General features: G+C 46.0%; 4 protein-coding genes across 7 annotated transcripts; 1 reads left to right on the top strand and 3 right to left on the bottom strand.

Annotated features, from left to right (window-relative positions):
• Nucleotides 1-15,304: 15,304 nt before the first annotated feature.
• Nucleotides 15,305-85,109, bottom strand: BLNK (B cell linker). The gene is made up of 17 exons (XM_055119474.1): nucleotides 84,906-85,109; nucleotides 60,521-60,586; nucleotides 56,132-56,181; nucleotides 49,616-49,656; nucleotides 46,787-46,943; nucleotides 45,797-45,960; nucleotides 39,287-39,368; nucleotides 38,104-38,175; nucleotides 34,069-34,141; nucleotides 33,851-33,878; nucleotides 33,084-33,120; nucleotides 30,401-30,485; nucleotides 29,509-29,540; nucleotides 23,859-23,935; nucleotides 22,787-22,870; nucleotides 19,578-19,733; nucleotides 15,305-15,633 (listed from the first exon to the last, which is right to left on the bottom strand). The coding sequence occupies exons 1-17, from the start codon at nucleotides 84,950-84,952 to the stop codon at nucleotides 15,514-15,516; spliced, it is 1,371 nt and encodes a 456-aa protein (XP_054975449.1). The 5' UTR covers nucleotides 84,953-85,109; the 3' UTR covers nucleotides 15,305-15,513.
• Nucleotides 85,110-120,553: 35,444 nt separating this feature from the next.
• Nucleotides 120,554-155,267, top strand: DNTT (DNA nucleotidylexotransferase). Its single transcript, XM_004616379.2, has 11 exons — nucleotides 120,554-120,756; nucleotides 133,050-133,224; nucleotides 134,274-134,402; nucleotides 136,215-136,385; nucleotides 137,790-137,861; nucleotides 139,452-139,575; nucleotides 145,686-145,818; nucleotides 147,020-147,128; nucleotides 151,896-152,141; nucleotides 153,312-153,395; nucleotides 155,181-155,267. The coding sequence occupies exons 1-11, from the start codon at nucleotides 120,554-120,556 to the stop codon at nucleotides 155,265-155,267; spliced, it is 1,533 nt and encodes a 510-aa protein (XP_004616436.2).
• Nucleotides 155,268-159,408: 4,141 nt separating this feature from the next.
• On the bottom strand, nucleotides 159,409-174,697 carry OPALIN (oligodendrocytic myelin paranodal and inner loop protein). Of its 4 annotated transcripts, XM_055119484.1 has the most exons (8): nucleotides 174,322-174,663; nucleotides 174,036-174,153; nucleotides 168,888-168,923; nucleotides 166,380-166,539; nucleotides 165,259-165,294; nucleotides 163,396-163,530; nucleotides 161,924-161,980; nucleotides 159,409-161,277 (listed from the first exon to the last, which is right to left on the bottom strand). In XM_055119484.1, exons 4-8 carry the CDS (start codon nucleotides 166,431-166,433, stop codon nucleotides 161,104-161,106), a joined length of 456 nt encoding a protein of 151 aa, XP_054975459.1. In that variant the 5' UTR covers nucleotides 166,434-166,539; nucleotides 168,888-168,923; nucleotides 174,036-174,153; nucleotides 174,322-174,663; the 3' UTR covers nucleotides 159,409-161,103. The 4 variants fall into 4 exon arrangements, with proteins under 4 accessions (XP_054975459.1, XP_054975460.1, XP_012789932.1 ...); XM_055119485.1 differs by lacking the exon at nucleotides 166,380-166,539 and having other exon boundaries at nucleotides 174,322-174,697; XM_012934478.2 differs by lacking the exon at nucleotides 174,036-174,153 and having other exon boundaries at nucleotides 174,322-174,664.
• A 2,822-nt stretch (nucleotides 174,698-177,519) lies between these two features.
• On the bottom strand, nucleotides 177,520-284,874 carry TLL2 (tolloid like 2). The gene is made up of 21 exons (XM_055118656.1): nucleotides 284,835-284,874; nucleotides 280,292-280,408; nucleotides 249,645-249,722; nucleotides 233,632-233,787; nucleotides 230,525-230,642; nucleotides 226,397-226,575; nucleotides 225,365-225,470; nucleotides 220,072-220,196; nucleotides 217,083-217,198; nucleotides 210,994-211,096; nucleotides 203,228-203,344; nucleotides 202,335-202,480; nucleotides 201,645-201,840; nucleotides 194,989-195,114; nucleotides 193,164-193,324; nucleotides 192,502-192,682; nucleotides 190,761-190,886; nucleotides 189,100-189,227; nucleotides 185,467-185,680; nucleotides 183,348-183,598; nucleotides 177,520-179,113 (listed from the first exon to the last, which is right to left on the bottom strand). The coding sequence occupies exons 1-21, from the start codon at nucleotides 284,872-284,874 to the stop codon at nucleotides 178,979-178,981; spliced, it is 2,919 nt and encodes a 972-aa protein (XP_054974631.1). The 3' UTR covers nucleotides 177,520-178,978.
• Between the last annotated feature and the right edge of the window lie 3,484 nt (nucleotides 284,875-288,358).

The raw sequence follows: 288,358 nt of genomic DNA, 5'->3' as shown, positions 1-288,358 counted from the left end.
TTTCCCGTAATACATTAGTACTCAAATCATTCCCCAGCCTTCTCTCCCTAAACAACTGTTGTTTTCTTCAATTGTCATTTCAGACTTTGTGTGTGTGTGCTGTACCTACTGAGTTACATCCCTCACCTCTGTCACTGTCACTGTCACTGTCATCCTGTTGCTCATCAAGTTGCTCTAACGGGCACCAGTCAGGTCTCCATCGTGAGACTTGTTACTGTTTTTGGTATATTGAATATGCCACGGGTGGCTTGCCAGGCCCTGCTGTGTGGGCGAGATGATAACTCTTGGCAGCTTGCCCGGCTTTCCGAGAGGGGCGGAGGAATTGAACCCGGATCGGCTGCGTGCAAGGCAAACGCCCTACCGCTGTGCTATCGCTCCAGCCCCCCTCACCTCTAAAATACTTTTTTTTTCACCATTATTTTAAGGGGGAGGGTGTCTTAACTAGCAGTACTTGGGTTACTTCTGGCTCTGCATCCAGTAATGCAGAGCATCCAATAATGCAGAGCCAGGGGGTTACTCCTGCCAGTCTGGGGACTATAAGATGCTGGGGTTTTGCTCACTGTACCATCACTTACGTCCCTCTAAAATACTGTTTTAATGTTTTCACCGTTGACCCTAGGTAGCAACCATCAACTAAACAAAACTGAAAAACTGAAAAAGCAAAAAAAAATTCTTTCAGGGGATGCTGTACCTAGTGGTGGTAAGGATTGATCCAGGGTCTGCTTTATTAAAGAAGCACCTTAACTCCTTTGCTCTCTTCTAGCCCCATTATAGTTCTCTGAATGAGGTCTGTTCTGCTTGTTCTATTACTAGGAATGGAAACTTGCTTTCTAGGTTACTGTTAGCATCAAATAGAACTAAAAGGTTAAAAATTCCAGATTGGGAATTAAGACCCTGCTACTATTAAAAGTTGTACTGATGGTTCAACAGTACAGCTCTTTGTCAGAAAGTTTGACAAAAGTTAACAGTATCCAGATGGGAATGAAAAAATACCTGTATTTAGATGATATGTTCTTATGTGTGGAAATCTTAAGATCCACCAAAGAATGAAATCAACACAGGTGCAGAAATTAAGAATAGGGAAAAAATTAGCTATATTCCTCTAAATTGAATATCAGTTTTAAATGAAACATTTCATTTGCAGCTGCATGTAAAGGAAGGAAATCAGGAATCAGTAAAAAATACGATTCCTGGGGTTGGAGACAAAAGTACAGTGCGCAGGGCGCTTGCATTTGCATGCAGTCAACCTGGGCTCAATCCCCAATTCCTGATATGGTCAGAGCTTTGCAAGGTGTAAGCCAGGTGTAAGCTCAGCACCAGTACATGTTTCTAGCCAAAACAAGAAAACGACTGAATATAAAAGTTACTGTTGAAAGAATGGCCGAGGTAAATAGCAACATATCCTGGTCATGGATCAGAAGACTAATGTTAAGATAGCATTTTTGCCCAAACTGACTCACAGATAATGCAGTTCATGTCAAAATTCAGTTACCTCCACCAGAAATTGGCAACTTTACTCTCGACATAGAAATGTAAGAAATCCAAAAATAGTCAAAAAATTTAAGAACAGAGTTGGAAGATTTATGTTTTGCCATTTCAATATGTGCCAAAAATTGAATATGACAGCTCAAAGGGTGGGAGTGTATGCCTTGCTTGCACAGGACCCGAAGTTTAGTGACTAAACTTCGTACTCCGTAGTCTCTTCAACCAGTTACGTCCCTGGTGAAATCCAAGCATTACAGGGTGTATTACCCCCCCCCTTTTTTGCAGTGCCTGGCATACAGACATAGATGACCAGAATAGGACTGAGCCCAGAAATTTTTTTTTTTTTTGCTTTTTGGGTCACATCCAGCGATGCTCAGGGGTCACTCCTGGCTCTGCACTCAGGAATTACTTCTGGCAGTGCTCAGGGGACCATATGGGATGCTGGGAATTGAACCCGGATCGTCCGTGTGCAAGGCAAATGCCCTACTCGCTGTGCTATTACTCCAGCCCAGAAATCCATGTATTTTATTAAAGAAATTTTTTTTTACTTAAGAAAATTTATCAGAGGGAAAATGTTCTAATTCTGAGATAAATGAATGTCCATGTTCAATGCATTTGAATACATCACACAAAAATGAACTCACAGTGGATCAGGAACCTAAATGTTAAAAGATAACCTATAAAAATATGGCAAGAAACATCTTTGTGATCATGGTTAGAGAAAAATTTTATTAGTGTTTGACAAATTATACCTGGAAACCGAGTAATAAAAAGTTTGATTAAAAAATTTGTCAAAATATTACATGTGGTAATGCACATTCCTGTAGGAGCAGAAATACAGCCTTAACATGCTACATTAAGAAAAAAAATTTTCAGAAGTACCAGCCTTACACTGGCATGTTTCTTCTAAAAAAAAGAGAAAGTGTTCAAAGAAATATGAAGAATATTCTCCAAAGAAGAGATACAAACATCTATTAATATGAGAAGATGCCAACAACTTAGAAAACAGGGATTAGGGAGAATTATGGCACATACCTTGCATCAGTTAGATGCCAGTTCAGCACCACATGGTCCCCAAAGCATTGCTGGGTGTGGCTCTGGGGGCCCCCTAAGCACTGCCAAATGTGGCTCTTAGAAGCTTTCTGAGAACTCTAGGGTAACTCCGGTAATATCCAGCACTGCACAGGCCTAGCACTGAAGCACTGGCTTATTGACTTGGAAAATTGACAAGTGGCCCCTGGATTTCCTGAGCACTGCTGGGGAGATCCCTTCTTCCCCAAAGAGCAAAAGCCATAATGAATATTACTTTTACATCCTTATAGGTATTTTAATTCACAGAATGTAAAATGATCCAGTCCTTTTGGGAAATAGTTTTTTCTCGGACTCAAATACTGTATTTCAGCTATTAGATATGTCCAAATGAAATGAGAACACTCACTAAAAACCGAATACATTTGTAGCAGTATTATTCATAGTATTCAAAAAATGGGAACAATCCTAATGCCTCTCAACTGATGAATGGATAAAGGATGGTTTATTCGTAAAATACTGTATTCAGCATTCAAATGCAATACTGGTGCATACTACAGGCAATATGAATAAACCTCAAAATTCTAACTGGAAGAAACCAATCGTAACAAACTACATATTGTATGGTTCTTTTCACAGTGTCGAGTGCAAGTCAAATTTTGACTAGAATGTTTAGAATTTTGTGTTCTTTGAAATTAGAATGTGTTAAACTTAGGTTGTGATAATTGTACAGCTCAGAATATTAAAGTATATCCATATTGATTGCCATGTTTTTCCTAAAAGGATGCCATGCTCTGCTAATCATATTTGCAATTATGAATCAAGCCCCTTGGAGTAGCACCCTGATCTTGCCAACTTAAAATAATAGACCCCTTGGCTTCCGATAATAATGTGCTCGCATGTGCACGCATATGCAGTGTTTGTGAGCATTTGTCCTGGCTTGCAGAACTAAGTTTCACTAATGAACTTAATGATGCTATTCTTTTTTTTTTTTTTTTTTTTTTAGCCTTTTGGGTATCATCTGGCGATGCTCAGGAGTTACTCCTGGCTTTGCACTCAGGAATCACTCCTGGCGGTGCTCAGGGGACCATATGGGATGCTGGGAATTGAACACGAGTCAGCTGCGTACAAGGCAAATGCCCTACCCTCTGTGCTATCGCTCCAGCCCTGATGATGCTAGTCTTATCAGTGCATTTCTGTTGGACTTGGTGAACACATTTGGCCTCTAAACTCAATTCCTTGTGTTTTTTGCTGTCACTTTATATCTACTCTAACATCCTTACTTCCCTGTCCTCCACTAACTGTTGAAATTTAGGCATTCCAGTCTCAATAAGTGAAGGTAATAACTTTCTCTAGTCTTTTGTGAGACATCCAGTGAGTTTGCTCCATTTCCTAGGGTCCTTGCCCAGATGTTAAATTTGTTTTACCGAGAGGTGACTCTATATCGATAAATTCTTCCTTTTCCACTCCAATGTTCTATTCCCAAACATTCTCAAAATCTAGTCAGTCCTGTGGAACTATCTCAGTTCCTGACAGTGTTCTTTAAATTCTCAAGATTTGTTCTTTTCTTCCTAGACAAACCTAGAACATCTATAGCTCTTTTATGCTGCTAGTTTCTGATCTGGCAGCTAGGACAATAGGTGTGGGTCAGATCTTGATAGGACTTTCTGTTGCTTTGCAGAAGAGAGGCTTCTATAGTGTCCTTCAATCAGGCAGCATGCTAGTTTTTATAATTTAGATAGCATGGTTACAATAATGTTAGCTTTCTTAGTTTTGACTAACAAAGTTATTGCTCCTTTACTGCACCACAGTGACTAAGACTCTACACCACTTTTGCTGTCACCCCTATTCTGTTTCTCCCTCCATTTCCCTCACTGCTTGGTAATACCAGTTTTGCAATAGACAACTCATTCAAAATAGTCTATTCCCTTATTTTTTTCTCTAGATGTCACTGTCACTCTGTTGCTCATTGATTTGCTCGAGCGGGCACCAGTAACGTCTCCATTGTGAGACTTGTTACTGGTTTTGGCAGATCGTATACGTCATAGATAGCTTGCCAGGCTCTGCCGTGTGGGCAAGATACTCTTGGTAGCTTGCCGGGCTCTCCAGTCCTGTGGTATTAGACATTTTCATTGTTTTCATAGCCTGACACTGGACTTAAGACTGCAGTGAACATAAGTGTGCATATAAAACATCAAATTAATTTTTTTCATTCTTGGAATAGACACAAGTAGGAATGCTGGGTTATGAAAAAGCTCTGTTCTTAGATTTTTAAGGAAGTCTCCATGTTTTCCATAAGGCTGAATCAGACAACATTCCTTTTTTTTTTTTTCTTTTTGGGTCACATCTGGCAACGCCCAGGGGTTACTGCTGGCTCTGCACTCAGGAGTCACCCCTTGAGGTGCTCAGAGGACCATATGGGATGCTGGGAATCGAATCCGGGTCGGTCGCGTGCAAGGCAAACGCCCTACCCGCTGTACTATTGCTCCAGCCCCGACAGCATTCCTTCTAATGGTAAAAGAGGATTCTTTTTTTTCACCACATTCCTGCTGACATGGGTTGTATCTAGTCTTTGATATTACACCGTTCTCAGTGGTATGAGATGACATCTCATTGTCATTTTGATAAGCATTTCCTGATAACAAGTTAACACTTTTTTTTTTTAATTTGTTTTGCTTTTGGGCCATATCCAGCGATGTTCCAGGGTTACTTCTGACTCTGTACTCAGGAATTACTCCTGGCAGTGCTCGGGGGACCATATTGGATGCAGGGCATCTAACTGGGGTCAGATGCATGAAGACCCTATCTGCTCTGCTATTGCCGCCGCTCTACGTTAACACTTTTTCATGTGTCCCTATATCTTCTGCGAAGTGTCTGTGTATCACCTCTCTCCACTTTTTGTTGGGGTTATTGGCTTGTTTTGTTGTTGAGTTTTATGACTACTTTATATGCCCATTATCTGATATATGATATGCAAATATTTTCTCACATCCAGTAAGGTGTCTCAATTTTAGCCTATGTTTCTTTTGCCATAGTATACTCTTAATGAGAGGGTGCATCTCTGAACCATCTTAAGGGTTCAGAGAAGCCTTGGGAGTAATGATGGGTGGTATTCACCACCATTCACCAAGAATTCGTTAGTGCTCATTACCAGATATACTTTATCCTGTCAGGATCTCAGGCTTTCTGAACTAGGACCCTGACATTGGCATAAACAGTCCTTAGTTAACAGGCATAACAGACCTTTGAAAATTAAATTATCTTTTCTGCTCAGAAATTCCTAAGTCCTGAGTTTGGTCGTTAGCATTTTCTTCTCTCCTGCTTCAGGGATAAGCAATTGGGTCATCACTCTGAACCAGGGATGATCCATGCCTTACATACTCCCAGGCTGTAGTCTTTATTGACAGCTGGGTGGTGAGTATTCCGCTCCATTGGCCCCATCTTACTGCCTACTTTTTTTTTTTTTTTTGACTACTCATAGCTACTCTTCTGGATTTTCTGGGAGGAAAATACTGAGATAGAATTCGGAGTACAAAATTAGTCTTATTGGAAAGTAATGCCTGGGAAAAATAAAAAGGGAAATACTGGGGATGTACTTCAGCATGAGAGCACCTGCCCTGAAGGTGTGAAGGCCTCGGTTCATTCCTCAGCACCACAAAGCAGTAACAATAACAGGGAAAGAAGGATTATAGGGGAAATGCAAAATGAAAAAGGCTTTAGGCCACAATACATACATATTACTGGTGAAAGAAATGCGTTGGTAAGTAGAAGGAGGTTTGAATATAGAATATCAGATTATCATGAGATACTGGTAAAAGTCAACCAACCAATGAATGCTTCAGGTCAGTTAGAAGAATTCGTATTAGGCACAAATGCCCATTTGGAGGGCTGTCTAGGAATGGCACAGACTTGGTTTGGAACCCAAAGCAAATTATCATGGCTCTTAGCTAATTGGTTCAATTTTACAAAAGTATACCAAAGGTTTTTTTTGATGCAAGATTGAATCAGTCCACCTTCATGACTGTCAAACATGGATGGAGTAACATCAAGCAGTGCAATATTCATGTAACTGGAGTCCAAAAGGGAGAAGAGAGAGGACAGAGAAGATATTTCGGACCACAAAAATAGTAGAATGGGATTAAGGTGCTTGCTTTTTATGTGGTCTGACACCAGATTGTCTTTCACTGGGTACAGTCATGGAGACCCCAACTCCCTAGCATTGTGGTTGCTCCTGGGCCACTTGCATACTACTTGGGAAGCAAAAACAAAAGAGAAGATATTTGAATGAATAATGATTGAATATTTTCCTTCTGTATCACTGTATGTCATCCCATTGTTCATCGATTTGCTCAAGTGGGCACCAGTAATATCTCCATCGTGAGACTTGTTACCGTTTTTGGCATATTGAATACGCCACGGGTAGCTTGCCAGGCTCTGCTGTGTGGGCAAAATACTCTCAGTAGCTTGCCAGGCTCTCCGAGAGAGATGAAGAAATTGAACCCGGGCCGGCCGCTTCCAAGGTGAATGCCCTACCCACTGTGCTGAAATCTATAAATCCAAATATTAAAATAAACGCAGCATGAATCCCAAACAAGAAAAGTGCAGAGACACTTTATGCACATTGTAATAATCACAAATTATAAATGATTTAACAGGAGCCAGAAAAGCACACTTTATCTACTGATAATTATTATAGACTTGTCACTGCAATATCATCAGATCATACAAAAGACAGAATATCAGATTTTGTAAGGGAAAGCATCATACTAGATTTTTTGAGAGCTGGGAGGACCACACCTGGTGGTACTCAGGGTTTACTTCTGGCTCTGTACTCAGGCATCATTGCTGGTGGATTTGGGGGATGATATAGGGTGCTGGGGGTTGAACCCAGGGTGGCTGCCTGCAAGGCAAGCACCTTTTCCATTGCAGACTTTTTAGCAAAATTATCTTTCAAAAATGCACATGACACCACAGAGATGGGCACACATCAGTCAATCAATCAATCAATCAAAACAAGGACAATCAATAAAAACAAGGACACACTGCTAGTGCAGTGTGAGGAGAAAAGGACTCTCATTTATTGCTGGTGGGAATGCCAACTGATCAAGCCTTTTCAGAAAACAACATGGACATTCCTCAAAAACTAGAAATTGAGCTCCCATTTGACCCAGAAATACTTATGAGGATGTACTCTGTGGGCCCAAAAACACACTATAGAAACACCATCTGCACTCTTATGTTCATTGCAGCACTAGTCACAGTAGCCAGAATCTGGAATCAGCTAAAGAGCCCAAGAATACATGACTGGATAAAGAAACATGGCACATCTACAAAATGGAATACTATGCAGCTTTCAGGAAAAATGAAATTATTACGTTTTCCTATAAATGGATGGGCATGGAGAGTACCATGCTTAGTGAAATGAGTCAGAAGAAGAGGGACAGTTGCACAATAACTGCATTCATTTGTGGCATATAAAAAAATAGAAGACTAATATTCAAGGCCAGGGAAAACAGGGGACAGGGGCTAGGAGGACTGGTTAGTGGTTGGAATCTGCCACAAGTGTGTTGGGGGGGGGGGACAGAGGATAGGTAAGATTAGAGAAGACACCAGTATAACAATAATAGTTGGAAACGATCAAGTTGGACAAGAACTGAGTGTTAAAAGTAGGTAACTAAAAGTAGGTAACATTTCAGTATCTGTATTGCAAACCACAATGCCTAAAGAGGGGGAGGAGGGGGGAAGAGTAGATGATGGGAGGGAAACTGGAGCAACTGGTGCTAGGAGATGTACACTGGGATGGGTGCTGGGTGTTGTAACACTGTAGGACTGAAATCTAATCATGAGCAGCTTTGTAAGGGTCTGTCTCACAGTGATTCAATTAAAAAAATCTATTTAAAACTAAAATTCATCTATGTAGAAGCTGAGGATAATTTAAAAGAATGCAGTTAAAACAATTTAAATTAGAGAAATCTAAGGTAATTTATCAACAGAACCAAACTATCTTATGGGGCTGGAGCGAAAGCACAGCGGGTAGGGCATTTGCCTTGCACATGGCTGACCCAGGTTCGATTCCCCGCATCCCATAAGATCCCCCAAGTACTGCCAGGAGTAATTCCTGAGTGCAAAGCTAGAAGTAACCCTGAGCATCGTCTGGTGTGATACAAAAAGACAAAAAAAAAAAAAAGAAGAAGAAGAAGAAGAAAAAAGAACTGAACTATCTTAAATGTTAAGAGAAATTCAAATGGAAATAAAATGATACCAGATGGGTATTTGATTTATATAAGGAACTAGGAACACTGGAAATTGTGATTGAATAAATACAGAAGGCATTCTTTCCTTTTTTGTTGAATTTATTTTAAGTGGAATTGAATACTTAAAGCAAAACAAAAACATACAGACTTCATAACATAAAAAACAGTGTATGATAATAGCACAAAGGGTAGAAAGGGATAAACAGAAGTATACTGTCATTTTGAAGATAGACTTATATGTAAAATAATTGTAAGCCCTGGCTAGAATATAGCAATCATTAAAAAAAACAAAGAAATATAGCTAGTAAATTAAGAGGGAATATTAGTTTAAAAAACAATAAGAATAACAAAAAACCAACCCAACCCAAAAAAAGGCAGGAAAAAGGGGGGGGGGGGAAGGTGTGATCGCATTTTAAAAAAATAGGTACTTGGGGCTAGAGTGATAGTACAGAGAGTAGGGTATTTGTCTTGCACGAAGCCCGACCTGGGTTTAATCCCTGGCATCCCATATGGTCCCCCAAGTACCATCAGGAGTAATTCCTGTTCCAGGAGGAACCCCTGAGCATTGCTGGGTGTGATCCAAAAAGCAAAACACAAAAACAAAAACAAAACAAAAAAACAAAAGATATGTACGTAATTCAGCCAAACCAGTTAGGTTAAATATCACTAGATTAAACACATCCACTGGGGGGAAAAACATATTGTTAGAGAAAATTAAAATAGGCAGACTTCACAACATGAGGACAGTGGAAGATTCCATAACTTTGTACATCAAAACTATGCTTGATTTGACACTATTATAACCATGTTACTCACACTACAACAAAAATAGAAAAAAGTTTTAAAAGGTGGCCTTCAGAACAACAACAACAAAATAATACTAGAGCAATAGTTAATAAAATAGTTAATAAAATTAATAAAATAGTTAATAAAACTAGAGTAATAGTTCTTTTTTTTTTTTTTTTGCTTTTTGGGTCACACCCAGCAATGCACAGGGGTCATTCCTGGCTCATGCACTCAGGAATTACCCTTGGCAGTGCTCAGGGGACCATATGGGATGCTGGGATTCGAACCTGGGTTGGCCACGTGCAAGACAAACGCCCTACCCACTGTGCTATCACTCCAGCCCCTAGAGTCATAGTTCTTAATGACAAAATGTAACAATACTCAATATCTATGCACATAACTTTAAAGCTGCAAAATAATATGAAGTAAAACAGTTAGTTGCAAAGATAAATCCACAGTCACTAATAGATATTTCCACATGCCTCTCCGTAATTAACAGAACAATGAGGAAAAGAAATCACAAAATGGATAACAGGCTCATTGACTAGAGCGCTGTGGGGTTTTTTTTTTCTTTTTGAGTCACACCCAGCGATGCTCAGGGGTTACTCCTGACTCTGCACTCAGGAATTACTCCTGGCGGTGCTCAGGGGACCATATGGGATGCTGGGAATTGAACCCGGGTCAACCACGTGCAAGGCAAGCACCCTACCCGCTGTGCTATTGCTCCAGCCCCAGCGCTGTGTTCTTGAGGCTGCAGTTCAGTTCTTTGCTTGTTGGTGCTGCCAAGTACATCTCTGTCAATTCCGCTTTCTCTGATCTTGTGTCAGTAGCACCGTGGCATGGTGTGTGCCAGCACTGCGACTAAAGGGCCCTGAGCGCTGATAATCATCTCAACTGAAAAGATACGTGAAGCACTGTGACCATGAGTGTGACAACCCTCACCCCTCTGCCCCCAGGCAAGAGGCATATGTGCAAGCAACACAACTAAAGGAATATAAGTCTTGGGGGAAGCAGTGTGGTTGAGTGTGCAAGCACCGCAAATTTCAGTGTGGCCCTTGGCAAGCACCACAACTAATCACTGAAACCAAGTGTTTTGTTTAAACTCTGATCACACAGCAAGAGAGTCTGATGCCCCCCAGCCTGGCTGTCTTCCCCGAGGCCCCTCGGAGAGGGTGGGTTTCAGTTTTCTGCCCTGAGCAGAGCTTCCATGGCCGAAGACCTCCAGAGCCTGGACACAGCCATGCTTAAGGCCCCTTAAGGCCCTTCTCCACACATTTGGACGAGCCTCACGCATGAAGGAACTGTCAGAGAAACCGGGTTTGTGTGGGAGCTGGGGCTGAGACCTCCAAGCCTGCTCAGATCTGGACTGGGCCTCTTCTGTCCAGATTCCCCATTTTCCAGTAGCTAGGTGGTCACACCCAGGGACTGCCCCCAGCGCTGTGTAATCCGACCAATGACCAACATCTAGAGACTATAAAACCAAGCTTCCAAAAGCGACATCTTATAACCTAGTTCTCCCTCTGGAAGAACCTGGCAAGCTACCGAGAGTTTCCTGCCCACATGGGAGAGCCTCACAAACTCCCCATAGCATATTCATATGCCCAAACCAGTAACAATGATGGGTCTCATTCCCCTGACCCTGAAAGAACCTTCAATGCGGCACTATTGGAAAGGACGAATAAAGAGAGGCTTCTAAAATCTCAGGGCCAGGATGAATGGAGACGTTACTGAGAAGGCTCGAAAAAATCGATGATCAATGGGATGATGATGATGACATCACAGGGGGGGAAAGGTGTGTGTGTGTCTCTCTTTCTCTCCCTTTCTTCCTTCCCCTCTGTGTGTGTGTGTGTGTGTGTGTGTGTGTGTGTACACAGAAAGAGAAATCAGTAAGGACACTTACAGCAATGATACAACTCAATAATTAAATGACATGCCTAGATTATTAAAGATATTTTTTCATACACATAGTCATACACTGGATCATCATTATTTTCTTTTAAAAAAGCCTTTATGTAAACACTGATTTACAGAGTTCTTTATAGTACAGTTGTTTCAAGCATTGAATGTTTAACACTAATCTTGCCATTAATGTGACCTTCCCTTCACTATGGCTAGTTTCCTACCCAACCCCCAACCCCACACTCTTAGCAGGCACAAAATAATTTATGTTGCTTTTTAAAATTTAGGTTTGGGCCACACCCAGTGATGCTCAGGGGTTACTTCTGGCACTGTGCTCAGTGTTTACTCCTGACAGTGTTGGGGGACTATGTAGGATTCAGGGATCGAACCCCGATTGGCTGCATGCAAGACAAATGCCCTACCCATTGCACTGTCTCTACAGCTCCATATTTTATAATGTTCATTACAGCAAAGTGGCTAATGGAATTATCAAAAAATACTCGGTAAAATTTATGAAAATTGTTATATCAGAATGGAGTCATTTAAAGCCATTGTCTGGGGGGGCGGTTATGAAACTGTTTGTTGCTAGTTGAACCTTCTGTGTTGTTTTGTTTACTGAGCTTAGTTGGTTTCTATGCTACTTTCCCATCAAACTTGGTGTGCTCCTATAGGGCTTTCAGTACTGTGGAATTTGGAGGTGTCATACGACCTTGTGCTCCAGGATCTGTAGAACGGGGCTGATGAGTCTCAGTGCCTTGGCTTGCCTCTCTTTCAAGATTAGTAGTGAGGCCCTGTAGCTAGGCCACTGTTTACATGGTAGCTGTGGGTGGGTGTGGTTTTGGGGGCTTCTAACAATACTGGTGATTGGGGGAGGCTGCCCAACCCCGCTCTGAGAAGATTCAAGAGTTCTCAGCCTGAAAACCTGTGTACCTGGAATTTTCGTGGGCCTGGCATCTCTTCAGAGATTAGTTATGAAGCAGTGAAGTCTGGCCATTTGCATGGTGGTAGCTATGGAGTGTGGATGCAGTGACAGGGGCTTTGGCACGGCAGAGACAGCCTGCTCCCCTCCCAGAGATGCCCCAGAGTTTTCAGCCTGAAGACCTGTCTACCTGTGAGTTTTAGTGACTTGGGTTGCATATCTGCTGAGATTAGTCATGAATCTGTGGTAATGGGTCATGGTTTACATGGCGGCAGCTGTGGGATGACTGGATCATTACAATTTCCAATAAACTTTAAAAAATTGTTCATGGACAGGTAGATAGCACAGCAGGTAGGGCACTTGCTTTGCATTTAGCGGACCTAGGTTTCATCCTTAGCACCACATATGGTCTCCTAAGCATTGCCAGAAGTGATCTATCATGTCTGTAAGTCAGGAGTAAGTCGTGAGCACTGCTGGGAGTGCCTCCCCCCTCCAATACTGATCCATGCAGTTTATCTCTTTGATTACAATGGAATTCAGTTAGAGATCAGTAAGATGGTGGGGCTGGAGAGATAGTACAGTGGGTAGGGCACTTACCTTGTATGTCGCTGATCTGGTTCAATCCCTGGAATCCCTTATAGTCCCCCTGAGCAACACCAGGAGTAATCCTGAATGTAGAGCCAGGAGTATTAAACTCTGAGTATTGCTGAGTGTGGTCCCAAAGTAAAAGTAAATTAAAAAAATAAATCATGAGAATGGGCGGGAATCTTGGGACATTGATGGAGGAAATTTTTATGCTTGTGGTTGGGGTTGGTATATGTGTGAAACTCTGTTATGGAAAACTTTGTAAATTATGGTGCCTTAATTAATAAATTGAATTCAAAAGATCAGTATTGAAAAAACTTTGAAAGTCGCTAGACATTTGGAACTTAAACAGCACCTTCATGCTTAACTAGTGAGTTAAGAAATTGTAAGGGAAATTTGAAAATAATTTGAACTAAATGAAAATGAGAAAACTATTGAAATCTTTGGAATGTTCTAAAGCTATGCTCTCAGAAGGAAAATTTCAGCTTAAATATCTATATTAGAAATTAAAGTTTTAATCTCAATTATATAAGCTATTTTAAGACACATGTAAAGAAGAACAAATTAAACCCAAAATGGAAAGAAATAATGCATAGAGATAGTACAACTTGCCTTACACTCAACCTGATTTTATTGTCAGAAATATTTAGATTCCAGTAGTTTCCTAGGCTTTCCATAATAAATTTCTACCAATTTTGGGTGACTGAAAAAATGAAATTTATTGGTGTCCAGTTCTGGAGGCTAGATATGTGAAACCAGCATAGACATGTTCCCTCTGAAACTTCTAGAGAAATCCTTCCTTGCCTCTTCCTAGCTTCACGTGGTTTACTGGCAATCTTGAGTATCTGAGGATATGTCTCTCGTAGGGCCTTCACTTCAATCCTCCATCTTCACCTGTGTACCCATCAGGGCTTTGTTTTCCTTTGGGGACTCATTTACAGTTTTCAGGGCTTCTGGTTCTGTGCACAGGAATCACTCCTGGAAGTGCTGGGCTACAGAGAGAACCATATGCAATGTGGGGGAATCTAACGTGGACCAGCCACATACAAAACAGGTGCGTTACCCCAGATTCTTTCTCTCTGGCACCTCCCTTGAGGATGTATTAATATAGTCCTTTTCAAATTTTGACTGCATCCAAATTTCTCTTTTTCATAAGGACTGCCCAGTCCTATTGGATTAAGTCTCATTCTGGTAATCTCATTTTACCTGAATTACATTTTAAAAGACCTAATAAAGTCACATTTTAAGGTACTAGGATTTATGACTTCACACATCTCTAGGAAGAACACAGTCCAACACATATGTAGTAGTCATGAAAGTAAATGACCTTTAAAATAATAACCACCTTTATAACTGAGTCTGTGAGTTGCCCTGGAAGCATTAACTAGCATTTCAAAATCCTTTTAGAGATTGCTATCTTATTCAGTTATCAAATGTATTCATCAATTATTAGACATATTAGTAAGCTGCTTTATTATTTCAATGCTGTCAAAAGTACACAGGATAATGTGAGGCTTTGCTGTGATAAAATAGAATATGCTTCTGGGATCATCTAAGACCTTGGGTGTGCTTATGTTTACTGGTATCTCTTATTCCTGTGTTTATAAAGATCTGCCCTTGTTCTGTTGGACTTTTTCCTAGACTTTAAGTCTATCTTTGCTCTCAGTGCAATTTTATTTATTTAATTAATCAATCAGTTTTGGGTTTTCAATCCCATCATGTGGTGCTCAAAACTTACTCCTGCTCTGTGCTCAGGGATTACTCTTGGAGAGCTGGGGGTATCATCTGGAGTGCTGGGGATTGAATCTGGTTGGCTGCATGCAATGCAAGTGTCTTACCAAATATACTATTGCTGCAGCCTCCATCAGTCCTATTTTAACCTTTATAGAGTTGAGGGTTAATTTAATAGACATGCAAGTCAAAGAAGGTATTATTATATTTAATGAGCAAGGATAACAACATAATCTTGATCAAGAACTTCTAGAATTTTTTTTACCTGTGTACATCTCCTGTGGCTGAGGTATACACACACACATACACACGTGCGTGCACACACACACAAGGAACTATTACACCTTAAATGTGTTTAAAAATATACATATTGCCTATATTTGATCATCTGCACATTTATTTTTTAACCAAGATATTAAATTAAGTGTTGGCAGTAGACGCCCTAGCTACATTAGTGTACACACCACCATTGAGATGACCTAGATTTTTATCAGCTTTGTTTTATCCAAAGTATTCTTTTATTTTGAAAATTTGAGTGTTATTACATGACTGAAAGTACTTTACACATTTCTTTTAAATAAAGACATTTATTTAGACAATATTAGTAGCATATTAATGCAGCCTCACTAGGTATTAACAGTTCATCAAGTTAGGCAATCAAATAAGTTCATGAGGGTTTCTTGTAATAAATGGATGACTACATCAATAGCTGCTTCCATCTTCTATTTATTACTGGATGATCCGTAATCCAAAATATGAAGCTTTGTACTTTTTTCCTCAAAAGTATAAACTTGGTGCAAAAGTCTGAAGCAATGATGTTAAAAATTATGAAACTTTAACCGCATATTTCAATCTTGTAGAATCTTTTGTGTTATTTTGACTGTCTATAAGAACCAAAGGACTATGTTGATGATTCTTGATAATTTCAGCAACACTTCCAAAGTACTAGATCAAAAAAATAATTATACATTATCATTATGTTAACTTTGAGCTCCTCTCTTCCCACAAATTTTGTGGGAAAATTGACAAATTTTCTCAAGTTTGTTAGCTACCAGATCCCAGTGACATTCACCCATTCATAAATACAGTGATTTTGGTGGGCTGGAGAGATAGTACAGTAGTAAGGCATTTGTCTTGCATATGGCTGTCTGGAGTTCAATCCCCAGCACCCCATACGATTCCTCAAGTGCCACCAGGAATCATTCCTCACTGAAGAGCCAGGAGTAAGCCCTGACTATTGTCAAGTGTGCTCCCCAAACCAAATAATAAAAATAACAATGTCATGAATTTGAGATACCAATACATGAATAAAACACAATTTGATAGCTCAAAATCTACGGTCAGTAAAATAAAACATATATCAGAATTAGAGTATTCAACACTGTATCTACGCAGAGTCAAAACAGCTACATACATAGAGGCTACAGCTCTAGTACTGTAGTAGAGCTTTTGTCTTGCATGCAGCCAACCCGGTTTGATCCCTGGTGCTCCATTATGGTTTCCTGAGCACTGCCAGCAGTGATCCCTAATACAGACGCAAAAGTAAGCCCTGCGCAGTAATGGTGTGGTCCCCCCAAAACCTAAAAACTAAAACAAAAAATCCAGCTGCATAAAATGTGGATTTGCTAATTGGTTAACTCTTTCTATTCAAATATACTCCAAAAACAAAGAAACAGACTTTACAGAGTTGTTTCAAAGACTTTTCCTGTTTGACATCATGAAACCAAAAATCTCATTTTCTATGCAGATTTTCGTTGTCCAGAAGACATGATTTTTTTTTCTTTTTGGTTCACACCCAGCAATGCACAGGGGTTACTCCTGGTTCATGCCTCAGGAATCACTCCTGGCGGTGCTCGAGGGACCATATGGATGCTAGGAATCGAACCTGGGTCGGCTGCAATAAGGCAAACACCTTACCCGCTGTGCTATTGCTCCAGTTCTCAGACACGATCTTTTGATTATAATTTAAGTAAAAGTTTTAATGGACTCTGTTAGTATTTTTAGATGTCATTATAATAATACACTACTTTATTTACAATCATAGTTAAGCTATGTTGGAAATGTGGTGAATCTCTGATCTATTTATTCTGAAGTAGAGATGAAGGTTCTTGGGGCAAAGAGAAATACCTCCTACTTACCAGTGTTTCAGAGTGGGACAAGAAGTTTAGAGGCATTCTAGGGACCCAAGATTCACAGAGGTTTTTCAGAACCTCTGATTAGGACAGCTCCCTTAGCCACCCCTTTTAACCTCTGAGAGCAGAACTCAACCTCTTTGGGGGCTTTTGACACTATTTATCACAGTCGTTCTAACTTTCTCTTCCATTCCCTAACGTGAATTACTGTAGAGAAATATTTATTTAAATAGTTAAAATAAACATTAGTTTGTTTTATTTAGGCTCTGTGTATTAAAATACTGTTTTCCACACCCAGCACCAGAGTGTCAGTGTGAGAATGATTTATTTGAAAGATTTCTAAAGATGAGTTTCAGTGAGAATGAAAATTTTTACAAGTTGGTGAAAAAAGCATACAGTTCTGTTAAAGTTTAATTGGTACGTTAAATGGTAATGCTATCCATGTTTTGAAACCCAAGTTTGGTATTGCTCAGTGGGTTTTAGATGCAGTTTTACTTTTTTTTTTTTTTGAAGTTTTATGTTTTTAATTGGGACTTAATTTAAAGTAAAATAAACCCCAAACCATAAAACTTTTAGGGAACTCTCTATTGTATTAGGCCAAAAAAGCTCTATTGTATTTGGATATGAGTTTTTCAATATGAGTCCAAATGCAAAGGTAATGAAGACAAAAATAGAAATGAAGGCTACATTAAACTGAAATAATTATGTTCATCAATGGACACATTAAACAGTGAATTAAAAAATGGTAAAGATTCGAATAGACATTTATCCAAGGATATCCAAACACTGTATAAAAATTTGTTCAGCATCACCAAGAGATGAAATTCATATTAAAACTAAAGCGAGAGTAAAGTTACAGCAATTTGGGTGGTTCCTAGTAAAAAATAAGTGGAAAGTAAGGGATGTGGAAAAGTTGGACTCTGTGCACTGTGGGTGGGACTGCAAAATGATGCAATCCCGATGGGAAAACTGGTAGGGGAGTTTCTCAAAAGAGTTAAAACTGCCACGTGACCCAGCTATCCCCCTTCTGGATATTTACTCAGAAGAATTAAAAGCTGGATCTAGAGATATTTGAACCTCCTGTTCATTAGCAGCATTATTCACAATAGCCAAGACGTGGAAACATCTCAACATCTCAATGAATGAGAAGCAGAATGTGTATACAGGCAGTGAAATATTATGCAACCTCAAAGGGAAAGAAAACTTGGTTAAATATTATAGCTTTAATGAACCTTGAGAACTTTAGGCTAGTGAATGAAATAAGCCAATTGCAAAAATACTCCATTTATATGAGATATCTATAGTAGTCAAATTTATAGAAATAGATTTTATGGTTGTTGCCAGGAGTAGGGGGAAAGATGTCCAAGAAGAGTTCAGTGGGTAAAGTGTTTTAGATATGTAGGATGAAAATTTCTGGGCATATGTTTCATAACATTGTATCTATGCTTAATTCTACTGAACTGTACACTTAAATGGTTAGTATGCTAAATCTTATATGCACTTTAAAAAATAGTCATTGATATAATACCTTTTAATTAGTGGCTTTATAAAATGCTATTCAATGATTCAATCAACAATTCAATTCATTTAATAAATATCAAATATCTATTGATGACATCTTATTGTGTATGTTTCTGGAAATACAAAATGAAACAAGACAGTCTCCAGCTTCATCTACTAGAGACACACACTTTCAAACAATTTAGAAGGCTTTTAAGAAGTGCTAGGTTTGAAACAGAGAAAATTATTTCTGCAAAATTCCTGAAAATAAGTATTTCTTAATCTACATTTTTATGCTATTTTCTTTACTTAGATTGTTCTTTCCACTTTCTCCTTTTTGTCTCCATCCAATGTACATCCTTACTCAAATTTATTTATTTAGAATAGTTTTTTTATGAATCACCATGATATAGTTACTCAAATTTAACTAATAATTCAAGTCCCGAACAAATACTAACACCTTCTGGCCATCCATTGATTATTCCTGTTTATATTTCAAGGTTCACTTTCAAGCTGACTGAAGAAAGCATTAAGTTTAGTCCAAATCCAAGAGAAGTTGATTTTTATGATTAGTTGTTACTCAAGACCCATGTTTAAAAAAAATTTCCTTTCTGGGGCTGGAGAGATAGCACAGCGGGTAGGGTGTTTGCCTTGCACGCGGCCGATCCAGGTTTGATTCTCAGCATCCCATATGATCCCCTGAGCACCGCCAGAAGTAATTCCTGAGTGAAAAGCCAGGAGTAACCCCTGTGCATCACCAGGTGTGACCCAAAAAGCAAAAAAAAAAAAAAATTTTTTTCTATGGACTTTAGTTTTTTCTGTTACAGTCTAATGTTTCAACTCAAATTTCTTTTTCTCTCTGGATCCTTCTCTGGTCATCTACCTTAACATTTGAGTTGAGATCCTAGTTTTTGCCTTAGAAGCTCTGGGAACTGACCATTATTCTTATAGAAACTTTACTTAACACTTCAACCTTTATTTCTCTGTCTTTCAGACTAAAACCTGTAGTCCGATTGACTCCACAAAGGACAAAAATGTAGTTTTTACATCTTCTAATTTTTGTCCTTTATATTCCATATACAAACACCATTGGAGTATAGTATTTAATCTTGTATTCTGTTTTTGACTTGTCTGTAAGATTTGGACCGAATACTGCCATATCCTTTCCCATAATTTTAGCAACATAATACATATTCTGATGCCACTAGGTATATCAGTATACAGTTAGAAAGTTGAATTAAAAGATAAATTACTGACCTCTTCACCATTCTTCTTTCTGCCCAAAGCATACTGTTTTGTTGCTTCAATAAATCTCACAGGGATATTATATACTCGCTTATTAAAGAATACAACTAGTGTATATGGCTGCTTAGAATCATGGCCAGAGCTTTTCCGGATAAGAAAAGATCCATCCTGTTTAATGAAAGAAAAACATAAATTTATACAGGTTAGAAACTACCTTATAAAAATCCTTAGGTCAGAGCTAATTACTTAAATACATAATTTTTCATATTAGTTGGAGTTCACTATTCTATTTTCTTTTTTTTTTTTTGCTTTTTGGGTCACACCTGGCGATGCACAGGGGTTACTCCTGGCTCTACACTCAGGAATTACCCCTGGCTGTGCTCAGGGGACCATATAGGATGCTGGGATTCGAACCCGGGTCGGCCGCATGTAAGGCAAACGCCCTACCCGCTGTGCTATCTCTCCAGCCCCTCACTATTCTATTTTCAAAGAAAATATTTTAAGTAAAAATAGACAAATAGAAAATCTTAAATGACATCAAAGCTAACTTTCCGATGCACAAATTAGGATGTTTATAGGATTTAAAAATGTATAAAGGGATAAATTAAAGTTAATCCTTGAGTACACTCTTCGATGAGTACCTGTGTCCACAGTTGCCTGTGAATTTTTTTTTTTTTTTGCTTTTTGGGTCACACCCGGCGATGCACAGGGGTTACTCATGGTTCCTACACTCAGGAATTACTCCTGGCGGTGCTCAGGGGACCATAGGGGATGCTGGGATTCGAACCCGGGTCGGCCGTGTGCAAGGCAAACGCCCTACCCATTGTGCTATTGATCCAGCCCCTGCCTGTGAATTTTTAAAAATCAAATTTTAACAAAATGTAACTGAAAAATATCAGGAATTGGAAATAAAAACATTTTATTCAGCTGATGGAAATCCTGTCCCCCCCAAACATATTGAAGCAGAAAAAACTAATATAACAGGCCTGAGATATGGAGATATGGTTTAAGGGTAGAGTACTTTCCTTGTATATGTGAAGCTCTGGGTTTGATTCCTGGCCCAACATGGCATCCTAAGCTTTGCCAGGAGTAAACTTTGAACATTAAATTAGGAGTAGCTCTTAAGCACCCTAAAACCAAACCAAATAAACAAAACAAAAAGGAAAAGGAAAAAAAAACTAAAACAAAAACAATCCAAATTTACGGACTTTATAAAAAATACTATAGAATCAGATATTTAAAAATTATGAACAAAGAGCTGAACAAAAATCAGGAAGAAGGAGTCAGAGTTGATAAAACTCAGTAAAGAAACTGAAGAGAAAAACAAGCTTATCTCAGAAATGAAAAAATGATGCGATTCTCCCCAGAAGGCAATATCCTCAAATATAGATTTGCTACATGACTGAAAGAAGGTCTAGAAACAACCAAGACAGGGGGAAAAAAGATTTTTCAACAGTATGGTAGGACTAGAGACATAGAAGTTGGGGTGAAAGAAAAACCAAAAAAGAAAATAAAGCCCGTACAAATTGTAATTTGAATCCTTGGTGGGAGGGTCATGAAACAGAACTACTCTTTAAGATACAATATCAAGATCAGTGAGTAGCTCAATGGGCTGGAGCCCATGCTGTGCACGCAGAAGGCTGGGCTTTGATCCTCAGCACAACAGCTTCTCCCAAGCACCAGCAGATTGCTTGGTGACACCCGAACACCCAGGGGTCCTGATTCCTGAACACCCTTGGTTATGGTGGTGATGGGGGACTCTTGTAAGAAAGTCTATTGGAAATAAAAAAAACTCATAATATTTTAGACTATATATATATTTATACACACAGAGATACATACCTTACCGGTATGTGGTTTTTTAAAACAGGTTATTATTTTTAGACTATGTGTATAAATAGCCAAAAAATATATGTAACATGGAAAAATATATGTAACATATTATTTTTAGGCTCTATTTTTTCACGTTGCATATATATATTTTTAGCTATTTTTTTACATAGCCTAAAATGATGCCCTGTTTAAGAAAACTACATTCTGGCAAGGTGATTGGATTTTCCAATGGAAGACCCTTTGGAGTAGCACCACACGCTGGACCCACCCAAGTATTGAGCCATCAGGTCTGCATAGAAGTCAGGTATTGCTAGAAGTGGTCCCCCCCGCCCAAGAAATTCTGCAAAGGAATTAAGCTAAAATATAAAATCATATATAAAAGTAGCATCATGTTTTTCAAAAGCATTATAGAGAAAAAAAAAAACCAAAAGGGAGGGACTAGAGCACAGTGGGTAGGGCGTTTGCCTTGCACGCGGCCGACTCGGGTTCAATTCCCAGCATCCCATATGGTCTTCCGAGCACCGCCAGGAGTAATTCCTGAGCATCGCCAGGTGTGACCCAAAAAGCAAAAAGCAAAAAAAAAAAAAAAAAAAGGCATTATAGAGAATAAGGAGATTCAGTAGAACAACACTTTTACAAAGAAACTTACACTCAGGATTTTATAGCCAGTAAAGAGACCCTCCAAAGCTATATGAGAAAGCAATTTAGAATATGCAAAATCTCAGAGAATAATGTTAGTACAGAGAATCTTCCTGAGAATCTTCTACAGGTGAACATCAAATAAAAGAGATAATTGAGGAAGTCAGCAAATAGACTAATAGAGACATTTAAACATGTAATTGTGGAGCTGGGTGTAAGACAAGGGTGGCAAAGAACTGTATGTACATGTTATATATTTTGAGAAAATAGGGTTCATGTAAAAAACCAAGACCAAAACTGAAAAACCAACCCCCTCCCCCCCAAGAGACAAGAAAGAAAGTGAAGAGAAGCGCTTTAATTCTTGAATTGTCTAAATTATCCCTAGTTTTCCTACAGTACAGGCTTGGACTCTCAAAAAATTTACATCTCTGAATTTCTGCTATCTTTACCTAAATTATTTATCCTAAAAGTAACCTGTTCTAGCCTGGGTGGGTCTCATATAGCACCAAGCTTTACAGAAATATCCCTCCCTGGAAAGTTTTTCTCTCTCATTTTTCAGAGAGCAGTGAAACCTTACAGAGCAGAAGGGACAGAGAAATGAGATGGAAGAAAAAGAGGAAGATGCTTGAAAGAAACACAGGGTGGGAATAAACTAATTGTCTCTGTATTCGTAATTACTGAACTGATCAGGAGGAGCACAGTACTTTTATAGGCTGAGGTCAGAATATTGTAATAAAAATTGATCAGACCTTGTTGGATCGGTGTAATGCCTCTTCTGCAGATTTTCGATCACAGGCACCAGCATACCAGGGCTTACAGTGAACATCGGCTTCCTGTAAAATAGAGGGCATTGTTACACATGAGATGCTATTTCAGTAATACTGCAACTTCTGTGCTCTAGGGACTGCATCTGGTTCTGCATTGCCAACACAGATCTAAATATATTTAAACCAACAATCTAAAAATGAGCCTTATATTTTCTTCCATCAACTATGAGGATTATGTAATTAATCGACCTTTCCCCCCATTTGGTCATAAGTGACCAATTTGGCATTTATATCCTGCTAGATTTCTGAACCATTTATTGTTTCTCTTAAATTAAATTATAATCTCTTCCACTATAATCTCTCTCTTTTTTTTCTTTATGGGGGTGTTTTATAATTTCCAAAGTGTTCCCTTTACAAATATTTGACTTCTGTAACTATTTTGAAGGCAGGGAGGCTATGTTGTCCTCATCTCTTTTACATTTGAAAAATTTTAGAGAGACTTGCCCAACAATGCAGTTTTTTCTCTGTCTTTAAAAAAAATGCTATTTCATGTGGTTTAGTATCACAGATCTATTCTGAGAAAATCACAGAGTATAAAAAGACTATGTCAGGGGCTGGAGCGATAGCACAGCGGGTAGGGCATTTGCCTTGCACGCAGTCGACCCAGGTTCAATTCCTAGCATCCCATATGGTCCCCTGAGCGCTGCCAGGAGTAATGCCTGAGTGCAAAGCCAGGAGTAACCCCTGTGCATCGCCAGGTGTGACCCAAAAAGAAAAAAAAAAGACTATGTCAGAGGAAGAATAATACAACAATTCACTTCTTTGGTATTTTGGGGGAGGGGAAGCAAGTTGTTTTTCAGGATATCTAGAATGCAAGTTACAATAAATAAATGAAGCAAGGTCTTATTCATTGGAGAAAAACTGTATTCCATACCCATTAGTGAATGACTTAACTTATAAGACAGCCTGTTCTCAAGCATTGTTCCAAACTCTCTCTTATCTGAACTTTCTCAGGAGTTTACTTAAGAGTTAACAGTGCGAGTTTATTTCATACCTGTTCCGACAAAGTAAAATTAGGTGAAAAATTGGCTAATGGGCCATCCACTGTTGAACTTCCCGCATCTGAAAATCCTGAAAGGAGATTTGAAAAATCAAACAATCCTTACTATATCTTGATCAGTTACTTTGCCTCAACCCTAACACACACACACACACACACACACACACACACACACACCAGTCCTTAAGAGCAATGAATATCAAAGCATAATATGAGGACCCTGAGAATCCCAAGGGTTTTTTTTCCAACATGCTAAAATAAATTGAATTTAGAAGTTGATGAGAGGCTCCCAACTATTTCCTGTCAGTTAAGAAATATTAAAATATATTAAAAAAAAACCCAACAACACAGCAGCTTGGATGATGGTTCAGAGGGCTGGATCTGGGATGATGGTTCAGAGGGCTGGAGTATATATCTTGCAAGATACTGCATGGTTCTCTGACCACCACTGGGGGTTCCTGGTGGCTCCTTGTACCACTAGACCCGAGTAGCATATACTGCGAAATCCAAACATTGAACCTTCAGCCCTGAACCACTGGGCTAGGAATGACTAAGAGGACTCCCTGAGCACTACTTGGGAATTCCACACCACGAAAAAATGCCATTTCCCTCACCAAATTGTTTTTGTTTCAGAAGCAGTATTTTTCAGAAAGAATATTGTATTTATGAAAATATAAAGTGAATTCAGTATTTTAATAAATATTATTTGCTCTTCATTTTAATTAATATGATGCTAATAGAAAGAAGCTCACAAACTAAAGTTCTCTAAGTCTACAATGATTTTAAGAGGGTTAAAGGACTGGAGAAATAGTACAAGTGTAAGGTGCTTACCTTGTACCTAGCCAACCCAGATTTGATCCGTGGCTCCACTGTGCTCCCCCCACCCCCACTCCACTAAGCACTACCAGGAGTGAGCACAGAATCAGGAGTAAGCCTTGAGCACTGACGGGTGTATCCCCCCAGATGAACAAACCCAAGAGTGTTAAAATAGCCTCAAGACAAAAACATTTGAGAATTGCTGTGTTAAGGCATAAATTCTCTCAAAGAGTAAAAATGTGGAGACACACAAGAGAATACTTTGCTACATCCATCCATCCATCTCTATCCAGGAGTTGAAATTATCACGGCGTGACAAAAGCAGTAAAGACAAAGGTGATTATACATACACTGTAAGGTGAAATCATTATTATGGAGAAAACTAAGTAGAGATGGGACTTGGGAGTTAGCCTCAGACAATATGTTTAGAAAGGCTGCCCAGAGAAGGTCTCATGTGACAGTTGGGTTAGACCTGCCAGTAGAGAGAGAGGGAGGAGGTATGTGGGTATCTCATAGAAGAAAGTGCAAGAGAGAAGGAACAATGAATACAGGGCCTGGTACATTTGAAAGGACTGTTGTGCCTAAAATTTAGTGGAAAAAAAAAAAGGGAGGCTAGGAACGAATTTGGACAGGAAGTAAAGAATGGACCCAACTTGTACAACATGGCCTAAGATTTAATAGGATGTGGGGAACTTGCTGAGCTTTGAACTGCCTGTCTTTTAACAAGGCCACTCTGGAGTTTGGGTTGGAAATAGAATAGGTAAAAACAGAGAAAGGAAACCAGTTTGAAGCTCTTGCTAACCAGGCAGGAGAGGATATGGGCTTGGAACAGGTGGAAGTTATGGAATGACTGGATTCAGATTTTATTTGAAAGTGTGACTGTGAGGTGTGTTAAGAGAGCACACAAAGGGAAAAGGGTGACTCTGATCAGGCTTCGACCAGCGCAACCAGTCATTAAGGGGGAAAACCTGCAGGAGAAACAGATTTAGATGAAAGCAGCCAGTATTCAAAGGAGACAGATGCTGTGTAAGGAAGAAGGAACAATGGGAGCAGTGAGGGCTTGGCAGGCCAAGGGAGGCTGGGCGTGAATGAAGGCAGGACTCTTTTGGTTCGCTGGGAAGGCTGGACAGTCCTTTGGGGTGAGGGCAACAAAAGAGGCTGGTGGTCAAGTTTGCTCAAGGCACATCTGGTGGTTTCCAAAGTTTAAGGTTGATACTTTCTGCATCATGGATGCCAGTCCTATTCTGTTTTCCATCGCTTAACTCTTTGTCCTCATATCTGCCCTCATGAGAGGAGCTGTTAGGTCCCAGATGACAGATGAGGCCTTTCCCACTGATCCACGTAAAGGAGCAACCCTATGTCCTGTTACTGTCAGGGCCCCACTTCCTGTTGTCCCCTACTTTATTATTTTTAATAGCACTCCTGCATTAGCATATCAGATGCTGGGAATCTGTTCCAGGTTGGCCACATGCATGGAAAATGCCTTACCCAATATACTATTGCTCCAGTATTTGTGGTTTTGATACACACAGTGACTACACCATCACCACTGCCAAAGACCTTCCACCACTATCCTTATATATCACTTTATCTAAAGCATTTTTCTCGTCTCCTCTAGAAGAATTGGCATTTCATCAGGGTATGAATCATTTGTCTCAGTTTCTGCTTTAGCCTCGGTTTATCACAAGGGGGATGTCAACTGAAAGAATGACTTGGGTTGAAAGATATAGAAGTATAAAAAAACTTTGCATAGTGAAAATTAAATTTCTGTGACCAAACCATTTTCATGTTGTGTTTATGACTTCTAAAGAAAGTATATTCAGAGTGTGCCTTGAATGTAATAAAGTCCTGGAGTCAGTCCCTAACACCACCACCACCATCCCACATATATTTTAAAGAAAAAAAACATTTTAAGAAGTCAAAACAAAAATTATAGCAGTGTGTTTGATTTATGATTAATAAAGTAATTAAACCTAAAAATGGATTTGTTTAGAGTAAATGCTCATTTTAACATAGCGTCTATTCTCTTTTGGGGTGGGAGGGGGCACATTTGGCTGTGGTCAGTGCCTACTCCTGGCTCTATAGGCTCAGAGATTACTTCTGGTGGTACTCAGGAGGTTATATGTGTTGCCAGGAATTGAACCAGTTTTAAAGGTTAAGCACTTTAACCTCTGTATTTTTTCTCTGGTTAGTTGTATTATTTTGATTAAACTGTAGCACTGCGCTGTTGTCCACTGTTCATCGATTTGCTCAAGTGGGCACCAGTAACGTCTCCATTGTGAGACTTGTTGTTACTGTTTTTGGCATATTGAATATGCCACGGGTAGCTTGCCAGGCTCTGCCATGCGGGCGGGATACTCTTGGTAGCCGGGCTCTCTGAGAGGGGTGGAGGAATTGACTCTGGGTCGGCCATGTGCAAAGTAAATGCCCTACCCTCTGTGCTATTGCTCCAGTCCATTTTGATTAAAAAATGAAATAAATGGGGGCTGGAGCAATAGCACAGCGGGTAGGGCGTTTGCCTTGCACGCAGCTGACCCGGGTTTGATTCCCAGCATCCCATATGGTCCCCTGAGCACCGCCAGGAGTGATTCCTGAGTGCAGAGCCAGGAGTAACCCCTGTGCATTGCCAGGTGTGACCCAAAAAGCAAAAAATAAATAAATAAATAAATAAAATAAATAAATGATAAACCAGAAAAAGAGCTCAATGAGCTGTTAGGGGCACATGCTTTGCATTCAGGAGAACGAATTCTATCACTGGCACCCAGTGCTGCTCGGAGTGACCTTCATGCTGGAAGTAGACCTCAAGCACTATCAGATGTGGTCTAAAACCAAAACAAATGACAACAACAACAAGAAGAATAAATGAATCAAAGATAATGTGTATATACCAGTAAAATATCAATAATACTAATTTTGTTCCCCACAAATCTATGTGCTTTTCAAAACAACTCTAAAAGAATAAGTGTTCTGAGGCCCAGTTAACAGATAAGGAAAAGAGCTAGAGGGTCCTAAGATGCTTCAGCTGGAAGTAGGTGTTGTGTTAGAAATATGTGGTTCACATGAGTTTGAATCTGCTGAAAAACCCAGGTATGCGGGACGAGTGACTGAAATCTCCAGGTTCCTAGAGTCGGGAATAGGCCTCCCCCTCCCCTGTCTCTCTGTGCTTCCAATTTCCTGCCACTGATGCCCATGAACTGCCTCTGGATGCCAATTAAACGCATTAACACCCCCTCTGGCTGCTTCTTAAGTTCCTTAATGGTCTTGATCCCAGACACACAAATGAATCTTGGAACCCAGCAGCTTTTGGCAGAAAAGCATCTGGACTTTGCATTAGGCTATCTGCGCTGAGTCACCCCAGGTGGGAAAAGGTGTTGTCTCTCTGCCTATTCCCCCTGGTGACCCAGTGGCCACCATCTTCTAGAGCCCATTGGACAGTCAGGTACAGGTCAGCAGTGATGAGATACACGGGGTCTCTCAGGATGAGGTGGAGCTGCTCCTTCTCCTCCCCTGCCCTGACAAGGCCCCGGGACACTGCCTACGATTGGCTCTTCTCGCTGCTTCTTAAGCTCCTTAATGGTCATGATCCCAGAGACACACAAATAAATCTTGGAACCCGGTGGCTTTTGGCAGAAATCTCTCCAGACTTAATTATTAAAATTTCAGAATTACAAGATCGCACAGCCGCTACTGTGGCCACACGACATCATATGCTATGCATAATCAGCAATAGAAAACAAATTGTCTAATGTTGCCTTTTCAGCAGGTCTGAGCATTGGGGGAAAATTCCAAATAATAATGGTAGGACTGGTGTCGAAATATTGAATGTAATCAAAGTAGAGAAAGAGTAATATGGAAATTATCTGCCACATACGTAGTGGAGAGGGGTTGGGATGAGAGGTATACTGGGGATTTTGGTGGTGGAAAATGTGCACTAGTGAAGGGACAGGTGTTTGATCATTGTGTGACTGAGACTTAAACCCGAACGCTTTGTAACTGTTCTCTCAGTGATTCAATAAATAAATTTATTTAAAAAAATGCATTAACGGCCATGATCCAGATGCACAAATGAATCTTAGAAGAAAGCAACATACTACAGAGATGCCTCTGGATCGACAAATCACCACCATCCAGTTGAAAAAAATTTTTTAACTTCAAGTCTAGTACCCTCTGAAAAAAATTTAGAAGTTCACGAGTATGCAGTCATTTTTGCTACTGCATGACATCTCATACAGTTATTCCACTGATATACCAAGAGTAGTACAGCACATTTGATAGGGTGTAAGGCTGAAGACAACCAATCTTGATTTTTAAAAGTAACATATATATGTATATGTATAATGTGTATATATATATAATATATGTATTAGCACACAAGACTCAAACTCTAACAACATGTTAATGATCTCTGATACAGGAGGGATGAATGGAGACGTTACTGGTGCCCACTCGAGCAAATCGAAGATCAACAGGATGACAAGTGACAAGTGATACAAGTGAATTGCTCCAAGATGAGATACAACAATTTTCACACACTTTCCTCTAAGGAAACCTTTCTGATCATTTTCAGTCAATTATTCATAACCACATAAAATAAATGACTTAGCATTTGCCTTTTGGGCAGACTTGAGTGGTGGTGGTGAAACTTGAATAATGGTGGTGGGAAGGTGTAATTGTGGTGGGATTGGTGTTGGAATATTGAATGTAATCAATTACTATGAACAACTCCTTGAAGATGGAAAAAAAAAAAAAAGGAACTGTGTGGCTCAAGGCATGGAGATACTGCTGTAGCGGGTGCTGCTATTGCTTTCCATGAATTCATTGTACTTACTTGGCAGAGGGATGGGCTTCTGAGGGATGTGCCTGAAAGGAAAAATTTCAGATTAGTTAATGGGCAAAGTGTAAGAGCTATAAGTTTGACTTTTTGGTATAGGAAAGATGCTCTGAACAGCCTCAGCACAAGAATTTATACAAATGGCCTATAAAAACTTCTTTTAAAAAATAAAAGAACGTCTAAAAATAGGCAGGCACCGAAATCTGCAAGATAAATAAAATTATTCTTTTATTTGTTCTGCAAATAGAAGAGCCTTGAGGAAAGTGTTAGACTTAAGTCCAATAGGTAAGAACCTGAATGTTAGGTTTCTGTGCTTCTAATCAGTTCCTTTCAAAGTTGCTACCTACTTCACCCCCTTTCAATGTAATTGCCAAGCAATGACATCTCAGATCTCTCCCAAGCACATTGCTGCTTTTCAGTATAGTAAGTCAGGTGTTAATGCCTGCTGCAACAAGAGGAAACTGATTTCTAATTTTTTTTGGTTTGCAATGCTGGGGATCAGAACTAGGACCTCACACATGTCAAGCAAGTGCTATACCAATGAGCTATACTGCCAGTTCCAGCAACAACTAAAATGCCTCCCTCCCTCCCTCCCTCCCTCCCTCCCTCCCTCCCTCCCTCCCTCCCTCCCTCCTTCCTTCCTTCCTTCCTTCCTTCCTTCCTTCCTTCCTTCCTTCCTTCCTTCCTTCCTTCCTTCCTTCCTTCCTCCTTCCCTCCCTCCCTTCTCTCTGTCTCTGTCTCTCTCTTCCCTGGCTCTGCACTCAGGGGACCAATGGGGTGCTGGGAATGGAACCTGCAAGGCAAACTTCTCACAAACTGTACTATTGCTCCGTGCTCCAACCCCCCCCCCCCCACCTCGCAACTTATTTCTAAAGGAACGGATTCTTACTTCTGGAAACGAGGAAATACAGGTGACTGTGCAGCTTCTTGTCTGTGACTGGACCCTCTGTGGCGTTCGGCAGGTATAGGTTTTTCTGATTGAGAAAATTGTCATTAGGTTTAGATTTAAATGTCTGCCTCCATGCCTGAACTTGGCAACATCAATCTGATTTGGTCAGAGGTCTCTCCAGGAAAATGTTTTTACCTGGATGTTATGGATTTGTTTTTTTTTTTTTTTTTTTTTTTTGCTTTTTGGGTCACACCCAGCGCTGCTCAGGGGTTACTCCTGGCTTTGCACTCAGGAATCACTCCTGGTGGTGCTTGGGGGACCATATGGGATGCCGGGGATAGAACCCGGGTCGGCCGCGTGCAAGGCAAACGCCCTACCGGCTGTGCTATCGCTCCGGCCCCTGTTATGGATTTGTTACACTTGTGATCCTTCTGGAGACGTGTTTGTGTTATGAAGAGTGTGGTCCCCACCCAGCAGTGCTACAGGCACCACAGCCAGACTCTTCACCCATCCCTAGGCAATGGAGTAGCCATTCCACTCAGGTGGTCCGGACTTTTCTTTCTTTCTTTCTTTTTTTTTTTTTTTTTTGCTTTTGGGTCACACCCAGCAATGCACAGTGGTTACTCCTGGCTCTGCACTCAGGAATTCCTCCTGGCGGTGCTCAGGGACTATATGGGATGCTGGGAATCGAACCCAGGTCAGCCGCGTGCAAGGCAAACACCCTACCTGCTGTACTATCGCTCCAGCCCCTGGTCCTGACTTTTAAGGTAGGAATGGATGAGCAAGTTTTAATCTGCCTTGCTTTCTCTGTGTACTCCAGACAGGTGCTGACATTATGGTGTGTCTTCATAAGTCATAATAACTGGCAGAAGGAATTGCTTACTTATAGAATATAAAATGTCAGAGTTTGTGGATTATCTGAGTATATAAGAGGGTTTTTTTAAAGTTAGTTAAGCAAATTCCAGGTTATCCATATAACTACATTGATCTCACTTGCATTTCACTGTGTTCTTCTGGGTAAGAGAGGAAGGTGTAGCATTATGATCAGTACACAGGGAAATGGCATAACATAGTATATTTATGTTGAAAATATCATGAACTTCACTGCTGGTAAATGGATGTGCTTACAAATCATTATTATGCCTTATTCTCCCTATTGGTCAAGACCATATTAAAATCTGCATATGCCCAGGACTATGTCTCCTGAATGGAAGAAAGTTTGAGAACGACTGATTCTGTATTATAGGAATAAATAATGAATGAGAGTAGCAAAGAACTGAAAGTTAAATAGAATAATACAGATTTTAGAGTATTTTTCAGTGTAGTGACAGGTAGAGTGCTGTTTTTCAAGTTTGTGCCAGATTACGGTGAGCTGCCACATAAGTTGTTTTGTCCTCTACTGTTTGATAATTCCAGAAGGAGACCCAATGGACATGCACACCTGATGAGATTTGACTGCACCAGGCCTGGCCCTGCTCTCCTGCAGGCCCCCTTCCACAGCCAGACATGGCTCCTCACCTGCTTCAGGGTTGGACAACATCACCCCTTCTCTTGAAATGTGCAACAAAAGGGACAGTATGCCACCCCCCTGTGCTGGGAGCCCTTTGGCAGTGAGAGCACTTGAATCTCAAGGGGCAGGTCATGTACCTTTTCTCTGCTGGTTTTGGTGGGCTGGGGTGGGGCATGGGGGAGGCACTCCCAAAGCCACGAAATTGCACAGAATTTAACTTACTTTCTACAATGACTCCATGGAAAGCATGATAGTCCTCCCTGCTCAACAAGCATAAAGGATTCTCCGGCAAGCGTGTTAAAGAACAGGCAGGACAAAGCGAGACAGAAAGAAAAGAATACTTCAGAAATAGCCTGGGAAGAAAGATGTGGGAGATGAATATGGAAAATCTAATGGAGCAAGGAAAGCAGACAGGTGAGTTGTAGTGCACATTCAGAAAGCGTCTGTCATCTGAGGGACCAGGACATTGTGTGCCAAGGTGCCTGGACTAACTACAGAATTTGCTTAACTAACTTCTCAAAAAAGAGCCGGTATGGAGGAGAATGCTCACTGAGTTTTCAGCATTGGTTGCCTTCAAGTGTGGCATTAGTGCAAGACTGTAATTCCTACTAGTGTATTTAAGTATTGAGATGAATCGGTGTTTTTAAAATTTCTTCTGGCTCCCCCACCCTCAGTACTTTTCATATACAAACATATTTTAAATATGAACAAATGTCCTAACAAAGAATATTGGTGGAAATAGAGGGTTGCTAAAATAGGAAAACATTTGAATATGTACTAAGAAGGCAGACATTTGAACTCTGAAAAAAAATGTTTTGCAAACCTAGCAAAAGAACTTAAACCAATAAACAAGAGTTTTAGAAATTCCATTACCTTAATGAAACTGTCAGTTCTAAGATATGTGAATGACTTTCAATTAGTCTTCAGACCTATGTAAAGCCACGGCAAGTCTGTCTACATGTAGGTTGGTCTGGGACACCACTGGCAAGCTCAGATCCTGACCAGCTGGCTTCTTATGACTCATTGCAAAATCAAAGTTATTTTGTTTTTAAAACTCATTTTTGTATTTACAACTCCCTCATAAACAATGAAATTCATTTAGAAATTAGTGTATGTAAAATCATTTTAATGGCCTTTAGAGGACATTCATCCTTCAAAATTACAAAGATTTACCTTCACAGAAACTTGATGCATTCTGTTGTGAGGTAACCTAGTTAAAAAAAATAGAGAGGGGTCAGGAATATTTATTATAGTGGACTGTGGAAATAAAAGTCAAAGCAGATTCATATCTATTCTTTCTATCGTAAGAACAAACATTAAGACACATGTCCTTGGCCTAACTTTTGACTTAAGGGGTGACAGACAGAAATGTCTCGTGGAAGGAGAAGCAGGTTTTCTTGGCATGGGGACCTCCCTGCTCCATCACCAGGGTTGACGGATAGCATGATGGGGTATCTGGCAACTGGCCTTGTTCTCAGTGGCTAAGTGATTCTACACATTAGGTTATAGAGTAGGTGTCAGCTCAGGGCAGGCTTCCTGAAACAACCTACTGCTCCACATTCTGGCCCAGATCTGAGCTTAGTCAAGCTTTAAGTATGTGAAACACAGGTGTCAGGCAGTAGCCTCTAGGCTAGGGTGAGCAGCAGACGCAGGAGGAGGCAGATGATATTTTAGGGGACAGGGAGCCTGAACAGCCTGTGATATGCTGGTCAGGCTCAAGTAAGCCGCTGGGGTGAAGTGAGGACAATCTCATGTGGCAGCACTTTCTCTGGCTAATCGAGGACCCCGTCCTCCTCCTGGACGTCTGGGGAACAACTCCAGAAGCTAGGACCAATTGCAGTGTCTACCTTACCTGGAAGCTTCTCCAACTCTCCATAAGTGGGAAGAATAAGCAGGGTGGGAAATAATAAGAGGCATGCTTAAGAGCAAAATTAACTTACTATCTTCAAGGGTACAGCTGGCTTTTTCCTGAGGGGTGAAAAGAAATGAGCTTTATTAAAAAATAGCAGAGTGGATCCAACCACTGTTCATTTCTCCCTCAAATTTGAAAACAAAAACCCAAGAGTGTGTAGGAAATCCATCCTGAAAGGGCGGGGAAGGAAGCTAGATTTAGTGGAGTGGAGTGGGGCTCATCTACTCAGCTCTCTCGGGTACTCACCCGGCCCTGGGCAGAGGGGATGGTGCCACAGGGGAAGAGGATGACTTCCCGTCCCAGGTCCCGCTGTTTCGGCCTGCACACACATAGGCTAAAGTTAGTCTCTGGATGCTGAGCCTGGGCTCTGGTCGCCGTGAGGCTGGTCTTTCTGGAAGGCTGAGAGATACATCTTCGAGGGTTACTTTCAGTTAGGCAGACATGGGTGGGTATTGAAGCGATTGGGGATAACTTGTAGACAAATGTGGTGAAATGTTTTTCAAATATTTCATTCACAATCTCAACTCGGGTGTAAATTAGGGACTCCATCTTCACAGTTCTTAAATGACCTCCTTTCTCCATGGGACAAGTCCACAGGCTCTGATTCTCTGGGCTGTGAGACCACTCCCCCCTCCTGTCCTACCAGGGTCACTCCGAGTGGGAGTTGAGAGCTCACAATTGCATCTGTGTCCCTGCCCCCTAAGTGCTAAGGACAGAGTCACGGACCCATCACTCCTGCATACCACCAGCAACTACTATTTCATAAGCACCTTTAATACCACTCACACACCTGATTCACCTTCAGAGACTACTCAGTTGTTCATCTTTGAGTCAGGAGGGCTTTTGTACCCATTATACAAAGGGACAAAGCCAGACAAATGGCAAGCTACTCTCCAACTCTCATCTCCTGGAGTCAGGAGGAACCAGAGGGTCTGTCCATAGCAGCCAATTTCCCCACTCCCTCCCAGTCATGATGAGGGAGGAAGAGGAGGGCCAGGCAGAGCTTCACTGCTGGGAGACACCTGCCTGCCTGCTGGTGCAAGGCTGGAGCTCAGCCAGCTCTTCTCAGCGTCCCTAGGCTGCCCCCTCTCAGGCGTGGACATTTGTCTCAGTCAGACATAAAAGTTACTGAACTAAAATGAACTCAGTAAGTAACCTATTACATTTCGAAGTCTACAATTTCTGATGAATTTAAAGGGGATCCTCTCTCTATAAATACAGACTAGACTGCTCTCGCTGTGCATTGTTCTATTTTTTGAGACAGAATATTCTGGGAAACCTGCTCTGTGGAGAGCACGGGGAGGGCTGGGAGTTTAGAAGAAGTGAAGGCAGTGAGGAGACAGACCTCTGCCCTCGGAAATTATTTACTTTTTACAAAATTAATTAATTTTTAAAATTGAGTCAGAGTGAGATACACAGTTACAAAGTTGTTCATGATTGGATTGCAGTCATCTAATGTTCCAGCATCTGTCCCTTGATCCCTTCACCAGTGTACATTTCCCACTAACAATAGCCCCAGTTTCCTTCCCACTTCCCCCTCCCCACCCTGCCTCAGTGGCAGACACCTCTCTCCCCCCCCCTCTCTCTCCCCCCACCAAAGTTCATTCTTAGTTCGTTCTTATGTACTTTTGTACTTAGCTAGAGAGGGCCCTCGGCTCCCCGAAAGCACCCTGCTCTATTTCTCCAGAGTTCTAATACAGATTTCCCTGACCTGAGTGCTGACTTGGTGGTATTGATTCCACCCAGCAGCCCTCCCAGGCACTGAAAGAAATGCCCCACCTATGTATCCCCATTCGTGCTGTCTTTAATGATATGAAGGCATTTGGCAATGGCAGAAGTTTTTTTTTTAAATGATAGTAAATCACATAAAAGAATTTCTGTATGGCAAAAGAAACACAGGCTTATACTAAAATACAGCTAACTGAATGGGAGAAAATGCATTCAATATTAGATAAAGGATTGATATCCAGGATATATAAAGTACTCACAAGATTAACAACAATAACAACAAAATCCAAAAACCTTATCAAAAAATGGGTAGACCTGCCATAGTGGCAGTGTGGGGTCGGGGGAGACGGGACTGGGGAGGGTGGGAGGGATGCTGGGTTTACTGGTGGTAGAGAATGGGCACTGGTGAAGGGATGGGTTCTCGAACTTTGTATGGGGGAAACATGAACACAAAAATGTATAAATCTGTAACTGTACCCTCACGGTGACTCACTAATTAAAAATAAATAAATTATAAAAAAATGGGTAGAGGGAATGATGAACAAGAACCTCTCTGAGGAAGACCAATGGATGACCAAGAGGCACATGAAAATGTTAATTATCACTCATTATTAGGGAAATACAAATCAAGATGATAATGAGATATCATCTCACACCAGTAAGAACGGCACATTTCAAAAACACTGGGAGCAATCTGTGTTGGTGGGGTTGTGGTGCAAAGGAAGTCTCATCCACTGTTGATGGGAATGTTGTCTGGTTCAATCTTCACTGAGACAGTATAGATATTTCTAGGAAATTGCCTAGAAAACTATGAACTGAGCTGCCATACAACCCAGCAATTCCACTTATGGATCTCAACTTCCAAGACAAAAATAATTTATTATAAAGGACATATACTAATGTTATCCATTAGTGTAATAGCTAAAATATGTAACCAATCTAGCTTTACAATGATACATGTGTGGAAATGTGGCATACATACACACATTCATCATGAAAATGTGGTATACACACACACTGGAATGGTAAGGAACAATGAAACCATGCAATTCCCTGCAACCTGAATAGAACTGGTAGAGATCATGTGACTGAAGGAAGCCAAAAGGACAAACACAGGATAACCTCACTTATCTGTGGTATATAGAATAACTGGATAAGGGAATGGGATATATTAAAAGGAAAATGCTTACATGATCCTTGGCCCTTGAGAATAGGGAGAAGGACAGAGAAGGGAAGAAACTGAGGAGGGAAGTAAGAAGAGGAAGATGGGAAGTAACAAAGGACAGAGATCAAGGCAACTTGGATACATGGGTGGATGTGGAGAAGTATATCTAAATATCCAAACTACAGAGTAAGCAACACTGAAAACAAGAGATCCAAATTTCTACAACCCAGCTTAAAAATGTGCTTTTCAACATAATGGAAAAATTGATCAACACAATTGAATTGGTGGTGGGGGGGGCGATTGAGAGGGAGAGATGTTGGGGAACTTGGGGGAGGGAGGGGATACACTGGTGATGGGTGTGGTGTTGGAATTGTGTACATAAGAATAATTATTTATAGCATTATAAACCACAGAATCTCAATGAAAAACAGTGTGCCTGCCAAGGTGGCAGCTGCAGTGGGAGGCGGCCAGCAAGCTACCGAGAGTATCTCGCCCGCATGGCAGAGCCTGGCAAGCTACCCGTAGTGTATTTGATATGCCAAAAACAGTAACGACAAGTCTAACAATGGAGATGTTACTGGTGCCCGCTCAAGCAAATCGATGAGTAACGGGATGACAGTGACAGAGTGATCCTGGGAACACTGGTGTTCGGAAGTTGACACTGGTCATGGGTTTGATGCTGGGACACTGTATGTCTAAAAATAAACTATTAATAACTTTGTAAACCATGGTGCTTTGGTAAAATAAAAATTAAACAACAAAACTGGCAGCTGGAGAGCAGTAAAGCTCTTGCATATGGTCAATCTGGCATGATCCTGAAACTCCACATCCCTGTCCTCCCCCACCAGCCAAGTAATGCCAGGGGTCACTCCTGAGCAAGAGCTAGAAATAGCACCCAAATACCAGTGGGGGTTTCCCCTAAACCTCCAGAAATTGAAAATAAATACATAAATAAAACTGGCATCCAACAACATACGAGTCACATGAGTGAGGGCTGTGTCTCCTTCTCTTGGTTCTCTCTGCCTTGCTGTGCCCCAAATCCTTAGCGTTCCCTTATAGTAAAGTCTTTAGTGGCTTCAGAGTGCATGTCCTTTTGGTCAAATTCATTCTTCATGGAAGGCTAGAACTTGTCTTTGGGTTCTGGGAGGGATTCTTGCATGTGGTCAGTATACGGATGTTACCATATTAAAAATTGGAAAGATGTTATTGTTAATATTAGAACTGAGTTGCTTATCTTATTCAGAATTGGTTTAAAAAACAAGTCTCTAAATATAATAATTTTACAGTAAGAAACAAAGACTTGAAACACCAAATGTCTCTCTCTCTGCCTCTGTCTCTGTCTCTCTCAGACACACACACACACACACACACACACACACACACACTACCTGAAGTTGCCACTGGAGGGGAAAGTGGTTTTGCAGAGTTGTTTGGCTTGGTTGATCGGTTCACCATGGGAGCTGAAACACACAAATATATACATATTTTGTATATACATACATATATACACAGAGAGAATGATTATAGGGGCAATCTGTTAAGACATTCACATTTATGGGAAAATGTATGATGGAAATTATGAGTCATATTTTCCTTTAGGTCATCCATTGTTTGCAGCTTGGAGAATGGGAAATATTTATTAAATATGTAAGTCTCCTCAGAAGAAAAGGTTTTTACGAGATTATTTTTGTTTGTTTCTGTTTTGGGGCCACATTCAGTGATGCCCAGGGGTTACTCCTGTCTCTGCACTCAAGAATTATTCCTGGGAGTGCATGGGGGATCATGTGGGATGCCTGGATTAAACCCAGGTTGGCTGTGCACAAGGCAGATTTCTTAGGTTTCTTATCTGCTGCACTATCTCTCCAGCCCCTGTCACTGTCACTGTCATCCCGTTGCTCGTTGATTTGCTCAAGTCTCCATTGTGAAACTTGTTGCTACTGTTTTTGGCATATCGAATACACCATGGGTAGCTTGCCAGGCTCTGCTGTGTGGGAGAGATACTCTAGGTAGCTTGCTGGGCTCTCTGAGAGGGGCGAAGGAATGAACCTGGGTCGGCTTCGTGCAAGTCAAATGCCCTACCCACTGTGCTATCACTCCAGCCCCTTCAATCATTTTCTTAAGATAAAAACAGTTCTCTTAACCATTGTGCCCATATAATATTTGGTGAGTACCAGGTTTTATGAATTCTCCATATATACATATATATATATAGAGAGAAAGATAGATAGGTAGATAGAGAGATAATGATTATAGGGGCAGTCTATTAAGACACTCACATTTATGGAAAAATGTATGATGGACCTCAAGTGAGGTCAGCTGAAATTACTGAGGCAATTGCTTTCATAATTTGAGAGGGGAGTGTAAAACCATGGAAGAGGGAGAAAAAAGTAGTGTAAAGACTCTGAAACAGAGATGAGTCTCTCTAGGATGCCCCACGAGCCAAATAAATGTTGGAACCAGAGGAGAGATGCCTGGGCACCATTGTTTCTGCACTGTAGCCCACCCACACACATCGCTCAGGCGGCCTGGGTAACTCCACCTACTGCTACAGGGTTTTAGGTGCAAACTTGCCTTTTTCAGAAGGGAGTGAAGTGCTTTCTGTGGGGTGAATATAGTTTTCATCTTCATCTTCCACAGGGACCACATAATCAGCCTGAAAGAGAGACAGAAATGATGGAGGATAATGCTCTGTATTTATGTTTTACTAGGAAAAGAACCTAACTAAAATACCTTGAGATACATAACTCATATTGTTAAACTCCTTGATGTAAATTGTATCACTTAGTAGTTTTTAGTAGATTCAAAGAGTTCTATGACCAGAAGCACAATATGATAGAACATCTCTATCACCCCAAAAAGGAATCTACATTCATTGTCTCTCCCTATTCACTCCCTCCTATGATTTAGTCAGCCATTAATATGCTTTCTCCCTTGAAATTTTGTCTATTTGTACATATATAAAATGGAATATTATTCCTGGAAATACTTGGGGGAACCACATAGGGTGCTGGGCATTGAATCCTGGTTGGTCGCATGCAAGGTTGCATGCAACCCTATACATTGCATTAACACTATGGCCCTCTAAGTAATCTTTAAAATTTTTTTTCTTTATCTTAGCATGGTTTCAAGATTCAACTTGTTATTTTGTCTATTACTACTTCACTCCTTTTATTGCCAAACAATAGTCCATTACTGAGACACAGTCATGCGTCACTTAATGATGTCAACAACGGATCACATAGACCATAGTGATCTCAGTAAGCTATTCCATACACATTTCTCAGACAGTATACTGGTCATGAAGTGACTTGTGACTGTAGACTACATTTTATTTGGCCAATCATCAGTAGGGAGAGACTTGGGTTATTTCCCCTTGGGCATATTGTGATTTTGAGTATACATGGACAAGTCTCTGAGTAGATATACAGTTTCCTTGGGAACATCCCTAGTGGTGGCATAAAGACTTCTTTCTTCTGGGAATCTTATAGATTTAATTATTATATTTAGGTATAAAATCCAGTTTTAGTTAATTTAAAAAAATTTATTGAATCACCGTGAGATAGTTACAAGCTTTCATGTTTGGGTTACAATCTCACAATGATCAAACACCCATCCCTCCACCAGTGCACATTCCCCACCACCAATATCCCGGGTATACCCCCCCTTTCCCACCCTCCCCCTGCCTCTAAGGCAGATAATATTCCCCATACTCTCTCTCTACTTTTGGGCATTATAGCTTGCAACACAGACACTGAGAGGTCATCATGTTTGGCCCATTATCTACTTTTGGCATGCATCTCCCATCCCAACTGGTTCCTCCAGCCATCATTTTCTTAGTGATCCCTTCTCTATTCCATCTGCCTTCTCCTCTCCGCTCATGAGGCAGTCTTCCAGCTATGGGGCAATCTCCCTGGCCCTTGTATCTACTGTCCTTGGGTGTCAGCCTTACGTGATATTATTTTACACTCCACAAATGAGTGCAGTCCCTCTATGTCTGTCCCTCTCTTTCTGACTCATTTCAGTTAGCATGATACTCTCCATGTTTATCCACTTATAAGCAAATTTCATGACTTCATCTCTCCTAATAGTTTTAATTTTTTAATCTGATGTGTGGTAAGGGTCCAGTTTTATTATTTTGCATGTGGATAATTATTCTAACAGCATTTGTTTTAAAAACGTTTATCTACAAGAAGATGAGTAACTATGTAACAAATTAATCAATAAAAATTTTATAAAAATAAAACCTTTTTTTCCCTCCTTTGTCTTACACTTTCATCAATAACTGATAACAGAATATTAGTATTGGCAGTCATCAAGAATGCCTGCCTAGATACAGGGGGAATAGAAATGCCATGTTCCTCCTTCCCTGTAAAATTTCCTAGTGCTACTTCTTTACTTCAGAGTATTTTTATTCTGAATTTTCTTTTTTCATTTCTGTATTCTATAGTACTCTGTATTCTATAGTACAGTAGAAGAGAGTTTATCTGCAAGGTCTAGAATTTGAGCAGTATAGAGAAATTTCTGGAACTCCCAGGTTCAAACCATAGACCTGCCTGGATCCTTCTCGATGCATGTGACTACACCAGGCATTGGACTTGAGAATTCAGGCTTGCAAAGCAGGTATTCTAAGCCACTGTACTAGTTTGCCAGGTCCCAGAGCTAAATTTTTGTATGTGTTCATATCTTTTTTTCTTTCTTTTCCTATCTAATGTTTCTGCCAGATCTCAGCGCTGACCTCTTTTTCCTTCTTGAACCTTTTTTTATCTCGACTGTCCATCTGCCTCCTCCAGATTTTACTCCCACGGGCTCAGGCCGGGCTGAGCCACTTCTGCAAGGCTGTTGTCAGCAAATGTGTCCCTGGCCCACTGGGGTTCACTCTCAGTTATTCACAGAAGCAGCGAGCTTTAAATAATTCACAGTATTCATTTATATTCTGTGTCCGAATATATTTATATCTTCCTATGGATGGGCCAAATGCTTTAAGATTTCAGAGTGAGACCCTAACAGCTGGTCTCCCGGTTCTGACCCCTGCTAAGCTCCTTCCTGTCAGCCCTATTCTCACCCTACCAGCACCATCTTTCAGGTGTACGACAGACTGAGAACCTCAGAACTAAACTTGCTCTCGGACAAGGCACTTTCCTGGAGCAGTGAAGAGGAGCGCAATGCTTACAGGATGCTTACAGGATGCAGGGAACAGTCCTGGGGATGGCAGAGAAAGGGACTGAGCTAGTGGGTGGCTTCAGACTCAGCAGCTTTGGGGACATGGCTGGCCCAGAATAGCCAGGCTTTCTGTTTTCAGGGGAAACTTAAAAGCTTAATTTTGTAAAGGATTTAGAATATGGTAGAAAGGAATCCAACATATATGACACATGGAATATCTGTATTTGAGGCACTGTTCTTAGCAATGTATATATATATGTATATATATTAACTTATATATAAATTTTATTTTATTAAATTCTTTAACCCAAAAGAGACGAAAAACTGGGGCTTAGAGAGGTCATTTGGCTTGTTCTCTTCCCATAACTAATAAGGACCAAAAAAGAAATGTAGGTCCTTATGCTGCCTCGATTTCATTTTTAATCTTTTAAATTGAGAGATCATAGTTTTCAAGAAAAGTGAAATATGATTTCACACTTGTAGAGATGCTACTCCCATTTCCCCACCTCTGTGTCAGGATCTTTCCATCACTACCCAAGGTCTCTCCACTCCTAGAGCCTCCTCAGTTCCCAGCTCTGTTGATCATATCTCTGGATTTGATTAGACAATTCTAATCCCTTTGTTTCTTTACACTCTGCATATGAAGGAGATCATCTGGTGTTTGTCTTTTACTTTCTGATATGCTTCACTCAGCATGACATCCTCCAATTCCATCCAAGTTGCCCCAAACTACAAACCTAAATCTATTCTCATAGCTGATTTTAGTATTCCATTGTGCATATCTACCAGTTTCTGTTGTTGCTCATCTGTTGTTGAGCATTTGCATTATTTCCAGGTCTTGGCTGTTGTAAACAATGCTATCATGAACATAGGCATATGTATGTTCAATGTTAAATAAAAGCATTAATTTAAAAAATGTTTGAATTAATGCTTTTGTATTCCTGGGGTAGATACCCAGGAATGGAATTGGTAGGTTACATGTAAGCTCTACTTATTTAGAGTTTTTTTTTGTCTTCAAACCTTTTTCCAAAGAGACTGAACCAGATAACCAATCCACCAGCAGTGAATGAAGGCTCCCTTTTCACCAAATTCCTGTTACTATTTATTGTTTCTGGACTTTTTAAAATATAGACTATTCTCACTGGTGTGAAGTCATGTTTCATACTTGACTTGAGTTCCCTGATAATCTGTGATGAGAACACTTCTCCCCCCATATACCTGTTGGCCATCTTCGTGTCTGATCACCTTCTCTTCCCAATTTTTTGAGTTTTTTTTTAAATTGTTGTGGTTGTTGCTGTATTTGTTTTTCTTTATGTATCTTGAGTATTAACCCTATATTTGCTGTATGAAGTGTGAACACACTCTTCCTGTCAGTGGAGTGTCTTTGTATTTTAGGTTTCATTTCTTTCACAGTCAGTGCTTTCTAGTTTGATGTAGTCCCATTTGCTTATTTCTGCTTTTGTTTTCTTTGCCAGGGGAGTTGTATCATTGAAGATTTCTCTGAAATCAAGATCTTAGATGGTCCTGTCCATGTGTGCCTCTATATATTTAATAGAGGTAGGCCCAATATCAAGGTCTTTTGATAGAGGTCACATTTCATTTGTCAATAACTTTGGATAAGCCATTTTAATGATATTGATTCTTCCTAGTGATGGTAATAATAAATATTATCAATAAATATTTCTATTTTCTTCCTTGTTTCTATTTTCTTGTGTCTTTTTAAAATTACTCTTAAAAATGATTTAAAATTTTCATCAAACGTGTCTTTCATCTCCTTTGCTAGATTGATTCCTAGACACCTGCCTTTTTTGAAAATAATTTTCAAAGGGTTGGGGTGTGGCTGATATGAACCCAGAGCCTAGTCTCAGACGGTCTGTAGATAGCATTCTGGAGATTGGGGGACAGGAGAGGTATGGGGGCTTCTCTATAGGCTGTGCAGGGTCATCCAACACATGGGATAGTTTAAAAGTTTATTTTCCTTTTACATATAAGAATACAACAGGTTCTGTGCATTAATTTTGTAGCCTGCTACTTTATTGTAGAGATTTGTTTATTCTAATTTGAATTTTTAAATTTCTATGTCATAGGAATACAAAAAAAAACCTGACCTACAGGTTTTTATCTGTATTTATCTATAAATAGTGATAGTTTGACTTATTCTTTACCAATTTGAATTTATTTAATTTCTCTTTCTTATATAAAATCAGAGGCTGGGTCTTTTATTACCATGTTGAATAGTAGTAGTAGAAATGGACATCCTTGTCGTGTGCCTGATCTTACATGAAAGGCTTTCAGTTTTTCCCCTATTAAGTATGACATGAGCTGTGTGTTCTACTTTATTTTAAATATCTCTCTTTTTTTTTTTTTTTTTGCTTTTTGGGTCACACCCAGCGATGCTCAGGGGTTACTCCTGGCTCTGCACTCAGGAATTACTCCTGGCGGTGCTTGGGGGACCATATGGGATGCCGGGGATCGAACCCGGGTCGGCTGCGTGCAAGGCAAACGCCCTACCCGCTGTGCTATCACTCCGGCCCCTAAATATCTCTCTTATTTCCTGCTAGGCTACAAATCATGTTAAGGTTGAAAGGAAGATCATTTTACATGTTCAGAAGCTAGAGGTTTTATCATCTACAGGCATTATGAATAAATTGAGAACTGCATTAAAATTGGTGATGGCAAAGAGATGTCGTTGCTATTTTATTTATTTTCTATGGTATCACTGTATCACTGTGTCACTGTCATCCCATTGCTCATTGATTTGCTCGAGCAGGCAACAGTAACATCTCCATTGTGAGACTTGTTGTTACTGTTTCTGGCATATCAAATACTCCACGGGTAGCTTGACAGGCTCTGCCATGCAGGCGAGATACTCTTGGTAGCTTGCCGGGCTCTCTGAGAGGGGCGGAGGAATTTACCTTGCACGTGGCCAACCTGGGTTTGATTTTCTATGATAATAATAAATTATACATAAATGTTTCTATTTTCTTTTTTGTTTGTTTCTATTTTCTTGTGTCTTAAAAAACATCTCAGATGGTTATATTCATAAGATTTTTTAGGGGCTGTACTTGGCAGTGCTAGGGGACTGTATGCAGCACAGGGTCGCAGCCATAGCTGCATACACAGCTGAAAGCAAATGCCGCAACCTGTACTTTTTCTCTGCCCCCACCAATAGGGTTGTGGGTTTTTTTTATTTTTGTATTTTAAATAATGGCTAAGTTTAAAAGTCTGCTTTCTTCTTAATTGAAAATGCAAATTTTGGGGAGAGTCATAACATTTAAGACAGTATCAGTTATTCCTACACAGTCTGAATGAGTTTACCTGTTCATTTTCAAACAGGAGCAATTCCATAGAGCACAAGACTCGGGAATAGATTCTGACAAGGGAAGGAGTGGGGGGTGGCTGATATGAACCCAGAGCCTGGTCTCAAGACAGTCTGCAGGTTGCATTCTGGAGATTGGCAGACAGAAGAGAGGTGGGGATGGCCGGGCAGGGGAGCTTCTCTATAGGCTGTGCAGGGTCATCCAATAGACTGGGAATCCCAAAGTGCCACTATATCTCAGAGGAGCAGAGAGGAAAGGTGGCGGAGGCAAGAAATTGAGGCCGGACAGGGAAGAGAAGCAGAAGAGCACAAAGACAGGGGTATGTACTTTAAAGAAGCAGGAGAAAGTTCACAGGAAACCAGGGGAAGAGAAAGAGGGATGAGAAGAAGCCACTGACCCAGTTTTGATATTATAGAATTCGATTCTGGTAAATGAAAATGCTTGAAAATGGCACTCAGAGGAACCACATCCTTTCAGCATGACAGTGTGGGGTGAGGGGTGCAGAGAAGGGCAAGGTGGTTAGCGCTGGCCGAGAGCAGGAACCCCCTCGCCGCTGCAGTGAGCTCCCACTCCATCTGGGAGGTCTCCGGGACAGACTTACCTCATCCTCAAGGAGCTCTTTGGGTTTGGGTGGGACTTGGGGCTTCTTCAGAGGTGCTGGGGCCGGCAGTGTGGACGGCAGCCTGGCTTTGGCCAAAGGCCAGCTGGGCTGACTGGGCAGGCTCTTGCTGAAGGGCGGAGACTGCCTCTGACTTGATCGATTGTCTTGAAAGGCACAGTAACAACAAGGCATAAGGTGAAAGGCTCTCTGAGTCTTCCCTGGACCAATGTCTAGGGAGTATAAAATCACCCACATCTACGAGGAGGCTGCCAAAGATTCATTGAGGGGTATTCCTGAAAGGGGCACAGTGATGGGTCTGGCACAAAATGTCAAGTGTCCGCTGACTTATGTGATTAAAACCAGAATGTGCTTCCCAGGGAAGGCACTCAGCTAGGACAGTGAGTGGTCCCGAATAGAGGACCTCAGCCATATTAGGGGCACCCCAGAGAGTGCTCTGGGACACCCCTTTCCCATGGGTTCACTTTGCTGTGGGACGCCTTCAGGGCCCTGATGTTCAATGCTGCTTATGCTCCTTGGGTGGCTGCTACAGATGCCACAGTCCAGGCCCCCCCACAGCAGACCTACAAATCTGAGCTTCTTGCAAGACCCTGCGACGGTGGGTTTTTAAGGCTTCCTGACCATTCTGAGACTCTCAGGCAGTGGTTCTCACTGGGACCTGATTTCTGAGGTCACTATGTCCTGGAGACATCACAGATCCTGCATGCAGGAAGCCCAGAGAGATGCAGCCACTGGCAAGGCTGGAGGCTGCGGTGGGTCACACTGGGCCAGTGGCTGCAATTTCTGACTTTTTCATCAGCTTGGAAGGATCCTGCCCCTACTCACTGGACCTGCCTGCCCGCTCCGGTGAGCGGCTCTCGGGGCTGGTAAGCAGGAGGTGGACAGCGGCGCAGAGGTGGGGTATGCCTCCTACCCTGCAGCCCTGGCCTCCCCCCACTTCCTGCTGCCCATGGGGCTCGAGGATGGCCTCACCTACATACTCGCCCCTGGTGAAGGGCAGGGCGGGGTGAACTGTCCGGGTCTCCTGCTCGGCAGGTGGCGGCTCGTAGCTGTCATCCCCCGGCTCCTCGGCCGGTAACACGTACATCTCCGAGTCCGAGTGCTCGTCTGGGTTTTCATAATCACTGTCCTGCAAGATAGACACCGTGCTCAGGGCCTGCAAGGCTTTCGTCCTGGTGACAGAGCTGCGCCCCCAAAGGCAGGATAGGAAATGAGGCTCGGAGGGGCAGTCCCTAGGGCCAGGCAGGGCTCAGAGACACTGCCTCTCCCTGCCTCACCCTGGTGCCTGTCACCGGAAGCCTGGACACTGGTGAAAAGCCCCGAGGAGGCTGAACCTCTGCATGTCACTGAGAAGAGCAGGAGGTAAATTAGATTTTTAAGAGGTAGGAAAAGAGGTGGGGGAGAGAGCTCAGTGGGCTGGAATCCAAGCTCTGCAGGCAGGAGGCGCTGGCTTGATTTCTGGCACCACGTTGTCCCACAAACCACCCCTGAGCTCTAAGCCCAAGGTCTGCCATCTGCTTCCGAAGCTGCCAGTGATAGTTCTCAGGCAGGGAGCTTGAGAGGGGGAGAGGGAGTGAGAAGAGGTGCAGGCCAGAAGGGAGTCTGTGCAGGCCAGTGGCTTGGCTTCCCAAGGCCAGTCTCGTCCAGAAGAGGACTCCGGCTGGTGGACATAGAGCCAAGCTGGACCCGCCTCACCTTGCCAAGTAGTGAGCTTTAATTGCTATGGAGAAAGTCAAGAAACAGTGGGCGCCTTGGCACGTAGGCCTGACTTGGGCACCCCACTCGTTTCAGCTTTCTTTGGAAAGAGGTGGGGCTTCCTAGACTAGTTATCTGAAAGTTCCTTCCCAAAAGCTGTTCAAGACCCCAGACTGAAATGGCCAAGGTGGCAGTACCTGGCCTCTTAAAAGGACAAAGGCAAGGGCCTACAGAAGTGCTGTGTGGAGATTGTTCAGGTCCACGGGGACATCTCATCAATCCAATAATAGATTCTGTCAGTGTTTTGTAGTAGTAGTAGTAGTAGTAGTAGTATTTGCAGCTTCATGCACGTGCTCTATTATTGAACTGTGTCCCTGGCCCAAGACCTGGAGGTGGAGGCCTTGTGGCCGCGCACGCGCGCGTGCACGCGCGCGTGTGTGTGTGTGTGTGTGTGTGTGTGTGTGTGTGTGTGAAGGTAGTTTTCATTGAATGAAATTTAGACAGAGGTGAGGGAAGAGAGAGAGATACATGTTCAAGAGAGACCGTGGGCTTTTCCAGAGTGGGAAAAGCAGAGAGAGAGAGAGAGAGAGAGAGAGAGAGAGAGAGAGAGAGAGAGAGAGAGAGAGAGAGAGAGAGAGAGAGAGAGAGAGAGAGAGAGAGAGACGTGTTCAAGGGAGAATACAGGCTTGGATGAGCAAGTAAGACCTGGGGGTTGTAGCTGTAGCTCATGCAATGGGAATCCACAGAGGTAAACATAATCATCAATGTGGGCGCACTCAGTCCCCTGTGCCAGCACCTAATGTCGGTTGTTTCCCTTTGGCATTCAGTCTTCCCCACCTCTCCAGGCTGTTTTCCCCTTGTGCTTTCCTAGTCCTGTTGCGTGCTCTCTAGCCAGCCAAGACTTAGTTGTCTTGGTGTGACTCTGACTGAGGCCCAATTTTCCTTTGCTTCTCCTGTGGCCAGTGTGGGCAGCCAGCAGGGGGCGCAGCTGCAATGCTTCTGAGGGTTCAAGGGCTTCGGGACTCTGGGAGGAAGAACCTCTCTGCTCAGACACCTGCCTAGAGGGCTCTAGTTTTAAAAGTGTATGTATTTCTTTTTTTTTTAATGCACTTGAACAAAAATGCACCTGATTTTACAGGAGAAGAACTCCTATCTCCTGTTACTCTGCATGGACTCCGGCTGGTGGATATAGGGCCAAGCTGGGCTCAGACTCAGTTCTGGGCACTGAACTTAGTTAGCTCTGGATTCTCATTCTGTGGGACCGCTGAGTAACAGTGCAGATGGGCAAATCCTCATCACTCTCTTGGCCTCAGTTTCCTTATCTGTAAAACCAGTGTGTGGTTCTGCCTTCTTAGATCCCTTCCAGATACAAAACACAGGCTGGATCTGATACATGTGTGAACTGATTAATTCAGTGAGGGAAAGCTTTGAGGAATCTCTAGTCCCCACAAGATGCAGCCCAAGAGAGAAGAGGCTTTGGGGGATGGTGTGAGGGGCCTGCAGACAGCAGAGGTTGCAGGCTAAAGACATTAGTTAATTCTGACACACTTCCTTTGTCACTAGGCCCGGGACCCTCTCTCTCTGTGGCCTCCAAGACTCTGTTAAGGTCCCAAAGGTCACAGCAAGCACCTTGGAATTTTTAAAACCCAGTTCTAAGATGGGAGAACCATGTTTGACCTTCTGAGATGGCAGGTTCCTGACTCTCTCCTTGCATGTGGTTTTCTTCTGTCGTGTTCAAGACGTAGCACCACAGCCAGGCCAGAGCCTGCAGCCCAGGGCCGCCTGAGGTGGCGGACATTCCATTTTGACTTGCCCGTTTGCTAAGGTTTCCAGGGTGGGGGCATTTCCATAGCATAGCAAGCGGAAGTGTGCAGGCGAGCACTGTCCACTCTGGCACTGAGCGGGGCGGCAGGAATGCATCTCACAGGACCCTGTGAGTGTTGCCGGGGTGAGCGCAGATGACTCAGCCACAGCCCTCTGTGAGGTGCAGCTACCCCCCGTGTGTTGTTTAGAAACAAGAGCATGAAAAGACCTTTCGGTGGGGGGCAGGCGGGGGGGAGGCGGCAGTGGAGATGCATCCCCCAGGCCCCAGGAGTGAACACTTACAAAGTCGTCTGACCACTGCTCCTCTTCATCAGCTGGGCTCTCTGAAACACGTAGGAAGCAGAACACAGGAGCGTCAGTCAGCTGGCCGGTGCGCCCTGCCCACGAGCACCCCCACCCCTGCCTGCCCTCCCCGCGGGTCTCGTCTGCTTGACCTTGTTTGTACAGTCTCCTCATGCTCATTCACTCTGACTCCTCTTGGGGGCTGCGTGTGGAGCTGGGTCGAACCCTGGGCCTCACACTTGCAGAGCAAGGGTTCTACTGCTGAGCTTCATCCTTGACCCCTGAAGTCCTCTTTAAATTTATTTATTTAGTTATTTATTTTTGGGGGGTGGGGTCATATGGGGTGCTGAAGATTGAATAGATCTGCTGGGTGTGAGGTAAGCATCCAACCCACTATACTACTACTTTGCCCCCCTCCATTTTTTTTTTGTTTGTTTTTGGCTTTTGGGTCACACCTGGTGATGCTCAGGGGTTACTCCTGGCTCTGCACTCAGGAATTACTCCCGGAAGTACTTGGGGGACCATATGGGGATGCTGGGAATTGAACCCGGGTCAGCTGCGTGCAAGGCAAACACCCTTCCCGCTGTGCTATCGATCCAGCCCCACCCTCTTTTTTTTTTTTTTTTAAAGAGAAAACCAAAATTTGGTTTTCGAAGTGTAAGAAATTCCACTGTGGCAGAGAAGTGGTGCTTTTGACTCATGCCTATCTTTCCGGGTGGCTAAGTTCCCATGTAATTGGATCAGGTGGCTGGACCTGTAGGAGCTGAGATGATGTCGGGGCGACCTTGTTGGAGAATGACCTTCCTGTTGTATCTGTTCCTGGTCTGGGCTTTCTGCTCCATTTATTGTGCTATAATCCCATACCACACAATACAAGGACTCCTCCCCTGGCCTGGCCTGGGATTTGGGGATCACGTGGACCTACATACCTGTGAGCACCACACCTGTGGCAGTAAGACACGTGAGAATGGCTCTAATAGCTCCACCTCGGCGTCTGCCCCAGCTCAACACACCAGGGGTTTCAACGTGGACTCCCGGCTCAGTCTGCCTTGCTCACATCCCTGACTGCCCTTCCCTAACAGTGTGGCCTCGGGCAAGTCAGTGAACTGCCAGTTTTCTCATCACTGAAGTAGACTCGGTTAGCACTACCAATGTCAGAGAGGTTTCCAGAGCACAAAAAGGAAATAATGCATGGAAAGTGCTTAGAAGACCCAACAGGGAGTCGGGGTCAAGAAAGCCCAATGAATAATAGTTGTTACTATTATGAATCTACTTCCTTTTTTTTGTGGTGCCAGGTTCAAACCCAGGTCCTCACATATGCAAGTCAGGTGCTCTACCACTGAATTTAACTTTCTTCTCAATGATACAAAGGTTTTTTCAAAGGATAGAAATTCTGAAATTCTGAAGCAGGTCATGGAAGCTGCCAAGCACTCAGATTTGAGCACTCAGTCCAAATGTGCACATATATGTGAGGCTCAGTCTGGCTGTGGTGACCGTGCTTGGGACACTGAGCCCTGCCCATCTCTGCCCTGACAGAGCTGACAAGGAAATGTGGGTCCCCTGAGGCAAGACCGCAGTGGCTTGAGGAAGGAAGACAGAAGCAAAGGCCAGCTGTGATGATAGTCTGGGGGGCCAGTAAGTGGGAGGGCGGGACCAGAAAACAGAAGTATGGAAGCTGCAGGGAAGGCAGTGAGGGCACCCCCAAGGGTGTATGGGAGAGGAAGAAGAGGAGACAGCGTGGGGGTCATAAGGTTGAAGCCCAGATACTGCTGCCAGGCAGAGAGGATCTGAGACTAAATAGTCTCACATTGTTCCTGTGTCTGTCTGCAGAGCCAGCCCTTCCCACATCGGGGTTGGGCACACTGAAAGAGGGAAGAGTCCAGGCTCATTCATCCCTTGGCTGTGTGAGCTTACGAGGTCATTTTTGCCTCTCTTTGGGAAGTGGGGGGAGGGGCGACCCACACCCAACAGTACTCAGGGGTTATTACCTCTACTAGGTCAGTGTCATCCAAGCCAACCGGCTCTCCCTGATGACAGGTCTTGGGGAAACCATGTACTATGGGAAGTTCCTCTTTCAGGTCTTTCCTAAGCTTTAAAATGCCTTTGAGCCATTTAAGTTGCATTCCTCTGTCCTTAGCTCCCGGGAGCAGGATGGGTGAGATACGGCTCTTCCCACTCTCCCACATCAGCTAGACTCACCAGTTAGAGAATAAATAGGAGACAGAAAAGCCGATTGCTGACTCTTAGTTCTCCAAGAATTCCTTCCTTTGCCCTGAGTTGTTGTTCCTTATCCCTTGCCCCTTGCTCTGACCCCCTCCTCCCCTCACCTTGCAAGGTATCTGTGGTAGGAGAAGGGGGAGTACCTGGCTTCTGCACTCAGGAATTACTGAGGGTACAGGAGAGAGGCCTTGTCCAGTTCCACCTCGCACTGGTGGAGCTGTGATCCAGAGACTCTGGGGACACCAGTACTCATCTCTTCTGGTCCCCTCTCAAGTTAGGCTTTAGGATCCAACTATGAAAAGGCGGGTTCTAGAGGTACAATCAGAGGCTCTGGGGAATTCAAACCAATAAGAAATTTCCCCTGAAAAGTCTGATTATCTCCGCTGATTAAAGGGAGATGTGTGGTGGGGAGCCTGGGGCAAGCAATCTTAGAGTGCTGTTTTTCAGGCAGGTTACTAAATATTCCTGAGATGTATTTTCCTCCTTACCTCATCTTCAAGGATGAGGTTTCTCTAAAGCCACATTAGCGAAAGATGCAATGGATGTGTCTATGAAGAGTTTAATACGGAGTAAAATACCAAAGCAGAAAAGAACAGGGTAATATCTATTTTTGGGGAGAAGTTTCCTTCCCACAAGGATGCCAGCTGCTGGGGGCAATGTATCCTGCTCAGTGGACCACAAGGTCCCTGTGGCCTTGAGTTCCTCCCCAGAGATAGAGCTATGAGGCTCACCAGTTTGTTGTCCCTTAAAATAGCAGGCTCCCTGCTTCATGAGCGGAGGGGAGAAGGCAGATGGAATAGAGAAGGGATCACTAAGAAAATGATGGCAGGAGGAATCCATCGGGATGGGAGATGTGTGCCGAAAGTAGATAATGGACCAAACATGATGACTCTCAGTCTGTGTTGCAAGCCATAATGCCCAAAAGTAGAGAGAGAGTATTGGGAATATTGTCTGCCATGGAGGCAGGGGGAGGGTGGGAAGGGGGGGTATACCGGGGATATTGGTGGTGGGGAATGTGCACTGGTGGAGGGATGGGTGTTTGATCATTGTGTGATTGTAACCCAAACATGAAAGCTTGTAACTATCTCATGGTGATTCAATTAAAAAAAAAAAAAAAAGCAGGCTCCACTGGGCCACTGGGCATCTGCAGGAAGTCCAGGCCTCTGTCCTCTGCACTAAGTGGATGGGGACTGTGTCACCCTTTTACACACTTCTTTTCATCCTTCACTCTTTGAAGGTCAGAGTCATCCAAGCCAACCAGCTGTTCCTGATGACAGGTCTTGGGGAAACCATTTGCTATGGAAACTAGGAAGGGACCTAATTCCAGCCTCTGGGGAACTCAGGTGGGGCAGTTTCACGAGCTTTGTGTGGATGAAGTCTCTAGGCCTCCAGGAGTATATGACTAATCTCCCAGGCTTGGGACCTCTGGCCAAGATCTTCCACTTCCCCAAAGTCCTGGGATCAGGAGACACTATCAGGACTGATGTTCAAGACCTGGGCTTCGCACAGCACTGAGCCCTCCCCCACCAAGGCTCCAGGGTAGCCCTCTCCTGGACCACAAGTGGGCAGGGGAGGAGAATGGTAAGGAAGGTGACTCACTGCAGGTGGTGGTGGTGATTTTGCCAAAAGGAACTTTTCTGGGGTTGGGCATAAAAGCAGGGAAGGCGAGGGTCTGTTAGACCAGTGAGGCAATAGGGAATTTCTATTTGGAACGTCAGTGACTTTCTGTCCCTTCAGAAGCAGAGAGGAGGGAGACGGTGGTTTACAGGCGGAGTTCCTGGATTTTATATGCAGTCCAACCTCCCAGACCTGTTGTTAAAATGCAAATTCAGACCCAGGAGTTGTAGGACGGGACAGAGATTCTGCCTTTCTGACGATGCTGATATTGTCCGGTTAGGAATCACACTTGGAGTGGCAGTGGCTTAGAAACCCAGCTGGGTTCTCTCTGGGTTCCCAGAGAGATTTAGTTCAAATAACCTGACCCAGATTAAGTACAAAAACAAAACAAAACTGATACAAACAAAACAAAACTGATATGGTGCTTCAGATAAAAGAGCAGACATCTGAGGTCAAGAACGAGGAAACTTCTAAACCATTTGGGAGACTGGAGATGCAACCACCTGAGGCCAGAGAAGGCTAAGAGAGGTGTGTTGTATCACTGAACCCAGGCTTCCAAGGATTCAGTTTCTGAGCAGGTACAGAATGTCAACCTTGGCAGGAATCTCTAATCTTCCTGCTAAGTCCATTTGAGATATAGATGGGAAGAGGAAAGTGAATCGTCCAGTTGTCCAGGGCGTTAATAGTAGCCAGATACTGAAGAACTGAGCTCAATAGTTTGCAGTTTCTGATACTGCAGCTACTGATACTGTATCTGAGCTCAGTAGTTTGCAGTTTCCATTTGTTAGTGAGGTAGAACCATGAGATATTTGAACCAAAGGGTGACATTTTGAGGATCACCCTTGGTAGTGGTTGAGAGGAACCACATGGATTTAGGAACTCAGAAGATGACTAATTTTGGACACACAAAAGATAATGAGGTCCTGAGCTGTAGCAGCATGGGGAACAAAAAAATATTTGAGACATATAAGATATGGAATTAGTAGGATTCAAACTTTTGTTTTGTTTTACTAGAAGATGAGAGAAAAAGAGGAATCAAGGATGAGCCCAGGGTGCATGGGTTATGAAAAGGATGAAGGAATGATGAACGCTACCTGTCTTTTATCTGAGTTCAAAACCAGACAGAATATGGGGCTGAAGAAATAGGACAGTGGGCAGGGCCCTTGCCTTGCATGCAGCTGGCCTGGGTTCAATCACCAGCATCCCATATGGTCCCTGAGAACTGCCAAGAGTGATTCCTATTCCTAAGTGATTCCTGGAGTAACCCTTGAGCCAGGAGTAGTCCCTGATTTTGGTATGCACCCCAAACCAAAATCAAAATTAAAAAAAAACAAAGAGAAAAGGGAGGGGACAGTTAAGTCTGAGGGAAGCACAAGATGTCAGTTGTCCTGCAATCAGATCAACTGTAGCATATATAAAGTTTCTAAGAATTGCCATTGAGTGTCTAAACTTTGTGTCTAATATCTTTAGTTCTGGTTTATTTAATTTTTTTTGGTTTTGGGGACACACCAAGCAGTACTCATGGTTTACTACTGGCTCTGTGCTCAGGGATCACTTCTGGTGACCATATATAGTGCCAGAGATGGAACCCAGGTCAGCTGTATACAAGGCAAGTGTCTTACCTGCTGTGTTATTGCTCCAACTTAGTTCCAGTTTATTAAACCAGACAACAAACTCAAAGTGACAAATGTTCCTGTTCATTCCCCTGAACCCTTAAGAAACCTCCTCCAAAAGACCTTCCCGGACTATCATCACCCAATGGTGATGCTATGGCACCACACCTGCCATTTTCCTTCTCAATAGTTGTTATGGCAGGTCATTTATTTACATGTTGTTTTCAATTATTATATAATTGTTCACTCATAATTTAAGATTAGGAACTATATTTGTTCCCTATTTCATAGTAACTTCAGGGACTATATTTGTTCCCCACTTCATAGCTAGCAAAAAATGTAGCAGATGTAGCACATAGAATACACTCTTTTGAAAGTGTTGAATAAATAAAAAAATATGTGAAACAACTCAAGTACCTGGGAATATTTATTCTAGAGAAACAGTCATCCAAACAACCCAGTTTCTTTTAAGGCACTGTGGTTTCCCAAACTGTTACTTGTAGGATTTCATGCGTAAAACATTCCAGCACCACACCTTCTACTAGAGTGTCCACTTCCCCCGCACCATTATCTCAGTGTCCCCCTTCCTCAGTCCTCCCCCTACTTCCTACTTCCTACATCAAGTTTCCTACTGAAGATCATTTTAAATTTCAGTTGTCTTGGGCACTGGTTATTCCCCTAATATGATTTTTTTATATACCACATATGAGAGAGATCATTCTGCACAGAAGAGCTCTTTCCCCGTCTGTTAATATTTAAGGATTTTTACTGTGTGGCTATTAGCACTATATTTCTGCCTAAGATCTTATATACCTCCAACATGAGGAAGGTGCACTAAATGCTCTATAATGACAGATGGATGGATAAACTAATAGATGGATGGGTGAGAGGATGGACTGAGCATTTAGTCCTTACTCTAGTCAAATACCTAACAAATTGAGTCATTCTAAGATTTAGGATGAGCACTTTTTGTTTTCAAGTGAGTAGACATATTTTCCCTTCCAGTAAGTAAATAGAGTCGTTAGATTAGTTAACAGGTAGTTGAAGTATTTTAAAGTACTCTTACCTGAGGCATAATCCCTCTGAGGAACACTTGGAGGTGCTTTAACTTTCAGCCTGTAGATAACCATTAGACAAAGGATCAGTGTATTGGACAAGTGTGCCAAGGCCCATAGTATAAGCAAATATAAAGATAACAGGTAACTAAAAGAATAATAGCTCCCTTGGGCTCCATCACATTGAAAAACTTGTGTTGTCCCTGCAGTGAAGTCATTTATCAGAACTATCCCACCTCATCTCATCTCTCCAGTGGACAATGTGGTTGTAATCTGAAGAGGGGAAGCTAGGACATGATAGAGTTTTCAGAATGTGAGGAGAATAATAAATAGTTTAAAATACTAGGAAGCAACAGATGTAGAGTTTCGATGAGGAGAAATTTTGATTAGTTTACAGGAAGACTAAAAAGGATAAACTATTTAAATAAATTATGCCCCAAACAGTAGCAAGTCTCACAATGGAGATGTTACTGGTGCCCGCTCGAGCAAATCGATGAGCAATGGGATGGCAGTGATACAGTGATAATATGTGCTCTGAAAAAAATGAATTATAATGAGTATGTTAGTTGGAGATTGGACTGAAATCATTTTTGCACATTAAAAAATGCCAACTGATAGTATGTGTTTCAAACCTCAAAACTGTGATATTTAGCTAATTTAGAAACCAATGATTTCAAGCATTTTCGATACATTATTATCTTAATGTACATATCAGATGTGCTGAAGCTATAACCCTTCTTTACTCATTCAATGAAGAAAATTCAAATTAAGTTTTAAATAGTATTCTAATTTTATAGGTTTGAATAATATTCTATTTCCATTGTTTGAAATGGGTAAAGTTTGATACATCATAATTTACATTAAGTTACTAATTTTATTTTTGATTGTGTTTATGAAAATTCAAATAGATATATAAATAAAAACTACAATCAGAATCCTTTATTGCCTTAAAAATTACATCCTTTTATGGAAGTAGTATGAAAGAAAAGCATTGTATACAAAAAATATTTTATTTCTTAAGAAAAATATAAGCAGAGATTCATGTTTAATTATAAAAATCTTTATGAACCTGAATTGAATTTAAAAAAATAACAAAACTTGTATTTGCATTGAAATTCTGCTTTTTATTTTTTTTAAATAGCATATCTCTTAATTTCTTTTAGGCTTTATAGCAAGTCAGCAGGGTATACTGGAAAGATACTATTAGTCTTGTAGTTAGATCCAGAAAAGAGACTGCCCAAGGTGGTTTAGGGAAGAAAAACAAAACAAAATGGGTCTGGTTCCAGGTCTGTTCATGGAACAATAAAACTTCAAGAAATACAAGTGAATCATTACCCACCATTATTATAACTTTATAGAGGAAAAGAAAAGGTATTTCACCTCCTCCAAATGTATGAAAGCTATGATCTCAGAATAAAGATGATTCTCAAGAAAGCTCTGTTGGTCACTGAATACTGACCAGGAATGAAAAGTGTGGTTTGGGCTTCATCTGACAGCCGGCAGCTGCCACACCAACCCCCGGCACGTCAAGGCCCTTATTTTCACATTTGACTATGGACCAGTGACAAGTCTGTCATGGTTTTGTATTAGGAAACTGGTGTGTTCGACCGTGCTTCCTCTTTCAAAGTAGCACCTGTTGTCGTGCTAAGAGTGAGAACTTGACTGCAGTTTACTCACAACTCGGGGCACGGACTTCACCCTGGTATTGACTACAGCGGACACATTTTTCCAAGCTCAGGAGAAACAAAGCTTGTTTGCTTTGGGAAACAATGGGAGGAATGAATTAGAAACTACTGGGGAAAAAAAAAAGAAACTACCGGAAAGATTTATGTTTCAGGGCTGACTGACTGTGGAAAAGAGAGACATTTTACAGAGAGACTTATTATTATTTAGAAAATGATTCTATTGTAAAACTAGCAACTGTGTGGTAATTAATCTGGAGTTGTTACTGACATTGGCTATCAGAGTTCTCTTTTCAATGAGATTCTGCATGTATAAGACATCATAAATAATCATCTCCTAATCATAAGACAAAACACGAAGATCTGATTTTTCTTCTCTATGAGAAGACTATTGTCCCGCAAGATCATTTAAACAGTTTTATGATAGTTATTTATGTATCTTAGGACTCATTTATATTTTAGAGTCTTAAATAGAGATTCTACTATTTTCTGACTCATTTAATTTTATTTTATTGTAGTGGGGGCACACCTGACTGTGCTTAGGGTTCACTTCTGGCTCTGTACTCAAAGATCATTCCTGGCAGACTTGGGGGACCATATGTGGTAGTAGGGATTCAAGCTGGGTTGGCCAGGCGCAAGGCAAGTGCCCTACCCACTGTTCTATCACTTTGGCTCCTCAGTTTTTAGTCTTAGGAAAGTAATTTTTTACTTTTGACCAAACGGAATAAAAAAATTCTGTTTTAAAGACAAAGGGACTTTATACACTGTTCAAACTTTATATACTATTCATAATAGAAAATTTGTGGGAAGCAATTCAGTAATAATCAAAATTTTAAGAGCACAGCTTTTTTCATTTCAGGAATTTAGCTTTCTGATATTTTCAAAGTTTATAAAAGATGCTCAACAAAGTATCACTTGTGACAGCTGACTTAAAAGGAATGACCATAAAATTTTTGCCAAATTTTGCTTTAAAATTTTACCAGTTTTTTGGGAGGGATGCTGGGACCATTGGTGGTGGAATGATGGGTACTCGAACATTGTATGACTGAAACGTAATCATGAAAGTTTGTAAGTCTGTAACTGTATCTCATGGTGATTCATTTTTAAAAATGAGAAAAAAATTACCAGTTTAAATTCACATCACTCCTTTAAAAAATATACATAAGGAGCTGGACTGATAGTACAGCAGGTAGGGCACCTGACTTGCATGCAGCCAATCTGGGTTCAATCCCTGGTACACCATATGGTCCCCTGACCTGGTTCTGCACTCAGAGATAACCAAGAATAAGCCCTGAGCACTGCAAAATGTGACCCCCAAGCCAAAAAAAAATTAAAAATAAAATAAAAAATGTTCATCAGACTCAGAGAAAAAGTACAAAGGTTAAGATGCTTGCCTTGCAGATGGTTGATTCTGGTTCTATCCCCAGGACCACATATGATCCCCCTAGCACCTCCAGGAGTTATCCCGGAGTGCAGAGGAAGGAGTAAGCCTTGGATGTGGCAAAAAAAAAAAAAAAGTACCAAAAAGTGCATCAATAGAAAGCTAGTGGGGGCTGGAGTGATAGCACAGCGGGTAGGGTGTTTGCCTTGCACGCAGCTGACCCGGGTTCAAATCCCAGCATCCCATATGGTCCCCTTAGTACCGCCAGGGGTGATTCCTGAGTGCATGAGCCAGGACTGACCCCTGTGCATTGCTGGGTGTGACCCAAAAAGCAAAAAAAAAATAGTTAAGTAAAGCATATTACATCTAGAGTAGGCTATTAATCAGCTATTCAGAAAGAAATGCATTCATTTCTACACACTAACAAAGAAATATGATTATGGTATTTTATGATGTAAAAACAATCAACAAAGGAAGTTGGCAGGATGAAATATAATGAAAATGCTTTTTATGCGCAGATATGTACTACATCTGTGTCAATGCATGTATGTGAATAAACATACATATGCATGTAGATATATATTCCTAACTCAACACATTGTCTGTTTCTGAGAGTGGGTTGGGTATGAGGAAGTAGAAGATTTTGACTCTTTATAATTCTGAACACTTTTGTTTCTCTGGTGATTTTGTATTACTTTCATTCAAATAAAAAAAGAACTTCAACAAAAAATTAACAAATGACCATTTCCCTTTTCTTGGCTTAGATTTTGAGCTACAGATGATTAATTTCCATTCTTCTTTATAAAGAATGAAAGGAAGCAAGAAAGAAAGGAAGGAAGAAAGAAAAAGCTTCAGAGGTTTTGAATATGTATAGTTCTAGCTCTCCCTCTCCAAGTGCCAACCAGAAACAGCAATTCGAGAATTGAATATGTAGAGATATGTAGAGATAAAAATAAGGAAAACAATGTGATGTCTAAAAAAGCTGGGTTGTGTTCATAACTTTACTTTTAGATTTCTCTAAGTGCACCCTTAGCTAAATGGTTGTAGGAGTTCATTTTCCTGTTTTGACCTTTGCTGAGCACCTGGAATGTCAGAGTTCACATCTTCTGCTGATGGGAGTTGGGGGAAGCAAGAAGACCCCTTCACCCACTCACTGAGCTTCCTGAATGAGGATCTGACCACCACAGATCCTAAGCACAAGAAAGAGCCACATGCTTAAGAGGTCATCCTTATTCTCTCTAGGAACGGAGTTTGTTTTATGAAGGAATGGACATAGGCTGACATAGATGCTATTTGTATAAATAAATGCTTATCTAGTGCTCTGGAATCTAACTTACTTTTTAATTTTGTTCATTATTCCACCTTCATTGTTCTTAATATCATGGACCATCTTTTGAAGCTGCCTGCAAGGAAAAAAATAGACAAAATATTAATTGTGAGGTTATTTTTTAAAAGAGGCTTCTTGAACATACGAATCATGTTGTGTTTAATTAACTTGACCATCTGTTACCTTAACAAGGGCAAAAGGTGACAGATTCTATAAGGAATGTGGTCATTGGGCAATATCCCCTTCCCAGAAATATCTAAAGAATTCTTATTCCTGGATGTATTCTGATAAGTCATGTAAGGCATAAATCTCTCATCACTTATTGTTCTTAAAGCATACAGCTGGCAATAATCAGCTACCCCAAAAGACATTGTATATGTGGAAATCAGGCCCAAGATTGTTTTTTTGTTAACTTTACTAGGTAGAATCTGGAAAAGTGATTATTTACAATTGGGCATGTGTAAAAGTCATAAGGAAAATGATTAGTGAATCTGATTGCATCAATATTTGAGACTTATATAGAACAACAAATATACACAGCATCAAAAGATAAATGACAGACTGGAAGAAATATTCATAACAAATAATGATAATGATTACATGTTTTGATTTATGAAGAAATCTTACAATTCAGTTTTTAAAAGATTAATGAAATTCAAAGAAAACTGAGCAATAGCTGTTAACAATAGTGGTTAACAAAAATGAAATAAAAATAATGGTCAACAGACCAATGCAAGATTTTTAATATAGTATTGAAGGAAATCTAACTTGGAAGAAAGATACATTATGCTGAGCAACAAGCAAAACTCAACTGCGCTAATACCTAAGGCTGATGAGGGTAATAAATTACATCATCAGATGTTATATGGGGTGAAAAACTGTTACAATCAATATCTGTCAGAATTTAAAACTTCCATGCCCTTTAGCCCTGAAATTCTACTGTTAGGTATTTACCTTATGAATGAATATATTCATATAAAAACACTATTTAGTGCATGTAACTATATTTACTGTAATAATATGTATAATAATCCTCTCTGCAGACTCCCTAAGAAAACAGGAAACAATCTAAATGACCATCAGTCATTAAAAGGGAACTAGTTGAATAAACTTGATAGGGTCATAAATAGGGTCATTATAGAGCAGAGAGAGAGAGAGAAAGAGAGAGAGAGAGAGAGAGAGAGGAGAGAGGTGTGTATTGTTGATATAAAATAGAGGAGGAGAATGGGAAAAAGAGAAGCTAGGGAATTTAGAATAGTTTAAGTAAGATGATGGGACATGCTCCTTGGGCCTGGATGGGGTGGAGGAGAGGGACAAGAGATGTAACTTTCATAACTTCTTTAAGGCTGCATTGTGGAATTATCTATATAGCCGGGGGTAGGAGGGGTGTCCACTAAGGAGGCCACATTCAGAAGTTGGGATGGGTAAGTGCCAAGTCTTAATCTGCAAAACAAAGAAAATGAGACCGTTTTTCTATTCCCCACTTAGAGAGGCTGAGCATGGTGATTCCATGCCTGTGTTAGGGCTCAGGACAGCACCAGACTCAGCATCAGAGAGGCCAAATGAGGGAGAAGGAGAACCAAACCGAAGAGTTTGTTTAGGCCCATGAGAAGCTCACAGAGCACTCCTAAGCCGACCCAGCACTCCAGCCGACTGGAGCATTTTATAATGTGCTCACATATAACCTCTTCCTGAGGACTTACAAAGACTCCAAGATAGAGTAACAGAGGAAAGCAAAGACAAGCCATCTAGGAATTGGGAGAAAGAGACACAGAAAGATTAAAAAGGATGATGGGGGATCAGTGATTGAGCTTCTTCTCCTGGATGTGAAACTGTGAGTTCAGTCCCCAGCATTGGCCCCTGTGACTTACAGCAGCCCAACCAAGATATGTGATCACCTGTGCACGGCAGCCAGATCAGGGGTGTGGCTACAGTGCATGGCCCCCCAGAAGCACTGCAATCAACGGTGGAGCACCACAACCAAATGAGTGAGCCCTGGAATCAACCCTGTTATTGCAACAAGAGCAGCAAACAGAAGGTAAGGGGAGAAAGAGAAATGGATTGTTTGGGAGGAAGTGCGGTCATTTCAAAGGAGAGCAGTAAATGGCTGTACACGGACTGTGTCTGAAAAGAGTGTCTTTAACCCAAGTTAATATTTAACCAGGTTGAAGGGCAAAAATATCTGAAGTGAAGAACCCTGCCTGAAGTTTGCCCAGAGTGAGACACAGGCGGAACCCAAGGCAGCCGGGCACTGGTTTGTAGGAGCAACTTGGCTGCTGGTGCAGATAAACAGATGTAAATTCTCATGGAAGAACTTGATGTTCTCTGCTTGGTATTTGCTGCTTCTTGGCATTTTCTAATTACTTTTATTACATGTCACTACAGTGATGCAGCCACACAGTTGTAGTCACGACTGGGAATTTGTTGCATGAATGAATGATTAATAAATTATTGCATCATTTTATAAACAACCTGCCTCATGTGTACAATTTTTCTCTTTGCCCTGCATCTCATTTCCACAAATGAGTGATGCCCACAGTCTGCCCGGCCACAACTGTTTAGCTGGGGAGGACCAGTGTCCCTCCAAGGAAAAGGGGGAAGTGCTATGGGCTCAGTATGTTGTCCTTCCCACACAATAACCTCGCTACCTCGCCCCTGGGGCCTCCACTGTGGAGCCCTTCTCCTCTCTCCCACTCTCAGCAGCTGCTCCAGCAAAGGAACGTGCGCTCGGCTGGGCCCGGAGCGCTTACTCCCAACCCAAATGTCTACTGTTGAGCTGGCAGGAGCTGTGGGAGGTGACAACAGGGAAGGCCACTCACAGCTTCACTCTGCCAGGACTGGGAGAAAGCTGCTAGGAACGCAGATAAGGAAGGATTCTGCAACCAGCCTTGTTCACAGGACAAATCAAATGAGTATTGAACAGATTTAATTTTTTATTTTTAAATTTTTTTATTAGTGAATCACCACGAGATGCAATTACATATTCACAAACGTTCGTGCTTGCTGTTCACTCATACAATGATTGAGTACCCCTCCTTCCACCAGTGCCCATTGTTCACCACCAATGGTCCCAGCATCCCTCCCACCACCCTCACCCCATCCCCTCCATCCCACCTCACCTCTGTGGCAGGGCATTCCCTTTTGCTCTCTCTCCCCTTTTAGGTGTTGTGGTTTGCTATAGAGGTATTAAGAGGCCATCATGAGTATGGAACAGATTTTACATATGTTTATATTTCATTTTAAGTCAGTATGGCATTTGACATTTTTAGATGGTGAACAGGACATGTGATTGTCATAACTTCATTATCAATGGTGTAAAACAACCCTACTACATATATATAGCACAGTAGCACTGTCGCACTGTCGTCCTGTTGTTCATTGATTTGCTCGAGTGGGCACCAGTAACGTCTCCATCGTGAGACTTGTTACTGTTTTTTGCTTATCGAATACACTATGGGTAGCTCTGCTGTGCAGGTGGGATACTCGGTAGCTTGCAGGGATCTCTGAGAGGGACGGAGGAATCAAACCCAATTCGGCCGCGTGCAAGGCAAATGCCCTACCTGCTGTGCTATCGCTCCAGCCCACAATTGAAAATGACATTAAAAAATTACTAGCTGCTAGCCCTTGTGTCAGAGAATTAGTTTCAGGGGCTAAAGCCCTGGCCTTGCATGCTACTAATCCTGCTTCCACCTCCAGGACTGTGTGTGGTTCCCCAAACATTGCCAGCAGTGATCCATGAGCACAGATTCAGGAGTAGCTTGGAGCACTGCTGGGTGTGACCACAAAACCCATAAAAAAAAATCCTGGGCCCTAAACCAATACAGGTCACGATATCATGAAATCCCGTTGATCGTCAAATTTCTCGGGCGGTCTCAGTAACCTCTCCATTCGTCCTAGCCCTGAGATTTTAGAAGTCTCTCTCTACTTGGCCTTCCCAATGATACCGCATTGGAGGCTCTTTCAGGGCCAGGGGAATGAGATCCAGCTTGTTACTGGCTTTGGCATATGGATACACCATGGGAAGCTTGCAAGGCTCTCCCATGTGGGCAGGAAACTCTCAGTAGCTTGCCAGTTTCTCCCAGAGGGAGAAGTACGTTATAAGGTTATTGGTTTATAGGTTTTTTTTTTTTTTTATAACCTATAAACCAATACAATGGAATAAAAATACCAAGTGGGGATTGGACCTAGGGCCTCGTGTATGCAAATCATGTGCTCTGCCTAATGACTTTTTCAAAATGATCACAGTAGATTTATTTACTTCTAGGCCATAAAGAACCAAGAATAAGGTTTTCCTGCCTCCTATTGCTCCTATTGCTCAAAGCATCTTGAATGTCAAATCATTTTGTGTTTCTTTGTGTTTGTTTTTTGAGGGGTGTGTATGTGTGTGTGGGGGGATGTGTGTGTGTGTGTGTGTGTGTGTGTGTGTGTGCCACCTGGCTCTGCTCAGAGCTTACTCCTGTCTCTGTGCTCAGGAGTCACTCCTGGCTGCTTGCTCAAGGACCTTGTGCCATGCTGGTGATCAAATTTGGATCAGCGACACTCCACAGAAGCATCTTTGTTCTGTCTCTCTGGACCCGTAAATAATAGATTTTACTCTTCCCTCCATAGTGGGATGTCAAAGGCTTGTCCAGTCTCTCCCCTGACAGGGACTATACACAAGCAGGAATGTTTGTCAACTGTGTGATGTTCTGCTTTCAAACAGGAGAAAAGATAAGAGTAACTTCACTATGGGTGTCTATGATGCAAGTTTTAACCTTTACCTGTGCTCACATCGATACAGGCCCGAGATAGAGCTCCTCTGCCTGCCTGCCTTTCCCAGCTGCTTGGCATCGGGGCAGAACTCTGACCCCAAACTCTGAACACGAACCGCCCAGCCCTCTTCAGTAAGTGGCTTCTGAGCTGAAGTTAAGAGCTTCCATCAATGGGAAAACTACACATCTTCTTGGAAGAAAAAATAAGACCAGAGGGGGTGGAGGGTAGAGCGGGTAGGGCACTTGCCTTGTATGCAGCTGACATGGGTTCAATCTCCGGCACCACTTATGGTTCCCTGAACCCGGCCAGAGTGATTTCTGACTGCAGAGCCAGAAGTAACCCTTGAACACTGCTGGGTGTGGCCCTAACCTCCCACCCCACCCTGCCCTCCAAAAGAAAAGTTAAACTAGAAAAACAAATCTGACTCCCTACACTAGAATCACTTGTAAAGCTCTGAATAAGCTTCATTCCAGATAGACCATTGGTTCTTCTTCTTTTTATTATTTTTTTTTTATTTTGGGTGCTCAGGGGTTACTCTTGGTCTTGCACTCAGGAATTAGTCCTGGCGGTGCTCAGGAGACCACATGGGATGCTGGGGATTGAACCCGGGTCAGCTGCGTGCAAGGGAAACACCCTACCCGCTGTGCTATCGCTCCAGCCCCCAGACCATTGGTTCTTGAAGACATTCAAGGTGGTCCAGGCTGAGACCCACTGGCAGAATTATCAGGATGGAGAATTCCCTGAGGGGAGAGCCACTGGCTAAGGGAGTCTGGAGAGGAGAGGAACCAACAGATGTGCTCACTTCCCTTCAGAAAGGTGTCTGCGGGCTGGGTGGTGCCCCAAGGTAGAGTAAGTCCAGACAGGCTGATAGCAGCCAAGCTGTGCCGAGCCGGGGGCCCTCTGAAGGCAGCGGCATGTGGATAGCAAGAGTAATTCAAAAAAAGTCATATTTTAAGCAATTTCTTTCCAGTGGTTTTTATTACATGCAATAGATGGCTTAAAAGATGGCATCATCTGCAAGAAGTGTATTTTTTTTTTTTTTTTTTTTGCTTTTTGGGTCACACCTGGCGATGCACAGGGGTTACTCCTGGCTCTGCACTCAGGAACCACCCCTGGCCGTGCTCAGGGGACCATATGGGATGCTGGGATTTGAACCCGGGTCGGCCGTGTGCAAGGCAAACGCCCTACCTGCTGTGCTATCTCTCCAGCCCCAAGAAGTGTATTTTTTAAAGCTTAGTAGAAAAAAAAAAAACTGAAAGGATCAGAAAATCCTGCTTTCTAGTTTTTGTTCCTGAAGTATACTCAGAGGACCAGAACAAGGCAGGTTTCTTTCTCACTTCTGTCTTACCAGGGAAGATGCAATGCCAAGAAAATGATAATAATAGAAACTCCACTTCAATCTAAGCTAAGGAATGGGTTATAGTAGCTCTCAAATTAAAGTAACTGTGTAGATGGAAATAGCGGGTAAACCCTCCTCCGTGGCACCTCTTTGCCTGAGCCCATTTCTGGTTGTTTGAGCCACTCTGGCGCTGTGGGGCTGGCCGCCTCATCTCATGGTCTAGAGCCAACGTAGCCCTCAGGCCAGGAACATTCTTCATCCAGCAGCACATCTCTGCAATTCATTCTGTGAAGGTCTAGAAGAGTCCTTTCACCTAAAGTTCTAACCTTCAGTCATCACTGAGGTCAAGAACCCCAGGAGTATCTACTAAGCCAGACTGACTTCTCTGGGCTGAGTCCAGTCTCACCCTAAGCTCCTAGAACCCTCAAGTGATTTCTGGTTGGTCATTCGCTTTGTTGGTTATCCTGAGAATATCTGCGCTCTCCTTAACACTGACTGGGATCCCAAACTTACATGTTTCTAAGGTCAATCTAGAGCAGAAATCTTGCTAATATTTACCCTGGTAACTAGAGAAGCAAAGAATTCATTTTGTCTTACTACTCTGTGCCCTGAATAAAGTTTTAAAAATGTGACTATCATCACTTGGCCTGCTGATTCTTTTTTCTTGGTGGGGGGATGGCATTGTTGGGACCCAAACTGGGATCCTGCCATGCATCCTAACCCCATGTTATATTCCAGATCCATTCTTGAATTTTGTTATGTTTTGTTGGGGGGTGGGATGGGGTGGGAAGGGGCACAACTGGTGGTGCTTAGGACATACTCCTGGCTCTGCGTTGAGGGATTGCTTCTTCCTGGGTTGGCCATGTACAAGGCTAGTGCCTAATCTCTCTGGCCTCCTCCCAGGCCCATTGGTTAGCAGAATTTCTGTTTTATTTTCAGATATTTAAAGGCTCTCATATTATTGACTTGGGATTTCACTTTTACTAGTATGCTTTCTCTTTTCCAACCACATTCAGACCTTTGGATAAGAAAAAGAAGAAAGTAGACTTTATCATTGGTGTTCTTTGACCTTTATACTTGAAACTTCTGAACTTACTTGGACTCTCTGAGTCACCAACTTCCTTCAATTATATCTATTCATCCCAGTCAAATCTATCCACCCTTTAGCTACAGCCTTTGTGATCACACAGGCAGTGGGCTATTCCAATTGCTTCCTCCTTTGTCTCCCCTTTCCCACATTCATTTTTCCAAATTGCTCCTTTTACCACTTCTCTTGCTCTTGAATAGTCTTGACATCTCCCTGCTTCTTGCAGAGTAAGTACAAACTCATAGCTTGGCATTCAAGTGCCTTTACTACCCGGGCCCAACTAAACAATTTTTTTTTTCTTTTTGGCTCACACCTGGCAATGCACAGGGTTCACTTCTGGCTCTGCATTCAGGAATTACCCCTGGCGGTGCTCAGGAGACCATATGGGATGCTGGGAATCAAACCTGGGTCAGCTGCGTGCAAGGCAAATGCCCTACCCACTGTGCTATCGCTCCAGCCTCCCAACTAAACATTTTGATTTTACTTTTTAATCTTAAGTTTTTTGGTTTTGGGCTACATCCACAGCAGTGCTCACAGGCTTACTCCTGGCTCTGAGCTCAGGGATTACTCCAGGTGGTGCTTGAGAAGCACATGGGATACCAGGAATAGAACCAGGATCTGCCACATTCGAAGCAAATGCCCTATCTACTGTACCATTGCTACGCCCCACACCTAAACATTTTAGATATAATAATCTCACTGCTATGACCCTACAACTGTACAAACTTCACCCCTGAAATTCTGTGATCAGCTCAAGTCTCTCCATCTCCCTTCCAGTTTATTTCTTGGGCATTAGAAGGGAGGCAACTACAAGGGAAACTACTGGATCGAGAGTCCAAAGGAAGAAACTCTGTTCTCATCCCTGGTGCTTCCTGTGCAAATTGGAGCAATTTTATCCATTACTCAGTTCCCCAATTTCTCCTATAAAATGAGATTACTGAATTACATGGACACTCAGGTCTTTTGTTGTTCTAAATGTTATTTCTATGTATTCAGAATTTGCAACACTTCAGGCAGTGCTACGAATTGGTTATTTATCTCCAGTGTTAAATAGAAACTTAATAATTTTTTTCCTTTTAGGTCACATCCATTGATGCTTGGGAGTTACTTCGTGGCTTTGCATTTGGGAATTACTCCTGGTGGTGCTGGGGACCATATGGGATGCCAGGGATTGAACCCCGTTGGTTGCCTTGAAGGCAAATCCCCTACGTGCTCCAGCCCCAAAACTTTAAAATATCATGATGGTCACATCAAAAAAGAACAACCAGTTGTGTAATGCAGGGAGAAAGGAATTCTCATTCATTCCTGGTAGGAATGTCAACTCGTCCAGTTTTTCTGGAAAAAATAAGGACAGCCTTAAAAGACCTAGAACTTGAGTTTTCATTTCACCCAGCAACTCCACTTCTTGGCATATATCCCGTGGGTCCTAAAATAGAATGGAGAAAAGACATTGGCACCACTGTGTTCCTTAGAGCACTATCCATAATAGCTCAAATCTAGAAGAAACCCAAGTGTCCACCGAATAGCTGACTGAATAAATAAATTATGGCATACATACACTATGGAATATTACTTGGCCATATGAAAAGATAAAGTCATATTTGCTGCTACATAGAGAGGGACCTGGAAATATCATGCTTAGTTAAGTCAGAGGGAGAGACACACAGAATGATCTCTCTCATATGTGGGATATAAAGAAACATAATGGTACAATAATAAATACCCAGATAATGGAAACAAAGAACAAGATAACTGGTGGGAAACATGCCACTTGAGGGGGCTTAAGAAATAGGACAGGAGGGCTGGAGTGATAGCACAGCGAGTAGGGTGTTTGCCTTGCACGCGGCTGACCCGAGTTCAAATCCCAGCATCCCATATGGTCCCCTGAGCACCGCCAGGGGTGATTCCTGAATGCATGAGCCAGGAGTGACCCCTGTGCATTGCTGGGTGTGACCCAAAAAGCAAACAAAAAAAAAAAAAGAAGAAATAGGACAGGGAGGGGGCAACATCTACGGTGGAGGGAAGCATTCAGCTGGGAGGAGGAGGTGGAGCTGAAAGCTGATAAAATATTTATGAAACCCTATAAGCACATAGTGCAAAACTACATATATAAAATGAGTCTCATGTAGAAGCAAACTGGTGGGTGGAAGGCAAATGGGGTTGGTTGGAGGCCTTGGTGGAAGGAAGTAGATATTAGTAGAGGGATCAGTATTGAAACATTGTATGCCTGAAATCCAATCATGAGTAGTTTTGTAATCTCACGGTGACTAAATAAAAACTGTTTTTAAAAAATTGTGGTGGTGGTATTGAGGGAGCCACATTTATGTGCTTTGGGGGTCTACAGGATGCTGAGGATTGAACCTGCAGTGTCTCACCTGAAAAGCATGTGATCTATCATTCAAGCTACATTCCTGACCCTAGACAAAGGGCAGCTTTTGAACTATTATTTGGTTCAACTAACATCTTTTGTATCTTATATCTTAAATTTTTATTTTCCCAAACTAAAAACAGTTTGTAATTTTTTTCAGTTTGCAAAGAACTATGTGCTCAATTTTTTAAAACACACGTGCTACAGACAGTTGGAGGAGAAAGGATCAGAGAACTGGGAGCCTGTGGTCAGGAGGGACTGAGCGGCCCCAAGAGTAAGAAATAGCAGCTAGGGAGTGGGACCAGCAAGTGCAAAGGCTCAGAGGTGAGTTGTCTGAAATGTTTGGAGTCCAACGAAGAGCTGAACATGGCAATGATGCGGGTTGCGGGAGTGAGGGAGGCAGTCAAAGGTGAGAATGGTGGTGATAGGACATCAAGGGTCTAATTAGTCAGGCCTACCAGATGGGGTTTAAGGGCAGCCAGAAGCCCTCGGAGGCCTCTGTACTCAGAGGGGTTTTGGGGTTTGAGAGGAAGAATTGCCGAGGGTCATGGAGACATTAGGGCCCAAGACCAGCAGGAAGACAATTCTCCTGCTCTCGCTCCCAAACCGCGGAGTAAAAGCTGTGGTGGGTGGGGTGTCATTATGGCCTCCGCTGCGTAGAAGGAAGACATGATGGCACCCAGGCAAGAGCTCTCAGAATATGTCCTAAAGGGGGCTGTTCTGCCAAGCTGGGGCCTGCAGTGCTGCTCCTGTCTTCGTTAGAAGGTCAGTATTTTCTAGCAGGCATGTTCCTGCCTTCGTGCTGATGTAAAAAATATTATCGGGGGCCAGAGAGATGGGTCAGCACGTGCTCCCTTGCAGCACTCCTGGAGCATCACCGGAAGTACCCCCCAATAAAAGAAAACAAAAGAAAATTTCATGAAATTTATAAAAATGGCATATCTTGATTACTGATTTTATTTGTTGGTGGGCTACACCCAGCGATGCTCAGGGCTTACGATGTTTCCCGGTGTTTTCCTGGGCTCAGGCATCTCAGCGTGTTTGGGGGACCTGAGTTCAGGGATGTGCTCAAGAATGTGTCTGGGGAACCATATGTGCTGTTGGGGATAATGGATCCAGGGATTAACTGCATGGCAGGCAAGTGTGTAAGCCCCATACAGTACTCTGACCCTGAGCTTTGCTGATTTTGGGTAGCTCTGTTTTAAAAACTGTGTTAAAACTTGCTCTATAATTGCCTTATTTATTCTACAGGAACTCATTGAGTGCACATTGGGTAAGGCAGATGCAACAAACAGTCTATAGGGACCAAAACCCTGCCCGCTGGTCATGCAGGACGCAAGTTCTCTTGGGCCATCACATCTGTAGCACTGTAGCACTGTTGTCCTGTTGTTCATCGATTTGGCCGAGTGGGCATCAATAATGTCTCCGTTGTGAGACTTGTTGTTACTGTTTTTGACATATTGAATACGCCACGGGTAGCTTGCCAGGCTCTGCCTTGCAGGTGGGATAGTCTCAGTAGCTTGCTGGGCTCTCCAAGAGGGACAGAGGAATCAAACTCGGGTCGACCGTGTGCAAGACAAATGCCCTACCAGCTGTACTATCCCTCCAGTCCAGGTCATCACATCACATCAAATGACAAAAACCTTTTGACCTCTGTGAGGCCCACAGGTAAGATAGAGATGCAACTGGAGGGATTTTTTGATTCACACAAAAGGTTTTCCTTTTGGATAACTTAGTTCAAGCTGAAGTTTCGGGCTCCCATCTTGAAACCTGCGTCTGCTGCTAAGTGACTGTTCTATTACTGGCACACAACGAACTGGTCCCATCACTGGTTTCCCTTCTCTGCCCCTTTCCACAGCCTCCTCTAGTCCTTTTCCCCAGCTTCCACTTCCTCCAGCCCGGCCCCTCTGTGGCACTGCTGCTATTATATTTAGATTTGCAGATTCAGCCACCAAACTGCTTCCTTCTAGACAGTAATTCCCCCAACGGAGCTGGCACAGAAGTTCTGACAGTCCCTTCTGTGGTGTGATAACTTGAGGGAACCTCACACAGCTGAGCTGACACCCAAATCCAGTCGGAGATGCAGAGACAGACATCCAGAGGGCCTGGGTGGTGGGTCCCAACCACACGGCTTTGAAATCTCAACTCCTAATTTTGTCTGCCATTAAGTTACTCATGGAAATTTGGCAGTGAGAGAGTCTTTAGGAATATGCCAACCTCCTCTTACATAAACGGGAGATACTAAATTCCAGGGAAATGTTGTGATTACTCAGAGGTTAATTACTAGGATTCTCCCAGATCCTCCCATCATTCTTTCCCTCCACACATGGTTCAAGTGTCCTGCCAGAGGATCAATGTTTCCTAGGAAGAAATGGAAAATTCCATGTTTTTGTGCCATAGCTTATATCCAAACACAGTAAGCCACACCAGTGATCAGACTCACATCACCAGAGGCAAGCAATGCCAGTGACCAGGCTTCACTGAGCGCATATTATGTGCTAAGTACAGATGCATGCATCATCTAATTTAACCTTTGCAGCTTTATGAGGCAGGTCTTATTATTAATCCCTATTTTTAATTGTTATCAATAAAATTTGCATAAAATGTATCATATTGATGACTTTTATGCATTCTCTTAGCTGTATACTAACACCACATTGTATATTCACATTGCTGTGAATTTTTATTTTATTTTATTTTATTTTATTTTGCCTTTTTGGGTCACATCCGGCAATGCACAGGGATCACTCTTGGCTCTGCAATCAGGACTACCCCTGGCAGTGCTCAGGGAACCATATGGGATGCTGGAAATCGAACCTGGTTCGGCCATGTGCAAGGCAAATGCCCTACCCGCTGTGATATTGCTCCAGTCTCACTGAATTTTTATAGGTGAGAAATTTTCTCCTCAGGGAAGCTCAATAATTTCCTCCAAGTCTCACAAATGATAGAACTGGGATTCACATGTGGCTGGCTGGTTCCAGAGCCTGGGTTCTTAACCAATGCTGGTGGCATGTTGTTGACTGGTTTCAGTCTGGTCCCTCACAAGGAAGAAGCCAGCTTCTCCCGGGGCCTCTTTGCCCTATCCTCTCTGTTCCTGGAGGAGATGTCCAGTCCCCCTCCCAGCATGCCCTGGGTGGTCCCCAGGGTCAGCCTTATGCTAGAGGGGAGTTTGGGCTTCTGGGTCTGTTTGAGTCCCCAGGAAGGGCAGAGAGAGAGAGAGAGAGAGAAGCAAGAGATGACAGGAAGAGGCGGGCGGAGGGAGGGTAATATACTCAGGCAGCCAGATGGAATGTGCTAGAGTTCCCTGGGGTCCCTGTGGTTTCAGAATAGAGGGGTTCAGTCCTGTCTCAGGAGACCAACCCAGTACACCCTTACTCTACCCACCCCACTGGAGTGGAGGCAGTGTGACCGCAAGCATCCACCTCATGGTCTGGGCTGTTCCTTACAAACCTCCTCACCCCAGAGAAAGTGGCTGCCAGTTTCCCTGCCCAGATCTGCCAATATTATGCGGCAGCCTTTGGCAGACCTTGAACTGCTGATCTGGCATATAAGCAGACAGAAATTGGGCTGACGTGGCACAGCCAGGAGTAGGATGGATGATCCTGCTCAAACACTGGATGCTTAAGAAACAAAACAACAAAATAAGAGGCCCTTGCAGGCAGCCAACCCGGATTTGATCCCCGGGACCTGGTAGGATTCCCTGAGTCCCTCCAGGAGTGACCCCTGATCCCTGAGCACAGAGGCAGGAGTCAACCCTCAGCACAGCCAGGTGTGGCCCAGCCTCCAACCCTCAACTGAAGCAAAACCATTACTGCGGCACTTTACCCTGTAAGAGGCTGTTAGGTGAGGTGAGACAGAGGAGAGGACAGGCGAACCCTGCCCCCAGGGGGCTCCAAGTGTGTGCTTATACTGTCACGGATCTCTTCGGGTCACAAGGACACACTTTCCTTCCAGCCTGGAGCAGAGCTTGCTCGTGTTCTTCCACACATGAAGGCGTCACCAGTGAGGGAAACTTCCTATGTAAGGAGGGCAGGTTGTAAGAGCGGGCCACGACATTGCAGGGTCAAAGGCAGGTCCTGTCACTATGGTGAACATGGGCTCGCAGGCTCACAAGAGCCCAGAGTTCGTGCCACCAGGTCCCGAGACGGCGCTTGGTTCTGCCGGGTCTGCGTCTGTGTGGTGGGTCTGGCTGTTTTGCTGCTTTGCTGCTGTTTTGCTCTGTTGTTCATGGCTGTTCCTCTCCTGGCGTGCACATCCTTCCTAGCTAAGGAGTCTCAAATAATAAGACATTCTGACTAGATTTCAGAAAATTCTGAAAATGTCATCCTATAGAATTTAGGAAATGAATGTCCTTTAGGAATATGAGCCTATTCTTTCAAGAAGTAGAAAATCATGAGTCTTGGTGGTATCCATTACAGCACCCGAATTATCTGGTCTGCTCCTTCTACAGCAAAAAAATCAAACATGTTTTCAAGGACTAAAGGATGATTTGGGGGAATTTATATGTTGAAAAACAATGAACTCAGTTAAATTCGAGTCAGTTTTTGGCTGTGGGCACATGTTCTGTGTTCAGGAGGCCCAGGTTCAGTTCCTGGAACTACAGGTTCCCTGAGTATTAGGGGGAGTGACCCCAACCACTGAGTCAGAGGAACCTCTGAGCCCCACTAGATGCGGCCTAAAAACAAAGAAAAAATCATATTACTCTGAGCTAAAAGAAAAATTGGGAATGGATATATTAAGAGTGTAGGGAGTATAGGCCTTGAAAAGAAGGGAATCATTGTAATTCTTAAAAAAAAAAATTGTTTTAATGGGGTTGGAGCCTACAGTGGGTAGGCCGTTTGCCTTGCAGGAGGCTGACCCTGGTTCGATTCCCAGCATCCCGTATGGTCCTTTGAGCACCACCAGGAGTAATTCCTGAGTGCATGAACCAGGAGTAACCCCTGAGCATCGCCAGGTATGACCCAAAAAGAAAAAAAAAATTGTTTTAAATGTGTATATAACACATTGAAAATTTTAAAACAGTATCTAATTCAAATGTTACAAAAGTATATTAATAATTAATACTGCTATTTTATGATATATGGAAATTTTATTTTCAATATTTTATCGTGATAAAATATACACAATGTAAAATCTGTCATTTCAGCCACTTCAGAGTGTGTAAGTCAGCAGCATTTAGTACATTCACAGGTCTGTGCAACCTCTGTTTCCTAAAGGAAGTCTGACAACCATAAAGTAGTCATTATCGACTTTAAAGCAGGTTCTCTGCCCCCATCTGTTTTTGAAGTATCTAGACAGCTAGTTTTTATTTTAATTGTCCATGTAAGGGGTTGTTTCAGCATTCACCAGATAGACCTGACTCAATCCTCTGGGACCAGCTAAGCAACTGTGATGATCTCTGCATGTGGAGAAAATTTGAAGTAAAAGGACTTTATTATTGCAAAAAATAAGGACTTGGAACAGGTTGTAAGGAGTTTTTAAAGGCACAATAGTCATCAATCTGGAGGCCATAGTTTTCTAATGATCTGGTGTGACGACTGCCATTTTGGGGGAAAGTTTATTTCTCCTATTTATATTTCACTGTATTGTAGTTACGTGCACTAAAATAAAATGACCTTTTCTCTCCTGTCTAGTATTGGGTATGGACATTTACATGATTTGTATGGTTAAGCAATTATTCCTTATCAGGCGGCTTTTTACACTTTGATGTTTATGTAACACATTTAAAAAATTTTAAACAATATCTAATTCAAATGGCATGTTACAAAATTACATTTAAAAATTGAACCAAGTTCTACCATATTGAATCATGTTCTACCATAAACAACAGCTGGGTGGGGAGGAAAGTTCTTTATACCTCTGAACTCAGCTGTTTGAGTTCAGAAGCCTTGATTGTAAACATTCTCCTCAGTGCCTCCACTGAGAGTCCTTTGACCTTTCCTTCCTTCTTATCAGTACTTTTGGGAACAAAGACCCATTCTTTGAGCTGCAACTGTTGTTTGAGCCACCTCTGAGTGGGAGGTGAGAGAGCTCAGTTCTCGAACCTCCTGTCTAGACTGTGAAAAGAAAAAAAAGAAATTCCTGACTTGGTATTAGTGACACACTTATGGTCTGGGTTTATGGTTCCTGGTGATGCAAAGCCCTGACCCAGAGTTGGATGTCACTGCCTTCACTTATGTCATCCTTTTCTAGAGAGAGGCATGACAATCTGAGGCATGACAGGAGGCCCAATTTAGGAGGGCTGTTGGGAACAAGGACAACTCACTTATTTTCTAGAGCCCTTACTTTACATTTAACACGTTTTGCTCAACACCCTTATTCTCTGATGCACATTGTTGGTACAGGTTGTTCCCTATGACAGTGTCAAGACAGAAAGGAAGTAGGTGGCCTTCACAAAGACCACAAGCCAGTACCTGCAGTCCCATTTCTGCTTGATTCTGAAGCTCATCTTGGCAATTTATCAGAAACCTTTCTGGGGCATTTCTGCACATTGGTTCTGTAGGCTTACATCTAAGACCAACATCAGACAGACATCTAAGACCAACATTGCTCTCTATAATTATAACTCACTCTCAGATCATGTGAACTGCTGTGGGAGCATTCTTTGAAAAATACATGTCAGGAGGAAGATACCAAACATGTCTTGGTGAACATGGAATTCAAATTTGGGTCTAGAAGCATGTAGCAGCCTGAAGTACTGACAGCATGCATCTGAGAGCCTCACTGGGCTTTCTGACTAATAAATTAGTTTTAAAAAATTCTCTAGAAAAAAAAATACAGGCCACAGTATAAACTAGAATACTTCATGATACTGGGTGAAGTAAAAGAAAGGCATGACCTATTCTTTCTTCCTCTCAGGCAAACTTGGAGGTTAATTCTAATCTGATTCTGTGGGTGTGAATATAACCAGATAACACATTTCTCTGGGCCTCAGCTTCCCTATGGAGTAATAAAGGGGCAGGGAGATGATTTTTTAGGTACTTACCAAGACCTGGGGTGAAGGGAGACATTGCCACAATTGTCTAAGTCCCTACATATTGTGGGTCAAGGAGGCTTTGGTCATGGTGGCACACGGAAGCAGTGACCAGCCTTGTTACATGGTTTCTGGGACCCAGTGTCAAAATGCAGGGCCCCTTGCTCAAAATGATTAAGGATGTGAAGACATTGCTACAAGACATTAAGATAAGTGAGAGGCTTCCTGAGCCTATGACTGTGTGTGCCCGAATGTCCATATACCCAAGAAACTCAATGCCCCCACTATGTGTTTCCTGCTTTTCAGGGTAGGATGAGGCAGGAATGGGGTGCCAGCTAGCCCTCTGGGAGGCGGGACACCTCAGGAACAATGAGATCCTTTTCCAAGAAAGTGACCAGCAAAGAACTGTGGCTAGGTAGAGACACACGATAGGTCTCTACAGCGCTCTGGCCTTAGCTTTTGAAACTGGTGCTGACACAACCTCGTAGGCGTCATGCTTTAAAATGGCCCAGAGAACAGTGGAGCGGGGAAACCTGCACGCTGATTGACGCCCTCTTAGGAACGGTGCCCTGGGACTGGCAGGAGGAACCGAGCCTGGTGGCAGGAGGCCTTTGAGGGAGACAACTCCTCCTCCCTCTGAGAAACAAGGTGCAGGCGTGGGAAGGCACATTTGCTCACTGATGGGTGGTGAACTGGGGATGGGGAAATGTGAGCCCCAAACAAGGCTCAGCCCACAGGGAGACTCTCTGTGAGAAGTTTCCGCTGCAGTCAGACAATCAGGCTGTTCCCTGCGAGGTGCCAGCACAGCCTTCGGCTCAGCGGTACCTAGAGTCAGCAAACCAGGGTCTCTCATCAAGGCTCCCAGCTTCCCTGATCCAGAGGCGGGGGCAGGGTGTGTGTGTGTGTGTGTGTGTGTGTGTGTGTGTGTGTGTGTGTGTGTGTGTGTGTTGCAACTCCACCCAATCAGAAAGTGGGGAGCATTTCTGGAGCAACTCCATTTCCTGACCTCCCAGTCAAATGCATGGTTTCGAGTAACCCAGCAAGAGGGAAGAATGAGAAAAATGAAAGCCACCCCCAAAGTTTAGACATCAACAGTCAGGAGAGCAACTAGATGGAAGCAGAGTCACTTAAAGAAGCAGGACAGACGGTCCAGTGAGATTTATGGGGCATGATGTGATGGAATCCCAAAGCAGGAAACAAAATGTATCCCACAAATCAGTCATCACAGTCTCTGCTCATTGTCCTGTGTAGACAGTCTGGCAGGGTCAGTGGACCTGCCCCATGCCATCCTGCAGCGTTCCACCTCAGCTCACCTAGCTCCTAATGCACATAAGGGAGTCTGGCAAACTCTTCTGAGATCTGGCCAGGATTGAGATAACAAGAGTTATTTTGAAGGGGTGCAAGAAGAGAAAGAGAGGATTGCTTTATAATAGAACTGGAATTGTCTTTAAAAACAACAGTTGAAACACCAGTTCCAAAAGCAGAGCGCACAGCCACAGCAAGACAGAGGAAGACTGCCATAGGAACTCTCCTGCCTGACAGATTACTCCAAATCTGTGTCTCATCAACCCTGCTACAGAATCTCCCGACATCTGTGAGAAAACTAAAGGACAGACACACACCTCAGCTCCCTGCTGCTCCTTAGCTACCTTCATGATATCTCCATGACCTCAGGTCAGCACATTCTACCTCAGGACAAACACAATATGTCCATCGCTGCCCAAAATTTGGCTACTAGATCAGACCCATAAGTCCTTGAACTTCCTAATATCTGTTTCACCATTTAATTCACTTTTCACCCCGATTTTGAGTTTCCACTGAAGACTCATTCTGTCTTCTTAAAGGGGTAGAGAAGAAAGATTGTTGCAAGATGATCTTGCATGTGAACATACAAGGGCCTGCCCTCATTTGCTTATCTAGAAAAGATAAAGAACACAATATCTTCAGCAAGCTTGTAGCCTAGAGGCTCAAATTTACTTCAACACTAATATGGGCGGGAAGAGGCAGAATGTTGGGTCACACTCACCAGTCTTAGGGCTTATACTGGGCTCTGTGCTCAGGAGTCACTCTTGGCAGTGTTTGGGGACATGTATGGTGCCAGGAATCAAACCAAGGTTGGCCCTGTGCAAGGCAAGTGCCTTTACCCCTATATTATCTCTCTGACCCTTATCACTAAATTTTAAGAAAATAAACAATTCGTTGAAATATAGGCCCATCCTATGTATCTCTCAAATCCTTCCTCTTGACCTACTTCATTCAAATCATCCCAAATAAAAGACAATTAGCCTTCTTAGCCATGGCCACATCAACTGTTGATATATATCAGATATTTCAAATGTTGAATACATAATACTGCTCTAAGACCATTCCAAGAAATGTGTACCTCCTCTTCTGGAGAGAATTCATATCGCTTGACCTGAACCAGGTTTCTAAACATCAGCACTACTGACACTTTGGGTCCGATAATTCTCTGCAGTGAGGACTGTCCTGTACAGAGAAGCTGTCTCCCTGGCTTCTCCCAGTAACGCTCCTTCCCACAACTATGACAAACAAATGTCTCAGGAGAACAAAAATGGCCTTTTTCTCTTTCAAAGCAAAAATGCTCGTCCAGCTGGGTTGTGGGGTAACAGGAAAAGGATATGTCTTTAGTGTTCTTTAAAACAGCCAAGAAAACCCATCCAGGATTTAAATTTATCTCTACACACCGCTATTTAATTTATCTCTTCTTTCTCTCTTTTTCCTTCTTTTTCTTTCTTTCTTCCTTTCTTTCTTTCTTTCTTTCTTTCTTTCTTTCTTTCTTTCTTTCTTTCTTTCTTTCTTTCTTTCTTTCTTTCTTTCTTTCTTTCTTTCTTTCTTTCTTTCTTTCTTTCTTTCTTTCTTTCTCTCTTTCTTTTTTTTCTTTTATTTTTGTTTTTGTGGACCACACCTGCCTACCTATGCTCAGGGCTTACTTCTGGCTCTGTATTTAGAAATCACTCCTGGGGGCCTCAGGAGACCACACGTGGTGCTGAGGATAGAACTTGGGTCAGCCACGGGCAAAGCAAGCACCTTACTTGCTGTACTATCACTATGGCCCCCTCCTTGTTTTTCTTAACAAGTCTAGGTTCCTATGCTTGCATGGCATTGCATGAGGGCAATAACGATCCTCTTTGAAAGTGAACCATACTAACACATTTTCCATGGAACAAAGGAGGTTTGTCATCCATGGGGAAAACCAAGAGATGATCTGTCAATGTTTGCCTGAGTGTGTATACTAGCCCTGACTCTTCCCATCTAGGGAAGGCTAGAATATAATTGTGGTTCAGTTCTTGGAAACCCTGTTAATGGTGTCACAGCCCATTTGGGGATGGGCTAGATGAAGAAGGAGGCATTGTTCGGCCATGGTGCCCAGAGGATTACTGGCTCAGTGTGCTTAGCTGATGATCTGGAAGGTTGCACACGCTAAACAGCTAAATGTCTAATAACATGGCTTTTGTGAGTTTGCCCATAGGAGAAAGAACCTTTGGCCTGGCTACTCTGTCCACCAGGGATGACCAGCATGGCTCAGTGGAGCGTGATCTACATTGGTATAATGTGGGTTTGGGAGACAGGGTGAAGAGAAGGGAAGGCAATACCTCTGGAAAGGTCAGGTACTTTAATCATTAGATCTGTGCCTCTTTTTTGTTCTCCCTTGTCAGCACCGGCCTCTGACCTCAGCGGGAGAATGACAGTGCAGCTACCTGGAGACACGTGTGTACTGAGAGAGTCTCACACCATCATGAGCCCCGCAGCTTTCTGCTCTGCTTGTCAATCCATTAAAAGGGGTTGGGCCAATTACTGTGAGTCAGAGGGAAAACTGAAATGAAGTCATGGGTGTTGTGTTTATTTTTCATTAAATGTAACTTTATTTATTTACTAACCATGTGACAAATATCATTCTGACACTAATCGCCCTGTGGCCTTGCTTGGTTTTCATAAACCTATGAGGAAAGCTTTGCCAGTTTGGACAGATGAGGAACCTTGAATCTTAGAGGGCTGGTAATTGGTTTTTTTTTTTTTTTTTTCTTTTTGGGTCACACCCAGCAATGCACAGGGGTCACTCCTGGCTCATGCACTCAGGAATCACCCCTGGCGGTGCTCAGGGGACCATATGGGATGCTGGGATTTGAACCCGTGTCGGCCACATGCAAGGCAAACGCCCTACCCGCTGTGCTATCACTCCAGCCCCGAGGGCTGGTAATTGGAATCCAGCTTCTTTGGGCTTCAGTTGCATTTTTTCTTCTAACCATACCTCCTTGCCTTTCACTCATCTGTATTCTACCTAGAAACATTCTCTGACCCATGCTTAGAGAAGTGTAAGTAGTATGAGTTTGAAAATATTTGAAAAGCTCTTGGTCTCAAATATGTTGGTAATTCAACCAGGAAAAGCTTCTCAAGGATCATGGGAGAAATTGGTGGTCTCAGAGGCTGTAACATATGTCAATCAATCATGGTTTCTTGCATAAGGGATGCACTATGAGAGCAGAGAGGGTCTTAGGGAATGGTGTGGTCCCAACGCTTTGTTTTGCAGATTTGAATACTGAAGACACAAGGGAGATAAAGAGCTATCCAGGAGGGTATTGTAGAAAAGGAAAGAAGAGGGGATATATTGAATCATAACAAGGGGTATGGAAAGAGTGAGTCAGACTTAAGGTCCATGGTAGTAGTAGAAGGTGAAAAGATATTTGTTTCTGAAGAACTGAACTGGGACAGTCAAGCAACTGGAAAATATACATGAGGACATCAAAACCTGACGAGATGCCATGTCCCAGAATCTTTCCAATAAGATCTTTGAGTGGAAATCCTGGCAAGAAGATCCAGACACCCATGGCAGGACTATGCCATGCCCAACAATTTAATTAGGAACTCAGACAAAGGTAGTGAAGATCTATGGTCCATATAAAGCTAAGGAACACAGGCATGAAAAACAACAGACAAAATAGTCAAAATATCCAAAACTAGCATGAAATTTATCAAGGATCTGTGAATTTATGGTTTGTATTTGGAATTACATGCCTACAGAATGAAAAATCATCGTATTACTGTTAATGACTCTTCCTTTAAAATCTAATAATGATCATATACAGGGGTCACTATGTGTCAGTTGCTTACTGAAGCCTTCCAATAATTGTCTCTGTCTAAAGAGCTGAAGAACAAGGACCAGGGAGACTAGATCAAATTGCCTAGAGGCTGGAGCAATAGCACAGTGGGTAGGGCATTTGCCTTGCACGCGGCCGACCTGGGTTCGATTCCCAGCATCCCATATGGTCCCCCGAGCACCACCAGGAGTAATTCCTGAGTGCATAAGCCAGGAGTAACCCCTGTGCATCACTGGATGTGACCCAAAAAGCAAACAAAAAAACTAACTAATAAATCAACTTGCCTAATGTTCTACATGCTCTAATGTGACTAAAAAATACCAATAAAATAAGAACTGGGAAGACCTGACTTGTCCACACCGGTGTCATAGATCTTTCCCATTTGTAAAAATAAGTCAGTATGAGTTTCTGGGTGCTACAAAGGAAGAAGTGTGGGAGGTTATTAAAAATCTAAAATTTCTCTTCCAAGTTAGCTTCATTCTGTTGTTTGCTCTCCTCCCCTTCTAGGTCATGCCCTCTGTTTCCAGTACATTTCAGTCCCGGGAATATACTCACTAGATCAAGGGCAACCTATTTAGCTATCTCACCTTAAATTCACTAGTTTCCTGGGTAAGGATGTGAGCAAATTCTTATGTGAATTTTGATAAGTGCGAAAGTATAATCATATACTTCTCTTACATATCAGCTGACACCCAAAATTACACAACCAACTGAATTGGTATGAGCCTGTCGGGACAGAGTACAAAACACAAGACTAAGTGTTTTATCTATCTATTTCTTACCATTCTACCTCATCACAGAAAGGAATTAAGTTGGCATCCCAGGTCTATTGTGTTCACAGTTTTGTCTCTTTGAAAGTTCCACATCAACAATGTACATTTTATAAAACAGGCTAATTCTGTCAAGACAACTGCGTAACTAACTGGGAAAAATTTATTATTTCTGCCTAAGCAGATGAATGTAATATATGGTTATCTACAATATAATTTTGGTTTGCTACCCTGTAATTTATGTTGTATATTGCCTACCAACAACTCTATAATCAAGCTGATTTTGTCCCAGAGGGAGGGGCCATAAAATGATTCCATTTCTATTGCCTTTCTTTACTTAAATTCCCATCAAGATTTCTTAAAAGAGGTTCAAAGTTTAATGTAGCTCAAGGTTATGGAATTTCTCTGAAAAGAACATCTTAAGTCTCACATTCATTTGAGAAAAGCTTTGATATTTAAGCCTTGTTAGTTTCTTTGTCACATTTCTCCCCTTCTCCCTTCTACTTCCTTCTCATTGTACCCCACGCCCAGGCTTACAAGCTTACAACACTAGGTGCCTGAGTTACTTATCTGCCCTCTCCCTACTGAGTATCCCTGCCTCCAGGTTCCTTCCCCCTCCAATTCTTCCTGCTGATTTCCCAGAAGCTTCCGGCTTAACTCTTTAAAGGTTTAAAGTCAGCTCTGATTTCTGTGTTTGGAAGCCTCCCTTACTCTCCTTTGTGATCTGATCTCACTCTATACATCCGACTTTATCAGCATCTTCTGGTTTCATGTGTCTTCTTCTACAGCCCTGCTGGGCATAAAGCTCTCCTCTTACTCCCACGAAAGGCCAGTACTCAAGCTCAGCATCTGGTGTCAGTGTCAGTATTTCGCCCCTCCTGGCACAAAACACAAAATACTCCAATTCTCCGATTACTTTTGTTTCACTCTTCTCTTAAGCTCTTCAAGTACTATGTCTGTGAAACATCCTCTAGCTACAGCTCCCCTTCCTGGACTTATTCATTAACTACTTCCATCGATTGCCTTCCCGTGAAGATATAACAACCAGAGATCAATGGAAAAAACAAACACCATCCTGTCCCCTGTGGGTGCAGATAGTAAAAACAACATGCCCTAGAAGTGGCTGCTCGTGCCTCAAGCTGCCTCCACTTTCCAGATCAATAGTTCATTTCAAAGGGGCGTTAGCCAAGTTCCTATCAGGTGCAGGTTGACATTCTGAGGACTGCTGTCCCTCTGCCAATTCCACACTAATTTCTTTTACAATGCATATTAAAATCTTTAGTTTTCCAGCTCCGGGGATAACTTCTTTGTTACACATGTCACATGCCTCCTTGAAACTTAAAGTTTAAATAGAAGTCAGACTATAAAACACTCCTTCAGCATTATGTCTCCAAACCCAAAAAGCCACACTTCCATTACTATGACTTCTCAGGGCCAAAATTTTGGAGCTTATCCTTTTCATAGCTCAGAGCAATTTTCTGTTTTTATCCTTTGGGTCACTTCTGCTTGAATTTTCATTGATAATTATCACATTGATAAAAGGACATTTGGAAAACCATCTAATTTGCCCAAAACACTTGTGATAATTGCCACCACACAACAGAGACACAATAAAATTTCAATGAAAACACATGCTTATGGCTATCCTTGAAATTAAATAGCCATATACAAGGAAATGGTGGAGGATTAAGATTTATTGTGTTGAGACTCTGAACGTTAAACTTTGGTAAGATATAAAATTAATTTTTCTTCTGTAAGACCTTTACATTTGAACCTACCATCGGCAGAGCAGTCAGCATAAACCCATTTGTGCACACGTTTCTTTAAGAGCAGTTCACTTCCCTGTAACAATTTCCACCCACTCCCTTTGAACTAGCGAAGTATTCCAGGATTTCAGTATCTCTGAGATGCAGTTAAGATCACCGTTTTAGCTGTTGTTTAAAAAAAGAGAGAAGAAAAAGGAGAAGTATCAGAGGAGGAAAATCTTACCTCAGCTTCTGACTGGCAGGGACAGTTATTTTATTAAGCTTGTCCATTCTTTTGGGTAATTATAAGAGCCACAGAGAATCTCCGGGTGGTAATGTCAGCAGGCGCTGCCCGTCCTGGGAAGCAGCATGGTGAGCCTTTGATCCCAGGAGTCCTGAGCGCTCGGGTCTGATTTCTGAGAGCAGGCTGCTAGCAAAACTCCCTGCAGTGGGGAGAAGAAGTAAAACTTGCTGGAGCACATAGTCAAGTTTCATGTTTCTACATAGTCATGTGATCTGGGTAGCCAGCCAGCTGGGCTGATGACTCCACGTTGGGTAAACTTTAATCAAGAAACCTATTGGACATGCAAATTTCTTTCCAGCTTTCTTTTATAACCTGGTTTATAACCAGGTCAGGACATACTTGTAAACCGTCACGCCTTCCTGTCTTCCCCACACTGCTCTTGTTTATAGTGGTGCCATATTCTCCCCAGCATCTTCCTGGGCTCAGGAAAAGCAGAACAACCAATTCCATGGCAAGGTCTCTTTGGAACTTTCTGCTCATTTGCACAAAATCATGGATAAGCTTTTCCACAAGAACCGTGATTTGAAAAGGCATTGTTGTATTATTTCCTCCCTTCTCAACCCAAATATCCCCCAGTAAATGTCAGGGTTCTAGTGCCATGGTGCAAACCACCAAGTTGCTCAGAAAGTGTTCTTTTCCTGAAGATCTATCTAAAGGGATGGTGGCCAAAGAGACAGCACAGAGGTTAAGGCACTTCCCTTACAGACAGCCAACTCCTGTTCAATCCTGGCACTGCCTGGGCACCTCTCCTGGGGTCCTTAGAAATGATGCTGAGCACAGAGCCCTGAGTAAGTCTTGATACAGTTTAATGAGGTTCCAAGATAAATAAATAAATAAATATTAAAGTGGCAAAAATCATCACTCCTAGGCCAGGTCATTTTGCGGTAGACACAGGCGGGCGGTGTGGGGAAGTAGAGATGACAGTCATCAGAAGGCCCGGACTCTACTGCATTAGTAGACAGGAGTTATGCTGAGAGCCAGGCTTCCACCAGAAAACCAGCACATGACCCCCAAGTCAGATAAAAACAAATCCTACAACCTCCCGGCAGTGCCATTCTGACGGCAGGCTACGCAGAAGCCTCCACCCAAGTACAGCGCTACCTTCCCTCCTCCCTCTGTTCCTCTTGCCCTCACTGTCATTCTCACCAGACTGAGCAACAGGGCAGACACGAGAGCAGTGGGAGGTATCCCCAGCACAGTCATGGGTGTGTTGGGGTAAACATGTGGGTGAGAGCTGGACAGGATCAGTACCCACAGAGGCGTGGACTGAACCCACCCAGAGAGACCCCATCCTTCTTTTTACCCATTCTCTAGGCTTATGATTTGTCTGGCTCGTAGAAAGCAGGAGGCAGCTTAGGAAGAGGAAGGAGGAAAAGGAGACCATCAGCTTCTTTTATTCCTGGACAGGCAACCCTGTGGCCTGCAGAAGTGTCTGTTCATCTTCATAAAGGAAAGTGCACGTTTGCTCTGTTTATAGGGTCCTCCCCTGAGTCTGAAGAGTACAAAGAACCACAGAGAGGGATGCTGGTTAATGACCTGTTAGAGACCCCAGGTCAGGCTGAAGACAGAGAGGGAGGAAGGGGAAGAGATCAAAGGAGAGGAGCTGGAGGAGGGGAGGGGACAAGGAGTAGAACTAGAGCTGGGCAGAGGAGAGGAAGAAAGAGGGAGGGGAGAGGTAGCTGCAGCGAAGACAGCGGGGGAAGTGGTAGGTGGCTTTCTCCCTCCAGTGCCTCTGTACAAACGGAGGTTCTGTTTTTTCTTCAGGTAGATCCTGATTATTCACAGCCAGGCACAGCCTCTGAATTTCTGGTTTGACCAGATGTTCAGGAGCAGAGATCTTAGCACCACTGAAGGGTATTACTTGGCCAGTTCAGCAAGAGATCCAAAGGTCTTCCTGGTCAAGGTCAAGATGTGTCTTTCCCTCCAATCTCCAGCCTCCCCAAAGGCAGTTCTTTCCTCATGTTCCTAACACAAAGAAAACAGCAAAAGACTGAAGGTAATAGCTCAGGTAATGCCATCTGGAAGCCTAAGCTTTGCAGCAGAATAAAAATTATCCGTTTGTTCCCTCTTCCTGGTTGTAAAGTGACCCATCCACCCCTTGGCTTTTCTCTCCAAACAACCACTCTGGTTAGCACCTGGCTGATAACTTCTTATTTCCCCAGAGAAAAAGCCCAAGAGCAAGAGTTACACTTCTGCTTTTTCTTTTTACAGCCACTTGTCTTTCTTCTTTTTACTGTATTTTGTCTGACAAGATGAAAATGAGTGTTCGATTTTCCAGACCGGACATTTAGCCCATGTGATATATATCAAGAAACATGTGCGCCACGATGCTCCTGGCTGCCACTGGCCTTCGACTGTCACTGGCTTCCCAAGAAGGTCAAAGTGAGCATGGAGACTAGAGCCCCCCTCTCCCCGGAATCCCAGATCATGCCTTGTACAAAGAAGGAGACCATAATACATGGAGATCAAAGCTTCCATAATACATTGAAATCAAGCTACCAAGGAAAAACACTCAGGTTCAAGCTACTTGCAGGGAGGATGTGGAAATTAATCAACCATGAACTAATAGAGGAAAGATGAATAATGCCAGTAATGAGGAAATATTGGAACTCCCACACTGAAAAAATAAAAGTGGGGACTGGAGAGATTGTTCAGTTGATAGAGTGCTTACCTTGCTTACAGCCAACCTGGGTTTGAACCCTGGCACTGCATATGGTCCCCTAAGGACCCCTAGGAGTAGTGATTCCTGGCACGGGGGAAGGAGTAATCCCTGAGCACAGCCAGTTGAGGTCTAAAAGCCTTCCACCCAAAGATACACACACACACACACACACACACACACACACACACACACACACAGAGAGAGAGAGAGAGAGAGAGAGAGAGAGAGAGGTATATATTTAAGTGGATATAATAATTACTTTGAAAACAGTTTGTTATTGTATAATACACTTGATAACATATATATCTATGACCCAGTATGGGCATAGACAAAACAGCACTAAATTTTAACCATGTCACCAAGGTCATGGGTAAGAATTTTTATTGAAGTCAATTCTAATAGAAAAAGAAACACTGAAACTAAGCTAATTATTTGCCCTTCAGTAGATAGGAGAATTATTGTGATAAGTTGATTCAAGTGAATTCTATTCAATAAATCTAAAATGAGTGCAATAAAGGCAAGTCAAGATTATACAACATGGCTAAAGATGCATGAAACTGAATTTATCATTAAGGACACATACGGTAAAACTAAAAATGATGAATAAAAAATCCAGGAGAGAGGAATTAGAGGAAAGAGACACATAGACTTAAAAAGCCTGAAGCACTCCATTTATTTTTGAAGAGAGGGACCCCCCAGTCATTGCTCAGGCAGACCAGACACCATTCTCAGCACTACTTAGTCAGCCCACAGATGTTTGAGAAGCCACTTGATGCCAGAGATCAAACTCAGGGCATCCTGCAAGCTGCACATGCATTCCTGCCCTTTGAGCTATTTCTTCAGCCCAGTGCTCCATTTCTTATATTGAGTGACAGATATACAGGTATCTCTATAGTTATTAAATAGTTACTAGATTAATAAGAACTGATCTAGAATTTGGGAGCACAGTCAGGGCTCTTTAAGTCCCAGTTAGTTAGCTCTAGAAGAAGATAAGGTCTGAAAATAAAAACATAGATTATGGTGAAGCATATAAAAGCTTGAGGATGTATCCCACCCATCCCTACTTTCTTTTAGTTTTTTTCTCTTATAGTTCTGGGTGACAGCAAAAAGCCCCATGCTTACTGAATGCGTGCCTGTGCTATGATGGTATGCATTTCTCATGCACAGAAAAGGGAATATTCATACACTGACTAAAAGACCAGCCAAGAGACCACAGCTCCTCCACCGCAGGAGAGATAATGGTTCAGCATAGCTCTTGCACCAAGGCATCATTTTAACCATTTCCTAGAAACCAAAGGGTGAGTCCTTTAGCTTCCCGACCTCAACTTCTTTAGAGGAGAAGAAAAGGGGTTTCAAGGAGACCCCAACTTCCTCCTAACTTCGAATCTAGACAACTAGTGGAAATGCTCCCTGCTTTCAAAAGAGAACTCTGCCTATATTAGACTGACTCCCAACAGTGTGTGTGTGTGTGTGTGTGTGTGTGTGTGTGTATGTTATTGTGTGTGTGTGTCGGGGAAGAGGGGGAGAGGGGAATGTTGGTGACTGTGGCAGTTTAAAGAATCTTGAAAATTGTCCAAGTGCTCATTAAAACTGGGAGGTCAGCCATGACTCACCTGCTCTCTGCTCGGCCCACCACCTACAGATGGCTTTGACCGTGCCACTTTAGGCAGACTGCCAAAGGAAGATGGCCAGGTGCAGTATTGGTACCACGCAGTTAAGATGTATGGTTCAGCTTCATGGCAAACCTGGGAGGAGGTGGTACTGTCATTCCTGTCATTCTCATGATAAGAGATGACGTCCAAACCTCAGAAATGTGCTGATTTACCCAAGGCCATTCTGTCTTCCTGACCCCTACACCAGAACCCTTAAACCCCAAACCTTAACTGTTTTCTGGACCCCTTTTGGGGGTAGAGGTGGGGTGACAGGGTGTGCCCTGAAGGACAGTGGTCCTGGCCTACTGTTTGGAATCATTGGTCAGGCTCAAGACTATACTTATTGGTGACAGTTAAATGCCAAGAAGGAACAAGATTTGGGAGAAAGCTAAGAAGTCTCAGTAAATCTGTGGAGGAAAATAATAGAAGCAGCCAGGGAAAGGCAGAGAGAAAAGGAAGTGGAGCAGAAACTGGTAGCTTTGGTTTGTTCCACTTTGATCGAGAGGTTGTGGGGGTGGTGTGGAGAGGAGAGGGAAGAAAAAAGAAAATACATCTGAGACTCAAGCAAGTGTGCAAAGGCTCCTTTAAGCCCAAGGCTTCACTTTCTATGAGACAAATCAGTTCTCTATTTCATATTTTTAGTAAATTCAGTATCAAATTAGCCTGGAATATAGCACATGTCTTCTTAGACTAGCTCAGAAGAAAACAGCCTTTACTCACAGTATAGGTCCAAGGCCTGGTTGGCAAGAGCATTATGACAGCCTATTGTTTTGTTTTGTTTTGGGAGGGTCACAGCTGGCAGTGCTCAGGGCTTCCTCCTGAGGGGCCTCTGGGAATGATCTCTGGTGCCAGGGATCAAACCTAGACTTGCCAAGTGCAAGGCAAATGCCCCACCTGCTGTACTATCACTCTGGTCCTGTGACAGCCTATTGTTGAGACAAACAAATTCTGCCTCTATGTCTTCTCTGTGTCTTCCTTTGTTTTTCGCCCCCTCCTTGCACCTGCCAACAGGAACATCCTCTGCAATGGCTCCATCTTCACCCTTCACCCACTCCACCCCGCACCCAGGTGTCCACATAGCCTCCAGATACCTCTCGGTAATTTCATCTCCCACCTCTACTGCCATTCCAGACCCTGTGCCCTCCTGCTGTCTTTCTCCAAGGAAAACAGAGACTTTTCCTTTTTTCTGGAACCAATTGTAGATGTCATTCATGCCCTCTGAGACTGACTGTGTCTCACCATGCCAATCCATCTCTTTTTTTTTTTCCTCACCACTTCCCAGCAGACAACCATTCCCTTGGTCAGACTGGTACTTACACATCTTTCTCTCCTCACCATATATGTGTGTGTGTGTGTGTGTGTGTGTGTGTGTGTGTGTGTGTATTCTAGAAGATTGAGAAAGTTTATATACACACATACACCATATGCAAGATTAAACACAAACACTGGAAGGATAAGTAAGAAGCTAACAACAACAACAACAAAGCTAAAAACAACAACAAAAAGAAAGCAGAAGGGACCTGAAAATAGAGTTAAAGTAATAGGGACATACAACAATAGCACTTCTGAGAATATACCTCTAGGGCGGAAAAACACACAGCAGAAATGACATCTGTGTTTTTATGTTCACTGTATCACTGTTCACAATAGCCAGAATCTGGAAACTACCCAAGGACTCGAGAACAGACAACTGGTTCAAGAAGCTATGGCACATCTATACAATTGAATACTACACAGCCATTAGAAAAAATAAAGTCATGAAATTAACCTATAAATGGATGGACATGGACAGTATCATGCTGAGTGAGATGTTAGAAAGAGAGGGACAGACATAGAATAACTGCGCTCATTTTGGGGATATAAGAAATATAGTCTGAGACTAACACCTCAGAACAGTAGAAACGAAGAGTAGAAACAGGAGGATTGTTCCACGGTTGAAAGTCTGCCTTCAAGGATTGGGGAGAGGGCAGTTGGGATGGAGAAGGGACCATTATGACAATGATGGTTGGAAGGATCACTCTGGAGGGGAGATGTGTTCTGAAAGTGAGTAAAGGACCAAACATGATGGCCTCTCAGTATCTGTATTAGAAAAAATATGCCCAAAATGAGAGAGAGAGACAGAGAGACAGAGAGACAGAGACAAAGACAGAGACAGAGTAGAAAAGTGCCTGCCATAGAGGCAGGCTGGTGAGGGACATGGGGGATATTGGCAGTGGGAAATGTACACGGGTGGAGTGATGACTGCTGGAACATTGTATGACTGAAATCTGATCATGAAAACTTTGTAACTGTATCTCACGATGGTTCAATACAAATAAATAATAATAACAAAATAATTTTTAAAATAAATCAATAGGGATATTGATAATATTCTCTGATCTAACTTCTAATAAACTTTAAATTCAGTCATGTTTGACAAATCCTCAAGTCAAAACAAAAGCAAAATATGTTTATGTTATAAGGCAAACTTTAAGAATAAAAAACAAGCAAAAACAAATGATCATAAATGATAACATATATCAATGAAGATAATTATTTTGGCTTTAAACACTATCTCATACACACTTAGTGGCAGAAATCCCAAGAATGAAAACAATGACAATGGAATCTCAAATGCCACTTCCTAGTTTTAGTTTTAGAAAATCTCCTTTTCAGCGGGTAGGGGTAGAGCGTTTGCCTTGCATGTGGCCAACCCAGGTTTGATTCCTCTGTCCCTCTCGGAGAGCCCGGCAAGCTACCGAGAGTATCCTGCCCACATGGCAGAGCCTGGCAAGCTACCCATGGCGTATTCGATATGCCAAAAACAGTAACAAGTCTCACAATGAAGATGTTACTGGTGCCTGCTCTAGTAATTCGATGAACAACGGGACAACAGTGCTACAGTAAAATTTGTTTAAGTAATTTTCGGCCTGCCGCCGAGATGTGTGTGATCCCGGGGGCTGCTCGTGTGTGGCCTCTTTGCAGCTGCACGAGCATGACTCCAGAGGCCAGCTAAACTACTTTTGGTATGGGCAGCTCCTTGCAGAATGTCTCCAGACTGAGAACTAAGCCACGGCCCCATGCCAGGAGGGGAAAGGTATTTCTCCCTCTTGCCTCTTCCTTGCCGGGGGTGAAGGGCGTGGAGACCACCATATTATGATGACCACAGATGAGAGTTACAAGCTTGCAATGATCCAATATCTGGGAGAAATCTCCCTGTACTTAGTTGCTAAAGTACAGAAATCCAAATCCACGTGACCTCATATTTCTTCAGGTCTGACTCTAGTGGGGAACTCCTAACAATAATAGTGAGGTTTTTGTTGAAATATTGAATGTAACCAAAGTAAAGAGAAAGTAAAGGGAAATTTATCAGTTACGGGGGAAGGGGAGTGGGATGGGAGGTCTACTGGGTTTTTTTTTTTTTTTGGTGGTAGAATATGGGCACTGGTGAAGGGATGGTTGTTTCAGCATTGTATAACTGAGACTTAAGCCTGAAAGCATTGTAATTTTCCACATGGTGATTCAATAAAATAGAATTTTTATTAAAAAAATTTCTTTAAGTAATTTTCATATGTTGTAGATAAAGCTAACGAATATGTTAAAGCTAACAAATATGTTAATAGAAGGAATAAAAACTTTAATTGAAAAAATATTTTAAACCAGAGAAGAAAAAACACTAGCAAAATAAAATTTAATTGTAACTATCTATCTGCACTCATGATTTTCTCATATTAATTATTGGAAGAACCTAGAAGCAATGTCATTCCAGATTTTGGTATATATTGTGCCTAAAAGAGCATTCTTTCCAGAGTTTAAATGTATAAAAACGTGCACAATCATAATTGTTTAGGGGGAAAAAAACAGATTTTCCACTAAAAAGAGATAAAGGCTACTCTAGATAAGGGTTAAATAGAGGTCTGGGGCATAGAAAATAGAAAATAAACTTGAAACAGATTGTTTCAGAAAGATCTTAAAGTATGGGCTGAATGTGGGGATTTCCAACAGAAACAGAACAGCTCTGTCAAGGGGACAATTGGTCATCAAAGAGAGTAAATACTGTAAATACTGGTTCATAACAGGGCTTGGGGACTATCCTGGCTCTGTGCTTAGGAGTGATCCCTGGTTTTGCTCCGGGGACAATATGTGGTGCTGGGAAAGGGTTGACAGTATGCAAGACAAACACCTTACCTCTGTCACTGTGTCCCCAGTTCCTAAAAAACATAATTTACCTTAAGACATTGGACAAATAAAAATGTGTTGATCTACAAGGAAAGAATTTAGAACAAAACCACAAACAATTGGCAGTAATTATTCCATCAACTCCTCAAATAACAAGGAATTTAGAATTCCCCCTACTTTAAGAAAGAATTAAAAACCCTCTTAATTTTCTAAGAATGCTAGTTAATAAATATAGGATGAATGTCAGAATAAGAAAACCACGATTTCAATCCCCCAAAATTACTGAGGCAAAAAATCATCTACTAATACTCACTTATGATGTAGTATTGGAGATAGGATAGACTGAAGGAATCAAAGGCTTACGCCTGGGGCTATTGGTTAATTAGAAAGCCTGCCTGTAAAGAAATGAAATCTGGCTGTCACCACTTTCATAAACATTTAAAGCCATCATAATCTTTATTTCTTCCTGATGTGAACAAAGTCATTTAGCCTATCAAATATTCTTGTTACAATTTAAGTCTAAGCAGCATTAAGATCTAACTTTCTTGATTTGCATATATAAGATGCATATATAAGGATGAATTGCATTGCATATATAGGATGAATCTAAACTAAGGCATTGTGAGTGAAAAGAGATCCACAGCAATAATTGTGCCAGGGATGCACGTATAAACAGGCAGGACATTCTTAGACAAACTGGAGTGTGAGGTCCTATTGAATTTAGAGCAAATAAAGTGGGTAAATTAACAAGTTGAGAAACACTAAGAGAAAACAGCAAATTCAACCACTGAATGTCCTTTCTTTTAAAAAAGTGGGGCCAGTGAAGATGTTCAATATTGATTCAGATTCTTGAATCAATAACAAACTACTTGGCTATTAAACTCAAATAGCATGCCGGTTCAAAGAAACCAGATTTAATGGCAAAACAAAGTATCCCCCCAACACCAAAGTGCCAATAACTCTCCACGAATGTCTCTCTGTCACCTCTAATCTGATCATCCTCCCTCTTCCACTCCCTTTTGTTAATCATTTTTCACTACTAACATTATGTTAATCATTTTTCATGATAACATTCTGTTAATCATTTTTGATAATCCAAGATCAAGGTTTATCATTGTTCAATACTGTCTATTCCCTTCTTTTGGGTCTCTCTCTATTCCACAGATGAGTGAGATCTTCTGGAATTTGTCCCTCTCCCTCTGACTTATTTCATTTAATATTATATTCTTCAGTTCCATGCATGTTGCAGTGAACTGCATAATTTCATCTTTTCTTACAGCTGCACAGAACTCCATTGTTATATATACCACAACGTCATCCATTCCTAGTTCATTGGTTTGCTATGTATCAGGATTCTTAAAATGTTAATCTGCTCAAAAGGACACTATAAAATTTTATACATTTCCCTAAATTTAGGCATATTTATAATAGTACAGAATAAGAAATTATACACTTAACAATAATTAACTTTGTAAATTATAATGGACTGAAGCGAGAGCACAGCAGGTAGGGTGTTTGCCTTGCATGTGGCCAACCTGGGTTCGATTCCTCCGTCCCTCTTGGAGAGCCCGGCAGGCTACTGAGAGTATCCCGCCCATACAGCAGAGCCTGGCAAGCTACCCGTGACGTATTCAATATGCCAAAAACAGTAACAAGAAGTCTCACAATGGAGACATTACTGGTGCCCGCTTGAGCAAATTGATGAACAATGGGACGACAGTGCTACAGTAAATTATAATATGTTCATAAAATATGATACTCTGTAGTCTCAAAAATAGTATTTTCAAGTTATCTATAATGATAGGGAAAAATCATAAAAACTTATTGACCAAAGAAAATAGTGGGACCTAAAACTATTATATATAATTATGCTATTATATAGCATAATTCAGGTTTTTTTGTTTGTTTGTTGTGTGGTGTCAAAGACTGAATACAGGGCCTCACACATGTAAGACAACTATTTACCACTGATTCCATTTTTATTATTTCACACACAGACAAGGAAATAGAATGATAGACTAAGAGTGATTACCTCTGGGGTGATTATCACACTCATTTTAAATTTTATTTATTATAATCTAGTTTTGTTTGTTTTGGTTTTGGGATCACTCCTATGGTTATTAGGGGACGATATACAGTGCTGGGGATTCAACCTGGGTCAACTGTGTACAAGGCAAACACCCGCTGCACTATTTCTTCAGCTCTTTTTCTTTTCCATATCAACTTGTCAAATATTTCTAATTATACCATGGATCTTTATTTTTGGTGGGGGCACATCTGGTGTTAGTCAGGGCTTACTCTTGGCTCTACATGCACAGATCACTTTTGGTGGGCTTGGGAGACCCTATGGGACGCCGCAGATAGAAGCCAGGTCAGTTGTGTGCAAGGCAAGTGCCCTACTTGCTGTACTATGGCTCTGCTCTCTGGATCTTTCATTGCTTCAAAAATTCAGGCAAAAATGTAAAAAGATAATTGATTTATGAGTAAATTATTACCTTGTGCTAGTTTCTTTGTGTTGCCATAACAAATTATCATAAAATTGGTACCTTTGAATCACAAATTTATTCTTGCAATTCTAGAGGACAAAGTTAAAAATAAAGGTGTGAGCAGGGTCGGGCCACCCTTTTAAGTCTCTTTAAGGAGCAGCCTTCTTTCCCTTTTCTAGCTCCTTACAACTTTAGGGACTTATTTATTTAATTATAAACCAATTTACCTTGGCTTATAATTTAAAAAAACTCAATCTCTGCATCTGTCTTCACATGGCCTTCACTTTTTCACTTCTTCTTTTCCCTCTTCTATGTCTGTTGTAACACTTGTCTATTATAACCACTTGAGTTGAGGGTCTACTGTTAATCCAGGATGAACTCAGGCCCTTAACTTAATATCATCTGCAAAGACCTTTTCCTGGAAAAAGTTCACAAGTTCCAAGGAGTAATGCATAGATACAGACATAGATATTGGCAACTTTTGGGGAGTAGCCAATCATTCTACTACATAGCTCAAGTCAGTCTTACCTGACTTATGAATGCCAGGTAAATATTTTAGGATGTTTAATTTAGGGTATTTTTTCATTATAGGCAACAGAAATCTAGAAAAAATGGAGGCAATTGCTGATTTATTCAACTTTCCTGGCTTGAATGGCTACAGAATTCAGGACCCAAACACTATAGATAGTACTGTTTTTTATCACTGTCTAAGGCTCTTGATTGATTTGTCTGAAGGTGACCAGATGGTTCATTTGGATTGCTGCATAAAACTCATACCAGTTCTTGTGAAGACTGCTACATTTTCTGAGATTTTTGAGCCAATTAAAAAAATTATTTAATCACTGTGAGATACTTACAAGCTTTCATGTTTGGGTTACAATCACACAATGACCAAACACCCATCCCTCCACCAGTGCACAATCTCCACCACCAATATCCCCGGTATACCCCAACTTTCCCACCCTCCCCCTGCTTCCATGGCAGACAATATATCCCATATTCTTTCTCTATTTTGGGGCATTATGACTTGTAACACAGACACTGAGAGGTTATGTTTGGCCCATTATCTACTTTCGGCACACATCTCCCATCCCAACTGATTCCTCCAGCCATCATTTTCTTAGTGATCCCTTCTCTATTCCAGCTGCCTTCTCCCTCTGCTCATGAGGCAGGCTTTCAGCTATGGGGCAATCCTTCTGGCCCTTGTATCTACTGTCCTTGGGTGTCAGCCTTATGTGGTGTTATTCTATACTCCACAAATGAGTGCAGTCCTTCTATGTCTGTCCCTCTCTTTCTGACTCATTTCACTTAGCATGATACTCTCCATGTCTATCCATTTATGAAAAAATTTCATGACTTAATCCTTCATCTATCCTAAAAGCTGCAGAGTATTCCATTGTGTAGATGTACCAAAGTTTCTTTAACCAGTCATCTGTTCTCAGGCACTTGGGTTGTTTCTAGATTTTGGATTTTGTGAACAGTGCTGCAATGAAGATATAGGTACAGATGTCATTTCTACTGTGTTTTTTTGCATCCTCAGGATATATTCCCAGAAGTGGTATTATGAGGTCATATGGAAGCTCAATTTCTAGTTTTTGAAGGACTGTCCATATTGTTTTCCAGAAAGGCTGGACCAGTCGGCATTCCCACCAAGAGTGAAAGAGCATCCCTTTTCCCCTACATCCACACCAGCACTGATTGCTTTTGTTCTTTTGAATGTGTGCCAGCCTCTGTGGTATGAGATGATATCTCATTGTTGTTTTGATTTGCATCTCCCTGATGACAAGCGATGTGGCCCAAAGCACTTTACAAATTTAATGCTGTCCCTATCAGGATACCCATGACATTTTTCACAGAAATAGACAAAACACTCCTGAAAATCATTTGGAACAATAAATTCCCACAAATAGCTAAAGCAATCCTTGCAAAAAAGAAGTGGGTGGCATCACCTTCCCCAACTTCAAACTCCACTACAAAGCAGTAATAATTAAAACAGCATGGTATTCGGCTAGAAACAGACTTGCAGACCAATGAAACAGAGTTGACTATCCTGTCACAGACCCCCAAATATATGGCCAATTAATCTTTGACAAAGGAGCAAGAAATGTGAAGTGGAACAAGAAAAGCCTCTTCAACAAGTGGTGCTGGGAAATTGGATAACTACATGCAAAAAAATGAACTCTGACCTCTGTCTAATGCTAGGTACAAAAGTTCAGATCAAAGTGGATTAAAGACCTCAATATCAGACATGCATCTATAAGGTACATAGAGGAAAATGTAGCCAGAACTCTCCATGACATTGAAGCTAAAAGCATCTTTAAGGATAAAACAGCACTGACTGTGCAAGTGGAAGCAAACATAAACAAATGGGACTACATCAAACTAAGAAGCTTCTGCACTTCAAAAGAAACAGTGACCAAAATACAGAAAAAAACCCACAGAATGGGAAAGAATATTTACCCAATACCCATCTGATAAGGGATTAATATCCAGGATATACAAGACACTAGTAGAATTGTATAAGGAAAAAACCTCCAACCCCATCAAAAAATGGGGAGAAGAAATGAACAGAAGTTTCCTCAAAAAAGAAATACAGCATTGTATAACTGAGATTTAAACCTGAAAACTTTGTAACTTTCCACATGGTGACTCAATAAAAAAATAAATAAATAAATAAAAAGAAATACAAATGGCCAAAAGGCACATGAGCCAATTTTTAGCATAGCCATTATATGAAAAAAATAAGTCATAAGCCTACGGTTAAATATATCTAAAACAAACATGGTTAGTTTCACCTCTGCCTAGTTATTTATTTATTATTATTATTATTATTATTTTGCTTTTTGGGTCACACCCGGCAGTGCACAGGGATTATTTCTGGCTTTGCACTTAGGAATTACTCCTGGGATGCCAGGAATCAAACCCCGGTCGGCCTTGTGCAAGGCAAATGTCCTACCCACTGTACTATCGCTCCAGCCCCTGCCTAGTTATTTTGCTACATTTTGCTCTATGTTCCTGAGATTATTTACACCTATTGAACCCAATGTCTGTAGTGCAAAGATTGTATAATGATATGCCACCACACATATCTCCCCAGCCTCATGTTTAGTGATATCATATTGGGAATGTGAAATCTCCACGGTGGAAGTATTTACACCAAAGAAACAGGAAAATACCTTAATTATAGCCACTTTAGTTCAGTTTTTGATTGTTGAGTCCTAGTTCTCAGGGCTTATTCATGATTCTGCACTCAAGGATCACTTCCAATGAAACTTAGGGTACCAGGCATGATGCAGGGATTCACACCGGGTTGAGGACATGCAAGGCAAGTGCCTTACCTTTTGTACCATCTTTCTAGCCCTGCTTTGGCTTTTAAAGAATCACTTATTAAACGTTTACCAACTCACCACCACTTTGGCCTCCTCTACATCACAGCTTCTCAGATTCAGGTACAAGAAGCTGACAGTACCTTCTAAAGAGTGAGAGTCACTCTAAATAAATATTTTGCTCACATCTCCATCTCTGATTAAATACCAAGGTTAGTGGAAAATAATTCCCTGTATTTCATCCTTGACCTTAGTTTTGATTCATTTTTTAGTATAGGGGTCACATCCAGTGCTGCTTGGGGGGCAAAACCTATAGTAACCAGGATGGAACTCAGGGTCTTGCAAGTATGTTCTGTACCATTTTAGCCATCTGTCTCTCTGATGCTATGCCCACCCTTGACCATTTATTGGGGATTATGTCTACATGGTCTCTCTCTTGGAGAATGCAGCAAGCTACCAAGAGCATCTTGCCCTCATGGCAGAGCCTGACAAGCTCCCCGTGATGTATTTGATATGTCAAAAACAGTAACAATGATGGGTCTCATTCCCCTGACCCTGAAAGAGCCTCCAATCCGGCACCGCTGGGAAGGATGAGTAAAGAGAGCCAGCTAAAATCTCAGGGCAAGGATGAATGGAAACGTTACTGGCACCCGCTCTAGCAAATCGATGAACAATGGGATGACAGTGATATGGTGATACAGTGATGCCTACATGAAAATCAAGGCTATTACTAGATAAAGGAAGAATGACTACTGGAGAAATTTCAAATAAAGTCCTAATAGCTTGTAAAGCAATTACATAATAGACCCAGTTTAAGCTAACCCCCCTCAGGGCATTCTTCCTTCTTCCTTTTATCTTGCACAAGAGAAAGTGTTTCTGGTAAATAGAGGGGGAGGCCCTGGACCAGGACCACTTCCCCCAGTTGCAAATCTTCCCCTTTGGTGGTATGTCTTCACTCTCTCCTCCAAGTTCTATTTTTCTTTTTTTTACTATTGACTTCCAGCCTAGATAAAGGGAATGCACATTTCTCTATTATGTAGAGAAAGATTTTAAAGGAATTGAAATCATATTTTCCCTATGTGGGAAACAAATAATTACAAAATGATGTGGCATATACTTTCATAGCCATATCTAGAAGTTGTGCTAAGAGCTAGCAGGGGAGGTTTAGGAAAAGCAGAGAGCTCCCCAGAGGACTGAACCGAACTTTGCACACACATAGGAAGTTCCCCATGTGGTAAAAGCAGCTCTAAGAAGACATTCCAAGTAGGCAATATAAGCTTTAGTACAATGAGGACTTTCCATTCCAAGTCGATAATATAAGTTTCAGTATAAGCTTCAGTTATTCTCTTTTATTCCACAATTTTAGACATCTTGGGAAATTTCCCCTCCTTCCCCTTGTAGGCCCAATGCAGAAATCAAAGTTGGGAGTCACAACAGAGCACTGTGTATAGTATAGTACCCTTCTAAAAGGGAATGAAGAACACCCAGGTATTCACCTGAACATGCAAAGAGCCTGGGTCACTGAAATGCCCACAAGTACCTGTGCAAACTCTAGCCTGGACCACAACTTCTGATGAAATTCACTCCTCTTCAAACTTAAGGATTCAAAACAAACACTTTTTTTGTTAGCTTTTCTCTTTGGTTCCAATATTGTATTGCCAGACACTTTTTCTATTTTCATCCCCAGAACAAATATTTTTGAGTCTTTTGAGTCTGGGGACCAAAGCACCATTAATAGTAGTAGTTTTGCTGCATTCTTTCAAGAAGTTCCAACCAATCAACTTACAAATAAATTATTAAGTCCAACTGCTTTTAAGCAACGAGTTTCCTGTAATGCTTCGCACACTTCAGTACTTCAGTGCTAAAGGTTGCTCTGTGTGTGTGTGTGTGTGTGTGTGTGTGTGTGTGTGTGTGTGTGTGTGCTCGAGTTCACAAGTAGAATTCTAAATATAGAAGTGCTGCCAGGTGTTAAATTCTCAGACTGGCCAAGTGTAACCTTTTTTTCTTAAAGCAACAGAATAATTTCTTTGCTTAACATATGTACCTTTATGAGAAAATGAGGTAAAAAAAATGGCTGGGGCAAATAAATAAAATAGAAATGCTGAAAATCTAGAAAGGATATGTATTTTCCCAGTAGAAGAAAATAAGCTATTTTTTTTTTGACAATTAATACAGACTATGGCAAAAAAGTCAAGTACCTCCTTGCTCAGGGAGAAAGAAAAGATCAAACCATCAGACAGATCACCAGGAGGGTGTGATCTGCTGCAAAGCAGACCCAGACACACAGAAATGCACAAAGCACATCAGAGGGGGGTACACAGCCTTTGTGGATGGCAAGTCAAAGCATCGGATAAAGCATATCAGAGGGGGTGGCCTGTGAATTGTTTGCATAGCAAAAGAAGACCAATGGGTTCAATAGTCATTCACTGTACTCTCACCCTCGATTTCTCTCTGCTTACCCTTTACTGCTCTTTATTTAGTCCCTTTATTTCTCTCTCACTTCCTCCAACTAGAGGGGATGACATGCTGTGGTTAGCATTAATGGTCCTGGACCAGAGACATTAATTCAACTATAGCTATTCCCCCCTTTCATAATCATTAACTCAGTGCTAATGATGCAAGATTAATACCTTGTGCACAGATTGTTATGATTAAGCATTTTCTTTCTTTCTTTCTTTCTTTCTTTCTTTCTTTCTTTCTTTCTTTCTTTCTTTCTTTCTTTCTTTCTTTCTTTCTTTCTTTCTTTCTTTCTCTCTTTCTCTCTCTCTCTCTTTCTTTCTTTCTTTCTTTGTTTCTTTCTTTCTTTCTTTCTTTCTTTCTTTCTTTCTTTCTTTCTTTCTTTCTTTCTTTCTTTCTTTCTTTCTTTCTTTCTTTCTTTCTTTCTTTCTTTCTTTCTTTCTTTCTTTTCCTTTTTTCTTTTTGCGTCACACCCAGCAATGCTCAGGGTTTACTCCTGGCTCTGCACTCAGGAATCACTTCTGGAGGAGCTTGGAGGACCATATGGGATGCTGGGAATTGAATCCAGGTCGGCCTCTTCCAAGGCAAATGCCCTACCTGCTGTACTATTGCTCCAGCCCCAAGATTAAGCATTTTCCCTCATAAGCACTAGAGGGTGATTTTTTTTAACAAATTTTATTTACCAAACTTTTTCACAGATCACATGAACTTGATAAACATTGGGTTCATTCTATTATTCTTTGGTGGATGTTGGGCTCCCAATCAATGCTAAGTGGGCCCAAAGGCCCACTGATTCTCAGTCAGAGAAGCTAAGAAAGAGTTCAATATAAAGGCCTACTTGGAGATGTGATGCTGTTAGACTTCTGAAGTTCCAGGGCCACCAGGCCACCCCTGAGTGGCACTTAGGCATCTCCAGAGCTCCAAGTGCAAGTGTGGAGCTGTGCAGAGGGACTATGGGTGCTCCTGTTCTCTCTCCCTGGCCCTACTTATTTTTATCTTCTTATCTTCTTGTATAGTGTCTGGGCCACATGTATGTGAAGCACATGCTTACTTGCTTACTCCCTCACAATCATTTCCCAGGCCTTGAGTACAATTTTCTACATACCTGAATGGTATTTATTTTTTTAGGGGCTTGGGGCCACACCCAGTGGTGCAGAGGCCTTGCACTCAGAAGAGACCCTGTATGGTGCCATATGTGAAGATGGAGATTCAAACGGGTCAGCAGGATACAGGGCAAGCACCTGAAGCCCTATACTAGCTCTCTTGCCTTCCCCCCCCCACCCAATGGCAGGCATTTGAAAAAACAAAGTACTAATAATTATCAAAGTAAACTGCTTTCGTGCCTTTTTGAATAAAGTCCAGTAATGAGCAGGATTGGCCAACTATTTTTGTGGAATCCAGTGCAAAATGAAATGACCTCTTTCATAAAAAAGTATTAAATTATGAAGGACTTCGAAATAACTACCAGGAGCATGAAAGCGAGTGTGTGGCTTTTCTGGATGGCAATCCCAGGGCGATTGCACAGACTCGTGCCCTAGGGCAGGTCTTGCTGCTGGGACTTTAGTCATGAGATTCACACACAGCCGTAGCACCAAGCTCTAGGCTTGGATAAAAAAAAAAAAAAAAGCCCCTGAATTCATATGGAAAATGTAATAATGTGATCTCAAAAAGTGCAAACATCCCGTGGTGGTTTCCAATATACTTCTTGAAAATTCACTTGTTTATAACAACTGACTTAGAACAAACACTGTGATTCGTTACAGCACCTGGGCCAACTGATGAATGGAGTATTTTGGGTGATTGTTTTCAAAATTTGAGAACCCAAGTAAATTTACTCAGAAAGTGCTCAACGTGGAAAGAACTTTGAAGCGAACTCTCCCTTGGGTTGGGAAACATTTGTAGAAAGTCTCTGGAAGGGCTCTGTCTGTGCTGGGAGCCACGATCAGCCTGAGCCATCAAATCAAGTTTATAGCCGAGCACATTTTGCAGAACAAACTTGTTTGGCTCCAACATGTCAAAGTCCAGTCATGTTTCTCTTCCTTGCTTCCTGTGGCTGCACCCAGAAAGCAGGTTCCATTTTTTCCCCATTCATCTCATGGACTAACCCTCCCCAAAACCTCACCAACCTTCACCCCACTCCCATCTCTGAAGTCCCTACCTACATCCACCCTTTCCGCCTCTCAGACATTCTCCCTACCCGCTGTGATAACAGAGTCACTGTTTCATGTCCTTGCTGGAAAACTGGACAGGATGTCAGCTTCCAGAAGCTCCAACATGGGGAGGGACTTGGCTATGCAGGTGGGGAAGGTTCACTATCCCTCTGTCAGTTGCACCAGCCCTAGCACGTTGGCTCACGGGCTCATTCAACTTCATTTCCCGGCAGCACTCACAGCCGCACTCACAACACCAACACTTTCCCTCGGGAGTCCACTCCAGTCCCTCCTAGTCCCACCTGAGCATGAGTGATGCCTGCAGGAGTCTTGCTACTGCAGAGATGGCAGAGTTAAGTGGAACCGCAGACCCTTTTTTATACTACCACAAACTTTTGGCAATCAATTAAATTACAGAACACAAATTTTACGGTTTTCTTTTCTTTGGTGTTTTTTTTGGGGGGTGGGAGGGGTGGGAGTGGGAGATGGGGTTTAGGGAGAGGGCCACACCAGGTGGTGGCCAGGGTTTACTCCTGTCTCTGCACTCAGGGCTCATTTCTGGCAGTGCCCAGCAGATGGGATGTGGTGCCAGGGATCGAAACCAGATTGACTGCATGCAATACAAAGCAAGCACTCCTGCCTGCTGCGCTATTTCTCTGGTTCTAGTTGGGTTATTTTCTAGGGAATAACTGTCTCTACAAGATTGTAAATAAGCTCACTCTTCCTCTGGTTTCCCTTGTTGTCTATCCTTCCCTCCTCTCCCATCAATCTCACAGAAATTTACCTCCCTGTCTCTCAGCTAAAGGGACAGATAAACAAAACCCAGGATGTCCAGAACACTCTCCAGCAAGGAAGAAGAATCATCTCCAAGTAGTGGTAAGAATTTTGATAGAATTCATAAATTGAAAAAATTGGGGCTTCTGTGGCTATGTCAACTGGCAGCAATGCTGTATGCCAACATGTAGAAATTCAAATAATAACTGACATACAAAATTTCCTTTATACTTTACTATTTTTTTAGATATAGATTTATAGACTTGAACCTCACAGTAGACTCTGACAAGATGCTATTATTAGGCCCATTTTACAGAAGAGAGAACCGAGTCACTGAACAGTTCAGTGACTGGTCCACAATGAGTCAATAGGAGAAGTGAAGTTGGGCTTTCTGACCTGCGAGCCTTGTTCTCTCCATTCGCCCCCACAACTGTTGATGGAACTATGTTTTCAGATCAATGCACATGTATTTCTTCTTTTTCCAAATGACCAGAGACAACAGAGAGAGATAGAGAGAGAGAGTCAAGAGCCTAAAGTTCTGAGCTTGAACATCCTCCTGCAGCCAAATTTAGAAGTCACTGACCTTCTTTCAAAATTCTAAGTAGGTTTCAAATCAGGAAAGAAATATGGATTATTTAATAACAGAATCTAGGGCAACTTGGAAGCTACATGGAGAAATATAAACTTGGATCCAACACCTCATTGTGTACACACAAAAAAATCATAGATTCTAAGTGGGTTAAAGATATAAACATGGAAATAAAATCCAAGGGGGGAATTTTTTTAAAAATAAAAGATGAGATCTTTCTTTAAGTATGGCCCAGACATAGAAGCCATAAAAGATTAGATGGGTATATTTGACTGCATACAACAATCTGTATATTTAAAAAGCACTTCCATTTAGTAAGTTAAATAAGAACAAATTGGGACAAGTAGGCACTCCCAGGAAATTAAATGTGTACATGAGTGCTTAATCCCACTTCCTGTAAACGTGCCTGGAAGAGGTAAGAGCATAAAAAAAACCACTTACTGAATTGAAGGGCTTGGCAAGGCAGGCAAAAGAGGTCAATTACATGGTGAGGGATTAAATTAGACTTTCAGTGATAAGCATAATGTACTGTAGTCTGAGGCTCATTTATCATGATGCACATCTCAATCTTAGCTAATTTATTGTGCAATGCTACTTCAACAGAAAAATCATGATAAAAATAATGAATAACATATAAAATATTGCCTGAACAACAGAAATTTGGGGCAAGTATTTATAATAATATTTATGTAGGAAAAGGGCAGTTCTGAAATTTATAAGAAGATTGAAAATAAACCTGCCACATATTCTAGAAAAAAAATAAACAAAAGAGCTACATGAGAATTTACAGAAATAAGTACAGACCTAAATGGATGAGAAGATGTATAAATCACTCACAGACAAGGAAATGAATTCAAAATGCACACTGAGACACCCTTTGCCCCATCAAACTGGCAAGACTGCAGTATTTATTATACATCGGGGATGAAGTGTTCGAGGAAATGGGTCCATTCTTTCTCCCTTGTGACTGATTCGTGTGTGAATCGGTACATCCTTGGTGGAGAACAATTTGAAAGTAGGTAACAAATATAAAAGTGCAAAATGCACACCGAGGAATTAAGCCAATTACCTCTCATCAACAGCAGTCATGAAATTTAGATTTGGCTCTAAACCCCACACTCTTGCAAGGTGACAGGGCTGGAGGACAACTCTGCCAGACTAGCCTCTACTGACGTGCTAGACAAATAATGAAGTCCCATTTGTACAAGCAACACTGTAACTTCCACAATAAACTGGAAGGAGAATGCTTATTATTCCAGCTAAATGTAGAAAATGATTGGCTCAGAGAAGTTAAGTTTCTTGCCCAAAGGCCACACAGCTCCAAAGTGACAGAACCAGTTTCTTTTCCTGCAGCACTGATGCCTCCAGAGATTGCCTCTGTCCAATAGATGCTGACAGCCAGAACCTCAAAATGTCTGTAGGAGGAGGAACCCGGTGTTAGACAAAGCTGATGATTCTCAAAATTTGATGGATGAATCGTGTTACCCTGAGCTGGTCTTTGCAGATGGGAGGAGGCTTCTCACACAAAGAAAAAAAATAGCAAAGCAGAAAATGTGTGTCAGGGTTAAGCAGAAGAGTATTAAAATCTTCGGATACAAAGCTGTCTATTCAGAATTGCTCGCTCCATATCTCCAACAGGACCCTACGAATCACAGACCCTTTAAGATAGAAAATACTGACATCACCTGGTGACAATTGGAACTTCCCATGCAAGAGGATGCAAAACTGCTGGAAGTACCGCTCTGCCATGAGGTGAATTCACCAAACAAGTGCAGGAATTCCCAGGCGAATCGACTGGTCCATGGCTCTACTAAGGGGATTCATTTGGCAGCATTTCTCACGTGGGTGAGTCAGGATTTGCCCTCCAGCTGGTGTATCCCTCTTCTGCCAGCATTCTGGGCCATGCCCAGTGCTGCCCACTGCTGGCCTGTACATCTTAGTTCTTCTCTGCACTACAGAGTGCAGGCGTGTATGCCTACACAGACACATGCAAAAAAATTTACAAGCTCCTGCGTCAGGGCACAAAGGCACTCACCTGACATGTACTGAGGAAACACGGACTTGGATGGGAAGAAGCAATATGAAATAAATTTGTTAAACATCTGTCAAGGGGGCAGGCTGCAAGGGTGGGAGGGAACCTGGGGATATTGGTGGAGGGAAGGGGATACTGATGGTAGGACTGGTGGTGGAACATTTTACGCTTGAAACAACTTTATTATGAGCAACTTTGCTGACAAACATACTTTTTTAAAATTGGATCACTGTGAGATACAGTTACAAAGCATGCTTGAGTTTCAGTCATATAATGATTGAACACTCATCCCTCCACCAGTGTACATTTTCCACCCAGAGTATACTCACCCTTTCCAACCCTCTATGGCAGACACTTTCCTCCATACTCTCTCTCTCTCTCTCTCTCACTCTCTCTCTCTCTCCTTTTGGGCATTATGGTTTGCAATACAGATACTGAGAGGCTATGACATTTGGTCCTTTATCTACTTTCAGCACACATATTCCATCCTGAACGATTCCTCCATCATTGACTTAGTGATCCCTTCCCTATTCCAGCTGCCTTCTTCCCCAGCTCTTGAGACAGGTTTCCAACTCTACAGCCATAATTAAAAAAAATCTCACAAACTTGGTTATTTTGTCTGTAGATGAGCTGTTTTTGCTTTTAGCTAGAATGTGGGAAAAGGCGTCACTGAATCTCAGCTGGTCATTTCAGTGCAATCCAATCATGTGAACTGTCCCATTAGGTAGTACACTTTCTGCTGGAATAATTTCTGGAGATGCAACACTGCAGATGGTAGGTTGGTGTATGGAAAAAGCTGAAAACTACAGTATTAAGGAATACTGTACCCAAAGAGACCCATGTAGCAGAGCTGAAGCTGGCAGTGGGAGTTTGTGGGGGAAAGTTTTTATCCAGTGCCCTGCTTGATGCCACAAGCCAGATGGCATTGGGGGGTGGAGGTGTGGAGTGTTTACAAGTGTGAGTTGTCCAGAATATTGAGTGGAAACCATAGTCATTTCATTTAGCAAATTCAGATATCCAAAAGGATTAGGGAAGCCATCTCTGCCTTTATATCCTTCTAGAGAAAGGACAAAGTGCAGTTAACATGGGACTGTGGAGAAGCTCTAAACCATCAGTTTCTCAATCTTAGTAGCACAGGGAACAATTGAAAACATGTAAAAAAAAAAGAGGCTCAATCCTAGCATCTGTCTGAAATTTAGATTCTACTTGTCTTGATTAAATTTGATCCCTGACATTTAGACATTCAGGTAGCTCTGATAATGTAGCCAACACTGTGAAAAAACAGTAGAGAAAATACCTTTATGTAATACTATATGATACAATAAGAAAACTGAGTTTTGCTTGTGCTTTTGCTTTTGTTTTTTGACCCAGAGGTATAGAGTGAAGTCAAGTGTTGACACCCTGTTTCAGTGTTTATAGGACTTTGGAAGGTATTTTAGCTCATGAGGATGGGGACCTAAAAGTAGTATCAGTGTCTTTATAAGAACAGACCCTAGGAGAGTATCATTCTCTTACTCTCAGAAATGGAAAGAAGATGGCTATCTATAAACCAATAAGAGAACTCTCCCAGCGACCAAATGAAGTGGCACCTTGATCTTGGGCTTCTCTCTCTGGAACAATGAAAGATGAATTTATGATCCTGTGGTATTTTGTTAAAACAAGTCAAACTGACCAGGACACACAATGAGCCCCAGGAGACCCTAACGTAGAGAACTAAGTGACCTTTCTTCTCAGAAATTTGGATTATTCTCCCCCTTACCTCCCCTTTGCCTTCTAAGCTACAAACTTCTTCCTTCAAAATAATTTCTGAGCTTGATTCTAGAGAGATAGTAGTGTCAGAAGGGCATTTGCCTTGTATACAGTCCTCTGTGCAATATCAGGAGTGATTCCTGGGTGCAGAGCCATGAGTGACCCCTGAGCATTGCTGTGTGTGTCTCCAAAACAAACAAAAATCCCCAAATTTCTGGTTTCTCTGCAGCCTTTTTCTAGAAAGCTCAGGCTTACCAGTAGCACGGAGGCTGACTTCCTTTTTACCCCCTGAATTGAATCACATGAGATACACAGTTACAAAGCTGTTACGGTTGGATTTCAGTCATACAGTGTTCAGCTCCCACATACAGTGTACATTTCCCACCATCAATGTACCCAGTTTCCCTCCCGCCACCCTCCTCCTCAGCCTGTTGTCTGGCAGGCTCTCGCTCACTTGCTCACTTTCGCTCTCTCTTTCTCATTTTGGACATTATGATCTGCAGTGCAGATAACTGAGAGGTTATCGTGTTTGTTCCTTTACCTATTTTCCTCATGCATTTCTTATCCAATTATCATCTCCAATTATCTATGAGGTTGACTTCCTTGAGACAAGGTTACCTGCTATCTCATAAAACTCGCAAAGGGAGCCAGGCCTTTTTGACCCCCCATAGCATCTTATTAATTCAAGTAAAAGAGCCTTCATAACTATCATCAAACTATTCCGTATATAGCATAAGCTAAACCACTGTTTTCACAATTCAAAATCATTGAATATAAACATTTTTGAGATTTTTTATCATAACAATTTTTTTAATTTATCTGTTGAAAGTGAGTGACTACTCTCTTCCCTCCAAATTATTCTTTGAGAAACACACATTAACTATATATTCCTCAGAGTTGCTGCACCAAGAGTTGGGTGTCATATCTCAGCTTTTGGTATGCAAACAGTTTGAGATATGCAAACTGTGATTGCATACCTCAGTTCTAAGCAGTTGAACCCCTTTTCCCTCCCAGGTGGAGATAAAAAACCTCTGATTATCTGGAAGAAAATAAGAAGGGGTTCTGATTGTATCTGCAGGAAAGCCAACTTTAGAGAAACGATCTAGCTAGAACACTTGTGGTCCCGAGCATCCTGTTCTGTGACCTGAGAATGTGTTGTCCATAGGTAGAAATAAAAAAGGTGTCTCGATGGAGGCAGAATTAATATTCTAAAGCCCATATTTAGGGATTGTCACTTAATACAAGATTCAAAGAGGTCAAGGATGATCTCCCTGCCCCTCAGAAGCTTAAAACCTAGTGCAAGGACCAGTCATGTCAGTCACATTCACACAAGGAGCAACGGGGCAGATGCCGTTTAGCAAGGTCAGGACCAAAGGTGTGTTCTTAAGACCAGTTCCCAGAAACTAGCTCTGTTCACCATCTTGGTACGGTGAACACTGGGAATGCCCTTGAGACCAGCATCCCTGGGGCAGCGATGGAGGGAGGCCTGGGTGGGGAGAACAACTGATCCATAGTGGACTCGCAACACCTGCTGCACCAACACCCACGAGGTGCTTAAGAGTTGTCACTCCATAAAACAAGTTGGCCTGGCCTGCCTAGCCCCATACTCTCTCAACGATCCATGCAACCTTAGCCCAGGTGGTTCCTTTTGGCTTTGAGCCAGCCCTCCTCGCTCACTCCCCACAGTGAGCGGAAATGAAAGCCTGTGTTTCGGGGGGGTAGGGGGCGGCTGGAGCCTGCACAGCTCAGCTTTAGCAGCTCAGCAGCGGGATCCTGGGGGGACCTCTGTGATGGAAGTTTAGAACAAGAAGAAATAAAAGGCCCCACTCTCAGGGATGAGGGAATTTGAAGTATATTATCAGCAGCCACCTCTGCTTGCTCTTCCTTTCCATTGGGACCCAAGACCATCTCAGACCCCTAGAGGTAACAGTATAATAATGACATCACACCATACCCGAGCTCCCACCGTGTCCTGAGAAGCAACGCAAACGTTCTCTGAACCACAGACATCAAACGCCTCGTAGGTTTGGTGTAGTGCTACAAACATTCTTTATATGTCAATATGAATGCTAGAAATATACCCAGTATACTTAATTTTTAAATTTTTTAAATTTTTTTGCTTTTTGGGTCACACCCGGCGATACACAGGGGTCACTCCTGGCTCATGCACTCAGGAATCACCCCTGGCGGTGCTCAGGGAACCATATGGGATGCTGGGATTCGAACCCGGGTCGGCCGCTTGCAAGGCAAACGCCCTACCTACTGTGCTATCGCTCCAGCCCCTACCTGGTATACTTTAAACTCTGGTTTTGAACCTGCTGTCACCCAAGCCATTGTCTAAAGACTGTGGATGTCGCTCAGACCTGTTTGTGCTTTGCCACTTGTCCTATTGCCCCCAGCCTCCATTCCTGCTCCAGTACTTCCTTCAGGTCTGAGCTCAGCGAGGTGCTCTGATTATCTCAGCTACAGCTGCTGGCCCGGCTCTTGCCTATCCCCTTTCTCTCCCTCCAGACAACTTACCACCCTCCTGCCTCTCTAATTTATTATTACTTTTATTTGTTATCTGTCTGCCTCAAGTAGAGTGCACAACCCTTGAGGGTGCAAGCCCTCTGTGGTGCTCATAGTACATCAAGCAGGGCCTGGAACACAGGCAACCGTAACTATTTGTCAATGAATGGCCTCTAGCCATAGGCCTCCCTCCAATCCTTCCTTGGCGGGATGCTAATCTCCCAAGTCATGGCTTTGGATTTCTGCACCACCGAGATGTCCCTCTTCTAGACTATTGTATGCACCACTCACTGCTAGACAGACTTGCTCCTGCTGTGTCCTGCGTGGAGGTTCTTCATGGCATCCCAGCACAACTTTGGCTTTCAGTGCTCTCAGAGGTCTGGTGCAAACCCACCTGCAGCCATCCTTCATCTGCCCAAATTCTACCCATCTCCCCTGGCTCTGGACAGCCTCCTGCCCCTCTGAGCATTGTCCATGCTTCTTCCCCTCTCCTCTGGATTTCTCCTGTCAATTGTAAGATGGGCAGGTAAATGCCCTCTGTTGTCTATGAAGAACAAGTGTCTGTAGAGTTGGTAAAGCTCTCTGCAAAGCCCGGCATCTTGACAGACGACCGGGGCATCGAAACACCGCATGTTTAGCCTGTTTCTTGTGACATAAATTCCATGTCTCCTGAAGGTAGGAGCTAAAGAATCAAGGCAAATCCCTCACATTACCACTAGTGAAGTTCCAGTGACCCAGATCACAGTGGTGTGTTGGAGCCAGCTGGTTCCCGCTCACAAGAATGAAGATGGAATGAACTGGAACTTTCAAGTCCATCATTAATCATGCTCAGGCTGCCTGTGCCTACCTGATGCCTTTGCTTATTTCCTATTTGTAATCTAGAGGGGACGGAGATGTTTCTGGTTTCCTGATAGACACCGTCAAGCAGGAAGGGAATTTTAAAAGGATCTAGGGATAGAGGTGATGGAACAGCTTGAGGAATAAGGAAGAACGTTCTGTAAGACTATGTGTAAGTTGAATGGAGAGAACTGAGATGTAGATAAAGGTTTGGAAATTGCCTGGTAGGGCCGTGCTGGAAGATCTGTCCCCAAGCGCTCGGGACATGGTTGACCTTGAGTGCCTCCAACCAATGGTGGCAGCAACTTCATCAGGATCTGTCCCTGACTCTGCTCAGATTCTTGTCAGCTGTCCCAGCTCATCTTTGATAACCACACGTCTAGATGATAGGTCTTTTATTGCTTCCTTTGTTTCTCCAAGATTCACCTCATTCTTTACTACCTGGTTACACCATTTTTTAAACATTCAGCCTTTGCTCTCGCACTTTTAACAGCCCCCCCAATCCTTTGAACACAGCACCCCACTGTCCTATTCAAACTCTTCTTATGAGCAAACACCTGGACTCTGTTACCTCCATGCCCCACTTACCCACCATCTTCTGCACAGCTGTACTCTAACAATTATCTTTTCAAAACATAGGTAAGATTGTTTATTAAAAAAATTGTCTTCCCAAGGAAAGTAGATACAAGGGCCAGGGGGATTGCCCCATAGCTGGAGCGGAGAGGAGAAGGCAGATGGAATAGAGAAGGGATCACTAAGAAAACGATGGCTGGAGGAACCAGTTGGGATGGGAGATGCATGCCAAAAGTAGATGATGGGCCAAACATGATGACCTCTCAGTGTCTGTGTTGCAAGTCATAATGCCCAAAAGAAGAGAGAGAGAGTATGGGGAATATTGTCTGCCATAGAGGCAGGGGAGGGTGGGAAAGCGGGGGTTTGCCCGGGATATTGGTGGTGGGAATGTGCACTGGTAGAGGGATGGGTGTTTGATCACTGTGAGATTGTTAAACCAAACGTGAAAGCTTGTAACTACCTCACAGTGATTCAATAAAATTTAAAAAATGTCTTTAGGGCCAGGAATATTTCTCCATAGTTGGAAGCCTGTCTCATGAGCTGGGGGAGAAGATAGCTGGAATACAGAAGGGACCACTAAGTCAATAACGGTTGGAGGAATCGTTCGGGATTGGAGATGTGTGTTGAGAGTAGATAAAGGACCAAGCGTGATAGCCTCTCAGTATCTATATTACAAACCATAATACACAAGAGTAGAGAAAGAGAGAGTATAGGGGAAATTGTCTGCCATAGAGGTGGAGGGGGTGTGTGTGGAAAGGGGGTCTGGATACTGCGGACATTGGTGGTAGAGAATGTGCACTGGTGGAGAGATGGGTGTTCGATCATTGTATGACTGAAACTCAAACATGAAAGCTTTGTAACTGTATCTCATGGTGATTCAATAAAAAAATTGTCTTTGGGGCTGGAGAAGTAACATAGAGGAGTAGGAGCTTTGCTTTGCACACGATTAACTTAGGTGGCCATCCTGGCACCACATACAGTCCTCGGAACACTGCCAGGAGTGACTCTGAACAAGAGCCAAAAATAAGCCTTGAGCACAGTGAAGATTGTGCACCAAAGGACAAACAACAACACCAACCCCCACCCCCGAAATCAACAACAACAAAAACACCTAAATGAAATAATAAAACACATTTAACAATTTAAAAGAATTATGTTTTTATACGTGTATCAGGTTCTTTTCCCCTTAAATTTTTGAAGTAACACTGCATTCTACCAGTATGTGAGTTTCAGGTACGTCATTGTAAATCAAATGAATTTTCTTGGAAAGACTGGAAGTCATGAATAGGCTTCTGTTTCCATCCATATCCTTGTTCTTGCCATCATTTCTCACCCTGTGAACCAAAGTGACAACTCCAAAAGGAGTTCTTGTGTACTTCTTAGTGTCAAGGAGCTGCAGCTACAGATTGCTCCTAATGGCACGAAGCACATTCTCTGAGATTTCTGTCACGCGAGAGAATCTACAGGTTCTCTTGGGAGGCGCTTCTCAGCCCCAGAACACAGCGGCTGCCAAGAAACAAACACAGCTGTGCAGGCAGCAGAGGAAGCTGGTGCTGGGTGAAAACCAAACCAAAACAGAACTCCGCCCGCACCCGGAGGATGGCACGGTTCCCAGATCCGCAGCTTGAACGGAGGAGATGAGACCAGATATTTGATATAAAAAAAAAAGAAAGAAAGAAAAAGAAAACTGCCGGAAGCAGAAGTTTTCTTTCTCAAACTGACTTCTCCTAATGCTCATAAACAGAACGGGAGGATGCCAGGGGTAAAAAATAGTGCTGAGTGGTAGGAAAGACCTCTCTTCCCAGCCTCTCCCCAGCCAGGGGAACCTTACACCCCTTCCCTTCACTCCTGCCCTATACACTAGCATTCAGATAACAATCGGGCCGATGCCAAGTTTAACTCAAAATGGAAACAGGTCAATGTCAGATGAAGAAGAGCAGCAATGGTGCAGGGCTTGACAGAAGTGCTTTTCGCTCTCTCATAGCTGGCCTCACCCCTACCAGGGGCATTCTGTGTCTACAGACAAGGAGGGTGGGGGGAAATGAGAGGGAGAGGTGGTCTCTCCCTGCTGGTGGGTCCAGCAGGTTTGTTCATGTTCTCTTGGTTGTCACTTACAGGGCAAAAAAGTCATCATCGTGATTGCTGCTTTGCTTAACAGAAGCAAGAGTCCCCAGGTTAAGGAACTTGACCCAGATCCTGCACCTGTGACTGTGTGAGGGGAGGCTAGCAAGTGGTTAGCGGGTTCTGTGCATGTGTAGCTGACAACACTTGCAGTTGTGTTCAGCAAGGTAATCTGAGTGTTCACAAAGCAAACAAATATAGACAAATTTGGAACGGACACACTGGGTTACACTTTTGCAGGCTTTAGCATTCAGACACACATGATATAAAGTCCAGCTTCCTGCTACTTAATTCACGATAAAACTCTGTGTTTTGCCTGGCACACATCAGAAGCTGTGCTGGGAATCATTTTAGGGACACTTCCAGGCACATGGAGATCCCAAGAATGCTCTTGAGTGGCCCTGACACGCTTTTGGAAGTGTCCAGGGAAAGCCAAAAAGTTAATGGAAGTGCTCTGGGAGACATTTGTCAAGTGTGTGGGTCTCTGGGAAGGAATGAGAACTGTTATAATAACAATGAATATTTCTGAGCACTGGTTGACTGCCAGCATTCTGAATACTTATTTAGTACTCATCAATACCTCAAGATAAAAAACCACTATTACCCTTATTGAACAGATAAGGGAATAAAAGCAGGAGAGATATTGAAACTTGCCTAAGGTCACACAGCGCACAGATATCTGGGGATGGAAATCAGGTCCCTGGCTCCCTAACAATGGAATTATAGTGACTCAGATTGAGAGACATTTAGTCATGAACTTGTAAGGTAGAAAGGGGAATCAGGGCAGAAAGTTCATAGTATAATGATCCAAATTGCAAAAAAAGAGCATAATAATAATAATAATAATAATAATAATCACTGTCATCCCGTTGCTCATCAATTTGTTCGAGCGGGCACCAGTAATGTCTCTCATTGAGAGACTTATTGTTACTGTTTTTGGCATATACAATATGCACGGATAGCTTGCCAGGCTCTGCCACGTGGGCTCGATACTCTCGGTAGCTTGCCGGGCTCTCCGAGAGGGGCAGGGGAATAGAACTTGTGTTGACCGCATGAATGGCGAATGCCCAACCGCTGTGCTATCGCTCCAGCCCCAATAATAATAATAATAATAATAATAATAATAATAATAATAATAATAAAGGGCCAGGGAGCTAGTAGAGTGGGTAAGGTAGTTGCCTTGAACATGGCTGGTCTCAATTTAATTCTGGCGCCATTAGTACCACCCTAAACACAGGAGCAAACCCTGCACACAGAACCAGGAGTAAGCCCCGAGGACCACAGGGTTTGGCTTCACAACCAAACAATGAAAACTAGTAATATCAACTTACCTTTGACTTCCAGTTTATTCTACAGCACTTGTTGGTGCCTCTGTACTTTTGTGATGTGTGAGTATGACCTGTGGCCCTGTTAGGTGTGACTGTGGCCCACGGCCATTAGGTGTGACTATGGCCCATGGCTGTTAGGTGTGACTATGGCCCATGGCCGTTAGGTGTGACTATGGCCCATGGCCGTTAGGTGTGACTATGGCCCATGGCCGTTAGGTGTGACTATGACCCATGGCCGTTAGGTGTGACTATGGCCCATGGCCGTTAGGTGTGACTATGGCCCATGGCCGTTAGGTGTGACTATGGCCCATGGCCGTTAGGTGTGACTATGGCCCATGGCCGTTAGGTGTGACTATGGCCCATGGCCGTTAGGTGTGACTATGACCCATGGCCGTTAGGTGTGACTATGGCCCATGGCCGTTAGGTGTGACTATGGCCCATGGCCGTTAGGTGTGACTATGGCCCATGGCCATTAGGTGTGACTATGGCCCATGGCCGTTAGGTGTGACTATGGCCCATGGCCGTTAGGTGTGACTATGGCCCATGGCCGTTAGGTGTGACTATGGCCCATGGCCGTTAGGTGTGACTATGGCCCATGGCCGTTAGGTGTGACTATGGCCCATGGCCGTTAGGTGTGACTATGGCCCATGGCCGTTAGGTGTGACTATGGCCCATGGCCGTTAGGTGTGACTATGGCCCATGGCCGTTAGGTGTGACTATGGCCCATGGCCGTTAGGTGTGACTATGGCCCATGGCCGTTAGGTGTGACTATGACCCATGGCTGTTAGGTGTGACTATGGTCCATGGCTGTTAGGTGTTATGGACCATGGCCCAGCAGAACTATAATCTAACAGCGGCAGACACAGAGGGCTTCAGTCTCAGAATGCTGTCCACTAATGGGCAAGAAGGCATGAAGGCCGAGCTGTAAAGAGATCTCACCCCAATTTGGGACAGCATTTGGGCACTTTATGAAGACCATCCCCCTCCATCTGCTGCTGAAAAAGAGGGCCAGCTGACTTCGGGATTTTTAAGAGGGCCCAGCTCCCGTTTGACCCCAGGGTAATCCCGACATTTTGGAATTCTGAGAAGGCCCGAGGATGACCTGGCCACTGTCCAACGTGGGCTGTGTCCAGAAACTCCTTGTCCAGGAAGTTTCCACAGTCACCAGCCAGCACTTAGCCTGATTCTGGGGAGATTTTTTTTCCCCTCAGGAAAATCCCAGCAGAGCAGTTCAGAGCTCTGAGAAGGTCATGCTCCTGGTGCATGTTGGAACCTCGAAAGGGAACGATGAAGCTCCATCTCATTGTGCAAAAGCAAAACTCACTAAGACCCTGAAAGTAGCAACAAGCAGAGGGAAGCCGCGCAGGGTCTCTCTAGCGCCCCCTCCTGGCAGTCGATAAAGTGCTCCTGGCAGCACTTAGCACAGCCCAGCCCCAACCTCATGGATCAGATCCTAGACAGACATGGAGGGAAAATACCGTAGTAGTCATCTGGTATCCTCACATTCACATTTCTGTTGGTAACCTTCTCAACACAGGCAATTCAAGGAAATTTGGTGGAAACTTTGGTTAATACAATATCGGGATGACTTCATAGACTTATGAAACATTGCTATGATTCTGATTGAACTGAGCTCCTGCTAAAAGCAAAACATTTAAATTCCCACCTACTGATACTTCTCTAAAGTGCTTCCTCCCCACCAGGCACTGTGCTTGGCAGCTTCCAAGACTTGTCTCCAGCAGTTCTCATTTTTCAGATGGGGCATCTCAGGCTTGGAGAAGTAAATGGAGATGATTTTATTTGATGTCAAGGGGTCAGCTCTCTTTCTCTGTCTTTTTATGGGGAGCTGAAGGAGGGTAATGCCCGGTGGTTCTCAGGTGCTACTCCCGTACAAAGCATGCGCTCAACTCTTGAGCTATTTCTCTGGCCCCCACAGTGCAGGTTTTCTGGGCCTCATCTCATCCCTTTACTATTTAGGTGCCACACTGGCTTCTGCGCTTGCCATGCATGCATCACCCTGGAATTGAACTCAACAACCCTAGACATTTTATTTTTTTTAATAGAACCACCGTGAGAAAAGTTACAAAACTTTCAGGTTTAAGTTTCAGTCATACAATGATCAAACACCCATCCCTTCACCAGTGCACATGTTCCACCACCAAGAACCCCAGCATACCTCCCATCCCACCCCCACCCTGCCTGTGTGGCTGATGGTTTTCACTTTGCTCTCTTCTTTACTTTGATTACATTCAATGTTTTGACATAAAACTCACTATTATTATTTGGAATTTCCCCCCAACAATCAGGACTGCCGAAAAGGCATAATTTGATAATGTTTTCTATTGCTGATAATGAACAGCACGTGACATTTTCCCTAGACATTTTCCAGAATCTTTTACCTATGTCATATAGCAGGACTACTAGGTAGTCAAGAATGCAATCATACTTAAAGCAACTGCAAGCCAAACCATGTGGGCCACCTCATCCTTCACGGCTGCAGGTTTTGATTTTGAGCACAGAACAACAGCAAAGCTGTGTTAAAGGTCCTTCCCAGGTGCCTGAATCCCTGCTGCAACCTTTCGATAAAGTTGGTCAGACTCTGCTTGAATACTTTTAGCATCTTTTTAGTTGTTGTTTTGGAGCCACACCCAGCGGTGCTCAGGGCTTACTCCTGGCTCTATTCTCCTGTGGTGCCTGGGATCAGACATGGATAAACTGTCTGCAAGGTAAGTGCCCTGCTCACTGTATTTCCAGACCCGCCTCACTCTGCTTTTTTAAGGATTCTAATTAATAAAAAGTTCTTACTTGTGGAGACCTAAAATCAATTAAGTTCAAGTTCCCTTCAAGTTCCATCTGAAAATATTTGTATCTTTCTTCAGCCACAGTCAGAGGCAGTTGCAACAGCAAACATTACTGGGGTGGTCATGAGAAGCAATGTGCTTTTAGAAATAACAGAAGTCTCTAGTGATATGGGAGAGGAGATGAGGAGAACTCAGAATTGACACTGGGACAAAGTCCTGGCTAAATCACTTCCTACTTACACCATGAGTTATCTTATCTCTGTGACCTGAGCAAGTGTTTTGCAGAATGGGTTGCTAGCACCCACCAGACTGCAGTGCCATAAGGATTCAGTAAGGCTGTGGGGATTTGTCACAAGGTAAATGTTCAGGAAATAAGGACTATGTAGTGTATTGATGAGAGACACTAATTTTATTTTGCACATTGAGTCACAAATATGTCTTTTTTTTTTAACTTTTGGGCCACACCCAGCAATGCCTAGGAGTTACTCCTGGCTTTGCACTCGGGAATTACTCCTTGTGGTGCTTGGGGGACCATATGGGATACTGGGAATTGAACCCGGGTTGGCTGTGTGCAAGGCAAACGCCCTACCCACTGTGCTATCGCTCCAGCCCCAATATGTCTTTTTAAAGGGAATAATTTTCATCTAAAAATGATCTCATCCTCCCCCCAAAAGATGGATTTTGAGGTTACATGACGGACTATTCTCCAGGCAGTCTTGGTCTATTGAAGAAACTAAGCTGTAAAGCCTGTGGAACCCAAAGACCTGAGTTCAAGATTTGGCTCTGCCCCTGATTCTGTTATTCTGAGTCAAAGGTCTGAGTCTTACTTTTCTTGGGTATAAAATGCACCAGCATAGCTAGAAGGTTCACTAGGAATACTATGGAGCAATATAGGCAACAGATTAGAGCACAGAGTCGCATGGATACATCTGAAAAATAGTTTTGAGTGAGAAGAGCATAAGAGTGAGGAGATAATGAGAAACACAGCAATGGCATTTATGTAAGATCAAAGCAACCACACAACTTATAACATCCCGGCATACTACAGAAATGTAACGTATCGTAAAAGAGGAGGAGAAGGCAGGGGAGTTGGGGGGTTAAAAAGTGATCAAAACTAAAGACAAAAGGGGACTCAAACTTATAATCAATAATGCTATCACTGATAGATTATGCAAAAGAGAGCAAGAGTTAACTACCTGATGCTATGTTGGAGCAAAGAATGGAACAGAGATTAAAAAAAAAAATCCCCATTTGCTCTTCAGCAGGAAGTCTGGCTCTAGTCTCAGACTCTGCCCCAGGAGCTGACATCAGAGCTCTTTATAAAGGAGGGGCAGGTCCCCCTAACTTCCAGAGGCCACAGCCAGAACCAGCAGCAACCTCTTCCCATGGACCCACTGTGCATGGCCCACCCAGGCCCTCGGAAGAAGCAGCCCAGAAAGATGAAACCCTCCATGGCCTCCCGACCTTATGACATCAAGTTTCGAGATTTGGTCCTCTTCATTTTGGAGAAGAAAATGGGAGCCACACGGAGAACCTTCCTCATGGAGCTGGCTCGGAGGAAAGGGTTCCAGGTGGAAGATGAGCTCAGGTAGGACTTCACTCATGCCACTGTTCGAGCAAGCAGGGCTTTTGCCAACAACTTGTTTGGAAATGAAGGAATTGTGTTTTCTTCCACATACAGAAGAGATAATGTTCTCGTGGGGGGCGGGAAGAATGAGTTTGAAATCAAAGAATAAAAAATAATTTGGGGGGGATTTGGGGGCACACCTGGCGATTACTCAGGGGTTACTCTTAGTCTGCACTCAGGAATCATCACTCCTGGCCATGCTCAGAGGACCATATGGGGTGCTAGGAACAAACCCAGGTTGGCTGCTTTAAAGCATCCAACTCATTGTACTATTTCTCCAGCTACTCAAAAAACAAATTTGCTAAGTAGAGACTAGATGCCACTATATTGGAACTCATTGGAATAAAAACCTAAGATAAAAAGGTTTTTCAGTTTAGTTTTTTTTTAACATTTCCCTCTTATGGTTATGAGGTATCTAGGGAGGATAGTCAAACCTGGTTGGAAGATTGAATGCTGAAACCATCTAATTTTGTTTGTGACTAATTTGAATGCTACTGAGTTTAAGCAAGACACTGTAGAGTGTGTGGTTTGCTTGCCTGGCTCTGAAGCTAAAGCTGAGGTGATCAATGTTTCTGTGGCTGATTGACTGCAGCGGACTCCACATGGGCACCTCGACCCTTTTCCGAAGAGCATCCTGGGTATGGTTTGTTGGGAGAGAGAAACTAGGTAAAGAATCAGGGATATCTCTGTCTGGGGGTGACAGAAACACAACTGACAAAAAGGAGGTCTGGGTCCTGATAGACAATAGTTGAAGCAACCACATGAACCCCTCTGCCTGTTAAGTCACACACCGGGAAGTGGATCTTCTGTTACTTAAGCTCTTGACCTACACATACTCATTCACATTCAACGTATGGAAGAAACAACTAAATAAAACCAAGAAACAAATGGTGTTAGACCTTGACATAAAGAAAAGTTCTGGGTGTGTGTGTGTAGTGTAGGGGGCTTGCAGTGAATAATGATGATGTATGAGATTGATTATTCCAGGAGAAATGGAACGCTGCTTTTCTTAAAAAGAAAAACCATAAGGATTCTATGTGAAAATAAATTTTTAATTTAGAACATCTTTACTGGGGAGTCAGAGAGAGAGCTCAGCTGGCTGGAGTGCACACTTGGCATACGGGAGACCTGGCTTTGATACCAAGCCCTCATGACTCCTCAGCATCTCTGAAACTGACTCCAGCATCACACAGGGGTAGCGGCCAAGCACTGCTGGGTATGGCCCCAACCCCAACCCCCTGCAAGAGTTTTGCTATTTAAAAATAAAACTGAGAAGCACCTCCTATTGGAAATAAAAGCATTTCAAATTGCTAAAGACATATGGTAAATCAGTACAGTCATCTTCACAACAGCCACACAACTCCCATGGAAAGGCATTGCCTCAGAAACAGGTTTCTCTTTTGCTAAAATACTCCATTTGGAAAGGATCAGATTTCCCACAGTCTCTCTCCCATATGATTTCTTTTTACACATTCTCTACAATCTCTTTCTCCCACCCTCCATCTTTAAAAAAAAAATGACAAAACCCTTCGATCTCATTTGGGTTGCTAATGATATTGGGGGCTTCACATCCTCTCTTGTAAGCTAAAATTTTGTCTGCCTAATCTTACAGAATTATATAAAGCAATAAGGGAGTTGGGAGGGGCAAAGATAGCAAAAGCTTTAGCAAGTATGAAACTACCTTCTTTGGTAGAAAACGTTGGCAGGGGCCAGGCAGAAAGGTGAGAGTCAGATGATTAAGATGCCACTTACGTAGGAGCTCTTTGTTGAAAAGTCCACACTTCCCGAAAGGGCTAATGGCTGAGTTGTAGGCACAGCTCTGAATAGGCACATGGTGGCCGAGACGGGGAGATAACGGAAGATGTTTCTTTATTTTGGCTGGAGCACCAAAGAGGCAGCTCTGTGCCCCAGATGCCCGCTGCCAGGAACCAAGGCCAGCTGCTCAGGCTGCAGAGGAAACTGGTGCCTGGTGAGCCAACTGCTGTGTTCATTGATAGTGGCCAAGTTCCCAGGCTGGCAGCTCAGAAGTCACATTAAACACAAAAGGGTTCTATGGCACAAAAATAAACCACAGGAAGTAGAAGTGCTAGCCTTTAAACAGAATTTCTGTACATAGACAGATAGACTTTAATTGGAAAGGATGGCAGAGAAGAGAGTGGAGGAAACCTCCAGATAGAAATCTAGGGGGCCTCAGTTTCTGGCTCTGAACTTTCCAAGCCAGGTGGTCCAGGGAAAGACCCTTCTTTGTCCCTTCTGACCTTGATTTCCCGATAAGTGAGTGGTCTTGTCTATATGGGGCATGAGCCCAGTGAGATGCTGGATTGGCAATGTGTATTGAGAAATTCAAACAGGTACAAGTATGTAGAGTGTGATCCTGTTCTTGCTATTTGTTTGGATCCACTGACCTTCACAAGCAAGCTCCAAGGAGAGGCTTCTCCCTCACAATGTTAACTAACCCCAGGGATATAGACAAATTGGAAAAGACAGGAAGGAAACTTATCAAATATTCTAAATGGGTATGGGGAAGCAGTACAGAAGGATTATAACTACTTTTGCTTTCTGTGTTTCCCCAATAAGCAGATATATTTTAAAATCAAAATAAAGAGAACCGGTTTTTAAAAGAGAGGATGCTTTTTGACACCAAAGTTTATACCTTATAATATAGAGATTCAAAGAAAGAAGAGTTAAGAGGAAACATTGCTCTGAGACCAGGCAATAGTCTCCATTGTTTCTATCTTATTCTTTGGCCGAGGAGGATTAAAATGTGAGTGAAAACCCCAAGTCCTGCTGTGCTGGCCCATATACACAGCTGAGAAGGGGTATATCTGTGGGAACTTTCTGAAGAACCATCTCCTTCCCTAGCATATGCACACAGGGCCTTTAGATATATATTTAAATCCCTCTTCATTAATATTTATGTTATATTGAATGTGCCATATGAAACTGGTTCTTAAAATATAAATCAGACTTCTCAAATCCTTAGCATATTTGTGAAAAGGACACTGAAATTTGCCCCAAAATCAGCATCCTAAATTTTTTTTTTTTTGCTTTTTGGGTCACACCTGGCTCTGTACAGGGGTAACTCCTGGCTCTGCACTCAGAAATTACTCCTGGCGGCGCTTGGGGGACCATACGGGATGCTGGAATCGGAACCCGGGTCGGCTGTGTGCAAGGCAAACACTCTTCCCTCTCTGCTATTTGCTCCAGCCCCCAGCATCCTAAATTTTAGAGCAACTTTATAATCTTTTTTTTTTTTTGCTTTTTGGGTCACACCCTGCGATGCTCAGGGGTTCCTCCTGGCTCTGCACTCAGGGATTACTCCTGGTGGTTCTTGGGGGGATGCTGAGGGTCGAACCCAGGTTGACACTGCATGCAAGGCAAATGCCCTACCCCCTATACTATCGCTCCAGCCCAACAACTTTATAATCTTTAAGTCACCTAAGATGAGCTAGAGAGGATAATAATGTAGTGCTTGTCATCTTCTTCCATCCTGGGTTGCAGGATTGGAGCTGCTTTACAACTTTACCTATCACCAGCTCCCCTCTCTTCTATGAGCATAAGCCAAGAGAAGATGTAAGTCATGACTGAGTCTTGGGGACCAGAGAGATGGGACAGTGGGTAGGGTGTTTGCTTTGCATGTGGCCAATCCTGGCACCACAGATAGTCTTCCAAGCCCCTCTACGAGTGGAACCTGAGTGCAGAGCACACACCTGAGCACAGCCACGTGTGTGCTGCACAAACAGTCTCTGTATCTTGATCTAAATCATTGACTTAAAGAAGAAAGGCATGTAGATAGGAGGGGTGAGTTTCCAAGACTTACACCACCCAACAGTTTAAAATGTGCACATTCAATTCACTTGCTACAGTAGTAGAAATACACTAGTTGATAGTATTGCCTTGCCTAGAGCATGTATCATTTGTTTACAGGGGTACTACTGGAAGCATTGTTCCACTGGTACCATTGGAAAACATTGTCTTCAATGAAAGTAACATTACGGCATCACAAATGAAGAGTTTTGTTTGTACCATTCTGCATATTTGTCAGGTTCTATACACAACAAAATTGAAGATTGAGTTCTGCAAGCATGGACTTTACAAATGGATTGAGATGGCAGGAATTGTACCCTTGCTCTCAGCTAGAATTTTAAGATGCCATAATATATTTTCCAAGTATGTGATGGTCCTTTTTTTTTCAACTAACATTTTCTTATCTGATCATTTTCTTTCAGCATTTTTGGGTTGATCTGACTTAATTTTATCTAACTCTCCTGCCCCTACTTTTTATGCATTCACTATGTGATATTTGAAATATGTGTTCTACCTCTCTCCTGATCCCAAAATGATTATTTCCGAAGCCTCAGGAAATCTTATGGTAGTCACTAGAATATTGATAATGGCTCTTTCTTTGACCTGATGCTCACATAATGTTTAGCGTCTTAAGAGCACATCTTTAGAATTCCCCTAGCACAGTCTACCCTGTCCACTATCCACTGAAGAAGATTCCTCAGTAAAATCATGTAATTTGTTGCAACATGGATGTAACTGGAGAACATGTTAAGGGGAGTGAGTCAAACGTAGGACAAATACCAGATGATTTAATTTATCTGTAGCGTATAGAATAATAGGACAAGGGAATGTAAGATATCAAAGGAGGAATGCCTAGACTGCCCTTGACACTAGATTATAGATTCACCGTCACTGTATCACTGTCATCCTGTTGTTCATTGATTTGCTCGAGCAGGCACCAGTAATGTCTCCATTTCGAGACTTGTTTTTACTGTTTTTAGCATATCGAATATACCACGGGTATCTTTCCAGGCTCTGCTGTGTGGGTGAGATACTCTCAGTAGTTTGCCAGGCTCTTCTAGAGGGGCGAAGGAATCAAACCTGGGTGGGCCGCGTGCAAGGCAAATGCCCTACCACTGTGCTATCACTCCAGCCCAGATTATAGATTACAGATAAAGAAAGGGAAGGAGATCTAGCGGAGGGTAAGAAAAGGCAGAGGGAGGAATGGGGTAGGGTCATCAGTGATATAGAAGTGTAGTGTATGAATATCTAAACTACAGAGCCAACAACACTGAAAGCAGGAGAACCAACTACAACAACCAAACAAAAATGTGTCTATCAAGGAGATAGACTTTGGGGTGGGAAAGAACCTGGGGACAGTGGAAGAAGGAGTTGACACTGGTTGTAAAATTGATGCTGGTGCCGAAAGCAGATAATGGACCAAACATGATGATCTCTCAGTGTCTGTGTTGCAAGATATAATGCCCAAAAGTAGAGAGAGAGTATGGGGAATATTGTTTGCCTTAGAGGCAGGGGGAGGTGGGAAAGGGGGTGTATACCTGGGATATTGGTGGTGGGGAATGTGCACTGGTGGAGGGATGGGTGTTTGATCATTGTGAGATTGTAACCCAAACATGAAAGCTTGTAACTATCTCACAGTGATTCAATAAAATTTAAAAAATTCAAAAAAAATTGGTGCTGGAACATAGATTTTCTGAAATTCAGCTATGAGTAATTTTGTAAATCACAATGTCTAGAGTAGTTAGAACTGATAAGTCTCATTTCTTTTTGGATACTTTACTATTTTGACTTCAACAATGTTCCATCCTTTCAAATTTGTGGTATCTTAAAATATTAAAAGTCAGTGTTACAGAGGTGGGGTGGGGTGGGGTGGGGTGGGGGGATGGGATTGGGGGGTGGGAGGGATACTGGGTTCATTGTTGGTGGAGAATGGACACTGGTGGAGGGATGGGCTCCCTAACACTGCATGAGGGGAAAACAAGCACTAAATGTTTGAATCTGTAACTGTACCCTCACTGTGACTCATTAATTAAAAAATTAAAAAAATAAAAGTCAGTGTTAAAAAATAAAACATGAGATGAAAAAAGTTTCTTACTCTAGTACATAATGTTAAATGGGCTCATTTCCAGGCCCCTTCCAGGCCATTGTCACTATTTTCTCATTAGGTCTTTTTCTCCCAACCTTGGATGACTTCTCCCTACACCTCAGTGCTTCTAAGACAGAAGCCCCAGAGGTGGTCTACCGAACCTGTGGGTATGATTCCTGCTCAGGTCCTGATACCCCACAGGTCTCCCCACAGGTCTCCCACCTGACTGTGCTCTTCTCTCGAATCCAGTTACCCATTTCCCTGACTCCACATGGGCAGGATCATGGGATACACCCACACCCCAGCCCTGGTACTTTGATGATTCTCTTAAAACATAGTACACTTTGGGAATTGCTCAAAGAATGATTTATCTCATGAATATGAAACTAGCCAAATAAATGTGAGATTGACAAGAGTATTGTTGGTAATCAAGTATTTTTTACCAAGTACCAATATCACTTTTGCAATCAACAAAACAGCTAAGACCTTTTTTTATAAATTCAAGAGCATGCAACATAAATTATGGTCATGCTCTGGCCCAAATTACTTTAAGACTATGTCAAAGTCTGTGAGCTTTACTGAAAATGTTCATAATTCCATCTAAGAGAAAGCCAAAAGTTAAGGCAAGATCCTGTCAGTCTTAAATGTATTAGGGCTGGAAATAGAAACTTGTTCTACTCGTTTTAATATGAGTGAGATAAAACTGAGTTACACTTCTTGAATTTTTTAGTTTCAGGTAGTCCGAAAAAAATCAGTAGCTAAGGGAAATTGGCAGGAGGGTTTTTATTTTAAAATAGTAAACAGCTCTATAGTTTACTATAAATAATTATTAAATGCCATTAGTGGTAGGGCGTTTGCCTTGCATGCCACTGACCCGGGTTCAATTCCTCTGTCCCTCTCAGAGGGCCCCACGAGCTACCGAGAGTATCTCGCCCGCACTGCAGAGCCTACCCATGGTGTATTCAATATGCCAAAAACAGTAACAAGTCTCACAATGGAGATGTTACTGGTGCCCACTCGAGCAAATCAATGAACAAGGGGACAACAGTGCGACAGTGCTACAGTGCTATTTACAAAGAATCAAGAATGACTTCCTCAGGGATAGAAAATTCTTTTGAAAAAGTTTAAAACTTACAAAGAAAATTCTTTTAAAAAATATATGTATTTTTAAATGTGGGGCTTTGGGGCCACACCCAGCAGTGCTCAGGGACTATTTCTTCTCAGGAGTGACCTCTGGCAATGCTTGAGAGACCATATGTGGTGCTGGGGATTTGAACCCGAGTCAGCTGCACATTAGGCAAGCACCTTACCTCCCATACTATCCTTCTGGCCCAGAAAGACCTTTTAACGGTGGATGAAACCCATGAGGGCCCAAGAAGTCAGAAGTGGGTCAAGTTGTCTTAAATAAAGAAGGATGACTTCCTCTTATCCTCCTGGAGAGTTTTTTCTCACTAGACTAAAAAACAGGATCAAGCAGAAACAGAAAGCCAGGAAGGGCTGGATTCTGGTATCAGAGAGGAAGATCAATAGTGAGATCTGAGAGTGGGTTCCATAACTCTGGGCTTTCTGCAAGCCTCATTCATGGGTCTTAGATTACCTTCTATCATATTTTATTATTGTCAATGTCTTTCTTTTAATTATACCTGAGCTGAATTATGAAATAGACATTTAGCCTTGTCTAGGAAATTCTATCCATAAAGCTTAAATGCTTAATTAAAAATTATAAAGAAGTACATATTCTACTCTGTGCACCTGAAAGTGCAAAGAAATGTGACTGGGGGGACATCTGCTGAGACCAAGGTCCGGTATGGGGCAGTTCAAGAGGACCCCTCCCTGTAGCAGTTTCTCTAAGTGAAGTTCCTGAGCTGGACTGGACTTAAAGTCGCACTCTTGGAGTCGGGGGTGGGGAGAGTCTGTTTTTTCTTCCTCTGCATTGGGGTGTGGGGCTCATGCTTGCCTCAGCCAAGAGGGTAGAAGAGAAGTGAATTTTGCAGCTGAGTGATGAAAGGTCTTAGGTTCAGGGGCTCTCTGGGCGCCACAGTCCCCTCTGGGAGAGTTTTTTTTTTTATTAGAGAATCACTGTGATATACAGTTACAAACTTATGAACTTTCGTATTTGCATTTCACTCAGAGTGATTGTTTACCCATCCCTCCACCATTGCCCATTCACCTCCACCAACCAACGATCCCAGTATCCCTCTCCCCACCACCACCCTACTCCCCACCACCCCACCCTGCCTCTGCGGCAGGGCATTCCCTTTTGTTCTCTCTCCTTTTGGGTGTTGTAGTTTGCAATAGAGGTATTGAGTGACCTTCATGGTTGGTCTATAGTCTACTTTCAGTTCGCATCTTCCAGCCCGAATGGGTCCTGCCTCTGGGAGAATTTTTACTGGCAGGGAGCTGCAGCTGAGCCCAACCCCCCAGCTTCCTCACCAAGATGCTGGATTGGAGTCCCGGGGAGGTCAGCACCTCCATCATGGAGCACTGTAGGGAACAGAGGTTCACCAAGTCAGGTTGCCTAAATTTCTGGTCCTCATTGTTTCAGATACAGTAAAGCTGTTAATGTTGTAAAGCCATTGCATCTTGCAATAGTTGTTCTGCACTCAAAGAAAAGTAGAACAGATTATGTCAGAATTACCAAGGGAACTTGTCATCAGTGATGTTCCTGGCTCTGGGTGAGTTTAGAAGTTTAAACCCACATTTTCCTTGACAAGATATGTAATCTTTCATCCATAAACATTCTCACATTAACTCTAGATGACATGCGCATGGTTCTTTAAGCAGTTGGGATTTCAGACCACCCCAGACAGTCCTGGGGGAATCATAGGTTATGTGAGCAGAGATGAGAATGAATGGTGAGGGGCCTAAATCTGGGAGCTGAGCCCTTCTCCTCAACATTTCCTTCTTTCTCTGAGATGTGAATGGAACCCTGTTTATTACAATATCAGTAATAAATATTGTGTAATTATTAAGTTTTTTTCTGAAGGAAAAAATACATATGGACAAATATATCTGAGGTAATCCTAGGAATCCTATTGTTGCTGCTTTAAAGTTGCCAATTAAACAAATTTTCAAGAATTCTACTATAAATGAGTTTTGGATTCTTTTTTTTTTTTTTTGCTTTTTTTGGGGGGGCATCATACCCGGCAATGCACAGGGGTCACTCCTGGCTCTGCACTCAGGAATTACCCCTGACGGTGCTCAGGGGACCGTATAGGATGCTGGGAATACAACCCGGGTCAGCCGTGTGCAAGGCAAACACCCTACCCGCTGTGCTATCGCTCCAGCCCCGACTTTTGGATTCTTATGAGATGCAAGTTCTCTCTTATCCTTCAGTCCTTATGAAATGTGGGTTGCTTGGGACTTATTTCCATACACTGTGTCATCTAGGGGTGCCACCTCTGATTTCCAGCATCCACCTCCCTCTCAGCACTGGACTCTGATCCCAGCTCTCAACCAGATTACTTTATGGAATCTCCTGTCATTCTTCAAATTTGTCTGGAGCAAACTTGCATTCTGGCCCCTCAGCCTAAAAAAAGAGGCACAACTTCATTAGAGAGGCATAACTTCCCAAATCTGGATTTCTATTCAAAGTGCTATTACTTTTCTGTGACAGAGAGGGAGCTCCCCTCGTTTCCTATAAAAATAGGTGAACTAATGCCATACCAGCTGCATGCTTGTCCTCTCTGGCTTCCTTTATAATGTTATAGAGACCCGCTATCTGGGTTAACACATCCCACTTTTGTTTTATTGCTTCGTTAAGTCATTCTTTAGCATATCACTCTTCCCTCCAAAACATTGTGTGTACCACATTAGTCTTTTAAAATAATACAGTCACTGGCTCCCACAATTCTGAAGAAATTCAACCCTCTTCTACCATGTTTTCTCACATGGTTGCCCTTCCAACCCCACCATGTCTTTAACTACTTCCCACCATCAACTCTTTATTCTAATCCAGCCATTCTCTGCCCTCCCTCTGGCCTCTTCATGTTTTCTTCTAGGGCCACCCAAACTTTTTCTTTTTTCTTTTTTTTAATTAGTGAATCACCATGAGATAAAGTTACAGACTTACAAGTTTTCATGCTTACCTTTCAGTCACACAATGATCGAGTGCCCATCCCTCCACCAGTGCCCATTTTCCATCACCAATGGTCCCAGCATCCCTCCCGCCACCTCCACCCTGTCCCCTTCACCCCACCCCGCCTCTGTGGCAGGGCATTCCCTTTTGCTCTCTCTCTCTCTCTTTTTGGTGTTGTGGTTTGCTATAGAGGTATTAAGTAGGCATCATATTGGGTCTATAGTCTATTTTCAGCCTGAATCTCCCATCCTTCCAAACTTTTTCTTAATCTTTTGTTCTAGGGGTACCCAAAATTATTTTTTTTTCTTCTAAGGGCACCCTGCCTTCCAGAACCCTTAATCCTTTCCAGTTCCTCAAAGACTGGACATAAATCCAAGCTCTGCCAAAGAGACTTCCTGGCTTTTCCAGCTTATACCAAACTTTTTCCCTCTCCAAACAGCAGCTGCAGATCTTTCCCTGCTTCGGGCAACATTGTCAAATGAGTCATTCACCATCTGCTTTACATAAGGTACTAAACTTCCCACTTCTTCTTTGGAATTCAAGCCCCACTTCCCACCAGGACTACTATCTCAGGATCAGAACCACAACTACCACAAGCAATTAAGGTCTGTGAATTTATTAGGAAACCAAGAAGCACCCAGTGAATCCAAAAGTCAATCAAAACAGGAGAGTTTAAAAAGAGGAAGTGAAGAAAGAACAAAGGAATCTATTTTTTTTCTCTTACATGCTTTAAGCTGATACTTATTATAATTTCTCAAATTTATAGACTAGTTGAGCTAAATCTTAAAAATTACTGGTTCTATGATCCAGAGTGATTGCGCAGTGGATAAGGCACTTGCCTTGCACACAGCTGAGCTGGTTTCTATCCCTGGCATCCTATATGGTCTTCTGAGCCCACCAGGAACAATTCCTAAATGCAGAGCCAGGAGTAATCCCTGAGTATTGCTGGACGTGGCACCAAAGCAACAACAAAATAAATTGTTCTAGTGATATAATTCTGACTATGAAGACTTGTTAAAGGCTATAAATAACATATTTGACCTAGGAAAGCAGTCAAAAGAGATAAATATCATTTAGTGGCTGTATGACCTTTAGGCTGTCACCTAACCTCTCTGTTTTCATGGCCTCCTTATTCAAGTGTAGCACTGTAGCACTGTCGTCCTATTGTTCATCGATTTGCCCGAGCAGGCACCAGTAACATCTCCATTGTGAGACTTTTACTGTTTTTGACATATGGAATACATCATGGGTAGCTTGCCAGGCTCTGCCATGTGGGCAGGATACTCTTGGTAGCTTGCCAGGTTCTCCGAGAGGGATGGAGGAATCGAACCCGGGTCGGCCGTGTGCGAGGCAAACGCCTTACCCGCTGTGCTATCAAGTGTTTATAAAACTACTGAGAAGTTATATGGGTTTTATCTGAAATTATGCATGTGAAGCACTTTGTGTGAAAACACGATTACAGCTCAGTAGTTACCAGGAAAAAGCTTTCTACCCATCTTACACCACAGAGTATTAACAATCTTTCCCAAAGGCAGCTTATCCACTATCCACCACTGATGGGCTCTAAGATCAATTAATGGCCTGTTCATAGCAAATCTACATCTGTGTCTATTTCTATTTTGGGACATGACATTAAAAAAAATTTTTTTTCAACTGTGGGTCAAGCAGTCAAAGAAGTTTGAAAAGTACTGATTAATATCCCCAAATTAAAAAAAAAACAACAACAAAAACAAAATGTGGGCTGGGGAGAGACTCAAGCTTAACATGTTCTGACCCAGGTTCACAGCCCAGATATACATGGCCTCCTGAGCACAGCCATCTGGAGCTTGGGAGGCCCCTCACCACCTCTAGGTAGATCCTGGTCGTCTAAGCCTTGGCCCAAAGCATTGAGTTGCCTGGCCTAGTTGGTTGAACTGCCAGCATGGCCCCAGAGCACCTAAGCACTTCTTGAAAGTTTCTTCCCACCAAAATAAACACACACTAAAGCCACATGCACAGTGCAGGTATGACTTGAAGAACAGCTTCATCTTCTGACTCCTCCCTCTGGGCATACCCTTCCATAAACATCAGAATCCTACCATTTCCTTAGTTTTGCCTGCATCTGATGGTTGCTACACCAAATGAAATAGAGAATGCTCTGGTACAGAAGCCTACATTCTCCATGCAATGGTCAGGTCTAGGTCCGTTTTCTCCATCACAGGACATGCTTCAAACATGAGGAAAGAGGCGAGCTCCTGATTCCACAAGTTCCTTCAGCTAGTCACTTTGTCTTTCATTTTGCAGTGAATCTGTCACCCACCTGGTGGCAGAAAACAACTCTGGCTCCGATGTTTGGGAATGGCTCCAGGACCATAACATGAAAGTCAGCTCACGTCTAGAGATCCTCGATGTCTCCTGGCTGATAGAGTGCATGAGGGCAGGAAAGCCCGTGGAGCTGACAGGAAAATACCAGCTTACGGTGAGTATCACAGCTGGAGTTCTCATTGCTCATTACTGGGAGAACAAAAATATGGACTGTAGACAACCTGTGACATAAACCCCAAGTACTTGGGGCTGGAGTACAACAGGCCAAGCACATGCTTTGCATGCAGGGTTTGATCCCTACGTCCCCGACATTGTCCCCTGAGTACCACCAGATGTGACGCACAACCTCAAGAGTGAAAAAAAAATAGATAACAGAAATCCCAAGATCTCTACTGACTCTCTCTGTGACTCTGACAAATTGACTTCTATGAGTTTTAGTTTCCTCTTCTATCATGTCATGTGACATTAGTGCCTACCTCATAAGATAGTTATAAGGATTTGAAAAACACATCATAAAAATGCTTTACACAGAGTCTGATCTTTACAGGAGGCAGAGAATAAATAGCAGCTAGTTTTGTTTTGGCTATTTTTGAACCACACCTGGCTATGCTCAGGACTTACTCCTGGCTCTGTGCTCAGGGATCCGTCCTTGTGGGCTCAGGGGAACCTGAGCCGTATCAAACTGGGTCAGGTGCATGAAAGGCAAGCACTCTACCTGCTGTACTATCTCTCCAGCCCCATGAAGTAATTCTAAGAACAAATCTACCTACACATATTTCACAACCCCTGACCTTTGATGTTCCAGCAAAAATGGGATGGTTTCTCTTTTGGGCGTCCATGAGCTTTCAAAAGAACATAATAAACTTTGAGATTTTTGTTTCAAATCATTTACCAATGGTGGAAGAAATATCTGAAAGAATTTGGGCCATAAATTCCTAAGTTTATGGAAAAGAAAAATCATATTTGATTAATTATTCCTTTTCATTTTTTAATCATTTCAAAACCAAAACTTACTAATTATAACAAATTCAGTATTAGCGATGCATTTAACAGGAACTTTGAGTTTTGGCTCTCTTTATCCTTTTTCCCAAAGGCAACTGCCTCTACCTGTTTTCATGCAAAGGTATACACTGACCATTAAATTGTTATTAAAATTAAATGTTTAAATTGTTATTAAAATGAGATGCTTCTGCCTCTGTGTAGGTGAGAAGAAACAATTCGGTTGACCCAAATGCAGGACCCCAGAAGACACCACTGCCTGCTGTAAAAAATATCTCCCAGTACGCTTGTCAGAGAAGGACCACTTTAAACAACCACAACCGCATTTTCACGGTAACAGCCTCACACCAGAGGAAAGCAGAGCTTGCAGCTTCTTTCCATGGAGATTAAAGTCAAATGATCAGTTTTTCTAAAGATTTGGATTACCCTCCCTCCTCTCCCACCCCATGTCCAGCTGACACCCCTGATTCTTTTGACCAAGAATAGATCTTTTTTTCTGTCACGGAAATACAAATCTATTTGGAGCATACTCTTTTGGTGATTCTGGGAGGGGGTGGGGCGGAGCAATGTCCAGCAGTGCTCAGGGACTATTCTTGGCTTTGTGTTTAGGAGTGACCCTTGGTGGAGCTACTGTAACTATATGTAGTGCCAGGGCTTCCAACCAAGGTAGGCTGAATGCCAAGCGATTGCCTTAATCCTGTATTATCTCTCTCATCCTATATTCTTTTTCATTATATAATTTTATATAGTTTAGGTAAGATGATTGCAATGGTGTTAAAGTATATGGTATTGATACCCACTTTACCATGTCCACCATGTCCAATTCAACACTGTCCCCATGTCCTCTCCAGCCCAGCATTCATTCTTTCATTCTACCCACCTCTCCATGTTCTGCTTAATGGTGGGTTAGTGAAGGGTTTGTCATAATTTACTACTATGTCCTTGTTTCTCTACATATATTCCATAGATAATGAGATCATCTTGTATTTATTCTTCTCCCTCTTATTTTACTTTATGCGATGCCCTCTAATTCTATCCACATTGTAGCAAACTATGATTTCATCTTTTCTTACAGCTGTATAGTATTCCATTTATCTATAGACTGCAATTTCTTTATAAACTCATCTGTCATTTGACCTACTGAATTATAGCCTACAGAGAAGATAGATGACTATTTTTTAAGTTGTCATTAATGGGCATAATAGTTATCAAAGGCAAATATTCTTGAAAACCACTTGTTATAAGTAGCCCAAATTTTATAGAAATTGTACTAAACATAAAGTGCTTTTACAGAAAAGAAATCAAAGACTGAGCATCAACAGTCCCAATGCTAGGATCTCCAATATTAACTAGCCTAGCTACATCAGCTCCTTTCTCTGAACCTACTTCCTCATCTGTTCCACAAGAAACTAGTCACATCATCTCTAAAAATCCAGGCAGCCCTGAAATTCAGTACTTATGTTTCAAATAACCCCTACCAGCCTACAAATACTAGTCCTTGCTAGCCTAGAGTTGGGGGTCAGGTAGATGAACTAGCATGTGAAATGCAAAACTTGTCATATCTAGACTACCAGCCCTACATGTGTGAGGAAGACCAGAAAACGGCAGCCCCCAGAGCGATGAGTCTGATGCCACACAGCTGCACCGACTTCCTCCTCTACGGGAAACACAACTGTGCCAACCTCAAATAACCCCACCTCGGGGCTGGCCACCTGTGATTATACCCGTTCATCCAACAAGCCACATTCACAACTGATGGCGTTTTACATACAGTCTAAGAGATGGCCACAGCCTGGTCACAGGATGCTGGGGAAGTATGCTTAATAATGACCAGTGGGATGCAATGGCCATGAGGACACTTTTAGGCTGAAGCGTTCCTAGATATCTAAGACTGGGATGAATTACAAGTCTTAGTAATTCATCCCAGTCTTAGTTCATCTATAGTACTCTGGGGCCTGACTTTTCAATTCACTTTCTCTAATCTGACCAGACATGGGTGTCAAGAGGTACAGGAGATCCATCCCACACCTTTGCAGATACAGTCAGGCGGCCCTCAAAACAGAAGAGAGAGAGGTGGTTGTGTGTGACTACCGGTTCAGGTCTGAGAAACGGGCTGTGTTGCGCTTATCTGGTTTTCTTCTTCAGGATGCCTTTGATATAATGGCTGAAAATTTTGAGTTTAGAGAAAATGAAATGACCTGCCTGGCCTTTATGAGAGCATCATCTGTACTTAAATCTCTGCCATTCACAATCCTCTGTATTAAGGACATACAAGGAATTCCTTGCCTGGGAGACAAAGTAAAGAGCATCATCGAGGTAAGGTGGATATGTGACTTGTCTCACCTTCTAACTGGAGACATTAGGCAGGGAGAGGGAGATGGTAAATGAATTTTCTAGTCAATTATACATATGATATTCATCATTAATTTCCCTTCACATATGTATATTATATATGTTGTAGGTATATTATATCTTTATTTCTATAATTATATCATATAGTATATATACCTGTGTGATGGCTATAGTTATAGAGATGTATATATATGCATAATCCATACCCCTATTTATCACTGATGGAAATACATGGGGTTGGCTAGCAAAAAAAGGAAATAAAGAGACTATTCCAGAGAATTTATAATCCCAGTCAAAGTCTCAAGTGCTCTAAAAGCTCCACAGCAGGGAATGTCCAGCTTCAAACACAGGTGTAGAAAGGACCTCTTTCCACTAAGGGACATCATTCTCAGTAGGACAGGAGATGTCACAGACAGTGGTTCTACATAGCTACCTGTGATTCCAGGAAGAAAGTGGTGGAATATTTTTATAATGATATTTAAGAATTCCCCAGAAGGCAAGTTGGTCTTCCAGTATACATCAATATGGTGAGTTTCAGTATAGTCAAGTGCAAGGCAAGCTACTCAAGGAAAATAATCCCAACTTCACTTAGAGAAGGATAGTTGTGAGCTAACGTAGGAAGGGCTTGAATTTAGATTTGCTCTTCAACAGATCTAAAATCAGCCTGTTCCGATCAAAATTCCTCTTTCCATCTGAAAGTTTATATTCACTGAAAAGATTTAGATATTCATCATTTATTCCCCCTTACATATTATATATGATGTAGGTATATTATATATCTTTATTTCTATAAATATATATTATATGGTATATATGCCTATGTGATGGTTACAGTTATAGAGAGATGCATATATAAATACATTTAGACATACTAAATATTTAGACAAATATTTAGAAGTACTTTTGTTAATGAGTATTCTACTTGGTAATATATAGATTTGGACCTTAATTGTTAAGTGCTTTTATCCTTTATGATTTCAACATGGTACTTATGTATATATACATATAATGTCCTGGGTTTTCAATTATAGAAAAGTGAATTTTCTTCAGATTAGCTAAGAAAACACCCCCAGACAACAAGTGTTCATTAGATGAGAAAAAAATAATCTATTGGGACTGGAGCAATAGCACAGTGGGTAGAGCGTTTGCCTTGCACAGAGCCGACCCAGGTTCGATCCCTAGCATCCCATATGGTCCCCCGAACACTGCTAGGAGTAATTACTGAGTGCAGAGCCAAAAAACCCTGTACATCACCGGGTGTGACCCAAAAAGCAAAAAAAAAATTAATTCATTAATCTATTAATTCAAGTCTCAGATTGTGGTTGTCCAATGTCACAAATTTAAAATATTTCTCAATTGTTCATGCAGGAAATTATTGAAGATGGAGAAAGTTCTGAAGTTAAAGCTGTGTTAAACGATGAACGATATCAGTCTTTCAAAGTAAGAGATTTTTTTCTGTTGTGCTTTTTTATTCATTTATTTTTTAAAATTTATTATTTTATTGAATCACCATGTGGAAAGTTACAAAGCTTTCAGGTTTAAGTCTCAGTTAAACAATGCTCGAACACCCATCCCTTCACCAGTGCACATATTCCACCACCAAGAATCACAGTATACCTCCCCCCTCACCCCCCACCTCCCCAACCCCCCACGCCGCATGTGTAACTAGTAAATTTTACTTTACTTTCACATCAAAGTAAGAGATCTTAATATGCATATATTTTAAGTGTTTTTCTATTAATCCTGTCATTCCAGTGGTTATATTAGACAAGTTGGGCTGCTTTAACAAGTACATTGACTAGATGGCTTAAGTAACAAGTACTTGTTTGCTCAGCATTCTGGAGACTGGATGATCCTCCTGGCTTGCAGAGAGCCACTTTCTTAACGTATGCTTCCACGGCACAGAGATAGCTGAGTGAGTGTTGCCTCTTCCACTCAGTGTATCAAGCCCTCAGGAGAGGTTCACTCTTGTGAGCATATCTAAACCTAATTACGTTCAAAGTGCCCTATCTCTAAATTCCCTCGCTTTGGGAGTTTAATAAATGAATTTGGCAAAGACTCAACTCGTCCCATAGCTAGCAGTTAAGGAAACAAGTGATCAGATAAATATGGGTGTCCAAGGTCACTGCTACATTATTTCAAGATGCATACAAAGACCATGGGGATACTAGGATCATGGGACAAACCATACATACTCTTATAGACACTTTTCTACAATGCCGGACGTCTCCTCACTGTGTTTCCATTTACTCTGAAGCAGTGCTTGTTACCACCCAATTTTCATATCTTGAAATTGCACGCAGCAGGGACTTCTGCCAACTCCTTCGTTTTCCTAGTGATGCTCAACACTATAAGGTGATCATGGGCAAGAATCCAGGTTGTTCAAGTGTTGTCAGATTGCGTTTGAGTCTGGGTTCTGCCATATGGTGACATGGTGGAGAATTTATACAACCTACACAGGCACCCTCACTTTAGATTGTGATGATAAATATGCGGAGCATGAATGTGGGTTGAGAGGCCCTTAGCCTAAGGACTGCCCCCAAGAGATAACGATGGTCCTGCTTTGACAACACAGGCAATGCCCTCCCCCAATATCTGCCCCCAATCAGACTTACAGGGAAGCCCACAAGTTAGAAAGTCTCCTTTCAAAAATACTTTGTATGCTTACCACTCTTGTGTCACATCTAGGAGAAACTGTGTCAAAAATTTGCTACAACTTTTCTTCCTTTTTTTCCTTCCTTTTTTCTTTTTTGTTTTTGTGTCACACCTGGGAGTACTCCAGGCTCTGTGCTCTGGAATCACTCCTGGTGATGCTTGGGGGACCATATTTAGTACTGGGAATCAAACGAGGGAATCAAATCAAACTATTGCATGCACAGTAGTTTGTATGCAGTAAAAGTGCATTATCCCCTATTAGGTATCTGTAGTACTTCTTTTACTTTTTCTTAACTGTTTAACCTTGGAAAGCATCACTTCATTGTCATAATAAATACTTTAGGAACCAACAGCATGCCTTTGTCTCAATTTTAGCTCTTTACTTCTGTATTTGGAGTGGGACTGAAGACATCTGAGAAGTGGTTCAGGATGGGTTACAGAACGTTGAGCAAGATAAGGGCAGACAAAACCCTGAAATTCACAAGTATGCAGAAAGCAGGTAAATGGTCTCTCCTATACAATTCTTTGTTGGGCTGATCAGGCTATGGTACAGCTCTAAGTCTACTTTTTGTTTTTTAACTCAAATCTTAGCAAACTGCAATTGATCTCTGAATTCTAAGAGCAATGATGTTCAAAGTAGAAAACTACTGGGCAGACAATATTTCAGACCCAACTGGCTATCCTACAGGTTAACACAGTTCAGTTCAGTTTTAACACAATCTACTCCATCGGGTACGACCAAGTGAGAGTTCAGTCTCCCAAGACCACCCTTCACTGTAGATGCCAGTTGAATGCCCAGGCATCTGACCAATTAAATCAGAGATTCCCATAACTCTTTACTCACATATGATTAACTTGTTAGGACAAGGCTTGAAGAACTAAGGAGACGGTCTCACTCACTACATAATGGATTCATTACAAAGTCAGTAAGCTCAGCTGACAGAGGTGCTGAAGCTAGGTTGTGGGGGCACTCAGAATCTCCACACTTTCTCCAGGAGTGCCATTTTCCCCAGATCTCTGTGGATCACCAACATGGAAGTCCCCAAAGTCCCCACTTTTGGGAATACAGTGAAGACCAACTATGTAAATGAAACATAGTTTGGTACTGTATAGAATGAAATATATATTTCTTGTCAATTACAATATCAATTTCTTTTTATGCTGTGGTTAAAAACCAAAAAGAGATTTTGGAGTCCAAAATCTAGCTCAAGAACTTTCTAGCTGTGTGAACTCAAGGGAGTTAATCTTTGAGTCTTAGTGACCTCATCTATAAAAGATTGGCAATACTAAAAGATTGTTACCAAATCAGACCATTGAGGTGAAGCCCATAACATCGTGCTTGTAGAAAGCAAAGGCACTCTGTGCTGATGGCGTTCCTTTACCCAGATGTCAAACCACCCTAAGCTTTCTATCTGATTCCAGAAGAAGATGGTCCTTCAGAAATGTGGTCCCTGCTGGGACAGAGGCCTTAGTAAAGAGTCAAGAGGTGGACCTGGAGGTAGAGCTAGAGGACTGGGGAGTAAAGAATAATTGAGCAAACGAAACTTGTTTCCTGGTATGATGTGGATCTACTTCAACAACATCAGGACACAGAAGGAAAATGATGAACATGTGGACAAGGTTCCTCGAACCCAGGCTCACTGATCTGAGAAGACCTAAACACAAGTCCTGGCTGGGTCTCCCAGAGGTTGAGGATGACTTGGTTAACTCCATTTATGGAGAGTTCCACTAACTTTTTTTTTTTTAATTAAGAAATGTCAAAACAGGATTAAACAAAAGTTCCTAGAACTGGAAAGATAATACAGTGGGTAGGGCACTCGTCTTGGATGTGTTCAACCCAGGTTCAATTCCTGGCACCCCATACTGTCCCCTAAGCCCCACTAGGAGTGATCCCTGGGATTAAGCCCTGAACACCTCCAGATGTGGCTCCAAAACAAAAGAAATAAATATGCATTGTAACATTTTGTTTTAACATACAGCAGAAATGTAAGTGGGGTTTGAAAGGGAGTCAGAATTACTGGCCATGAGCACAATGGTGTCTTAGTTGCAAAGCACGAAAAAGCCATCAGCATCTTTGCTGATATGAAAGCCAAAGAATCTTCTGTGAAAGGGATGAACGATAGAGGTGGGGAGAGATAGAGGGAGGATAAAAAATGTTTCTTTCTGGGGCTGGAGCAATAGCACAGCGAGTAGGGCATTTGCCTTGCATGTGGCTGACCTGGGTTCGATCCCCAGCATCCCATATGGATGCATATGGGATCCATCTGAGCACTGCCAGGAGTAATTCCTGAGTGCAGAGCCAGGAGTAACCCCTGTGCATCTCTGGGTGTGACCCAAAAAGCAAAAAACAACAAAAAAAATTCTTTCTGATAAAGTGGTGAAAATAAGAGACGAGAGATGAGGCAAATAAAATCTTGATGGGTCATATCAGTGCGACTATAGAAGATCCTTACTTATCTCCTACAGCTGCTAACCTCTGAAAGAGTGCAATACCCTTTATGTCACATAGAAATATAAATACCCAGTCTTTTGTATTTATATTTTGGTCTCCTGAAAGGGTTTATTTAATGAGCATGATCTATGCCAGCTCTAGAGATACCATTAAAAAGAAATTAGCATGAACATAAACAGTAAGCAAGTGTCTTGGAAAGATGATAAGGACTTTGATACTTGAAAAGGGAGGCAATGCAATGAGTCAGGTCAAAACCTTTGTCTATGATATCAGTGTTCTCGGGAATGAAGAGGCTTTGATCCAGCTTTGGACACTGACTTTTCTCATTCCGTTACTCTCAAACCAGAGAAGAAAGTAGCTATACTCACCGAATAAGTCAGCTACTGCCTTCAGATTGCTTCATGCTCTTATTTTATGTATGCCTTTCTCTCATATGCAGAGCTTTATTTTATTTATTTAGTTTTTTGTTTTCAATTAATTTTTTTCACATTTGCAAAGCTGTTCATGATTGGGTTTCAGTCATACAATGTTCTAACACCCAGAAATTTAGACTCTTGCTACATACATTGATTGCAGCAGTACTCAAGAACCAGGTTGTCAAAGAGTTTAGAATACTGCAAAGAAAGAGAGGCTGGGGCTATAGCCGAGAGGTGCAGCACTTGTCTTGCATGTGTGAACATCTGGGTTTGACCCCGGGCACCACAAAGAATACTGAAAAGCATAAGTTAATTGAACATGTTGAAAAGATGATCAATGGACCACAGGAAAACCTAACTCAATTTTACTTATGGTGGCACTTGATTTGTGGTTCCTGAAGCCCAAGTAGTCTCATGTTTCTTTGAACTCGAAGTCAATGCCCAAATGCAATAGTATGGCTTCCTATGTTAAATGAACCTCCTCACCAGAACAGAAAGCAAGGAAGTTGCTTTCACAGGGGCCAGTAAATTTTCTTTTCACCTTTATCCTCACTACCTGTAACATGTTCAAGAAATAGTTGTTCATGGCTTTTGGCGTAAGTACATCTTGAATGACAGAGTACTTGATTGATACCAAGGAAGCTGTAAGTTGAATATCAAGCATGACTGACTTTTTGTAAATAAAAAAAAAAGCTCCAGAGAACATTGCTTTTCATTTTATATTGATATCACTTATTTAATTTTAGAAACTGATTTTATTTATTTTTATGTTTTGGGACCTCACTGTTCAGGGCTTATTCCTGGCTCTGTGCTCAGGGATCACTCCTGGTGGTTCTTGGAACCCAGTCTGGCCACATGTGAGGCAAGCATCTCAACTTCTATGCTATTCCTACGGCCCTCATAAATTAAATTAATTTTTTTATTGTGGTAATAATAGACTGTCCAATATACTTCCTCTCATTTCAAAGTAGGTTGTTTGGTTTTCAATTTATAGCAGCCCATTTATGTTTCGGACATAGCCCTCTGTCAAATATATGAGATACTAATGTCTTCTTCCAGTCTGTAGATTGTTTCTTCATTATCCAAATAGTGCCCTTTACCTGGCATAAGTTCTTACACTTAATAAAATCAAAATTATCAATATTTTCATTATAAGCATAATATTTGAGTTCAGAGAATGCAAATACTTGCTTACTTGTTTTGTTTTGGGGCCACACCTGGTGGTGCTCAGGGGTTACTTCTGGCTCGGCACTCAGGAATTATTCCTGGTGGTGCTCATGGGACAATATGGGATTCCCAGGATTAAAAGAATCAGCTGTATACAAGGCAAATGCTGCACTAAATCTCCAGCCCAATATTTGCTCACTTAAAAGGATATTTGCTTACCATTAAAGTATTTTCCATATTTTCCTTCCCAGGCTTTTAAACTTTGCACCCAGGTCTATGATGCATATCACATGATTTAACAGATTTAAATTCATTCATAAGAGCACTACAGAATTTTGTTAACCACAGGCACAATGATGTGGATCCCTAGGACAGTCTCTCAAAGAGGTATTATGGCTCCCAGAATATTCCAAGTGGGCCACAGATGAAAACCAAGTAAATGGGAGACACAACATCAGACAAGGGAGCCAACTGGTAGCGCCGAGGGGCCTTGGGAAGGAAACAGGTTAGAGAAGGCCACAGCTGGGAAAGGCTGAGAAATTTTGGGCTGGAATGTATATATCTTAGATCACAAACTTTGAAACTATAGAAGAGAAATATTACTTTCTAGATCCAACTCTCCACACAAGAAATACCATGTTGCAAAAAAGAAAATGTGACATTTGCAGAGAGAGTGAGAAGGTTGTAGGGCTGACAGCACAAAGCAATAGGTTTCTATGAGCAGTGTGGTTTGGTGTTGGGCATGGTAGAAATACATGCCCGTGAAGCTCTTCTTTGCTTGAACCCCCCACTCCCACCCCCACCACCACATTCTGCCACTGTCCCATTCAAAGATAATGCGAGACCTTTGAGTCTAAGAACTTTGTGCCCCAGATTCTCAAGCCAAGTGATCTCCAAGCCTCCTTCCTCCCACAGCCATGGAGGTGAGAAACAACGATAAAAGATTTGCTGTGTGTCATTCCAGAAGGCCAGAGAGGGTAAAACGTCAAGAAAGAAGTCAAGCTCCTCAAAAGCTCCTGTCCTTCCTATCACTGTTTTGGTGACAACAATTAATAGATGTTCCCTTTCAAAGTTCAGCCCTACTATTCAGTATAGGTAACTGCAGTCACCAAAGTAGGGCATTTGTCTTGCACACAGCCAACCAAGGTTTGATTATTCCGCCCCCCTCGAAGAGCCTGGCAAGCTACCAAGAGTATCTTACCCACACAGCAGAGCCTGGCAAGCTACCCGTGGTGTATTCGATATGCCAAAAACAGTAACAAGTCTCACAATGGAGCAGTTACTGGTGCCCACTCAAGCAAATCGATGAGCAATGGGATGACAGTGATACAGTGATACAGTGCTAGCTAAAACTATATCATTTCACCAACATCTCCTTTGTTCCTTTTCCCCTGTGCCCCTTTAACCCCCAGTATTCTACAGTTAACTTCCCAGGCCTCATACAGATGAAATTATGCAATACTTGTCTTTCCATCCCTGACTTTCTTGACTAGCACAACATGCCCTAGTTTATCCCTGCTGATTCAAATAACAAAAATTTCCTTTTAAAGGCTAAATAATATTCCATTCACATCAGTTAGTTTGACTTTGGTATTCATTTTATAGTGTATACACATATCAAACTGTCATCATTTATATCTCAATACAATGGAGGGTGAAAATAAAAGAACTGCCCAGATAGATTACATTGCTCTGATGGTATCAGAACTGCCCATTCTTCCAAGGACCCCGGCAGATTTGAACAAATACTGTATTGTGAGCAGAAATAAGGATAGTTTTGTACTGGGGGGGAGAGAGCATACCAAGGATGGTGCCTGCTTTGCATGCTGCAGACCCGGGTTCAATCTCTGGCACCATATACGGTTCCCGGAGCTATACCAAGGGAGCTCCTGGGCTCAGAGCCAGGAGTAAACCCTGAGCACTACCTGGTGTGGCCCAATATCCAAACAAACAAACAAAACTCCCAAAACAGAGAAGGGAGTGTGATTTTTAAAAAGAAAGAAAAAGAATAGTCTTGTACTGAGGATAATTAGGTGACCCTTGGGCTTCGTATATCTTCTCCCCACTCCTCCTCATGGATCTGTGGGAATAATAAAGCACCTGTCTTTCATCACTGCAGCTCTGAGCTTTCATTTCTTCGTGACCAAATTTACAACAAAGCAACCCCCCCCACCGGCTGTTCTCTACCTCATCTGAGATGTACACCTACCTTCTACCTATTCTCTCGACTTTAATTTTTTTTCTCTTTGATCCTTCACCTCCCAACTTTGAGTCTTCCCATAGCAAGTCTTTATATGTTGTCTCTTTAAGATAAGAGGAGAGGTTTTTTGACCCAGGACTGGTTCCTTAAGTTTGAGCGGCTTGGCCCCAGAGAGATAAAAACACCATCTCTTTCCTAGTCTGGAGGTTGCAAGTCTCTAGACACCAAAGAGCCACTGGTACCATGGGGACGTCACAGCCAAGAAGGCATGAGAAAAAAATGGTTGTGGGGGGACCACACTGGAACTGTGAGAGGGGGAACCCTCCCGTGGAGAGCGGTCACGGCCTCCACTAACCTGTCCACTGCCCGCTCAGGTTTCCTCTACTATGAAGACCTGGTCAGCTGTGTGACCAGGGCAGAAGCGGAAGCCATCAGCGTGCTGGTTAAAGAGACTGTCAGGACATTTCTGCCTGATGCCTTCATCACCATAACAGGAGGGTTCCGCAGGTAAATCACCAGGGCTGTGTCTGACCCCTCCTCACCTACACTGGCTTCTCGGCCCCCATGGGCTTTGGAACGTGACTCATGAAGCTGGGGTCATGTAACCTGGGATTCTCCTACACATTTTTCATGGTTCACTCCAGCAACCTCCAATGTCTTTTGCCATATTTTGGCACCTACAGAACTGCAACTTTGCTCAGAGAGAATCTTCTGCTCAGACTGGCTGTCCTCACATTGTCACTTGGCTGACTACTACTCATGCTAACACTCAATCCACATGCCACCTTCTCCAGAAAGCCTCCCTTGACTCCTCTTCCAGGCTAGGCAAGACACCCTTCCTCGGTGGTCCCTAAACAGCTACCAGGGAATTTATCTGCCTGGGTGCTTTGTCCACAAGGGTTTTAAAGTTCAGTGCTCCAAGAGAATAGGCTTCTGTGCCTGGCATACAGTAAGCACTCAAGAAATATTGGTTGAGGCAAAGAATAAATGAATGAGTGAATGATCCTTTCTTGGAGATGTGTGCAGATGCGGCCTATATCCCAGGAAGCAAGTGCTCCTACCCAGCCCCTACTCCCTGGCACCCTCTTACAACTCTCCCTCTTGCTCTCAGAGCTGGTAGCTATCACCCATTCTGGAAAGCCAGTTATGAGGGAGCAAGGAAAAGGGAGAAGATTAAACCTTGTCCTTATTCTGAGCACAATTCCAAGAGTACTATCTTGTGCTGTGTGAACACAATCCTTGATTTTCTTATCATTCTTGTCTCTGTGTGTGCATTTGTGACTGTGTAGAAGAAACAATGCCCTCTGTTAGTTTTTACCCATAGTTTATCTGTGTTGCTGATTTATTTTTCAAGGATCAAGAGTTGATAAACCAAGAACAGTTTTCTTTAAAAAAAAAAAACTCATGAGCTATAAATGTAAACACAGGACTTAAGAAAAAAGGTGGTTTCTAAGACTTGAGAGCTAAAAATCTAATTTATTCTGGGGGCTGGAGCAATAGTATAGCGGGTAGGGCGTTTGCCTTGCACGCGGCTGACCCGGGTTGGATTCCCAGCATCCCATATGGTCCCCTGAGCACCGACAGGGGTGATTCCTGAGTGCAGAGCCAGGAGTAACCCTTGTGCACCGCTGGGTGTGACCCAAAAAGCAAAAAAAAAAAAAAAAAAAAATCTAATTTATTCCACTTCCTACTGTTTTTATATAATCAGGGGCAAACAGACTGGACATGACGTGGACTTTCTAATTACCAGTCCAGGAACAACAGAAGAAGAAGAAAACCAACTCTTACCGAAAGTGATCAATGTGTGGGAAAGGAAGGTAAGAGAAAGGTAAAAGGAGATAATTAGGTTTTCGAGCATCCGATTTACCCGGTTGGAAATGTATCCACTATTTCCTTTGCAAAGAATATGTGAAGACTATGAATTGACTCATTTGTTTACTTTCAGGTGTTTTTTTTGTTTGTTTGTTTGTTTTGTTTTGTTTTGGTTTTCTTTTCTTTTTCTTTTTTTTTTTTTTTTTTTGGTTGGGGCAGTTTTCAAGAGGTGCATGCACAGGGGGCCCTGGGTGCCCCTCCTATCCACTCCCAGTTGGGGCCCACTATTAGGATTCAAGGATAGTGCTCAGACCCTTGGCCATCCCAGGACTACACAGGGTCCTCCAGAGCTGCCTGGGGGACTGTGTGATGTGTGGTGCCCGGAATGGAGCAAGCGAGTAAAGCAACTTCGCTCCCGTACTCTCTCTCTCTCTCTCTCTCTCTCTCTCTCTCTCTCTCTCTCTCTCTCTCTCTCTCTCTCCAGCTCCCACCTTATTAATTCTAAATTATTTGCAACCACCCATACAGTACCCCAGGGCACATGATGAGACCTTCTGTGCATCTGGAAATCAATGTGTGAACTATACCTTGTTAACACACCCTCACCCTATTGCAAAATGGGCCAAAGGCAGTTGTATCCCTACCCTGGACACGCAGAGGGGCACAAGCACCCAGAGAGAGCACACACGCCGTGAGGACCCGGGAGGGCTGGGCCACACACAGGTAGGAGGTGGGGTGAGTCTGCTAACATGACGAGAAGGTGTGATGTGCCTTGTAAGACAGGAAGAAAGGATGCACTGAGGGAGGGTGAAATGAGCCCAGCAGAAATCAGGGTTCAGGCGCCCTCCCACTGGGGAGCCCATACCTACCATAGGATACCCCCTTGCCCAGGGGAGGAGCGAAGGATACCCCTTAGGCCTGACCCCCGGGCTCCCACAGGGCCTCACCTGAGAGTCTTTTCCCAAAGACACCAGTGGGCCCTGAGGTGGGGGATGCTGGGGTTTTCCTGGCCCAGATCCATCCTTCTGAGGGACCCAGTCTCCGCTGGGGAAGGGTCACATTCCCTCTCCACAGACCAGAATGATGATCTCAGATAAAGTGCAAGCAAGCGCTAAAACCATAGCCTGGAGCCAGGAGCACTGACGCAAAAGGCCCCCTGGGGCACCGGATCCAAGTTTATCCCAAGCCCTCTCTGTCCCACGCAGGGCCCAGGCCCAAAGAAGGAAGGTGCAGAGCCTGGCCGAGGAGAGCAGGGCCAGCGGTAGCCAGAGGTGGTCGGTGCCCCTCACGGGTCCAGCAGGGTCGCGCTTCTCAAACCCCGCACCTGAACCGCTGCCGCTGCGCTGCCTTCCTCCCCTGGGCCCGGAGCCAGCCGTGCGTCCGCCCGCAGCCCCGGGGAAGAGCAATGGCAGGGAGGCGCCTCCTCCTTCCCCACTGCACCTGGCCCGAGGGTCCCAGCGCATCCGGGGGAGCCCAGGGCTACAAACCGGGACCCAAACAGGTCCATTCCCGCCCGCGCGGAGCTCACGCACCCCAGTGCCCCGACCCAGTCCTGGTCGCAGGCCTGCCTGTGCCGCCTCGTCCTGGCCCTCCTCCCTGGACTCCAGCACGGGCGACCGGGCCCAGGTCTGCAGACACCTGGGGCAGGTGGGGCAGGGCGACCCAGTGCAGAGCCAGGCTGAGCCCTGTCCGAGAAAGCAGGGGGGTGGGGGGGGGAGGCGGGAAGGGGGGGAAGGGGGGAGGCGCTGAGAGCTGAGGCTGTTCACCCTCTTACTTACCCCGACAACCACAGGAGGGACGGCGAGGGCTCGGGGTTCTGCTGGGCCGGGAGTTCTGGGGTTTGGGGCTAGAAAACCAGACCCTCCAGGGCTGAAGGGCCACAGGGAAGCATCTGCAAACGCCAGAGCCCTGATCCCAGAGGGGGAGGTGTCCAGAAGCAGTGGGAGGGAGGGACAGTGGGGTGTGGGGATGAGGAGGAGGTACAGCAGGGTGGAGGGACAGCGGATGGTGGGAGGGACAGTGGGGTGTGGGGAAAGGGAGGAGTATGGCAGGGAGGGGGGCAGGGGGAGGAGGGACAGTGACTAGTGGGAGGGACAGTAGGGTATGCAGGCAGGGAGGAGGTACGGCAGGGTAGGGGGTCATGGAGAGGGATATCGAGGGGGAGGGGGGCACTGTGGGGTGGGGAGAGGTATGGGAGGTTATGAGAGGTTCAGGGCTGTACAGACACAGGGCTGTGTTGGAGGTGCGGTGGGAGGTACACCGGGGCTGGGGGTACATCCTGTCCTGTCACCTTCTGAATCTGCAGGCGGCTCCTTTCATTGAGGGGACAGCGGGTGGGGAGCCTGCCTCATGCACGGTGACCCAGGTGTCATCTCCCTCCCTCCATATGGCCTCCTGAGCACTGACCCAGGTGTCATCTCCCTCCCTCCATATGGCCTCCTGAGCACACATGGAGCAATCCCTCGGTGCAGAGCCTGGAGTTAAGTCCTGAGTTCAGCCAGGTGTGGCCCCCAAGCCAATAAACAAACAAACAAAAAACGCAGCACCACCAAATGCCTTGTCTAGTTCAGAACAGATGGCTCCCGGGCTCTTTGGTCTAATAGCAATGACCGTCACCCCACAAGGCAGGTCAGCAACACGAGGAGCCGAGGAAGCCAAGGAAGCCGGTCCAGCAGAGATTTCAGGGGAGGGGGTGTGGGTGCAGATTTGGCCTCAAAGTGAGCCTGGTTTTCATTTAAAAGTACAAGCCTGGGGCTGGAGCGATAGCACATCAGGTAGGGCGTTTGCCTTGCACGTGGCTGGCCCGGGTTCTATTCCCAGCATCCCATATAGTCCCCTGAGCACCGCCAGGAGTAATTCCTGAGTCCAGAGCCAGGACTAATCCCTGTGCATCGCCGGGTGTGACCCAAAAAGAAAAGAAAAATGTACAAGCCTGCTTTCAAATGTCCAAATTCAAAAGTCGACTCAAAGGCTGCTCTGCTATGCCCAGAGTCTGTTCACTCAAAGGCCTGGTGGTTTCCCACGCTAATGAGGCGGCTCTCAGCTACACCCACGGCCACACTCGCCACCTCCACCCCGTGGCTCCCTCTGACCTCAGGGTCCAGCCCCCGCACACGTTCTGTTCTGATTCTCTCTGCTTCTGGAGTTCCCGAGGACAAGGAGCTCCCCCTTCTGAGATTAGCCAGAGAAAAGGACCCTCCCTTCAAGCGTTCTGTTGAGTGCAACTGTAACAGTGTATTTGTATTGGGGTATTACAGAGAAAAAAAAAATTTTTAAAGGAAAGACATTTCTAAGAAGAAGAAAACTGAACTGAGGCCCCAAAGTCGATCAGCGGCTTCCACACCCAAAACTTGTTAAAATGCCAATTCTCCTACACCTCCCATATGCTCAGGAGGCCATATGGAGGGAGGGAGATGACACCTGGGTCACCGTGCATGAGGCAGGCTCCCCACCCATTCTGGGGATAGGACCCTGCAAACTTTGTTTCAACCTTCCTTTCTCTAACCCTTCTGACACCTGACCTGCAGATACCATATTGTACCCCCTAAGAGCTGCACGTGTTTCTAAGCTATTTGCTCCTTCCATTTCACAGTGAATTTCTTGTTTCTCCCTGTCCCCGCTGCATCTCCGCCGTTGGAGCAGGCTGGCTGTGCTGGGGGCCGCCTTCTGCTCAGGCACCACTCGGGACAGCCGTCTGTCACTTAGCCCAGTCTCCGAGACACGCAGGGCCCTGATAGAGTATTTATGCCAAGAGCTTCTGGGGAGGGGAGCAGAGGAAGTATGCGACTAATATCCAAAGTCAGGGAGAACAGGGGCCAGGAGGACTGATCAATGATCAGAAATTTAACACAAGTGTATGGGGGTGGTGGGAGTGTGTGAAGAGCAATTAGGGTAGAGAAGGGACCAATAGGACAGTAATGGTAATAATGGTTGCAAGTGATCACTCTGGACAAGAACTGAGTGTTGAAAGTAGGTAAAGGGATATACATGATAATGTTTCAGTATCTGTATTTCAAACCACAATGCTCCAAAGAGGAGAGGGAGAGGGAGAGAGAGAGAGAGAGAGAGAGAGAGAGAGAGAGAGAGAGAGAGAGAGAGAGAGAGAGAGAGAGAGAGAGAGAGAGAGAGAGAGAGAAGAAAAGTGACTGCCATAGATGTGGGGAGGCGGGGAAGGGGAGGAAGCTGGGGGCATTGGTGACGGGAAATGTACACTGCTGGAGGGACAGTTGTTGGAACATTATTGGTTGGAACCAATCTTGAACAACCTTTTAACTGTATGTCTCACTACATTAATCAAGACAATGTTTTAATCTGGAAAACAAACACCAAAACGGAAAAAGTTGCCCTGGTCAATAGTGGGCTTGAGCATCCAGGCGTAGCCCTTGGGCCCAAATAACCCAGTGTCCCTGGGAGGGAGGCTCAGCTGAGCAGAGGCACAGAGAGCTGCCTCCTGCCCGGGCAGTTCTTCAAGGCGAGATGCCTAGCGGAGTTGGTGTTTTCTCTTGTTGTTTTTTTTTTTCCCCAGAAGTTCGGGTAGCTCTACCAGGAGGTGTCCTGGCTGTGTCTGATTGCTAAATTCCTCCCCTGCCAAAGGGGAGGTCACATCCTTCCTGGCTTCCTCTCCCAATACTCCAGGGGCCTCTCCTGACAAGGACAAAATGCTCCCAGGTTCTTCCCAACTCAGCAAAACCCTTGCGAGGGCCCCTCAGGAGATGCCACCGGGTGGTCACCGACCCTCTCCCAGGACTCACCTGGCACCTGTGTCTTCCCAGGGGTTACTTCTATACTACGACTTCGTGGAGTCGACGTTTGAAAAGTTCAAGACGCCGAGCAGGAAGGTGGATGCTTTAGATCACTTCCCAAAATGTTTCCTGATTTTTAAATTGCACCATCAGAGGGTGGACGACGCGCAGGCCAGCTGGCAGGAGGGGAAGGCCTGGAAGGCCATCCGCGTGGACCTGGTCGTGTGCCCTTACGAGTGTCGCGCCTTCGCCCTGCTGGGCTGGACTGGCTCCCGGGTAAGCTCCCCCCTCCCCACCCCTGCCTCCAGTGACCCCCACGCAGCTGACTGACGCTCTGAGTAAGATGAGTCCTGCGGTTCAGGCGGGGTGGAAGGCAGAACACTCACTCACTGTCCTCCACATGGAGTTCAATGGCAGATGTCTTTGGTCTGGGTCAGAACAATGACCACCCCTGACCCGACCCTAAGGAAGAGATGGACTGGCATCGTCCCTTTTCCGAACAGAAGGAAGCCGGGAAGCGACCTGTCACTCATGTGGCTTGTTCCACACCCTGGGGAACAGAACTGGGGGTTGGAAAGTTGAATCTCCTGCTCCAGGCCCTCCTAGAAGCGCGGAATGGCTTTTTACCACTAGAGGGCGCAGTTACCCCACACACTCTCCCCGGTCCCACCTGCAAAGGCTTTTTGGAATCCCTTTCTCCATGGAAAATGCGCCTCAGGACAGGAGAGAGCACAGCAGGTGAGGCATTTACTTGCATGCAGTTAACCTGGGTTCAGTCCCCGGCACCACATACGACCTACCACCCCCAGCCTTTATTAGCCCCCCACCAAATGAAAGAAAATGCACTTCAAAGATGTCATTTATCGCCCTCCCTTCCCAAATGTTCCTGTTCTCTCTTAAAGTGCAGGTTTTGCTCTCTGAGGCCTCAGAGTGACCAAACCTCATCTTAGAGGATGCTATTGCGGGGCTCAGTATGTCCTTTTCATGAATTCTCGTGGGAGGCTGTTAGCATTCAGGGACCTTATATATACATTTCCTCCATCCTCCTCCTTGACTAAGATTCAGAGAGGTTAGGTGGCACGTTGGGACATGCACAGCCTGATGGGAACAAATGTCAGGCTGAGCTCTGGTTCTCCCAGAGCTTTGACAATACTGCTATTAAAGCAACCGACTATTATTTATCCAACTTGACCCTGAACTAGATACTCATGACTCAAGTCATTGAACGAACGTTGGCCACACACCTCCTATTTCCCGGTGAAGTTTGAGGCTAGTTCTACACAAAACCACTCGGATTCGTGCCTCCGGAGCCTGACCTGAGTGTGCAAGTGCAAGGCTGATTAGCAGAGACAGATACTTCATGATGGGGTCTGGGCGTTTCCAAACATCCAATACTGAAGCCATTCTAGACCAGAGAGTAATTTGCTCTAATTATCCCCTGCCCAGCAATTTGAGAGAGACCTCCGGCGCTATGCCACGCACGAGCGGAAGATGATGCTGGACAACCACGCACTGTATGACAAAAAAAAGGTAGTTTCCTCTCTGAGCCGGCCGGCTTCCACCCTCATCCCCAAGGCTCCCGGGAGAACCTTCCTGCAACTGACCTCGGTGCCAGGGTCTGGCTGCCTTTACCAAATGACCTGTTCCTGGTGCTCACAGCAAGGGCAAAGATCCCAGTGGGAGCACAGTTCCCACCTGACTGCGAATGCACCCAAAAAGATGGGAATAAAAAACGAGGAGCTAGTTGGGGTCCCCAACCATTGTAGCAGTGAACATATCTTGAGTTTGGTTTACTCTTGGTGCTTGCAAAGAAAACCAAGAAAGCCGCAACCACAAACATCCTTGAAGGCAGTTGGCAGACACGTATTGAGTGACCACAGAGGTCACTACTGAGCATCTCCTGCCAGAAGGAGCGCCACAGAGCAGCCCTGAGATGCAGCGCCACCTGCTGGCAGCCAGGCTCCGGCACCAGCTGATAGATGTGTTGGCTTTGCTGTGCTCACCATCCTAATTCAAGTCCCAGCTAAACACATAAATGGCTTTGTGAATGGCGCAGAATTCAAGACACAAAGGCTAAAGTCACAAAAGTTTAGGGGACAGGGCCATTTTGACTACAAAATGGAGTATGCTTAATTAGAACTGTCCCAGATACGTGGCAGGAAGTCAATCCAATGGCTTAGACATTAAAAAAAAAAAAAAGAAACCTAACTAATATATGTATCAATAGACTGCCACTTCAGGCAAAGCTGTATCAGGTGATGAGGCAAGTTTCCCTTAGTTTAGTTTCATTTTTTTAACTTTAAAAAAAATTTTATTGAATCACCATGAGAACAATTACAAAGCTTCCCAGTCTAAGTCTCGGTCATAAAATAATCAAAGACCCATCCCCTCACCAGTGCACACCCTCCACCACCAAGAACCCCAGTATACCCCCATCTCACCCCTCCCCCCGCCTGTGTGGCAGATGATTTCCACCTTACTCTCTCTCCGCTTTGATCACATTCAATATTTCGACAAAAGATCCACCATTATTATTTGGAATTTTCCCCAACATTCATACCTGCTGAAAAGGTATAATTAGATAATTTGTTTTCTATTGCTGATATGAAGAGCATTTTGGATTTCTAATATTTTAGTAATAAGTGTGGAGGGATTTCTGCCAAAAGCCACTGGGTTCCAAAATTGGTTTGTATGCCTCTGGGATGATGGCTGTTCAGGAGCCAGGAGCCATTCATGGGTGGCAACTCGGGCCCATCAGGGCAGGGAGAGGTTGTTTAGTTTCATTCTTCAGCCTTGTTTCTCATGAGTCCAGTCTTCCCGATTAGCTGCCTCCATGAAGAGCCTCTTTCCTTATAGTAACAGCAAGAATTCCAGCCATTCTCTTGTAATTCTCCTTCTCCTTTCCCCATACAAGGAGCCAGAGCTTATAAGTATTAATGACGTGAGGTCTCTTGATAGTCTGACTTCATTGAACTAGGATTTTTATAAGCTCAGGTTCCAATGAGTTTATTTTTAAAAAATACTGCCTCAGGTTGTTCTAATGAACAGTTGAGATCAGTAGCTTGAGACAGGAAAAATATCAAAAATCTTTAGCTGAGTATCAAAAGCTGTCATGACTTTACTGTAATTTATAAAACACTATATTTGAGGTTGAGAAATTATTAATAATTCCCTAATTCAGTTAAGATGGTGTTTTATATTCAGAAGCAGGGTGCTCTGTTTCTGCACCAATTGATTCTGACAATTTCCCTCTGGTGGGCTCTAAAATGCTTCACAAAAATATCTAACTGTACATATTTCTTGTTATGCTTTCAGAGGATATTTCTCAAAGCAGAAAGTGAAGAAGATATTTTTGCACATCTGGGACTGGATTACATTGATCCATGGGAAAGAAACGCCTAGAAAAAGAAGCTGTTAACATTTTTTTGTTGTTTCTTTTTCTCCATTTTCGGGTGAAATAAATTATGCTTCCTATGATAGTGCAAGATGTCTTGGGAATATTACAGTCTTTAAGCTTTATGAAAATGCTTATCACTTCTAGAAAAAAATCATTTTGAAACATGTTAAGGCACCACATGTAATTTTTTTTTCTCTAATAGGCTCTTGATGCAGTACTGCATAGAATTCTCTGCACACTTTTTCCATAGAAACAGTGTTATAATTGGTGGCTGGTTTCCAGGGAAGCTCATCCAAGTCCTCTGCCCACAGTGTGGCTGAGATAATGTATATAATAATAAAAATAGGGTGAAACAAGATGTTGGAGCATTCTTTTTTTTTCACTCAAATATTATAAAACAGTCCTTAAATATGTAACTATGAAAATCGGAGGAGTTTAAGATTGACCTGGAGGGGAGAAATGGGCTTGATTAATTGGCCAGTGTTCCTGGAAATGGGTCCTACCCCTGGGCGTGCTGGAATGATGAGGGGGCAGTAGAAGCTTGGGGTCTAACTGGGGGGCACTTTGTTTGCTTCAAGAAAATAGGTTTCCGGGGCTAGAGTGATAGCACATTGGGTAGGGCATTTACCTTGCACATGGCTGACCAGGTTCGATTCCCAGCATCCCATATGGTCCCCTGAGCACCGCCAGGGGTAATTCCTGAGTGTAGAGCCAGGAGTGACCCCTGTGCATTATTGCCAAGTGTGACCCAAAAAGCAAAAAAAAAAAATAATAATAATAGGTTTCCAGGGGGCTGCTGGGTGATTTAAAAAAAAATAATAACTTCAATAGCCTCTGGTTTAGCTGATGAGAAGATGGAAGGGCCTTCGGTCCCTCAGGGCTGTTGGAGGGTGGCTGTGGCCAAGTCCAGCCTGAGAGGTCCTGTCTGCCACCTCTCAGCACTAACCCTGGCTCCCACGCCCAGCCCCAGGAGCAACCATGAAGGCACAAGGCCACTGTCTGTCCCCAGCTCGGAGTCTCGCGGATCTCTCACCCTAGCAGGAGGTGAGGGAGGCAACTCTGGCTGAAGAGTTCCTGGCAGTTCCCCAGGGCTGTGGGAAACATCTGCACCTCTCCCCTCCTCAAGGGGGGCTCAGACCTGGAAGCAACCTGCTCCCGGACCGCTTAAGGAAGGGCCCAGAGGCCTCCTGGTCACCTTCTCCTCTCTGGTGCAGAGTGGAGGACCCCCATGGCCAAATTTGATGCCTCCTCCAGGCCCAGGGGAGGAAACGTCCTTCTGAGTGGAGGTGCCTGAGGGTGAGGCCCGTCAGTGCTTGGTGCTGACAACTCTGACCTGACTCGGAGGCACCACTAGGGACCTGCACAAGGGCTGGGGGTCCGGCTGCGCTGGTCTGGGCTGTCCCCTTTGTCTCCTCTCCTCCTCCTGGGAACCGCCCCTCACACTGCTCAAGTCTTTTCCATACTTGTTGAGACCCAGAGATTACGCCCTGTCACTGCAGGGGCAAATCCTAAGGGCGAAAAGCACAGCTGCAGGGGCTGGGGGGAGGAGTGAGAGGCTGGACCCATTTATATAAGCTGTTTCTAGGACAGAGGTTTCTGTTTTAATGTTTTCGTTTGGGGCCACACTTGGTGGTGTTCAGGGATTACTCTTGGATCTGTGCTCAGGGATCACTCCTGACAGTGCTCAGGGCAGGGGTCAAATATGGTACCAGGATTGAACTAGGATCAGCAGCATGCAAGACAGGTGCCGAAACTCTTGTAATAGCTCTCTGGTTCATAATTTTTTCATTAGGTGAAAAGTGAGTGGTAGATGAAGAATTTTTGCCCAAAAATTGAAGGTACTGTCGAAAACTTCTGTGTGCTTAGCATGGCGCTTAGCATGTAGAAAACATTGATCTTCAATATGTTCTACAAATTCTGATAATCACTTACTCAAAAGACAGGCTTCCCCTTTGGTGATACACATATTTTAATGAAAAAGAGAGTCGGGGTAAGGGGGGTAAGGAGGTGTAGTGAATATTCCCAGTGGTATAAAGGAAGGTTTGGCACAGGGATGTGGGTAGTGGGACCTGGAGAGAATTAGGAGAGGACAGAGGACACGGGGCTGATTTCTGGGGAACATGCAGGTGTCTGTCCCCTGCACCCTTCACGTACCTGCCCAGACTCACTATCCCCGCCAGGTGTGGGAAGGAGAAGTCGCCCCATCGCGCATCTAAGAGATACTAAAGAAGTTTTCCCTCTTTGGAAAGGCTTGTCAGGGATCCCACAAATGCCCTCTGCTAGAACTGCAGTTGCCTGTTTGCCTAGGCTGGAATTCTACCCAAGCTATTGCTGATGAATCAAAATCAGCCTTTGCTGGTGCCAGCAGCTCCGGGAGCAGAGCGCCCTCTGGTGGTCATGAGAGAACCATCGGGCAAGTCCCATATGATGAAGTGGAGAGGCTAGAGGGCCCGGTAAAGCAATCACTACGGGAAGGCCGAGTTGGCATAGCACAGCGCCTAGGGCATTTGCCTTGCACGCGGCCGACTTGGGTTTGATTCCTCCATCTCGGAGAGCCCACCAAGCTACCGAGAGTATCCCGCCTGCACAGCAGAGCCTGGCAAGCTACCCATGGCGTATTCAATATGCCAAAAACAGTAAAAAAAATCTCACAATGGAGACGTTACTGGTGCCCGCTTGTGCAAATCGATGAACGACGGGTCTACAGTGCTGATACAGCAGAAAAGAGTCACACCGTCTGGGTTCCCTAGTTACTAGATGTGTGGTCTTGGAGAAGTCACTTAACCTTTCTGAGCTTCAGTTTCCACTTCTGTTCCAACAGGGGCTAGTCTTTGCAAACTGCCCTGCCTCTGCATCTACTGGCGGTGTGGCTGAGGCAGTGGTGTACGGGGCTCGGTTAAGGAACTCACGGGATTGGAAAGGATCAAGGAGCATGTGAGTGGTTTCCTGGAGAGAAGGGGCAGGGAACCAACTTGCAGGCTTTCCCCACCAGCCACACCCAGCGGCCAGAGCCTGGGTTTCAGTGGCAAGCACACAGTCCGGCCTTCAGGACTGTCCATAGCCCAGGGGACAGGTCCGGCCTCACTCAAAATGCTTCCCCACTCTCACTTGCCCCGTGTGGCTCTTCTTACACCTGTTTCTCAAGTTCAGGGGTGACTAATGAACACAGGAGAGGATTTTTTTTCCAAGTGGGTGGCATTTCCAGGTATGCTCCGCCAATACCAGACTATTTCTCTGACATTTCTTTGGACATTCCGTGTGACAGGTAGGATCATGCTGGCTCTCCTCTTCCAGTCCAGAAAAGGAAGCAAGAGAGTGTGGATTCATCTCTCATGGGAACCCTAGGTTGTGCCTGTTTGGAATCCGTGAACCTGGAGGGGAAGGCCCGATGAGCAAGCCTTCCTCACGGCAGTTGCTTGAGTGGAAAAGCAACCTTTATCTGCATTTGGGTGGGGAGAGTCCCCAGGAAAGGCAGTGGCCTTGAGCTTTCTTATTCTTATCCTCAAACCTGGCAGCTGATCTAATAGAGGGGAGAAGAGGCCAAGAAGAAGCTGCTAAATTTATTTGTGTATTACTAGGGTTCCCCAGAATGGAATGAATGCAAAGATTGTATGAAGATTGTATGAAGGAACAATGCTTCTGCATTGGTCATGAGTGGCTTCTTTCTTTCATTGATTTTTACAGGATTGCAATGGTAAATGCTGCAAGGAAATCCATGTTAAAAAAAAAAAACTGGTTTGTTGCAAAGTACAGGAGGTATAAAAATTTGACCTGAAAAAACAAGGGCTGTTGCCGATTTCTGGGTGGAGGAGACGGTGCAGCCAAGTGGGGTGAGCTGGGGTGGGAGAGAAGGGTTTACTCGCAGGTATGTGGGAAATCTGAGTTAGAATGTCTGAAGTGGGGATGTGGGTGGGAGTGATTTTAGAGGCACCAATGCCAAAGGATCCATGAACAAATGAGACCCAGGAGCAGTCGGATGAGCAGCCCAAGGGCATCCCTCAGCTAGCATCAGCCCGGGAGCAGGCAGCTGGAGCTTCTTACTTTCCATCACGGTCATCAGAAACAGCACCCCCAAACCCCTTATCTCAGCCCAAGGGTCAATGTGGTCTGAACACACATCAAGAAAAACCATTGGCAGCAACAGGCCAGTAAGAATGACCGCTTTATTATTCATTTTGCTCTAAACTAAGTTCTGGCTTATCTTATGTAACCGGAAAATAAATAATAGTAATTCTGGATCTTGCTAGTTTAGTAGAAACTATTGAAAATAAATTTTCTAAGCGATGGGTCATTAAAATAAATGGAATTAAAAATAAATGTTCCAGAGTAGGTCACCCCTTTCTGTAAGGAGTATAAATGGTATGCACAGGCATCACCCCCCCCACACATACCTTTAGGGGAACGGGAACTACTCTCATTCTCTAAGTACAGCACCGAGGCTCCCAGGAGACAGCCCCAGAGCTCCCAACTCTGAGGTCAAAGCCAGGGTCACAGTCAAGTTTCTCACCAATCCAAGGCCCTTCCCCAAAAGTCTGAGAAACACCAGCACCTTGGTCAGGGGGACACATCTACTATAAAAATGGCAAGATGGAAGAGTAACAAGAAAAAACCAAATCTGCTGTCCAGGAGATTCACCCAGGGGACTTAGCACAGACCTAAATCACAGCGGGGTTGTGGGGTATCCTTGCAAGCCCATGTGGACAGGTGGCCGTGAGTGGGTCTGTAGAACCTGCTGTTGGTTACCTGGACAAGAGGGAGGTGTTGTTTCTGAGCAGGCATGGGCCCAATGAGAGAAAGGAATGCCCCTACACAATATCCTAGTGGCACTTAGAGTCAGTGGTGGACCCCCGCCACCACCCCGGGCCCTGGGTGCAGGTGCTCCACCAGGAGACCTGTCTTGCTCCCAGACCTGGGCTCTGTGGGGGGGATGAGGTGCTGGGAGCCTCCTCACAGCACCATGGGAAAGGCCTGGCCTGTGCTGACATCCCTCAGCACACTGCTAGGGGCCTGACCACGGGGCCCTGTGTCCGTGCACTCTGAGAACGCTTGGTCTCTCCTCCTGACAGCCAGTGGTGTTTCTCCTAGGAATGCAAGGCCTTGGACCTTTTGCTTCGCTCCACAGAGCGAGACTTTACCTTATTCTGAATAATCCTGTGAAACAAACTATATTTATCATCCCCCTACCCTGTATCACTCTTTCTCTCTCTCTCTCTCTCTCTCTCCTTCTCTCTCTCTCTCTCTCTCTCTCTCTCTCTCTCTCTCTCTCTCTCTCTCTCTCTCACACACACACACACACACACACACACACACACACATCCATGACTTCCTGCCTGAATTGTTCTCCCATTGCTGACCCAGAGGGAACCATGAGTGTCCCGCCATGCATTCTCCTAAGGGGTTGGTGGGGACGGGAATGTGAGGCTCGCGAGTTCTCTACCCTGAGATGCTCAGAAACAAGACACTGTTTCCCGGACCCTATTCCCTGAGGGTCCACACTTAGCCAAACTTTGCATCTTACTGGCCTTGGCCAACCAGTTCTTTTTGTGAGTAAAGGGATGTTAAAAAAAAAAAGTGAGAAGGCAAAAGACTGAGCAATCAAGCCCCCCAACACCCCCAAATTACAAAGAAAGCAAAATTGCCACTGGGCCGGGGGTCGGGATGCTGGCGGGCTCCTTCTGGGCCAACTCGTTGGGTGCTCGCGAGACCTCAGAGCCCGGAGGGGCCTTTTCAGATCTGTTCTCCGGAGGCCAGTGCTGCACACACACACACACACATGCACGCACGCACAAGCACAGACACACACGCCCATCTCGCTCCCGGCGCGCTCTGGGCCACACGGCATCAGTCCAGGCTCAGTCTGGGCATCAGCCACCACAGCCCGCGCCGTCTCTGCGGTTCCGTGGGAGGATGGTAAGGACCGCGCGGCGCCTCCTCCCCGGCCGACACCGTCTTCACGTAGATGTGGCCTTCCTCCGCTCCCGTCATGTTCTCACGGGTGGGTGACCTGGCAGGATTCTTGAGAAGACAAAGAGAGTTTGGCAAAGTCTTCTGCATCCCGCCAGGTTGGAGTCATGACAACCGGATAGACCCTCCCACCGGAAACAGCAAGCAGAGCCGGGGAAACAGGCTAAAGGTTCTGCAATCAGGACGGAGGGTGCGGGGAGCCCCAGGGCTACTCCTGGCCTCTCCCCAGGGCCACTCAGTACCAGGGATGGAGCTCAGAGCTTGGCATGTGGCGTATGTCAGGCTCTTCCCCTGAGCTCTCTCCCTGGCCTCTATTCTTCAGTATTACACATCAATCTTGAATTTTTGTTCAGCGGGAATGATGCCATCATGCTGCTGTGTGCCTGAGCTTCAACTCAGCCCCTTCCACTGTGCTCACACTGTACTCGGGACACAGAAGGCTTGAAATCCTTAGTCTGGGGGCTGGAGGGGTTGCACCAAGGGCAAGTATGTATGCTTTGTATGCGGGAGCTCTGGGTTCTACCTCCAGCACCACAAGGTTCCCCAAGAACCACCGAGAGCGACCCCAAAATTGAGTGGGGATAGACTCTAGGCATCATTGGGTGTGGCCTCCAAACAAACAAAGAGTAAATAAATAAATCCCTTGCTTGGTTCCTTTGAGACGGCTAGAGAGTGGTTATGATTCTATAGCACTTACCTCGGCTACCTTGGGACTGTCATAAATTTCTGAAATTTCACATGGCATTTCACTGTCCTAAATAGAAAATAGAGAAAAGAATTCAAAGATGCCAGGAATAGTCATTTGCCCATGACCATGGTTAAAAGTGATGGTTCTTACACTTGGAACATTAGAATCAACAGAGTGCTTTAAAAAATAAAACAAGGTTAACAACCACAAATGAAACCCCCTCCCCAAACTTTAAATCACCTAGGGCTGGCTATGTGGACACATGGGTGGGACCTGCCAGGAGCCAACTGGATTCATTGTGCCATCTGTCTAGTACAAGTGTCTATCGACTTGGGATGACAGGCTGTTGTGTTTGGTTGCTTTTTGTGTGTCTGAAGGGTTGGTGCCACAGGTCCTCTATCCTGAGATTTCTATTTCAAGGATTTTGGTGGCTGGTATTTTTGTAGAGTCTAAGATGATTTTATAGTGCATTAAAGGTTGAGAAAGTATTATTTACTGTAGTTCTACCACTGACAATTATTTCTGAATGTATTGAGTTTTCAACTGCCCATGAGACTTTCCATGCAGAAACTCGGCTTGTCTTGATCTCCCTCAGTCAGTGGTTGACTCCTACTTGGGGGCTGAACTAACTGAGGCACAGAGAGTGAAGTTGTCCCTTGTCCAGGACCATATACATCATGATAAGGCAAGATCCCGGCTTTAGAGTTTAGGTTTTCTAGGTCCAGGTGCCTGGGGCACGGAGAACAAATGGCTAGAGCTGTTTGTGAAAAGAGGGTGGAAGTAGATCTCTCTCTCTCACACACACACACACACACACACACACATGCATGCACACACGCACACACATGCCCTTAATGCCCTGGGTCTGGTGTGGGAAAAGGGCAATCAGGGTCAAGTATGTATGTGAGGCATCTCCCTACCCCTGTGTCCCGTTTGCCTCTGCCCTTCCCAAGGAAGATCTCTGCCTGATTCTGGGAAGTTTGTGGCGTCATGATTCTCCACTTTAGCAAACACACCCATTGTCCAGACTGTACCCATGATGGCAGCTAGCGGTCCTTCCCTCTTCACTCCTGCTGCCCCAGTGGCCGCCCCGTCACAGACCAGTGACCTGAGCCCTGTGTAACAATTCAGCTCTGCTGGGGATGGCAGGCCAAGGATCTGAGAGAGAATCTGAAGTGCAGGGAGGTTCACTGAAACATCTTTTTAAAAAATTATTATTTGGGGGGTGGGCATGGTGGTAGACTGGGCCACAACTGGTCATGTCCAGGGCTTGAGCTCCACCAGCAGTGCTTAGGGACTACTGCTGCTGAGGCTCAAGAGACCATATTGGGTGTGTGTGTGGGGGGTGAGGGGGGTTCAGGGATCAAACCCAGGTCAGCCGCATGCAAGGCAAATGCCCTTTACCCTGCCATACTGTTGAACTGACCCATGAAACACCTGCTTCTGCCCAAACATTCAGACCCCAGGAAGCTGCCGGTCACCTCAATGGTCTCACTGCTGCTGTTGCTTCTTCTTCTTCTTCTTTGGTGAATCACAATAATTACTAACGCCACCATCAGTCCCGTGGCCACCAGGGATGGAATGCCTGCTGCTACTCCAAGGGACGGCCCGCAGTCCTGCATGGAAAAATGCAGAGTCAGACTCCAGGAGGGAAGAAGTTTCAACAGATTAAAAGTAAGACCTGGCATGCTGGAGGCGCTGAGTTGGAGCCTGTACTACACACCCTCACTAGGGGCTGTGACCCCTGGGGCTCCTGCATACTTCCATACTTCCAGATGTGGCCCCTCTGTAATATATATGTGTGTATATATTATATATATATATAAATTAACTAAAATCAGGGCCAAAATTCTGATTCAGTGGTAGAGCACAGGCCTGGAATGCGTGAGTATGTGAGGCCCTTGGTTTTATCTTAGTGGAGAGTGGGGGAAAGAGTGTGGGGAGAGGGGAATGTTTCATTCTTGGGAGGAAAGAGAGAGAGAGATTGCAGTAAAATTCAGTGAAAAACTGCTCCTTGCAATGTGCATGACATTTTCATGAGACTTAAGTGTGGGTAAGGCTAGGGGCTCAGAAACACAACGCAGAAGTGCCATCTGCACTTCTATGTTCATTGCAGCGCTATGCCAGAATCTAGAAACAATGCAAGTGCCTGAGAACAAAGACTACATAAAGAAACTATGGTACATCTGCACAATGGAACACTACGCAGCTGTTCCTTCATAGGAAACATGAAGTCATGAAATTTGCTGATAAATAGATGAACATGGAGAGTATCATGCTGAGTGAAATGAGTCAGAGGGAGAGGGAGATATATAGAGAATGATTATACTCATTTGTGGGATATTTAAAAAAATAGTATGAGACCTATACCCAATGACAGTAGAAATGAGAGCCAAACCCAGTGGTGTTCAGGGGTTACTGCTGGCTCTGTACTCAAGAATTATTCCTAGCCAGGCTCAGGGAACTATATAGTATGCTGGCGACCAAACCTAGTTTGACCACATGCAACGTAAGTGCCCTGCCCATTGTACTATCTCTCCAGCCTCTTCAGTGAATTTTAAAAACATATTTACATTAGAAGCATTAGCCGGCTCATTTTCAAATTTCTACTTTGCTTTCATTTAAAGTGGAAATAGCTATGCTGCTAGTCACACATGTTTTCAGATTTGCAAATAATCTGGAACTATAAAGGATAATTTGTGGAATCCCTATAAATATTTGACTCTCCTAGATAGTGGACATCCAGAAAAGTTGATAAATTAGAAATAATAAGGTTTGATGCCTTTTCTTTTTATGAATGCACTCATGTGACCAGAACCCAGATGAAGAAATAGACTATTATTGCCACAACCCTGGAGTCTCTCAGCCTCCCCGTCCTGCACCCCAAGCGGAACCACTATTCAGAAATCCATTCCCTGGCATGAATTCTATGTTTTCCAGTGTTGATGTTTACATCACAAACTCATGCTCCGAACACATCCATGGGATGAGCAGAGAATTTTGCCCCCTTTGATTCTCTTTGCTGTTACCTGCCATGACCAGGGATGCACACAGCTGGGCGTAGTGTCCCTGTCGGGTCACAGACTGTTGGTTGCTGGGCTTGCACACATTTGGCTGCCGTGTGCTGGAGTCAGGGATCTCCAGAGTCTAGCTACTGGGATCATACTCAGCCACGTGTGATCCTGCTGGGGATCAAACCCTCAGCCTCACTGGCCTCAGGCCTGGAGGTGAGTCAGCTACTCCTGTGCTGTGTTATGTCCTGCCACCCCACCCACCCAGAGCACTATTATCTCCCTTTCATAAATGACCAAACAAAAGCTCCACCAATTAAGGGATATACTTACGGCTTCTTTCCCAACCGTCACGACTGGGGAGGAAGTCTGGGGAGGAAAAGGAAGACACAACTGAGGAAAACCAAATCTCCAGAGTACACAACACGCAAGACAAACTGTCAAAGGTTATGCTCTAGGGCTGGAAGCTGACCTCTTTGCTCAACTTTGGGTTAAAAAATACCACAAATACCACAGCTGCCCAGAGGAACCTTACCCGGTTGCTTCTCAGGCAAGAATTGGAATGAAATTTGGCTATACAAGGAGAGAGAATGCCGGGGGGGATGAGGGGGGTGTCCTCATTGTTCACCCTCCGGATTGGCCACAACACATCTGACAGCTCACAAAGGCTGTCTCCAGCCTCATGTCCCCACGCGCTTCCCAGCACTCTCAGGGGCTGCTTGTCCCCTTGCTTGAACAAACAAAATCTTGGTGGAAACCGGCTCTTGAAGGAAGCCTCTCCTGTGTTTAAGGGTGGTGAAACAGTTGGGGGTGGAATGACTGAGAAGCTGTGAATTGTCTGTGCTCCCAAAAGCCTTCACAGGGAACAGGAGAACCTGAGCTTCCGGCTCGGATCTCCACCCTGGGCCGCACCCGATTTCCCCATGTGTGAAATCTTACCTCAGTCAGCCACCTCAGGAAGCAAAGTCAGTGGAGCAACTAACCTGTGCGAATAATGCTCAGTGGTGGAGGGTGGGGAGGGAAGGGGGTGGCTGGGTAGGGATGGGGTGGGGAATGTGTGTGGGGTCATATATGTGGGTGGGTGTGTCTCTGGGTGTGTGGGTATGTGTGTGGATGTGTGTGGGGTGCGTGTGTGTGTGTGTGTGTGTGTAGGTATGGGGTTTGGGGGTGAGTGTGTAGGGCTGCATTGTGGGCGTGAGGGTTGTAGGTGTGTATGTGGAGGGTGCAAGTGTGTTTGTGGATGTGTGGGTGGGTGCGTGATAGATGGGTGTGTGTCTGTATGTGTGGGTGTAGGTGTGGGAGTGCGGGGCACGTGGGCCATGTGTGTCTCTGTGTGGGGGTGATGGGGTGGGGTCCAGGGCTCTCAGGTCAGCAGCTACAATGAACGGCGCTTTCTCCGCCCACAAGCTGAAGGGCTCATTTTTGCATGTAAGGCCAGGGATGGGGATACATACCTCTAGGCTGGTGGTGAGGAACACTGGCGCAACGGAAGTATAGGCTTTGGTCATTCCTTTACACTTGGCAAAGCTTATTTAATTATTTACTCACTCCTCTTGTCAGCCTCAGAGAGCACTCTGGAGTCCCCCGGGCTCAGGCTTTGGGCAATTACTGTGTCTGGTTACAAGAAATGAAATGGAGCTCAGAGAAATGGCACGACCAAGTTTCCGAGGAGCGACGCGTCTCACCTGGCCTTGGGGATCTGGATTCCATGCCGAGGCGTCTCTCCCAGACTCCTCCCAGCAAAAGAAGCTTCCGGAACCAGCCACGGATGCTCGCTATGCTTTCACCTCCAGGCCCTCACCCTCCTGTCTCCACGTTACCTTCGCGCTGCTTCTGTCTCGAGTGTTACCTCTCAGGATGGTGGATGTCAGTTCAATGAGACATTCTGAACACAAATTCTGGAAATTTGCCCTGCTGGCTTTGGTCACACACACACACACACACACACACACACACACACACACACACACGAGCAGAGTCTAAGGCGTCACAGTGTGCACACTGGAGCCAGGGCTCTCAGAGGAATCCAGCTTCTGTGGGCCCAGCACTAGGCCGGGCGTGGCATGGCTGCTGTCCCTGTGCTGCTCAGCCTGTTGGCTTCCTTCCCTCTCCAGCTCCAGCTCTCTACCCTCGTGGTAACCATGCCAGCCAATGCTCAAGCACTTTTCCTGTTTTCGCTTGTTTAGTCTTCGCAACTGCCAGTAAAGAGAGATTAGAATCGCCCTCCTTTCCCCCAGAGAAGAGTGAGCACTGGGAGGTGAGTAACTGGTAGAAGTCCCAGGATGGGCACTTGGTGGCATGGTGCGAGGGTCCATGCTCTGAGAGTCTCTCCCTTCCATGGTCACATGCTGTGGGACCGCCCTGGTGGGGCTGGCTAGGACAGCTGCTCCTGAGAGAGGCTTCCAGAGCAGTACCCTTCTCCAGGGGCCCGGACCAAGTCATGGGCTGCATCATAAGGGAAGGCTGAGGGGCTGGAGTGCATAGGGCATTTGTTTTGCACGTGGCCAACCTGGGTTCGATCCCCAGCATCCCATATGGTCCCCCTGAACACCGCCAGGAGTAATTCCTGAGTGTATGAGCCAAGAGTAACCCCTGTGCAATGCCGGGTGTGACCACCCCCCAAAAAAAAGGGAAGGCTGAGAGCACTGGAGAGCACTGCATGGGGAGTCTGAACCTCCCCACGTCAAAGGGAAGAGGGGATAGCACTGGAGGGAAGGTACAACAAAGGAGGCATCTAGCAGCAGATGGACTCCCTCTCCCTACTCAGCCTCCCTGCCCCCGCTCCGCCAACACACACACACACACACACACACACACACACACACACACTGGCTCTGGCTTCTCTAAGTTACCTTGTTGAAGAAGGACCAAGCCAGCATCAGACAGAAATGGGGCTCTGCACCTGCCTGCTAAGTTCAAGCTCCACAAGAGAAAAGTTTCACAGAGATTCTCTTGAGAGGTTTGGAAAGGAAAAAGGAGGGACAGAGGAATACGCAAGGGGCAGAGTGAATCAGGGAGGCTCAGAGGCAGGGTTCTCCAGGAGGATGGAGCAGGTGGGGGTCTGGACAGACGGCAGTGGGGAGTACGGGGCAGGGGGTGTGAAAGGTCTGCCTGCTGATGCTCGGTTGCTTGCCCTGTGGTATAGTGAGTGGACCTCGACACAGTGATCATGTAGGGTTGATCATGTAGATTCTTTTCATTCTCTCAGAATAACGGTATAACTTAGCAGGAAACTTCGATACAAGCCAAACCAACTGCAAAGAGTCGGAAATGTCTCATTCAATCATAGCAGCACTGCGTTAAGAAATTATTCTGGGGTCTGGAGAGGGAATAGTGCCTTGTATGTTCACGCAGGGGTATTTGCCCTGCATGCAGCAGGCACCACATGTGGTCCCCTGAGCACTGCCAGGAGTGGGGAGGGGGAGAGGGGAGGAGGAGGAGGTAGAGGAGGAAGAGGAGGAGGAAGAAGAAGAGGAAGAGGAGGAGGAAAGAGAAGAGGAAGAGGAGGCAGAAGACGAGGAGGAAGAGGAGGAGGAGAAAGAGGAGGACGAGAGGAGAGATGCTGGGAGACGCTCACAGAGCTAGGTGAAGCATGTGCCTTGCATTCAGGGGCACTGAGTTCAATCCCTGGAATCTTGGGGCTTCCTGAGAGACCCTTGAGCAATACTGACTATAACCCCAAACCAATCAAACAAAAGTCAAAATTATGCAAATTCAAACGGATGCAAAAATGTGGCGCGAATGTCTTCTGAAGATGTGAACTGATATGTTTTGTTTTTGTTTCTGTTTTCCTTTTCAAAATGTTCTTTAGAGTTGTCACTGAAAACCATCCTCTCCACACCCCGGCTTCTCCTAGGTACCCCTGGGACCCCTGAAGGCCAGCCCAGGAGGGAAGGGGCGGGCAGCCGGGCGAGGACTGGACCCTGCACTTTCCCTGCCCACAAACGCAGTGCTACACTTACCCTGGTGGCTGGCAGCGTGAAGTTCAGGGAAAAATTCTGGAAGAGAAAAACGAAAGTTAAACTTCCCAAGACCGGTCAGCCTGGCCACTGAGTCCTCCCCAAATTTCCAGGAGAAATTCCAGGGGATTCCAGGGCTCTCGCCACCCCCAGGTCCCACTGCCTGTCTTGGTGCACAAAGAAGTCAGGGGGGGCGCAGGCGGGGTTGCTGTCATGGATCCCCCCTCAGCAAGTGTGCGCTGAGTCCCCTTTCCTCAGGTCTCAGGGCACCACAGTAAGGGACCAGCCAGTGGCCCGAGCGAGTCTCCACAAGGGCAGCCAAAGCCTTGCTCGCCCTCACCGCCCACCACGTCACCCACACTACACCCCTTTTGGGGAAGTTTTTGGTACTTTCTGCCTGAAGTAGGCAACCTTCCAGGGGACCCATCTCTCACCCCCTTCCCTATGCATGAGAACAGGAGGTGGGGTGGGAGCAGCCCTGGTCCCCGTCCAGGGTGTCAGCACACTCTCACCCGTGGACCACCCCAGGTGGAAATGGTCTTTTCAGCATCTAGACTCTTCCGGCTAGATGCTGGAGGGTTGGGGTTTAGATGGGTAGATAAACAAGAAAATCTTTCGTAAACTCAGCATGTTTTGACTAAGTACTAACTCAGCAGAGAGTCTCTTGCCCGCACACCTGGCTGTCTTCCCCAGGGCCCCTCGGAGGGGATGGGTTCCAGTTTCCCTCCCCACCTCGAGCAGGCTCCCAGCGGCCAAAGACCACTGGAACCTAGCTGCAGCCATGATGGAGGCTCCTCTCTACACGTTCGGACAGGCCTCATGCATGAAGGTGCCGGCAGAGGAACCCAGGTGTGTGTAATCCCATCAACAACCAACATCCAGAGAGAGACTTAAAAGCAAGCTCTCAGAAGCGATGTCTTTAGCCTACTTCTCCCTCTAGGAGAAACTGGCAATCTTCTGAGAGTTTCCTGCCCACATGGGACAGCCTTGCAAACTTCCCATGGTGTATTCATATACAAAATTCAGTAACAAGCTGGATTTCATTCCCCTGACCCTGAAGAGCCCCCAGTGCAACATTGTTAGGAGGGTCAAGTCAAAATAGACTTCTAAGATCTCAGGGAAAGGACGAAATGAGATGTTACTGAGCCCGCCCGAGAAATCGGTGATTAACGGGATATTGTGATTGTGATTGTGATACTAACTCAGCATGTACTTAGAATCTAGGGTTCCCTCTCTCGATGGGCCCAAGTATCATGTCTTCTAGTTGCTCATTTTTCTGTCTCTTAGCAAAGGGAAAGGGAAAGAGTGGGGTGAGGGTGTGGGGGCGGAGAGAGAGAGGAAGAAAGAGAGAGAGAGAAAAAGGGACTGAGAGGGAAAAAGAGAGAGAGAGATGTCAAAGCTCAAAACTTAGGAGTGGAATTTAAAGGGCAATTCCCTCTGTCCTTAAAAAAAAAATTATATAGGGGCCAGAGTGGGTAGGGCGTTTGCCTTGCTTGAGGCTGACGAGGGTTTAATTCCTGGCATCCCATTTGGTCTCCAGAATGCCTGGAGTGATCCCTGAGTGCAGAGCTAGGAATAAGCTCTGAGCACAGCTGGTGTGTCCCAAAACCAACCAACTAACCAAACAAACATCCCTCAAGAAAACCTTTTTTAAGGGGCAGAGGAAGCCAGTGAGACAGCTCAGACAGCTGCGGTGCACAATTCCCATGCTGATCTCTAGGTTCCATCCTTAGTACCACAGAATCTTCTAGCACCCAAGCACTGAGCACCCAAGCACTGAGTCAAGAGTAGCCCCAGACCACCACCAGTTGTGACTCTAAAACAAACACACACAAAAGAAATCCAACGAAACGAACGGAACAGGCAAAGGATTTGAATAAGTATTTCTCTAGAGAAAAGATATCTCACAGTTGGCCAATAGGCACATAGAAAGGTTTTGTCAGGTTTATTATTAGGGAAATGCAAATAAAGACAGCAGCAAGCTATCAGCATGTACCTGTGACAGTGGCTAAAGGGGAAGAAACAAGCATGGAAGTCATGGAGTGAAGGGATTAGTGGAACCTATAAGCTGTTAGTGGAACATAAATTGATATACCAAAAGTAAGTTTAGGGATTCCTCAAAAAAAAAAAATCCAGGGGCTGGAGCGATAGCACAGTGGGTAGGGCGTTTGCCTTGCACGAGACCGACCTGGGTTCAATCCCCGGCATCCCATATGGTCCCCCAAGCAATGCCAGGAGTAATTCCTGAGTGCAAAGCCAGGAGTAACCCCTGAGCATCGCTGGGTGTGACCCAAAAAGCAAAAAAAAAAAAAAATCCAAACTTCTCTGTAGCACTGTAGCACTGTTGCACTGTTGTCCTGTTGTTCATTTGCTCGAGTGGGCACCAGTAATGTCTCCATTATGAGACTTGTTGTTACTGTTTTTGGCATATTGAATACGCCATGGGTAGCTTGCCAGGCTCTGCTGTGAGGGCGGATACTCTCGGTAGCTTGCAGGGCTCTCCGAGAGGGACAGAGGAATCGAACCCAGGTTAGTGGTGTGCAAGGCAAATGCCCCACTCACCGTGCTATCGCTCCAGTCCCACTTCTCTGTATTTATCAAAAATAAATACATATATAATAGAAAATCCACGAAATCAAGGAGAATTATTTCTTCCATGTTTATGGTAACAGTCTTGACAACAGCTAAGTGGGGTGGTGTATTATCTAAGTGCCCATTAAGCAGTGGATGTATAAAGAAAAAGGAAGGAATTCTGACATTTGCAACAACATGGGTGAACCAAAAGGTATCATACTTCACTAAATGAGCCGGCTGTCGAAGGACAGGAGACTATATGATTTTACTCCTATGGGGCAGAGAGGCCGACCCAGGTTCAATTCCTCCACCCCTCTCAGAGAGCCCGGCAAGCTATAGAGAGTATCTCGTCCACACAGCATAGCCTGGCAAGCTACCCGTGGCGTATTCGATATGCCAAAAACAGTAACAAGTCTCACAATGGAGATGTTACTGGTGCCCGCTATAGCAAATTGATGAACAATGGGATGACAGTAACAGTGACAGTGGGGTAAAGAGAGAAAACAGATGAATTGAGTAAAGCTGAACTTTAAAAAAGAACATGAGTGAGCTAATCAAGCTTATGCAACCAATGAGCTGCCACCGGGACCTTCGTAAGCCCCTTTGCAAAGCTGCAGCACTTCCACAGAACTTCTAAAGTTTCCCTGAACCCATGGGAGCACCAGGCTCACCTCCCTTCTCTTCTTCTAGAGTGAAGGACAGGAAGAGAGACAGGAGCAAGAGAGACATCTGCGGCCCTTTGGCTAGAGGCTGCTGGTTCTAGGAACGTGATTACCGTCCTCAAGGCGGGCCCAGAGGAGGCTCACAGCTGCTGAAAGGACACTTGATGGTCACGGCCTCAGGCACAGCTGCCCCAGCCTTAGCTCACCAGTGAGAAGGACACTGATGTCATCGGGCCCAAGACAAAGCTCCCTTTGCAGGGAGGGCAAGGGATGGAGCAGCAACAAGTGGCCATCACACGTGCTGTTTGTCAACAGCTGAATGACAAAGATTTTGGCCAGTTCCAGAAAGACGTTCTTATTAGCAAACACTGCAGGGCTCTTGGGGGGAGAAAGACATGGAGTAAGTTGGGTAGAAACAAATCTGACACTGTCCCTCAGCTGGGTGGGCGAGGCCAGCCTGGGCTTGGCGTCACCTGGTCTGGACTCAAGTCCAGACTCGGCCACTGAGGAGTGGTATGACCTTGGAAATGTCCCTCAAGCTCGTTTTGCTCCATTTTCACCCAACAAACTTCATGTCCCAGGCTCGGCGTCTCTCTCCTCCCATCTCACAGGTAAACCTACAGGAATCAGCACCTAGGGCAGTTCTGTCTGACTGCAAGACCCTTCTGGGGGGTGAGGGCCATGTGGGACCATTCTCATGGCCCGGGCAGCACAGGGAGGCCAGGGGAACGGCTGGGTTCTTGTTGGGGGCCTCCGTGTGAGGTTCATAAGCATGCACTGAACTACACAAAGGCTGCTCCTTGGAGCACCTTGCTGTGAAGAAGCTTTAGGGTCTCCTGTTAGGTTGAGTTTGCTATTGATCAGGGGGATGGGAGGGCAGGTAACAGGTCAGCTACTGAGGGAACCAAGGCTGTAGCTTGGTTTTCCTAATCTCCTAAGGAACACGTTCCTCCCTGCATCATAGGTGTGGGAACTACAGACCAAGATGGGTCCCTAAGGCAAGAAAGACCATCTACTGGTAAGAGGCACAAGTCAGCTGATCTGTGTGTTTAACCCTTTCCCCACCGTGATCCCCTTCTGACCTCGTTTTCTCTCTGTGCCCCTCATTCTACTGGTTGCCCCCCTAGAGTCATACCTATTTACTCAATTTTCAGCTGTAGCCCTCAGAATATCTTGGGGGTCCACCAGGGGCCCAGTTGAGAAAAAATGGATTAGAGCATAGCTCTCCCTTACTCCAATATCTGCTTTCAACTCCTAAAAATAAATCTCTTGACTCAGGGAATCACAGAAGCCTTTCCCACTTTCCCTCCTAACTCAGCTAATTTCACTGGATTAAATGGAAGTCACCAGTCAGCAAGGAAGGTGGAGGCATCTGGCACACTTGGTGACTGTCTTTGCTGCTGATAATGTAGCAGAAAGCAACTGAACAAACAGCAAGGCTAGAGTCAGGACCGAATCACTACGAATCACTATGGGGCACTCAAGTCTTCAACTAGGAAACTTTGTCTTTACTCTCTTACTTGTAATACAAAATATAAGCTCTGCAACCCTTTGATGAGGATTAAAAAAAAAAACCTATTAGGGGCTGGAGAGATAGCACAGCGGGTAGGGCGTTTGCCTTGCACACGGCCGACCCGGGTTCAAGTCCCAGCATCCCATATGGTCCCCTGAGCACAGCCAGGGGTAATTCCTGAGTGCAGAGCCAGGAGTAACCCCTGTGCATTGCCAGGTGTGACCCAAAAAGAAAAAAAAAACAAAACTATTAGCATTTTGCACATGGAAAATAATTAAGAACCAAGCCCCTTAACATCTTTGTACCGAGGATACAACTTAGACAGTTAGGCAGTGAAAACACCCGGGGAATGTTTTGATAGAGAGAAAGGAAGGTTGAGAAAAGATGCTCATTCTCACTTACCATTTCGGATGAAACTTCTCGAAGGTTCCCAAGAACCTTCTCCAAACAGTGCCCTGAGCAAGCTCCTTCCTGTGGGGGGGGCCTTACTGACTCGTGTCTTGCATTTGTAGATGTCTAACTAGGAGATAACAGTGACAGGGCACGAGATGACTCCAAGAGCCGCCCCATTTATGGTCAGGGGAGTAGCCAAGCTCTCAGCCCATCCCTCAGGGAAGAAGGTCTCTGCCCTGTGACCACTGGATCGACCCACCCTCTTTGCCTTCCTTTCCATCATCTCCCTGCTTACCTTTTCCACACCGTCTAGCCTCCGCTGCTAATCCAACAGCTCAGAAGCTGCCCCTGCCGCCAGCAGCTCCTTGGAAACAATGGGGTACACAGGCTGAGGCTGGCCGCTCCTGGCCCAGCTGACGGGGAGTCAGAGCAATCTCGCCCTAGGAGTGCGGAGTGCCCAGGAAGTCCTGGCGTTGGAGGCGCTCTGCTGTGGCTGGCGCAGTGCCTGCACGTGGGGAATTGGGCCTCGGCCTCCCAGTCTTCTCCCGTTTGTCTGGGGGTTCTGCTGGACCTGGAGGATGAGGGCCGCTTTCCACTTCTTGTGAACTTGCTGTTTAAAAGAGTTTGTGTTTTTTGACCCAGTGGAGGATGTCGGGAGGACACATTCAGGTTGGAAGATGTGAGCTGAAAGTAGACTATAGACCGAGCATGAAGGCCACTCAATACCTCTATTGCAAACTACAACACCCAAAAGGAGAGAGAACAAAGGGCAATGCCCTGCCACAGAGGCAGGGTGGGGTGGTGGGGGGTGGGGCGGGGGTGGTGAGAGGGATACTGGGATCATTGGTGGAGGAGAATGGGCACTGGTGGGGGGATGGGTAAACGATCACTGTATGAGTGAAATGCAAACACAAAAGTTCATAAATTTGTAACTGTACATCGCAGTGATTCTCTAATAAAAATTTTTAAAAATAAAAATAAATAAATAAATAAAAGGTTCCATCTCTAGCACCTCATGATCCTCCAACAGTGCTGGGGCAACCTTTGAGCACAGAGCACAGAGCCCCTAAGCACCACTGGATGAGAATCACCCCTGCAAAACCAACAAACAAATACCAAAAAAAAAACCAAACCACAACTACAATAACAACAAAAATAAAATAAAAATAGCAAAGGAGGGGCTGGAAGGGGGCTCCAATAGGCCCAAGCAGCATTGCACTACTGGGGGTCTGAGCATGAGACCCCCAGCCCTGTTGGTTGGACATTGCTGGGCTCTACTGAGGAGGGTTTACTAAAAGGACTAAGTGCAGAGTCCCAGGGCTCGTTCCTCCTCCAGATAAGCAGGGGAGGGAAGGTGGAACCTCCAGTCCAGAGAGAGGCACTTTCCAGGAGCCCGGACTGGGGTCTCAGATGTCAGATGTGGTCCAAGGGCCAGAGCAAGGGGAAGAAACGTGGGCGGCATGGTCAAGGGGAAAACGGAAGACAGAAGAGCCACCTGTGGCTTCGCCAACCACCTCCCCACCAAGCTACCGTGATGTCCAGCCTGTCTGAGTCCAAGGAAGGGGGCAACTGAGCTCTGCTAATGATTCGGAGTCAGGCCCTTGGTGCTCACTGGGAGGAAAAGGCACATGTGTGTGTATCCTCCCCAGGTGCTTATGGCCTTGGAGTAAATGAACACTGAGTGGGCTGCTCTCGCCTGAACTCACAACAGAAACCCAGTGGACATGCACCTAAATCTATGTTCTTTAGTGAAACAATCGCAGAGAGAGACACAGGTCACTCCTCTGCACTTCCTCTTTGAAACTAACATCGAAACCTCGAAGGAGACATGAAAAAGACAATATATTTAAAGATAACACTCTAAACAGTTTGTTCTTTTTTTAAACAAAAATCTTTTAGGCAGTTGATTTTTCAGAAATTGGGTCGACCAAGAAAACTTGAAACACACACTGCCGGTGCGGAGAGAGCTCTTGTTCCAAAACTGAATAACTGCCAGCACCCCAAGTCCTGGGAGACAGCAGACGGGCCAGACCACTGCCTGGTCCCACAGGGCATTTGCTGGGTAACAGACTTTACAAATGGTTTGTTTGTTTGTTTGTTTGTTTGGCCTGGGGGGTCACATTTGGTGATGATCTTGGATTGCTCCTGGCTCTGCACTCAGGAATCACTCCTAGCAGTGCTCTGGCGACCATATGGGATGCCGGGGATAGAACCCAGGTCAGCCATGTGTAAGGCAAGATCTTAACCACTGTACTATTGCTCTGGCTCCATAGATGGTTTTCTACTTAAACAGGACGAACAAGTCATGAATAATGTGAAAGCCAGCTCTAGAAACAAACAAACAAAATAGTCTTTCAGCGTGAATTAACACACAGCCTTGCTTGCTGTCCGGAGACATTCCACCATTTCACATTCATTCAGAAACTGTCCTGCCCTGGGGTCCAGGTTCAAGCGTCTCTTAGGCCAGATTATGCTGAGTGGACCAGACTGAAGACCCACACCTCCAAAATGTCCTCAGGTCGCCAAGATAATCCCACTGCTGAGCTAGCCTTGGAGCTCTGTGGCACCCCAGAAGTCTGTCACCCCTTAAAAACAAAGCAGAATGTAGTGGCATCCTCAGGCTCCCTTCCTGCCCCTAAAACATGTGTGGGAAGGTCAGAGAGCATTAAAAAGAGTTAGGACAGGGCCCATATCTTCCTATTCCAGGCACTTTCTCCGGGGTCAGCCCGCCTGGCAGAACCTGTGTCCTTAGCCCCCTGAGCCTAAGCGGGGTGGGAGACGGTGAGGCCCATCCCAGCTGAGTCAGAGCCTATCTCTTCTGGGCCTGCGTCACTCACAGAAAGCCTCCATACACGCTTTCTGTGAGGCCCATTGTTCCGGACCGACCACAGGCCGATCACTGTCAGCGTCCCGAGATCTTGCAGAGTTCCACCCGAGAGATAAAAACATGCACCAATGTCACACAAGGCAGGGCCGAGGGGCTGTGTGCCTTCCTTCAGCTTTTTCAGAATTCCTTCAGCTCCTTCACCCTGAAAAATCTAGAAATAATGACTGTTCCCATCTCCCCAGGGAGAACAGCAGCCCCCCCCCCCCAAGACATCCCAGATTTCTCTTTCAGCTTCGGCAGACAAAAGGAGACAAAACAAAATTCCAGAAAATATAAACACAATCCATCCACCCTGGCCTGTGGGAGCTGGGCTGAGAGATACATCCTGATGTGAGGATGCAGGCTCAGTCACTCTCCAGACCTGAGGATGAGAAAAGGGCTGGTGTGAGGGGACACACAGAAGCAGGGCAAGACTGGGACCAATGACCTGGTAAGGCTGGAAGCCAATCACACACACACACACACACACACACACACAGTATTCATAACACTTTATGTTCCTTCTGTTTGAATAAAAAGATATTCCCATGCAGTTCTTCTAACTTTTATTTGTATTCTTATCTTCTTCTTCTTATTTTTTTTCTTTACTCCCAGCAATCATTTTAATTAGACACAGAACTCTGAGGGCTACACTCTGATCTTTAGAAAATATAACCATTAACCTTTTATAAATGCTTTGTTCAAATGATGTTGGCTCATCCCAAAGGTGCTTGGGAATTACCTCGGCTCTCACTGCCAAACACTCTCATGCGTGGTCCTGTGTTCAGTACTACCAGACAGGACTCGGGGCTATGTAAACATTATTTTAAAAATGATCCCAACATAAATACTCTTTTAAAGCTAACATACCACAGCTTTAAGCTCATAATGCCCAGAGATGCCTTAATGAAATGCCATCCAAGGCTACCTCACTGTTGAAAAGGTAACGAGAGGGTCTAAAATCATGTAAACAACTTCCTCTACACTTCTCTAGAACGAATGCCAAGTGCTGCAAACTCTGATCACAAGTGGGCAGCTGAATACTAGCTCAGGCAATGTACCCGTTAGCCCGATTGGTTGACAGAAGTTAGCCAGAGATGGACTTGTTCCACAGGTAACAGCTCTTACATACCTTGGTAACTAAACTAGTTTTCAAACAGTGTTTACCCCACAAGGAGCCCAAAATGGTCCCCTCAGAAGATGCCTTTGCTCATCTTGCAAGTACAGTTTTATCGGTTGTCAAGGAGTCATAGTTCACCAAAGCCAGCACCTGCATAGCTGGGGGAAGAAATATTCTTCAGGACCCGGAATCCCAAGCACAGGTGGAAGCTTCCCGAAGTCAACTAGTGAAGGAGATTCTGCAGGAAGCACCGTTGTTTCTCTGTGGCCAACTGGAGGCTCTCAGCCCTAATTATGTGGTTGGAATTCATAGGGGCTGCCTCTGCCCCCCCAATCCATGTGGAGGTGCCCAGAAGCTGATGACACAGAGAAAGGCTTGAGGGCTCCTCACTCCCTGATAACAGTTCCCAGACTCTCTCTATGACTGCTCATTATGGGGCCTTTTTAGATCTGATGCCACATTCTTGGGTTTCCAGCCTGACACTTCCCTGGCAGAGAGAAAACCGAAGTCCGCCGTCAGCCTGTAACTAGTCAGTGATGATGATGCTTCTGTTCCCACTGCCAGAGCAGGTAGAAGACATTCTTAGTCCCCGAGATGGGATCCTCTGCCTGGTACCCATGAGGCTTTCTTGGTGACAGACGATTGACCAACTATGGGCCAGGCTAGGTCCCAGAGAAGCACCGAACAAGGAGAGCTTGAAAGACCAACAAGGAGAATTTGAATGATCAACGACGTCTAACCGTCATCAGAAAAACCACCATGGAAAACACTGCAGCCAGATTCAAGGAAACATCCGTTCTCCTCCTTGGCCAAATTTCATCAAATACATACTTCAGAGACTCGATTTAGAGGGTATTTGGAAAGGGAGGGGAGAGAAAAAAATATTGTACACTGTTTTTAGGGCAAATTCACAAGGTGCAATTGCTATAAAAAATTCTTGTTTCTTGTCTCTCAGGGACATTGGCATTATTTCTTCATGTGCAGGGCATCCTGAAACTTGGTGCTGGTGTATCGGGCATGAAAGCCTTTCTTGTTTATGGTGTCATCCGTGTGGAAGCGAATCATCAGAGAATCCCCTGCAGAGTAGATTTCTTCCAGTGGCTGGGGAAAGAAGAAAAGAAAGGCTGAAGAGTTGTACAGGCTGCAGGTAGAGCTTAAAACAAGAAGGATGAGGTGGTCCTCTGTGGAATATAAAGTAACAGAATGGGAGACTAACACCCAAGAGTAGTTGAGATAAGAACTAGGAGGTCTTCCCCACAGCTTGGAAACTGGCCTCACATGCTGGGGGAAAAGGCAGCTGAGATAGAGAAGGGAACACCAAGTAGAGGATGTTGGGAGGACCTACTCAGGTTGAAAGATGCATGCCGAAAGTAGACTATAGACCGAACATGATGGCCACTCAATACCTCTATTGCAAACTACAACACCCAAAAGGAGAGAGAACAAAAAGGGAATGCCCTGCCACAGAGGCAGGGTGGGGTGGTGGGGGTTGGGGTCGGGGTGGTGGGAGGGATACTGGGATCATTGGTGGAGGAGAATGGGCACTGGTGGAGGGATGTAAATGATCACTGTATGACTGAAATGCAAACATGAAAGTTCATAAGTTTGTAACTGTACCTCGTGGTGATTCATTAATAAAAAATTAAAAAAAAAAAAGAAGGATGAGGGGCCGGAGCGATAGCACAGCAGGTAAGGCGTTTGCCTTGCACTCGGCCGACCCTGGTTTGATCCCCGGCATCCCATATGATCCCCCAAGCACCGCCAGGAGAAATTCCTGAGTGCAAAGTCAGGAGTAACCCCTGAGCATCGCTGGGTGTGACCCAAAAAGAAAAAAAAAAAAAAAGAAGGATGAGGTGGAGAGGTAGCTCAACAGGGTACAGTGTACAGTTGGGGTGGAGTAGCCCCCAATTCCATCTCGGCAGCAAACAATGTCCCCTGAGCTCTGCCAGAAGTGGCCTCTGAATCTTAGTGCAAAAGCATTATGTCCAAGAAAACAATTCCCACACCAAGTTGGGTGGGATACAGACACAAAGTGAGTATGTGCCCTTGCACCTGCTCCATGCAGGGTGCCCTCGAGCCCACAACGTAGCTTCATAAAGTGCAATATCTGAATAACCTGAACCGGACCTGTAAAGTATTTCAGAGTATGGGGTCCAGGTACACCAAGCCAGTATCCACTGTGACCTGTTCAGGAGATCTAAAATGAGGCCAGGGCTTAGGCCTATGTCCTGTGTAAGCTGGAGTTGCTTTGTTTTCTTTCTTTCTTTTTTTTTTTTTTGGACTTTTTTTAAGGGGGTCCACACCCAGCGATGCTCAGGGGTTACTCCTGGCTCTGCACCCAGGAATCACTCCTGGTGGTGCTCGGGGGGACTATATGGGATGCCAGGCATTGAACCTGGGTCAGCTGCATGCGGGGCAAACACCCTACCCACTGTACTATTGCTCCGGCCCTAAGTTGGAGTTGTTTGTTTTCCAAAGGGCTGGTTCCATGGCCGATGAACGGGAAGCAGGTTCTGACACTTCTGACACTTGTTCCCTGGCAGGTACTGGCGGAGGCTTCACCAGTTTCCCGCATATTTCACAGCTCAAGTTGCTCCTTACACCCGAAACCCAGTCTGAAAGATTTCACAGATGTGCCTCATTTGATTCAGTTCGAAGACCTGGCACTTTGTGGAGACCGTGGGTTTGAGGCCACCCTGCACTGAGCAAGTCCACTGCGCCCCTGTCCCAATGGGACGCACTCACTTTGTGTCTGTGTCATACCCGGGCAGGCGTGGTTTCCTTGGACATAATGCTTTTGCATGAGAGCCGAGTCTGAACAAGACTTTCCTGGGCACCGGGAGAGTTAAGCATGTGTGGGACTCACTTTGCTGTGGTGATGTGGGCGCAGGCCTGCCACAGCTGAGCAGTGTGTCTGCCCCCAGCACCCGGGACGGCGTGGCTCCCACAGCCATCCTTTCCTGTGTGTGTGGGCGGGGGAAGACAGAAGATGAAGGGAAACTATTTAAAGACTCTCAATGCCAGTTTGAGGTTCAGTGTTTTGGGGTGGGGGGCTGGACGCCCCCTCAGCAATACTCAGGGGAGGATACTCCTAGATCTGTGCTCAGGGGTCATTCCTGGTGGCACTTGGGGGACCATATGGTGGTGGTGATCTAACTGGGGTTGGCAGCATGCAAGGGAATTACTTTACCTCCTGTCCTATCTTTCCAACCCTAGTTCTACTAGTTAAAGGGGCATTTGTGTCCTCCCAAAGCTGCCGATCCACGGCCTCTGTCTGAGCCATCCTAGAAGAGTTAAAACACTAGTGGAGACAACAGGAGCAGGAATGGCCGGGCTGGGAAGAGGGCGCTAAAGACCTTCCTTCATTGGGAAGGCTGGGGCACTGGCAGGTCCCCTCCATGAAGAATATTACTTCCCTTCCCGGTGGGTAAAGGGTGGTCCTTTGGAATAGCACAATGAGTTTTAAGTCTCATGGGTGCCCAGGATCGTCTCTTTGTCCTTGCTTAGGAAATTCTCACTAAAAGCCAGCAATAAAGCAAGTAGCACACCTTGAAATGGGGAAAATTGTTCTGTCACCCTCGGGGACCCAGTTGAGCCTGTGCTCTGGAACAGAGGTGAGGGCTACATCTTATACCCGTCTGATGGGGGCTGGAGCACTGGCAGGCCGCTGGCAGGGGAGTATAGAAGCAGAAATTCCAGAGCATGCTATTTTAACCACCTCAGGTACATGAGCACGTGTGGCATATGCTTCCAGGTTACCCAGGACACGGAGCGGGATTGGGACCATCTTAGGGCCATCCTGAATGTACCCCATGGCTATGCTGTGTCGCCCAGACTCAGCTCTATGGCCTTTGCCTGCTTGATATCAGCCTGTGGGCGGGGGTGGGGGGCGGTGGGGGGCGGAGGGGAGGTCTCTCTTCCTCAGCATCCTGAGGTTCAGTTTAGCACAAGCAGCTCTGGTGACTCAGAACACTCTTAGTTCAGGCCACCACAAAGGTGCTTGAGCGATGTGATCTGGAGGCAGAGGGCAAGGGAGGTCAAGGGGCCACATGCCTGGGTAGTGGCCAGCACGCTGCAGTGAGAGAGAGAGACCAGCTCCCTGTCCTGGCCACAGGGTATGAACCGTATGCCAGCCCCGATGCCAGGCGGTGAGAGCAGATGGCAGGCCGGCCTTGTCCGTGACAGTGGCCCCGGAGAAACAAACAGGAGACAGCAGGGATGGGCTGGAGCAGAACTACCCTGTTAGCAAGGGGCCAGCGGTGGCTTCCACGGCTCTTTGGTTCTGTTTGGGGGGCAATTTGTGAACATGTGGAGTAGGGAAAAGGATGGTGCGTCTCCTCAAGTCTGAAGTTCACATACGGATGGGAAGAAGGGACTTCTCTGCACGAACGGGAGCAAAGGCCTTTGAGGAAAATGCTCTTTACCTCAAGCAGAGCCCGCCTCAATGGCTCCGGGGCCCTCCCTCCCTCTGTCTGTCCTCCCTGGCTCACCTCCCCTTCCGTGAACTAGCAGTCAGAGGTTCTCAGGCTTATCTGGCTTAGCGCCCCCTTTATTATTATTTTTTGCAATGCTCTAATGAATCCTAAAAATATATGATTTGCAAGGATATTCAGCTTTTGTTTTACAGCTCTTGGTGCTAATCACAAAATATCCATACATTGGAAATGAAAGTCGACAGAATAATTACAGATCATACAGATCACGGGTTATTTATACATGAGCAGAGCGGTGCTGAAGCAAACAGAAGTGCCCGCAGTTTGCCAGACGGCCAGTTCCTGTGAAAACTGCAGCGAGTCAAATCCTCCTGGGGTCAGCAGAGACAGACTGGGCAATGCAGAGGGCCACCCCCAGCCTGGCTGCAAACCCGATTTAAAATCTTTCTCCTCCGTCAGGCTGGATAGCACAGCGGGTAGGGCGTCTGCCTTGCACGTGGCCCACCTGGGTTCAATTCCCAGCATCCCCTATGGTCCCCTGAGCACCGTCAGGAGTAGTTCCTGAGTGGATGAGCCAGGAGTAAGCCCTGTGCAACGCCGGGTGTGACACAAAAAGGAAAAAAAAAATCTTTCCCCCTCCGCCCCCCCTTTTCAGAAAAAGAAAATCTACCAGCCTATCTCTTACCTCTACCACTCCCTGGGAACGAGCCGTCTTTAAGCAAATCCAATTGCACGACACCCCTTCTGGATCATTCCAGCACCCTCCCGTGGACAGCGCCGCCACTTTGGGAAGCGAGCTGAGCTGCGGCTGAGCGGGTCTCCTGGGTGGGCCCGGATGAGGACCCCCCCACCATGCACAGGTGACTCTCCCCCCACCCCTAGCGCGCCCCGCCGCCACTCACCCCGGAGCCGCAGAAGCGGCCGAGCCGGGGCGCCGTGCTGTCGTAGCCGTCGTAGGCCTCCATGTAGTCGTAGCCGCAGTCCGCCTCCTCCTCCACCTCGAAGATGCGGAAGATGAGCTCCACGCCGTAGCCGTCCTCCGCCACGATCACCCAGTCGCAGCGCGCCTGGCTCGGGTAGTTGTTGTCCCCGAACTGGGCGTGGGAATAGAGCTCTTTGGTCTGCACGTCGGCCTTCAGCCGACCCCCGCACTCTGCAGCAGAGAGAGAAGCCCGATGCGTGGACCCTGCCCGCTCCCCCCACCGGGGGGCGCTCTCCTCCCGCGCCCGCTGGCCAGCCAGACTCATCACCCGTCTCACCAAAGTGCCCAGAGCTTCAGCACGCAGCGGGCAGCCAGTCTCAGGCTGGCCCAAAGGAGGCCTCGGGGAAGCCCGAGATCGCTGACTTGCCGGAATTGGGCCCGGGTGGCCAGCAGGGGGCACCACAGCACCTCATGGGTTGGGGGCTCCACCCTGGCACCCTGGACAGACTGCATCTGAGAGGATCACAGACCGACGGGTGGAGGCATGGGGATCCCGGGCCAGGAACTCTCATCTGCTGGTCGTGCTTTCTGGGTAGGACGGCAGCTCTGCGAGGCCCAGGACTGGACACTCGGCAGTGCAGAGACCAGGTCCTGGAGTCCACGTGGCCAACAGGTGAGGCTGACCGGAAATTAGAAAGGCCCACAAGCGCCCGCGGCAGAGTCTCTCTCTTGGGATCCGCTCCATAATCCCTTTCTCCCTGAGCTCCCTCCAGCCCCCTCGGTGAGGCTTCTGTGAAGGTTGAAACCCCCCAGCGGGCACCAGCTGTCTGCCCGCCAGCCCACCTGGTCCCGCCCCACACTCACTCCGAGCCCCTCCCGCTTCGGGATGGACTTGTCCAGGGCTGAGTATACATGTTGGGATTCAGAATTCCTTGAGATGAGGGATGCAAAGAAATGTCCACCCTGTCCACCCTGCTCCCTGCCCCTTGCCCTCTGCCCGGAGACTGGGTCCAGCTGTGGAGGGTGGGCCAAAGGAGTAGGGTGCGGTATCTGGTCCCAGGCTGCCTCCCTGCAGCGTCAAAGAGGTTCTGATCCTCACCCAGCTCTTGTTTGAGGGTTCTCTGCGTGCATCCCTGTCTCAGAGCCCAGGAACTGCTCCTGCCCACCTCCTCCAAAACCCCCTCTCCACTCCCCCCCACACACAGCATCCAGGCTGTCCTAATTCCCAGCCTTCTCTCTTGACACCCTGCCCAGGCCTGTGCCAATAATCTCTTATTAAATTCTCCAATCCAGACCATGCTTGTTTGCTCCGGTTTCCTGTCGGAGTTCTGATGCCCCCCTGGACCTCCCGTGTTCTGTCTGTAGGCCCAAGTGGCTGAACTGTTTCGACCATGGCTTTTAGCCTTGCCAGGGAGAAGACAGAAGCCCTAGGGGTGGTGGGAGGGCCAGCCGCCAGGGCCTGGGACAAGAGAACTGCTTAAGGCCATGGATGGTCACTTTAACTTGATTTCTAGTTTCTGGCCATGAAAAGCAAATGGAGGAGGGGTGGGGGGAGCAGATCTGAGGGATCTGAGGTCCCACGCAGGAGCCAGTGGCTGTGATCTCCAAGTCCTCCCAGGAGCCCCCAAGTCCCAATCTCCCATGGCGTATGGGGTTAGGGGGTGAGGGGTGGGGGTCCCGGACCTAGGAGTTGCACTTCCACGGGCGGAGAGCAGAGCCCCTGGCATCTCCTCCTGGCACCTCTGTCTTTACTACGCAGATGCACAGGTTACAAGCCCGGCAGTTTCCTGCCAGCGCCCAAATAAAGCACTGGACGTTCGCTGCAGAGGACAAGGTGGGGGCAGACACACTTTTTCTGTTCTGGAACCAGTCCCTGGAGTGGGCAAAATGCTGTTCTCGGCTCCCAGACGTCTGGGTGTCTCAGAACGACGAGAAGTGAGCAAAATTTTCAAACGACCGGGCAAGCAGAGAGGAGGGAAAACAGAGCGGGGCGGCCCACCGAGGACGAGAAACAGACCCACCCTGTCCCCTGGGGTGGCCCTTGCTTCGTTCTAAAGGACCATTGCCTTGCACATCTCCCCCTCCCGGCCACCGCCTACCTGTGCTGTGCTGGGCCTGGAAGCCTCGCCGCTGGACCGAGGCGTCCGAGTGGAACTTGAGCAGCAGGCTGCTGCCCGACGCCACCACGGGCTCGGGCTTCCTGCTGCCGCAGAAGCGGCCCAGGACAGGGGCCAGGCCGTCGGGCCCATCGTACAGCTCCACGTGGTCGTAGGCACACTCCTGGTGCTGCTCAATCTCAAACTCATTGAACGTCTGGGGAGGAGGGAGCGGAGAGTGAGGCCTCCCTCCCGGGAGACGACCCCCACCACTCTCTCGGGCCCAGACTGGCCGCCTCTCCTGCAGCTAACGGGGGTACAGAGCCCCCAGATCTTCCGGTGCCCCCCAACAACCTATGAGCTGCTGCTGCAGAGAGTGGACAGGGCTCGACCTTGGTGAGCTCCCGGCATCCTCACACTTATCCCCCGTTCTCACACGGGGCTGCTGGAAACGCTTTCCAAGTCTCCCCTCGTGGACGCCTCTCAACCCCGTGCTGTGCTGAATCCCACTGCACAGCTGAGGAAACGGAGGCACAGAGTGTCAGCTGGTGTGGCCAAGGGCAGGCGTGGCCGGACTCCTTCGCCGTGCCCTTACCCCTGCACTAGGTAAGGGTAAGGAGTCTACCCAGGTGCGTGTCCTCGGGCTGGGCTGATGTTCCCTGAACATTTTTTTTTTCTCCTAGGCAGAGATCTGTGCAGTTTTTTTAATTCTGGTAATGCTGTGCAGGAGACTAGGATTACTCCTTAGTGGGCATTAAAGGAAACCGAGTCTTAAAGAAGCTATAAGTCTGGGCCCACCTTTGCACGGCTGGAGGAGGAAGCACTGGACTCTCCAGCCCACTCCCTAATCAGCATATGGCCTGCCATTATATGGCCTGCCTCTGCCTTGTCCCCTCCAAAGCCTGTTGTGGAAAGCTGACCAGGGATGGGGGCGGGGGGTCCCACAAATCCCAGCTCCACAGCACACTGTGAAGCCCCTGCGACGGCCTTCTCAGCCTCGGGGCAGATGACCAACCAAGGGTCTATCTATGGTTTCAAGGGATAAGGGGCGAGGTGAGAGGGGACAGCATTCCTTGAAGTAGCAGCAAAGGACAGAGCTGGGAGACAGGGCATTAGCTGAGGGGGGCAGGGGCAGGGGCAGGTCAGGGCTGGGTGGGAAGAAGAAGCAGAGGAAGCACAGAAGGGCCATTTTCATGGGCAGGACAGACATGCCTGGACCAAGAAAGAAACCCTCCCACAGGAGAAAGGTGCAGGGGGGGAGGGAGAGGGGGGAGCAGCAGGAAGGAGCAGGAAGGTGGGGGCAGGATACCAATGGGAGGGAGTGGGATGCGGGCCACGAAGGCGGGAGCTCCCAAAGGTCAAGGGGTCGCTGTGGCTGTCCCTAAGCAGCTTCCGAAGAAGGGGCCAATGCTCATTCTGTACCCATTATGGGTGCCCACTCGAGCAAATCGATGAATAACGGGACGACATCGCTACAGTGCTATCATGCACTACCTAAGAAAGTTTCGAACATCCTAACACAGGACCAGAGAAACGGGCTGAGCACACGCTGCACACAGAAGGCCTGGGTTCGGTGTCTGCCACTGCCAGGAGCAATTCCGAGCACAGAACTGGAAGTAGCCTGTGAACACTGCCAGGTATGGCCCCCAAATGAAAATACAAACGGAGGCCAGAGAGATAGCACCATGGGCAGGGTGCTTACCGAGCACGAGGCTGACTTGTGTTCGATCCTGGCACCACATATGGTTTCCTGAGCCCACCAGGAAGAAGTTTGTCGGGTGTGTCCCCCCAAAAAAATACCAAAATAAAGCAGGAGTACAGGAGGAGGCTGAGCCGATGAGACAGTGGTCAGGGGTGCATACCCTGCATAAGTAAGTTTAACCCTCAGCACTGCGGGGTCCCCTAAGCCTTGCCAGGGGGATATGAGCCTTGAATTTTCCGGCCTCATGGGCTGAGTATGGCAAGAACAGATCGCCAGAATCCCCTGAGCACTTCTTGAGAGGACCCCAAAATAACATTTTAAAATTCAATAAATATATGGTACATATATCAACCTCAGATGAATTTTACTGAGACCTGGGCTAACTTGAGCCACTATAATTGCTTGCTTTAGTTTGCCTTTGCCTTTTATGGCAACGGTTAAGGCATTGCCCTCACTGTCACTATCACTGTCACCCCGTTGCTCATTGATTTGCTCGAACGGGCACCAGTAACATCTTCATTTTGAGACTTGTTACTGTTTTTGGCATATCGAATATGCCACGGGTAGCTTGCCAGGCTCTGCCGTGCGGGCGGGATACCCTCGGTAGCTTGCTGGGCTCTCTAAGAGGGGCGGAGGAATAGAACCCGGGTCGGCCACATGCAAGGCAAACGCCCTGCCGCTGTGCTATCGCTCCAGCCCATTGCCCTCACATGCGTCCAATTTGGTAGCACCCAGCCCCAGGGGAAGCCATCTCCACACCATCAGCAGTTAACGTTGCATTGCCAACACTGTCCAGCAGATGGCGGTCTTGGGGAGGGAGTGCCGCGTCCGACCACTTCCAGCCACTCCACCCAGAGGAACTGAGCCCCAAAGGACTTCCCACTGAGCAGCCATGGACCAGGAGCCTGCTGTGAGCACCCTGTGATCCAGGACCTCTTGCCTTAACCCCTAAGTGTCCTGCCCTGCAGGTCATTTACCCACCAGACCTCCACGGTCTCGCCAGGCGATCTCTGCCAGCACCTTCTTTGTTCCATGCAGGCTCCCTATGTTACTGGTCTATAACTCATCCCAGAAAGAACAAACCCTATAAGTGCTCTCTAGAGCACAACTTTCCCATGGGCAGCAGGGTTTGCGCTATCTCCAGGATCTGGAAGTCCCTGGGAACTGGAAAATGAATCTCAAGAGACTCCTTCTTGCAAGTGTGTGTGCGTTTGTGTGTGTGTGTGTGTGTGTGTGTGTGTGTGTGTGTGTGTGTGTGTGTAGGAGGGAGCATGTCATTTGCTGATCGCAATTTTAAACATGCATAGAACTTCCAAGAAAGGCTGGAAGAAATATATTTTTAATTCAAGAGAGAATTAGCTTAAGGAATTTAATCTCCTATAGTGAACTGAGGGGGGCAGGGAGCAGCTAAGTAATGAAAGAACCTGAATAAAAATAATCTACTTGAGAAGTCTAAGTGAAAATGGATATTTCCCCCCCACCCATGCTTGTACATACATGGTTATTTTGCATAGATTTCTGAAATGGTCACAAGAAAATGTTCAGAGTGGTTGTTTTTAGAAAGGGGGAATCAGAAACTTTTGATTTCCAGTTTCTAATTCTCTTGCAACCAATTGCATTCCCTGAACCCCGCACCCATAATGAGTTGCTTTAAGAAAGATGAAAACATAACAACTGAGTTTAGGACAGCACTAGAGATGGATTGGGTGGGCATGTGCTTCCTCTGGAGTCAAGGAACGCGCTTCAGCGACCCCCGGGGCTACGGGAGGTGGGGGCTTCTCTAGCACCCCTATTTCCCACACAATGCAACTGCAAATGTTTGGTTAAGCCTCTTCCCCAAGCCTCGGAGTTGGGATGTAGGGAAGCGGAGTCTCAAATGTGTGTCTGGCTGATCCCAAATTCCATGGCGCCCATAAATGGGGGAAGGCACTCACAAGTTTCACCCTGTGACCTGCAGTGGAAGAGATGTTCCAGGTACACTCCCTCCGGCTGGGGTACTTGTCAGGCCAGTTAGGGCTTGCCAGGGTCCCCTCTGCACTGCTGATCTTGTGTGCACAGCCAGCTGGGAGGGCAGGGACGACAAGGAGACACAGAAAGGAGGAGAGAAAGAGAGAAGAAAGGGGGGAGAGAGAGAGGGGGAGAGAGAGAGAGAGAGAGAGGAGAGAGAGAGAGAGAGAGAGAGAGAGAGGGAGAGGGAGAGAGAGATGTCATTCACTTGTGGCCAGCCTCAGATTCTTTCTAGAAGAATCTTCTCCCTACATCTCATTTGCCACATTGTCATTAGTAAGAATGGGGTCAGAGGTCAGCCTGATCAGCTGTTACTGATTCCAGTTTTTGCTGATTCATTTGCCTTTGCTGTCTGCTAGCTGTGGCTCAGATCCTGGCCGTCTTTCTTACTCTCGTAATTCAGCTGTGGTCATGAGCATGAACCAGTAGTGGGTGGTTAAGATCAGATGAAGCCCAGTTTAAGTCTTGGTTCCATCACCTACAAGCCGTGGGACTCGGGGTACGTCCATAAACCCTGGGGTCCTTGTTTATAAAAAGGGAACCAATTTGGCCAAGGCGATCTGTGGATGAATAAAATAATGAACAGGAAAGGCCGACATGACTGCGAACAAGTCTCCTCAGGGGCCAGGGAAGTGAATCTGTGAGGTGCAACTGTCATGCACACGTGGGTTCCCGGGTTCAATCCCCAGCACCGCAGTAAATAAATAACACCGTATTTTTGGCGTTTCAGGCTGAGAGATGAGTCAGCAGGCTGAGAACAGGCTCTGCGTGCAGAAGGCCAGGTCTGTGGGGTCCCTGAAGCAAACCCAACCAAAAAAAAAAAAAATCTCCTCCTTCACAGCACGCACTTTCTGTCTATTTCTTCCAGACTCGAAAACCAGCTTTGTGTGGAGCCCACAGATGCTGCTCTGGCCCCAGTGCCGTGAGCGGAGAGTTTGGAGCCGACAGACGTTGCTCTGGTTAGCAGCGAGCCGACTCACAAGTTGTCCGTGTGCAGGACTTTGGCTCGAACCGGGCCTCCTTCCCACCGGGCAGGCGCTGGGCATCTGGGAGACTCCCGCCGTGGAGTACTTCCTACTTCTGAGCGAGAAGGTGGCACCTCTCACTCACCCTGTCTGACAGCAGCCCTGTGGCTGAGGCCTTGGGCAGGGGGGGGGGGGGGAAAGTGGAGATCTGGGGGTGCTGGGGGGGCAGCGCAGGGGCTCCGATCTCCCGAGGACTGAGGACCTCTCTGGCCCAGTGCCCCTTTGTAACAGATGACACAGACTTTAAAGCTTTAATAATTCACCTCAGCGGGCTGGAGCACATACTCTGCATATGGGAGCCCCAGGTTTGATCTCTGGCACTGCCTGGTCCCTTGAGCACCAATGGGAGTGACTCCTGGGCAACTCTAGATGTGGCCCAGAAACAAATAAATAAAAAAAAAATAGTTAAGGAGAGGCACACGGCAAGGAAGGAGTGAGCAGCACGGGGTGTCTCGGGGTGGCGAGGGTGCGGGGGAGATGTCTGGATCTAATGCCAGGAGCGGGTGGAGCACTTTGCAGTGATGACCCCAGGGGACCCCTGGCGCCCCGTCCCCTGCTCTCACCCTCTTTGCAGTCGTGCCCGTTCTCGTGGAGCCGGAAGCCGTTCCTGCACCGGCACAGGTAGCTCCCAAACGTGTTGACACACTCGTGCTGGCACCCGCCGTTGTCCTTGGCACACTCGTCCTTGTCTGGGGAGACCGACAGACACTCCTGAGAGGAGCCGTGGACCTGGAAGTGCCCTCACTGCTCAGAACCCGCTGGAAGGGGAAGGGTCCCCCCCAGGCCCCCCACCAGTGCCCCACTCGTCCCCTCCTCCCGGGACACTCATTCTTGGATGTTGGGGGTGTTACTTGGCTCTAGCACAGCCCTCAATCATCTATCTGGCTATCTACTATCATCTATCTATCCTTCAATCTATTTCCACCTTCATCTCTTCCCTGCCTCTCTCTTGCCACAACAAGGTGTTTCTTCACTGTCACTGTCACTGTCATCCCGTTGCTCATCGATTTGCTCGAGCAGGCACCAGTAACGTCTCCATTGTGAGACTTGTTACTGTTTTTGGTATATTGAATACGCCATGGGTAGCTTGCCAAGCTCTGCCGTGTGGGTGAGATACTCTCGGTAGCTTGCTGGGCTCTCGGAGAGAGGCAGAGGAATCGAACCTGGGTTGGCCGCGTGCAAGGCAAGTGCCCTACCCGCTGTGCTATGGCTCCAGCCCAAGGCGTTTATTAAAGGATACAAATAACCAAAGAGATAAAGGAAAGTAACTCTGGAGTAGTCAGGATCTGCTCGGTCACAGGCTCACCCTAAGCGCTTTCTATCACCCGCCTCCATTCTCACACAACCAGATGAGGGAGGTGGCTCAGCTCCCATCGGATAGGGAAGGAAACTGAGGCACCCTGAGCCCAGCTGGGCTCCTGCCCCCGCACCCACACCCCTCACTGTGTGTCACCTAGCCCCGCCCCACTCATTCTGGCTGCGCTAGCCTGGAGACATCCTGGTTCCCAGGGCTCAGTGTCCCCTCTGAGGGACGTGGAGAGTGCCACGGGGACTTGGGCACGGAGCTGATGGTGCAGAGGTAAGTCTCCCGAGGGCAGCAGGCCCTGTCACCGCCAGCCGCAGCTCCTCCGAGACGGTGCCTCCTGACCGCACGTCTCAGTGCTGTGGTTTACAGTGGGAGTGTCCGTGGCATTCGACCTTCTCCTCATCCAACTCAGCCCTGCAACTCAGCCCTCACCAGGCACTGACCCCCCCCTACCCACCCCCACCGGCCTCCACTGCGCCACGGAACTTCAGGGGCGCCTGTCTGCAGCCGCTCATCTGCGCTGAACCCTTGGGGTTTTCCCTTCACCCTCCTGTGTCACCGGGGCAGCTAAGAACATTTAACGAACGATCCAAGAAGGAGGTGATGGGCTGGGGAGGTGGCTGGGGGAGAGGGAGGAGAATCACGCCCCCTATATGTGAGGCCCTGAGTCCCAGCCCCCGCAACATCCAGAAAGGATGCCCCAGGAACAGGGAGCAGGTGAGAGCGGGGAGAGCCCCCTGGAGCCACAGAGCAGCACCGTCCTGCCCAGACTCTACACTGGGGCGAGTAACAGCCTCGCTGGTGCTTGAAGCTCCCTGTTTGCTCACAGTGCTCCGTTATGCAGCCCTAGAGCGGGCGGCCCCCAGGTGAGAACAGTCCAGACGCCAGGCTGTCACCCGCCAAGTGGGCAGACCTGCAGGGCAGGGGTGGGGCGGCGGAGATGGGGCCGTGGGCGAGGGCCAAAGCCCCGCCATGGCTTCGCCCCCCGACCTGCCCACCTGAGAAGAAGTGGGCCCGAAAGCCGCGTTTGGAGACCGTGTTGTCGGACTTGAACTCCACACGCATGTTGTTGCCCTGAGACGTGACGACCTCGGGGATTTCCGAGCCGCAGAACTTGCCCTGGAGCCTGGCGTCCGCAGAGAGGCCGCTGCGCACCTCCACAAAGTCGTACTTGCACACCTGCAAGGCAGCGCCTTGGGGACACCCGCCACCCTCCCCCAGCCCCTGCAGCGCCCCCTTCCTGGCCGCGCCTGCCTACCAGCTTGGCCCACCCACTTACTGTCCCCCCTCCCACCCCGAGGTGGGAAATGGGTACAGCTGAGTGTCGCTCTGCCAGGGCCTCGACAGACATGGCCATCCCAAGACCTGACGGCTTCCGGCCACCCGCCTTCCACTCCCCCCTCAGCTGTACACTAACCCCGGGGACACACCTATTCTGACCGTCCCCCTCCACTCCTCTCCCAACTCTCTGGACTGATCTGCAGGGCATGGGCTCAGGGCCTCTGTGTGCAGAGCGAGCTCGTCCCAGACCCGCCCCCAGATTCCAGGCTCCAGGAGCCACGCTGCCCGCCTGCTGACGCCCCCACAGTGGACTCCAGCTCAGAGCCCAGTCCCCACACAACCCCACAATCTCCCTGTGCACTGCAGCCCAGGAACATACGTCATTGCCCTCCAGTTCAAACACTTCAAACTGCAGGGCGATGCGGTACTGAGCTGGGGCCACCACCTGCCACACGCAGTTCTTGTTGGTAGGATACTCCTTCGGCCACCCGGGGCTGGTGATGGTTCCGTTCAGCTTGGTAATGAAACCGCCGCAGGCCACTGCACGGGCGAACAGAGCAAGACTCATTTGGCCTGAGTTCTGGGGACCGGGATCTTCCCGGCAGCGATGAGCCCTGCTGCTCCTCAATAATCCTAACCAGGTGGTCTGACTCGATTAATTCGGTGTCCTTTCTTCTAGTCTGTTTCCGTGGAGGCTTTTCAAGGAACAAGCTGAGGATAAATCTTTTTTGGTGTTTTGATTTTTGCTTTTTGGGTCACCCCTGGCTGTGCTCAGGGGCTACTCCTGGCTCTACTCTCAGGAATTACTCCTGGTGGGGCTTGAGGGACCCTATGGGATGTTGGAAATAAAACCCGTGTTGGCTGTGTGCAAGGCAAGTGCTCTATCTGCTGTACTACTGCTCCGGCTCTGAGGCTAACCCTTTACCATTTGAAAAAATGATGAGGCATTTGTGCTTGCCTGTCACCTGGTGGCAGAGTTGGGGACACTTCACAACTTGGGCCAAAGAAGAATTAGAAATGTTTGCAGTTGGGCTGGAGAGATGGTACAGCAGGTAAGGCACCTGTGGTCAACCGGGGTTAGATCCCTGGCATCCCATGTGGTCCCCTGAGCCCGGCATAAGTGATCCCTGAGAGCAGAACCTGAAATAAGCCCTGAGCACCACTGGGTGTTGCCCCAAAACAAAAGAGTTAAAAGAAGGGAAGAAGGAAGGAAAGAAGGAAGGAAAAGAAGGAAAGAAGGATGGATAGGAAGGAAGAAGGAAGGATAGGAAGGAAGGAAAGAAGAAGTAATGAAGGATGGGAGGGAGGGAGGAAAGGAAGGAAAGAGGAAGGGAGGAAGGGAAGGAGAAGGGAGGGTGGAAGGAAGGAAGGAAGGAAGGAAGGAAGGAAGGAAGGAAGGAAGGAAGGAAGGAAAGATTAAGGAAGGAAAGATTAAGGAAGGAAGGAAGGAAGGAAGGAAGGAAGGAAGGAAGGAAGGAAGGAAGGAAGGAAGGAAGGAAAAGAGGGAGGGAGGAAGGGAAGTAGGAAAGAAGTAAGGAAGAGAGGAAGAAAAGAAGGAAGGAAGGGAGGAAGGGAGGAAAGAGGGAGGGAGGAAGGAAGGGAAAAGGGAGGGAAGAAGGAAGAGATGAAAAGAGGGAGGGAGGAAGGAAGAAGAAAGGAAGGAAAGAAGTAAGGAAGGCAGTGAGGTAGGAAGGAAAGAGGGAGGGAGGAAGGGAGGGAGGAAGGAAAAAAGGAAGAAAGGAATTAAGGAAGGAAGGAAGGAAGGAAGGAAGGAAGGAAGGAAGGAAGGAAGGAAGGAAGGAAGGAAGGAAGGAAGGGAGGAAGGGATGTTTGAGGCACTGTGCCTGGTCCTGGCACAGAGGAACAGGCAGAATCACGTGAGAGAGTGAGATACAGGTAGGCAGGGACAGAGCACACAGCCCAAGTGCTCATAACTTGTTCTCGGCTGTTCCTTGCACCCTTAGTAATTGTGTGGATCTCATACTTTTGCTCAAGAGAAGCAGCCAGCAGCAGAGTCTGTGTGGGCTCTGTCACCTGGGTAGACCCCACAGTTTGTGCCTGGAAACTGACTTCCTCTGCCTCGTGAGCAGCCCTTTCCCCCCCACACCCAACTGCCCACAGACACTGCAGCTGCCCCAGCGGCCCTGCTGCTCCCAAGACTTGTCCCCCATCCTGCCTCACTCGAGCTGCCGTTCAGCACCCACCTTCACACGTCTTCTTATCAGCAGCCAGCTCAAAACCAGGGTCACACGCACACCTGTAGCTGCCCAGCGTGTTCACGCACTGCTGCTCACACCCGCCACGGTCCAGCCAGGAACACTCGTCCACCTCTGTTGGGGAGCAAGGAGACTCGGTCAGACCACCACAGAGCTGCCCTCTCAGACCCCCCAGCGCGATCCACATCCTGGGGTCCCACTCTAAGAACTCTAAGCACTCTAAGTGGCTCCTGGTGACATCCTCCCAAGAGGCCCATGCCACATCTGGGAAACCGGCAGCAGCTCCAGAAGAGACACCTCAACTTTGCTTGTTGAAGGCCTGGGTCCCAGCCCTCGGGAGCCATGGTCCCCCAGACACTGCCTGGTGTGACCTCCAAGCACAAATCCAGGAGCAATGCAAAGGTGTGTGTCCCCCAACACACAGACACACAGAGACACACACACACACATACAATACATATATGTGTATAATATGTATGTATATATGTGTGTGTGTGCGCGCGCGCGCGTGTGTGTGTGTGTGTGTGTGTGTGTGTGTGTGTGTGTATAGTGATTTGCCGGTCAGAAGCAGGGCCTTTTGCAGTGGGGAGCAGGCTTAGATGTCTGCATTCTTGGAACGTTAGTCAGTGGCATTCATATAACAAAACAAACAAACAAACAAATCTCGAAGGCTCCAAATCTAAGGCGTAAATCTTTTTAAGGCTAAAGAATGGAGGGTTCCTCTGCCTGCCATAAATGTGGAACTTCTCAGGGACATTAGATACAGGGTGGGGACAAAGGGACACCTTCCCATATGAGAATGTTCAAGTGCTCCTGAGGCCGGGAATTGGAACTGGGGGTTAGTGTTTGATAACTCCAAGAGGTGTCATTGGAGAGATGGCCCCGACAAGAGAAATCAGCTTTGCCAAGAGCAGGAAGGAGGGCACAGGAGAGGGAGGTGGGTGAGCTGCCCACCGAGGTCGGGCCCAGCTCCCCCGCACGCCGGCCCACGAAGCACTGATGAGAAGCCAAACTCAGGCACTGAGTCCGAGAAACAAGAGGAAAAAGACATCCTGTTTCTTGTGGCCACATTGTGGCAGCTTTGTACCTGAAAAGACAGCACGTGGGCTGGGGTCTCACGAAGCTAGAGACTGCAGAGAAAGGATAAATCAATGTGGAGTCATCTTCCTCCACAGAAAGTCTGATCCTCCCCGCCACCCCCGAAAAAAAGTCCAGTTGAAGAAAAGGTGGGAGGGGGGAGGAGTGGAGAGGAATGGTTCCACGAAAGAAAGAACGCGTGGGCTGCCACGAAATCTTGATGTTCACTTCTGTTTAAGAGCTTTTAATTTTTTTAACTGGGGGGTGGGGGGCGGAGCATGCACAGTGTGCCCTCTGCTACTCCCAGTTCTTTGCTCAGGGAGCCTTGTGGTCCTAAGGATCGCGCCGGGGCTGGCCACATGCAGAGCTGGTGCCTTGCCCCTGTGTGATCTCTCTGCCCTGATGGGGGACTTTTTAGACTTAAGGAAACACTGACATAGGACTCTCAGCTTCTTCTTTTTTTGTTTTTGGGTCACACCCAGTATTGCTCAGGGCTTATACATTTTTTTTTGTGGGGGCAGGGGGGCGGGGGTTGGATCACACCCAGCAATGCTTAGTGGTTATTCCTCATTCTGCACTCAGGAATCACTCCTGAAGGTGCTTGGGGGACCATATGGGATTGAACCCAGGTTGGCTGCGTGCAGGGCCAATGCTCTCCCTATTGTGCTTTTGCTCCGGCCCCTCGGGGCTGATTCTTGGCTCTGCACTCAGCAATCACTCTTTTTTTTTTTTTTTTTGCTTTTTGGGTCACACCCAGCGCTGCTCAGGGGTTACTCCTGGCTTTGCACTCAGGAACCGCTCCTGGCAGTGCTTGGGGGACCATATGGGATGCCGGGGATCGAACCCAGGTCGGCCGCGTGCAAGGCAAACGCCCTACCCGCTGTGCTATCGCTCCGGCCCCTCAGCAATCACTCTTGCCAGACTATGGGGTGTTGGGGATTGAACCAGGTCGGCTGTATCCAAAACAAGTGGCCCACCCACTCTATTATCATTTTGAACTCCCTCTCACGGCTTTTTAAAGAGATTTGTTGTTCCTTGACACTGAAAGGTGTCTTGGGCCTACAGAAAATGCAAAAATTTCACCCATAAAGTCTCCCTTTTATTCTGCCCTCTTCCAACTCAAACTCATTTCATTCAGAAGTTCTTACATATGCAAAATTCTCATCAACTTGGCTGCTTTTCTTCAGGTAGAAGTTAGTAAATATTTAGTAATTTCATATAGTAGATAAAATCAGGGAACTTCTAAGTGATTCTTGTACTCAACAAAGGTCTAACTAGGTGGGTCCACCAGGAGACTTGCTCTTGGTGGGGTCAAAGTTGTCCTTGTTCTCAAATAAAAGTATGAAGTCTGCTAAGAGTCCTGCAATTACTGATCACTTTTCAATATGCAAAACATAGTCTTGGACACTTGCAATAAAATATAGAAGAAAAAGAACTGATAAGGAGCTATGTCACTGTCACTGTCATCCCATTGCTCATTGATTTGCTCGAGTGGGCACCAGTAACATCTCCATTGTAAGACTTGTTACTGGTTTTGGCATATTGAATACGCCACGGGTAGCTTGCCAAGCTCTGCCGTGCGGGCAAGATACTCTAGGCAGCTTGCTGGGCTCTCTGAGAGAGACAGAGGAATCGAAGCCGGGTTGGCCGAGTGCAAGGCAAACACCATACCCACTGTGCTATCACTCCACCCTCCCTGTTAAGGAGCTATGGAGAGGTCAATCTTTGGCATCACAAAGCTTTGGACTGGACCCACCAGCAAATCTTTCCTGAACAAACTGGACTATTCCACCTCCCTGAACTTCCTCCGGCATCAAGTGAGAATAACAATATCCATGTTTAGGGTGGTGGGGACTGAAGATATCATGTGAGCAGTACCAGCAGATAGTAGTAAATCAGTTCACAGTCACTGTCACACTGACCACAGCAGAGTTCCTTTGAAATTCCAGTAGCCAGAATGACAAAGAGGAAGGCAGTGACAAGGATAAGATTACCTGGGCATACCGAGATCAGGTGAGAGGGGAGGAGGGGGCAGCGAGGAAAAGAGAGAGGTGACCTAAGAACAGAAGGAAAGAAAGTGACTCCAGGATGGACTCGTGAAGACACAATGAGCAGAACGGCAGAGTCCAGAAACCAGCCAGTGGGCCTCAGGAAGATTTCATCAAAATAGACTAAGATTGGGGCTGGAGCAATAGTACAGCAGAGAGGGCATTTGCCTTGCACGTGGCCAACCCACGTTAGAATCCCAGCATCCCATATGGTCCCCTGAGCACCGCCAGAAATAATTCCTGAGTGCAGAGCCAGGAGTAACCCCTGTGCATCACCAGGTATGACCCAAAAAGAAAAAAAATTAACAAGGTTGCATGCGGGGGCCTCTAAGGAGGGCTATCACGGCTGTTGGACAGGCAACACGGGAAGGGCCAAGATGAACAAGGATCCTGGTGCTTCTTCTTCATGTGGCCAATGAAAGACATCGGGTTTGAAGCAAAGAGAATACAGTTAGTTCCCCCAGTGTCAAGAAGAGTAGGATGCTTGGTCCGGGAGAGTGGGAGTCAAAGTCTACCCCTGAGATCTTCGCAGAAGGAGCAGTCCTGGCTGCTGAGTGCACCCGTGGCTCTGCTCTCAGGGGAGCCCAGTGACCCCGTATCACCACACTGCAGTGAAGGAGCATCTGCTCCGAGCCTTCTGACTCTGCTTACACTGCGCGACAGTGGCCAAAACCAGATTTCCTGGGAAAACGTAGGATCATCTGATGGTAGAAGAAGTTGGAAACGGTTTAACTGTGCATAGTGGGAGATTCCTTTCATTCTCCAGTGGCACTGGTGAAAGAAGGAACCGGTCTATGTTTAGAAGATGCAATCACTCAGGTAGGATTCTTATTTTATGTTTTTTTTTTTTTTTGCTTTTTGGGTCACACCCAGCGATGCTCAGGGGTTACTCCTGGCTCTGCACTCAGGAATTACTCCTGGCGGTGCTTGGGGGACCATATGGGATGCCGGGGATCGAACCCGGGTCGGCCGCGTGCAAGGCAAACGCCCTACCCGCTGTGCTATCGCTCTGGCCCCTCAGGTAGGATTCTTAAACTGCTTCATAGAGTTAAGGAAAGAGAAGTCAGGACACATTCCTAAATGTTTGAAGAAGTGCCTTCAGCTCCTTAAACTCCCAACCATGGTTCGTGGGCATGAGGACAGTTTGGAGATCAAGGAAAGAGCCCTCATATTATTTTTGGGGGAGGTGGGGACACACCCAGCGATGCACAGGAGTAACTCCTAGCTCTGCACTCAGGAATTACTCCTGGTGGAATTAAGGGTACCAAATGGGATGCTGAGGATTGAACCAGGGTTGCCCGCATGCAAGGCAAGCACCTTATTCGCTGCAGTATCTCTCTGGTCCCGAGTCTTCATATTCTTTATATGGGGGGGGAGGAATCAAAACGGGGCTGATTAACCCTCCATGCTTCTGGTATCTCCCTAAAATAGCAACTTGCTGTGGCCTGGCCAACAGGAGGCTATCTGGCACCAGGAGAAGGAAGCAGAGGCCAGCTGGCATCCTGGTCAGTGTCATGTGCCAGCTGGGCCCTCGGCAGAGCTTCCTGCCAACTGGCACCATGAAGTGCCTCGGGCTGGGTCCAACCCTTCTGGCCTTTGTAGTGACTCTCAGGTTCTTTCACTGGAGAAGTTCTGACACGTGCACTGACACCGTCTTCAGGGGACATGGACCCATGACCTCGTGGAAAGTGGCTGAGAAAGGAAGCCCAGTCCCCCCACTGCAGTGACAGGCAAACCCGGTGGAGCCTCCGTGCGGGGAGGAGCAGCCTGACCAGTTTAGGGCTCCGATTGTGGCCCCAACAGACTCCCTCCCGACTCGGGACCGGCCAGCTTCCGAGGGTGTGGGGGGCGCTGCTTCTGCGGTTGAGCCTGAAGGGAGATTTGCCAAGTTGATCGAGGTTCACCTGGTGACCCCGTGCTGTGGTACCTGTAAAAGTCTATGTCTCTGACCCAGTACTCGGGGTGCCAGGAGCTGTGCCAGACGCTTGATTTCATGCCACATCGTTGAGTCTTGAAATGACCCTTTGAGAAGGTCACTTGGATAGTTCCAGAAGGTTCCGAAAAGTCTGACTGCTCAGCACAAACACCCCACAACATAACCTTGGAGATTCCCCAGGTGGGCCAGGAGAGCGCCCAGCTCCAGCTTCCCGTGCTACAGCCCCCTCTAGTGGGCAGAAGTGGCAGGAGCCGCAGAATTATGGGGCGGGGGAGGGCCCAGAACGTTCCTCCAAAGGTTGTTCAAAGGTTGTTCTGCTGGGATCTGCTGCCTGGGCTTCCCCAGCCCTGCAGGGTCTTAATGAAACCAGACCCAGGTGGGCAACAAGCGTTTGAGAGGGTACCCCAAGGCGCCTTTAATTTTTTTTTCTTTGTTTTTGTTTGTTTGCTGGAGCGATAGCGCAGCGGGTAGGGTGTTTGCCTTGCACGCGGCCGACCTGGCTTGATTCCTCCATCCCTCTCGGAGAGCCCGGCAAGCTACCAAGAGTATCCCGCCCGCATGGCAGAGCCTGGCAAGCTACCCGTGGCGTATTCGATATGCCAAAAGCAGTAACAACAAGTCTCACAATGGAGATGTTACTAGTGCCCGCTCGAGCAAATCGATGAGCAACGGGATGACAGTGATACAGTGATTGTTTGCATGACTTTGCTCCAGGTTTCCCCCAGGCGTTCTGGGAATCAAACCCAGGACCTCACAGTTGTAAGGCAAATGCTGTACCACTGTGCCGTATCCCCAGCCCAGCTCCAGGGCTCCTTTGCAGGGGCCGGTCTGCTTCCGCTGTGAGCAGGGTTGTGGAAGGCCCTTCCCCACCGTTGAAGGGATTCAAGGGGGTTGCATTGCAGTTGCGACCCCCCAGCAGCTACTGAGCACGTATCAGACCACTCTGAACAATTCCCTTTCAAGCCAGAAGGGCAGGCCTCAGTAGCAGCTGGCTCGGTGAGTAGCCTAGAAGGACGTGGCAGTCTTAGTAGGGATATAAGGGAATTCACAGCCCCTGCCCCACCAGGTTCTGGTTCCATGTCTCTCTGAACACTAATCGCCCCACCTGCAGCGATGATGCTGCCAGGTCATTTGCACGGTTGTTGCCTGGAGACAATGAGATGGTGTAAGAATAAATACAGATTAATGTTTAGTCCGAAGAACTGTCTTTGCCGAGGAGGGAGTCTCAGGTGCTTGTGTTTCCTCGGTGAGACAAATGATAGATCAATCTCTTTTTGCCCAGTTCAATTTGAATTTCAAAGAATGAACATTCAGTATCCGTGTGACCCACCCTTTGCGGCTAGGGCGTGATTGGTTATTCCTCTGAAACCCACATTTAATTGAACTGCTCTGTTGGTGGCCGCCCTACTGTGAATGTGACAGGGCAGGGAAAATACACCTTCCTGGGTGCCCAGCCAGATCAAGTAGAGAGCTTTGCCCGTTTCTATTTGCGACCCCTGTTCTGCCAGGAAATGCAGCCCAGGGAAGCTCCGCCAGACACACCTTCCTGTGACTAAGAATAGAAACCAAGAGCTAGTTCATACCCTTGAAAAAATTGGCTGCGAAGCCTGCTTTATTGATGGAGCCATCAGACACAAACTTCAGCCACATTCTGTTGGAGCTGGACTTCACGTCCTCGGGCTTCTCGTAGCCACAGAAGTGGCCGAGGGGGGCACTGTCTTCCGAGGGGCCGTCCCGGATTTCCAGGTAGTCGTACGCGCAGCTGTCGTGCCTTTCGATCTGAACAGAGAATCAGAGGCAGTGAGGACGGTGACGGAACGGCAGAGACACGAGGCTTTTGGGTTTAGGAATGGGACCTGTCACCCTCCTCATCACGCAATCGGACCAAGCGGCCAGAGGAGCCGCGCGTGTGCTGGGCTGCTCCAAGTTATGTCCTGCTTGAACCAGCTGTGAAGAGACTGAGGGATGAGGAAGGGGGAAGAACCGTTCCACAGAGCCCCCTGGGGTCTTAGTCGAGACCGTCACTCATTGTGTCTGCAGTCTGTGCAGCACCTTTCAGAAAGGCTCTGCTAGCAGGTGCCCAGACGCCCACACACCGTGGGTCTGAAGTGGCTCCTCAGGTGTGTATCTGCCTGCCCGAAGATGGAGACCCATTTTCAAAGAGTATCTAGAAAAACGGTGACGTGTGTAGCTATATCGATCATCTGTATCTGTCATCTATAATCTATAGCCACTTCACTCTTGGGCGAACAATCCGCGCAGGACTCACTCACCTCGAAAGCTTGGAAGCTGAGCCCCACGTGGAAACCCTCAGAGACTGTAATTCTCCAGACACATTCCTCGGAAGGCCTGTAGTCGTCTGGGTAGTTGGGAGACTGGATCTGGCCGGCGTCTTTGTTAATGTCTCCCCCACAGGTAGCTTCAGAAAGAGATTGAGGAAGGGGAGTTGGGGATCCCGGGTCAGACCTCACCCAGGAAAAATTGGGTGACGACTTACCACCACCAGGTGGCTCCACGGGCCAATCTTTGTCACTGTCATGGAACTTCAGCCTGTGCCTGGCTGAGGGGCACCGTTTCATTGGTTTGCCAGCCTGCACGGTGTCCACATAAAGGCACTGAGCACGCAAGGCAAGGGCCCTCTCCTTTGGCTCTGATCAGCGGGGCAGGGTTTGGAGCTGCGAAAGCTCATGTGGGTCTGCGGCCTCGGAGCAGCAGTGAGGGGAGGAATCCCCCAGAGGGGTCTGAGAGAGAGGACGGTGGGCGGCAGCTCTCGAGGGATGCGCACCCATTACTTATGTCATTAAAGTTTATTTTCAGAGTTAAGTCCAGAAAGGGGCCTTGGTTTCCTTGGGGCTGGTGGGCATGGGAGTAGTTCCACAGATGGGAACAGAATTGCCCTGGGGCAGGTGCCCAGAGGCCAGACTGATTGGTTCCTTCCTGTGTCCCTGAGGTCCTTCCAAGGAACGCGCAGAAAATTCCCTGACACTCTACTCACAAACACAACCGACCCACAGAGGCTCCGTGTTCTGCTGCTCCTCAGGCTCCAAATGCAAGCAGAAGTTTCTATTTCCATACGGTTCTGGACTTCTCCGCCCCCTCTCCCACCCCGCCCAGGGCGGCTGCCAGCCTGCTGGGGCGAGCAGCCCCAGGCCCGTCACCAACAAACCTTCGTACACCGCGAAGAAACCCTTGCCCAGGACGCTGCTGCTGCTGCGGAACTCCACCCAGAGCCGGCTGTCCGAGGAGACGAGGGGCTCCGGGACCTGGTCGCCACAAAACCTACCTGGGAAACGGGAGAGAGGCGTCAGGAGGCCACGGGCGGCGAGAGGGCAGCAGGGGCAGACGTTTCCGTGGTGGTTCCAGGAGAGCAATGCCCTCCTTGCGGGGGCCGCCACCAGCCTGCAGCGCCACCACACGGAGAGAAGGGACATCGGTCGCAGGGCCCGTGCGTCTCCCTGCAGATGGCCTCGGGAGGACGCCCAGCTCCTTCCAGCACAGACTAGAGTGCGGCCCAGACCCTGCCCGGTGTGGGGGAGGGGTGTGAGTGGGAGGAACAGGGCTCTGCCCCATGGAGCCCCTCTCTCGGGCCCATGCCTTCGGGAGGACATCCAACCCTTCCTGGGCAGGGATGCTGAGGACACCCCCGAAAGAGGGGAATGCTTCCGGCCTCTGAGTTCTAGGATGTCAGTGATTTCAAAGAAAACGTGGAAGAGTACTGGCTCCTCTTTGTCTTTGGGGGTTCCTGGGATGGGAAGAGGAAGGACCAGGGAGAGAGGGAGGGGCTAGGAGCCTCTGGAGGGTCCTGGGCTCTGCCCCACCTTAAGTTTAGACTCTGGGTGAAGGAGGATGGAAACCCTATGCAGCAGCTTAAGAACATGGGGGAGCAGAGATCTGTACCCTAAGTTTCTGGACAAAACCTAAAGGGTGAAAAAGACCCATGATTGGGGCTGGAGCGATAGCACAGCGGGTAGGGCGTTTGCCTTGCATGCGGACGACCCGGGTTTGATTCCCAGCATCCTATATGGCCCCCTGAGCACTACCAGGAGTAATTTCTGAGTGCATGAGCCAGGAGTAACCCCTGTGCAATGATGGGAGTGACCCAAAAAGAAAAAGAAAAAAAAAAAACAAGATTCCCAGTGTCTCCAGGGGGTGTTGAGGCATCAGAGGAAGAGACAGGCACGAAAGGCCCCTGGGCAAAGCATGGCCTGGGAGGTGTCGCCAGAGGCTTTTCCATCGCTAAGGCGACTCGGGAGCCACCAAACAGCCCCGAGGACTGACTTGTAGAGAAGAGAATTACACCCATGTGAACTGGTGTAGAGTGGGCAGGAGGAGGAGGAAGCACAGCAGCCAGGTGGGCACAGGACCGGAGACCACCCCCGCTGGAGATGAAGATGTCCAGACACAGCGGCAAGGATGGCAAAGTGGACGCTGCCCCCACACCCCTGCCCGGACACTGTCACGTGGGAGCAAGACAGCACAAAGGGATGGAAATTGCGCTCCCACTCCTCGCCGGAGAGGTGCTCATCATAATCATTCATGACTCTATTAAAAACTGCAAAGGAACGTGTGGTGCTTCGACACGTGGGCGTGAGGTCAGAGATGGGGAAAGGAGGAGAGGAGGGCAGGACAGGCTTCCCGGGTTCGGCCCCGTCATTCCAGGGCCGCATAAGGCTGGCAGGCAAGGAGGGCAGTGGAGGGTGAGTCGGGCAGTGGGCTGAGTCTTCCTCATCAGTTCACCACACACGTCGCACCTCAAGGGGGTAACCACTATTATTCAACCTTGTGTGAAGTCCACAAGGCGCTGGAGAGAGAAAGCTCAAAGGGTTGGCGGGCAGGTTTGAGGCTCCGAGTTCAATGCCCAGCGTGGCCCCCTGGACACAGCTGGGTACAGCTCTGGTCACCCTGGGCTGAATGTCACCAGGCACAGCCCTCACCCCCTGAGCTCTACTTGGGGCACTCCTTCCCCAAAGAATATGAAAAAAAAAACTTGAAAAACAAACATATTTGAGCATGACATCACAGTTCTGCCAAGCACTGATGGTGTGAGGGTCAGTGAAGCTAACCCTCATGCCGTCAGCGCCTTAAATAATGCTACTGCACAAGGGAGGGGGTTCCGGGGTGGGGTTTGGGTTCCCCTTGACACAGTCACTCTGTGTCACCCATCTGAGAAGGGGGAGGTGAGGCTGGAGTGGGGGGACGCGAGTGCCACTGGACATTTCCTTGCGGCAACTGCCACATGCGTCCTTGGGGGATACGTGGGAGAGGGCGAGGAGAGGTTGCTAATCTCCTTCTGCTTCCGTCTGAGCCTGGTCACCTGCGGCTGTCTGGATCTGGTGAGTTTACTACGGAGGGAGAGGAGCTAACACGGCTGCCAGGAATCCGGCAAGGAGAAATCCACCCGAAGCCTATAAATTCTCAGTAATGGTTCCTCTGGCATGGCCAATTAGTGTCAGTGAGTTCTTGGAAACAGCACGGGAGCCCGAGGAAGTATTGCTTACCAGAGAGCCTGAGGGCCAAGTCCAAGTTTATTCTTTTAAAACCTCAGCTGTCACAGCCCCCAGGGACAGTTTCCAAAAATGAGAGGAACTCCCAGTGCCTCGCTGCCTAATAACTCAACCGAATAAGAAGGACCACCCACCTCTGGACACGGGGCAGCCCAGATCTGCGAATTGTCGAAAAAAGTAAGAATTTCAGGCTAAAGTGTTTATTTTTATAGAGCCACAGGCGGGGATGGTGGGGGATGGGGGGGTACCGGGGCCACAGCCAGGAGTGCCAGCAGATCTGGCAGCGTCTCGGATCAAACCCAGGCAGGACCTACACACACACACACACACACACACACACACACACACACACACACACACACACACACACACACACACACACACACTCGGATCAAACCCAGGCAGGACCTACACACACACACACACACACACACACACACATATCTTCTCAGTTCACTAAGGTCTGTTTCAGTGTGTCTGTACAGCTATACAGGGTAGAATAAATTTCAAATTATCCCTAACTAATGTCTCTACTCAAATCACCTGAACAATTCTAAGCTAGAATCTTCTACTTAGTCCCTTGACTCTTATCTCAATGTTCTCATCTTCTTCATAATGGTTCTAATAAAACCCCCTTTTTTATGAGCACTTCGATACCAGACATTGTCCTGCAGTCTTCACAAGGATTAGCACATTTTGGTCCTGCTCTCCCCCGAGTCAGATACTATCAAGCATGGGGGCTTGATAGCAGTACCCCCACTCAGGAGGAAGTGGAGTGAAATTGAGTTGCGTTCATTTAAGCGACACTCGGCATTGTAAGTGGGTACAGGATTTTGAGGCTCAGCTGTTGGATTTTAGATCTTCATCATCCTCAACAGCATCACCCACCGGGAGGAATTGAATTCTCCATCTGAGACAGGGACAGTGCACCTGGGAATGTCAACATCAGTCCCCTGCCCCAGCTCAGAAACAGACCCAGAGGGTGAAGATCAAAGTCTCGGACCATAAAGCAGGGCTCTGGCCTGTCCAGCCATGGCTGGCTGACTCACGCTGTCGTTTCTGGTCATTGGGGAGGTGGCTCCGGTGCAGAGGCGACACTAACAGGCGACACTGATTGGTCAGCCTGGCCTTCCTGAGCCCCCTCCTCTCTTCAGGGAAGGGGGAGAAAGGGCTTTTGTGTGCATGGTGGTGGCTCAGAATACCCCAAGACAGTTCTGCATACAAAAGTGCATTGTTGAAATAATTCCTCCGGCAGAAATGAGGGAGGGGAATCCAATTAACAGGAGAGCATTTAGGACGGCTGGGTGAGCTCTCTCGTGCAGACACCTTCCCATCCCCTTTAGGTGTGATCGCAGAAGTGACCCGGGAAACTGAAAATCCAATTTAGCGTCTTTAACCAGCTGTGAAATGTTCTCAATCGACTTACATTTCCCTTTCATCGTTCTGTAAAAAACCCGTGTCTCCAGCAGCCTCCTTCCAAGGAGACTGATGGGCCAGAGAGAGCACAGACTGCAGGAAAGGTGTCAAATTCCTCATTTGAAATCTGGTTTCTTGTTTTGGAAGAGAAGTTTAATAAGGATATCAAGAAGAGGAAATGCAGATGAGGACACTACAAGTGGTCTCCACGGGGAGCCATAAAGAGTTCATTCATAAAAAGTTATGCGTCCATTATGCCTGGATTTTCACACACAGCCCTGGGAAAATATGCATCGCACAGTTTTTCGGAGCAAGATGCATACTTTCACAATCCACCCTAATCCGTTCTCCCTCCTGCCAAAGGGGCACTGACCTGCCTCCTCCAGGCAGATTTCATGGCACTGACCCCTCCCAGGACCAGCTTGGCTCACACAATGCACTTGTTTCAAACACAAAAGTTCACTAACAACTGCATTTGGAAACATCAGAGCAGACCAAATAGTTGGCAAGGAAGAACTCCTGCAAATGAAGAATGATGGTTACAGGCGCCGGGCCATGTTGTGCTCAGAGCACAGAGACGCACGAACACAAACACACACACACACACATATGAACACACCCTCACATGCACGCACATTCGTATGAACACATCCACGCACACTCTCAATACACACACACACACATACACACACACACATACATACACACACACACCAAAAAAGCATGTGAACTATGAGCCCCGAAGAAAACAAATGACATAAACCATTCCTGACAACAAATATCAAAAGCCTCATCTATTTGATACAAGTGTCGCTCAAGATCTCAGGATCTGAATTGAGAAAAATGCTGACTTCAAATTTAAGAGAAAAGAATGACTGGAAACCCTCCCCCATGCCTTCCCAAGAGCTTTCGCCCTCTCCAGAGCACTCCAGAGACCCAGAGCCGCTTCCTCCTGGGCCCTTTAAGTCCATGATATTGGCAGCAATGGTATAGGATAGCTGAATTTAACAAAAATAGAGGAAGCCCAGTTAAAATTTCATTTTCACTGATAGCAGGACTGGAGCAATAGCACAGCGGGTAGGGCATTTGCTTTGCACGTGGCCGACCTGGGTTCAATTCCTCTGTTCCTCTCAGAGAGCCCGGCAAGTTACCAAGAGTATCCCGCCCACACAGCAGAGCCTGGCAAGCTACCCGTGGCGTAGCCGATATGCCAAAAACAGTAACAACAAGTAACAACAAGTCTCACAATGGAGACATTACTGGTGCTCGCTCGAGCAAATCGATGAACAACGGGATGACAATGCTACAGTGCTACACCAAGACAATATGTGTCAGCACCATTGAAAACATAGGACCTTATACATGAGAAACTTTAAGCTGACCTTAAAAAATATTTCTTAAATGCATTTCTAAGACCCAGAGAGATAGTACAGAAGTTAAGGCCTTGCACGTGGCCAACCAGATTTGGATCCCCAGTACTACTTAAGGTTCCCAGGGCTTCCAGGAGTGACCCCTGAGCACGGAGCCAAAAGCAAGCCCTGAGCACTGTGGGGTGTAGCTCCCCAAACCAACCAACCATTGCTTTCCCCTTCCCTGCAGTGTCCCCCTCCCCGGCAGGTGTCTCTCAGCCATGTTCTCCCTTGGGGAGCATGGTTTTCCCAAGGGGTGGGCTCTGAGAGTCTACATCCTGCCAGGCTGAAGAACCCCATCGCTTGTGTTCTTTTGAGCCTTCCTCCTCTCTTCTCCTCATAGCTCCTCTTCCTACTTGAGTTCTAAATGTCCCAGGGCATCTTTTCAGATCCAAGCAACTCAGAACCAAGAAGTCACCCACCACTTCCGTGAGTGCCTCTTCTGGGGTGGGGGGTACCAATGGCCTGGAGGAGCACCCAAGCTGGTGCCTCCTGTGTCTGGCACTACACTGGGACACCGACACTTGTTCTCTTGGGGAAGTGGGTTCATCCCCCGACCCGACCTGTGGGGGTTCCAGTTCCGGGGTGTTAGCTGGTGCAGCCCTGTGAGGAACCTCTGCTGCCTGCTGCCGGCCTCCCTCGGGGGACTGCCTCAGCCCTGCCTCCCTCTGGCTCCCGGTACGTGTCTTTTTCCAGCTGTGTCTGCCCACTTGAGGCAGGAGCAGGGATTCAGGGCACAAGTCTCCACCCCTTCTGGGTGGCACCAGCCTCTTGTCCTTCAGTGCACACGCTCCTCTCTACGGCTGGCCAGCTGCTGTTTTCTTTGGCAGGGGGGTGCACGTCTGGTGGCGCACAGGGCTTCCTCCTGACTCTGCTGTATCCCAGGACCACTCCTAGGGGAGTTCAGGAGACTGATAGGAATTGAACCCTGGTCTGCCGCATGAAAGGCAAGCACCTGACAGGTTGTACTAACTCTCTGGCCCCCAGCCACCTAGTTCTCGACATGTCTATGTGAACGGCTACTATGACTGATTCCTCCGACTGGTGAAAAACTGGTACCCTGGCTCAGAGCCTGCCCCAGATGCTTTCTAGAGAACCTGGAAACACATTTCTATTTGTTTATCCCCCCTAGGTATTGAAATCCCTGGTTCTCTGGACAAAAGGGGCTCGGTGCTATTCTCTAGGGCAGCGGGCCTGCTTGAACCCCACTGGCTAGACAGAAGCCACATATGGATGCCCCAAGAGTCCCACCAGCCCCTCAGTCCCAGCCTCTTCTGACTGAGCCCAGAGTCTGACGCGAAGTCAGGGCTGAGTCCGAGCCTGGGCCCGCAGCTCTCCTGCTCACCTTCCTCTCCTGCCCGCCTGCATCTCAATCAGCCGCTCCGACACAGCTCGCTCCAGGCCAGTCATTCTTGGTGAACATGAGGGTGGGGCTTTCTGCTCGCTGAGGAGAAACCAGGGACAACATCCTCCCAAGAGCTTAGACTGACAGTCCGGAAGCCCACCCTGTCGGACCCGCTTAGAAGCCGAGGACAAACCCATCTTCCCTGGCCCTTCTGGCTGGCCCTTTGTCGATCCTCTTTGCCATCAAGCTCCCCTTAGGACTGTGTTCCAGTCCACTTCCGGTCTGAGTGGGGCCCAGAGTCATTCATCACCCCTGCCCCCTGTATCATTATCCAGAAAGAGAGCACTTCTCTGGGGACCAACTCTCAATTGGAGGGAATTGACCTTTCAATGTGTGTCATCACCCCCTCCACCCCAAAGAATACATGCGGTAGAAAACTTGGAAAATACTTAGAAAAACAGACCTAACTGAGGAGCAATGCAACAGGAACAAACAAAGTTCATACGTCATCAGCCCTAATGACTCTGATGGACAATTTATTTGTTTATAATTCTTGATGTTGAATGGTAGAGCACAAAATGCTTCCTTCCTATTGAATTCATCCCTCACACTGTTTGAAGTCTTTTTTTTTTTTTTTTAGTCATTTTGGTTGAGTTCCTGACTTGCTGGGCACAAAACCTCCACCTGAGCCCACATCCCACTGCTCCTTTATTTTACCAACCCCAGCTCACTCATGTCCACTTTAGCCTGAAATTTTCAAGGTTAGACTATTACATGTATGAGTGTGTTTTTGTGAGGATGGAATCCTTTACAGTCTATTTAGTAACACCGACTTTGTGTAACCATGTACAACGGACACCTTTCTGTCTAGATAGTCACCTCCAACTTTATTTTTAATGGCTGGATAGTTTTCCAGGGAAAGGTGCATCATAATTTATTCAGCTAACCCCTGCTGTTAAACATTTAAATTGTTTTCAATTCTCTCTGCTTCACTGAGCATCCCTATAGCAGGAGCTCTGAACGCTTCCTTAATTAGTTCCCCAGGATAAACTCCAAGAAGTGGAATGGCTAGATCAAAGGGTATTTGCCGACTTAAAAGCTTTTAACAGGAGTGACCAAATGGAGAGCTCAGACTTTCACAATGACACAGACCCTGGAGGGCTTCCTGTGGAGCCCACAGGACAGACCCTGCTAAACTTGAACCCAGTCACACATAATATCCCTTCCCTTACAGCCAGGCTTTCCAAAGGCAACTCACCCAACAGAGGGGCTTTTCGCCAGTAACCATCCCGGACCTCCACGTAGTCATACCAGCACAGGCGGCTTTTAAACAAGTCCATGGCGGTGAAGTTCAAGATGATCTGTGAAGAGGGAAAGACACTTCTTGCATGCCAGGCATTCTCACATTACTCAGACTTTCCAGGCCACCGTAGGAGTGTCTCCTCAAAAACACTCACAGGATGGGGGCTGGAGTGATAGCACAGTGGGTAGGGCGTTTGCTTTGCACATGGCCAACCCGGGTTCGAATCCCAGCATCCCATATGGTCCCCTGAGCACGGCCAGGGGTAATTCCTGAGTGTAGAGCCAGGAGTAACACCTGTGCATCGCCAGGTGTGACCCGAAAAGCAAATAAAAAGCAAAAACACTCACAGGAAGCCCCATGACATTAAATAATAATAAACCACAAGCAATATTGGATGGGTAAAGCAAAGGATCTGGGTCCTTTGGTCCTGTTTAGGGGGTAATTGGAGCTATGGAAGTCACTAGGCGGTTTGCAGAAAGCAAGAAGATGGGGCAAGACTCCCTGAGACTGGGGCTTGGGGAGGTTGCAAGGGGCCAATTAAACCTGGAGATATAAAAAGTTCTTAGAACATCATTAATAATTTCAAAAGGCATGGGGTTAGCTCCAGTTAATCTGAGCCCTTCAAGATCAATGGCCCTGTGTCCATAAACTCACTCTTCTGAGGTGGGTATGTCAAATAACTGTCCTACAGTGAGCCTATAGTTTGTTCTAATCATAGTCATTCATCAATATGTCTATCCATACATACATACATCTGTACATCTACCCATCTGTACATCGTCCATTCACCCATCTGTATGTTCATACATGCATCCATCAATATCTATACTCCATCCATCCATATATACATACATCTGTATGTCCATCCTATGTAAATCCATCCATCCATCCATCCATCCATCCATCCATCCATCCATCCATCCATCCATCCATCCATCCATCCATCCATTTATTCATCCATACAATCATTCATCTGTGTATTCGTCCATCCATCCATCCGTCCATCCGTCTGTCCATACATACATTCATTCATCCATCCTACCAGTCTGCCCACTACCTACTTCATGACAATTTCTGTCAGTCAATTGCGACAGAAAGATCAGTAAGGTGGAGTTCTTGCCTGTATGAGCCCTGGAGAAAGAAGAAAGAGCAGATGCATTGGATCAGTCAGACATTCTGGAAAGAGAGATGGACTGAAAGAGCACTCTGGAGCCCCAGGGCAGGGGAAGTAAGTTCTGCAAGGTGCTACTGAAAGGCTTCTCAAAGGAGGTAGCATTTGACACAAGGGATGTATAGGTCCAGAGGGCAGTGAAGAAGGGTAAGAGCACATTGGTGAACATGGACTAAAATGATCAAAAGAAGGAGATGTCTGGAAAACTGAATTGCAAGCCCCAGGCCCCAGTCTGTGTCTGGAATGAGGGAGAAGAGGAAGAAGAACCAAGGCTGGAGGTGGGGGATCAGACTGAAGGGGAAGGAAGGAAGGAAGGTATCTGCTCTCTAGATATGGGGAGACCGTGGAGAGGCTCCTTGGTCCTCAACACAGGTGGGGCCGGTCCACAGGACTGCCCTTACGCACTGGGCCTGCAGCTGAGGGGAGAGAGGACGGCTTCTCCTCTCCCTTTAGCTTGAGCTGCAATGGTAAGGTGGTTCTCACCTTTATTCCCTCCACTCCCACCCTTATGCATGCATGCTCCCCCACTTTCCCTTGCTCTTCCCCCTCCCCTTTTTGGTCAAGAAAGCCCTCTGTTTCTGAGGGATGGAGGTCAATGTTTCCAGAACCTTCCCAGGCAAATCTAAATTTCTCTAGGCCCCCTTCTCTGAACCTCTCCCCTCTCCTCTCACTGCTCTCCCTCCTCCGTGCTCCTGGCTCCCCTGATCCCCACTAATTATGAGGGTGCCTGAAATGAGCAGTGTGCTCCTGGAATCACCCCAGCACCCAGGTGTTACCCCCAGAGTTCCCGCTACCTCTCCCAGGGCTGGCTCCTCCCTACTCTGTCATCTGACACTTTTCCCTGCAGAAGTGACTCCTGACCCCTACCCTGCTCTGCCCCTGTCCAGGCCACACATGGGGACTTTCAGATGAATCTGCACTACATCTCCGGTTTTCCAGAATCTCCCTGTGTGTGCTGAGGAAACACCCTTGCTTCTGGGACTCCCCAATCATAGATGAAATTTTGACTTTCCAGAGTCTCCAGGGCATAGCCTGTGTATGCCAAGGTGCCATGTGCTCTGCTGGGCCCATTCTCCAGACCAAGTCTTACTGGGGTCATGCAGCTGGACTCCCCCTCTCCCACCTCCACCTCCAACAATGACAGCAGAACAGCCTGAGAATCCGGCAGGTGGGAATTGCCACCTCCCACTTACTAGCGCTGGAACCTCAGGGGCAAATCCTTGTCTGCTGGAACCCGAGTTTCCTCATCTGTAAAAGCAACTTGCAGGCCAAGGAGGCTCTGGGGACTGGAAACAACTCCTAGAGAGGATGATGCTGTGCGAGGCACACAATGATGCTTCATACAGGGAAGTACCTTTTTTTAGGGTCACCAGCATGGGTGCTACAGGACAGGGGCCCTCCCAGAGAGGTTTAATACAGTGGTGAGGGTTTGATGGGTTCTGTGATTGGGCCTGGGAATGCAGTACCCAGGTCCCATGGAGCTGGGGGCCACTGGGATCACACCCCGGGGAGCTTAGAGGGTCAGAGATCAAACTCAGGTCCTTGATCGTGTTAAGTATGTGCTCTACCACTTGAGCTTTCTCCCTGGCCCAGTACACAGCAATTTTAAATATTCAAAGAGGCCAGGGATATGGCTAGTGGTAAAGCTTATACTTATAAAATATATATTACATATTTATTTATGATATAAATCACTGTATCACTGTCATCCCGTTGCTCATCGATTTGCTCGAGCGGGCACCAGTAACGGGCACCATTGTGAGACTTGTTTCTGTTTTTGGCATATCGAATACGCCATGGCTAGCTTGCCAGGCTCTGCCCTGGGGCAAGATACTCTCAGTAGCTTGGCCGGGCTCTCCAAGAGGGGCAAAGGAATCGAACCCGGGTTGTCTGGGTATAAGGCAAACACCCTACCCGCTGTGCTATCGCTCCAGCCCATGATATAAATAATATATATTTATATTTAAAGCTTATATTATAAAGCTTGATGCCCTGGGTTTGATTCCTGCTATGACACACACCAACTATTCAAGCCATATTTCAAGTTAACTCGGTGCATCACAAACCAAACACAACATGTGCTCTCTTCAGGGGCCTGTCACAATAGGCACCAGCCTGCCCTTCCCTGAGGCAGATCTTGCCTTGTAGTCAGGGCTCAGGGTCAGGAGCACCTTCTTCCCCGAGCTGCCATGTGCTAAGAGATACCAAAAATACCAAAAACCAGCAGACCAGGGAGCTGGAGAGAGGGTACAGTGGGAAGAGCACTTGTCTTGCATGTGGCCAACCCGGTTTGATCTCCAGGGACTCACACAGTTCCCCACGCTACAGCACAGCTGGCTGGACAGGAGTGAAACCCAGCGTGAAGCCTGAGCACACCAGGAGTAAGTTCTGGGCACAGCTGGGTGTGAATCCCCCCCCCACACCCCAAATAAAAACAAAACCAAGAAAACAAATAATACAACAACAAAACCTAGCCGGCTCACCTCCCAAGTGATGGTCCGTCCGTGTGACTGTGTATGTGTAATGTCACTTTTTAAAAACAAGACCAATGGTGGTTAATGGTTCCTCCTTCCACTTGCACATTAGAATCGACTTGGAAGCTTTTGTTATGTCTATTTTTTTTTCAATGTAGCTGGCATCCAATGCAAAACAAATATTCCTTCTCCAATTGCTCAGACTTCCTAGGGGCCAGGAAGGACCTGAGACTCTGAGTCTCCTGAAGACAGGGATCACAGCTTAGATTCCTTTCCACAGATTTCCTCCACAGTATTTGCATTCAAGCAGAAAGGCTCAGCCAATATTTGCTAGGGGCGGGGGTGGGGGGGTTGCAATATAACTCTTCTGCCTTTGCTTTCTAGAATTTCAGAAAGGAAATGTTATTATAACTTCCATGGTAACAGATTCATGATTTGAATGAATGGGATAATTATTCAGGCTAATTATTTTAAAGAGTATTAGTGAACCCTAAAGACCATAGGGGAAGAGGAGGTGATACGCAAATCAATCAAGTTTGCTAATTACTAACAGCTCTGGGGAAGGTTGGGGGAAGCAGAGATTGAAGTAATTGGCATAGGAATTTCAGTGATGGATATTCTCCCTGCCCCTAGTTAACAATAATAATTAAGGCTCGCTGAATCTTACCCAGTTCAAACATATCACATAGCCTCTGCTATGCAGGGCAATTTAACAATTTGGGGATTACCAGAATCTTTCCCTCTCCTCTTCCTTCCTGCCTCTTTCATTACAGCCTGCAGCAGGCACTAGCAACAGAATCTCTGTCCAAGGCAGACAGACTGGCCTGGAGACCCTCAGGTTCAAGACGACAACCACACAAACAGAAACGCTTAGATACCAAAAATACTATGCTGTGTCTAACTTTGTTTTCAGGGCAATACCCAGGTGTGCTCGGGGCTTACTCCTGGCTCTGTACTAAGACTCACTCCTGGCGGGACTTGGGAGACCATGTGGGGTTTCAGGGATCGAACCTGGGCTGGCCATGTGCAAGGCAAGCATCCTACCTGCTGGGCTATCACTCCGGCTCCTATTCAGTCTTATTTAACTTAACATTCAAACAGACATTTTTGAAAAGATGAACTGGGAACAGCCCCAGCCACACACTGTACCCCCAGAGGCAGGTTTCTCGTTTGACCATTTCTCTAGCCATACAAGCGCTTACTGTTGATTTGGTATCATGGCCATGCGGGTGCTGGAGGCCTGAGGGTGAACAGACTCTGGACTCTGGCCCCTTCCTCCCTACCCGCCCCAGTTCCATCTAAGAAGTACCACAGCCCATGCTCCCAGCACCCTCGGCCCCTTCTTGGCAAACCTTGGCAGCCCACACCACAGCGTGGATTGGCCAGTGCTGCCTCTCCTGTGAAACTACCCAGCTGAACAGTCCAGCCACCATGATACTGGGAAGCAGAGGAGATGGGTAGGACTGTGGGAAGCTAGACCCAAGGGACAGAGGGGGACCTCCCTCTCAAGGACAGCTGTGCTCTAGTTTGCGACAACGTGAAGACCCATTGCCTTTGGAAAGGCATCCTTCAAAACAAACCCAGAACCTTCAAAGTGCAGAAGCCCCAAGTCCCAGTTCAATATCTTACCATGAATTTAGCTATGAATAGATCTACTCTTCAGAGGACTCCCAGCAAATCATCATCTTTAGGTCAACAGAGAGAGATGCCCACACTGGGCTTGGCGCTGGGTCTCAGAATCTTTAGGGTGTATGGAACATGCCCATTTGGAATTTGCCCGATTCTTAAGTGACATACCAGGACCACAAATCCCCTGGGGAGCTCAGAGCTCCGCTCCAGGGACTGCAAAGACCTCAGCCCTGAGTTCGATCTCTAGCAGAGGCAGCCCCAGCCAGTCTACTCTGTACTTCGGGCCACCAAGGTTTGCCAAGAAGGGGCCGAGGATGCTGAGAGCCTGGGCTGTGGTGCTCCTGAAATGGAACTAGGGCTGGGAAGGGAAGAAGGGGCCAGCCATGGAGTGCGGCCAGTGCTCCCATTCCTGCCACCTTTAATGCGTCAAGGAGTTCTATGGGGGCCCCTTGCCTGCTAGCACCTTCAGATGGCGTGTTTATCAAAGACAGAGAATACAGTCCTCCTCTTTGTTGCACAAACTGAGTTTGATTCCTAAGTTGTGCAGACACTGAGCAGCCTGAACTCCATCTGAGGGAGTTCAAGCTGCTGAGTGCATGGGCAGAAATAAATAATGTTAAACAAGTGATGTCAGTGCCTGCCTGGCACTGAGTGGCTGCTCATAAAAGACGGCTCTTACTACTCTAACCACAATTATTACCACTACCACCAGCACCTCAGGCCTCACCCAATTCAAGGAGCCTTTGTCTCTGGGGTGCGTTCAGACCTACCTTTTCCCCTGGAGTGACCGATATCCTCCAGACGCAGTGAGTGTAGGAAGGATAGCCATTCGGGAAACCTGGTGCAGAGAAGTTTCCTGTCGAGTCCTGCAGGGTCTCCCCGCATGCTGCACAAGCAAAATGACAAGTGTGACCCCGGCACATGCGCCAACTCTTTGCCGAGAAGCTGGCTCTGCAGGTCCCGGGCAAATATACCCTCCTGGCACACTGGCAACCATGCCAACAGGGATCTTCCTGGTGGATGGAAACATAAACAAGAACCTGGGCACCCAATAAAGTTGACAGCCCAGGGATTTCCTCTGAGAATCTCAGGACAGAGTCCGACCCAGAGCTGGGTTTGCATCTCAGCTCTCCAGCGCACTGTGTGGCGGCGGTCAAGTTTCCCAGCCTTGCTGGGCCTTGGCTGTGTCTGTGAATGGGTGAGACCTTCTGAGGGGGATGAGACCACCACCTGCAGTCGGTGGAATGGGCTCCACCAGGCTTCCATAGCGTTGTCATCCAGAAGCAATCAGCAAGTTCCAGCAAGTGATGCAAAAGAAAAATGCCTTGAAATTTGTCTCAGCTGTGAGTTGGAATCTTACCTACGATTTTTTGTGCTAACAGCCTTGGAAAGGGCTATAGTTATAGAACAGAGAGAAATGACCAAACAGGGAAATTGCAATTGTCTGGAGAAGGCAATTCTGTCCTTAAATGTTTCCTTGGGTTTTGGGTGATACCCAGTGGTGCTTGGGGGACCACGCAGGGACTCAAACCCGGGCCTCCCACACACAGAGCCTGCACTCAGCTCTTTAACCTATCTCTCAAGTCCCTGGCCTTGAATATTTGAAAGCTGGTAGGAGTCTAGGACTTAGTCCCACGTATAGGAAAAATAGTTCCCTGAATTGATTCATATTCAGGGAGCTATACAACAAAAGTAGTTGTATGAAAACACTTGGAAGGTGGAAGCTGCAAGTTTTATACTCCTTCCATCCCAGGGGTTCAGATCCCAAAGACATTGATTTGCTGAGTGTCCCTCCACTTCAGGGTTCCCCTTCAAAGTGCAGGAAACAAGCCTCCTCTGCATCTTTCCCTCCTTGCACTTGAGCCTCGTTTCCAGCTACTACTTCAATTCCTTGAAGCTGCCGTTCTGGGAGCTACAGGAAGGGAGAAAGGCTAGTCACTGGCCTCAGGAAGTCCTGGATTTCGGGGCTTCAAATATCGTGTTACCGAACAACTGCCAGGCATTTTGAGGATTATGCCCGGCAGTCAACACCCCCAAGGGTTGCATGGAAATTATTTTAGAATAATCATCAACATTCTGCTAGAACAGATACTTTACTATATGGCTCCAAGGTATTTACCAGCTGCCTAAAATCCTCTAGGGAACTGAAAGGAATATACATTATAACTAACTAACTATGATGGCAGCTCCCAGGGAATGCTATAGGGTTTCTCTTTCAGTTCAGCCAGGCTATATGATACGTGTGCCCCTGTATTTCAGCCTTGGTGTACACCCCCAGATGACTGGGAGCTGGACAGACACATTTCCTAGACTTTTGTGACAAAGCAAGGCCTACACAATCCACAGCATGCCCCATGATCCCACTGAGTAGGACAACATTAGAGCCTGGATTTTCTAGAATAGAGAGCCAATTCCGATAGCCCGTCTCACGATCAACTGTGTGTATGGTCCAGGGGACTGGAAAAGGTTGCTGGACCTGTTGATAATCCAATTTCTCTCTTCTTTCCCAAGCCACCATCAGTGGGAAAAAAACCAACATGACTAGAGTGTCTAATACTTTGTCTGGAAGCTCAACAGCCTGAAGAGTTGGACACGAGCTCCCACAGTCACTGGAGATGTTGTTGAAGTTGAGGCAAAGAGGGATAGACGATAGACTAGGGGCCAGGACTTCTGAGCAGGCAGGCAGGCAGGAAGGAAGGAAGAAGGAAGGAAAGAAAGAAAGAAAGAAAGAAAGAAAGAAAGAAAGAAAGAAAGAAAGAAAGAAAGAAAGAAAGGAAGGAAGGAAGGAAGGAAGGAAGGAAGGAAGGAAGGAAGGAAGGAAGGAAGGAAGGAAGGAAGGAAGGAAGGAAGGAAGGAAGGAAGGAAATAAAGAAGCTTTTCTACCTTCCAGTGTTTGGCAAGTTGATGTTCCCCTCATGCACCTTCTTCTTTATCTTCCTGCAAAATACTTGGTTCTTTTTATTTGGGGGTAGGGGGCTCTCAAGCAGGACTCAGGGGCCCAGGGCCACTCCTGAGTGGTACCTGACCAACCTGGAGGGAGAGTTCAATGTTCATGCCAGGGGCTGTGGAGTTTCTCAGGTTCTGAGGTACTGGAGGCCACCAGGGCCACCCCAGTGAACGGTCAGCAGTGCTGCAGATCAAACTTGGGCCTCCCGGGGGCCGGAGCAATAGTACAGTGGGTAGGGCATTTGCCCTGCATGCGGCCAACTCGGGTTCAATCCCCGGTATCCCATATGGTCCCCCGAGTACCACCAGGAGTGATTCCTGAGTGCAGAGCCAGGAGTAACCCCTGAGCATCGCTGGGTGTGACCCAAAAAGCAAAAAACAAAACAAAAACAAACCAAAACCAAAACAAACTTGGGTCTCCCACATGCAAAGCATGTACTCTGATCTCTGTGCTCGCTCCTGAGCCCCAAACCCTCTGTTTGTATTCAATCAAATCTGTGGTCTAGAAAGCCCAGGGGGTCTGTTGTCAAGGGGTACACAGTATTCTGAGACTCCTACTTGCTACCGCTCCACTAGGCTTTCTTCTGCACACCAGGGCGTGGCCCGAGAATTCTGAAGCTTCCCAAGAGTGAACCTATGATTCCCCTGGACCCCAACAGCAGCCGCAGAGCAGAAAGTCTGGCTGCAGACATGCAGTCTTGTCAGGGTTCCCCAAGCCATTTTCCAGCAAGGGGTAAGGCTTGCTGGGGGGAAGTGGGGGAAGCTGTGCTCCGGGGGTGCTCGGGAGGCTCCGACAACCCCCCTGACAGTTACCTGGGCATTTGTAGAGCTTCCGAGCTTGAGCTATGTCTCCCTGACTGAGCCGCACGCGCTGACCAATGGTGGGCCTAACACCGTTGTCATCTCGACGGGGGAGGATGGTGTCCAGGAAAACACCTCTAGAAGGAGAGAAGAGGGAGAAAGAGGGGAAGGGAAGACAAGGCCGTCAGACATCTGTGCTGGGATTACACTCCCTGCCTCGCTCGCAGCCCGTCTACATTCTGATTCCCTGGCCTGCCTCTCCCCAGGCTGACCTGACCAAGGAGGCTGCCTCCACCCATGCTGGCATCTCAGCATCCATCAGCTGCCTCCTCACTTTCCAATGGGAAAATGAGGCCATGCTTAAAAATATGCCCCAGAACAGTGGCCTAGGAATTTGCACAGAGCACCCCACGGCTGTTCCCCAGGGCCACCACAAGGCATAACTGCTGTGTGGAGGCCCCTGGGGACACAATCATGTGTGTGGCACCCCCTGGAGTTGTGCGATGGTCAGTCCTGAGTCTTAGCAAAGCTCCAGAGCTTGTGATGAAGAAAAGTGTGAGGCTCAGAGGGGAGGGTCAGCAATTTAACAAAGAGTTGGCCAGTAATGGGGATTAGAGTTTAGGGAGCCTTGCTGACAGAAGGAATAACCCAATGGGAAAGAAGAGGGGTGCAGAGATTGGGAGAGAGAGAGAAGCCCAGGCCTAGAAATTTCGACATAAAGTCCTGGGGCTCTGCCCTTGAAGGGAGAGCAGACAAATCCCTTCCCTCTCTGTGCCTCAGTTTGTTCCTCTGAACAGGAAGCAGCTGGCCTAGACAGTCATGGTAGCTTCATATAACTCTGCTTACATACGGCTCCTGCATGGATTAAACAGAAAATGATGAAAACAGACAGGTGGCCCCAGATGCCTGGCTCAGCACCGGCCCTGTTCTCCCCTCACGGTGCTGGTCCATGGGCCTCAGAAGGTAGAAACCATTAATCTGAGCTTAGCTTCATACACGATGGGTTGCAGCCCCACAAGGGACACGTAACACATAATTTGGGGTCATCTTGAAAAAAAAGTTCTTTGTGCTTGATTATCAGTAGGTGTTTAGTTTGTGTGCCTATTTTATAGACTGATCCACCTGGGGACGAAAAGGGGTCATGAGTGGAAAATGTTTAAGAAGTTCTGGTTGAGATCACCCACTGGTTAAGCCTGTCTTATGTTCCTATTCCCCACATCAAACCTCATCATGTCTTTGTCAAATTCCCATGGTTTCATCTCTGGGTTCAGAAAGACCACCCACCTCCCCACCCCCTGAGATACTCCAGGGGGGATCCTTGGTCTCCCTCGCTGACTCCACCAAGTTTTAAACCACCAGGGGTAACTACACACAAAATGCTGAACTCAGTCATGGACTCTTCTGCCCTGTAAGATGTGACATTTATTGTTTATAGAAAATGTATTCTTTTCTTAATTCCACATAATCATTTTCTTTATCATTTAAGAAATTTAATATTTTCTTGATTTATATTTTTGCTATACAAAATTCCAGGCTCCCCACTCATAACAACTCAGGCAACTGACCTGCCACTGACCAAACTGCCAAGTGACTTGGGCCTGAGGTGTGCAGCATCGAGGGTGGATCCAAGGCTTGCTATCAATCAGGCCTTTTTGTGTGCTAAGCCTTGACCGGGTACTCGAGAGGCAGCATCTCATTTAACCCTCACAACAGCCATGGCGTTGGGAGCCATCAGTCTTGAATGCTCTCCCTCACCTTCCTCAGAACTACGTGACCTGGTTGAGCACAGGGCCGCAGGAGAGAGCCTGCCCTGAAAGCCAGCTTGGCCTGGATTCTGCCTGCAGCAATGCCCTCCTTCCAACCCCGGTCTCCTGCTGCCCAAGGCCTTAATGGGTGTTAAGATAAATAATGATCAAGAACACTGGGACCTCCAAATCAGCAGGAGTAACACCAGCTCCCTTTAACACAGGTCTGTGGGGCAGAGACTCCCTCCCCACATGTCCCTGAACTGACGTGTGGTGAGCTCTGGAAGATGTTTACTACCACGGTGGCCCCGTGTCAACTGTCGCAAAAATGTCCCTTGTTTTATGTAGGGGCTTAACACTGACATTCAGCTAAACTAAGACAAGGTTTGGCAGATGCCTGAGGGATGAAACTCTCAGCTCTGATCTCTCAGCTCTGTTCTCTACGCAAAGGTAGTCCAGAGAACTTTGCTCACATCCCAGCCCGCTGCTGATCAGAGCCTCCAGAGGCACCAGTCCCATAGCCTGGGTCTAAACAGTGTGAATGGGGCGGGGGTGAGGGGGGGTTTGAGTAAGAAGTAAACTCAAGGGAATAAAGTTGGAAGGAGAAAGCTCTGAAGCATGGAAAGACTGGAAAACTGGGCTCCCCTCAGCTGGACGAGCTTCACTTCCCTTGCCCAGTTGCTTCTGAGAACAAAGGTTCTCTTGGCCCCTTCTGCCCCTCCACAGAATCAAAGATGATGGATACAGCATTGTCAGGGGTGTGGGGCCAGGAGTGATGGCACAGAGCGGGGCAACAAGAAATTTTTGACAAAAAGTGGGCCAGGCATCCCATCAGGAAAGATGCTATTGAGAAAGGCCCCATGGTACCAATTTTTTCCTAAAAATCCACACCGAAGACTGTCAGAAAAGGCAAAGCATGTTGTGAGCTGATTTTCCCAAACTCTTCTTACTCCGAGGTGGGTGAGAGGGTGGCCATGGTAGACGGTTAAAATGATGAGCTGCATCTCTACTCTCCGTATCCTCTGCAATGTGACTTTGCCCCACTTCATTAAGTTAGACTCTAGGGGCCAGAGAGGGTGGAGCAATTGCCTTGTATGCGTGTGACCAGTGTTCAATCCCGGCACTCCATATGGTCTTCCAAGTCCGCCAGGAGTGATCCCTGAGTGCAGAGTTGGGAGTAAGCCCTGAGCACCAGCAGATGTGCCTCCCTCCCCACTGAAAAGGGTAGAATCTATTTGGCCACACAGTTGGAACCTGGCTGGCCTTGAGGTCTGTTCTGGTCCATGGAAGTGACAGTTTGTCAAGAAAGTTCTAGAACCCAGGTCTCAAGAGTCTTGCTGCCTCCCGGCCTGTCCTTTGGGAACCCTGGATTTCTGGTCTAGCCTACTGGAGAACAAGAGGCCACGTGGAGAAGAACTAAAACCCAACAGGCATGAGGCAGCATGGCCAGACACAACATGGACCATCTTGGATTTCCTAGCCCAAACATGCAGCCAGTGATTCTTGTTGCAAGGGTGATCCTGAGCAACATAACAGAAGAGGAAGCCAGACCAAGCCAGAATTTAATCAAAAGTTGTGAGCTGTTAAGTGGTATAGATTATTCTGCAACAATAGAAAACATCACAGTAGCAGAAGGGGGATTCTGGCTTTCGCTCCTACCTTTAGGGAGTTTCTCTGCTCCTACCTAGCTGCCTGTCATACCTGCCTGCTGCACCTTTACTAACCTACCTATGAGGGGTTCTGAATACTTTGGCTGTGAAACTATTACTTCATGATTTTTTTCCTGTGCTGAGAATGGTTCATATTGAAAAGGGTCCTTAATAGCTATCTCCCGAGGGGCAAAAAAAAAAAAAAAGAGTATTGAAGTAAAAATCCCAGGAGATAAAAAAAAAAAAAGATAAGAAAAGAAATGCTGATGCCAGCAGATATCCAGCCCACATTCTTGCCTTAATTTCTGGTTTTGGAACTCGGCTTGGTAACCGGCTCAAAGCAGGCACCAAGAAAGCAGCATCATAGCCAACACAATCGTAGCCATGGAGCCCCAAATTCTCCATGGAGAAGATAGATGGAGATTGTCCTTAATGAAACGGCTCCTGCGTGTGGGAGTATATGGCAAGAACTGTCATGAGTATAATGGAAATGTCTACCCTTTCCAGTCTCCAGCCTGGCCTATTCTTCCGTATCTCCTTTGACTCATTCATCGAGTGACTGATTTCAGATGTATTTACTGAAAAACTACTCTGTGCCAGGCACTGAGTTGAGTGCTGAAGACTAGAAGAGAATTGGAGATGATGATCTCTGTCCTTGAAGCTTTAGGCAGAGTGAAAGAAAGGGAAATGCAATCAACCAATAGTAATGGGCAAACATATGAGAGAAATGATAAAATATTAGAAAGAGTTATGACAATTTCAGAAACAAGATCCAACATCCAAGCTTCTCACTTGGACCAACTGACACTGGTTCCCTGAGAGTCAATACTTTGAGCTGCTGGGGTGGGAGTGGGGGTGGGCAGGACCCTGGCTGTTTCTTCATAATTTCTCAAACCTTGGAGTAAGCCCAGCTCCAACACCCAAACATCTCTCTTTTGACCTCTATAGGGCTTCATGCAGTCCACTCCCTCTGCACAGACTATGGAATTACCCCCATGAAGGGTCCTGTGCATGGCTGGGTGTGAAAAGCAAAAACAAACAAACAAACAAACAAACAAAAACAGAAGTAAGCCCTGAGCAGTGCCAGATGGTGCTTATTCCAAGTGGCACCCAAATCAAACCAAAGAACAACAAAGTAAGCACACTGAAAAGAAAGTAGCAAGAAAGAATATGTTTGCTTTGTGTTCAGTTCCCTGACACTCAAGGATGGAAAAGGAAACAAGAGGAAACTCCATATGAAACACCAAGATGGTTTAGAAGCAAGAAAGACACTCAACCCCAGTCTAGAGCAGCTCTAACTTATCCAGATGAATCCAGTTAAGGGCACAATAAAATAAGTCCAGGATGGGACCCGGAGGTTCCAACTCTATCCAGGGTGCAATGGGCAGGAATCCTGGATCTCTGTTCTCCCTTGGTCCCCAGATACCCACGTGCCCTCAAACTGGCCAGAGCCTTATTTTCTTCACCTCTAAATTGTAGTCATGATATACATCCCTCCCAACTCTCATCTAGCTTCCAAGAACTCAAACCTCTTCCCGGCAAACCAGTTAAGTGTTTCTGTGTTGACGCCACCGACTTGCTCTAGAAGATTCCCCCCACCCACCAGAAATATCACACAAAGCCTCTAAGTTATTATCTCAGCTGACCTCCCAATAATTTGCCCTTTCCAGTTTGTTGCTTGTGACATTAGGGCATGATGGAGTGCCGGCTTCACAATGGGATTCAATCTTATTAGCAGGGACCTGATTAGATTAGATTTCACTGCAGCCCAGAGGCCACTGTATTTCAAGGGCAGACACGCCACCTGTGCTTGGAGTATGCAGAGCCCCACTCTCCTCAGACCTCCAGGCGTCCAACCCCAGCCTGCAGCAGGCAGTAAAACACAGACGAGGCAGACACGTAGATTCCGACCTTGAAAAGGTATTCCGGGCATAGTGCATGATGCTGTCAAAGTCGTACGTCTCTCCCAGAGAGCTCACTTCCGCAGCTTCCATTTTTAAGAAGTTGTACTCCTGACCTGTGACACAACACTTTGTGAAACCTCTGAACACCAAGGCAGCCATAGGAACGGAGGTATGGGATGGCGGGTGGGGGTGGGGAGGGAGTCGTCGCCACCTCCTGAAACTCTGTTAGGCAGTTGAATGGCAGGGTTTGGGTGGAGTCTTTTAACAGAATGGACATTTGAATGCCGGAAGACCCCTCTTCTCCCTATTCCACCACCCAATAGCCCTCCTTAAAGACCACTTAATCAATGTTTGAGATGAGCTGTTATGGATCTGGACTTGTCTAAAATTAAAAATAACAGCAAATTAACAAAAGGCAAAAATTCTAATCAACAGAAATAAATGAAGGAAAAGAGAGTTAAGTCAATCTCAAAAAGTCACAAATCAGACTCTTGGAAACATTTGTAAGGCCACCCTACTACCCAAGCATGAGCAGATGATCTTCTAGATGAAGTGATTGAACATGAGGAAGGATATTTTGAATATCTAGACATTCCATCTGCCTTGGGGAAGAATTTCTATACATGTATCATGTCCTAATTTTTTTTTTTCAGTTTCAAAAAGGGTGCCTTCTGACACAGTAGAAATGATTCATATATATACATATATATGTATATATATATATTTAAAAAATGGCCGAAACACTTGATTTTTAGCTTATCAGTTTTGATGGTGCTACTGTGTTCTGGAAGATTCTGCTCCATTTAGGAAATGGGTTTCACTGTCTTTTGCAATGAAATCCATTGGAAAGTCAATCCAATCCACTGGGAAGTCAGTTCAGCTGTGCTCTAGCCTCCAGGCTTTGCGAGATGCTCCCCAGGAGTGGCCTCACATGGACGGGGCAGTGCAGGAACCCATGCTGGCCCAGGGGTGCTGCTGTCTCCACTCCCGACACATGCCACCTTCCTAGTGGATTCCAGATGCCGCCGAGAATCCTTACCTGGCTGGATGTTCTCTCTGATGATGGTGACATGCTGATCTCGGTCTGGCCGGGTGTGTTCATGCCAGAACCCAACCACATGGCCTAGTTCATGTGCCACGATGCCAAACTTGTCACAGTTTTTCCCAATGGATATGGCCTGTGGGCCTCCTCCTCGGCGCCCAACATAGGAACAGCAGCTGGACAATGGCAGAAACACTCAGGTGAGCAGGTCCGGACGGTAGTTAAATGCCCCTCCCGAGTGTGTGTGTGTGTGTGTGTGTGTATGTGTGTGTGTAAAAAACACAGAATTTTATCATTTAAAGCTTTATTATTGTTGAACTTCCTTCCCAGTGCAACAATTCCCTCTAAAACTGATAGGCAGTTTTTTGAGGGGGTAGTTTTAGGCCCCCTTGGGAAAGATATGGTCTCTTTGGCCAAAACACAACACACACCCTACTCTAGCTTCCATCCCCAAATCCAATGCTCCGTCTGACCAGCTCTGCTGATGAGGAGAGAGAGGATGGAGGCAGTGTGACTTTCTGTCAGACATGAGTTCTGGTGCCTTTTGAAAAACAACCTGTCTAGCATTGGCTTTATAAAGCTATTTTAGTCAACTGGATAGTTGAAAAATGGTCATTCTCAGTACTGAGATTAGTTTTTCATGTTTTATATGACATCTGAATCTTTTTTTTCTTGTATGCATCCATGTTTTCTTTTGTGCTGTCCATTTTTTTCTTACTGGCTTGTAAAAATCTTTTATAATTTAGGGAAATAAGTCTTGATTGTCAATGTGTTGCAAATATTTTTCCTATTTTTTTCTCTTTTGACTTTTTGTGGTACTGTTTTGATGTTTGTTTTACTATATAAATATCTGTAAAGGAATGTCCTTATTGTCCTTTTTCTTGCTTATGAAAGTCATTTATATTCCCAGATTATAAGTAAAATCCATTGGAAAGTCAATTGAAAGTCTTGTTCCTTTTTACTGTTTTGCAATGAGTTACCTAATAATCCCAATATTTCAGTTAGCAACTCCTCCTATTCCTTCTCCTCCTCTTTTAATTTTTTTTTGTATTTTGGGGGGGCCACATCTGTTGATTCCCAGGGCTTACTCCTGACTCTGCACTCAGGGATCATTAGTGGGGAACATCTGTGATGCCACGATCAAACCTGGGTCAGCTGCATGTAAGGCAGGTGTCTTACTGTACTATTTCTCTGGAACTGTATATTTCTTTGATATCTATGCTTGTGGTACTTAGATGTATTTTTAAAATTAGAGTTTAGGTAGCACAGTTAGAAAATTGCCTGTGTTTATGGTTCTGATGTACAGCTCTTGTACCTTTACTAAGTTCCCATGACCCTCCACTACTTCTAATCCTTCTAGTGCACCTCATTAGTCTCCCTGGCACATGCCCCACTGCATGGTATTCTCAGCTTTATAATCCAAGGTAGAGGGTTTATCAAAATTCAGTACTGCCAAGTTTCTCATTTTGTCTTCCTTTATACCACAAGATGAGCGCGATCATTCCGTACTTTTCTTTCTTCCTCTGACTTATTATACTTAACACAATGCCCTCTAGTTCCATCCAAGTTGAAGTCAACTGCACAATTTCATCTTTTCTTATAGCTGCATAGTTTCCCACTGTGTATATAAACCAAAACTTCCTTATCTATTCATCTGTTGTTGGATATTTGGTTTGCTTACATACCTTGGCTACTGGACTTAGCGCTGCAGTGAACACAGATGTGCTGTGTTCCTTTCAAATGGATGTTATTGCATTTTGGGGAAGATGTCAAGTATAAACACTGGGTCATATGGGTTGGTTACTTTTTTAAAAGCACAAAATACATACTAAATGCTGTTGATGCCACTTTGACATTTATTGAGGTGTGATAATCGCCTTTCCCCCCTCTTTTGTATCAATATAGTAAACAGGTGAAAAGATTTCCAAATATGGAGCTATCTGGTATTGCTTAGGTAAACTATCTTGGCAGCCTACTCTTCTATTCTTATACATGCTAACACCTTGCCCAGGCTTTTGTATGACAATACATAAATTAGATAAGTCCATATTTTTTCCTCTCAGTGGGCCATCTTTATCATTTGTGGGTAGCAATTATGTAACAGTCCATTGGAAGTAATTTGGAAGGAAGAGTTCTTTTACTATGCTCGAAAGTACGTAAACAGTACCAGATCATCTATTTCTGATGATGGTTTAGAAGAATTCAACTGTGAAATTGTGGAACAGGTGATTTAGGGAGAGAGGTTCTTGTCTCCTCAATTTTTCAATTTCTTTCAAAGTTACTGGTCTATGCTAGCACTTTATGTTTACCTTGGAGTCATTCACATTATTCAGATATCCACATTTTTTGTCCTAGAGTTTTGAAAAATACATTTCAAATTCTAATGGATCTTCTCCCTCCCTCCCTCCATCCCTCCCTCCCTCTGTCCCTCCCTCCCTCCCTCCCTCCCTCTCTTCCTTCCTTCCTTCCTTCCTTCCTTCCTTCCTTCCTTCCTTCCTTCCTTCCTTCCTTCCTTCCTTCCTTCCTTCCTTCCTTCCTTCCTTCCTTCCTTCCTCCTTCCCTCCCTTCCTCCTTCCTTCATTCTTCTCTCCTTCCCTCCCTCTCTCCCTTTCTTCTTTCCTTACTTCCTTTTATTTTTCCTAGTCCTAGAGTCTCATATAATCAAGGCATGTACTTTACCTCTGAGCCACACCACCAACTCTAGTTTTCTCTTTTTCTTTTCTTTCTGACTTGGTATGTTTCTGCATTGTCACTTTTTTTGGGTCTTCAACTAACAAATAGTTTGCCTTTTCCTTTGGAGTTTGGTTTAATTGAGACACCATGGTTTACAATAGTATTAATATTACTCTTTTACGCTTATAATGCTTTGCTTTGATTAGTCAAAAAATTCACTCTAGAATTTATTAGTTTTCCCATGGTGTTATTTTGTCTATGATCTTGTGCTCTGCTAGATTTATCTTCATTGGGATGACTGTTTTTATGTATCTATTTACTTAGTTTGTCAAATTCTTCACATTGAGTATATCATTATTGGCCTTAATTCACTTGGACAAAGCTTCAGTTATTTCTCGTTCATTCTAAATTTTAGAACTTTTATTATCTAGACAGCTTGTCATTTAGTCCCCATTTGTTTATGAACCTAAGAGGTTTAAAAAGGAAGATTTAACTCTCAGGTATAAGAGAGGTGCTTATTTTTTCTTATTATGTACAATTTCATTGCTTTGCAACCACAGAATATCTAATGCTATTTCTGCCTTTTAGAATTCATTAAGGTGTCTTAGTATTTAATAGGTTGTCAAGGGCTATAAACTTTCAATACAAACTTTTTTGAAAGATATGTTATTAGATAATAGAATGTGACAAATCCATAAAATAAGTTCTATTAGTTATGTTTTTCAAACCCTCTATAAACTTCCTTTTTTTTTTTTGGTCAATTTGACATTGATGTACTTGAGTTGAAAAATCAAATCTCCTGCTGCTGATGTTTCTGTCAATTTCCCCTTGAATTCCCTGGGGCTTGTTTTATGACTATTAATGCTATGCTATTTGGTGCATAAAGATTTATGACAGTTATATTCTCACCGTAGCAAGTACTCTTTCTCATTATAAAGTATCTCACCTTAAAAAACAAAAAACAAAAACCCAAAACACTCTCTGACTTGGAAAATAAAACTGACAAAACAGAAAACCTTTTCTACAACTGTAATTGTCACCATAGCTTTCTTTTTAACACCATTTGCCTAGAACATTACTACTGCATAAAGTTTGGAGGGGAAGTCCGTAAATTTTTGGAGCCCATAAAATCGCATGCAGGCATCTACCTATATCCATTCATCACAAGGGCTCTTGTGGCTTCACTGTATGTGAATATAGTCACTACTCCACACTGGCTTGAAAGCACTTCCCCATTTAAAACCCCCGTAACTCCCTCATTTGCTCCAGTGAGGGGAGATCTAGGCCTTTGTTCTTCTGGAGTCCTGACCACCAATTTTGTCACCAGATTGTGAGTTCACCGAGGGCGAGTGGAATTTACTCCTCTGTATTTGCTTCATAGAGAGAATTTAAGACTCAAGGCATTGGATGTGCCTGCCACCTCCGACTTAGCAGAGTCTTGCTTGCACTTACCCACAGGTTCTGTAACTGAACACAATAAAGCTTTCTTCATCCGTCCTCTCTATGAAGGTCACACAGGTGTGCTTCTCCCAGTGTCTCATGGCCTGCTTAAAGATGGCTCTCTGACTTCCTGAAACAACACGGCCAGCTCATTGCTCTGTTCAAGGAACCAGGCCTTCCTTTGATTTGGTGTGTGTGTGTGTGTGGAGGGGAGGGGTGGGAAGGGGACTGCTTCCAAGAGGTGCTTGGGGGACAGGGGGTGCAAATCTCCCACAACAGGGACTGGAAAGTTCAAGACTAGAACCCAGACACGTGAAGTGGCATGGGCCCAGCCACACTGGGGGTCACTAGGGCCACACCCAGTAGTGCTGGAAGAAGAGAGGACACACGGTACGGGGGTCAGGCTCAGGCCATCCCTGAGCTATCCCCGGCCCCTTTCCTTTGATGTTTTAAGACATGAAGGCGCAGGACAAAAGTTGCTCTAGTGATCAAAAAGAGATTGCTCTGGTGATCCAGAATGGAAGGGCTTCCCTTGCTAGGAATACAACACATCTTTTCTAAATTACCAAAACCTAAAGAGTATAGCCCACAAGTTAAAATTAACTTTGAAAATGTTCGGGGCTTCCTAATTTTCCTTCTGTATTAGAAGCTCTCCTCTGAATTAGAACAAATAAATAAATAAATAAATAAATAAACAAACAAACATCTCAGGTTATTTAATACGGCAATCTTAGGTTTTGGAAGGCACTCACCAGCACTGCATTCCACTCTTTGGCACCTGTATTTCCCATTGTTTATACCAAGAACAGTGATCCTACTCATTTATAGTGTAGCATAAAATCTCTGTGCCAAGTTCTCTATATAAAATTAATTCATTCTGATGAAGGTTACATAATCTCAGGATAAGAAAACAGAGCAGATTGGAAGAGTACTGCTAAGATAGCAAAGACTGAAAGTCACTTTTATGTGGGCATTCATCCCCTAACTCTCTGATTAGGACTGGAGGTGTCCTGAGACCAGAGACATCTTGGTCACCTTTTAATCACCAATGAAGCTTCTGGAAACCCCAGGCTATGGACTCAAAAATGAAAGGGCATAAATGCATGAGAGAGAGAGAGACAGAGAGAGAGACAGAGAGAGAGACAGAGAGAGACAGAGAGAGAGACAGAGAGAGACAGAGAGAAAGACAGACAGAGAGAGAGAGAGAGAGTGGCTGGGACACTCTAGGCTCTCTCAGGGGGCTTTCCAAATCATCAGGATATTTGCACAATTATTCTCCATCTTTCACTGAAAGCAGCACAGAGCTAGAGGAGAGGCCTGCACAAGAGCCCACAAAGGTACATCAGCATGGCTTCTCCCAAAAGCCTCTGCTTCACACTGACCACAGGCCAGTGCGTGTCTGCTACACAGTTGTGTCTGGAGTTGCAAGCAGAGGAATGGAAACAAAATGGAGAGAAAAGACCTTGCTCTTGGCACTGCTCTTAGTGGAGACCAAAGCTTTAACTTCAGGCTATAGGAAATATCATCAAAATGGCAAAGCAGGGTGCCAGAGAAGCGGGGGAGGGAGCTGGAGGGAGAGAAGGTGGAAAGAGGCTTTGTGATCTGAGATTCCAATGACATGAAATCAGCTGGGCAAAGATCTGGGGAAAGAGCATTCCGGGCAGACAGAAGAGCATTTCCCAAGTGTGCTAAGGGCTGATAGATTGGGTCCATTCCAGAAAAGAAAGATAATTGGTAAGGCCAGTGCACAAGGGCCACAGAGGAGGGTAAAAGGCTAGGTGGGAGAGGGTCAGGGACCACCAGGAGGAGGATGTCAGAGGTCAAGGTCAGGGGTTTCCATTCATTAGTGACAATAGGTATTAAAGGAAACTAGGGGCTGGAGCGATAGCACAGCGGGTAGGGCGTTTGCCTTGCACGCGGCCGACCTGGGTTCGATTCCCAGCATCCCACATGGTCCCCCGAGCACTGCCAGGAATAATTCCTGAGTGCAGAGCCAGGAGTTAATCCCTGTGCATCACCGGGTGTAACCCAAAAAGAAACTAAATAATAATACATTTGGGCCAGAGAGATATTATAGGGGTTAAGACACTTGTTTTGCATGCAGCTGACCCTGGCTCAAATCCTTAGGGCTCCATGGTCCCCCAAGAATCCCCAGAAGCAAACCTTCTCACCCCCAGCAGAGAGACTGGAATAGCCCCTAAAAACCACCAGTCAAAGAACTCACTCTAACTGAAAGTAACGAAGATAATGCTCCAAATAGAAAATCATGCCTAATTAATTACTATGTACCAGACACTACTCTAAGTTCTTAATCTAAGTCAGTGTTGCCCAAAGTAGGTGATGTCACTGTCCCCCAGAGTGCTAGAATGCTCCAGGCAGGTGGTAGCCAACTCTTGTGCAATTGGGGGTACTTTGTCTGCTCACTTGAGCAGGGAGCTTTGCAGGGTCACTGAATCACTCTTCTATTTTTCCCTATAAATATGGCAGTAGGCCAAAAAAGTTTGAGATCTAAATTAACTCACCTAAATTATATTCTCAACTCAACCCTATGGGTAGAAATGATTATCACCCCCATAGACTCAGAGGGAACTGAGGCAGGAGAGGTTCACTTGTCCACATGCTTATAACCATGGTCCTGCTGCTAAGGGTTGAAGCCAGGGTCGAAACTTTGCTAATGTCCACACATTGTCCACTTTGCTAATGTGTGGAAACAAGTGACCCTCTCTGAAGCTGGACCTCCAAAAGCCTTTTTCTTTTTGGGGATGGGGGCAGTGGTGGTTGACGCACTCCTGGCTATATGAGGGGTTTAATCCTGGCTCTGGGCTCAGTAATCACTCCTAGTGATAACACCAGGACCCATATGTGGTGCTGGGGACTGATCCTGGGTCGGCAGCATGCTGCCCCCACTCCAACCTCTCTCCTGCACATCAGCCTTCGGATTCTCCAGCCTAGTGTACTGGTCCTGTACGTTCAAGGGGTACGAGCAGGTGGGACTCCTATGGCTCCTATGCCTGCTCCAGCTATCCCGTCCTTTCTGGAGTCTGGGGGGCGGGAAACTCTGTCAATCTTGATGCCCAAAGCACCCTGTCCCAGAGGAGGTGTCCTCCCCAGTTACTGACCAGTGAAGTTCCCGCCGATGACATAGGGGATCACGCCTCCAGGCCATATCCTCTCAATCCTCGAGGTTGTGGCTCTTCGGACCCGGGGCGAAGAGGTGTCCACTCTGGCATAGGAGGTCCCTGAGCTCTGTGGAAGCATAACCCTCTCCTGGCCATCTGCAAAACAGTGACACCACCATTGATACTACTTTTATAATTTTTCTGCACGTGACAGGGAAGACAATCACCAAGCCACCAAAGGGATCTGTTTTTTTTATGAATTTGTGTCTTAAAGGGGGTCCTCGGTGTATTTGGGAGTTTTGAACCTTGGGAGGTATTTTTGAAATGGCAGAAGAGAAAATGCGTAGGGCTGAGAGGAGTATGTCTGGACTGTCAGAAACATTGTTTGTGTACTTACCTGTTTATGGAAGCCACAAGCCAGTGATGGTTGGGGGACCATGCCTTGTCAGGGATCAACCACAGGGCTCCTGCACAGAAATTGTGCAGATTTATCTCATCACACCAACCCTCTGCGACTGTGTGTGTGTGTGGGGGGGGGTGTTTGTGTGTGTGTGTGTGTGTGTGTGTGTGTGTGTGTGTGTGTGTGTGTGTAGTGCCAGGAATTAAGCCCAGGGCCAGGGCCTCACACATGAAGGAAAATCTTCTCTTGCAGAGCTACATTCCCAGCAATACTTCTGGAGATCTCAAATGAGGCGCCAAGGGGCTCAGGGGTAACCTGTGAGCCAGAGAACCAAGTGGGCCCAGACAACCACAGCCCTTTGGGATGAACCAAGGTAGGGTGTGCTCTCTTCCCCACGCCAGCAACATGAGGAGGAACAGTACGCATCACTCCCTGCCTTGACCAAATACCATCAATGTTGCAAACTTTTGGGAAGAGTTTAGTCAATACAACAAAGTGAGCCAATACATGCACGCCAGGAGACTATGTGCTTTGTGAAATACACACAGGAACAGGCAGAGCCTCATTACGCCCTCCCTCTGCACCTCTCCCAGTCTTTCGGCAAATAGGGAGGAAGAGGGAAAAGGCTATGTGTCAGGGATGGTCCTGGAAACAGGGAAGAGAGACTGGGGTAATAGATTCCTGTAACCTGGGGTCCCTGAGTGACTAGATCAACGTTCATTTGATTGATCATTCTGACAACCCACAGTTCGGTTTTCAGTCTTCTTGCCGAGAACCCCTCATTATTCTCATCTGTGGCATTTACTCGTAAGCTTTTAGATGCTTCCTCTAAAAGTCACTGTTTGCTTTCATTGATTCTTTGCGTGTGTTTTGTTTGTGTGTTTGGGAGGGGGCACATCCTGCAGTGCTCAGGGCCCACTTCGGACTCTATGCTCAGGAATCGTTCCTGGTGTGCGCACGGTGCCTGGAATCAATCCTGGGCAGCTCAGCTGCAGGCGAAGCCAGTACTTTGCCTGCTGTTCTCTCTCCAGCTCTCTTCTCATTTTTCTTTACCGCATTAATTTTATTTATTGTTAGTTTCTATTTTCACCTACTCCAGTTGTTCCTTTCTGGCTTCTTTTTCCCCTTGAAAAGTGACAGAATCCACACATCATGCAGTTACCTTTTAATGTACACAATAGGAGGTTTTAGAATATTTACAACTTTGTACAACCATCACTTCAGGGAATTCTACATTTTTGTTACTTCAGAGAAAAAGGTTGCCTATAAGCAGTTATTCCCCTATTTCTTCTACTCCTGCTCCCAGGAAACCAGTAATCTAGTTTTTATTTTTATGAAATTGCTTCTTATAAATGGTGGTTGTATCCCATAAATGGAATCATTTAAAATGTGGCCTTTTGTGTCTGACTTCTTTTACTTACCTGCTCTTAAGACTAACTCAAGTTTTGGGGCTGGGGCTATGGCACAGCAGGTAGGGCCTTACACACTGCTGACCCGGGTTCAATTCCCAGCATCCCATAGGGTCCCCTGAGCAGGAGTAATTCCTGAGTGCAGAGCTAGGAATAACCCCTGAGCATCGCTGGGTGTGACCCAAAAAGCAAATAAATAAATAAATAAATAAATAAATATTTTTTAAAAAAAAGAATAACTCAAACTTTAATATTTAGTACTTTATTTCATTTTTTGGCTGAATAATATTCCACTGTGTGTATGCCACATTTTGTGTAAATAAAATTCCTCAGTAATGTACATTTGGGTTATTTCCACTTGAAAGTTACGACAATGCTATTATAAACACTAATGTACACATTTATATATGAACATATGTTTTCAATTCTCCTGGGAACTATATTCAGAGTATATGACCCAGGACCTTCTGGGTCACATAGTGACTCTAGATTTAACTTTCTGAGGAACAGGAAGGCCATTTTCCAAAGAAGCCCCGTCTTTTTATATTTCCATCAGTAATGTTTCCATCCTTCATCTGCTATTAGGATTTAATGTCTCCTTTCTCATCAACGTTGGGCAATGCCCATTTTTTAAGTTATAGCTTGAATAAGTTTGAAGAGTCATGTCACTGCAGTTTGCATTTACCTAGTATTGTTGAACACCTCTTCATGTACTTATTAGTGACTTGTATATATTTTTAGAGAAATCTTTGTTCATTTCTTATTTGAGTTTTCTGTAATTCTGTCATTTGGTTTAAAATTATTATTATTGGGCTGACACTTATTTCACTCTAACACTGCAGTGTGAAAACAATCTTAGACAATATGTAAATGAAATGGTATGGCTATGTTCCAGGGCCATTATGACAACAGATAATGAGTTAGACTTGGCCCTCTGGACACGAATGGCTGAACCAGACTCTAAGATATTAATCTCTTGTTATTTTGAGCTTCCCTTTGTAGCCTCACACACCTGATTGGTTTTTATAAATGTCCTAAATGTTGAAACAAAGTGCATCAATATCAATGATTGAGGGTATAGGCTGCCCAAAGAATCTACTTAAAAGAATTTTTGATTCTTTAGTATATCTGTTATGAGAAAAATTCTTTAAATAACCTTAAGAATTGAGATTGTGCTTTGCCATCATTCTTAATATTTTTTAAAAATAATATCCCTTAAGGTTATGTTGGTTGAGGGAAAAAAGTTAATAACTGTTGAAAGTCCCAGAACTATTTCTTTTATCATTAAAGAAAACTTGATTGCTAATATTTCTTATCCATAAGAAAGAGAAACTTGGTATTAATATTGCTACAGAAGTTTTAATTGCATTGCTTTAGTTTTTTCATCTACTTGTTTCAATCTCTTGTGTAATTATTGTTTTTCAGTCATGGCGGTGGGGTGGGGAGGACTCAGGGGACTATATAGAATGCCAGGGATAGAACCCATATTGGTTGTGTGTAAAGCAAATGCACTACCCAATGTACTAGCTCTCTGGCTCCATTATTGTTTCATATTTTTAGTAATTCAACAGGTGTTTTTCTGAATAAATTGCATTTCTTACAATAAAGAAATTGTAAGAAATTTCTTTATTGTAAGAAATTTCCCGCTCCAAAAAAAAAAAAGCCCTCCAGGATCAGGAAAATAGTTCAAAAGGCTGAAGCAGATGATTTGTTTGTGGGGGGCCCAGGTTCCATCCAGAGCACCTTTCGGTCCCCTAACCACCTCTCAGAGTGACCCCCAAGTACAGAGTTGGAAGTAGCCATTGAGTATTACTGAATGTGGCCCCAAACCAAAAGAAAGAAAGAAAATATATATACATATATACGTGCATAGATATATACAAGCAAGCTCTGCAATGGTCATAATATTGAGGTTCAGTATTTTTCATTCTATATGAAACAGTTCTTGTAAATTGAAAAATTTGAGATGATTTTGTTGTAAGAAATAACACTAGATGGGGCTGGAGCGATAGAACAGTGGGTAGGGCATTTGCCTTGCATGCGGCCAACCCGGGTTCGATTCCTAGCATACCATATGGTCCCCTGAGCACTACCAGGAGTAACTCCTGAATGCGAAGCCAGGAGTCTGTGCATCACCGGGTGTGACCCAAAAAGCAAAATAATAATAATAATAATAATAATAATAATAACAACAACAACACTGGACACCCACATCCCACCACTGCCTCCATGCAAGCTCATCTACTGGCCCTGTTCCAGAGACTCATGAATAAATCTTGAAAGAGAATGACTAGTCTCAGATGAGACTTCTGGGGGCAATCTCTGGGAGGGGGTTGGGTGAACTTCCCACCACACTAACAGCTTCCACCATGCCTCTGGCCAAACACCCTGTTAAATACTCTCAATTTTCTGAAGAGACATCGCCTAACTCTACAATACTAGTATCCCAGTAGTAGCACACCAAATTGAAAGGGAATGTAAAAATAGAATCCAACTAATCTTGACTAACAAGAACATTAACACAAAAGGCTTAACATTTGAAAACAATCTTGTCTATGCCTAGAAAAAATGTTTATTTTTTGACAGAAATTGCATTAAATCAATATATCAATCTTGGGTAGTTACTATATTGTGTCTTACAATACATGTACATGATCAGTAATGTAAACTTTTCAGTGTGAAACACTGTAGATTTTCAGCATACAACAAAATAATTCCATTTTTGAGTGATTATAAACAGTACTACAAGTTTTTCATTTCTTCATGATCAACATGTAAGCCATTTTTATGTGTTGGTCTTATATTCACCATCATTTTTGTCAACTCATTTATTAGTTCTAGGAGGTGTTTGTTATGGATTCTTTGACAGACATCATTTGCAAACAGGAACAGTTATTTTGTCCTTCCTTGTAAACCCTGTGGCTTAAATTTTCTTTTTGTGCCTCACTGAAGTAGCTGTAACTTTCAGAACTGTGTTAGGTAACAGCATGAGAGTCAATCCCCTGACCTTGCTCCTGAGGAAGCACGCAGTCCTCCACCTTCTAGTACAATTGAAGGTATGGGCTATTTGCTAGATGCTATTTATCAAATTAAGTAACTCCTTGCTAATCCTAAAGCTTGAGGTGTTGTTGTGTTTTTTTTTTTAATCATAAGGAAATGTGAGATTTTTATCAGGTGCTTTTTATGGGTATCAACCAATAAGATCACAAGGATTTTAGTTTTTAGGTTCTTGATGTGGTAAGTTATACATTTTCAAAAGTTGAACCAGCCTTGCATACTTGTATAATTACTTTCATACATTGTTGGTTTTGAATTGCTAATATTTTGTTGAGAGTTATACATAAGCACAATTAGGCTTTAGGTGCGTCTGTTATAAATAGTAAATAGTTTGGGGGCTAGAGAGATAGTACATTGGGTAGAGCTTTGCATGGAGCCAACCTGGCACCCTATATGATTTAGTCCCTGGAGCCCTATATGATCCCCCCAAACCCTGCCAGGGTGATCCCTGAGCAAAGAGCAGAGAGTAAGCCCTGAGCACTGCTACTATGTATATGTGTGTGTGTGTGTGTGTGTGTGTGTGTTTATACATATATATCCCCTACCTAACCTAAAAGTCTTTTAATAGGTAGATTAAGTTTATTTTATTCCTAATATACCAGGACCTTTTTCCTTCTGTTTTAGTGTTTTCTATTTGCCTCTCTTTCCCCTTTGCTTCTTTCTCTTCTTTATTGCATTCAATTGGGTCAAGGCTCATGCCCCCCAGCCCCAAACTTACTTTTACTTACATTATACCTTTCTATTCATTAGTATTGTGTTAATTTTTAACAAAAATTAATAGTTTGAGGATAGAGCTGAAGAAAGTAGAATCTCCATTCCCTTTCTAAGACAAGGACATTGATTTAATTTGTAAAAAGACCCTTCCTTTTTCATACTACTATTTACTTTTAAGACCCCACACACAATTAATTACTATTACCATTGGTTTGTCTGTAATACAGATATCTATCTTCATATTCATTCATTTCCTTCCTCATGCTAACTCTTCTATCACAAATCAGTTTCCTGGAAATGCATCTTGTCTTGCTCATTCATGATGATAACAAACTCATTTTATTCACACTTTTATTTAACTTCATCCTCACTTTTTAACACAATTTAGCTTGGAATGAATGTACATAATTAATTTGGCAGCTATGTTTCCCTCAGCACCTCAAAGATAGTATTGCATTATTTGAGGGTTTTTATTGTTGCCACTAGAGGCATACTTTTTTTTTTTTTTTTTTTTTTTTTGCTTTTTGGGTCACACCTGGCCATGCACAGGGGTTACTCCTGGCTCTGCACTCAGGAATTATTCCTGTCGGTGCTCAGGGGACCATATGGGATGCTGGGAATCGATCCCGGGTCGGCCGCAAGCAAGGCAAACGCTCTACCCGCTGTGCTATCGCTCCAGCCCCCGAGGCATACTTTTAATTTAATCATTTCTTCACCTTTTATCTGTCTGATCTTTTATTCTGCATGCCATCTTTTTCTCTTTATAGTATTTTTCAATATTATTACAACTTATCTAGATTTGGGTTTTTTTTTTTTTACACTTCAGCCAGAGACTCAGTATAGTCTTGAAATTTCACATTTTTCTTCAACTCAGAAAAATTCTAATTTATTATGATTGACTTTACTTATTCTCTCCCAGTCTTCTCTGTGGAAGAGGCATCTTTTACAATTCCTACACATCAAGCATTGTAATGTGTCTTCCATGTCTATTCCCTTATCATGTTTTCTGTCTCTTCACCATTGGTGAAATTTGTATGATTTCCTTAGATCTATTTTCTACTTCTACACTTCTCTGTTTGATTGTGTTGTTGTTGTTGCTGTTTAAGTAAAACAGATTTTATTGGAAGTTTTTGGAAGGGAAGGAGAGAGGGTAAGTGAGAGAGTAACACGCTCAAGAGAGATCATGAGCTTCTCCAAGGGAGGAAAGAGCTCCTACACACATCCCAGCATTTGATACAAAGGTAGGAAAGTACACATCTCTAGAGGGGAGATGCAGGCAACACATGTGCTTGGCCAAGTGGGCGCAAGCAGCACATGATTCAGGCAGCATATGTGCCCTTCTCTGTTTGATTATATTTTAGATACATTTATCCATTCCCATTTTAATAACTATAGATATCATATCTAGAAGCTTTGTGAAGTGCTTCTTCAACTTGCTTTTCCTTTTATTTTATATTGTTTGTGTTTGGATTACAGCTGGTAGGGCTCTTGTACTTCTCCTGAGAAGTTCTCAGGGGACCATGCAGTGCCAGGGACTGACCTGGGCTTACTACTTGAAAAGAATGTGCTCCAGCCCTTTAGGGGACTATCTGGCGCCCTCCTGTTCTTTGTTTTTAATTATTATTATTATAGCTTTGTTTCAAGTTTCAAATGATTCCACTGACTTACAATTATTTTATGTATACTTATTTAATCTCCATAAAAGTGTTTTATTATTATTTTTCCCCATCCTTTTATCTAGCCAAGCTAGATATTTGGACTGAACATTGGGGGGTTAGAGGGTACCTGAGATAGCATACAGAGTTCAGAAGAGAGGGTTCCAAAATGTCAGCCAGAGCTCCTTGGCCAATGGACTTAACTTCCTAACAGTCTTGCAATCAATAGAAGGCTTCCTGAAAAGTGCATTTGCCACTAAATCACAAATGTGCTACAAAATTTAAAAAGTGCTAGTTTCCCCTACTCCCAACTCTTTTTTTATGTTTACTGTTTTTTCTTTGTTTAATTTTTTTATTGAGTCACCATGTGGAAAGTTACAAAGTTTTCAGGTTTAAGTCTCAGTCATACAATGCTTGAACACCCATCCCTTCACCAGTGCACATATTCCACCACCAAGAATCACAGTATAGCTCCACCCGCCCCTCCACACCCCTAGCCCCCTTCCCACCCTTAGCCCCCCCCACTGTGTAACTGATAAATTTCACTTTACTTTCACTTTGATTACATTCAATATTTCAACAGAACTCACTATTATTGTTTGGACCACTCCCAACTCTTAATCAAATTTTCACAACACCTCCCCAACCATAGATTCCTTATTACAAAAAATTTAAATCACCTTGGAATTTTCTTCATCATTTAGTTCAAAACTCACTTCCCAGGACTGGAGTGATAGTACAGCAGGTAGGGTGTTTGCCTTGCAAGTGGCTGACTTGGGTTCAATCCCCGTCATCCCATATTATCCCCCAAGCACCGCCAGCAGTAATTCCTGAGCGCAGAGCCATGAGTAACACCTGAGCATCGCTGGAGTGACCCCCCTCAAAAGCAAAAAACAAACAAACAAAAAATCAAAACTCACTTCCCAAAAGCAGCTCTGGGGCCAGAGTGATAGTAGAGTGGGTGTGGGTAGGGTGTTTGCCTTGAATGTGACCAATCTGAGTACAATATCCAGCACCCCATATGGTTCCTGAAGCCCACCAGGAGTAATCCCTGAGTGCAGAGCTAGGAATAAGCCCTGAGCACTGCTGGGTGTGGCACAAAACCAAAAAGCAAACAAAAGAATCAGCTCTTCCACCATCTTTGAAAGTACATTTCTGCTAAACTCATCAATTATAAGTTCTATCCAATCAGTGACAAGATGCCTCTGTAAGCCTATGGCAATTCTTTTCTAATTTCCCTCAGTCAGTTAGGGCTGAAAAGTAGATGAGGGTGGAAGAGGGACACAAAAACGAATTCCCCTAGTATAAGATGCTACTTATACTTATAAGTATCTTATACTTATATATCTTATACTTATATTTTATATCTTATACAATCCTATCAGCTCGATAGGATTGCTGAGCGGGAGAGGCTTGATGGAAGGATCCCAGCCCTACATTCAGTTAGTCACTGTGAGGAGGAGGAGGAGGAGGAGAAGGAGGAGGAGGAGGAGGAGGAGGAGGAGGAGGAGGAGGAGGAGGAGGAGGAGGAGAGCCACACTTGCCATGTGTGTGATGGTTGTGCATTTTTTTAATAAGCTTTCTTCATTTTCTTCTGCAGTTTCTTGTCCATTACCATTCCATTACATGTCAGGAGCCCAGGGATCCAGAGGTGGCATGCCAGAGGCCAGTGGTAGGTTTGGAGGGGATAACGGCCAGGGAGTTGTCCACCGGAATATTTTGGTTGAGACACAGTAGGAGGACACCTACCTGGAGGGAATGCCTGATTCTCCTGAGTAACTTTTGGGGTGTGTAAGGGAGCTGGAGGAAAGGCAGTGCTGGCAGGTGGTGGATGGGCCTGACTGGAGCCACCAGGATACCTAATGTGAGTGAGGGCTGTAGATTTCGCCTAGTACTGGAACTGCACATCTTCTGGTGTTTTTTGCAGTCTTTGCTCTGGCTCATCCTTCTTAGCTTCTGTTCTATTATTTTCCTATATAAGCCCATCATTTATTGTTAACTGTTAACTCTCCTTCATGGGTTAATTTCTTGTTTTAATTTGGGGTCACTCTGGACTCAGCTCGTGGCTTAGTCCTGGCTCAACACTCAGGACCACTCTTCGGGGGGTTCATGCACTCTTGGGGGATCCCTCCCTGGAACCAAATGCAGTGCCAGGGAGGGATCCTACAGAGATCAAGCACATGCAAGGTAAATTTAGTATCTCTCCAGTCCCAAACTTAAGGTTGTTTTTGCTACAGTCAGGCAAGCTCCTTAACCCCTATACCATCTCTCAGGTCCATCATGGGTTAAATTTTTGTTACTTTTTTGTATATGATTTTATTTGAAGTTCTTTTCTTTTTTTTTTGTCAGAAAGATTTTGTTGTTGTTGTTCAATGGGAATTTCATAAATGCTCAAACATTCTTCTGACCCAAGTTTTCACTTTTTCAGGGTTCCTGGGAATCTATGATCCTAGATCAACATTTATGCTAATCTGGAAGTTGAAGACTTTCCTACATATAGAAAATGTCATTTGAAGACTTATATCTGCATGAGGAGTAGAATTCGAGCCTAGAAAAGGTAGCAGGATTTCTGGTCACCTAATCCACTGGACAAGAATTTTCCTAGTTTTTCTTCTCTCTTAATGAGTGGGATGCTTTTGAGAGCTCATTTTATGCATGAGACCTCAACCCTTCTTTTCCTGCCTCATGAGGGACCAACGTCACATCATCTGTGCTTCTATCACCATTTCACGGGCATTAAGCTTTCATCCCATCCTCTGACTTCCGATTCATTTTTACTGCCCCCCTGCCGAGTCTTATACCCCTAAGCTTTACGCTTAGATCCTGTGGCTTAGTGACTGCTACTCTCTTCTGGTTGCAGAAACTTCCTTTCTTTACTTGGAGCTTAATTCTGTATTTTTCATACATCTCCTTTTGTTGTTTTAGGGGCCACTCCCCTCAGTGGATGGGCTTGATGGACTGTCGGTCTCAGGGTCAGCAAAGGCACCCCCTAGGATGCTGGGGAGGTTCTTCGGGGAGCCAGTGACTGCACCCAGTTCCTCGCACAGACAAGCCACGTGCTCTACTTGAGTCACATCCTCCGCCTAAACTCTGTTTTTAATGTGGGGTCGGAGAGGGCTTTTGTTTTTCCACCCATACTGTGTTTGTGTAAAGGTTCAGCTGGTCATACTGCCAGAACCAGAAAGTTGGCAGGTAACGCATTTTAAACCTGAAAATAATTGTTTTGCTCCTAGAATTTCTAGATCAGAAGTCGTACACTTGCAAGTCTTGGAAGAAGCCCAACCCACAGATGTGTTTTGTTTGGCCTGGACTCTTTTGGCCCACACTGTGTGAGTGTGAGTGGATGGGTGTTAATCTTTAGAAGTCAACTTTCGGAAATCAAGGGTGTCACCTAAGAGTCCAGATTTTCTAGTTATTTGTTCCAGTGAAAAGATCCAGCAACAGGGGACTCAGGTCCCATCACTGAAACCTCTGTGGAACTGAGTAGAACCTGCTCTCATAGGCGGGGCCTGTTCCCCATTGCTGGGCTCACTCTCTCCCCTCACACTCTCACCCATTACCTGCTCTGGCCTTGAGACACACTTGAGCTTGTTCTCCCAGCCTAGACTGCAAATTAACTCCAGATTTCAAACGTGAGCTGCCCCCATGAACTAGATGCTCCCGAGGGGAGAACTGTGGGGGCTTCTTCCCCACCACATTCACACCCAGCACAGGGCCCTGGCGGCGGGTAAGCATTCAGAACATTTGTATCCTGAATGCATTTATTGAGGAATGGATGGGCTATTCTAAAAATAAACAACCCAACAGTCCAAACAATTTTGTGGCGGAAACCTCTCTGAAATGCTGGCAGCCCTGAAACCCTTAATGTTTAATCCTGAGAATCATCACGTCTTAAGTAATCACAGGCAGCAATGTAGCAAGTGGAAGTTTGTTATTCATTTCCCATATGGTTTTCAACAAGTCTCCTAATTTTCCTCTGCCGCCAACTCCCCATTGGAGAAGGGCAGGGGGAGGGGGGATACTTCTGTGTGAAGGACTAACAGGAAGACACAGCATGCTTCTCGAACAAGCTATGCTCTCTCCATAGGCACATGACTGGGGCTATGAGGGCTGGTATGCGAGCGAGTCAGCATGGGAAAATCCTAAATGCACCTGGAAAGAGACTGGGGTGTAATTTTCAGAGATGGTTATTGAATGACAGCTTCCCTCTCGGTCCAGTGAGAAATTTAATTTGCCGAGGACTCAACACAGGAAGCATTTGCCGATTAAAAATATGTCTAAACAGATGTTCTGCTTAGCCTGGAAGAAGGATCTTAATGCAACTGTCATTATTGGATTTTCTTGGATTACTACTATCTGGAACCAGAGTCCAAATAGAAGGATGTAATTATTTATTATGGCCAAGAGTCCTGCATTTGAAGAGGAGCTCAGGGCATCTGAAAGGATTTAACATGTTGGGGGCGGGGCGGGCTGGAGGAAAGAGTCCTTTTAAATTCTCTGGCTCTGGGAGTGGACCCTATGCTCTGAAGAAGCAGAGCGTTTGTAATTCTTCAATGTCGCTTGCCCGCTGAAGGGATGGCTTTATCATAAGCAGGACCCGAACTGGCCCAGACTTCCCAAGGTACAAATGGTGAATTTTCAGTTCACCAACCAATCACTGCAAGGCTGGTATAAAACATCTGGACAATCCAGCCCTCTGTCCCCATCACCTCCATGATGAGCAGCCCATACCTTGCCCGTAGCAATCCAGAGACTACAGAGAAGGCTCTTAACCAACAGGAGACAGGGTTATTCGGCACCCCGATTTTCCAACCCAGCTCAACAGAACCAACCAGGGAACTTTAAGAAAAAAATAGTGACAGATTGTGACTCCATTGGCCTAGCATGGTATTCCGGCATCTGTACTTGTTTCTAAGTTCTCCTGGTGATCTGAAAGTGCAGGCAGAGAAAGCCATGGCAGAGCCCTAGAGTAAAGCACGAGGCATTTGGAGTTAGGAACTTGGGCTCCAGATAAATAGTTACTCACCTCTCTCACCGCAGTATATTCCTTCCTACTGTCTGGTGGTGTCGTGTGTGCTGAATGACAACAAACTCCAGGGAGCCTGTCCCTGTAAGGCTCAATGCAGATTGTGAGGATCAGGATGACAGTCCTATGGATGAAAGTCCTCTGTCTGGGGACAGTGAAGTGAGGCTCAGCCATGACATCAGGTCTTAGGGTGGCAGGGGCAGCCAAGGGTTTGGGGGTGGTAGTGATTATGTTTGCACCCACATCTGCAAGGTCCCCATTCTCTAGAAGGGCCAGATTGTATCACTGTTTGTTCAGTACCAAGTCTGTGACCTCTTTTCTGATCAGGGACCCAGAAATTCCGCTCAGTCCACAGAGTCCCAGCTCCACTCCTGGAGGAAGCACACCCACGCCCCACCCCTGTCCCCTTGCCTGATCCCCTCATTAGTCCTAAAAGTCATGTGGACCTCTCGTCTCTGGGGTACGGGGCTCCTTGGAACAAGTGGCCTCCCAAGCGGCTGCTGTGCAAGCAAGTCTCTGAGTCCTCAGCTCCCCCCCACCACACACACACAGCAGGGCTGAGGGGGCTGAGGGGGACTACAGCATGCCAGAAAACATGCCTGTTGCTGGCCAGCGGCTCTTGGGCTCCCTGCAAAAGAGAGTCTCTTCTTTTGGGGAACTGAGGGGCATTCGCATTCAGTAAAAGATGGGTTGAGTTTAAAGGAGAATCTGAAGTAGATGTAAGTGCTCTATTTTCAATCCCGACCAAAACAACCAGGAGCCCCAGGCTAGACCTGACAGTGTCCTAGAGGGTCAGGAAGGCTAGACTGGCGCAGCATTCACCCTTCTTCCACAGAATTCTCTGCTGCTATTACACCAGGGGAGGTCTTGGCCTATGCTTGACAATTATCCTCTTCAAACAACCGGGGTCATTTCAGGGCCTATGCGTGATGGATTTAGCCAGAGACAGGGGTGTGGGTCCTGATAGGGATGCCAGCATTCTCTTCTATTAAAAAAAAAATAAGAAGGGCTGGAGCGATGACTTGAAGGGCCTGGAGTGCAGGTTTTGCATGCTGGAGCTCCGGGTTCAATCCCTGGCACTGCATGATTTCCCAAGCACTGCCAGGAATGACCCCTGACACCAAGCCAAGAGACATTCCTGCACACTGCTGGGTATGGCCCCAAACCAAATAATGAACAAATGAGTAAAGCCCAAGGAGAACGCTCAGAGGGGTGGAGCACACACTTTGCCACCTTGCCAAGTTTGATCCCTAACAAATGCTGTCTCGGGAACCCTCAGGTGTGGTCCGAGAGGCCCCCCAGCCTGGGTATCATTATGCCACCCTGCTTCATACAGCTGGGAATGGCCCTGGGGGTGCCAAGCAGTGCTGGGGTTTCCCCTCAGATTCAACAAGAATATCTCTTACTGCTCTATGAGCACTATTCACCATTCACCAAGGCAGAATTTAAGAATTTAATGGGCTGCAGCAGGTGGGTTCCTTTCTGTCCTTCACCGTGTTTCTGTGCAGCTGTTGAACAGCTGTGGGAACCCAGTCCAGAGGTGGGTGATGCTCGTCCAGTGCTGAATAACACAGTCTTGGAGGCAGCAGTCAGAGAAAGCAGTGCAGGAGCTCTATACACTGAGCACTATCGATGTTCCCGACACCTGGCTATGCACTTCACTTCAGCAAGATTTCTGATTCTCTCCAGTCCTCATAGAAAGGAGTGGGAACAGAGCCAGAGCCACCACACGACTGGGTCTGGATTCAAACCCAAGTGTGTTTTGCGGGTGCAATTTTATTTCGTTGGGTCATTTTTTTTTTCTTTTTGGGTCACACCCGGCGATGCACAGGGGTTACTTCTGGCTTTCCACTCAGGGATTACTCCTGGCGGAGCTCAGGGGACCATATGGGATGCTGGGAATCAAACCCGGGTCGGCTGCATGCAAGGCTAATGCCTACCCGCTGTACTATTGCTGCACCCCTCGTTGGGTCATTTTAAACTCAACAAACTCATAAACTCTGAAAACCCAAATGACGTCTATTGCTGGGGAGCAGATAAGAAGGAAGCAGTGAAAGAAGCGACTCTCAGGGTCGGGGAAGACAACCCATGCAGATCTTTTCTTTCATGGTGGGGGAGGGGGGGTAGGTCATACCCTGTAGCATTCAGGATCTACTCCTGGCTCTGTGCTGGCAGTGCTCAGGGGAACATATGTGGTGCCAGGGATCAAACTGAGGTCAGTCTCATGTAAGACAAGCACCTGTTTGATCTCTTTGGCCCATCCATGAGGATCTTCAAGGGGATTCTGACACAGTCCCAGCAATATGCACTGTGTATGTTCACATGTCTACATGTACACCTCTATGGCTACACAAGTGTGTGTGTGAATGTGGGAACGTGCATGTGGGAAACACAGAAGGCTGCATATAAAGTCACTAGTAGGCATTTCTGGGGATGGATAGAAGGGTAATATAGAGAGAGAAAATAAGGAAGATGGCAAAATTAAAGGGAAGAGGAGGTGAGAAGGATAATACAGTGGGCAGGGCATTTGACTTGAACGAGGCCAACCTAGGTTTGAAGACCCCAGCACTGCATCTTGTCCCCCGAACACTGCCAGGAGTGATCCCTGAGCACAGAGGCAGGAATAAGTTCTGAGCACCTCTGGGTGTGATCCAAAAAAAAGGTGGGGAGGAGGAGAGGCTCTACTAAAACAAGTACGTAATGAAATCACATCTTTATTCATGTGAATTTATGTATATGCATATATATGATTGTATGAAACTATATATGCATGTGTAAGTATAAAATACAAAATAACACTAAAGCAGAAACTATGTTTAATAATTTAATAAACAATGATTTCTGTATCCTCCTTACATACACTTCCCTACAACACTGGGCGTTGTCATTTAAAATCTATTCCTTCTTGCTGTGTTAATTTGCAAAGAAGAATATCGCCGCCAGTCGTGAGAGTCCCTGTGGGATGCAGGACAGACAGAGGCCTGCACCCCACCCCTCTGTCCCTCAGCCTCCCCTCAGCAGGGCTTTCTGAAACAGGAAAGTCTCCTCGACAGCGAGGTACTCCGGTCTCTGCTTCCCCACAACGTCCAAGTTGGACCCTCTGAGAACTTTAGCATGCTGGCTTGCAGACAGGGGTGGGGCTTCCTGGCTTCCTGCAAGTACTCCTCAAAAGTAGGCCCCGTCAACAACATATAGCCACACACAAAATTGCCCACTCTGGCAATCAGTACTTCCTCACAGCTTTTCCCCACATCCCAGCCTGTCTGCTTCCCTTCTTCCCCATTCTTCCTCCCAGACCTCAGGGGCATAAAGGCATAAGCCAAGCACGAGCAATAAAAGTCAAGCCTGCAGATGGCAGAGTTGACACAGAGCTGCACAGACCCTGAGCCACGGAATGCCAACCGCCCTGCCATCCCTCTCTCCGGGAGCCTGCCCACCTCACACAATGAGAGAGCTTCCTCGTGCCCACAGCCTAGGGTGTTTCTACACAGAAACTGCTGCTAAAGAGGTTCCCCAAGCCAAGGAGTGGGGGTAAAACGAGAGGGAGGGAGAGGGAACCACCACTCCACAGATACCGGATTTCCCGTAGGAGTGATAAAAACACTCTGGAAATCGATCCTGGAGAGACTGCAGTGTGTGGGGGCTTACCGTCACGAACTGTACATGTCAAGATGACAAGACTTATGTTATGCACAATCTAGGACATCCTTTAAAAAAAAAAGTACCCAATGACCTGGTGAGGTCCGACATACCTTTTCTAGCTTCTTCTCTGCTGGTGTTTGCAGCTGTGGTATTGGGCCAGCGCGCAAGCAGCTGCTCATCAAGCCCACCTCAAAGACAAGGAGAGACAAAACATAGTGAGGATGTGAGGCACCAAGACAGGACCAGACACATGCTGGACACTGGTCTCGACACCGTGTTAATATGGGGACCCCAAGTTCTAGGAATGTAATTGGTGCAGCCACTTTGGAAAGCTGTACGGAATTTTCTCAAGAAACTAATGATAGCCCTGTCCTACCATGCAGGAACTCCCTTTCTGGTGTTCATGTGAAAACAGGAACACAGAAAACTACACCCAGCCCAATATTTGTTGCCACGTTATTGATAAGAGCAAAACGACGGAAGCAGCTGCGTATCCATCGGTAGATGAGTGAATAAAGCATATGTAGTCTCTGCACACAGGGAGAGGCTATCCAGCTAGAAGAAAAGATGAAACGTTGACTTCCACAGCAAGATGGAAGGAGCTAGAGGGCACTGTGTAAATTTAAAAAAAAAAATTCAGGAGAAAAAAAAATGTGTATTGAATGATTTTTATCTAGGTGTGGAGCATAAAAAGATGGAACTGAGAGAAACATACACCAGGGGCACCAACAACAGAATTCAGTACTGAGGGGAGAAGGGTGGAGGGGGCAAATATCAGGGCAAGTAGGGGTGTGTGGACACTTAACAAGATGCTCTAGGATTTCAGGATCTTCCAGGAATGCACCAGATAGAGCTACCCAGAAGAAAATAAAAGAGACAAGGAGGGGGCTGGAGCGATAGCACAGCGGGTAGGGCATTTGCCTTGCACTCGGCTGAGCTGGGTTCGAATCCCAGCATCCCATATGGTCCCCTGAGCATGGCCAGGGGTAATTCCTGAGTGCAGAGCCAGGAGTAACCCCTGTGCATCGCCGGGTGTGACCCAAAAAGAAAAAAAGAGAGAGAGAGAGAGAGAGACAAGGAGGGAAAGAGAGAGAGAGAGGGAGCAAAGAAAATGGGCAAGCCCCAGTGCAAATAGAACATTCTGGTTCTGGGGTTCCCGCGAGTGGATGCGCTTGGTGCTGCTCCCAAGGATGTGACATGGTCAGGGACTGCTGTGGGGGCTTCGCAAGACATTCTGGCTTCCTCTTTGGGAGGAGCCTCCTCTTAGAAACTGCTCTGTTTACCTTAAACAGTAACAACAAGTCTCACAATGGAGACGTGACTGGTGCCCGCTTGAGCAAATCGATGAACAGTGCTACCTTATAAATCAGACCTGCAGACACTTCCTCAAAACCAGCGACACCTCTGTGTTCGCCAGTAGCCCTCAGCTACATGTCCCCTCCAACAGCGGGGCCCACCAACCACTGTTCTTAGACCTGTCATCCGCAGGGCCAAGGACCAGGCACCCAGGAGCCAGCAGGGAACCAGACAAACAGGTGCGCGCTCTCTAGCTGGGAGGTGGGGCCCCACGCAGTAGGAAGGACGACGGGGACTGAAAGAAATCAGGCAGGTTCGGACCGTGCCGAGAAGACCAAATGCAGCTTGTGATGAAAGCAGCTGGAGAAAACACCTCCGGGGAGGTGGCCTGGTAGGAGCTGGACCCTGCGCAGGGGGACGAGTTCACCCACAGAAGGCAGGATGTGGAAAGACCCAGAATGGGGAGGGGCAGACAGCGACGGCAGTGGGAGAGCGGGGAAGAGGCCAGAGCAGGAAGGCAGACCTGCAGGGTTATGAGGGAGAGCAGGAGGAGGCAGAGTCCCAGGAGAGTCAACTAACTAGCTGAGAGGAGGAGGAGGGGCTCCAAGGACCTGTAACTGGACAGGGGAGCCCGTTACATACAGACAGGAAACCGCATCAGGGCAAGAGAGCGCGATCTGTGCCCCAGCGGAAAATTACCGATTACGTTTGACTACAGATTTGCAGCTCACCAAGTGGTGCTCTGACCAGGTCGGGCTGGACCCTGCTGGGCACATTCACAGCAAAGCATCACCCCACTTTGCAGAGGAGAAAGCTGAGACACAAAATGATGGCGCCATGCGGGAAGCTGAGGGCTCAGGATGGTTTCCGGTGAGAAGTCCAGTGGCGTCTCCTGTGTCCCACAGCAAGTGTCCCGACCCCCAGATCTCGTCCATCCCCACACGCAAACCCCCCTCTGGGTCTCTAGCCTGTGCTGCTGGCTGCGGGCCAGGCGCACGCTGACGTTTTTTGCGGCCTTTCCTCCGGCTCGTTCCGCCAAGTCGGAATCCACTCACACACTCCCTGCAGCTGCCGGGGCCTCTGCTGCCAGCTCCAGGCCCCCTGGGGATTCTCCCAGTTGCGATATCATTTCCTCTTGGGCTAAAGGTCAGGGGAAACCCTGATGCTCTGAAAATCACAGGCCGGAGAGGAATGTGTCCGGTGCAGTGGGGTGCGTGGTGGAGCGAAGTCGTGCGAGCCCAGTGCTGGAGGTGCTCCGAGCAGGGATGGGTGCCGAAAACCTCGGGGGCTCATAGTTCCCGTCCGTCAAACGGGCCGCTGTGAGGACCCAGTGAGGTCATGGGTTTGTTTAGGCACTCGTTCATGCGACAAATATTTATCCCACACCTGCTACATGCCAGATGGGGTTTCGGCGGCCCCGGGATACAGCCCTGAGCGAACCCCACCCTGACCTCAGGGCAGTCCTGTGCTGTCAGAGGACAGGGGAGAACACGATAAACAAACAGGCAGCTGAACACGTCAGCGCCACTCGGAAGGCGGTGTGAGACGGGGTGCTTGGGCGTCCTGTGAGGGAGAAAACAAACCCAAGCTGGAGGAAGTGCGGCAGGAGGCAGGAGGGCGTCTGGGCCAGACACCCCCACCCCAGGGAGGAGGCAGCAGGGAAAGGCCTGGGTGCAGGTGCCTGCATGCTTGGCAGCAGGAGGACAGGTGGACCTGCCATGGGAGGGTCCAGAGAGAGATGGCCCTGGGGTCAGCAGGCAGGAGTGGGCAGGAGGGGCAGGGCCTGCAGAAGGGGGTTATTCAAAGAAATTTTTTTTTTCTTTTTGGGTCACACCCGGCGATGCACAGGGGTTACTCCTGGATCATGCACTCAGGAATTACTCCTGGCGGTGCTCGGGGGACCAGATGGGACGCTGGGAATCGAATCTGGGTCGGCCGCATGCAAGGCAAACACCCTACCCGCTGTGCTATCGCTCCAGCCCCTCAAAGAAATCTTAAGGTGAGCAAGTGGGCAGGAGTTAGGTTCGTAACTACACCAGCGTTTTGGATGGGGGAGATGGGGCCACTTGAGCCGTGCTCAGAAGGCCTGGGGGAACCACTCGTGATTCTTGGCCAACCAGGCTATCCATTCAATAAAAGGGCCAGAGGGCAATGCTTCTCAGACCTCGTAGTGTCAGGGCTGCATCCAGTGATGCTCGGGGACCACCTGGGTCTCTGGACAGTGCTGGGGGCCTCAGGGCTGCATCTGGTGATGCTCAGGGACCAGGTGGTGCCAGGAATCAAACCTGGGTCAGGTGGTGTGAGTGCTAAAGGCTATACTGTCTCCCAAACCAACCGCATCAGCTCTACATGGGATCAACCCAACTTGGGGTCGTGTGTGTGTGTGTGTGTGTGTGTGTGTGTGTGTGTGTGTGTGTTGGACAGAAGAGAGCTGCACAGCTGGGGTTTGAAAGGAGAATCCACAGAACACAAGCCTACCACAGAGGCCTGCTTGGCTTCCGTCGAAGAGGAGAAGAGGGGTCCGAAGAAAAAGGACAAAAAGGTACCCAAGTCCCAGTCTGGTAAGAGGTCAGCTGGAGGCTGCAGTGGAAGGAAAAAAGTCAGGAGAGAAGGCAGCAGGCAGGAGGGGAAGGTTCAGGACTTCTGAGCCCCCCTCATCCCCAGTGCTGGAGGTTGTAATAGGACCAAAAGATCTGGGGTGAGGGGGGGAGAGCCAGCTCCCCTCCCCCCAGCAGATGGAGAAAAGTCAGAACCGGTGTTGACCCAACAGGAAAACTGATCCACACAACCAAATCTCTGTGTATGTGTGTGCATGTGGGTGTGGTGGAGGGGAGGGTGGGGGCGGGGGTGGGGTGTGTTGGGGTCGTTGAAGGAAGCAGGTGGGTACATTGGCGATGGGTATGGTGTTGGAATTATGTACAGAGGAAGCCATCATTAACAGTATTGTAAATCACAGAACCTCAATCAAAAAATATTTTTTTTAATTAAGGGGCTGGAGAGATAGCATAGTGGGTAAGACATTTACCTTGCACGCCATGAACCCAGGTTTGATCCTTGGCACTCAGGTTTGATCCCTGAGCCCCACCAAGAGTGATCCCTGAGCGCAGAGCCAGGAGTAAGCCCTGGGCACTGATTCCCCATTCCCCCCCCAAAAAAAAATTTTTTTTAAGTTTTAAACAGAAAAGAAACCATGTTTATTATCATCTGGGCACTACCCAAGTTTACTACCCCACGTGCTGAAATTGTGCTCCACGCTGCTGTCTTTGCTTGACTTTAGTCATTTTAGCCTCATAAAGGCCCGACAACAGAAAAAGGCTGTGAAAGCCCCCATTTTGCAGATGAGGATACAAAACTGAGGGAGGTGAGGCGGTGTTCGCTGAGGTGACAGTCGCTTAGGCTGGTGCTCACCCACGTGACAGCCAGGGGCTGTCCTCCTCAGCTGGGGGCTCACACGTGCTCACTAGGGGGCGCACATCCTGGGCCGTGGCCTGGGCACATTTTGCCAGTTGTCCAGCGCTGCCCAGCTGAGGAAGTTGCTGGCAGTGTTGAGTCCCCGGCAGCTGAGCTTCCAGTGTCACTCTCTGCACCCTGGGCAGTGCCAGGAGTCCAGCTCACAACCTGGTGCTTGCAAGGCTCTGCTCTGAGCTGCGGAGAGATGACGCCCCTGGGCCCTGGCTGTTGGCTTTAAGGGTTACAGAGGCGGTAAAAGGCTCCATTGCTTCAGTAAAAGCCAACAAGAAAATGATTAAGACAGGTGTGACTGTGGCTCTAACTGTGGTGCCCACAGACCAAGGCAGAGAGGAAGGTAGCTGGGGCAGAAGAAGATTGCAATACTGCGGGGCGGGGTGGGGGGGGAGGGAGAGTTCAGAGGGTGAGGATATATTTTTCCATGGGTGACTGCATGACAAAAATATTTGAAAAAAGGAAAAACAACACATATATTCCCGTATTTGATCTTTGGTTAATTACCTCTTCAGTGAGAGGCTATGCAAGGACCTTGTAGATTTCATTAGTCACAGGGGTTTATTCAAACGTCTCCTTTGCATAAGAAAACCCAGGCTTACAGCTGGTCTCTGGGAAATAATGCCCCGCAGGCCTTGAAAAGAGCGCTGGAAGCCTGTTCAGGCTCTCGCGCTCAAACACTGCAGAGGTCAGGGCCCGTGATGCATGGGGCCAGGCTGAAATGTTTCCATCCAGCATTTGCAATTCAATCCCACAGTTTCCTTTATGGAACAATTCACTAAATTCAGAGTTGTTCTTTATTTCTAATTCACCATATAATTCACCTCCCAAGTTCAATTAAGAAGCAATCTGTTAGCAACTTTGGGAGCAAGCTGCTTGCCTTTGAGAAAGCCCAATTTTCTTCTGCTCCCAAGAAGGGCTTAATTATATGCATGATATGAGACATTGATGTACACACAACGCCCCTCCACCATCCTTAATGAAATATTAACTATACGCATGTATGGACCGCTAGGCAGAGGGCCATGGGCTTTGCCAGTCCCACAGATCAATACCGCTCATTTGAATACAGGCGCATTGACAGCAATTATGAACTGATATTCCCCTCCGTGGTAATTAACAAACAAAACTGTATCATTGCTTACCTTCCATTCTCATTTGTAGGTCCTAACATTACCTGTTCCTTGTTTTCTTAAACACACAAGTAACTTGTAATTTTTTTTCCACTGCTTTTTATCTACAGGCACTATACATCTCACCTACACAAAGACAACCCAAAGTGGATATTATTTCCATTTTACAGACCAGATCATTGAGGTTTAGAGCAGTTAAATCATGGCTGGAAATGCAGAACCACTGGGTGGAGAGGTAGAGATTCTCTCCAAATCAATCTGGTATTTAAAGCCTTTAAGAGCCATCACATGCTTACGTGGACAGTCTGCACGGCCTTAGCTCCCACGCCTACTGACTTTTGTAACACCCGTGTTTATAGCTCAGACCCGTCTGAGGTAAGTCTGGCATAAAACTACTTTGCTGGGCTCAAGCAACGGCACAGAGGGTAGGGCACTTGCCTTGCATACGGCCAACCTGGCATCAATCCCCGGCACCCTATCTGGTTCCTTGGAGCTGGCCAAGAGTGATCCCGAGGGCAGAGTCAGGAGCAAGCCCTGAGCACCCCCAGGTGTGGCCAAAACAAAACAAGACAAAACCAAAAACTGTTTTGTTCTAAACAAAAGAAAAAAAAAACCCTCTAGCACTGGATCCTAAAAAAAAAAAAATCACTTTATTGCTAGTTCATTGATTGCTGAAATACTGGTTGCCTGCCTGCTTTGGGCAGCGTCGGACTGGGTTCCTGTTTCTAGAGGAGGGGAGGAAAATCAACAATAAACAATGAGATCATCCCGCAAGGGATTAAGCACTTTGGAGAAATTAAAACTGTTTTATAAAAGAGCAATGGGAGCCAGGGAAGGTCTTCCTCGGCAGAGGACATTTGAGTTAAAATCTAAATGATGACAGGGGTGTCTGTTGGAGAAAAGTAGGGGGCGGGGGCGGGGGATGCAGTAAATGAGAAAGTCCCGGCTAAGAGAGGCAGGAGCAGGATGGCTGGAGAGAGGAATGAGCGGGGCAGGCGCACAGCAGGGCCAGCCTGGTAGGCCCACGCCAGGCGCACACCAGTCCGTGCACGGCCTTCGGTCTTGCTCTCACAGTCATTTCTTTGTTTGTTTTGGGGCCACACCTAGCGTTGCTCAGGGGCTACAGACTACTCCCAGCTCTGTACTCAGGGGTCACACCAGGCCAGAAGGTGTTGGGGGCGGTGGAGGGGAACTCATCGCGCCTTGGGAATTAACTCAGGCTTCCTACATGCCAAGCGAGTGCTCTATCTACCTCTAAAGGTTTTTATTGTTCATTAAGAGAACAAAAACAGAGGCTAAAGAGATAGTACAATGGGTAGGCCACTTGCCTTGCACACAGCTGAAATGGGTGGGTTCGAATCCGGGCATCCCATATGGTCCCCACAGGCACCATCAAGAGCAATTCCTAAGTGCAGAGCCAAAAGTAACCCCTGAGCATCACTGGGTGTGACCCCAAAGCCAAAGAGAGAGAGAGAGAGAGAGAGAGAGAGAGAGAGAGAAATAAGGCAAAGCCCCTTTAACAGGTTGCTCCAGTAATGAACCAGGCAATCAATGTGCAATCCTTCAGTGCCAAGCTACTTTTATATCTGTGCCAAATTTCAAATGCTACAGAAGGGAAAGGGAAAATGAGTTAAAAGATCATTGCCAGCTTTTGCTCATGAAGTGATTGAGTTTTGGCAAGTGTAAAATAAATCAGGAATTCTCATCCACTGCTGGTGTAGGAGGAGTATAAATTGGTATATATGAGGTGATGGAGCAAGCTGTATCAAAATCTTTTAACACAACAATATGGACTTGGACTCCACAATACAATTTCTAGGTCTCTCTTAAAGAACTGATGGACAACGAAGACTCAGAGTGTCCATCAGTTCTTGAAGATATTCATATTCATATTTTAAATAATAAACCAACCAGGAGCTGGAGTGATGGAACAGCGGCTAGAGCACTTGCCTTGCACACAGCCGACCTAGGCTTGATCCCTGATACCCCAAATGGTCAGGAGTGATCCTGAGTGCAGAGCCAGGAGTAACCCCTGAGCACCGCTGGGTGTGACTCAAAAACAAAAAAAATAAAATGAAATGAAATTTAAAATAAATAAATAAACTGACATTATAACAACCATATCTCCCAAAGGGATGATGAAATGGATTGTGATACAATGGAACACTGTGTAACCTTTAATTTTTTTCAGAATGAATTTTATTAAGTGTGAAAATATGTTCATATTACAAGTTTTTTTTAAAAAGCAAGTTAGTAAATAGTATCTATTACAATTCCAACAGAAATGAATGTGACTCAACCATAAAAAATATATACATATATTGGGGTTGGAAAGATAGTACAGTGGGTAGGGCACTGGCCTTGCATGCCGCTGAGCTGGGTTAGATCCCTAGTATCCCATATGGTATACCCCATGCACTGCCAAGAATAACCCCTGAGCATCGTTGGGTGTGGCCCCAACAATGACATGTATGTGTTTTTAAAATGGAAAAATATTATATGGAAATAGTCACAATGTGCTTTGTGCTATTCTCTGGTGATTTGGAGGTAAATTTTATTTTCTTAGATTTCTTTTGCAATCTAAAAATTCTGTTCAGCCCAATTCTTTATAAATCAGGAGATAAAGGCTTTTATAATAGAACTAGATAGCATCATACACATATCTTTTTGCCTAAGAGCTGTTACTCTGTGCTCTGTGGGTATGCGCACACATATGTACACACACACACACACACACACACACACACACACAGTTGCCGAGGAAACCTTTCTCCTTTCTCCTGTGGTAGGAATAAAACAATTTTAATGCAAACAGGAAAGTTGTGGTTCCATCTTTTTTTTTTTTTTTTCCTTTTCTGCTCTCACCTTCGAAAGGGGAAAAGAATCTTGGCACAACATAAAGCAGGATAGCTCCCAGGAAAGCTCACTCAAGGGGGGATGGCAGGGCGGACCCTCTTCTCTCTCAGGGTAGACCCTTCCGTCAGGCTGTGGGGCAGACCCTTCTCTCACATTGTCCGGGGGTGCCCTTCTCTCACACTCTTGGGGTAGACCCTTCTCTCAGACTGTCCGGCAGACCATTCGCTCAGAGTCTCAGGGAGACCCCTCCTCTCAGGCTGCAGGGTGAACCTTTCTCTCACACTGCTGGGGCAAGCTCTTCTCTCAGACTGTGTGGGGGGGGGAGGAGAGGTGGAGGGGGCGCTTCTCTCAGACTGTGGGGCGGTGGGTGGGTGGGGAAGCCTTCCCAGATCTTAGAGGCTCCCCCAGATTTAGGGTTTCTTCTTCCTGGGGCCAATTTGAACTCATTTGCCCAGACCCTCCCCACACTCTCCCTTTCTGCTGACAGGTCTCCGCGGGGTGAGCTCACCCCAGACCTTCCACCAGGCATGGACATAAACTCCAGGGACACTTTATTTTTTATTTACTTATTTATTTTTTGCCTTTTAGGTCACACCTGGCGATGCACAAGGGTCACTCCTGGCTCTGCACTCAAGAATTACCCCAGGCGGTGCTCAGGGGACCATATGGGATGCTGAGACTCGAACCCAGGTCAGCCGCGTGCAAGGCAAATGCCCTACCCGCTGTGCTATCGCTCCAGCCCCATCCAGGGACACTTTAGATCTGCTCCCCATCTTGTCTTTCTTCAGGTCCACAGCTGGCAGTGCTCATGTCTCACTCCCGGCTCGGAGCTCAAGGGTCACTCCTGCTGGTGGTCAGAGGATCATACGCGTACTGGGGATCAAACTGCCCAAGTCTCTCCCACCCAGGCTGGTCTCAGCTTCTTCGCTGTTTCCCTCGTGTATTGCTGCAACCCCCCAACCCTCTGAACAGTGCCTTGAAATAGCAACTTTTCCAAACCCGCTTCTGATGCCGTGGGCCAGAAACTGGGAGGTGGAGCAAAGTGTGCTGGCCTGTCTCTGCTTCATGATTCATGGGGCTTGTGCTGCCAGGGACGGAGGGCAAAGGGGGCTCAGGTGGCGCGGGATGCGGTGGTAGCTCACCTGGGGCACCTGTCTAGGGCTTTTCCCTCTCCCTCGCCACATGGCTCTATTGCACTTCCTCAAGGTGGTATGATTCTGGGGCTCCGAGACGCATTAGGTTTCATTAATTTTTTTGTTTTGTTTTTCTTGTGTGTGTGTGGGGGGTGGGGACAGCTAGCTAGACTGCCAGGCTCAGACAGCAGAGTTGCTGGATCATGAGGGGTGCATAGGGACACGGCACGCCTGCAAGGTGGTTGCTCTGAGCCACTGCATTATTTCTCCAGGATCCCGAGCAGCATTTTAAAAGGAAGAGCCCTGACATGCAAAGCATGCCTTAAGCTTCCCTAGTGTTTTAATTACCAGGATCAGACTGGCCAAAGAAAAATGGATATCAAAGCCTCGAGCTGCTGAGGGAGATGACCATAACTCGGGATGAGAAGGCCAGGTGAGACCACTCACCGAATAGCCTCTGTACAAGTGCCCGGTCTCTAGACAGAAGGTCTGTACACCAAGTCAAGTGGTTGGTGAGAACCTAAAGGGAAAGTTCTGGAGTCAGACAGTAGAGGGTGAAGCCATGGCCCACTTCCTAGCTATGTGATCTTCAGTCGCCTGACTGACTGAGAAACTCTGCTCAGTTTCCTCGTCCATAAAATCAGGATAAGAAAAATTGCATCATTGGAGCTGGAGAGATAGTACAACATGTATGGTGCTTGCCTTGCATACGACCAACCTGGGTTCAATCTCTGGCATCTCATAAGGCCCTGAGCACTGCTAGGAGTAATTCCTGAGTACAGAGCCAGGAGTAACCCCTGAGCATTGCTGCGTGTGTCCCATAAGCCTCATGAAAGGAAGGAAGGAAGGAAGGAAGGAAGGAAGGAAGGAAGGAAGGAAGGAAGGAAGGAAGGAAGGAAGGAAGGAAGAAAGGGAGGAAGGAAGGGAAGGAGGAAGAGAGGGAGGGAGAGAAGGAGGGAGGGAGGAAGGAAGGAAGGAAGGAAGGAAGGAAGGAAGGAAGGAAGGAAGGAAGGAAGGAAGGAAGGAAGGAAGGGAGGACGGAAGGAAGGAAGGAAGGAAGGGAGGGAGGGAAAGGGAAGAAGGAGGGAGGGATGAAAAGGGAGGAAGGAGGGAGGGATGAAAAGGGAGGAAGGAGGGAGGGAGGAAGGAAGGGAGGAAGGAAGAAAGGGAGGAAGGAAGGAAGGCCTCCTGGAACTGGTGTTAAAGGCTAAGAAGAGTTTGGAGACGGGAGGGATTTGGGCAGGTTGAAACACAGAAGGAAAAAAGACTTGGTAGCATAGCCTTTTTGACCAGAGTGACTTCTGGCAAGATAATCCATTTCTCTGAGCCTCAGTATCCTTCACCGCATACACAGGCACACGAGGATCTCATCTGTGAACCTGCAAGCGGCACCTAAATCAGTGCCTGACACATTGGAGAGGATCCGTTGGCCTATCTAGGATGATTGGTTCCAGGTGCCCTCCGGAGGCTACTGGTGTCCTGAGACCATGTGGTGGTCTAAGTTCTCACCAGACTCATTCACATAGAAGTGACCCGGGCCCAGAGAGAGCTTTCCCCAGAGCCCATCTTGCCAGACCCCTGCTGACCCCAATTCAGACCAGGCCCGAATCAGCCTGATGACATCTTGTCTCTGCTTCCTGTCCAACCCGCCTCAAACCACAACACGTTCTGGCAGCACATTCCAGTTTCATTTAGAGAAGGGAAGGGAGAGCTGAGGGAAGGCAGGGGAGAAAGAGGCATCAGCTCTTTCCTCTGAACCTCCAGTAAGGTTTGGTCCTTTGCGTTCTGCAAAGTTCTAGAGAGGAGATGCTTAGAGATTCCTCCGGGGTTCTCTCTCAAGAGCTTCACAGATTCGGGAAGCCTCTTAGGGGAAGGGACTATATTCTAATGCAGAACAAGAAGGGGGACATAGTGGGGTGTCAATTCAATTCTTCCCTGAGACACCAGAGGCCAAAATTTGGTCCTGAAATCTGAATGCATAGGAAGAAATTTCTATTTTTGTTTGTTTGTTTTGTTTGGGGGCACACCTAGTGATGCTCAGGGGTTATTCCCGGCTCTGCACTCAGGAATCACTCCTGGCCATGCTTTCAGGGGACCATATGGGATGCCAGGATCAAACCCAGGTTGAACATGTGCAAGGCAAGTGCCTTACCTGCTGTCCTATCCCTTCAGTTCCATTAGAGGAAATTTCTAGAAAAAGCTTCTCAACCCTGATTTATATCCTCAGGGGCTCAGAGAGCATCATTAGCAATAATCTCATTCATTTGCTATTATGGATTGCCTGCCTCCCCACACCCACAGAAACATTATCTCCATCTCTACTGCTGCATCCTGAGAGGCCTGGGATGGGACTCGGGGAGGGAACACGGGGGTGGAGACTGGCAGGATGTGAGGCTGCTGACAACAGCTCTTGTCTCCAGGCAGGAATTAATGATGCTGGGGAGTGCTGCAGCGCTCTGGGGAGAGAAGGGGCTCAGGAGGGTGATGGACAAATACAGCTTGGTCCCCAGCTGAGTATCGGAAGGAGAGGAGGGAAAACCTTTCTCAGCTCAGAGCCGGGTCAAAGGCACCTGCTTACCCCTTCTTCACCCAGGAGTATAAAACAGCAAAGAAAGAGGTCCGTGCAGAGCCCTCAACATTAGAGATGTGGGCAGCTAATAAGGAAATGTGTATAACTATAAGAGAAAGACCCTATCCTTCTATTGCACTTCATAAAAAACAGCAGAAAGTAAAGCAGAGAATCGGGCCACATTCCTGATGGCTTGAGAATGAACTAGAGACACGTCGGTTTGCTCAAATGAAGTGATCGGGTTATTTTCCTGGGGGAGAAGGGCACACTTGGCACTGCTCAGGGGCTACTCCTAGTGGTACTCAGGTACTCAGGTGACTATGTGTGATGCCAGAGATGGAATCACGGTTGGCAACTGTGAAACAATGCTAAGAAGATGTGACTGGAATCCTCTTGTATTTTTTAGAAAGTGGCCCTTAAATATATCTAAAAGAATAAACAAGTGAGACTATTTAAGAAATCTCTGAAAATAAAGAGCATGGGCAATGAGGAAGGAAGTATCCAATCAACTATTAAAATACATGAAGGCTGACAGGAAAATGCAAAAAATAGGTGGGGCAGGAAAACTAGCACTGCACAGAAACACACACACTGTGAGATTATCACCACAACTTAGGGTCAGGGGGTATCAATCCTATGCCCAAATAAAGTCCTAGTGGACTGAGTGTGTAGATTAAACACACACACACACACACACACACACACACACACACACACACACACACACACACACATGAAAGACTTTAGAAAAAAGTGTTATTTCCCAAACTAAAGTAGGAATGACATTTTTATGTTTAGAAGTAGAAGGGGGAAAAAAGTTGGTTTGACTTATTGTCAAAAACTTAAAAACTTTTCTATGTCATAAAGATAACTCCCCTAAAATGTAAATAAACTATAGGATAACATGGGGCTTGTCATTTTAGCCTTGCTGCAGGGAACTTAGTTTACCTTAAAGCAATGTCCTTTCTATATGGACACAGGAAGACAGTTAATAATATGCTTTTTAACTTGGGACCTGATTGACTCCAATAATATTTATTCCCAGGCATCTGCTTTCTTGACTCAGTTGCCCTTAGTTCCTAGTACCCCAAAAGCAGGGTCCCAAAGAGGGACGGAATAGACCCAAGGCAAGCTGTGAGCTACCCTGGCATCGAAATGGGCCAGGCCAAAGCGCCACAATACTCAACTATAAGTTGAGAGCATGGTCATAGACAAATGCTGTCATGATCCAAGAGTAACGACGAGACTAGGACCCTGCTGGGGTTAGGAAGACTAACCTGGCCTGAGGACTGTGGTCTGGAATATATAGTGAATGTCCTCAGGAAGAACCAAACTTTAAGTCTGATATATCTCTTACTGTGCTCAGACAGAATGACATTGCTAGAAATATTAGAAGTAAATTTACTGTAACTATTTAAGCGGATTACTAGCTGAGGAAGGAAGAAAGGGACACACCCTGACACACCCTTGTTTGGACCCCCCCCCTTGAGCAAATCTACTAGTAATCTCCTTAGATGAGATTTTGTTAATCTCCTCGAGAAATGGTCTTACCCTTCTTTGTTGATTTGTTAATGTTCCACAATTAATGTTCAACTCACCCTTGTGTTACCGGCCTGTGTAATTTGCTATATAAACTAAGACGGTGGGGGGGAGACGGGGGAGACAGAAGAAGAAAACAGTAGAGACAGAGAAGGAGACACACGAGAGGACACGGGAGAAGAACAGAGAAGACACAGAAGCAGAGACAGAGAGAGGTCGGAGGAGACCAGAGGAGAGACTACAGAGACAGAGACAGAGAGACAGACAGAAGAGAGCACAGCGGCACACACAGAAGCGGAGCACAAGGAGGAGCCATCCCGATCCGGTCCATATACAGTGGTTCGAGAACACCGAACGCAAGTGGGGCATGTGAGAGAGAACTGCCCCGAGTGCCTGCGGACAACAGAACAACATGACACATCATTGCGTCCCCCCCTCCTGCGAGCCACCTTTGTGATTTTTTACAATAAATATGAGGGGAAATATCTGTGTCGAAGATTACAATGGTCACTGCCTATCTGTAGACCAGCTAGGGCAATCAGGAGACGAAATGAGAAGCTGGATGGCAACTTCAAGGGGCTCAAAAGCTGCTCTACATGCAGGAGGCCAGGCTGGGTCTCTCACACATCACCAGGAGACCCACAAACACTGAGTTCGGAGTAACCCTCAAACGCTATCAGATGTGCTTCACCTCAAAACAATGAGAGGGAGAGAGAGAGAGAAGAGGGGGAGGGAGAGGGGACGCTTCTTACCCAAGAGATGCAGATAAAGGAAAGTAATCAGCATGGAGCATGTCACAGGAAAAAAAGATCAAAAGATCAGATAATGATATAAATGACGTTTAACCCTGAGAAATGAAAATGAAGCGAAATATATATATAAGGTATAATTTTCCACTAGTAAAGTACAGAGTAGAGATTAATTGTGGAGAGCCCAGTGGAGGCAGTTTTCGTCTTGCCAAGTTTTTTTTTGTTTTTTTCTTTTGCTTTTTAGGTCACACCCAACGATGCACAGGGGTTACTCCTGGCTCTGCACTCAGGAATTACTCCTGGCGGTGCTCAGAGGACCATATGGCATGCTGGGATTTGAACCCAGCTCGGCCGCGTGCAAGGCAAACGCACTATTTGCTGTGCTTTCGCTCCAGCCCCTCGTCTTGTCAAGTATTAACGTGCCAAGGCTTGGTGAGCACCTCCAATGTGTCACTCGACCAGGTCCAGGCGTTCACAGTGACGATCCTGAAGTCTGAGGCTTCCCAGGGGCAGGCAGCCTGTGACAGGCAAAGGTTTTCTAGGTTCTGAGGTGGGGAATAGAGTATCCAGTGTCCTCACCCCAAGTCCCACAGGAGTCTGATGTCGACACACCTTTCAGCTTCCCTCCTCACTCCCGCACCCCATTTTCTCACCCACCCGAAACCCCTGACTTACACAGACCTCACTCCTTGGCTCTGTTTGTGCTGCTCCCACTTGCCAGCAGTAACACCCACTGTCCCGTGGCCACCCTGATTCCAGCCCTCCAAGCCCATCTCAGCCTCCCCAGGAAATGTCCCTTCCTGCGGGCTTACTCACATCTCTCTCTTTCACTCCTTCCTACTCTCCTCCAACCAGCTTTTAATTTTTTTTTTTTTTTTTTTTTTGCTTTTTGGGTCACACATGGCGATGCACAGGGGTAACTCCTGGCTCTGCACTCAGGAATTGCTCCTGGCGGTGCTCAGGGGACCATATGGGATGCTGGGAATCGAACCTGGGTCGGCCGCGTGCAAGGCAAACGCCCTACCCGCTGTGCTATGGCTCCAGCCCCTCCTCCAACCAGCTTTTATGGGCAACGTTTCCTGCACTCACGCTGTTCCCATGAGCTCCTGGGACCATAGCACTGTAGCACTGTCATCATAGCACTATTGTCCTATTGTTTATTAATTTGCTTGAGCGGGCACCAGTAACATCTCCATTGTGAGAGTTGTTGTTACTGTTTTTGGCATATCGAATACACCACGGGTAGCTTGCCAGGCTCTGCCATGCAGGTGGGATACTCTCGGTAGCTTGCCGGGCTCTCCGAGAAGGATGGAGGAATCGAACCCAGGTCTGCCACGTGCAAGGCAAACACCCTACCCGCTGTGCTATTGCTCCAGTCCTGGGATCATTACATAAAAATGGGCCTGTTCTTTCTAGGAGGCGTTTATTTCCTGAAGGACAGAGACACATTCATGTCTATGGTGTCTTTCATAGCAGATGCCTACCCAGCGTGTCCATCTGGACTGGACTGGACAGGACAGTGTTCACAGGCACCATCTCAGCTCATTCTCATTGCACCTGGGAGGTGGTTTAGTTTATCCCCATTGTACAGATGAGAAAACTAAGCTGTGATGTGGCAAAACATGTGATTTGTGAGCAATCTGGTATGTAACAGAGTTGGTGGGTTTCACACACTTTGCCTCCTTGTTCCTAGTGTTTGGCAGGAGCTGAAAAGGGGGAGGCCAGAAAATTTTTTAAAAAAGAAAAAGTTAAAAAAAAAAAAGTAAGTCTTCCTGTACTCAATCTTTCAATGGTCGACAACGGTCCTCAGAGAAACTTTTGTAATTTCTTTTTCAGTTATTTGCTTGGGGGCCACGCCAGCAGTGCTCAGGAGTTACCCCTGGCTCGGTGCTCAAGGATTGCTCCTGGAAATGCTTGGGAATCATCTGGGGTGCTGGGGATTGAATCTGGACCAGCCACATGCAAAGCAAGAGCACTGCTCGCTGTACTATCTCCCTGGCCCTAAGTCTCGTCATTGTTTATGAAGGTTTTATCACGCATGTTTGTGCAGAGAACTGAATTTTTAAGAGAGGCCTTCCAAGGTCACAGCACAACTCCATGAAGCGAGTGGCAGAAAGAGGAGCAAGGGACTCAGACATCAAAGGAGGGAAGAGGCGCAGGCAGCTGGAGGGAAGGAGCCCAGAGAACCCCAAGGACACAGACCCGCTGTGGCCTGCAGAACCTGAGCCAGCCTGGCCTTGGAAGGGCCGCAGGGCTATGACCGCCCCTTTAGGAGATGACAGAGGCATGAGGTGACTCCTGGGAGTCAGACCGGCGACTGCCTATTACTGCTCCCACCCCCACTGATTTCCCAGACCTTATTGTGATGCTAACGCATGTGCTGGCATCAAGGCTCCCCTGACACATGTGTCCTCTCCGCTTTTCTGCATTTCTCCAAGTGCCATCCACAGCCGAGGGCGTGACCTTCTAAGCAGGTGCCAGAGATTTTGAGCTCAAGGAAAAGAAGCAAAATACCCCCAGAAGAAAGATCTTCCTTCCTCCAGGCCACAGGGAACCCTCTGATGCTCTCTGGATGGAGGAGGCAGAGCCACCCTGGCCAGTGTGAGGCGGCCCGAGGATGGTGTCCCTTCCCCAAGACTCAAGTGCCCAGAGCCGGGGCCCGAGACCAGGGAGCCCTCGGGAGTCAAGGTCCTGGAGGGTGGTGGTGAGTGGAGAGCGGCGGGGTCTGCGGCTAAGCACGGTGCACCTGCCCCTCCAGAGCTCGGCCCGTCATTGTGCAACTCCGTTGATTGCTGCCAGGTGGGGCTGCTGGACCCGTGCGGCCAGATATTCCAGCTTTTCAAGAGAAGCCAGAGTTCCGGATTTTTATGAGAAATCTGATTTTTAAATGTTGGCAGCAAATTAAAAAAAAAATGTAAGCATTACAAAACAAACAAGACACATCTGCAGACCAGATTTGGCGGGTGGGCTGACTGCTCAGGACCTCTGGGAGGGACAGTGAACGGGAAAGTCATGCCTCGAGGGGGTGCCAGCGTCAGAGGAGACAGGAATTCCGCTGGCAACGGTGGCCCAGACCGCGGGGATGGGAGACGGTAAGATGAGCAAGCTGGGAGGGAGAAAACGAAGCAGGTCCAGGCCAGCTGGGGCTTCTCTCTGTCTGCGGGCAGTTGGCTCATTAAAGGAGACCAAAGAGGAAGGAGATGGCCAGCAGGCAGAGATTCCACTGGCCACTCCACCATCATCATCACTTTCTCTCTCTGGGCCTCCTTGGAAAACACAGAAATAATGACCTGCAGACTTCAGTGTAAGTAGCCCCAGAAAAATAATGTGACTCTGCCCTACACATCAGCCTTGGGTCTGTGCCACGAGAGCCGCAGCCCAGATGCCCCAGGAGCTGCGTCCCAGGTGCCAGCAGCCCCTCCAGCTGCCTTTCCAGCCCCTCGGCACGGGGCATTCCTCGTGTGGCTCTGCTGCGGGAAGCATCCTGCACCTTCTGACCCTGCCGCTCACTGCTGGGCCGGGACAGAAGAACGGCACGGCTGCTTTTCTGCCAACACCTACAGGAGCACCTCGGAGAATCTCGGGGTGACCTCAGGTCAGACACAGTTGAAGAGACTGCTCTAAAGCTCCTCAAGGAACAAATTCAGGAGAAATTTGTTCTAAAGACTCCCCAACGAGGGGCTGGAGTGATAGCACAGCGGGTAGGGCGTTTGCCTTGCATGCGGCCAACCCGGGTTCAAATCCCAGCATCCCATATGGTCCCCTGAGCACTGCCAGGAGTAATTCCTGAGTGCAGAGCCAGGAGTAACCCCTGTGTATCACCGGGTGTGACCCAAAAAGCAAAAAAAAAAAAAGACTCCCCAACGACAGAACCTGAGTGTGCACAGCCCTTGGGAAACTGAGTCAGATGCTCCACCACAGCCCTTGGGAAACTGAGTCAGATGCTCCACCACAGCCCTTGGGAAACTGAGTCCGATGCTCCACTCCACACGTAAGGAGAGTGAAGGTCCATGAGCAGAAGGTCCCAACATCTGAGTGGGGGTGGGGAGGCCTGCGGGGGAGGGGGCAGGTGGGGGGTTGACCTTGAAGAGTTGTGGGTTTATCCAAAGCCCTTTCAGGTCATTATCACCCCCCACAGTAGAAGACATCTGAGTAGTAAATGTATTTGCAGTGAAGGTCACTTTTCAACTGTAACAAAATGCACATATTTGAAAAGAGGCCAAGAGCCTCTTTTGCCGTTACTTGAGGCTTCAAGAAAACTAAAAATTGCTGTTCAAAAACTTAAGGGGAGTGGGGGATGGTGAGGGCAAATGCTGTCTAGATTAGACAAAAGCATCCTTTATTTTGTCAAAAAGGGATTCATCATATGAGTTTCTTAAGTCAGGGTGGGGAAATATATTTCATATCTAGGTCGCTCACACAGAACAATTGATTGGAGGGCTACATAAATAGCTGGCAAGTGTGGAAAATTTCATTTCATTCTGCTTTAGAGAACAACTAACATTTAAATTAAGAGCAGGAAACAGGGCCAGAAGGGTCCACCGAGAGGCTGGAGTGCACGTTTTGTACACGGGAGGTCCAGATTCAACCCTCAGCTTGGTGTCCTGAGCACCACCAGGCACGATCCCCGAGCACTGAGCTGGAAGGAGCCTTAGTGCATCACCAGTGTGGTACCCACATCAGTTTCTTTTTTAAAAAGCAGAAAATATAGAAATCCATTAAATAAACAGAAGCAAAAAAACATAGAGATACTAAAGGAAAATGAAAATTAAATCCAATGAGGAGGAACCAAAGAAAGCTGCTCAGGAAGGCGAGGTCCAGTTTTTGTGCTGGTCCAGCTGAGAGGTGAGCACTGGAACTGCATCGGATGTGCACCGGTCCCAGTGCTCCTGAGGCTGTGCTCTGGATGCCACCATTGAAGATGCTTAGCAGGAACTCTTAAGGCCTTTTCCCATGAAAATTATATAAATGGCAGTGTGCGCGCGAGGTGACCAGGCTTGGCCACAAGGCCAGGTTCGATTCAAAGGAAGCTGCTTCCACAAGTGGAGGTCAGTCCACGGCCACTTCATCTCCTCAAACCCAAGGTCACACCATCCTCTGGTGCTCTCTGCCCCCTGATTCCCTGATGAAAACTGTTTTCTCCTGCTGTTCCACCTGGCCCTCCGCTCCGTTCACTTCCTACTTGGCCCCTTGGGGAATCTCTTCTCTGAGGACTCCCAGGTCATAGGAATCAAAAGGACTCAGTGAAGTCATCTGAGTTGACGAACCATGACATAGACTTGGCTATGGTGACCATGATAGGTCAGAGACAAGAAGAGGAGGCAAAAGACAAAGAAGGAAAAATTAACTTTGTCCCTTTGTTTCTCTCTAACCCCCGGTCTAGTTGCCAAGAGGTTGGCTTGTCTCGGTTTTTTTGTCTTGAGATGGCCATGAAAATCTAATCTGAAATAAAGTTTTGTACTTGAGCTATACTGAGTGGAGTATCATTTCTAGAATCTGAAAGAGGCTTACTAAGACTCTCAGGTAATGAACTCATGGTTTCCCAAGTGAAAATGCCCAGCTTTAACCTGGGCTCCCAGATTCCTGGCAGGGGGGTGAGCCCAGGAGGGGACTCTGTGAAGATATGCCTAAGAGGGATCAACCCCCCCCCCACCCCGCACTGCTGCTCCCCAGCTCTGTGCCCCACTTGGAGTCCAAAGAGACTCCCAGTCCAGTTTCTTTAAAATCTGACAAATATAGCCACAATAAAACTCAACCTAAAGGTGAATTGACTTTCTCCAGCACTTCAAGTTTGCAATGAACTCTGGCTTCCATCCAAGGTATAAGTCAGTCTCTGAGTGAGGCCCTGGGGAATGAGCTGATAGAATCCTTATGCTGCACGCTTTTTTTCTTTCCCAAAGAGCAGATGTGCACTTTATCAGATGCCTCTTTATCATCTCAAATCATCTCACCACACTGAAAACTTCGTGGGCAGAATCCCCACCAGGCCTTGTGCCCACTCCCATGACTTCCTCTCCGAGTTTCTGCCTGCAGGCTGCGACCCCAGCTCTGTGGGGCACTGAAGGAGTCGGGGTTCAACACTCCAGGGTATCTGCAGCATGCTGCCTCTGTCCCCAGCTCTCCTTAATTACTGACCCTTGTCCCCATCTCATCCTCTCAGGCCAACTCACTGGCATGTTCTTCTTAATATTCATTTCCTATGAGAACCAGCCCTCACCTCGTTCTTCCAATTTTACCAACACAGAACTAGATTCCCTGTAAGTTCTACTAAGGGCTTCTCTGGTGCTATTTGTGCAGTTCTTTGCCCTTAACTAAATATTCTTGCCTCCCACAGTGCTACTGGACCTTGAAGAAGGCTCCTTGCCCCAGGCTAGATTCACAGTCACAAACAACCCCTGCATGGTTGTCAGTAGTGCTCACCTGGAGCCTGACCTTCAGGTATGTCTCTGCCTACAGACACATCTCCTTTGGGCAGGGGCACTGGCCCCAGGCCCTGCCCTCTGGTTTGCCCATTCCTCCAGGACTCCCAAGTATGACAGTCATCACTTCATTTTATCCTTGGTGCTGGCTACAGGTCAGGATCCCTGCTAGCATTAGTCATGTTGGAGAGAGAAGAAGGACAGAAGGGGTGAGCGACTAAAGGAAAAGTTGATGTTGGAAGGTCAGCTGAGTTGTGGGATGTGACTACGGAGGACAGAGGAGGACAAGGCGGAGTAGGCACTCAGTTCATGAAGACCAAGTTCTCAACTTAGGGGTCGCAGTGAATTCTCCCTGCAAAAGGAGTTGGCTTTTCCTTTTGGAAAACAATATGAATGCTTCTCAAAAAATTAGAAATTGAGCTACCATTTGACCCAGCAATACCACTTCTGGGAATATACCTCGGAGAAGCAAAAAATTATAGTTGAAATGACATCTGCACTTATATGTTCATCGCAGTAGTGTAAACGCAGTACTGTTTACAATTGCCAAAATCTGGAAAAACCCGAGTGCCCCAAAACAGATGACTGGTTAAAGAAACTTTGATACATCAATACAATGGAATACTATGAAGCTGTTAGAAAAGATGAAGTCATGAACTTTGCATATAAGTGGATCAACATGGAAAGTAGCATGCTAAATGAAATGAGTCAGAAAGAGAGAGACAGACATAGAAAGACTGCGCTTATCTGTGCAATATAAAATAACAGAATAGGAGACTAACACCCAAAAATAGTAGAAATAAGTACTAGGAGGTTGGCTCCATGGCTTGGAAGCTGGCCTCACATGCAGGGAGAAAAGGCAGCTCAGAGAGAGAAGGGAACATCAAGTAAAATGTGGTTGGAGAGCCTGCTCGGGAAGGGAGATGCGTGTAGAAAGTAGACTATAGATTGGACAGAATGGTCACCCAATACCTCTATTGCAAACCACAACACCCAAAAGGAGAGAGAGAACAAAAGGGAATACCCTGCCACAGAGGTGGGATGGGGTGAGGGGAATGGGACTTGGGGACGGGAGGGATACTGGGTTCATTGGTGGTGGAGAATGGGCACTGGTGGAGGGATGGGCTCTGGAACATTGTATGATGGAAACACAAGCACAAAAATGTGTAAATCTGTAACTGTATCCTCATTAATTTTTTAATTCACTAATTAAAAAAACAAAATAAAATAAATAAATAAATAAAAAGGAGTAGGCTTAGGGGCTGGCAGTTCTGGGAGGGGAAGGCTGAAGGGAGCTCTGGGGGTGTGAAAGGAGGCTGGTCCTCCCTGGCTTTGGAAGGCTTATGGATGGCTTTTGCCATGTGGGGCCCAGTACCAATGACCCAGTGAGGGTGAACTATTTACCTTGTTGCCAACAGATGGCCTCCCAGTCACTCCTTGCAAGGAGGACACCCCTGCCCTCAACACGCACACACGCACACACCAGACACAAACATTTTTTTCCATTTCTGGTCCCCAGAATCAGCTGGGGTCTAAGGCATTACACATTCAAACAGAGTTAAGACTCTACTGGTCTCTCAGGGGAAGCAGAGAAATAAGGAAGCAAGGAGACCACCATCCCAAGACTCAAGACCGTAATCTATAATTCATAAGTGTTTTGTTGGCACCATTCACACATCCAGCCTTGTGTTGGAACTAAAGAGAGAAGATTAAGACAAAGCAAAGACAAGTCAAGCTGTGGGCAGCCTGGTGGATATGGAAACAGCTTGAGATAATGGCATGATGGGGCGCATCCCTTTAAAGTGAGGCACTCATGTGGGTCTTCTATCATTAGCCTTCAAGGATTGTGACAGGGACAGCAAGTCTTCGATGCTCAAGGGGATGATATTAATGGTGATGCCAAAGGCCTTTCTAGAAGCAACATATTGTAGAGACTAAAATGCAGGACCCTTGGAATTAAAATGAGGTCCTCAAAAATATACTCCTTTGAACATAGTTTCCACATTAGTAACACTCCCTCCCCCATGAAATTAAGATGTGAAGATTAAATAAGCACATTTTTCTGAAGTATTTAAGATATAACTGGCATATGACAAATGCTAGTAATTGTAATCACTCTTTTGTTCAGGCTATAAATAAAGATCAAGTATCCACAATCCTACCTTTCAGATCTCTCTTTGGCCAATTTTATGATTATAGAATTTGATGGTGGGGGACTAGGATGCCTTGTGTAGAAAACTTACTGAGATTTCCCACATGCTGGTTGGGAGTAAAATCCAAGAATCTGATCAGATCGTATGGATGCAGCCCCAGTTCCAGAGATTGCTGTGAGATGCTGGCAGACACAGCCGTAGGAGGGAAACATGGGCCTTCGATGTATGCTTTGGGGCACAGAGGTGGGACAGAGAGTAAAGAAGAGAGAGAACTGACCCAGGAGCAGTCTTGGTGACTGGGATTTGGGGAGGACGCAGCAAGTGTCAGACCCTGGGTCACGCTTTACTGCTCATGCTTAACCCATGTCCCCTGCAAGACAGCATTTATTATTCCCTTTGACAAGGAAGGAGTCACCCTCAGTGCTATTGCAAATCAGGACTAAGCCAGAGAGGCAAAGCCTGGCCTAGCCAACTCCAACCTGAACATCTTTCTCCCATGCACACCGCAGGGTTCAGGATGTTCATCACAAAACTGTCCACAATGTGGAAAGGCCAAGGAGCAGAGTTTCATCAGTGGGGTCAATAGAGCATTCCAACCTCTTGAAATTGCAGGCAAAATTCTGAGTGTGTGTATGTGCATATGTGTGCGTGTGTGTGTGTGTATGCACGCGCGCGTGTGTATGTGCATATGTGTGCGTGTGTGTATGTGTGTGTGTGCCCGCACACACATGTGCATGTGTGCCTTTATCACAAAGAAGGGCTCATATTATTCAGGAGACTCTCAAAAAGGTCTGGGAAGCCCCAAATATCCAACTTTAAATAAAAGATATGACCAGATTTTTCTCTGGAAATTCCCTTCTCCAAAGCTCTTGAGAAGGATGAGCGGAATAGCTCCCAGCTGGCTTCCTGGTGCTTCCTAGCTTTCAAAGCAACGCCCCAGCAGCAGAGGCCTGAGAGTTTACATCACGCAGTGCCAAGGGGCTGTGTCATGTAAAAGGGGACATATGAGAATCCAGCCATTTTACTCCCGCAAGGGTTTAACCTGGCATTCTAAAAGGCTTAGAAAGTTGTCTTTTCCACAAGTCTTCTCAGAAGGTTTTAATTTGTTTGTTTTTATCATCTCTGCAGATTTTTGTTTGTTTTTTGGTTTGGGGCCGTACCCAGCAGTGCTTAGGACTTACCACTGGCTCTGTGCTCAAGGATCACTCCTGAGGAGGTTCAGGGAACCATATAGGATGCCAGGAATCAAACCTGGGTAAGCCAGGTCCATGGCAAGTGCCCTACCCATACTATCACTCCGGCTCTCATTCATTATTTTTTCACTCATTATTTTTAAACTGGGATGCCCAAACCACTGGTCTAATACCGACACCTCCCACAGATGGCTGGAGTGTAGGAAGGGCAGATTTAGAGCAAAGTTGGTCTCTTAAATAGAGATGGACAGGCCCAATGGCTCAGAATAGACAAGGCGGGAAACATCGCATCCCTCAGAGCCAATAAGTAATTAAAACCATTTCCCCTTTCAGCGTCCTCATTACAAAGATCGAGACATCTGATCCCCCCTCCGGATGGAGATAACTGCAAGAAGAGATTTCCTCTCCAGGTTTTTGGACATGCGTAAAGATGGGAATGTTCCACATTGGCTTCCTGAACTCTTTAGGGAAGAAACAAACAAATGTCCAAAACATCCACCGCCCAGTCTTTTCATCCCCATCCTGTGTGGTGAGGAGGCGAGGTGAGGTGTCCGAGTTGCTCAGAAACGGGGGTGTCGGGTCCGGCACCGTCACGTTGGAGAGGATGCAAGAGGGTCGGGGACTGTGTGTGTCTGCCTGAGTGTCTGTGTGTGTCCTGCTAAGTACTTCCTTCACGACACAGCTAATCCGATTAGCAGCTTTAGGAAACTCTGTTATGTTAATTCAAGGGCCCCATTCATCGAACAGCTTGGCCCATGCCTGCCCAGGACTGCCATTCTTCTCGCTGCAAATAAAATGCACACAGAGGACTTTCTCTCCCAGAGGACCTCTCTCCGGCCTTGCCCACTTGCCCACACACAGCCACACCGCTGCCATTTCCTCCAGCAGCTCCCGTTCAGGGGAGGGGTCTGTCCCCAGTGGGGAGAACCTGTCCCCAAAGAGGGCACATCACAAAGCTGGATCACCCCCAGGCCAACTCCCTCAGCTGGCATCCAGGCTGAGGACACTGGTCCTCGGGGGAAGCCCTGGGGTGTGTCCCTGGCTTTCTCCCAGACTTCGTTTCTCTTTCTGTAACATGTGGTCTTGGCACAGAGGGTACAGCTGAAATAGAAGCAGGAAGGAAGAGGGTCGGGGGCCTGGGCTGGCACAGCGCAGCGTGTTTGTCTGTCGTGTTTGACCAGGAGAGAGAAAGGAGCTGGGAGCCGAGGTTGTGAACAGAGTCAGGGTGGGCGGACGTGGAAGGTCGAATAAAAGAAAGAAGGAACCGCCGGGGACTCTTAAAGCTTGAATTCATTCTCAAGGGCCTACATATGACCCCACTGAGTGGCTTAAGCCCTCAGACATGTCGGTTCCCTCCATCGGGGGTGCTGGAAGCCTCAAGTCTAGGCGTGGGCTGGGCCAGCTCCCTGGAAAGCTGGCGCCGACCCTGCTGGACGCTCCTGCAGGACGCAGTGCTCCATCTGCTCTTCCGGTCCTCCAGACCTTCCTCCCTGCATCGGTGTCTCCCGCTGCTCTTGGGGGCTACAGGCCCAGCCTCAAGCCAGACCAGTCTCCTCTCCGGAGCTCAGAGCTCTGCAGAGATGCTATTTCTGAAGCGGGTCACCTTCAGAGGTTGCAGGTAGATGTCAATTTGGGGGGACACTCCAGGGCACTCAGCTGCTGCGAGGTCTCAGGAAGCAGGTGGGGAACAAGAGCCACAACAAGAGTCTACGGGAACTGATCAGCAGGTGTGCAGCACCCCAAATTGGGGGGAGGGTGGTCCACACTAGGGATCCTAACTGCCCTTAGCAGCTTTCCTGGTGGCCACCACAGGACCACCCACTTCCAGGGCCACATCCCACTTCATTCTCTTCCACACCCGCCCAAACCCCAGGGCATTGCCATGGCTAGGAAAGGAGGGAAGAATCCAGCCTCCACACATTGGAAAACAGAAGAGTAGGAACAAGGAAAGCACCTTTTTAATGTATTGTTTGATGTTTTTTTGGTGGGTGGGGACTCAAACAGTGCTCAGGAAGCCTCACAGGTTCTTCCCAGCACTACTTGATGATGTGGAGCCCCATGAGACCTGTGGGGGCTGAGCCATCAGGCCAAAGCCAGGGGGAACCTTAGGGGGCTACAGGATCAGTCCTCCCCAGGCCTGTACACGCAAGGCACGTGCCCCTGAACCTGCGCTCTTCTCTCTGGCCCCTTCATTTATTCGTCTGCAAGCAAGGGCCCAGGGATGGGGCGCAGCGATCGAGTAGGAGGCCGTGAGATGAGCCCCACTCCTCTCCCCCAGCCCCTCCCTGGCACTGAGGACAGCCTCAGCTCTGCGGGTATATTCTTTGGCACTGAATGTGAGATGCCCCCGTCCACCCATGACCGTCACAAAAGAAAGGGAAGAGGAACAAACCGCAGCAGGTGTGTTTCAAGAGGCCCCACCCCCACAATGTTACTCACTGTAGCAGTTTCGGAAAGGGGGAAAAAATGCAGATACAAAGGGAAATGACCTTCATGCCCATCTTGCACGGAACCAGGTGGGCCAAGTGTGGCACAGTCCACCTGGACCACAAATGTCAGAGACGGTGAGAGGTCATCACATCATCAGGTACCCCAGGACAATAAAGTCACACGGTACGGTGAGAAGAGACAGATGCAGAACACAAGGACAAGGGGAGGGAGTTCCTGGAGAGAGCCCTGAGCGGGCTGGAGCACGTGCACCGCACCAGGGCCCCGGGTTCACTCGGCAGCACCCCATGGCTCCCCCTCCCCAGGCACAGAGTAGCTGATGCATGTGACTGCACACTGCTGCCTGACTGACACCGCTGCATGTGACTCTGAGCACCGCTGCATGACTCTGTGCACTGCCCATGACTCTGAGCACTGCTGCATGATTCTGAGCACCGCTGCAGGTGGCTCTGTGTACCGCTGCATGTGACTCTGAGCACCGCTGCATGTGACTGCATATCGCTGCATGTGACTCTGAGCACTGCCGCATGACTAAGCACTGCTGCATGATTCTGAGCACTGCTGCAGGTGGCTCTGTGTACCGCTGCATGTGACTCTGAGCACCGCTGCATGACTAACACTGCTGCATGTGACTCTGAGCACTGCCCATGACTCTGAGCACTGCTGCATGATTCTGAGCACTGCTGCAGGTGGCTCTGTGTACCACTGCATGTGACTCGGAGCACCGCTGCATGTGACTGCATATCACTGCACGTGACTCTGAGCACTGCCGCATGACTGAGCACTGTTGCATGTGACTCTGAGCACTGCTGCATGACTGACACTGCTGTACGTGACTCTGAACACCACTGCATGGGACTCTGAGCACTGCTGAATGTGTTTCTGAGCACTGCTGCATGTGATTCTGAGCACCACTGCATGTGACTCTGAGCACCACTGCATGTGACTGCTTATCGCTGCATGTGGTTCTGAGCACTGCTGCATGTGTTTCTGAGCACTGCTGCATGTGGTTCTGAGTACCACTGCATGTGACTCTGTGCACCGCTGCATGACTCTGAGCACTGCTGCATGATTCTGAGCACCACTGCATGTGACTCTGAGCACCACTGCATGTGACTGCTTATCGCTGCATGTGACTCTGAGCACTGCTGCATGACTGAGCACTGCTGCATGTGGTTCTGAGCACTGCTGCATGTGATTGTGAGAACCACTGCATGTGACTCTGAGCACCACTGCATGTGACTCTGAGCACCGCTGCATGACCCTGAATACCACTGCATGTGACTGAGCACCGCTGCATTGGCCCCCAAACCAAGACAAACACCGACAAGAGGAAATCACACACACACACACAGTCTGAGCCCAGTGTGACAGGAAGAAACCAGAGAACAGATACTGACGGGACCCCTGGGGCAGGGAGACAGCACACTTTTCTTCTCTGCTCTCTACAAAGCTGAGCTATCCCACTTTCATCCCAAAGAACAGAGAGTATTAGTTTAATCAGCAAAAACAATAAAAAATATTCCCATTCTAAAAATAAAAGAACTCTCTGGATACAGGCAACGTATCTATTGGCCCTGAGAGGGCCGTGATGGAAGAGAAGCTCCGAGACAAAAACACACAGCAGAGGGGCGGGAGCTAGAGCGCAGCAGGGAGGCATTTGCCTTGCACACACTGGACCTGGATTTGATCTCCAGCACCTCACATGGTCCCGACACTGCCAGCAGTGCTCCCTAAGCACAGAGCCAGGAGGAAGCCTGAGCACTGCTGCGTGGGGCCCAAACATTAAAATGACAAGTAAATAAACAGAGTTTTAAAAGCTGGAGGAGGAGGAGACAACACATGGGAACTAGTTTCAGAGGACACGGGTTCAAGTGTCCCATGCTCCCTCGGCACCAAGACCTTAAGAATTAGATTAGGCCTTAAGAATTAGACCAATTTAATTTCCCCCCACTATCCAATTGAACCCTGAGCCCACGCAGGTCACAGCTCTTTCTGCAAATGCACCGTAACAATGACAAGAAGTGGCAAGTGGACATTGACTGACCATTTGCGAAGTGTCAGACCCACGTTACAAACTTGACACAAACTTGCTACACGTGGTGATGCTCAGGGCTAACTCCTGGTTCTTTGTTCAGGGATAAGTCCTGTTACTCACGGGATGGAGCCAGGGTTGGGGGTGTTACAAGGCCAATGCTTTAATCCCTGTTCTATTTCTCCAGTCCCTCTTCTCTTTCCAGAGTACATGTCTGAGGTTAGAATCAGGACTATTCACCTCTGACAAATGCAGAAACTTAGGCCTAGAGAGTCTGAGACTCAGTCCCAGAATTCATGCCCAGGAAGCATCACTGTGGAGCCTCTGACCATGACCAGCCCGGCAACGCTCCTTCTGGAAACCAAGCCTCAAAGCATTCTCCATCTCTCACGTCTCAGGACTTACCCACGCCTGGTTCCTCTTCCTTTTTTCCTTTCCACCCATGCTGGTTCAACATTTCTAGGAACAAGATACTGTGACCCAGTATCGAATATGATGTAGACTCTGCCTTCTCTCAGTTCACAGGAGAGAAGGCTGGAGACGATGGCCCTCAAATTATTGTTGTTGTTGTTTTGTGTTTTGAGGATGCTCAGGGGCTATTCCTGGTTCTTTGTTGAGTAATTTCTGGCAATGCTCAAGGAACCATATGCAGCACCAGGGATTGAACTGGAGCTGGCCACATACAGGGCAAGTGCCTTAATCCTATGCTGCTATCTTTCCAGTTCTCCACGAAAATTCTTAAGGTCTAAGTAAAATGTTAGCTATGGGGGAACATGGGAGGCGAGGGTTGGGCTGCGAAGCTTCCTTTACTGTAGCGTCCTAAGAGAACCTTCGGCACAGACATTTCTCTGCAGCTGGGCAGGCTGATGCTAATCACTCCCAGCCTCATTCTGGAACCTTCCACTCACACTGAGTGGGCCTCCATGAAGTGTCAGGACAGACCCTCAGTACGGGAGGATCACTGATAGAGGCACAGGTGGGACTTTGAAATCAGAGACCAAGACCCCAAAGCTCCTGGGCCCAGCACGGTCCTCACTCCCGCTTTGCAAGTCAATATGTACACATGTGAAGTACCTGCAGTACAACCACTTGGGGAAAGTTTTGGCCAGTATCTGAATTAAAGCTAAATTATGGGCACCCTAAGACCAGCACCTCCACCTGGGTAAACGCCCAAAGAAAATGCTCGTGTCCACCAAAAAAACACATACAGGAACGGCAGTAGCCACATTATTTTATCACAGCCCCAAACCGAAAACCGTCCAAAGTTCTGTCAACAGAGGGATGGATAAATAAGGATGTTTATACAACAGAAGACCACAGAACAGGGGAGAGAATAAAAAGAACAGGCTCGCACAGCAATGTGGGGGTGATTTCTGTCAGGAAGCTCAAAGAAAGGAGATAAACGCCAACAGGGGCACAAGGTCCCATGTGTGGACACTGTCCTGCCGCTCCTCATGCCCAGCAGCAGGGACAGAACTGCCATCCCGCATTCCCTGCGGCTAGAAAGTGCTGGACCTTGATGCAAGGGTCCTGGGAACCAGAACGCCAGATTGCACCCTCTGAGCTCAAGCCCAGTGCCTCTGGAAAAGAGGCAAAGGGAGGTTTTCGCAGAAGGGCCGACAATCCCAAAGGCTCCCGCCAGAGCCTGCAGTAAGGAGGGACGTTCCCCCCGGCAGCCAAGGGCCAGTGGGCACTGGCCAGTGAATCCTGGTGGCGGTGCTCCGTGTCCTGGGGCTGCCCTCCAAGGCAGGTGGGACAGACGCCGGCCTCACCTGTGCCATGTCCTTGTTCCGCTCCTTCCTCTGATGGCCTGATCCCATCTCTGGCCGTGTCGATGTGAAATAACTTCAGGTCATCTTCATCTAAGGCGATGTCTCCCCAAAAGACAGCTTGGAAGGAAAAAGATAAATGGGTGAGTTGAGCTGGAGGCCAAGGGCAGGACTGGTTCCTGTCCCAGAGTACACTGCTGCGGGGTGGGAAGTTCTAGAAAGGAGAACCCTCCGTGAGAGGTCTTCCTGGACCGGAGGGGTGGGACTGGTGGACTGGTGGGGGCAGGAATCCACATGCGCTGATGCGTCTTGTTCTTGGGGGGCTGGGGCTGGTCCCCATGATCAAAGGGCTGGTCAGCAAGACATGGTCCTCCTGTCTCTCGATGTGGCTAATAACCCACCACAGAAAGATGGCTGCTTCCCTCCCCTTTAGGGTCCTCTGGATACACACGGCATCATGTGGGGCAAGGGACCTGGCCCAAAGGGCAACAGCACATGCAGGAGACCCGGGTTTGGTCCCTGGCACTTCGTGGTCCCCTAAAGCACTGTTAGGAACACACCCCTGAGCACTAGAGTGCCGAAGCACAGAATGCAAGAAGTAAGCCACGTGTTCCCAGTATTTGCTGCCCTTCTTAGGGGCAAGTCCCACTTTTCCAGGGTTGGCTCCATCTCCAGGGCCTGGTCCCAGGAGATACTAGATGTGTAAATGCCAGATGGTTTAGATTCAGCCCCAGATGAATGTTGGTGAACACCGAGACCTACAGATGCTCTTGGGGCCAGAGATATAGTACAGGCAGGAAGGCCCTTACTTGCCTTGCACACAGCTGCAGACACCGTGACCCTGGTTCAATCCCCAACACCACTGATGGTTCCCTGATTACCATGAGGGGTCCCTCCTGAGCACTGCTGAGTATGACTCAAATAAATCCAAACGACCCCCCACCTTCATCAAAATAGACCACGCTTCTAGCCATGATAGCACATGGGGGGTGACCAGCACCATTATAGCTCCCAGCTGGGGTGGTCAGTACCCACAGAGACCAGAAGGGGACGCAGGCCGTGGCCCCCCTCCAGGCACTGCACTGGGAAGGCCATGTGGGCAGCTACTGGACTCTCTCCCACCGCTGGACCCACAGTCCCTTCCTGCGATGCTGGAGGTTGCTGGAAAAAGTCCCGATCCCACTCTGCCTTTCAGTCCTGCAGATTCTACTCAGGCATCAAAGCCAGTTCCGTGCCCCCAGAAGGCTGCCTGTGCATTGCTCAGAAACAATGTCTGCCTCCCAGAGCACAGATCACAGTGAAGCCCAGCAATCACCCCAACACTGAGACCAAGCTTCCAGACTGCAAACCAGAGTAAATGGCAACCCGGGTTGAAGGTCCAGAATCAGAGTCTCATCTTGGTCCTACCCCACCCCATTCTGTCACCATGAGCAGGCTACAAAGGGAGGCTGGTCTGTTCAAGGTCACATACAAGTTACTGTGGCGGAGCCAAGACAATCCTCAGTCCAATATGGTTCGAAAGAGCGGAGCGGAAGTCCCAGGCATCTAGGAAAAGTTTTCTAGCAAAGTGGAAGAACTCAGGTCTGGGAAGCTGCAGGTTCTATCGAAACCTGAACAACCAGATCCAGCGCATCCACCAGCACCGCCTTGTAAGAGGAAAGAGCCCTAGGTAGTATCCCACCCACGTGGGGGGAACAGCAGGGTGAAAAGTGAAGAAATTATGATGAGGGACTCCGTAAAGGGATGTTCACAGAATGCACTGATGTCAGGTGGGGCCTGTTTTTTCCTGGAAGCCTTGAGCACAGCAGTCTGACTCTGCAGCCCCAGGGCCCCATTCCATTATACTTAATATTGTGTATACGTAAGGAATATAGAGAAGTACATTTTAGGAACCACAGCAGATCAGGGAACAGCCAAGTTCTGGGATAATTAGTAATGTCTGTAACAGATGTGGACAGAGAGTGGCAACTGCTAGTACGTGCTCCCCACGCCTGCTCTCAAGATAAAGAGGATCCGGACAAAATGACTACAGAAAATAAAACAGAGGGGGCTGGAGCAATAGCACAGCAGGTAGGGCATTTGCCTTGCACGTAGCCAACCCAGGTTCGATTTACCAGAATCCCATATGGTCCCCTGAGCACCGCCAGGAGTGACTCCTGAGTGCAGAGCCAGGAGTAACCCCTGTGCATCGTCGGGTGTGACCCAAAAAGCTTAAAAAAAAAAAAAGAAAAGAAAAAGAAAAAAGAACAGAGCCCTGGTAACAGGAGCAACTGCCCATCTCAGGAAATCTAAAAGACTATGTTGGAAAAAATTCTCCCAAATAAAGATTCTAGACCAATACACAAGGAGGAAGGAAGTAACAAAAACTATCACATCATGCCACAAGACAACTTTCTGCAGCAATGGCCAACATTCGTTCCATATCTGAACTCTTTGACATAGTAACCACGAACCACATGTGGTTAATAGGTACCCGAAATGCAGTTGGGATGACCGAGAAACCTTTTTGTTTGTTTTGGGGCCACACCTAGCGATGTTTGGGGCTTATTCCTGGCTCTGTGTTCAGGAATCACACCTGGTGCAGTTTGAGTAGACTGTATGGGGTGACCAGGATTGAACTCAGGTCGGCTGCATGCAAGGCAAGTGCCGCACCCACTGTACTATGAATCCAGCCCCAAGGAGTTCATTTTTAAATCGATTTTATAATTAGCTTACATTGCTACATGTGGTTTACAACTATATTACAGATATAACATACATGCTACAAAATAAAATTTTACATTTGCACATATAGAATATGCACATATAGGCTACAGATAATATGAAACACTGTTATATAATGTCATACAAAGAATAAATCCTATTTAAAATTAAAGCAAAAAGCACTACATATTGAGGAATAAACTTGATACAATATGTATGGTATTAAGACTGTACTTTTGGGGTCATATTCATATTTGGGATTGGGGCTCTGTCTGGTGATGCAGGGGCTGTAGTGAGGTAGCTGTGCTGGGGACTGAACGCACCTCAAGTCAGCCTGTCAGTCACGCACCCCCACCCAGGGGTCATCTCTATAGTTCAGTGATATTAGGTTGAGAGTATAAGTTCTAGTAAAATCTTTACAAAGTGTCTGAAATGAAAAGAAAGGCATGGAACCAGGGCAACAGTACAGCGGGGAGGGTACTTGTCTTGCATGCGGCATACCCATGTTCAATTCTTGGCACCCCATATGGTCCCTTGAGCCTGACAGGAGCAGTTCCTCAGTGCAGAACCAGGAGCAACCCCTGAGCATTGCTGGGTGTGGAACAAAAAGAAAGAGAAAGAAAGGAAGGAAGAAAGAAAGAAAGAAAGAAAGAAAGAAAGAAAGAAAGAAAGAAAGAAAGAAAGAAAGAAAGAAAGAAAGAAAGAGAGAGAGAGGAAGGAAGGAAGGAAGGAAGGAAGGAAGGAAGGAAGGAAGGAAGGAAGGAAGGAAGGAAGGAAGGAAGGAAGGAAGGAAGGAAGGAAGGAAGGAGAGGAAAAACGAGAGGAAGAAAGAAGGAAAGAAAAAGAGGAAGAAAGAAGGAAAGAAAAAAGAAAGAAAGAAAGAAAGAAAGAAAGAAAGAAAGAAAGAAAGAAAGAAAGAAAGAAAGAAAGAAAGAAAGAAAGAAAGAAAGAAAGAAAGAAAGGAAGGAAGGAAGAAAGGAAGGAAGAAAAAAAGAAAGGCATAATATGTTTCTGAAATGGTCAGCTTTCCCAAATTATGTATGGGAATTGACTAATATTCCCAATACTTGTTTATTATTGACAAAGTTACATTAAACCCATCCACATAACCAGGTCTTATTGGACACGAGGGACTGGAGAGACAGTACAGCAGGTAGGGCACTTGCCTTGCACACAGCAGACCTGGGTTTTATGCCTGAGTGCAGAGCCAGGAGTTAGCCCTGGGCAGTGTCAGGCGTGGTCCCAAAACAGAAACAAATGAAAAAACCTCACAAAGTGACAGAATCACTCTGCAGCTTTGACTAGTCTGGAAATAAACCCTAGACTACAAAAAAACAATCCTATGTGGTGAAGTAGATAATCACACATTTGTGAAAATAGTGGGGACTCATCAATGAATCACAGTGAGATAAATGAGTTACTGTTTGAGGAAAACTCAAGTTGTCCTGAGTTGCACCTTAATCTAGATGCCAAAATTTATTCAAAATATATTAAAATGAAAACATTCAAGCAGCAAATCTGCTGAAGAACAACAGCTAGGAATCAAAGGAGCCGAGTCTGTACTTTCATAACACACAGCCATTAAACTCTTCACTGTCACTGTCATCCCGTTGCTTATCGATTTGTTTGAGTGGGCACCAGTAACATCTCTCATTGAGAGATTTATTTGTTACTGTTTTTGGCATATCCAATATGCCACGAGTAGTTTACCAGGCTCTGCTGTGTGGGCTCGATACTCTCGGTAGCTTGCCGGGCTCTCCGAGATGGGTGGAGGAATCGAACACGGGTCGGCTGTGTGAAAGGCAAATGCCCTACGGCTCTTATCAAAAGGCAAACGCCCTACCGCTCTTATCAAAAGGTAAAGCGTGGCCCACTGGTGCCATCGTGCAAGATTTCAAGAACGTGGAACTGGGATAGTCCCTCACAGACAGGTGAGAGCCAGCGCCAGCCCACTACTGAAAAAACAAGATCTACAAGCCAGAGAGATAGCGCAGGAGGTGAGGCGGCCACAGCCTTGGTTCCAATGCTCTGTGGTCTCCTGAGCACCGCTAGGGGTCACTCCTGAGCAGAGAGCCAGGACAGCACCAGAGCATCCCCAGGTGTAGTCCCGTGGTCCTCCATAGCTATCGACGAAAGATCTCAGTTTCTAAAGTTACGCTGTGTCCTGGATGTTGCCTGGTGCATGCCCGAGGCTGCAAAGACCACCAGCCCGCAGCTTCCCGCCCGGGTTTCCGCAGCACAGCACCAGGTCCCGCCTGGCCTGTCCCTGTGCAGGGAAGCATAACAGCGCTCCATCCCGGAGCCAGCTTCAACGCCAGGGCGTGGTCAAAGGTCATTTGCTTGGGAAGAGACTTAGCAAGAGTTTTAAGTCCACGAAGGTCTTCCTGATTCCCAAATCTGAGTCCCAGTGGGACTTTCGGCTGGTCACAGTGGAGGGCCTGGTGACCAGCCAGGGGTCAGCCAGGGTCAGGATGTGTGAGGACTGACTGAGGAGCCACATTCCTCCCCACTGAGATTCCTGGCCAGGGGCGGGTGATAGGTTTGAGCCAAAGAAACCTTAGAGCCAGGCAGAAACCCAGCCCATCAGAGGAAGCCCCCTTCACTCTGCACCCCTTCTGATACTACCACATCAACCCTCAAACCATATTTTGACACCCAGGGAAGTAGAGGCTGCCCCATTCTGGAATAGCAGTCTTGCTAGCCCACCCGAGCCACAGGTTCTGCCCTGCCCAGGGGCCACCCTTAAACCAAGGACACCTGGGTTTTGCCTCTGAATGCCCCTCGGGGAGGAACCCCCTCCAGCCAGGCTGCTGGTTTGGAGCTACTCTGGGCCTGCACTCCCGGGTGGTTGGGTTCTAATCACCACTCAATGGCCAGGCCAAATCCCAAACGCCCCACGGCAGAGCGACATGTGCAGACGCAAAGGGCGCCTGTGAAAGCATTACAGAGCCTTGGGCCTGGTCAACACTGGGGAACAGGGAATGCTGATGTTGGATGTGACTTTCCCCCCAGCGGCATTTTCTGCCCGCGCATGCAACACACACACACACACACACACACACACACACACACACAGAGTCTGCTATGGCAGCCCAGACTTTCTCTGGGCTCTTTTTTGGGGGGGGAGGGGGTCACACCTGGCGATGCACAGGGGTTACTCCTGGTTTTACACTCAGAAATTACTCCTGGTAGTGCTCAGGGGACCATATGGGATGCTGAAAATTGAACCCAGGTTGGCCGCGTGCAAGGCAAACGCTCTACCCACTGTACTACCACTCCAGCCCCCTTTCTCCAGGCTCTTGACTTAGAGGTATCTAAGGAGTGTTGGGATTATAACCCTGGGCCCCTTTCCAGATCTGTGAAATCAGAATCTACAGGGGTAGGGCCCGAAAAGGTACATTTTAAATTCACATCGTAAAAAATAATAATAATAAATAAATTCACTCCATGCTACCCCCCATCCAGGACACACACACACACACACACACACACACACACACACACACGCAAGAGTCTTGAGAAGTCTTGGTCTCTGAGCTCCTTCTGGCTGCAGGAGCAGGTTTCACCACAGTGTTTGTTGAGACGAACAGACTTCCACTCTCAGTCGGCTGCTTCTTGGGAATGAGCCATTCAGGAGGGACCTCGCTAACGCTCCTCACTGGTCTCCTAGAACTAAGCCCATTTCTTGGGGGAAGCAATAAGGCACTTTCCCACCATCGAAATTCCTCTCAGGAACCAGGCTGAGGTGGGGCCAGAAACAGGGAGAGTTACGGGGAAACCCATCTCAGAGACACATTTTGTTCACTTCAAGTTTCCAGCAGAGGGATTTAACAGGTTGAAAGCCGTTCTCTGTGAATCTTTGTCAGGGGAGAGTATGTACAAACAAATAGGGAGGTTTTTTTTTTTTCTCTTTTTGTAGGTTTTTTTCCCCTTTTCTTTTTTTTTTTTTTTTTAGTAAAAAGTTAATCGGCTTAAAGTGTGCAACTAAATAAGCAAAGCTTACATTAAAGTGACCCACAGAGAAAGGACCCCATGGAAAGAAAGTTCTAGGAAATACAATATGGACTCTATGTTCTTTTGTCGTTCCGCACTATAAATATTCATGGGGCGCTGTTAATGGGGTCCGAAGCTCTGTGCAACCACAATAGTTTTTTTGTTTATTCTCAGGACCATGAACTTTGAAACCATGAACCTAAATTTCAGGACTCTGCATTCAGGCACTTGCAGAGCAGAAGGGGAGAGGTTCAGGCACACGCTGGATGCAGGAGAGGAAGCAGGGCGGGCATGGACCGCACCTCCTGGATCTTTGGGTCAAGATTAAAGAGCAGGCACTGTTTAGCACGGGCAACTTCTGTCTCCAGCGCCTCCAGCTGCCCCTGCCCAGGGACACAGCCTTCACACGGGACAGAAAACTCAGTGACTCAAGCATATAGCGGAAGGGAGCTGGGAGTTGGTAATGCTTTCATTGGATTGAACTGATATTTGCAAGCTATAAAGGCTTAAAAAATAAAACCCAACTAGTTTGATGGAGAGATAGTACAGTAGGTAGGACACTTGGCTTGCATGCAGCTGACCTAGGTTCGATCCCCAGCATCCCATATGGTCCCCTGAGCACTGCCATGAGTAAGTTCTGAGTGCAGAGCCAGGAGTAACCCTCAAGCATCATCAGATGTGGCCCCCAAAACAAACAAACAAAAAGTTTGAATTGTGTGAGTTTTGCAAGTCAGAAGTAATGTTCTCATTGAAGAAATTGAAGAAATTTCTTTCTACATTCTTTCTACAATATGAAGAAATCGAGGTCCTGGAAGGTTCAATGAACTCCAAAATGTTCATCTCAAAGCCAAGCCTGTTGCCTCTGAGCCAGTGCTCTTCCATGACACGGTGGTAGAAATATGACATCCACATATACCCTCATTCTGTTTTACCCCAGGATGGTACCCCAAAATGATAATGGCCCTCCTGTCCCTTACATTTGGACATGGTCTACAAATAACCCACCTCAATCTAGGGCTGCAGACAGCGGATGGGCACTAAGTGACAGACATGCACATGAGCTGGGACACTGTTTGACATCTGTGATGTGCATCATGCTGGAAACACTCACAGGCCACCACCCACTGGTTCTAGAGAAGGTTGTTCTATCCAAAACCACTTCCAGCCTAACTCAGGCATCTGTGTTGTACATGGCGAACTCTCGGGACCTGAGAATCCAGAGGATGCTTCACAGCAAAGGTCAGTCAGGACCTAGGAGAGCGCCAGCACCACCAGGCACCACAGAGCCTGGCAGATTCCTCCTCAAGGTCACACCTGCCCTGCCTGGGCTGGCCTCATCTCATTTACAAACAAATACGTTAGCTGGCACCACCT

Source organism: Sorex araneus, chromosome 11 (genome assembly GCF_027595985.1).
Source record: "Sorex araneus isolate mSorAra2 chromosome 11, mSorAra2.pri, whole genome shotgun sequence".
NCBI classification, from domain to species: domain Eukaryota; kingdom Metazoa; phylum Chordata; class Mammalia; order Eulipotyphla; family Soricidae; genus Sorex; species Sorex araneus.
Note: the sequence above shows the minus strand (reverse complement) of the source record. Positions and strands in the feature narration are given on the sequence as shown.

Excerpts from the sequence above, each read along its gene's own strand:
- BLNK (XM_055119474.1), bottom strand. The coding sequence starts at position 84,952 with ATGGACAAGCTTAATAAAATAACTGTCCCTGCCAGTCAGAAGCTGAG. Across the intron at positions 45,961-46,786 it reads CACCAGGGGCGAGTATGTAG|ACAATCGATCAAGTCAGAGG; the intron begins GTGAGGCCATCC and ends GTGCCTTTCAAG. Across the intron at positions 22,871-23,858 it reads ATTTTACTTTGTCGGAACAG|GAAGCCGATGTTCACTGTAA; the intron begins GTATGAAATAAA and ends TCTATTTTACAG.
- DNTT (XM_004616379.2), top strand. The coding sequence starts at position 120,554 with ATGGACCCACTGTGCATGGCCCACCCAGGCCCTCGGAAGAAGCAGCCC. Across the intron at positions 139,576-145,685 it reads CACAAGTATGCAGAAAGCAG|GTTTCCTCTACTATGAAGAC; the intron begins GTAAATGGTCTC and ends CTGCCCGCTCAG. Across the intron at positions 153,396-155,180 it reads CACTGTATGACAAAAAAAAG|AGGATATTTCTCAAAGCAGA; the intron begins GTAGTTTCCTCT and ends TTATGCTTTCAG.
- OPALIN (XM_012934478.2), bottom strand. The coding sequence starts at position 166,433 with ATGACCAAAGCCTATACTTCCGTTGCGCCAGTGTTCCTCACCACCAGC. Across the intron at positions 165,295-166,379 it reads TCCTCACCACCAGCCTAGAG|ACTTCCTCCCCAGTCGTGAC; the intron begins GTATGTATCCCC and ends TTTCCTCCCCAG. Across the intron at positions 161,981-163,395 it reads GCAGCAGTGAGACCATTGAG|GACAGTGAAATGCCATGTGA; the intron begins GTGACCGGCAGC and ends TTTTCTATTTAG.
- TLL2 (XM_055118656.1), bottom strand. The coding sequence starts at position 284,874 with ATGGCACCAGTGGGCCACGCTTTACCTTTTGATAAGAGCG. Across the intron at positions 225,471-226,396 it reads CAGAGAGAACATCCAGCCAG|GTCAGGAGTACAACTTCTTA; the intron begins GTAAGGATTCTC and ends GTTGTGTCACAG. Across the intron at positions 190,887-192,501 it reads TCGGGCCCACTTCTTCTCAG|ACAAGGACGAGTGTGCCAAG; the intron begins GTGGGCAGGTCG and ends CGGTCTCCCCAG.